Source organism: Dipodomys spectabilis, unplaced genomic scaffold (genome assembly GCF_019054845.1).
Source record: "Dipodomys spectabilis isolate Male_0828 unplaced genomic scaffold, ASM1905484v1 ptg000002l, whole genome shotgun sequence".
In the NCBI taxonomy this organism is placed as follows: Eukaryota; Metazoa; Chordata; class Mammalia; order Rodentia; family Heteromyidae; genus Dipodomys; species Dipodomys spectabilis.
In genome coordinates, this window is record NW_024870679.1 from 21454443 (window position 1) to 21688942 (window position 234500).

General features: G+C 37.2%; 3 protein-coding genes across 12 annotated transcripts; all 3 read right to left on the reverse strand.

The window, feature by feature from the left end:
• Positions 1 to 12693: 12693 nt before the first annotated feature.
• On the reverse strand, positions 12694 to 67042 carry Samd13 (sterile alpha motif domain containing 13). Of its 6 annotated transcripts, XM_042680314.1 has the most exons (5): positions 63842 to 63924; positions 62338 to 62422; positions 57649 to 57705; positions 44519 to 44630; positions 12694 to 13850 (listed from the first exon to the last, which is right to left on the reverse strand). In XM_042680314.1, the coding sequence occupies exons 4-5, from the start codon at positions 44624 to 44626 to the stop codon at positions 13707 to 13709; spliced, it is 252 nt and encodes an 83-aa protein (XP_042536248.1). In that variant the 5' UTR covers positions 44627 to 44630; positions 57649 to 57705; positions 62338 to 62422; positions 63842 to 63924; the 3' UTR covers positions 12694 to 13706. The 6 variants fall into 6 exon arrangements, with proteins under 6 accessions (XP_042536248.1, XP_042536237.1, XP_042536242.1 ...); XM_042680303.1 differs by lacking the exons at positions 57649 to 57705; positions 63842 to 63924 and adding an exon at positions 66991 to 67032; XM_042680308.1 differs by lacking the exons at positions 57649 to 57705; positions 63842 to 63924 and adding an exon at positions 66016 to 66023.
• LOC122107794 (dnaJ homolog subfamily B member 3-like) lies at positions 34126 to 34797 on the reverse strand. The gene has a single exon (XM_042679618.1). It carries the CDS (start codon positions 34774 to 34776, stop codon positions 34126 to 34128), a length of 651 nt encoding a protein of 216 aa, XP_042535552.1. The 5' UTR covers positions 34777 to 34797.
• Positions 67043 to 116215: 49173 nt separating the features above from the next.
• On the reverse strand, positions 116216 to 224534 carry Prkacb (protein kinase cAMP-activated catalytic subunit beta). 5 transcript variants are annotated; one of them, XM_042675436.1, is made up of 11 exons: positions 170739 to 170744; positions 165144 to 165147; positions 151706 to 151767; positions 149702 to 149830; positions 146030 to 146128; positions 142549 to 142631; positions 140607 to 140733; positions 138836 to 138931; positions 135631 to 135753; positions 123226 to 123390; positions 116216 to 118642 (listed from the first exon to the last, which is right to left on the reverse strand). In XM_042675436.1, coding segments are annotated over exons 2-11 (1011 nt in total). In that variant the 5' UTR covers positions 165145 to 165147; positions 170739 to 170744; the 3' UTR covers positions 116216 to 118516. The 5 variants fall into 5 exon arrangements, with proteins under 5 accessions (XP_042531370.1, XP_042531341.1, XP_042531333.1 ...); XM_042675407.1 differs by lacking the exons at positions 165144 to 165147; positions 170739 to 170744 and adding an exon at positions 224268 to 224534; XM_042675399.1 differs by lacking the exons at positions 165144 to 165147; positions 170739 to 170744 and adding an exon at positions 175779 to 176056.
• Between the last annotated feature and the right edge of the window lie 9966 nt (positions 224535 to 234500).

Sequence of the window (234500 nt, forward strand, 5' to 3'; positions counted from 1 at the left end):
GAGTCTCACAGACTTTCCTGCTCAGGCTAGCTTTGAACCACAATCCTCAGTTCTCAGTCTCCTGAGTAGCTAGGATTACAGGCATGAGCCACCATTCTGTATTTTGTAAACTGATTTTTTTCTTCCCTCTTAAGCTATTTACTTGTCATTGAGAATTTATTTGTGTGTGTGTGTGTGTGTGTGTGTGTGTGTGCGCGCGCGTGCGCACGTGCCAGTACTGGGACTTGAGCCCAGGACCTTGATTCTGTCCCTTAGCTTTTTCACTTAAAGTTACCAGTGGAGCCAGAGCTCCACTTCTGGATTATTATTGTTGTTGTTGTTATTATTATTTTGTTGATTGTGGGGCTTGAACTCAGGGCTTGGGTGCTGTCCCTGAGTCTCTTTGTGCTCAAAACTAGTGCTGTACCACTTGAAAGGCAGCACAGGTTTTGAGTGGTTAATTGGAGGTAAGAGTCTCACAGGGACTTTTCTGCCCACGGTGGCTTCAAATTTCAATCCTCGGAGCTCAGCCTCCTGAGCAGTTAGAATTACAGACATGAGCTACCAGTGCTTGAATGAGTTCTTGCTATTTTTTGATAGTTAATAAGAGATAAGAGTCTGTTAGGTTTGTCTGTCTGGGCTTGCTTTGAGCTACAATCCTGGGGTCTTGGCCTCCTGAGGAGTTAGGCATGAGCCATTGGCACCTGGCTTCACCTGCAAGTTTTACCTGCAGAAAATTTAACTTTTTTAGAATTCTTTTTAAAGAAAAATTTTATATGCTGTCCAGAACGAATTTCCTGCCCCTCAGATGGTGCTGGGTGGAGTTTGCCTTTGTGGAAGCCTTTGTTCAGCCTCGTTAACCTCTGCTTCCTCACCTGCACGTGGGAGAATGCCAAACTCAATTCCAAGAACATGCATTTCAAGCTTCCTAGCTTAACACATTCCTGCTCCCAAAGCCTAAACACAAACTCTGTATGTTTTAGTCTTTGTTCTCTTTTCTCTTAGATCTCAGTGCCTCTCATTTGTCCAAACTTACACTCAGAATTTCTTAAAGGGTTTTGAAGCCTTAAGGTTTTGTTGAGAATAGATGGCTATGAACCCTCTTCCCAGAAAAATATGTATTCATGCCTCTCCAGGTCCCTCAGCCTCTACTGAAGAAAATGTTTACCCCATATCCTTAAAATCTAAAGGAGTCCAGTGGAAATTTGTCACACGGAATATGCAGCAAAACTTAGAATTTAAGTATACTACTCACCTGTGAAGACAAAGAGAAATGAATATTTTTAGAACACAAGAGAAGAATCTTGGGTGTAGTCATTTCTTGAGGCTGCCATAACAAATTATTATAAACTTGGTAGCATAAAACAACAGAAATATATGTTCTAGAGGCCACAAGTCCAACTCAAGGTCATGGTTGGCAGGGTTATGCTTTCTACTAAGACTCTATAGGGGAGATTTTGTTCCAGTGTCCTTTATGGCTCATGGCTCCAACATCCTTATCTCTTGGTCATATTTCTTCTCTTCCCATCTGACTCACAAGATCACTTACCATTGGATTCAGGCTCCATCTGGACATTCAAAATCTTTTTAATCTCAGGATAGTTAATGATATCTGAAAAGGAAATAGCCTTTTTTTTTCTTACAAAGTCACATTTGCAGGTTCTGGCAAAAGACATGACATTTGTGTTGGTTCTTGAGACCCAGAGCACTCAGTCCCTCATATGCTGGAAGTGTTGGCCTTCAGGTGGATTATAGCTGAGTCCCTGTGCAGAAATTGTCTTTAACCGAAGGAAGCTGTCTCTCCCAAGCTAATAACTGCTCCCCAGAGCAACTCATATTTAGCATCTAATCAATGTGAGAGATGCAAAGTTCTGACCTCCTTGCCTTCATTGAACAACTCTGTAGGGCCAATCCAGTCAAAGGACTTCTAATTGGCTGAGGGCCCTATCACAACTGTTCAAGTACTCCCTCAGCCCAAATCTCATTCTCTCACTCCCCACAGTGCTTCACAGAATGCTTCTTGGTGACTTTGTTGTGTGAAAAATCTTAGGATCTCACTGTATTTTTCTTGGGAAACTGACCTGTGATACTAGGAATCGTTCTAGGGAGATTCTAAAGTGGGGTCTTGGAACCTGATCATCTCTGGCAAGCTTACAATGAACCCCTGGAATGCGATAGAAAATAATTGTTCACATTTTCTCCATAGGTGAATTGGATTGGGATATTTGAGAAATCTAAAAGAACTAGCTATTATTAGGACCATGCCATTTGGATGCGTAGTGCTGGGAACCACTAATGTATTAAAAAAAAAAAAAAAAAAAGGACAATGAAAAGCCAAGGGTGATTAATTACCACTATAAAGCAAAGCATAAAAGCAAGACGGTCTCTTTGGAAGCCTATAAAGAGACATTACATCTACATGGCTGCAAAGGTTTAGAATGGGGACCAGACTTTTATTATCAGAAGAACAGAGCACCAAGGAAAATTAAATTCTCAACCCTGACAAGCGTTTCACACGAAGGTCAGAGTCCTAAGGGATGCACTTGAAGTCACGTATCCTCAGCTTTTCCTGAGTTCCCTGGGCTGCAGATCTGGTTTATTCTTCTTTGGTAAGATCTAACACACCCCTTACTTATAGCTTTCTGCCTACAGTGAAACAAATGTTTGTGATCTATCTCAACTTCCTAGTCATGAAACACGTAAATAGGTTAAACTTACATGGTAGACCAGCCAGAAACATATTGGGCTTGTTAAAGGAGAGAAGGAGCCTTAAGCCAAAAGGCCCAGCGATTATATATTTTATCTGAAAGACTATGCAACAGTATGAATAGTAGCCATGAGTATTTCAATTTAAAGAGGAAAGAAAGTAGCTTTTATTCACATGGGATGGGCAGTTACATACATTTGGGGTCTAGCTCCAGAAATGCATCAGCTCTCGCGGCCTTTGTATAGGACCTGCATCATTTGGACATCCCACCACATTGGTCTGCTACATTCATAATAACATGTGAATTGCACTGGATGACAAAGAAGTGACAAGTGTACCCACAAAGGATTCACCCCATTAGTGAAACTTGTAGGAAACCAATGGTCTAAGAAAGGGATTGACAAAATCTTCTCTGTTTTTGTAAATCAGCTGTTATTGATAGATATTCTAGTCCATCTGTTTATGTACTGTCTGTGGTTACTGTCAGCAGAGTTAAGTAGTTGCAACAAAGACTATTCGGTTCACAAAGTGTAAAATATTTACTTGCCTGTTCTTTATTTTTCTGACCCCTGATCTAGAACATTACAGATATCTCCTTCAATATAAAGAACACAATATTGTCCCTCAAATGCAATACCTGGTAGTATTATTCAGGTTGCAGAAGAATCATATTCTATACTTTGGAATATTACTATTTATTGGCTGACAAGGAAGGCTTTCAGTTTTATGTCTGACCAAGAGCTGTAAAAGTCTCTACAGTAGATGCAGAGTGAGTACACTCTTCTTGCTTGAGACAATCAGTTGACTCGGTGTAATTAGAAATGTCTCTGAATGGAGAATATGTTGTATAAGGCTTATGACAAGACTCAACAGGACAAGACATACTAGGCATCTAGTTCTAATTTTCCTGATTGTTGCTTTCTGTAGCTGAGAAGTATTTGCCATGTTGAGAAAGAGCTTCTGGTGTATTACAAGGACTCAGTAAAGACACATGTTTGGCCATGAGATATCAACAGACTCCATAGCCTGAATTGCTCATTGGGATCTGGGTTCTATCAAATCCACTAAGTGTTAGGATCTGGTGGACCCAACAGCAATCTATTGTAAGATGGAAACAAGAGACAAGGGATAGGTACAAGGAGGGGCTAGGTGACTCATGACTTAAATCCCCATGCTATCTAGCACTTCTCATACTTACAGCTATAAGGGGAGGGTGGGTGTTAGGATGGCAGTAAAGGAGAAATGGTTTCAATGACTAAAACTTTAGAAAATACACCAAAGCCTCTGTCACTGGCAATCTCAATGCTGGCACTTTGAACTCTGGAATAAAATAGCTATGGTAATAGGAGTAGAGGCCAGAAGTAAGGGTTCTGGCTTTTCACTACCAGTAACTATTGCTAGAAAGTACTCAAGCTTCCAGACAATATTGGGTAAGATCTTTATATGGCAATGATCTTCAAGAGGACTAGCCAGTTACTCGACAGTATGCTGAAAATATTGACCCACTACATATATTTTTGTCGGTCATGGGGCTGTCCCTGAGCTCAAGGCCAGCCTAGTTTTAACACTCACTTTGAGCCACAGTGCCACTTCCTCTTCCCACCTCACCTCCTGTGTTTTCAGTCCAGGGGATTGAACTTAGGGCATCATGTTTTCTAAACAAGTTCTGTCACTTGAATCACCTGTCCTCCCAGCTCTACATCCCTTTTTCTCTGAAAGGGACAATGATTCATCTTGACTAAAAGAGTACAACTTCTGGATATGAGTTTGCCATTCTTGCCCACAGTAAACAGCATTCCATATAACTCAAGACAAGGCAGACCTGCTTTAAAGCACAGTGAGGGAACATATATATCATCCATCTGTCCTATCCTTTACTGAACGATCTCAAAGCTGCTAACTCATTGGAGTGCTGGGATGATGAAGTGCCAATCACGGGAGCAATGTTCTCTCTAAATACTTGGCACAAGTAGACAGACACAGGAGTCTGGTAACTAAAGGGTGGAAACAGGAATGGTCCCATTCTCAGTGACCTGGGAATTGTATGCCTCTCAATTCCCTTCAACTCTAAGGTCCTGTCCCTAGGAGACACGTCCACCAGGGACATGGTAGGAGTAGTTTAAACTTAGAGCTGTAGGCTTATATAATCTTCAAACTTGAGAAGTCTCAAGAAAAACAGCTGCTCCTAGTACAGTGCAATGAGAACCATAATCAGAGCGAAATCTTAGAACATTCATGAAGGGGAAATGATGTTGTAGATAACTGAATAGCTCAAATCACTCAACCAATAGCTCAAATTATTGCATTCTTAGGAAATCATAGAAATTGCTGGCTGAAATAAATTTCTACTTGTAGTAGGTGGGCATCAGTGGAAGCAGGAGACATGAAGAAATTTGCACAAGTCATTCAGAATCCAGGTCTTCTGCTCTCTCCCATACCAAAATTTCTTCCTCATCCACTGTGGATTCATAACTCCAAAGTTGTCTTTTTAACTACGTGTTGAGTAAGCTTGTGTTAATTTCCTCTGCATTTTGCACCCACACCATATCAAATACTGATGAAAAACCTACACACATTCTAGAGGCCAGAGGAAGTCACCTTAGCATTAAAATTCATTATGGAAATTCACCCAAATAGGTAATTAAGCAGACTGGTGTCAACCTAATTGGATCAAATTAATGAATGTAGCCGCAGATTTCTTTTTACTTTATTTTCTACTATTATTTGCTGTTATTGACCCACACCCTTCTTCATTAAAACAGGAAAGTGTCACGAGTTTCCCTTTCATTAGTCTCCCACAACTATTTTGAATGCCATTGAATACTCATTTTTGAATAGGGACAGGGTGCATACAGAATTAATCAATGCCATTTCTCTAGGTCTTTGGAGACCAATACAAGCATAAGCATTTTTCACAGCATGTCGCCTTTACTCAGTATGGTGATTTTTTTTAAAGGAGCTTAAATAATGCACGTTTTCCTATTTGCTTAAATGCCTTATGAAGTTAAAATATCTAGACCTGGGGCTGGGAAGTTGGTTCAGTGGTAGAGTGCTTGTCTTGCATACATGGGGCCCTGGGTTCAATTCCTCAGCACCACATAAGCAGAAAACGCTGGAAGTGGTGCTGTGGCTCAAGTGGTAGGGCACTAGCCTTGAGCTGAGGAGCTGATGGACAGTGCCCAGGCCCAGAGTTCAGGCCCCAAAACCAACATAAAAACAAAAAACAAAACAAAACAAAACACAAAAAGCCAGACCTATCCAATAGCCCAGGACTTAGGAAAGTAATAGTTTTATTTTAAGCAGTATCAAAAAAGCAGTATCTGGGCCTCACTTACAATTTGTTAGTTCTGTGAGTATACTAGGCTTGAGGTAGGGTGAGATCATAGTTTCTTACTGTTTAGTATTTTAAAGCAACATTTGGTGTACTCTCCTCCAATTCCTCATCAACCTCATCAAACTTGCATTTCCCACAGTACCCATCCTCCTGTTCTTGTTTAGCTGGTTACCTGACTGCCTACAGATAGGCTACAGTTCTTAACCATGCTTGCACATAGGTATTTCCCAGTGACTAAGTCCTGTTAGTGGAGGTACTGTACTACTATTTCTCATAACCTCTTCTTCTTGGCTGCAATAAAATTGTGATGTCTGAAGCCCAAGCAGTCATCTTGGGCCACCTAGGAAGCCACGTGTTAAGGTTAATGGATCAACTTCTGAGATAAAGACTGGGACCTAGCCATTATGTAGCAATGGTACCAGTGGGAGATTGCCTACTTCCATCCTCTTTCTTCAATAAGGAAACTATATCTGTGCGAATCACTGTTACTTTCCTTGTCAACTGAAATCAGTCTTAAAAGAGACAACTGAGCTACAGTTTCCTAACTCAGATTTGCTGTATTTAAAAAACATATTTTGGTTTTCAAAGATAAGTTTTTAAAAAATAGATTGTGAAATACATCATTGTTTTAATTAGTTTTTCCATAGCTGTGACCAAAATACCCAAGAAAACACCTTTAAAAAGGTAAGCTTTATTTTGGCTCAGAGTTTCAGAGTGTTAATCTGTGATTGGCTGGCTCCATTACCTTTGGCTTAAAGTGAAGCTGAGTAATGGTGTCTGGAACATGTGGAGGAGGATGCTCTTCCACTCATGGCAGACAGGAAGCATAGAGAGAAAGGACTGGGGCCCAGGTATCACCTTCAAAAGCATTCTTTCAATCACCTACTTCCTCTGTCTAGACCCTACCTCTTTAAGATTTTCAGGACCTCCTCAAATAGTACCACTATCTGTGGACCAAGCATTCAGCACAGGATATTTCATATTCAAACCATAACAACCAATAATTTCTATACTGGTTATAGATCTAAAATGATATTTTGAATAGATATGCATCTTACTAGTCATCTTACTAAAAGGATTTCTCCCAGTCTTCTTTCCAATTTTTTTTAATGCAACTGCTAGAAAACTTGAAATTATGTATGTGGCTTTCCATCCTACTTTTTATTTTTTTTTAACAGTATTAGGCTAGCACTGCCTGGCTTAGAGAATCAAAGCAGGACCTGAAGGATAGCAGAGCCATACAATTTACCCAGGTCCTATGTCAAGTAAATGAATTCAAGGTCACATCTACCTAGCATAATCCAAGTATGCGTGGTCTGAGTATCTCACCTAGAAACATTGGATTCAGATGTGCCGGACCACATACCACTCTAAATATCATCACTAATTCTTAACAGAAACTCAAGGCTATAGGGAGTTTCTCTGGCTTTTCTTCAAAGATCTTATAATCTGGTAAGTTTTATAGTCTTTTCAAGTCAATTATTCCCCAGAATATATGGAAAAAAACTATGAAACACAATGAATGGCTCTGCCAACTTTGATCAGAAAACAGAAGTTTAACAGGACACTTTGCAACATCAATATCTAAAAAAAAAATGTCAGCACGTGAGGATCTGGGGAAAAACTTGCCTTATTGGCTTTGCTTTTCTGAAAGTTTAAGGTATCTAACCCCTGTGACCAAGGTGGTTTATGATAAGAGAAACCATCTTTCTGCACATTTGTGGTTGCTTATAGTTCTGGCTACCTAGGCAAAACTTCTTGCAAAGTTAATGAGTTCAGTATTGTTTACACCTTTACTCACTGACCTTACCCCCACATCTGATATCATAAAGGTGGTTTTATTCTATGGAAGAGGGGAATATTTCTCTTTGGAGATGAGCTAGTCCCACAGCTTTCCTGATTATTCCTTAAGTAAAAGGCTAGACAGAGATTCTCTGACTTACCAGGTTGGGGGTAGCCAAAGACTTTTCTAGCTCTAATTGAAGGACCCTCTATCTTCGGGCACAGTGTCAAACTACACACAGCTTTCCAAGTGATTCTAAGATGCGCAAAAGGCACAATTACTTAATGAACTTGGATGCAATCATTTTAATCTTTCTATATCATACTGCTGCAATTGGCTAGAAATGGTAGCCAGACTACTTAATTGCCTATGGAGTTACAACATGAGCCTAACAAGCTGTTCATTAATGCACCCCATGTGTTCCCTTCACCTTTCTATGGGCTGTGTTCCTGGTTTAGCAGCAGAATTAAACAAGTTTTCTCATAAGGGACATATCTGTCCTATAGCACTCAGCGCTTTGAACATTTAACTTCATCCTCCAAATCATTACAGAAAACACTTAATGGCTCCAGGCCTGGACCTGACCCCTGCAGATTCCATTTGCAAGGATCATCAAAGGCAGATGAATCACCATCAGTAAGATTTTGTACTTGGCTTTCAAGTGTGGGAGTGGTTGGGCAACTGTAGGTCACCACATTTTTGCAAATTAAATTCTCTCAAGGATATATTTACTAATATGATCAACAGATAATGCATCACTGACAGCATATGCTAATCTTAGACAGACAAAAATCTATACCCATGTAGAATAAGTATGGGGGACAAAAACGAAGACACTGCCAGCAAATGGTCTTCCTCTTTCCATACTAGTGTCCAATAAACGTTGAAAATGTGGCTTAAATCTGCTGCATATTTCAATGCAATATTCCAACTTGTTTCTCTTCAACTAGTCTATTTGCAGTCTCCAGTTCCTGAATTACCATGCTCCACAGAGGCTCTCTGTGAGATTTTTTGCTTTGGATATCCAGATTCTATGAGGTGGGATGTCTAAAACTCAAATGCTTTAAAGTTCTGACAATTGTTGTGAAGGTGTGAAGGGCTGGATGGAAGATATTAGCAAACTGGTACTTTTAACCTTACTGGAAATGCGCCAGTGTGGTTTAAATAACACACATATTGGCCAAAGAGAAAATATTGGTTTAGATTCCAGTGAAAAGTACCCGTTTGTAATTTGTTCTTTAAGTCAACTCATGAAATTCCATTTGTAGCTCTGGCTCCAAAGTTTGAGTGTGGTAAGGGAAGTGATGAAATGGAGGTACTTTCTCAAATATTTTCTGATATTTTGTTTGTCTTTTAGGCTGAATATAGTTAAGTCTAACATTAATCAGTCCTTACATGAACCTTTACCATAAAATATATTGACATCAATCTGGGCCTACTCTTTCCCACTCATACCTGTGAAATGCTTCCTTACACCGCATGTGTATTTGCTACCTGCTGCAGCCCAAGATCACATTAACAGAAATCCAATGTGATAGGAAAAAGAATCAGACATCTCCAGTCTCAAATGCCATCTGGAGACAAAGGCTCTATCTACCTGCCAAATGCCAAGCCTCTCTGTGGCATGGTTTGGAAGTACCTTCAGTCATTGCCAGGGTGCTTAGACTTGCCAGCTCTGCCTTTCATTCTATGTGTAAGAAAGGCTTTTTTATTTTTGTTAAAGAAAGGCTTTAACTTGCCAATTTTGCCTGAAAGCTGTGGTCAGTTGATAAGGAATAATTTTTATGCTTTTCTGTGTATTTTTAGTTTCCCATATTTTTTCCATCCTGAAAAAAAATAGATATCTAGCTCAGAAAGTTACTTGAGTTAGTATATCCAAAGTTCAACCTGGAGAAAAACACAGGTTAAAAACTGTGATGTCATTTGCTGGGAGTTTCCAGGGACTTATGGTAATGGTAATTACAAGTTGTCCCTAAATACCTTTTTCCCTTTTTTATGGTGTTAAAAGGGAACACTGAGACCAGTTAAATTTAAATTTAACTAGTTAAAAGTTTACTCAAGCAAGAAAAAGGTTCTAGAACTCAGCAAACATTGCAGATCAAAGATGGTTTTGAATAGCCTCTTACAATGTGGTGAGCTTTTTTTATGAGCAGAAAGACAGGAAACAACATACAGAGAACACCCAATTGTTCCAGTGTGCGTTTGCCTTATTTGGGCATCACTTGGCAACCTTCATTTTGGGATTAGCTGATGGGTCAGCTGCTGAGATTGGCTGCAGCTCTGTTGCTTAGTGACAAAGGTAGAAGCTTTGGTTAGGTTACAGCTTGCTATATACAGTGACCCCCAGGGAATCAGAATTTATCACTCATAGATTGAGGTTGATTTAGGCCAAATTTGTTTCAGTTTAACCACAGAATAAGACTTGGAGTTCTAGGTAGGTTCGTGATTTCCAAGTAAGAGGAGAAATATTCCAAGCTTCTTTGGAAGCTTCTATATGACAATGAGATTGAATTCTGGACTGCAAAACATTGGCAGAAAGGTAGTATGCACAATCACTTGAAAGTTTCCTTAAATTAAGATCTGTTCCTTTACCCTTTTCTTCTCCTTGTTGGTTAGAACTCACATGACAATCACAATTGCTGAAGCAGCCATTTGGGGTTATGAAATGTCATTGGGAATAGATGTTATGAAGGAAGGAGTGAAGGACTTAGGAGGAGCCTGCGTCTCTGATATCATGGAGGGCCATGCCGTTTCTTGTCCTCCTGTCTGAACATTTATATGACAGAGTAGTAGGTATGTCTTGTTTATATTACCTAATGGGGATGAAAGACACACAGTTTCTATTACCTCTAGCCAAACCTGTCCCCATCCAAGATAAAAAGACATCTGGTGGAAGGACAGAAGCAGGGGCGGAGCATTTCTGTATTTGACTTAGAGGTCAAACATTGGCATCATTTTATGGTGGCAAAACTCCTTTCAAAGAAGTTGAATGAATTCTTCATTTTACCTTTGGTCTCAGCCACTTCTCATGTCACAATGTCCTCCTTTTTGTATTGTGGGCACTGCCAGGAAGACTGGGGGAACTGGTGTTAAGAACAGCTTGTTTTGCCAATTATACTGCAAAACAAAGAATGACTTTAGTTCCATACACCTAAATTCTGATTGAAGCAATATGGAATGAATTTTTGAGCCTTGCTTGTTATTTGTGCCATTTCCAGTGTCCTCTCACTCTCATCTTTAGATGTCTGTTCTATACAGAAAGGATCTCTTCAGTTAATGAATTCAACACTCTTTAAAACAAGGACTTGAAGAGGACAAGGGAAACTCAGGGAGTATATTATGTATCTGCAATGTTGTTTATATTTTGCCTTCCTGTCTTTTATATTTTTGCAGTGCTGCAATTTAAACCCAGGGCTTGTACATGTTGCTAGGCAGTGTTCCACCACTACACACAATATCTAGCTCCTAATTTTGTTGTTGTTGTTGCCCATGAGATTTGAACTGGGGACCTGGGCACTATCCCTGAGCTTTTGGCTCAGGCTAGCTCTCTACCACTTTGAGCCACTTCCAATTTTCTGGTGGTTAATTGGAGATAAGAGTCTCATAGACTTTCCTGCCTGGGCTGGCTTTGAACTGGGATCCTCAGATCTCAGCCTCCTGAGTAGCTAGTATTACAGGGGTGAGCCACCAGTGCCTAGTTTCCTGGGTTCTTTTTTGTTTGTTTGTGACAGGGTCTCACTATGTTGTCCAGGCTGGCTTTGAACTCAGGATCCTCCTGTCTCCACTTCCCAAGTGTAGGGATTACAGTGGTGTATCACTGTGCCCAACCTTTGCAAAGTTTTATATGTGGGAATATAAGCTTTTCTCTGGAGGGAAGGCCCATTGCTTTCATCTGAATTTAAAATAATTATAAATTATGATCTTGATAGGTTAAAAATATCTTCCGCTAAAAATACCTAAAGTTGGTTTCTAGGTGGGATTAAAAAGAATGAGTTCTACTTAGGTGAATCAATTTATAAAAAGGCCACTTCATATATAAATCTATACAATTTCCACAATGTGTATGATATTGTGTGTGTGTGTGTATGTGTGTGGTAGGTATTGTGGCTTGAACTCAGGGCCTCAAGCACTTACTTTGCATTTTTGCTTAAAGAGGGCAATCTATCAGTTGAACCATAAGTCTACTTCCAGTACTCTGTTGGTTAACGGGAGCTAACAGTCTCACAGATTTGTTTGCCTGTGCTGGCTTCAAACTGTGTTCTTTAAGATCTCAGCCTTCTGAGTAGCTAGGATTACAGGATTACAGGCATAAGTTACCAGTGCCAGACAAAGTTTCTTTTTTTTTTGGTTGGTCATGGGGTTTGAACTCTGGGCCTGGACACTGTCCCTCAGCTCTTCAACTCAAGGCAAGTGCTCTACCACTTGAGCCACAGCACCACTTCCGGTTTTCTGAGTGGTTTATTGGAGATAAGTCTCATGGAGTTTCTTGCCTCGGCTGGCTTTGAACCTCAATCTCAGATCTCTGTCTCCTGAGTAGCTAGGATTACAGGCATGAGCTAGCAATGCCCGGCCAAAGTTTCTTTCTACTGGGTGTGAATTCCCTTTTTCCACTAACAGCTGGTGTTCTACTACTTGAGCTGTATCTCAACTTCTAATAGGTGGGTTTTGCTGGTTAATTGTAGATAAGAATCGCTTGGCTTTGTCTGCCTAGGCTAGCTTCCAACCTAACTCTTCAGATCTCAGCCTCCTGATGGATGTGCATTATAGACCAGTGCCCTATGCCCATAGGTTTTTGTTAAAGGCTGAATTTTCTCTGTGCTTTCAGGGAGGCCTTAACCTTTAACTCTTGAAAGAGCAGCCAAACAGAAGAAATCAAAGATATACTGAGAATAAACTGAAGCAATGCTTTATTGCAACCACAAAGCACCAATTCAACAAGGTGTTGACTCACAGAGATTGAACAAATGTCTCTTTGAACAGAGATGTAGCAAGCCCACTTTTTCAAGTTCTTAAAAACAAGCATTCAAACCAGGAATCAAACGAAGTATAGGACAATTAAAAAAATATTACAGCATCATGAAGAAATATATATAAAAATATTCTGTGCTAGTAACAAGACTTATTGAACTATGACTCTTAATATCTTCTGAAACAATTATAAATATAAACCATAAAGTAAAAAAATGCTTTCTTCAGAAACAAAGAACCAGTGTGAGCAAATCTATGCAGAAAATATTACCCCTGTGACAGTAAGCTGAAACCAGAATGGATTTTCCTAGCACACAATGAAGTTTCCCTTTCCAGAGCTATAGTTCTGCTCTGGGAGGGGCCACAATGCATGTTTATTTTCCACATTGCAGCATATCCCAGTGAAACCTTAATAAGGTCAAGTGGAGAACCCTCTATAAACAAGGGCGTCAGCAATTCCATCAAGGAACACAAGCTCCAGGGAGCAGAGGACTTCTAGGGAGACAACAATCCCTTTCTCTTTTCTCTCCCTCCCCAAGTTGGCTTGGTTTTACTCTAAGTTTCTAATCCAGAGATACTCATTCCACTAAATTCTCTTTTTTAAAAGGAGTTTTTGGAAAGCAATCTATAAAGAAATAAAGGAAATTCTTATGATTTCAAAGCCCTTGTGGGGAGGGGCATCAGTAGCATCAAAGATGATTCTATGAGACAAATTCCACAAGGAAAACTATCTTGTGTGTTTTGTCTTTGTTCCTCCTGGCTGAATTCAGGTCAGCCGATGGATTGCCTGGTCTATCCAATAGGATAACATTTTGTTTGATTGAAATTCTTTACATATACACATGTATGTATTCTGTTTACAAAGTTTCATCACATGAAACTAAATTATGTCATTGATGTATTTTTTTGAGGCCTGAAACCCCAATTTGACTGTACTATGAAGAGTTGTTCTTTAAATGCTTTGTCTGCAGAGGTTTTACATGATACTCGTAGATTTTCAGAGCAGGTCCCAATTTTAACTGAAGTCCTGTTAACACATCATTCCTCGTCATCAATAGCAGGGATTTTCCATCAATTTCCTGGAATGGAAAGAGAGGGTAAAGCCAGCATGTAAGTCCAAAAGCTCAAGGATAATGAAGAAAACACAAGTTCAAAGGGAAAAATAATCATACAAGTTAGAGCCTAGCTAAAAAATGTTGCTTTATTAGCAGTTGCAGAATGGAGTGTTTTCTTTTTCTTTCAATAGTGGGAATTGAACTCAGGGACTAGCTAGGCAGAGGCTCTACAACGCGAGTCACTCGGCCATTCCTTTCAAAGCTGGTTATTTCTGACGTAGGGTCTCTATGCCGTGGCTTGTCTGAGCGGCAATCCTGGTCTGGGTGTTTCCCCACATAGCTGGCAATGATAGACACTCAGTCCTACACCCAGGTGGTATACACTGACAACTTTTTATCCAGGCTGGCCTCTAGCCATGATTCCCCCATCTCTACCTCCTAAGTAGCTATGATTACAGACTTAGTCAGGGCACCTGGCTTGGAATCTTCCATTTTTATCTTCCATCTTTTCACTTGTATTTTAGGCTAAACACAATCCATAGCTGATCTTGTTTTCAAGATCATATCACAAACACATGTAAAAAAAAAAAAAAACCAACCTCATGGACAAGTTTACTGAACGTAACCTTAAGGATCAAAGGCGCTGCTTTCAAGAGCATATGAAATTTAACGTAGAACTTTCTATGTATTTAATTTCTAGAACAATTCTAGAAATCAGGATTGAAAGATAATTATATTGCAGGCAAACTAACAGTCAAGCAAGAAGTTAACCTGCCCGAGATCAGGACTTTAGGAAAGAGTGGCTGGAGTGAACTCACCTTTCTTCAGCTAAAGCTAATGTCCTTTTTCTTTCTTTGTTTTTACAGTACTAGAGTTTCAATTCAAGAGCCGGCACTTTCTAGGCAAGTGCTCTACCACTTAATCCATGTCCTCGGGTCCTTTGTATTTTATTTTTCAGATTGTCTCGTTTTTTTTGCCTGGGGCCAGGCTCAGACTGTGAGTCTCCTATATAGTAGGAATATAGGTAGGAGCCTTGGGAATAGCTGGGATTACAGATATTAACACACCACCATACCCTGGCTTGGTGTCCTTTTCATAATCTCTGCTTCTCTTCACATAAGAATTAGCTACATGTTGTGTAGATGGTCTTCTGGGTCTAGAGTGTTACATTTCTAGAAGTTTTCTCAATGGTAACAACGGGTATTAGTTAAATGACTCACTCTGTGGGACACTCTTACCTAAGATTAGAATCAGCATCTTCAGGTTGAGGTCTTTATCACTCTCCCTCTCCCAATGAACCCACAAAAATCAAATAGTTGATAAGGCCCTATGAGCCTCAAAGCTCTTTCCAGTCCAGCTCAGATTCCTTTCCGCATATCTGCAGCATGGCTAGATTTACTTACAGAGCTTAGGGTGAACTGAAAAGATGGTCTCACAAAAGAAATGCCTCAAGTACATAAAGCAATTTGAAAGTTCTGCAAAGAAAACACTGAGCTGGGCACTGGTGGCTCATGCCTGTAATCCTAGCTACTCAGGAGGCTGAGATCTGAGGATCAAGACTGTGAGACTACTATCTCCAATAAACCACCAGAAAACTGGAAGTGGCGCTGTAGCTCAAGTGGTAGAGCGCTCGCCTTGAGCTAAAGGACAGTGCCCAGGCCCAGAGTTCAAGCCCCATGACCAACAAAAAAAAAAAAAAAGAAAACACTGAAAATACTGAGTGACATTCTATTCTATTCTATTCTTAAGAGTACTGGCGTTTGAATGCTGGATTTTTCAGCTTCCTGCTTAACTTGATCCATGCATTCAGCACAACACTTTGTTAGTTATTTTGGAAGTGGAGTCTCATTGGCTTTTCAATCCATCTGGCCACAATCCATGATCCTTTAGATTTTACCCTCCTGAATAACTAGGTTTACTGGGCACAAGCACCCAGCCTATTTTTGTTATTTATTTTATAGTTTAAGAACCTGAGCTGGTTCTTAGGAGACTTGGGTTAAGAGATGGGAAACAGTGCTTGACATTTTTGTTCATTATGTTACCCACCTAGCTGGACTGATAGACAAAGGAGGAAGGGGGTATATGACTCCCTTTTAAGTCCCCAGGGAGGTCATTCCTCTACCTCTCCCATGTACTACGCTAGGCTATGAGGAAAATGTGTACTGAATACCTGAGAGTGTGAGAGAAATAGCACCAGGTTAGGGGGCTCAAGAAAGCCCACTTCACGACCTCAGGTAAACCCTTTCCTCCTCTCTCCTCACTTGGTAAGGTGAGAACATGGGTTATCTGAAATGATTCCATGAAAACCCACTCTCATCCACACTCCCTGAACCTCTTATAACATGATCCCTTCCACTTCTCTCCACACGACCGTGGTCCTAGTCTAAAAGGCAGTAGAAAAAGAGTAGAACGAGGGTTACTTTTAACTGGTCTATTGACCTTCTGAGGTATGAAAACATATTTGGTCAGCTACTAGAAGACAAAGTGTTTCACATGAATTTGTGGAGAGACAACTATTCAAAACTAGAGTACATAAAAGGCAATTGGATTTTAGGGCAAGAGAAGAAAATTATGGAAAGACACAGGAATTTGCCCATTCGTGAAGCCTATAAATCAGAGACTGAAAGGAGTTTATGGCAGGGGGAGACCATGAGAACAAAGCTGAGGACATGGAGAAGGCACGGAATCTGATGCTGGACCTGCACACCGAGCCGCTGCTGGCTAACACATTAGCCCTCTGCATGTCTAAAACAGATGTCAGGAGGAGAGGACACCATTCTCATTGCTCTATGAGAAAACATTCTTGACTTTTACTCACCGAAAGCCAACTTAAGAAAACTGCAATTTTGCTGGCAAAATATCCTTCAACTCAGCATTTCTGTCAAAAGCCAACTATGTCTGCAAAAATGCTGACATGTGAATGTTAAGTAAGACAAAGTAGAAAATCATGTTTTATGTTCCGATTTGATTTTCCCTTTTGTCCAGTAAGACACACTTAAGTTCACCTCAAGAGTGGATAGAAGAAGGTCTTCATTATGGAAATATTGAGATGAATATGCTTACTTCTGTGAGATAGTGATTTTCTCCTTAAACCATAACCATAACTGCTCAGGAGAAGGAAGGATGGGGCACAGCACAGTGGAAATGTTAAGCTTCAGGTCAGACAAACAGCAGTCTGAATCTTATCTCCTGTGTGACACTGGTAAGGGACTTGAGTTCCCGGAACCTCAGTTTACTTAATTGTACACCATAAACGAGCTCCCAAAGGTCCCTGTAGATTAGAAATGATTGATGGAAAGCATCAAGCACAGAGCCTGACACTCAGAAGGCTCCCAGTGACTACTAAGTGAAAATTGATGGGCTTTGAAAGCAATAGGGTGTCTTCTGAATCTAAATCCACCTTCTGTTTTGTTTCTGCTAGTATAGACCCTTTGCCTGAGGGACTTGGACATATTCCTGATCATAATTCAAAAATTTATCCAGATTAAGATGTTCAAAAACTACAGAAAACAATTGCCTTTCAAATTGCACACCTAGGAAACTTCTTTGGTAAAGAAAGCTAGTAATTTGATAATATAACTTCTACAAAACATTATAATTGCAAATGAAATCCAAATTTTGTTTATCAGTATGGTATATACTTGAATGAGCTTGGACTGAAACAGGAAGATAGAAGCTCTAGGTCTGAATTTACCAGTAACTTTCCATTAGAAACTACTCATCCAGATCCCAGTCTGCTTGCTAATATAAATCTAAGGGGTAAAGTGTGACCAACTCCAGCTCAGCCAAACAAACCAACATCCTAAGATTTAGCAAATATATCAGGATTGAAGCCAAAGCCAAAGATAATTTCTGTGCTAACAGAGGAACCATTTGTTAGCTTTATGTAAAAGTAACCTTCAAGTTCCCATTGAGCCATAAAATTACAACTGTGTGAAAGACTAAGTTCTGGCAAGTACTCAAGCATTGAATTAAGGTTTAGAGATGATTGGTCTAAATTTCCAATGAGTACAAGACCCTAGAGATATAAAAATAAATGAGTAAGATCTTTAGATGTTAGAGTTCAGTGGATAAGAACATGCTTTAGAGTATGACACTATTTTACTGCTTATTAAGTGGGGCCTGTGGCATGTTACTTAATCTTGTTAAGCCTCATTTCCTTATCTAGATGGTGGGAGAAAGCAGCTACCGGATTTCATTGCTGAAAGGGTTTTAGAGATAACACGTATTCCAAGTAGAATTCCAGGCATCACTTAAAAACTCAACAAATGCTGTTTTCAAAGCCATGTAAAAATGTAACACATTTATTTTTCACTCTTCCTCTCTGTCAGCATTAATCTATGCCTAAATAAGCTATTTGAACTGAACCTCGTTGTGATTTGGGCCACAGGAAGCACAAGGGAAGAAAGATGAGACATGAAGAGAAGGAGCAAAAAGAGACTTAAGGAGAGAAAAGAATAACCATTAAGGAAGAGACCACTGAGCAACAGCAAGATAGAGCAGAAAATGTGATGAAATTATTTATGATCTCTATGTTGCTTTGTATGTCCCTCTCCCGTGGTATGACCCCTGCTTTCACTGTATTTGATGTTGGTATAATTTGTGGAGGGGAAGGGAAAAAAATCGTTTAACTAGGGATACAGGTGGACCCATTGCAACAATGAGATGTACAAGTCATTATGTCGGAAAACGAACTTTACAACTTTGGTGGGAGGGGGAGGATCAGGTGGGGGGATGTAGGGGGAGTATGGGAAGGGATGGGAAGGGGAAACAATGATGAGGCAACAATGCTTGATAAGAAATGTACTCGTGGAGGGGGGGACCAAGATGGTGACGGGGCAGTAGGGAAACGCCACAGCTCTCTCCAACCAAAAAGAGAGTTCGAGTTCCAACGTTTAATCTCCCCAAGAGACCGACAACAACAAAAAGACGAACACTCAGAGAAAAACCAGAGGTGGAAAATAACAAAAAAAGAAAGAGAGGAAAAGAAGAAATTCAGAACAGAGAAGAGCGAAGACCCCTTCCCCAACCTTTACTGGCCGCGCGGCAGCGCGCCAAGCCGCCGGCCAGCCAGCCCGGCGGGGGCTGCCGGAGCCACAGAGACACAGGGGGCTGCTTGCAGATCACCAGGTACCGGATTGCAGAACAGCGGATCGCCAGGAACAGAGAAACCTACCAGCCGGGAGTCTCCACGAGGATCCCACCCCCACCCCTCACTCTCCACCGGAGCGGAGAGGCTCCATCCCGCCAAAGCCGCCCGGCACCAGCAGCGCCACAAAGGGACCTGTCGGCAGACCACCCGCCCAATCGCGATCGCAACGACCCAGCGGGGGCCGCCCAACCCAGCCCGCAACCACCCCAACTGAACTCGGATTGCAACAACAACTGACGACCTACAGGGTGAGTACCCCACAGGGGACAGTGAATCCATCAAGGGAGACCAGAGCTGGACGGAATCCCCAGACCCTGACCTAGACTCCCTACCCCAACACCCGGACCACAGGACCCACTAAAACTGGGAACTGTTCGAGAGCTCCACCAGCCGGTGGAGCCCACTCTGCTGGCCAGGCCAGAGCAAGAGCACCCCTGGAAGGGAGCTTAAATGCCCAAGCCAGGAACAGCGCCCCTGGGTCAAGACTACCAACAGTAGAAGAAATTTGAACTGTGTCCTCCAGGCTGCATAACCTAGGTGGTATACACATTAACACAGGCCTAACGAGCGCGCTCCAGGCTGGGGCCGGAACCAGGCCCGGGGACTGGCGCCTGAACAAAGCAAAAAGGGTCAGAAGTGGGGCTGTGGCTCAAATGGTAGGGTGCCAGCCTTGAGCTGAAGAGCTGAGGGACCGCACCCAAACCTAGAGTTCAAGCCCACAACCAGCCCAAAACAAACAAACAAAAACACATCAGGAGCCCATAGCAGACTCCAGTATTTGGGAGAGTGCATCCAGAGCATCTGATCTTCCCAAGAGCACCCGCAGGAGCAAACACAAGCAGTCTAGGCTGCTCAACCCTTCCAAAGGCGGGAATTGCCAGCAATCTACAGCAGAGAGCTGAGAATCCTAAGTAAGTCAGAATAGCAGCTGGAAATAGGCTCCCAACAGAATCCAGATCAGGCACAGACTCTCTCTACCAATACAGAATCAGCAACCAAGCAAAGACAGACACACCAAAACAAGATTGAAGAGCAGTCTCCTGAACCCCCATGCGAAAATCACAGAGAAAAATCACAAGGTTTACCACTACCCAGGACAGCAAGCTCACCTCAAAAGCCAGCAGCCACGCAGGGGAGAGCCCCAGTGGGAGCAAAGCAGGAATGGAAGACAAAAGCTACATCCAAGGGTTGCTGGAGGCAATGACTCAAGAAATAAAGCGAGAAATGGATCAGAAATTGAAAGAGCACAAGGATGAACTATCAAAAGATATACAGGATATCAAACAAAAGTTGGATGCAAAAATAGAAGCTGCACAAACCTCAGTAAGAAGTGAGATAAACGCCAAATTGGAGGTAATGCATACTGATCTCACCTCATTGAGAGGTGAGATCAGTACTCTGAGAACCAACATTGAATCCATAAAGGGATCCATTTCCACCATGCAAACCACAATAGAAGCCACGGTCAACAGAGTGAATGAAATGGAAGGTAGAGTGTCAGATACAGAAGACAGAATACACCAACTGGACCAAAAAGTGACAGATATGGAAAAATCACTCAAATTAAACCAAAGGGAAATTCAAGAGCAAGCAGATAATGCTAAAAAATTTAACCTTCGCATAATCGGAGTGGACGAAGGTGAGGAATTCCAGAGCAAGGGAATGCAACACCTATTTAACAAGATAGTCAATGAAAATTTTCCCCACCTCAAAAATGACCATCTTAACAACATCACAAAAGCTTATCGAACACCCAACAAGCAAGATCCCAGGAGAAACACTTTTAGACACATTATAGTAAAAATGATGGATCTGAATAATAAGGAAACAATCCTGCATGCAGCAAAAATGAAGAAGGAGCTATACTACAACGGGAAAAAAATTAGAATCACTGCAGATCTCTCCACACAAACAATGAATGCAAGAAAAGCCTGGGAAAGCACCATACGAGCCCTGAGAGCCAATAACTGCCAACCCAGACTGATACACCCGGCAAAGCTAGCATTCACATTCGATGGAGAACTGAAAACTTTTAATAGCAAAGAAAAACTAAATGAATACATAAACATTAAGCCAGCATTACAAAGAATTCTAAGAGGGGGACACAACCTGAAGAAAGCAACCAGGAACTGGGACCTGCCCCAAACAGGCATTACTCAAAGTCTAACTGAGCAAGCACAGGAGGAAAGGAAAGAAGAAAAACTTAGGAAAACGGAATGGCAGGGACAACAATGCATCTCTCTATACTTTCTCTTAATATAAATGGGCTGAATTCGCCAATTAAAAGAAAACGAACTGAGGACTGGATCAGAAAACAAGACCCATCCATCTGTTGCCTTCAGGAGACCCACCTCTCAGCCAAACATACAAACAAACTCAGAGTGAAGGGTGGAAAAGGATCTACCAATCAAATTCCCCCAATAAGAAAGCAGGTGTAGCTATCCTGATATCTGACAAAATAAACTTTTCATTAAAATCAGTACAGAAAGACAAGGACGGACACTACATATTAATAAAGGGAACAATCCAAGAGGAGGATATAACCATCATCAACTTATATGCCCCAAATATCGGTGCACCCAGGTATGTTAAACAAATGCTCTCAAACTTACAGAATAAAATAGATCCCAATACAATAATACTAGGAGACTTTAACACGCCACTCTCACCAAAGGACAGGTCTACCAACCAGAGGATTGGCAAAGAAGCTACCGAATTAAGTGAGGCCATACTTCAAGCGGAATTAACTGACATCTACCGAGTATTTCACCCTAAAACAACACAGTACACATTCTTCTCAGCAGCTCATGGAACTTTCTCCAAAATAGACCATATCATAGTTCATGCAAGGAACTTAAGCAAATACAAAGGGATCGACATAATCCCCTGTATCCTATCTGACCACAGTGGAATCAAGCTAGCTCTCAATAACAAAGCATACCGCAGAAATTTCTCTAATACATGGAAATTGAACAGCACAAGGCCTTAACAAGGCCTGGGTAACAGAAGAGATCAGAGAAGAAATAAAGCATTTCCTAGAACTCAATGAAAATGAAAACACCTCACAAAGAAACTTGTGGGACACAGCAAAAGCAGTCCTGAGGGGCAAATTTATTGCCCTCAGTGCCCACATCAAGAGAATGGAGACAGACCAAGTAAATAATCTCATGTTGCAACTAAAACAGCTAGAAAAACAAGAAAAAATGGGATCTAAAGCTACTAGACGAAGCCAGATAACCAAATTGAGAGCAGAGATTAACCAATTAGAAAATCAGAAAACCATAACCAAAATAAACCAAACAAAAAGCTGGTTCTTTGAAAAAATAAACAAAATTGATGGCCCGTTGGCAAGATTAATTAAAAAAAGAAGAGAGGAAACCCATATTAATAGGATTAGGGATGCCACGGGAAACATCACAACACGTACCCAAGATATCCAAACAATTCTAACAGACTACTTTCAAAAGCTATACTCTCTAAAGGAAGAAAATCTGGCGGAAATGGATGCATTTTTAGAGAAATACAAGTTACCCAAACTGAGCAAAGAAGAAGTTAACCAATTAAATAAGCCAATATCCTATAATGAGATACAGGAAACTATCAAAAGTCTTCCAACAAAAAAAAGCCCAGGGAGGAGTTCCGGGAAGATGGCGGAGGAGAAGCTGGAATCTGAACAAGCTCTTGCATAGAAAACAGTTTCAGAGTTCCAGTGAACAGTCCCAAGCCAGAGAATCACACCAAGTGTGCCATCACAGGACAGAGAGTTAGTCAAGAGAGGGGAAGCCAAGCAGACACATCTGAGCAGCTGCCGCTGCGGCGGCAGGGTCGCAGTGGCGACCACCGCCGTGGAGGCATACCTGAGATGCAGTCTGGGACGAAGGAGCCAGACGCAGCGGACGAGCGGATTCTACTCAACACCAGCAAGAACCGACAAGGAGCGGACAACTTCATCCTGCACTTTGCAGACCAGAGACGACCCGGGATCCAAGACTCCACGTGAGTAGAAGCCCCACTTCCTCACTCCTTCTCTGGGAGAAGAGGAGGGAAGGCCACCCCTCCCCCCCCAGCACCGGTGATCTCCATCTTGGATATCGACAAAGCTCGGAGGAGCGGCTAGCTCCAGCTCAGGCCTTGGAATAAAACGAGTCATTTAGCAGGTCACAAGAACTTAACGGCGAAGTGACCTCACAGACTCAGTTCCATCCAGGGAAAAGTCACCCAGCTCAGGCGCCAGCCATTGGAGTGGCTCTCCTCACCGGGTAACCAGAGCCAGAGGCTGCCCCGCCCTCTAGCAGCCACCACAATCAATTGAAAAACAGAAACCCTGAGAATGGCTCCAGGCTGGGTGCTGTGAGTTTTTTTTTTCACAAAATAGACCCAGGGAAAAGCTACTGTTCCTTGAAAGGCCTCAACTCTACCCAGAACCTAGCCTCATCACTGCATCCCCCTCTTTTGTGATTCTCAAAGCAGATCACCCTCCCAGTAAACTAACCTGGGAGGGGGATCTCAAAATCTTGGGTAAAGCAGAGCATTTTTCTGCCTGTTCCAACAAACTGACTTAAGAAACCAATCAAGCCACAGGACCTCAAGCTGACCAGAGACTCCAACCAGACTCTGATTACAGACAAAAGGGAGATACAGGACTCTTCCCACCCCTCCCAAAAAAAAAAAAAAAAAAATCAAAGAACTTTTTTTTTCTTCTTCTTCTTTTTTTTTCTTTTTATTGTTTTGTTTTTTTTCATTTTTTTGTTACCTTATATATATATATAAAATTTTTTTTTGCTTTTCTAAAACTTTTATTAATCTTTAATTTTTGCCTCTTCTGAAAAAATAATTGTTTTCCATTAACTTTTTTTTTTTTTTCTCCTCTTATAATTTTTATTTTAGGAATACGTGAATGTGTGTTTTCTTTTCTTGTCTTTTTTCTCTTTTTCTTTCATTCTTAATTATCTTTTTGTTTTTTTTTCTAGCTCTACTGAACTTCTGATCTTTTCTTCTCACTTTCCTATCCTTTCCATCTTTTCCTCTTTGTTCATCTTTATGTGACTTAACTCTTGTCCTGCACATCCTCAGATAAACCCGTAGTTAACCAGTAGACCCTATCCCCCATTGTGTACACACTTAATCCACAAACTTATTACTCAATTCAAAACCTCTGAGACTTAAATTCATTAATAGCAGTACTACCTCTTTATACCTATATAATATTTTAAGCATTTTTTTAAAGTTTTTCTCATCTCCTCTATGTCCCTCCCTTTCTCTCAACATATTCATATTCCTCTATAAATAGATGGTCTTTTAATCTTTAAAATAACATTAATTTTTACGTTTCTATCTTATTTTCTGGTCTCTTTTCATTCCCCTTTCCCTTTCTTCTTTTTCTCTCTCTCTCTACTTACATCCTACCCAACCTATTTCCTGCATTGTGATTAGGACATAGTTAACTCTCCCTGTGCCTCCCCACACCAATCTACTCCTATTTTTTACCCACATCTCTCCCTAACCCTAATAATTTCTGGTTTTCCAAATTCTTCTCTGCGGTTCGAAGTCCTTTAACATAAAGTTGTTTGATGTCGAATAGATGTATCTGTTGAACTAGATTGTATCTGTAGACTATTGACTGTACAAATGCAAACTTTGGTTGATGGTTGCCTTAAGATAGTGTTCTAGCACAAAACTGGTGCTATCTTCATCTCAAATGGGCAGAGTAAGCCGGAAAAACACAAGAAAAATGGCAAATTCGGGTATCTCAATTCCCAATCCTGATAATCAGGGGTTAGAACAGATAATGAATAATCCAGAGGAGAGTTCCCAAACAGCTCTACAAACACTGCTGGCAAACATGATAAATGAAAAGTTTGACAACGTACAAAGGACTCTGTATGAGCGTGATAGGGAGAGAGAGGAGGCATCCCAGAAGTTTATACAGGAATATCATAAGCGTGAGGAAGCTACTCAAAAACTGATACAGGATTTGCGTGAACAACTTGAGAATACTCAAAGAGAAAGAGAGGAATGGCGTGAGCAGGCTGAGAACACTCAAAGAGATCTGCAGGAATCCCACAAACGGGAGGAAGCTAATCAAAGAGTAATACAGGAATTGAGAGACCAGGTAGAGAACACACAAAGATCACTAAAGGCATTCATGGAATCCATTAACAAAGAGCTGAAGGAAGTCAGGGAGACCACAAAGGGAATGCTGAATGGAACCCAACAGAAGGAATGGGAGCCCAAAGAAACCATAACCAATCAACTAAGTGATTTGAGGACAAACACTGAACACCAAATTAAGGAAGTAAAGAAATTCATACAAGACCTAAAACAGAGCTTCAACAAAGAACTTGAAGCCATCAAAGCTGACCAACTAGAAGGAAAAGAGATAAAAAACAAAGTAGAGAGTCTTGACAGCAGGTTAGACCATGCAGAAGATCGAATCTCAGGGATTGAAGACAGCTTAGATATTATAGAGAAAGAACATACAACCATCCAAGACAAGTCCAAGAAATATGATAGATCTATCCAACACCTGGAAGACACCATCAGAAGGCCTAATCTAAGGATAATGGGTGTAGAGGAGCACCTAGAAACAGAAGTTAATGGTCTAGGAAATCTGTTTAACAGGATCCTAGCAGAGAACTTCCCAAACATGCAAAAAGATACGCCTGTCCAGATACAAGAAGCCTTTAGAACCCCAAATAGACCAGACCAGAATAGGACATCCCACCGTCACATTATAATCCACACAGGATCAACTCAGAACAAGGAAAAGATCCTTAAAGCTGTCAGAGAGAAAAGGGTAATCACTTATAAAGGGAAACCAATTAGAATCACCTCAGATTTCTCAGCAGAGACAATCAAAGCAAGAAGAGCCTGGAATGATGTATGCCATGCCCTAAAAACAAACAACTATCAACCAAGAATACTGTACCCAGCTAAACTCTCCTTCATAACTGAAGGCCAAATAAAAACCTTCCATAGCAAAGAAAAATTGAAACAATACATCTCCACCAAACCAGCCCTACAAAAGATTCTTAAAGATGTCCTACACATAGAAAACCAACAAGACCGCAATAAAGGCCAAGAAACTGCACCCAAACTGAGAATCCAAGAACCATAGGAAGAACCCAGTTTTCGCAGCCCCCAAGAAGGTAGATAACATGGCAGGAACTCCCAAATACCTCTCAGTCCTATCTCTTAATGTTAACGGACTGAACTCTCCAATTAAGCGACATAGACTGTCTAGTTGGATTAAAAAACAAGACCCTTCTATCTGCTGCCTGCAGGAGTCACATCTTGCCCGTAAAAACAAACACATTTTCAATGTTAAAGGCTGGAACAAAATCTACCAAGCAAACGGCCCCCATAAACAGGCGGGAGTTGCAATCCTAATATCAGATAAAATAGACTTCAAATTAAAATTCGTGAAAAGAGATAAAGAAGGTCGCTACATACTAATTAAAGGATCTCTCCTTCAGGAGGATATTACAATTCTAAATATCTATTCGCCAAACAATGGAGCACCCAAATTTATCAAAGAAACACTACTTTCCCTCAAATCCCATATAGATCCAAAGACATTAATTGTTGGGGATTTTAACACACCACTCTCCCCACTAGATAGATCAACTCGGCAAAAACTCAACAGAGAAACCGCAGATCTAAACAGCTGCATAGATCAACTAGACTTAACAGACATTTACCGAACATTTCACCCAGCAGCATCAGAATACACGTTTTTCTCAGCAGCACATGGAACGTTTTCTAAAATAGACCACATTTTAGGCCACAAAGCAAACTTGTCTAAATTCAGAAACATTGAAGTTATACCTTGCATTCTCTCTGACCACAAGGGAATAAAGTTAGAACTCAACACCAAAAGCCACCAAAGAAAGTCCGGTATCACATGGAGGATGAACAACACACTGCTGAATCATGAGTGGGTCATGGAAGAGATTAGAAAGGAAATTCAAATGTTCATGCTATTCAACAAAAATGAACACACAAAATACCAGCTCCTCTGGGACACAGCAAAGGCAGTACTCAGAGGCAAGTTTATAGCTCTGAGCTCCTACGTCAACAAATTGGAGAGATCTGAAACTAACAATTTAATGACACATCTAAACCTCCTTGAAAAAAAGCAGCAACATAAACCCCAATCCAGTAGACGGAAAGAAATAATCAAAATTAAATCAGAATTAAATGAATTAGAATCCAAAAAAACTATAGAAAGAATCAACAAAACAAAGAGTTGGTTCTTCGAAAAACTTAACAAAATTGACAGACCCTTAGCAAATCTTATCAGAAAAAGAAGAGAACACACCCAAATTAATAAACTCAGAGATGAGAATGGAAACATCACCATGGAAACAACCAAGATTCAGAACATTATAAGGGAATACTTCTCAAAACTTTATGCTAATAAGTTCGAGAACTTGACAGAAATGGACCTCTTCCTAGCAAATATTGACATGCCAAAACTAAACCAAGATGAGGCAAACTATCTTAACAGGCCCATATCAAGCATTGAAATAGAAACAGCAATAAGAGACCTCCCAGCTAAGAAAAGTCCAGGACCAGATGGTTTCACAGCGGAATTTTACAAGGCCTTCAAAGCAGAGCTCACACCAATTCTCCTCCAACTCTTCAATGAAATTGAAAGAGAAAGCTCACTACCGAACACATTCTATGAAGCCATCATAACCCTCATCCCAAAACCAGGCAGGGACTCATCAAAGAAAGAGAACTATAGACCCATTTCTTTGATGAACATTGATGCAAAACTTCTCAACAAAATTTTGGCCAACCGACTTCAACAATTCATCCAAAAAATCATACACCACGATCAAACAGGATTCATTTCAGGGATGCAAAGCTGGTTCAATATACACAAATCAATTAATATTATTCATCACATCAACAGGAGCAAGAATAAGAACCACATGGTTATCTCAATAGACGCAGAAAAAGCATTCGACAAGATCCAACACCCCTTTATGATGAAGGTTTTGGAAAAATTAGGAATCCATGGAACATTCCTCAATACGATAAAGGCTGTATATGACAAACCTACAGCCAGCATTATACTCAATGGTGAAAAACTAAAGCCATTTCCTCTTAACTCAGGAACAAGACAAGGATGCCCACTCTCTCCACTCCTCTTCAATCTAGTATTAGAATGCCTAGCTACAGCAATAAGACAAGATGCAGACATAAAGGGGATCCAAATAGGGAAAGAAGAAATAAAACTCTCCCTCTTTGCAGATGACATGATCTTGTATTTAAAGAATCCCATAGACTCCACTCCCAAATTACTCAAGCTGATTCAAAACTTTGGCAAAGTAGCAGGTTATAAAATTAACCCCCAAAAATCAATGGATTTTCTGTATGCCAACAATGAGAAAAGTGTGGCTGAAATTAGGAAAGCAACTCCATTTGTAATAGCCCCACAAAAAATAAAATACCTCGGAATTAACTTAACTAAAGAAGTGAAGGACCTCTATGATGAAAACTTTAAAATCTTGAAAAAGGAAATCAACACAGAACTTAAAAAATGGCAAAACCTCCCATGCTCCTGGATTGGAAAGATTAACATCGTGAAAATGGCAATACTTCCCAAGGCTATCTACAAATTCAACACAATACCTATCAAAATTCCACCCTCATTCTTCAAGGAAATAGAAGAGGCAATCCAAAAATTCATATGGAACAATAAAAGACCCCGAATAGCAAAAACGCTCCTCAACGGAAAGAACACTGCTGGAGGAATATCAATACCAAATTTCAAACTCTACTATAAAGCCATAGTAATCAAAACAGCTTGGTATTGGCATAAGAACAGACCTCAGGACCAATGGAATAGAATTGAAAACCCAGAAATGAACCTACAGACCTATAGCCATCTAATCTTCGATAAGGGAGCTAAAACAATAGAATGGAAGACAGACAGCCTCTTCAGTAAATGGTGCTGGCAAAACTGGTTAACTACATGTAGAAAACTCAAGCTAGATCCTTATATATCACCCTGCACCAGAATCAACTCCAAATGGATCAAAGACCTTGAAGTCAAAGCAGACACTCTGAAAACATTACAGGATGGAATAGGAGAAACCCTGGGTCTCCTTGGCTCAGGCCGAAATTTTCTGAATAGAGACCCGGAAACACAACAAATCAAAGAAAGGCTGGACAAATGGGATTGTATAAGGTTGCAGAGCTTCTGCAGGGCAAATGACATAGCTAGCAAGATCAATAGAAAGCCCACGGACTGGGAGAAGATCTTTACTAGCCATACAACGGACAAGGGTCTCATATCTAAAATATACTTGGAACTCAAAAAATTAAACCACCCAACAACAAATCCTCAAAGAAACAACTGCCCAATAAGTAAGTGGGCGAAAGACTTAAAGAGAAGCTTCTCTGAAGAAGAAAGAAGGATGGCCAATAGACACATGAAGAAATGTTCAACATCCCTAGCCATAAAAGAAATGCAAATCAAAACAACATTGAGATATCACCTCACTCCAGTTAGAACAGCAAAAATCAAGAACTCTAACAACAACAGATGCTGGAGGGGATGTGGACAGAAAGGAACCTTACTTCATTGTTGGTGGGAATGTAAACTTGTTCAACCACTTTGGAAAGCAGTATGGAGGTTCCTCAAAAGACTCCACATAGAGCTCCCCAATGACCCAGCAATCCCACTTTTGGGCATTTACCCAAATGATCACAAACAAGGCCACACTAAAGCTACCAGCACAACTATGTTTATTGCAGCATTATTTACCATAGCTAAGACATGGAACCAACCCAGATGCCCCTCAGTAGATGAATGGATCAAGAAGATGTGGTATATATACACAATGGAATTCTATGCCTCCATCAGAAAGAATGACATTTCCCCATTTGTTAGGAAATGGAAAGGCTTGGAAAAAATTATATTAAGTGAAGTAAGCCAGGCCCAAAGAAACATAGGTCCCATGGTTTCCCTTATTTGCAATATCTAGTATAGGTATGAGTCAAGCGGAAAAAATCAGATAATGTGATGTTAGGAAAACGAAACCTCAAATATGTATTTTAATGTTTTTGTTTCTTTCATGCATGTGTTTCTAACGCATTTATTAGATTATCTCTTTGTTGCTTTGTATGTCCCTCCCCCACAGTGTAACCCCCGCTTTCACTATATTTGATGTCAGTATAACATGTGGAGGAGATGGGGACAAACAAGTCATTTAAGGATTCAGGTGGACCTATTGCAACAATGAGAAGTACAAAATGTCATGTCAAAACCAGCTTTACAATGGCGGTGGGGGGTGGGGGGTGGGGGGGTATGATTGGGTGGGAGGGAGGGGGGAGGCTGGGAAGGGAGGTGAAGGGTAAACAAAGGAGGAGGCTGCAATGCTTGGTAAGAAATGTATGCATTATCCTGCCCATGTAATTGTAACCCCTCTGTACAGTATGTTCTCAAATAAAATAAAATTAAATTAAAAAAAAAAAAAAGCCCAGGACCAGATGGATTCACAGCAGAATTCTATAAGACCTTTAAAGAAGAATTAATACCCATACTCCTCAAGCTCTTCAGAGAAACAGAGAAGGAGGGAGCTATCCCAAACTCATTCTACGAAGCCAATATCACACTCATCCCCAAACCAGGCAAAGACCCAACCAAAAAGGAGAATTACAGGCCAATTTCCTTGATGAACACAGATGCAAAGATCCTTAACAAGATTCTAGCTAACAGAATCCAGAAACACATAAAAAAAAATAATATACTATGATCAGGTAGGCTTCATCCCAGAGACACAGGGATGGTTTAACATACGTAAGTCAATAAATGTAATCCAGCATATCAACAGAGCCAAGGTCAAGAATCACATGATTATCGCCACAGATGCAGAAAAGGCCTTTGATAAAATTCAACATTCATTCATGCTAAAAGCTCTGGAGAAAATAGGAATAGAAGGAACATTTCTAAAAACAATAAAAGCCATTTATGACAGACCAATAGCCAATATTATACTTAATGGGGAAAAGCTACAACCAATCCTCCTAAAAACAGGAACAAGGCAAGGATGCCCACTGTCTCCACTCCTCTTCAACATAGTCCTAGAACCCTTAGCCAGGGCAATAAGGCAAGAAAAAGACATTAAAGGGATCCGCATAGGGAAAGAAGAAGTGAAACTATCCCTTTTTGCAGATGACATGATACTATACCTCCACGATCCCAAAAACTCCATCCCCAAACTTTTAGAAATCATAAGTCACTTCGGCAAAATAGCAGGATATAAAATAAACCCACAAAAATCAGTTGCCTTCCTATACACTGATAATGCACAGGAAGAGAGGGAAATAAAGGGAGCAACCCCATTCACAATAACCTCCCAAAAAATAAAATATTTAGGAATTAACCTAACCAAAGATGTAAAAGAACTATTTAATGAGAACTATAAAAAGTTAAAGAAAGAAATTGCAGAAGACACTAGGAAATGGAAAGACCTCCCATGCTCCTGGATAGGCCGACTTAATATAGTAAAGATGGTGATACTTCCAAAACTAATATACAAATTCAATGCAATTCCTATTAAAATCCCAATGACGTACATCACTGAAATACAGAAAACAGTCCAAAAATTTATATGGAACAACAAAAGACCTAGAATAGCCAAAACAATTCTAGGGGATAAAGACAATATGGGAGGGCTATCCATGCCGAACTTCAAACTCTACTACAGAGCTATAATCACAAAGACAGCATGGTACTGGCACAAAAACAGACCCGAAGACCAATGGAACAGAATAGAAGATCCAGATATAAATCCACAGGCCTACAGCCAGCTGATATTCGACAAAGGAGCCAAAGACATACAATGGAAGAAACACAGCCTCTTCAACCGCTGGTGCTGGGAAAACTGGGCAGCCACATGCAGAAAACTAAAAGTGGACCCCAGCCTATCACCATGCACCAACATCAACTCAAAATGGATTAAAGACCTTAACATTAAACCTGAATCTCTGAAACTACTGCAGGACAGAGTAGGAGAGACACTTGAACTAATAGGCACAGGAAGGAACTTCCTGAACAGAGTCCCAGGGTCACAACACGTTGGAGAGAGACTCGACAAATGGGACTACCTTAAAATAAAAAGCTTCTGCACAGCTAAATCTATCGCAACTAAGCTAGAAAGACAACCAACTAATTGGGAAAAAATATTTACCAGCAATATATCAGACAAGGGGTTAACATCCTGTATATACAGGGAACTCAAGAAACTAATCCCTCCCAAACCTAACAAACCAATTACTAAATGGGCAAGGGAACTAAAGAGGGACTTCTCAAATGAAGAAATAAAAATGGCAAAGAAACACATGAGGAAATGTTCATCATCCCTGGTGGTGAAGGAAATGCAAATAAAGACAACCCTGAGATACCACCTTACCCCAGTCAGAATGTCCCACATCCACAAATCAGCCAACGACAAATGCTGGAGGGGATGTGGAGAAAGAGGAACCCTATTACACTGCTGGTGGGAATGTACACTTATACAACCACTTTGGAAAGCAGTCTGGAGGGTCCTTAGAAAGCTAAAGATTGACCTCCCTTACGACCCAGTCATACCACTTCTAGGCATCTACCCTGAACAACAGGAACCAATATACAAGGACACGTGCACCTCCATGTTTATTGCAGCACTGTTCGCAATAGCTAGGATATGGAAACAACCTAGATGCCCCACCACAGATGAATGGATCCAAAAATTGTGGTATCTATACACAATGGAATCCCATTAGAAATGACAAAATAATGGCATTTGCAGGGAAATGGATGGAGCTAGAAGGAATCATGTTGAGCGAGGTAAGCCAAGAACGAAGAGACAAACGGTACATGGTCTCCCTGATAAGTGGATGCTAAATCCAAAAGGTTAGGTGATACAACAAAACTAACAGGACTTAAGAAACAAAGAACTCCCGCTCATCTGGTTGAACCACTACTAAATATCCCCATGCTGCTGATAACAAATATGGTATATAACATGTGAACACTGTTATATATTACAGACTGTGGTAGACAATTTGCTCCAGGGAAGTTAGAATGAACTTGTGACTTTGAAATTATGTAATCATTTAATCACAATCAAAAAAAAAAAGAACCTCGGGGAAGGGAGGGAGGGAGGGGATGGTAGGGGGAAAACAATGGAGGGGGTAACAATGTTCAAGAGGAAGTGTACTCATTACCTCACTCATGTAACTGTAACCCTCTGTATAGTAGCTTTACAATAAAAAAAAAAAAAAAAAGAAATGTACTCGTTATCTTGCCCATGTAATTGTAACTCCTCTGTATGGTATTCTCACAATTAAAAAAAAATAGATGAAGTCTGTAAGATTTGTGATGGAACACTGGCTCCAAAGGCCCTAGCAGTGCTTAACTATTCTAAGACTTAACTATTCTTAACTATTCTAAGACTGTGTAGGAAACAGAAAGCCATCTGAAGACTTGGAAGAGGCATTGTTTGAACACTTGGCCTATTACTGCCCCCGCACCCCTGCCCACCCAGTGAAAGTGTGAGGTTTAGATTAAGATGACCTCTGTCTAGCCCACTTTAACACTCTCACAATTGAATTCTATGATCAGCACCAGGACAGAAAAGCCTCAGCTGGATGCTGGTGGCTCATGGCTATAAGCCTAGCTACTCAGGAGTCTGAGAATCAAGGATAAAGGTTCAAACCCTAGCCGGGCGCTGGTGGCTCACGCCTGTAATCCTAGCTACTCAGGAGGCTGAGATCTGAGGATCGCGGTTCAAAGCCAGCCCGGGCAGGAGAGACCGTGAGACTCCTATCTCCAATAAACCACCAGAAAACTGGAAGTGGCGCTGTAGCTCAAGTGGTAGAGCGCTCGCCTTGAGCTGAAGAGCTGAGGGACAGCGCCCAGGCCCAGAGTTCAAGCCCCATGACCAACAACAACAAAAAAAAAGGTTCAAACCCAACTTGGGGAGAAGAGGCTCCATCTCCAAAATAACAAGGAAAAAATTGGGCCAGAGGCTTGGGTGGTAAAGCCAAATAAGTGCATAACCCTGAGTTCAAACTCTGATGGGGGTGGGGGGTTGGCGGGGACATGACAAGTCTCATACCCTTGCTAAAGAACATAGAAGCAACTCCTTACCACCATGATGGAGGAATATGACGAAATATTCTGTCTTTTCCCACTGTAGCTTTTCCTCTCACATTTTCTAGAACTTGCTTTGTAACAACTCTTTTGCCATTTACTAGCTGGCAACAAGTGGTAGTCTGTGGAAAGTTTCTCATTCCTCTGCTTACAAATGGCACACATGTCTCCGTGGTAAGGGGACTTGCTCTGGAACTTGAGGATACAAAGGTGGAAAACCCTGTATCTAATATGGAGATCACATCAAAGAAGGGGGAGTGGAATGTCCTGGGCCAACTCATGTGGCCAGTGGGAAAGCAGTCTCTTGTGAAGAGGTCTTCATCTTCCAAGTCATACCGGTAGAACCTGTGTGGATGCTCAAAGCACACTTCCTCCTCCCAGTGGCTTTTGCCTCTGCCACCACCTCTGCTTTCCCTCCTGGTGTAGTAGCTCTCTCGGGACCTGTCATAGTCCTCCCGTCTGCTGGCATCTGACAAGACCTGATAGGCTTCTACTACTTGTTTGAATTTCTCCTCTGCTGCCTGTTTGTTCTCTGGGTTCTTGTCTGGGTGTACTTGTAGAGCCAATAGGTGATAAGCTTTCTTGATTTCGGAAAAGGAAGCATTTTGAGGCACCCCTAGCACCTTGTAGTAATTCACCATCATTCTTCACACGACCTTTCCTCACCAAGACACAGGATATATTGCCTTTGAAAAGGAAGATGGTGAACGATTCAATTTACACCTCTGAATCTTATCACATGGCTCTTGGGGTGGTCTCTTCTAGGGGAGAAATTCCTCTTCACTGCATGAGTCCTTCACATACCCTGCCCAGACCCCCTTCCCTCTAACCCCACTGTGGGCAGAGTGACTATGACCTCAACATTCCAAACCTGTGACTCTTTGCTGATGCTGTGTCTGCTTTGCTTTCCTATTGGGAAATATGGAGAGAATATCCATATTGAAGAAGCTTTATTAAATAAACAAACTCTCATATAATAAGCAAAAACCTGCATGGCTTGTTAGCAGGGAGAAACCATTTGTGTGGCTTAAGTCTTTATCTGACTTTTTAGAACAACAATCACAAGCCAGACTGTGAGTCTTGTTTTTACATCAGACCTGGCATCCATTTAGACTGTGGTCAGAGCCCATGTTCTCCGTGACTTTGTGGGTATGGCACTGTGTTATGGTGGGTGATGAAGGGCTATATTATCCTTTTAAAATCTTATACACATTTCTGGTAGAGAAAAGAAGATAAACTCATTTCATCCAATGAGGAAATGGAGTCGCAGAGACTAATCTAGATAGATTTTTTTTTTAAGGATAGATGTAAGAAATGGGATCAGATGTGAGACTTTCCATGTATTGTCAGATAAGGCTTCTTCAGTTGATTGCTGATGTTAGCTTTTTTGAAATTTATCTCTATCCCTAAAGATTAAAGTAAGCAGCTGCAGCAACAAATGCCATTTATTTGTTTATTATTTATTTATTTTCTGGTCCTGGGCCCTGAACTCAGAACCTATGGGCTATCCCTGAACCTCTTTTGCTCAAGACTATTGCTCTATCACTTGAGCCACAGCTTTACTTCCTGCATTTTTAAATTCTTTTTTATTAATAAGTTTTTTTATTGTGAAAATACTGTACAGAGGTGTTACAATTACATGAGCAAGGTAATGAGTACATTTTTTTATAATATTTGAACTAAGTATTGAACTAAATATTTGGATTTTTCTTTTTTTTTTTTGGGTCCGGTCATGGGGCCTGAACTCTGGGCCTGGGCACTGTCCCTCAGCTCTTCAGCTCAAGGCTAGTGCCCTACCACTTGAGCCACAGCGCCACTTCTGGCTTTTTTCTTTTTGCTTATGTGGTGCTGAGGAATCGAACCCAGGGCCTCATGCATGCAAGGCAAGCGCTCTACCACTGAGCCACCTTCCCAGCCCTGGACTTTTCTTGAACAAATTGAACCATTATGTATATATGCCTGGCAATACATTTTATTTTTTTTTTTGTTATGGTGAAATGCATATAGCATGAATTACACCATCTTAACAATTTCTAGCTATACAGTAGCTTTAAGTATGTTAACCATGTTATATAATCACCACCATCATTTTCAAATACCATCAGAAGTTTATACTCATTAATTAATAATTCTTCCCTTTCCCCAGCTCCTGGCAACCTCTAATCTACCCTATTATTTCTGAATTTGCCTACTTTAAATATTTCCTATAAGTGGCATTGTATAATATGTGTTTGGCTCATTTCAAAGTTCATCCCCACTGTAGTATATATCAGAACTTCATTTCCTTCTACAGATGAATAACATTCCACTTTATGCATACACCAGCTTTGTTTATCTATTTACTTGTTCATGCATACATGGGTTGTTTCCAACTTTGATTATTCTGAATAATGTTGCAACGTGCGTTTTCACAAGTACGTGTATCGGTACCCCCTTTTTTCAATGATTTGGGGGTAGAATAGCTGACTCATATAGTAATTCTATGTTTTTGAAGAACTACCACACTGATTTCCACCATGTCAGCACAATGTAAAAAGCTTCCAATTATCTAAATTTTTGCTCCTTCATACTCTTTTGATCTCATCCCTCCCCATAGCCTCTGGGAATTTGCTTAACTAGCCTCAATTTCCTGTATTTTCAACCTATCTAATTCTTTTGGCCACTCTCCTGCATGCAAACAAATCTAGAAGTTTCATCCCTTAGATGGTATAACCCCTGTTTTCACTGTATACGATTCCAGTGCCCTGCATCTTGTATATACATTTTTCTAACTTGGGGAGGGGAAGGGAAATAACAAAATGCTTAAATAAGGATACAGGTTGACCCACTGTAACAATGAGATGTACAAGACACTATGTTGAAAACAAACCTTAAAACTTGGGGGGAGGGGAGAGTAGGGGAGGTGGGGAGGGAAGGGATGGTAGGGGAAAAACAAAGGAGGAGGTAAACAATACTCAATAGAAATGTGCTCATTACCTTACTCATGTAACTGTGACCCCTCTGTACAGTATCTTTACAATAAAATATATACAAAAATATATTATGAAACGTAAAAAAGGGGGCTTCACACTTAAATGACCCTGTGGTGTTTGCCTCTCCAGCACCTGTCTGCATTCCACTTCTTCACTGGAAGGGCAAGTTCCTTCCCCTCCCAACAGGCCTCTACTCCTCCCATCAACTCCATTGAAATTCCTCTGGCAAACTCACCATCACTCCGAGGCCTCACTGGATGTGACCTTTTTGAGTTATTTTGAACTTGTCAATTATTTCCTTCTGTCCCCTTCAGAGATTTCTATAAAACCTTTCATTACTGATAATTCCCTCTACTTCCTAGAGGGCTCTTTCATAGCTGAATATGCACGTTACATTTCCTTTCCTAACAATGAGAATCTTGATATTCCTGAGCCTTGGCTCCTTTCTCTTCCCTTTTTAGATGTCTCTCTCATTTATTCATTTACTCTTGTACTCCTGCCTATGGCTGGCCTCACTCTTCCTTTAGTTATTTGTCAGACAGATTCTCTTAGATGACTTCTATATAGACCCTTAGATTTAATCAAGTAAATTGCTACCACATACCTGTCTTTGTTTTATAGCTGTCCTAATTTCAAATAAGTGATTTAGGCAACAGTGGGGCACTTTTGTTTACTAATAATCTGCCCTATTTCATTAAAAAGAAATGAGGGGGCTGTGAAGGTGGCTCAGTGGTAGAGTGCTTGCCTTGCATTCCTGAGGCCCTGGGTTCGATTCCTCAGCACCACATAAGCAAAAAGAAAAAAGCCGGAAGTGGCGCTGTGGCTCAACTGGTAGAGCGCTAGCCTTGAGCTGAAGAGCTGAGGGACAGAGCCCAGGCCCAGAGTTCAGGCCCCACAACCAGACCCCCAAAAAATAAATAAAAAAAATTAAAAAAAGAAATAAAAACTTTTTTTCCTTAGTAGTTTTCTTTCCAATTTCTTTGGCTACTTTCTCCCTGTTAGCATTACCCATTTCCTATTTATTGTATTATTTTTCTAAAATTTTGTAGATTGATATAAAAAATGCTGGCATATTGGCTAGCTGATATGTCATATCCTCTATTCAATATTCAGCACTATAAAATATTTTAAATATTTCAGTAGCCTTCAATTGTTAAGAAAAATCAGACACCAAAGCACCAAGAATATTTTTAGTATAATTAGTAAAGTTAGAGTATTTAAAATTATTTCTAATATGTGAGGTTATAATTGGTCCAATTCAGAGCTGAATTTATGGTTTACTGTCAAATTTCACTGTAATATTTATATTCATAATTTTGTAATTTATTTTTCAAAGGCATGTTCTTTTTTTTTTTTTTTTGTCGGTCGTGGGGCTTGAACTCTGGGCCTGGGCGCTATCCCTCAGCTCTTCAGCTCAAGGCGAGCGCTCTACCACTTGAGCTACAGCACCACTTCCAGTTTTCTGGTGGTTTATTGGAGATAGGAGTCTCACGGTCTCTCCTGCCCGGGCTGGCTTTGAACCGCGATCCTCAGATCTTAGCCTCCGGAGTAGCTAGGATTACAGGCGTGAGCCACCAGCGCCCGGCTTAAAAGGCATGCTCTTAAGAGTGATAAAAACCTGAGTTTATTCCTTGTTCAAATTAGAACTGTGCATCTAGAATCACTGCAGTTGAATTCGATGGGGACATGCCCTCAGACACTGTGCTCATGGGGCTGATTCGCCACTCCATTTCAAGGTAGCTAGTGCTACCTGGAAATCTGTAACAATAAGAAATTTTGTTTACCTTTATTAAGCCAGTGAGTTCAGAAGTGTATCCAAAGTTAGCCTCAGGGTGCAAGCTGAAAATATACTCCAATCTTTGTGTTTCAAATAATGTCTTAACCAGTTGGGTATTTAGAGTAAAAATCTGTTCTTATTGTGGCTTGGTGTAAGTAAGGATGTAAGAAGAGTAAAATTAATCTGTTACCTTGAGTTCCGTATTATTTTGTGATGATACCCTGAGGGGAAAAGATCTAAGATATATTATTCCTAAAATAAAATCACTGATGTCAGTCACTCATAAATATGAGAAATCTTAACCATCTGACGGTAACTGAATAGCAGCTCTCTATATACCATCTTCTCTAGATATAGTCTAAGCTTGTGAGTCAGAAAGACAGATAAAGTGACTGCATCCAATGAAGACTGTCTTGTGACTTGCAATTAAGAGTCCAAGTTAAGTGGCACAGTTACTGTACTAGAATGCTGCACAATTTCTCAAGTGACAGCTAAAAGATGGCTTTACACCAGAAAAGGCTGCTTGGTTAGCTTTCAGACTCTGACAAAGTAAACATCCTAATTGTTCTTTCTGAGGAAGATGGAGGTACCTGGAAGCTACATTAGCCAAAATGGTCTTTCTTAAAAGCTCTTAGGAAAGAATTCCTGAGATGCCTTAGAGTCTTCAAAATCAGGGGCTTCATAGCTATGTTCAATAGCCAGCTGTTTATAATTATGTTTTCAAAACATCTTACTAACAAGAAAGGGGTAATAATGCTCAACAAGAAATATACTCATTGCCTTACTCATGTAACTGTAACCCCTCTGTACAGCATCTTTACACTAAAAGAAAAATTTAAAAAATGTTTACTGTCTCAAGTGGCTTTTGTGCCTTATACTAGGTCTGGGAAATACGCTTCATGAGGACCAGTTTTATGGTTTTCTTTTTTTAATCAGCTGTGATGCCTGAACTCTGGGCCTGGGCACTGTCCCTCAGCTCTTCAGCTCAAGGCTAGCGCTCTATCACTTGAGCCACAGCACTACTTCTGGCCTTTTCTGTTTATGTGGTGCTGACGAATCGAACCTAGGGCCTCATGCATGCAAGGCACTCTACCACTGAGCCACCTTTCCAGCCCAAGGACCAGTTTTTTTTTTTTTTACTCAGATCAGGAGCTTAAGCAATATCACTTGGTAGAAATCTGAGCTGTAGAAGGAAAAAAGTCCCCAGGATCATCCAGTGACTACAAAGAAAATAGAAGAAAATAAACCACCAGTCATTGCTTCTACTCATGCCCTTTAGTATAGCCTAAACATTCTGTCTGTTAGGAATCACTTGGGGGAACAGCTGCTGCAGCGCAGTGGCAGTGGGGAAGAGAGCTAGTAGTGCTGGAATCCTGGCCTTGTTAACAGATGCTTACAGGATATGGGGTTGAGGGGGAGCAAGCACAGAGCAATCCCAAAAGAACTACAGAAAGTACATTCTGTTTTCTGTTCTTTGCCCTGCTCCTGTCAAAGGGCTGCGGATAGCCTTCCCTGAGGTTTTTAAGATGTGATGTTTACTGTTTCTCAACTGCTGTGGTCTACAAGGGTCATGAGTTTAGACTGGAGACGGCCCATAGTCTTCATAGCTGGATATATTTGTGAGTGCTGACTGCTTTAGGGTCACTGCCACAAAGACTCTGGAGGTAAGACACTGATGGAGGATACAGGTTAGTGTAGTAGAGAATATGATCTTCAGTCCTTAAGAAAATCACAATAATTGCTTGCCCTACCAGCTGAAGCCTAGCCAGTGGTTCCCTCCTTGCCCCCAGTTCCTTTAATGGAAAGAGGGAAAGCAATAACATTTCAAAAGAAAGGATTGATTGCAGAGAATTCAAGGGAGACTCTTCACATACCCAAACACCCTTTGATGAGGAAGAAGGAACTTGAGCTTCTAGGCCTGCTTGCACAAGTTTAGTCTTCTGGGAATTCATTTGTCAAGCTCCCTTCTTGGCAGACCTAACATAGTAGCTTAAAAGATTTCTGAATGAAATGTTCTCTCTTGCATCCCAATGTCCTCAGTACCAAAATGAGGTCATCCTTGGGAGAAAGGGCTTATTGCTGGGCCAAGCTCAGAGCTGGGCAGTCTCATTTCTAAGGTCATGTGTAGATCTATAAAGCCCAGAATGTACACTGTCACTCAGTTTGGTTGTCTGCCTCAGAGCAAATGCACAAGTCCAAAAGGCTTTAGGGTATCTGGGAACCTGGCCAAGAGACCTTTTAGCTAAGCTAATTAAATAATATTCTACAATATTATTTAAATTTAATTTTCAAAGAGAGCTACTCAGTTGCAATGGCACAAATGGACATTATATCATTAAAAACCAAAGTTAAAATATGTTCCAGATGATCAGCCTCCACTTTCCAACTGGAGCTGTTTTTTTTTCTACCAGGATTTTGTTATTAAAAATCTTTAGACATGAAGAAAAATTATCAGAGTTTTATCATGAACACCCATAGTATTACCACCTATATTCTACAATTAATCTTTTCTACACTTTATCTACATGGTTATCTTGCTATTTAACTGTCAGTCTATACTGTTTGATGCATTTCAGTATACTTCCCCCTAAATACTTCAATTTTCATGGCATACTTTAATATTTTTATAGTTTTCTCCCTTTGAGGTAAATTTTATATTTATATTCATAAAATGAATATTAATAGGTTGATTATTAATCATTTGAATATATCAGTGTACATACATATAACTAATTCTTACAAAGACACAAAAATGTCATCATTACTGGAAAGTTCCTTCGTGTCCTTTCTCAGTTATTCTCCACCCACTATCCAGAGACAACTACTGATTTTTTTCTACTATTCATTTGTTCTAAAACTTCATCTAAATAGAATCATTCAAGCTAGGAAGATAATGTTACAATAATGGAGAATTTGAAGCCAGCCTGGATTACATAGTGAGACCATGTTTCTAAATACATACATACATACATACATACATACATACATACATGTATACTTACCATAAATAACTGAGAACATTAACTTAAACTTGCACTTCTAGCTACTAAGGAGGCAGAGATTAGAGGGATGACAGTTCAAGGCTGAAATCCCATTTCAGGCCATTAAAAAAAAAAAAAAAAAAAGCTTGGCATAGTGATACCTAACTGTCATCTCAGTTAGTGCAAAGTAAAAATAACAGGATCATGGTCCAGACTAGCCCTGGCATAAAAGCAAATGCTAGGAACATGGCTCAAGAGGTAAAGTGCTTTCCTAGCAAGCATAAGGCTCTGAGTTCAAATCCCAGTGTCATCAAAATATAAATAAATGGACCTATTCAGAATGAACTGTTATATAATGGTTCTTTCACTTAGTATGTCATTGACTCATCCAAACTATTATATAGTAGTTGATTCTTTTTTATTTTTGACTAGTTTTCCAAAATAGTAATATAACACATTTTGTACATTTGTCCCATTGATGTACACTGAGGCTTCCAATTTTCACAAGTACGATTTTTAAAAGCCATTAAGAACAGTTTTGAGCTGGACATGGGTGATTGATACCTGTAATCCTACTCAAGAGGCTGAGATCTGAAAATTGTGGTTCAAAGGCAGCCTGGGCAGGAACGTTCTTATGACCCTTATCTCCCAATTAACTACCAAAAAGCCAGAAGTGGAGCTGTGGCTCAAGTGGTAGAATGCTAGCAAATAAAGCTCGGGGATAATGCCCAGGCCCTAATTTCCAGCCCCAGGACCAGCACCAAAATTTTTAAAAAGAACAATTTTGTACAATTTTTGTATAGACATATGTTTTCCATTCCCTTGGGTAAACACCCAGGAGTGAAATTGCTGGATCATGGGCTAGATGTATCAGTGTTGATTTCACACTCCCACCAGCAAAGTAGGAAAGTTCTGGTTGCTACATATCACTGGGAACATTTGGCACTATCAGTCTTTCTAATTTTAGTTCTCCTGGTGGCTGTAAAGTGATTTAAGCTTTTATTCTGGCAAATCTTCCAAATAGCAAAGAAGAAAAAAAAACATAAATCTAGGGATCAAATTTAAAGAGTGAAGATATTGGAGTGTGTTGATATTAGAAAAGTTACTTTGTCCAAACTCAGGCCACAAAACCAATAGCTTGGCTGATACATATTGACTAGAATAAGCAATGGTTGAAGGGCTGTGGAACAAACACCCAGAAACATTCTTCAGTTTATAATTTTCTTAATTATATTATTACAATTCAAGGAAGCCTCCACTGATAAACAACTGGGGAAGGGGGGGGCAAAGTTGTCCAGGGTGGACTACAATTTCTTTCTCCCGTTTGCCTCCTCATGGTTAAACTACCATAAAGAACCATCCCTGCAGAGCTGGCTTAGTGGCATTCACAGAATCATGAATCACCCAATTGTTTCTTTCTCCCTCTTCCCAATACCAACCTTAGGCCTAAGAGAAAGGAACTGCATATCTTGTCATTTAAACTTCACAGCAACATCAATAGGTATCGATAATGTCATGTTATAGTTGGGAAACCAAGACTTGAAGGGTTACGGTCACTTGTTTGACATACAGAGAAACCAGAATTTGACTCTACTGCTGCTCTACTGTCCCCTGTTAAGATGTGGAAAACAAATTGCAGGAGTCTAAATCTTTCAGTGGTCACTGAGGCTAGTAGTAGAAGGTTCTACGCCTCTCATTCTCAGTCAGATTTGTCTTTCTCTGTTGTTTCTTTTTCTGATTTCTGTTTTCTAGCGTGTTTGTTCTAAAGGTAGAGTTAATTCCCTTCACCCCTGCATGTTGAGTCCTTGGGAAGATGAAGGTAGAACTGAGTTCTAATCCTCCCATCTGCAGCTGTGCTTTGCCTTAGGCCCAGTTTTCTTTCTTGCTTGTTGTTTATAAATATTTGAAGTTAAACTGTATTTGTATTACAAATATATTACAAAAATAGTTGAATCAGGATGTATAAACTTACTGAGTATGGAACAATTTTAACCATTTTTAAATTGTATGTTTATTATCTTTAAGTGGTTGTACAAAGGGGCTAGCATTCAACAAATAAGTTTATGGGGCAGAATTCAAAAGGTGTAATTCCTTAGAAAAACTATTACAGGCCTGAGAATGTGGCTTAGTGGTAGAGTTCTTGCTGAGCGTTCATGAAGCCCTGGGTTCTATTCTTTAATACCACATAAACAGAAAAAGCCAGAAGGGGTGCTGTGGCTCAAGCGGTAGAGTGTTAGCCTTGAGCAAAAGAAGCTCATAGACAGTGCCCAGGCCAGGAGTTCAAGCCCCAGGACTGGTAAACAAACAAACAAACAAAAAACTATTACAATACAAGCACTTGAAAGGCATGGGAAGAAGGCCAAGGGGGAGGGGGAGAGATGAAAGAAGAGGAAGGAGGGGAGAATGTTGTCATAGTATTCAATGCATATCCTATGAAACTAGGAAAATTGAGGGAGATGAATGAAAAGAGTGATTTCCATCCAGCTACATTTTCTTTTTGAGAGAAGGATCCGTGAGCCTGGCTTACTCCTCTGCAATATCTCAGAGCCTCATTGCCCTACCCCGGCTCTTTGGTCCTCTTTCTCCCTATTCCTTTCTATCCACCATGGAAAGAATGATGGCCATGATCATCATTTGTTTCTGTGGTCTGAGTTACCTGTTCCTGAAAAGCCCTAGCTTGCTCCTCAAATCCTGCTGTTCGGAAGTAGTTCACCACATCCATCACAGCCCAGTCTGCAGGATCAGGTGGTCTCCCATTTGCCATGGAACTGCAAAACAAAAATCCAAACAGTTGTCATGGCATTGGCTGGACACAGGTGTTGCTGGCTGCGCTACTATGTCTCCCAGGGCCAGCCTGGGCTAAGCTCACTGGGTCTGGCCTGCTCTCCTTCAGAGTCACCATTCTCAGTGTACTTCTAAAAGAGCTAAAAAAAATCATTCGTTTCCAGATTTATTTATTTTTATTGTATCACATTTTAAAAATTATACTTAAGTTGCTTTACAAAGGAACTGACACTTAGCAAAGCAGTTTATGAATACATCTGGATTGGTGTCACCCCTTTCAACATTCCCACCCATCCCTCGTGTCCTGCCTCTTCCTATACTTTTCTTAATTTTGTAGTATAAACGTTGGATTCTTGACTGCATTCCTGCCTCCTTCTCTTCTTCATTGGTCCACCCCTCTTCCCTGGGCCCCCACTTCCTACTCACCCCTTGCAAGTACCTATTTCTGGATTGTTTTGTTGGGCTTTGACTTTGCCTTTCTAAGGAATTTGAGTTCTCCCTTGAATCTATCTCCAAGTTTCTTATAATCATTACTCTCTCCGGCCTAGTCATTGCTTTCATAATAAACTATGTGGCCTACAATATAAATTATTTTACCAAGTACTATTTGTTAAAAGCAGAGACATTGAGAGTAACTGAAAGCTTGATATTCATGCTATAGCTTGCGTGAGTATTCATTTCATTCGAACCCACCTCCCTATTCTCAATTCTTGCCACCTTCCCCACTGTCAACCTCACATATCCAGAGCTAAATCCTTACCTCAATAGGTCATTCCTCTTGACAGATCTGCGCTTTTTCACCTTGTTTCACCCCCTTAGGATGCCTACCTCTCTTCCTGATGAAATTCTATTATGCCTACCAGTTCCAAGGCCATTTTTCACCTATGGCATTTTCCACAAAGGAAATGTTTCAGTGATAACCTTTTAAGAGTTCTAATGTTTATTCAAGAGTTCATTCAAATCCCCATTGTAGCACCAACCAAACTATGTTAAACTTTTATTCCTGGTGTCAAGAGGTATGCTACAATAATGGTTCCAGCTACAGCCAAATAGAAACAATGTGGAATCTGAGTCTTGAGTGAGCTAGAGGTACACATCTGGGGGACAGAGACATCAAGATAGCATTTAAAATCTTGAGAGGATAGGGAGAAAAATGGGCCTAGAATTAAGCTTGGACCTAGAATTTAACTTAGTGAAAATTGAAGAAATTCATGTTATTTTTAATTGAAAAAAAATCCCAGGCCTTCTTGAAGGTCTTCAAGTATCTCAAAGTCCAGGGTCTTGCTGTTTTACACCTAGCACAATAGTTTTCTTATAGCAGGAAGCTAAATACTTGATTAAGAGGTAACAATGCTTGATAAGAAATGTACTCATTACCTTGCCCATGTAATTGTAACTCCTCTGTACAGTATTTTCCCAATTAAAAACAAAAACAAAAACTGTATCCATTGGGACTTTGCTCACTGCTACAAGCAAACCAATTACAAAACCTAAAAAATTGTTAAAGTATTGCACTTCGAGACAAACATTCTCCAAGCCCACTTTCAACAGAAAAGAGGAGAGAAAATGATGCTTTGAAGAGGATCCCTAGTGTGAGCTTGTGGTTATTTATTTTTAATAAAATAATGAAAAATTCCAGCACTTTAAAAATAAACAAATAGGGCTAGGAATGTGGCTCAGTGGTAGAGTGCTTTCCTTGCATGCATGAGGACCCCGGTTCGATTCCTCAGCACCACATAAGCAGAAAAAGCCGGAAGTGGCACTATGTCTCAAGTGGTAGAGCGCTAGCCGTGAGCTGAAGAGCTGAGGGACAGTGCCCAGGCCCAGAGTTCAGGCCCCAAGGCCGGAATAAAAAAAAAAAACACTAAACAAATAATGTTGGACAATGATAGACTAAAAAGTGGGGGTATTCCTGCAACATATGCTCCTGATTAAATAGTAGGAAATGTGTATGTGTGCATGTGTACATGTACATGTATACATGGATATTTAGTCCTTAAAAATGCACTTAAGGGAACACTTAAGTCTTTTGGCTCTAACACTTTTAAGTATGAAATGAGCAACCACATGTGCCATTCATCAGCAGCAGCTTTTTTTTTTTTTTTTTTTAACAAAACTAGAAGTAGGTTTGTTTTTTCTTAATCAAGTATTTAGCTTCCTGCTATAAGAAAATTATTGTGCTAGGTGTGACACAGCAAGACCCTGGACTATGAGATACTTCAAATACAACAAAAGCAGGGGTTATACTGTAGGGGAGGAACACACAAAGCAACAAAGAGATCATCTTATAAATGTGTTAGAAACAATTGCAAGAAAGAAAACCATTTGAATACTTATCCAATGGATACAGTTTTAATGCCTGGAATGTATCTGAATTCACTTTCCTTCTGGTTGATGGTTGTTGTCAATTAGCTACCTCTCCTCTTAAAAAAAACAGTGAATCAATTATAATAATGAAGCACACTACATTGTGATATTAAGATGGGGCTTTTCCAATTCTTATTCTGTTGAGATTATTACATCATCACTTTCATAACTCTGGGCTTTTATTTTATACCAGCAGAGAATAAAGACTATGCAATCTGTTGGCAAGGTATCATGAAGAATAGCAAAGTAAATCTGGGTGCTCTCACATATGAAGAGTGGAAAAGTCATCCCAAATAAATTAGATGCTATTCATTATACATTTAATGACTGATCTAATTTTAAGCTTGATAGACTCCTCCCTCCCCAACCAATCAAACTGGTAGCACAACTGAGAGGTGACTGGTTCATGAGGACTTTGACTTCATCAATGGATTAATCCATTGACAAATAGATCATTTAATGGCATCACTGGGGGTGGTAGAAATGAGGAGGTAAGTCCTAATTGGAGGTAATAAGCCACTGGAGGTTTGTCCTAGAAAGAAACATGGTCCTGGCTCTTTCTTGGCTTTGCTTCCAAGCCAGCATGAGTTGATTTGCTCACCTCTGCTGCATGCTCCTGCCACCATGATATACTGCCTCACACCAGGCCCACAGTAATAGAGCCAGCACACTATGGACCAAGAATTTTGAAAACCTGAGGCAAAATAAACACTAATTTAAATTGTTTTTCTTAGGTATTGTCAGTGCTAAAAGGCTGACTAGAACAAGAAAACTCAACAAGTAAATCCACATGTGATTTCACAACTTCATTATTTACATTGATTTCTACTTCAAAGTTAAGAGAAAAAGATATGCTTAGATTCTGATTAATATTTTATGGTAATATAGTTGTCATACTGCTACTCTTTTTATAAAGCTAATTCTGAATGTTACTTTTCTGTTATTTCTTGTTACTTTTATACTCAGAAATGCACTCTGTTTTTGTACTTTCTTAATATTTATAACATACATTAAAATTAAATTATTCTCCTTGTCCATGTTTTAAAACAGCTTTTGGCTAAAAGTAATTTAATTCATATTCTAATAAACCAGTATTGAGCTCTTTGCCTATGATATACTTAAGAATGAAGCATCTAAATAAGCTTTATCTTCCGTCACTTTCTCTTACCCTTCATGCTAATAAGTAGGGATCTGGCTAAAAGGCAGACCCAAGAAGGATGATTTAAGCGTTTTTGACAAGACTTGTATTTTTTCATTTTAAAATATGCAGGTAAGAGCTCATTCCATTTAGCTTCAGTATACTCAAGCAATAAAAGCATTAGAAACACAAATAATTCATCAAGCCTTCTGCATATTTCAAATTCTTTAGCTGAGCATTTAGAACACTTGATTTGAACATAACTTACTGAAGATATGCCTGTACTGAAACTCAACGGGGAAACTTCCTAGACTTTTCTGTGACCCCAGCTTTGCTTATATCACTAAAACCTTTTCTGTTCAACTTCTGGAACTAGAGTTCTACTAATTTTTTTAAAAGGTGTTACCTAGGTGTTCCCTTTTAAGTATCTCCAATTTGTGTGTGTGTGTTTATGTGTGTGTATGTGTGTGCTATTTTCTTACTCATAGGGACACTCTACCATTTAAGGTACACCTCCAGCCTAGTACTTCTGCAGGTTAATTAGAGATATAGACTCATTTTAATTTTGTAGCTGATTCTGAACCTTGATGCTCAGATCTCAGCTTCATCAGTGGCTAGGATTACAACCATAAGCTACCAGAAGCTGGCTATCAATTAATTTTTTATATCAATCATTAGTAAATTTCAAGAACTCTACTAGGAACCAGATTCTTGATAAGCATTGGAAACTCTTGGCCTAATAAAGAATATCAAATTTGCTCTGAGATAAAGAGAGTCATATATGTTCTCTGCTTTACTTCAAAAATCAATTAGGGGGCTGGGAAGGTGGCTCAGTGGTAGAGCGCTTGCCTTGCATGCTCAAGGCCCTGGGTTCGATTCCTCAGCACCACATAAGAAAAAAGAAAAAAGCCGGAAGTGGCGCTGTGGCTCAAGTGGTAGAGCGCTAGCCTTGAGCTGAAGAGCTGAGGGACAGCGCCCAGACCCAGAGTTCAGGCCCCATGACCGGACCCCCCCAAAAAAAATCAATTAGGGAAAAGGGTTCATAAGTAGATGGAGGAGGGATAGAAAGTCAATACAGCCATGTGCAGATAGGAAGTTTAGGGTGTGTAGATGAGAAGCTTTGGAGACTTGAATAAACAGCAAGAGTAAATGAAGGATCCAGAGATAATTGTGGAATATTGCTTCATCATTTCTTTCCTTTGCCGTAGCTATCTTCCCTCAGGCTGACAGAGTTAATTGAGGTCACACGTAGTTCACTCTGTTCTCAGATATTTCTCCCCAATATCCCATCCTGTCTTTCTGAAAATAAAGGATCATACAAGCAGCATTTTTTATATGTTTCTGACTTCTAATAGAATTAAAATTCTCTGAACTAGTTTAAATAAGGATACTACTTTCATGGGGACACGATTAAGCTGTTTTTTATTCAGCATCTGTATATAACATCAAAATAAATATTTCACTTAAGCAAATATGGAACACTTTCCAGGACAGCTCATATGTGAGGTTATAAAAAAAAAGTCTTAGCAAATTTAAGAAACTGAGATCATACCAAGTAACTGTTTTTACCACAATAGAAAGAAGAAACTAATAGTAGAAAATAGTTAGCAATCGATAGTAGAAAGAATGCTGCAGAATTGACAGATATATAGGAATTAAATAGTACATTGTGAATACTTAAAGGACCAGAGAAGAAATGAAAAGACAAGTTAAAAAATATCTAGAGATAATACAAATGGAAACACCAAAACTTTGGGGATACAGCAAAAAGATTTTAGTTTATAATCATGAAGTATAGACATACTTCAAAAGAAGAAAATATCTCAAAACAATATAACCTTATACATCAAGGAACCAGACAAAGAATACAAACAACCCAAAGTTAATAAATGGGAGGAAAAATAAGATAGTACAACAGACATAAATAAAATATATAATAGAGAAGACGATATAAAATAGTAAATAAAACTAAGAGCTGGATTTCAAGATATAATGGACAAACCTTTGACTATACTAACAAAATAAGAAGACTCAAATTAATAAAACTGGAAATGAAAAAGATATTGCGATTGATACTACAAATAAAAGTATCATAAGAAATTAGTATAAACAACTATAGGCCAACAAATTTGATAATGTAGAAGAAATAGACAAGTTACTAGAATCATAGAGCCTAAACCAAGATTGATTCATGAATATAAAATATGAATAGATCTATAACTAGCAAGAAAATGAGTCAGTTATTACTCCCAACCCCCAATAAACCAGGTGCTAGTGGCTCACACCTATAATCCTAGTTTCTCAAAAAGGCTGAGGTCTAGAGGATTGTGGTTCAAAGCCAGGAGAGACAGAAAAGCCCATAAGACTCCATCTCCAAAATAACCAGCAAAAAGCTGGTCTAGAGGCATGGCTCAAGTGCTAGAGTCCTAGCTGACAGAAAGTGAGGTCTTGACAAAACACAGCAAAGTCCAACAAGGAAAAACCCAGGGCAAGACGGTTTCACTGGAGAATTTTACCAATTTTTTTATATTTTATTGTAAAGATGCTGTACCGAGGGATTACCATTGCATGAGTAAGGCAATGAGTACATTTCTTGTGGAGCACTATTACCCCTTTCTTTGTTGTTCTCCCACTATCCCTTCCCTCTCCTGCCTCGTTTACCAATATTTTAAGGAAGCTAATCCTTCTCAAACTCTTCCACCATTTATCATATTGGATAAAAGCCTCTTACTGCTTTCAAAGAACATGCAAACAAGAATGATGATTATTTATATGATGCTGGGGGAGAAACAGGTTTAGGAATAAGAAAACAAAAGCTGAAGACAGTGATTACCATAGTCACTTCTATCAATTTCTCTTTCCTCTTTCCCTGAGGGTTCAGAGCAGGCATTTAGGCAAACAACCAAATTCTCTGGGAGGTAATTTATTCAACCTTGGATATGATGCCTTTCTTTAGAGATGGAGTCTCTAAAGAAAGTTGTGAGTCTGTAGTGGAAGCACAAACTGCTTTAACCAAGTAACAGAAACTATTACATTGCTATGTGTGAATTGATGACTACACAATGAAGGTAGAGTTTTTAAAAGCAATAGCAATAATACTTTCAAAACATATCCTAATGTTTTATTTTTGCCATTTACCTCCTGGCCTTGTAATTGATGTGGGAAAAATTCATAGTTTCTTTTACTTAATTCCTAGCTTACCAGGTACAGTTAGCTGTGAATAATGGCTATTTCAAAAGTTAGTGGTATAGAGTTTCCTTTTGGCCACATCCATGCCAGCATTTGTTATTGTTAGTTTTCTTGATAAATGGGATGAAGTAGATTCTCAGTATTGTTTTGATTTGCATTACCATTATGGCCATGTTGAACATTCTTTCCTACATCGATTGGCCATTGTCTTCTTCTGAGAAGTCTCTCTTTATCTCATTAGTCCATTTGCTAAGTGGGTTGTTTTTTCTCTGAGGGTGTATTTTTTGCAGGTTAAATTTTTTGAGCCCTAAGTATATTTTGAATATTATACTCTTGTCTGATGTATAACTGGTAAAAATCTTTTCCCATTCTGTGGTCTTTCTATTTAGCTTGCTAGTCATCTCCTTTAAAGTCTTTTAAGCTTGATGTAATCCCATTTATCTAATCTTTCTTTGATTTGTTGTGATTCTGGATCTTAGAAAGTTTTGACCTGTGCATGGGAGCCTTGGTGTTTCCCCTAATCCTTCTAATAATATTTTCCTGGTCTCTAGTCTTATATTGAGGTCTTTAATCCATTTTGAATTGACACTAGTATCAGGGGACATAAAAGGATCTAGTTTTAGTTTTCTGCATTTGGATAGTCAATTTGCCAGCACCATTTGTTGAAGAGGATGTCTTTCCTACAGCCTATGTTTTTGTCTCCCTTATCAATATTTGATGGCTATAGGTCTGTGGGATCATTTCTGAATCTTCTATTCTAATCTATTGGTCATCAGGTCTATTCTTGTTCAACCATTCTGGAAAGTAGTATAGAGGATCCTCATAGAACTACTCTATGCCCCAGAAATTCCACTCCCTGAGTATTAAGCCAACAGAGCACAAACAAGGCCACACTAAAGCTACCAGCACAATCATATTCACTGCAGCATTATTTACCATAGCCACGATATGAAATTAGCCCAGATGCTCCTCAATGGATGAAGGGATCAAGAAAATGTGGTACAGATACTTATCTGTCAAAAAGAGTGATACTGTACCATTCATAAGGAAATGGAAAGATTTGGAAAAACTTTTATTAAGTGAAGTAAGTCAGACCCAGAGGGGCACAGGTTGCATGGTTTTCCTCATTTGTGGTAGTTAGAATGTGACTATGCATCAAGACAACATGTTGGAAATGAACTTTGCAACTTTGGGGTGAGGGGCACTGGATGGAGAGAAAGTAGGAGAAAAATGAGGGAGAGGGTAACAATGTTCAACAAGAAATGTACTTACTACCTTACCAACTGTAGCCCCTCTGTACATCATCTTGACAATAAAATTAAATTTAAGAAAAAAACATACCAGGTGCTAAGTAAGTGATTACAAATGAATTAACCATAGTATAATAGGCTCCATAGAGAGCTCAAATAATGCAATGCTTTAAAAAGACTAAGCCAAAGCCTAACAAAATATGTACCAAGAAATGGGTACTTGCAAGAGAGGAGGAGGGGCCAGGGGAGAGAGATAGAAGAATGAAGGGAGAAGAATGTAGGCAAGAATTTATTGTATATACCACAGAATTAAAAAAATATATGGGAACAGGTGGTTCGACTGGGGGTCAATGTTGAAGATGTTGAAATGATGACACAGATGAAGATGCACTGTATACATAAACTGCTTTGTTAAATGGCATGGAAGTTAATGCTTGTAACTTCAGTTACTTGAGAAACAAGGATCACTGTTTGATGCCAGCCTTGGCGACATTTAATCAGACCCTAACTCAGAAACAAGACTGTATACCACATCTATTCAGTAAGCAGAGACAGAAATATTACAGTTCAATACTAGCCTAGGCAAAAGTTAGTGAGCTCTTATCTCAAAATAAATTAGGGCGCCTTTCATTGTAAGTTTTTACTGAACAAACAGAATCATATGATTCTGCTTTTATGGATTTCATATAAAGAAAATCTAGGCAGGTATTCTAGCACTTGAGCTTCACCTCCAGCCTGATATAAAGACTTTAGATTAATCTAAGAACATGAATTGCTCTTAACACTAACAATTAACCATGTTAGACCAATTTAGATTTTTTTTACTAAATTCTAAAACAAATGCTGGTTATAATATGTATAATTATCTGTCAAAATCACAAATATTCAATGTCATTTTTCTCCATTTGCTTCATCTTAGTCCCTTTTTGAAGACCAGTTCTGTGTGAGCACATATGTGCATGGATATGGATAAAATAAAAACTATCTAGAAGGGTATATTCTAGACTATTAAGATAGCTTCCATTTATTTACTTAGCAATTTTTTTTCTGTAGTACTGTAATTATTCAATTTTTTTCACTAACACAATAAAGATCCATGAACCCACCAGGCAAAATAAACAGTAGAATCCTGACAAGTGCATGTGTCTGAGGCTCAGCCCTGCACCCATGTGCTCTTCCACATGGGAAACTCATTCTCACTCTCATTTCCTTTTAACTTTCCTCCTGGTACATTGTGAAGAGTTGCCCTTGAGTATGCACTTGCTCTTTCCAATATGGCAATCCATATGCGGCTACTGAGCATTTGACATTTGACATTTTAAGGTGATTTGGTTCTCTTATCAATTTAAAAACCTGAAGTAGTGCAAATGTGTCTCTATTAAATATAATCCCACTATTTTCTTATGACTATATTGTACTGTTCAGTCCTATGGCATTGTTGAGCTGAAGTTCACACATCAGATTCGTATGTCTTCCCTACTATTATAGATACACACATTGCCCATATCGTTTATATCCATGTACTCACTCAGTTCAAATGACCTATTCTTGTGCATCTAGATAATGTTCAGGTTGAGTGTGTTTAGACAGTATGAATTATGAAGATTCATTTCTACATCTTTCTGGAATTAAACTGGTATATGTGTTATGGTTTTAATACTGCATACATATCTTCAGTTAAAATAAACCTAGACAGGCAAGCCAAGTGCAATGATTTACTCCTATATTCCAAGCCACTCTGGATGTAGTTTCATTTACTTAGGAGGTAGAGAATGGGATGATCATAGTTTGAGGTCAAGCAAGACAAAACACATACACACATATACATACATACATGTACACACACACATATATATACATACATGTACACACATATGAAGCCCCATCTTGACCAATAAGCTGGGTGTGGTGGTTCATGCCTAATGTCAGTCTTAAGCAAACAACAGGAGCTATTATTTTAAAAATAACTGAAACACACACACACACACACACACACACACACACACACACACACTCACGGTTATAGGCGTGGCTGAAGTAATAGAGTGCCTATCTAGCAAGTTTGAGGCCCTGAATTCAAACCTCAGTACTGCCAGGAAGTAAATTTAATAAGCAGACAAATTGAAAGAACATAAAAAGAGGCAGAATTGAGAGGTAAAGAAATTAGTATAGGAGGGCTGGGAAGGTGGCTCGGTGGTAGAGCACTTGCCTTGCATGCATGAGGCCCTGGGTTTGATTCCTCAGCACCATATAAGCAGAAAAAAAAGCCAGAAGTGGCGCTGTAGCTCAAGTGGTAGAGTGCTAGCCTTGAGCTGAAGAGCTGAGGGACAGGGCCCAGGCTCAGAGTTCAGGCCCCACGAACGGACCACAAAAAAAAAAAAAATTAGTATAGGAAGCATAAAGAAAAATGGGAAGTGGAAGAAGCTATAAACTGCTGTTTTATGTTTGCAAAACAGTGGCATTAAAAGTAAAAATTAAACACCCAAGAAAACATTTTAAAAGAGACTCTGAGTTGGTCACTTTGTACAGGCATATATGATTTGTATTCTTACATACAAAAGGAAATAATTTTTCAATGGACATATGATTATTTCAGGTACAGAAATTTTGTAAAACTATGAGAAAAAGGTACTTCATAAAAAATAAGACTTTGCAACTGATTTATCAGATCACTGCCTGAAGAACAGAAGGTTCTAACAGAACCTAAGATAAGCTGATTAAAACTTGAAAAATCACATATACTTTTCTTTAGCTTTAGATGAAAGTGCAACATAAAAGATGCTGCCCAATTAATAATTCAGGTATGCTTTACTCAAAAGCCTTCCAACCTTATGAAGAAATGGAAATTTTTAACCTGAGAAGCTGAATTCATGTTTTAGATACTTTTAAATCAATCTCTTTTATCAAAGAACTTCAGCTAGATATGAAAAAAAAATCGATCTCAGCCAATGGTGTTTTAACCATGTTAAGTAAAAATAAAAGCAAAACAAAAAAAAAAACACTAAGAGGCCAAAGTTTCCCTTATTATTTTATTGTACCATCTATTTTCTTAAGTAGATTCTTGAAAAGTGTCATAGATACCATTGTTTAAATCATTCAGCATGTATTTATAAAGCTGGTTATTAGAAATTTTAAAAGAAATAGAAGAGGTTGAATTTAATTATCCTTTTTTGCCAGGGCTTACTGGTTCAGTCATGAGAGATTTTTGTAAATATGTACAGTACTGCGAGGTGCTGGTGGCTTATGCCTGTAATCTCAGGAGACTGAGATCTATAGATTGCAGTTTGAGGCCAGCCCTGGCAGGAAAATCTGTGGCATTTTTGTCTCCAGTTTACTACCCAAAACAGCCGGAAGTGGAGCTGTGGCTCAAGCATTTTAATGCTAATCTGCAGCACAAAAAGCTTAGGCACAGTGCCCAGGATCATCTGAGTTCAAGCCCCAGACCAGCACACACAAAAAAGTAGATATAAATATATTTACAGTGCTGTTACAACTCAAGATTTTATTAAATAAGAGTAACAGCTGCCAAATATTCAAGAATTAGGGACAAACATGGCAAGAGTAATTTATGTTCATGTATTGATATAACATTGCATATGAATGAACTAAATTTGAAGTTCTAAGAGAAAGAAAAGCAGATTTGTGACCTAACTACATAGCTACAAGAATTTTATATTGAAAAAGCAACTTTCCAGCATGTAATACAATAAATAATTTTGGAAATTTTTCCAACATGAATAAACTAAAAAGAGTTTGAATAAATTACAGACTCTGATAAACTCACAGCTGCTTATCAATTTATTATCAGTGTAAAGAATGTTGAATTGGTATGTGTATTAGTAAATTTATTGAACATATATAGTTTTGAAGCCAATATGCTTTTACTCCAAAGTCAAATCAAAATAACCATTTATGCTAATGGTGTGAAAATACTTTTTGGTACTTTAGTTACTAGAAAACTTTAAGTATACTTATAACTAGATGAGTATTTGATGGCTTTTCAATTGCAAATCTTATGAAATCTAAATGCAGATTTATTGTTTCTAATGAAAGGTTCATGTTCAATGAGATAGAAGTATACAAAAGGACTTTAGAAAGTTTAGTACAAAACTGTAAAGTGTTTCATAGTGTTATGGTGATCACATGTCAAAATAGAATTTTTGATTGAGTTAATAAAATGTTTGTGAAATTTAATTCTAATTTATTGCAATAGTATATAATAGCATACAATTCAATTAACATAATCACATTAATATATTTATTATATTAATATATTAATTATATACATGATTTATATTTTTCATTTAACCTATAAAACAATATAAAATTAATTTTAATTAATTATATTACACAAGTTAAACTATATATGTGGCTTAGGTTTTATTTCTGTTAGACATCATTGCTACACATCTAATAGTATTGCTGAGTTACAATATTTCATCATTTGACATTAGAAAATAACACAAAACTTTTTTCCAAAGATACCTTGCCAATTTACATTCCCATTATATCCTGTAATGTAGCTAGCTACTCAGGAGGCTGAGATCTGAGGACTGTGGTTCAAAGATAGCCTGAGCAGCAAAGTCCAGGAGACCATTATCTCTGTATTATGTCTAATGATTGGCATTTTCATATTTTAAAATATATTCTGAGTGGGACTGTCATTAGGATCGTAATTTTCATTTTCTTGGTTACTAACAATAATGAACATTTCCTCATGTATCAATTGGTTATACATATACTTTCTTCTTTTGAATATTTTCTTACATTTTGGCCATTTTTCTATCATGTTTCTGATAATGTTTTTCATATTCATTTGTAGTCATCATTGTTCAAGACCCTAACCATAAAGCGAACATAAAATCTGCTTAATCTTGTCTGTCAAATGAGTTCATTCTACGCCTTGACTGTCATGCCAACACCATGTTGACTCCTAAGGAATTAATAAGAGATCTTACAAGGATTCACTCTAGAAATCTAAAGATTTTTGGGGTCAAGCTTGGAGACTTGAGCAGAAATAGACAGATGAAAGAAAGGTAAAATTCTATATTATGTTACCTTAAATTTTCCAAGATAATATTCACACATTTAGGTCAAGTTTTCCAAATCAGAGGCCTGAAATTAGAAATTGTGATCATTCTTTTTCCTCTTCTTGCAGCAATGACACAAGAGCTTAAGCTCTAGCCTACGAATAAGTACATCTCAAGACTGTCTAAAACCAGACCCATGCTTATGTATGGGATGAAGTGAAGCATAGTTGTAACAGAAATTGTACTGAGGGGGAAAAAAGGTATCTTAGGGTTAAAAAAGCTGGGGAATTTGTCATTTTCCTATGTGATTTTCAAATAGCTGAGCTCTAGTTAACTACCTTTGTTAAAGGATCTAAAATATGTGGCAATGATTAAATAGTGCTTGGAAAGAAAATGACTACAATATATGGTATATATATATATATATGGTATATAGTAGGTACTCTGATGTTTTCTGAACTGGGAAATAAAGACTATCACTAGTGTTCATTACAAAATTTACAACAGTTTTCTTTTGATCCTCACAACTCTTCATTTCTATTTTATAATTGAGAAGACACCTAGATAAATAACATGATTATTCACTATTCTTCAGCTAAGAAACAAAAGCAAGATTAAACCTACCTCTTCTGAACTCAAAGTTGAAAACCATTACAATGTCATGATTCCTTACCCCTGGTGTAGTATTGTTTCCTTTTTTTTTTTTTTTGGGGGGGGGGGTCCGGTCATGGGGCCTGAACTCTGGGCCTGGGAGCTGTCCCTCAGCTCTTCAGCTCAAGGCTAGCGCTCTACCACTTGAGCCACAGCGCCACCTCCGGCTTTTTTCTTTTTTCTTATGTGGTACTGAGGAATCGAATCCAGGGCCTCAGGCATGCAAGGCAAGTGCTCTACCACTGAGCCACCTTCCCAGCCCCAGGAGTATTGTTTCCTTAGTAATGAAAAATGCATTTTCTTTTTGAATTAATTAGTTGTTTATTTGTGCTGGTTCCGTGGCTTGAATACAAGGCCTGAGTGCTGTCCTTGAACTTTTTTTCTCAAGGCCGGTGCTCTATCGCTTGAGTCCCAGCTCTACTTCTGGCTTTTTGGTGCTTAATTGGAGGTAAGAGTTTCACAGACTTTCCTGCCCAAGCTGGCTTTGAACCATGATCCTTAAATCTCAGTCTTCTGAGTAGCTAGGATTACAGGTGTGAGCTTCCAGTGACTGGCTAATTAAATGCCTTTATTCTTATAGGGTTTTCTAAAACAATTTCAGACTAATACAAAAGTCAAATATAGTGCAAAACTCCAATGTCCTTTACCCAGAGTCCCCCAAATTGTTGCTATTTTGTCACATTTACTTTATTATTCCTTTCCCTTTATTATTCTCTCTGAAATACAAAACAAGCAGAAAAAAAATCTCAATTGAAATATTTTTAAATACATACTTTTTTTTAAAGACATTTAAGCAAAAGTTCCTAGGAGCCACCCTGTTGTCCATTCTTAATGTAGAGGTCAGTGGTTCTCAACTGGAGATGATTTTGTCCCTCAAGAACACTTAACAAGGCTAGAGACATTTTTGGTAGTCACTGTTGGAGAGGAACACCACTGACATTTAGTCAGTAGAGGCCAAGGATTTTGCTAAACAACTTGCAATGCACAGGACAGCTCCATAAACAGCACGGCCTTTTACATTTTATGTGTTTAGAGATCTGGCAAGTGTTGTGAATCCAAGACCTGATTCAAACACAAAAGCACTAGCCATTGCAATATTATGTTTACTTATCATCTCCAAGTCTGTGATATCTTGGCTGGAGGAATTTGCATATCCTCACCATCTCCATCTCCCCTGTCTAACACCTTAGTCACTACTTGTAACCATATAAAGGAAACTTCTATTTTCAGTAAAGGTGGAGTGATGGGGCCATAACCCTTTAAAGACAACTGGAAAAGGCAAACTATTTTTTTCCTTTTAAATGGCACTGAAAATATTCATCACAGGCAGGAAAGGATATTGATCCCTAAGAGATGAGAAATAAAGGAAAGGATTTCAAGTGTGCACAGGGCAGTCCTAGAGAGGAAAAGATACATAAAGGAACTCTGAAGATCTGCACATCTTCACCAGCATTTACCTATGAGGAATGTAGCTAGGGAAAGAACCATCAAAAAGATTACGGTGCCCAGTTATTGGAGATCATCCAAGGAGGAAAGAGTATCTCTTCAGCATTTAAGCCAGAAAGGAAAATCTCATAATTCACAACCACTGTTTTTTACTTTTGTACTTTGTACTTTGTTTTAAAGTACAAAGGAGGGGGCTGGGAAGTTGGCTCAGTGGTAGAGCGCTTGCCTTGCATGCCTGAGGCCCTGGGTTAGATTCTTCAGCACCACATAAGCAAAAAGAAAAGTGGCGCTGTGGCTCAAGTGGTAGAGCACTAGCCTTGAGCTGAAGAGCTGAGGGACAGCGCACAGGCCCAGAGTTCAGGCCCCACGACTGGACCCAAAAATAAAAAAAATAAAAAATAAAAATAAATAAAAAAAGTACAAAGGAGGGTCTTGCCTCAGTAAATGTAGCTCCAGTGTGGATTAACAAAAAAAGATTTGAAGATAAAACTGTTTCCAAGTAATTTAATGGTACTCCAGGACAAAAATCAGGCATATTTCTAGGCATTTAAACAAACATCTAGTACCTAGCAAGGTAAAGTTTATTCTGTCTAGAATTCAATAAAAAAAAATTGTCAGATATGTAAGCTGGGCCCCGGTGGCTCCTACCTGTAATCCTAGTTACTCAGGAGGCTGAGATCTGAGGCTTGTGGTCAAAGCCAACCCAGGCAGGAAAAGTTCATGAAATTCTTCTCTCCAATATACAACAATTTAAAAAGCCGAAAGTGGAACTGTGACTCAAGGGGAAGAGCAGGTGTTGTACTACTTAAGCCATGTCACTAGGCCCTTTTGATCTGGCTATTTTGAGATAACATCTTGCTTTTTTTGTCCAGGCTAGCCTGGACCATGATTCTTTTATTTATGCTTGTCACCAGAGCTAGATGATAGTCATATGCCACCATGCTGGACTTTTTTCTGTTGAAATGGAGTCTTACAAACTTTTTTGCCACAACTGACCTGGAACTGTGATCCTGTTTTCAGCCTTCCTTGTAACTAGGATAACAGGCACATGTCATTATACTGATGATATACTAATGTGATAATGTCTCAGATTTTCCCCCACATTGGCTAGGAACCATGATTCTCCATAGATTGGCACCTCTCAGGTAGGCATCACTCTCCAGTTCCTGGCAAAACTTACTATTACTTACTATTATCTCTTAAGTATATGTAATTTGCTACGTGTACATTATATTTCAACTAAGTTAATTTTTAAATTAAGTTCAATGAAAAGTTCAGTTCATTAGTTACACTAACCACATTTCAAATATGTTAACAGCCACATGGAGCTAGTGATTACTATTCTGTACAGCACGAGTATGAAGTATTTCCATCATGGCTGCAAGGACTACAAGTAGTACTTGCTCACCTTGTGAGGAAGCATCATTTTCTGTCACTTGTTTTACATCTACCTAGCCTGAAGTTTCAGAATGGGAATAAGCATGGACATATGAAATTGATATTAAAAATTACTGAGCCTTTTAAAAACTGTACTCCATTAATTTTCAATGTAACTTTTCTGTGAAGCAAAATACACTATTTATAAACATCACAGCTTCTAGAGATTTTATTTATTTCCCTTCAAACTGCAAGTTGACAACAATTTTAAACTAAAGAAGTGAAATAGGTAACATCCTTGGAACTTACTTTTTCCTTGTCATCAAAATGGGTACGACACCAATAGAACCCAATAGAACGCCTAAATAAGCATTTGCATTTTTTCCATATACTCACAGGTACTTTGCCAGTTAGTCTTTTGTTATGTTTTAGAATATTATGCTACGTTATTCGACTGAACTGCCCTTATGCAACAAATATAATCAGAAGTTTGTCATACACTCAAGAAACAGTTATTTAAAAAAAACAGGGCAGAGAAGTTAGTAAAACTTAGTATTCTGATGTAACCTTGTCCTCTCCCATCCCCCACCCCCAACAATAGCTCCCAATTCTGAAAGACTGTATTTTCTGAGCTTTCCCTGGCTAGTAGCATATGAACTTGGAAGGCAGAGTCTATGTAAGCTCAGTTTTTGTCTCAATTCAGAAAATTCAGAGTTGGAATCCATAACCCTCTTTTGTTTTTGTTTTTTTTGTTTTTTTTTTTTTTTTTTTTTTTTTTTTTTTTTTGTCGGTCATGGGGCTTGAACTCTGGGCCTGGGCGCTGTCCCTCAGCTCTTCAGCTCAAGGCGAGCACTCTACCACTTGAGCTACAGCGCCACTTCCGGTTTTGTGGTGGTTTTTATTGGAGATAGGAGTCTCACGGTCTCTCCTGCCCGGGCTGGCTTTGAACCGCGATCCTCAGATCTCAGCCTCCTGAGTAGCTAGGATTACAGGCGTGAGCCACCAGCGCCCGGCTCATAACCCTCTTTGATCCCCTGCCTGCTATGCTAACCTCTGAGGCACATTTTGATGTCTGAGTGAGCACTGTCTTAGAAACAGAATACAGAAGAAGCCAATTGGAGTAAGAGGGAATAAGGGAGCTGGTGGAGATAAGCCAAGACAGCCCAGACCTGTGTATTGTGGCAGGTAAGGAAGGAAGATGAAAACAGAAACCAAGTCCCTTTTGTTCCATAGCTTCACTTACTTTTTTACACCGACAGAGCCATTTTCCTTGTTTTCCATGTCAACAGATAGCATGGGAAGGCTGCAGGGTTCCTTTACTTCAGCAACTAATCAATAAGGGAGAAAAGCTTGTGTTTAATTCTTAGAAAGTGAGAGGAAAATATATATTCTGAATCGGAAGCATAATGATCCCTTTCAACAGCTTCACACCAGTCCATGAATGTTTGCTTAAATCTCCAGTTTCTCCAGCAATTGGGAGAGATGTGATTAAACCAAAGGAGCTGGAGGAAGGACTGGGGTGCTTTCATCCTCCTGGCACTTCTGACTTCCACAATAAGCATTTGCAAATGAAACAAAATCTGTCTTCAAAAACAAGTGCTGTGTGACCTGGCTGCCTCAGGGTGCCAAGCTCTTACTTAAGACATTGCAACTAGTAAATGAGTCAAAGTAGAAAAACAATTCCCTTTCTCTCCCATCTTGAGCTGTGATTTTCTTTTCTTTCACTGATTGTGTGTGTGTGTGTGTGTGTGTGTGTGTGTCCACTCCTGCTTTGAGCTTTCATTACAATGCAGAAGAGCATTTAAGCTTTTGTTGCAAGTGCTTCTCTACCTCACAAATTCTCAACGAAAGCCTCAAAAACCGATCAGGAGATAGTCAGACTGTGGTAAAGTAGGAAGCTCACAAAAATACCAGGTAGCCTTCAGCACAGAAATGTGGTACTGTGTGTGTGTGTGTGTGTGTGTGTGTGTGTGTGTGTGTGTGTGTGTGTATTGTGTTACACAGCTCTTTGGATTTATGTAAAATCATCAAAACGTTGAAGGAGGTATAGTAGCACCTATCACTCTTTTTGTTTGTAGGATAAGAACTGTGAAAAAATAAAAATCCTCCACAATTAACATATAATTAACAAGATACAACAGCTACAAAAAAAAATGCCTCCCGAAGGAAAAAAAAAAAGGGAAGGGGAAAAAAGAAAGGGAAAAACTAGTCCCAAAACATGCCTGCTCTTATTCAGCAGAAGCCATAAATTAAATACATTTCCTCTGGAATCACTTTCTAGTTCGGCACTCCTTCTCCGGGGAGGATTACTCTGACATGGCAAGTGCATCGTTTAGTATAGTCACAGATTTTTATCACTGTTAGAGAAGTAATTAACAAATAATACTCTAAGTGTGGGATAATCTCACTTCTGAAACACACACACACACACACACACATACACACACACAAACTTCCAGTCACTAAGCCACTTAGATCATTTCTAAAGAAACCCACCACTTAATATACATAGAGATATTAGCATACATTCACAGCCCGTTCGTTCCAGAGTAGACAGGAAGATAGTGCTAAAAGAATGACTGCACTTCAGTTGGAAACAGTTTACATATTCACCATTTTCTAAGCATCTCAGAAACCAAACCAAAACAAAACACTCACAATGATACTCTGCAACATCACACTACATTGTCTTATTATTATTACTATTATATTTCTTTTTTCTGTGGAAAAGTAAAAAGAAAACCTACCTATAAGCAACTAAAATATATCATTTTTAAACGTTTATCAAGAACAGCCAAAGAAACCCCAATGTTTTCTTTCACAAAGTAGGCTGGCAAAGGAATTCAATAGGAGGTACAATTTGACACAGTGAAATAAAACCAGGCTGGCTCTCAGCCAACATGACGTTAGGAATTACACACAAGCTGCACCAACTGCCTTCTGGTTCATGGCTGACTTTTTAAAGCTACAGTGTGCCTGTTCACTTGGGCTAACTACCCCCAGCACAATTAGCGGAAGTGAATGAACCCCAAGTCCAAACATGGCAGTATTCTCCCTGCACTTGTGTAGTGCAAAGGAAAACAAGCTGTCTTAATAATTTATTTCCTTCCTCCCCTTCATCGTTGCTGGCATCAGTTGCTCTGAGCATGAATGTCACATTTCAAACTATTTCTTTTTCTCCACTGTTGGAAGGATGAGAACTCAGGGTTGCTTCTGGGTTATACTGAGTGAACACTTAGAAGCTATACAGCTATATTACTTTTCCCTGACAGAGCCATGGACAAAGTTCCCAGAGCTGGCTTTTAAGCAATCTCTTTGTAAGAATAAGAAAAACAGTGCCCAGCAATGAATTTCTCTACTTCATTTTGCAGAAAATAGCATCTTTAAAAGAGGATGCAAAACAGAAAACCAAATCTCCTAAAAACAGCCAAACTTTTTATTTCATCCTACCCAATGAAGCTAACAAAATGCTAAGCTGAAACAAACAAAACTTTATTCTATAAAAGAACAATTTTGTGATGTTTAATTTTGTTTATCCCATTTGGGTAAAAAGCATAATCCAATGAATACGACCAATATTTATAACCTGCAGAACACTTGGTACTGGATGAGTCACATTTACATAAGAAGGTACTTGCAAATCTCAAAACTCAGTGTTTCCCAATACTATCCTAAGCCCCAGTTTGGAAAATTATAAAGTGAAATGCAGTCTAAGTGATACCTTTTATTTAAATTACCGTGGTTAACATTACAGTTCCCTGGCTTTGCTGGGAACCATTTCTAGAGAATATTCACTTCTCATAAATGTTTGGCAAATACCCAGAAAACATATGCTTGTCTAATTTAAATAAACACCAGTCATATTTGGATGCTTTTAAGTCAAGAGATTCATAACAGCTTTCAAACTAGGAAGCAGAATACAAGTTCCTAGAAAAAGTTCTGTGACAATGTATAAACTAGGAAGAATGGAGGACAAAAATAATTACACTCCCCCCCCTTTTCCTTAATAATCTTTGAGGAGACTAAGTGACCAGTAACTCTGATCTCAGTTTGGGAAGTCAGTTCCAACGTTCAAATTCCCAAGTCAATTCCCTTTACTTATTCCAAGAATGATAGAAATCTTCAACTTCCAAAAAGGCCATCCCTGAGAAACATCTCAAATGTTTTCTTAACCCCTGTGCCATGGAAATCATAATTTAAGCACCAACTCTGAATGTTCAGATATCATTGGGAATCCTTTTGTGAGCATGAGTCTGGCATGTGGATACATCACCACTGTTAATCAAAACTGATGAGACTTTTTGCTGGGCACAGGTGGCTCATGCCTATATGATCCTACCTACTGAGGAGGCTGAGATCTGAGGATCATGGTTAAATCCAGCATGGGCAGGAAAAACAGTGAGACTATCTCCAATAGACCCACAAAATGCCAGAAGTGGAACTGTGGCTCCAGTGGTGGAGCTCAAGCCTTAAAGGAAGAGGCTAGGGGAGAATACCCAGGCCGATTCAGGACACACACACACACACACACACAGAGGGCTGCGTGTGCAACTTTTATAGAGATAAAGAGATCTTTCACCAACACATCTACAATGTTTTGGGACTTGGTGTGAAGTTTCTGAACTGTTCTCCAACGAAATCCAAATGGAAGGGAACTGGGCTGTGAGTCTTCCAGACAAGGAAGCAGGAAGGTGCTCTGGCAGCACTGTTCTGAACAAAAGCATGTGGATTCTGTGAAGTTTCTCCATAGAATCTTCCTAGACTATAGAAAAGGATATCCTCTCCTGTCTTCCCTGCTGCGATCAAAAGTTTGCCTCTTAAACAAGAACGGGGGTTTCAGCAAGTATTCCAGGAAATCAGTCCCATTTCTTCAAAGGTGAACCCCACGAAGGCATTATAAATGACAAGAGGTTTCACTTACCAGCTAGTTTCTGACTGTAGTAATGAACTGACACTCTGACTCTACATACGTAGCACATACCAGCCCTCACCCACTCCCTCCCTCCCTCTACCCCTTTGGGGTGATGGTAGGTATATGCAGAGTACACTATGCGGCGAGTGCTGTGTGGTAACTGGATGTGGTGAGCTATCCAATGTTACAGGATTGTGGTTCTGATCCAGCATGCGGATCGAGGAGGACTTGCCTTCAGAATTCTGGAGAAAACCATTTTCTTTTTTGAGGGGGGTGGGGGTAGCCTTGGAAGCGCACGGGGGGGGGGGGGGGGGGAGGAGACGGGTCCGAAGAGAGAAAGAGAGAAATGGTGCCTTGATTGGCTGCTTTTATTGACGACCACAGATGGGGTCCAAAGGGGCCGCCGGCCGGCGCCTCAGTCCCCGGTGGTGGGCCCCGGGCGCCCCGGCTCCCAGTCACTCGCGGGCGGGTCAAGCGCAGGAGGGGCGCGTGGACGGCGCGGGCGGGCCGCGCCCCTCCCCGGGGAAGGGGCAGGGTGCCGCGAGGCCGCGCCGAGGCCGCCGCTCCCCCGGTCTCCGGGACCCGAGCGTCCCCCTAGAGGCGTGGCGCCGGCCAGGAAGGGGGAAAGTTCTAGCTAGGACTTTCGCCGGGACACAGTGCGGTCGCTCTTGGGCTCCGGGGCTCCCGGGGAAGTTGGGAGGAGGGCGCGGAGGGGCCCCCGTCGGCCGGTCCCGCGCGCTCTGCCCCTCGGCCCGCGCGGGGCGCGCTCCACGCGGGGCTGGGCGCGCTCCGCCCCGAGCGACCGTCCACACTCGGGGCACCACGAGCCGCCGGACACCGCGGACAGGACCGGGGACAGGCGGCGCGAGGGGTCATTTCGTGTCCTCCCTTCTGCAGGAGTTCTTCACTTCCTTTCATCCCGGAAAGGAGGACCGGGCGGGCGCGTTTGCAGACCCTCGCCGCTCGCCCGCGCCCCTCACTTACCTCCCGCATGGCCGCGCCGGGAGGTTTGCCCCGCGCAGCGCGGGGAGGGGCGCCCGCCACGCGCTGAGCCCCCAGACAACGACGGGCGCGCGCGGCATGCCGGGAGTTGTAGTCCTCCGCGGTTGCGGGGCGGGGGTGTGGGGTGGGGTGTGGTGTCTGGTAAGGGAAAGGCGGAGGGGTGGAAAGGGATCGGGAACTCCAGAAGCAAAGACCAGAAGGGAGGGGATTGGCTCTGGGACCTTGGCAACCTGAGGGAGGACGTTCGCAGAAACTTCAAATTGGCAGGGAGCTGGACGGTGAAGAGGACCCTATCCCCCTAAAAAGGTGTTTCAAGTGCTGGCTGTCAGGTTCAGACCCTTGCTTCCTGTCTTGCTGGCTCCCGATCACTCTCACTCGGCTGTAGTGTTAAGCTGGACTTTGGTCAGTAATGATGAAAGATTCCCGGACTGGCTTCGTATAATTTAGGGCTGTTCTTCCTTCACTCTGAACTCACCTGTAGCATTCTGTCTTGCAACACCTGTTCTGTTGCTTACTGAGTAACTGTGGAAGCCCTTGGCCTGCCACGGGAAGAGGAACAGTTACATCTTGTATTTGTAGACCGCTCTACCTACGGCACGTGTGGCAAAGCACTTTCATTCCATTAGAACCATAAAGCCACCAGGGGATTTCAGCAGAAAGAAAGCTAAAGATGCACCCGTGGAGGTTGGAGCCACTGCCTTCTCCAGCCCTGTCCTTAGCAAGGAGGTAGCCAGGAGAAGGAGGGCTGGGATCAGGTTTGATGGACACAGCAAAACAAGGGATTTTCTTGAAATAACAGATGAATAACTCTACAGTACATAAAGAAAATAAATGAATCAACTGTGAATTGGAAGAGTACAAGGGAAAGCAAAATGCAGTGGTATAGAGATGGAGATTCGATAGATTTTGAGAAGACTAGAGATAATATGAAAAAGCTATGTCAAGAAGAAAGCAAAACAGATTTTAGTGACCTGGGATCTTGGTATTGTCACTTCTGAGTTAGTTCTGTGACCTGAGGTAGGTTATTTAATCTTCCTAAATCTCTTTGCCTCTTTAAAATATAATAATTGTGTAATAATAGTTGTGATGTGGCAGGGCAGATTAAAATAGATGGGAAGTGCTTAGAATAGTGTCTGGCACATGATAAGCTCTCAAATCATTTTAGCTACTATTATTATCTACAGAAAGATCTCGGTGAAGGCAGAAAGCAAATACTGTAAGGTTGAGTGACAGGGGAACCAAGGAAGGAGGAAGTGGTGAGGAGGAACTTGTCAACACAGTCAACCACAGTGGTGAGGTAGCCAGGGACAACAGAAAAGAGGACTCTAGATGTAGAAATGCTCCTGCAAGCTGTTTTGGAAATTTACCAGAGTGATTTTGCTTTTCCTAGTGATTGGGAAGGGACGCTAATGTTGGGCAAAAATGCCAGACTCCTTCCCTTGCCTGGGATAATCCTGCATAGTATACATACTGTTTTTTTCTATTCATGTCAGTGGAAACCTATTTCTAATTATCTGAGACTGGAATCTATTTTGCATTTAAATATAAAGCGTTTTCCAAACAGCTTGAAATATATTAAATTCTCTTTGAATGCAGAAAGTGAATGACAATACCATAGAATTTGAATCATCAGTACAGCTCATTTGTTGGCTGTCTTTACATGGTGTGTCAACAGTTGGACCTACATGGCTGAGTATTCCACTAGTATTTATTATTCCTGCTTAATAGTTACATACATACACCAGCTGATCAAACTCTTTACCTTGTCCTCTCTCCAGTCTCTAGTAACCCAATGCCCTTGAAATTTCAGAGTGAGGAAACAGCAAAGTTGCCAGTGTGGATGGATTAGAGAGACTAGAGTTTGAGTGGGAGGTCTGTGAGTAACCTTGGATTGGGGGCAGGTAATGTAGAATTTGTAGGTAAATTGCAAAGACTTTGGCTTTCACTCTTAATGAAATGGGGAGCTGTTGAAGAGTTTTGAACAGACAAATGGATAGTAAAGTATTTTTTTCTTATTCTAATGATTTATAGTAGTTATACAGGGGAGGATTTCTTTTTGTAAAAGTTACACAGGTACATAAATTATTAGTAGTATTTTTCTTTATAATCTCTTGGATTCAATAAATAAAACAAATGAGTTATATCATCAATACTTTAATTGTGTTATGTATATTTCCTACGTCTCTTTCTTTCTTTCTTTTTTTAATTTGGAGGTATTAGGAATTTAAACTCAGAACTTCATTCTTGTTAGGCTAGAACAATACCATTGAATCATGCCCCCAGCTCTCTTCTTGACTTTGTAAGGGTCACAAGAAAGTTATCAAAGTCTTCTAACATTTTTCCTCATTTTTGCTTGATAATATTTTATTTTATTTAGGAACAACTTTTATTTTTTAATCTTTAAAATTATCTTTTTATATTTTAAAATTTAAATTATCTTCAAATAGCAAAAGACGTTTCAATTGAACATGTCAATTTATGAGTACAAGGTACCTTGATCAGTGTCATATTATTTTGTTCATGAATATTCATAATAGTTATAACATTATTGTGAATTGTATCTTTTGCCATTATAAAATGGCTTTCAGTAGGACATTGTAGACATCTGTAATCTTAGGACTAATTCCAGTGTGGTTTAACTGTGTGGGATCTGTTTTATCACATGAAGAATCTGAACATTGCCGAAATGATTTAGTCTAGAAAATCTGCAAAATAAATGATGCCTATGCTATAAGGATTGGAATTGATAACACAGGCACCAGTTACTCACACCTGTAATCTCAGCTATTTGCCAAGTTGAGGTTGAGGTTGAGAGGATTATAGTTTCGGGCCAGCCCAAGTAATGAAGTTTGTGCTTGTGGTGGTGTCCACCTGTCATCTCAGGTAAAGTGGGATGGCTAAATTGGCAGCCCACAGTCCAGGCACATCCAGATAAGAATTGAGACCCTATCTCAACAATAACCATTACAGAAAGAGACTGGAGGCATGACTTAGAGAAAATGCCTAATAAGTGTGAGGCCTTGAGGTCACACCTCGGTACTACCAAGAAAAAGAAAAGAAAGAAAGAAAAAGGAATGATGCATAATTGTTAGCCATAAATCAGCGAGAAATGCAGGTGGTTGATAAGCCAGAATTTACATATTGAAAGGATAACAAACAATTCTCTGTCAAAACTATTTCCAGTCATAGAGACCTTACCAGTGTAGTAGTATAGGAAGATAGTAGAGTATGTGAATACAAAATTTCCAAAAATTGTCTTCCTTCCTTCTTTATTTCTTCCCATCTGAGATTTTTTATTCCCAGGCAGATGGTATTAAGAAGCAAAAGTTTGTATAGCTTCATCCCCAATGCAAAGGTCAAACTTTTGGAGATTCTCCAAAACACAGCAGCAATCTAATGATATGAAAGAAGGAGATTTCCAAGAGTTAGTGTTTGCAGTAGAAGTTTGCCTGTCCATAAGTGGAGTCATCTCAGTGACAGGAGAAAGACACACTAACCAGAAGATACACAGTGACACTGGTTTACTTGGTGTTCTTGGTGTTCTACAGCACCAGAATCAGACATCTTGGGGTACAGAAGAATTCAGGGATAAGCAGCAGAACTAGTAAAAATACAATACAATGTAGAGAGGACTTCTAAAGTAAGTAAATAAAAGTATCTTTTTTTTTTTTTGTCGGTCGCGGGGCTTGAACTCTGGGCTTGGGCGCTGTCCCTGTGCTCTTCAGCTCAAGGCGAGCGCTCTACCAGTTGAGCCACAGCGCCACTTCCTAAAAGTATCTTTTAAATGCAAGAATAGGTCTAGAACTAAAATGTATATGATCAATATATTAAAATAAATTGTAATGGAAATTTTAAAATTGAGGTAGGAAAAGACTATAATATATCCATCAACTACATTAAGGGAAATAAACCAGACATAAAAAGACAATACTGTACGACACCACCCACAAGCAGAATCAACACAATGTCATAGAAGTTGAGAGAGTGGAATAGTGGTTGCCAGAGTCTGGGTCATGTGTAAAAGGATGGGTACCAACTGCTCAGTGAGTAAGAGCTAAAGTTGGACAGAAGCAAAAAGTTCTGGCCTGCCCTCTTGGTAGGGTGACCAGAAATAACAGTAATACTTGGTATACATCAAACGGCTCCAAGAAATGATTTAAATTTGTTTAACACCATAGAGAAGTGATACTTTTTTGAGGAACTAGAAATGATTAACTGATTTAAGCAACACCATGTGTACTTCTGTTTACAGGTATTGAATCCTTGCATTACCCTGCTAATACATATAATTTTTGTGTTTATGTATTAGTGAAAAGCAAATTAAACAATAATAAAACAAAAGGCAGACAAAACAAGTGGAATTGACCTGTAATTCCAGTTGTACGGATGGTTGAGCTTTGGGAGGATTCTAGTTCAAGTCCAGCCCAGGCAAAATGAAAGATTCCCATCTCCACTCATAGGCATGGTGGTATGTTTCTTTTACTTAGGCTATACAGGGAGAGTACCTAGGAGGATTGCAATCCAGATCTGCCTAGGCAAAAATGCAAGACCTTAGCTATAAAAATAACTGAAGCAAAGAGGATTGGGGACATGTCTTGTGTGTGTGTGTGTGTGTGTGTGTGTGTGTGTGTGTGTGAATCATGGGGTTTGAACTCAGGGCCTATGTGCTGTCCGTGAACTCTTCACTTTGAGCCACAGCTCCATATCTGGGTTTTTTAGTGGTTAATTGGAGATAAGAGTCTCACAGAATTTCCTGCCTGAGCTGGCTTTGATCTCAGCCTTCTGAGTAGCTAGGATTACAGGCATGAGGTACCTGCACCTGGCTGGGGAAATGTCTTAAGTGGTAGAGTGTCTGCCTAACAAGTGTAAGCCCCCAAGTTCAAACCCTATTACTGTTATGTACATAGAAAAAAAAGTCTATCATAGTTGAAAAAGGGTCTCTAGAAAGAATCCTAGCCTTATACCTTGAGTTTAGACCAACAAAACCGACTCTGGCTTGTGACTTCTTCTCCCCCTCCACCTCTTCCCCATCTCCTTCCACTCCTCCCTCCCTCCTTCCCTCCCCCCTCCTCCTCTTCCCCTCCCCTCCTCCTCCTCCTCCTCCTCCTCCTCCTCCTCCTCCTCCTCCTCCTTCTGATCTATATGTAAAGGAGAAAATTAAATTCGAATTACTGAGTCACTAATCAACTAAATTTGTTACAACAGCACTAAGATAATAGAGTATGCTAGAGAAACTCTTTCATAAAGCCAACAGGAGACAGATACAGGACTACCTATAAACACACTGAAAATTGTCCAAATTTTCAGTTAGGAACGGACATGAAACCATGAGTATGGTGGAGTAGCAATGCAATGGAATAGCATATACAGAGACATAAGAAAGGCATGGGTGCATTGTGTTGACATGGGGTGAAAAAACAAGTAGAAAACACATATTAGACTATCATTTATATGAAGCTGTTCAATTTATAGCCCCTCCTACCACACACAAATCTTAAAATACCCCTCACGACTTCATATTATTTTGTATTTTTCTACATATTAAGATTTCCTAATTTTTCATGATCTAGACTCTGACCATCTGGGTCAGGGCTTAGTGTTAAATTCATCCAGATCCCTAAACCCATTCTTTACTTCCAGCCATGCAGATCTTCAAAGGCCATGCATATTGGCTTTTCACCCTCTCCCTCATGATGAGTACTTTCACTTTCTCTTACCTAGAATTGCTCTGCTTATCTTCTTTAAAATTCTAGAATTTTATTTTAACCTTTCCCCTATATTGATTTATAACCTTCTCTTCTATAACACCCCATGCTTTTTTTGGTGTGTGTGTGTGTGTGTGGGTGTTGTGGGGCTTGAGCTCTGGGCCTGGGCACTGTTCCTGAGCTTTTCAGCTCAAGGAGATGGCTCTACTGCTTGAGCCACCGCGCTGCTTCTGGTTTTCTGATAGTTAATTGGAGATAAGAGTCTCATGGACTTTCCTGCCTGGGCTGACTTTGAACCATGATCCTCAGCTCTCTGCCTCCTCAGTAGCTACAATTATAGTCAGGAGCCACTGGTGCCTGGCCCCCTTGCTTTCTTATATCATGACACTAGTTGTACTAGTTGTGCTACAGTGTTCTCCAGTGACTTTTCTTCTAGCACTCTTTAATAACAGCAGTAAGTATTCAATGATTCTTGTAATGCATATCTGTTATTTCTAATTCCTCACACAACTTTAAAAAACATCTGTCTTTAGAAATATTTTAAAGTTGGGCGGAGGGAGTAAGATGAGTCCATGGTAGCATTATCATAAAGGCAACATCACACTTATATCTGATTCTGTAATCTCTATTGGCTCAGTTTGCCCAGCATCTGGTACAGTACCAGACATTTACCTAGTTATGTGTGTATGAATCAGTTGATAATCTGACTTAAAATGAATCGAAGCTTAGAAGGAAAAGAAAGCCACATTTAGAAATCATCTCAGGTAGACTTAAACTTGAGTTCCTAAATAGTTAAGCAGGTTTCGAGGAGATTAGTATGGCAAGTGCACTTCCTGAGGCAGGGAAAGACAGACGCTAGAGGCTACAGATCAATAGGGAGGCCGGAAAGAAAGTCCTAACTCAGTGGCAGAGTGCCTGTTGGTGTAAGTTTTCTTTGCAGAAGAATTCTGTTGTCATGCAATATTTATCTTAGTTCTTCAGATGGGAAGATAGTGATTTGTTATCTCTGTGTGCAGCTGTGACCACTGAGATTGATGTGGGGTTTGGCCTGCACACTGTGTCTAAAATAGAACCTCAGACTGCCTCTGATTTAGTCCATTTTCACCTCATGTGCTGTCTGGTACATTAGTTCTAAAAGGTCTCTAATTACTGGTTTGTAAATTTTTGAAATTTGCATTATTACCAACACATTGAAATTTCCTGTTGTTGATTTCTGGAAGTCGGTGTCATATTTATCATATATAGAGATATATAGATCTCTCTCCTCTCCCCCTTCCTCTTCCTCCTTCCCTCCCTCCCTCCCTCCCTCCTTTCCTCCAACCCTCCCTCTCCCACACTTCTCTCTACCTATCCCCACCCCCACCCCCTTCCCTGGAGTCTATTCTATCTCAACTGCTGAGTGAAGTTTGCTTCTGGGTTAATTTTTAACTAGCCATGGCTCTAAGCCCTTCTTTGCTACCTCTCCAGAAGCTCTTTTCCTTTAATAACTTTCTTTTTAGTGACTGGTTATTGGAGTATCTCTATACCCTATATACCCAGAAGTGATAATGCTGAGCCCATGTAAGCTCTGAGCACATGTAAAGCCTCCTTTGCATTTTAGGTAGTTAATTTCCACACATCCATTCTACAGAGAAACCCTGTATACAATTCTGTTCCTATCATCTAGCCACTCTCATGCTGTGAGGTTTACACACTGATGACTGCTATCTGGATTTTTTTCCGTTTCCCACACTCATCAAATGGTTACATTCTGGGCATTTAGTTCTCTGTTATGAGTTGGATATAAATTCAAACACACACACACACACACACACACACACACACACACACACACGTCCCACCTCATCCCCCCCAAATAAAGCTCATGTGCTGAAGGCTTGATCTCCTCAGTTGCCATTATTTTGAGAGGTTCTGGAAATTTTAGGAACCTCCAATAGCTAAAGGAAGTAGGGTTGGGTCCTTGAGGATGTCTTGGGCCTAGCCCTTTCCCAGGACTCTCTACTTCCTGTTCACTTTGAGGTAAATAACTTCTTCCACATGCTCCTCCCACCATGATATTCTGCCCTATGGTGGGCCTTGAGTCAGCAGAACCAATGAACTGAAACTGAAAAGAATCCTTCCGCCCTTAAAGTTGCCCATGCTAGGCATTTTATCACAGTGAAGAAAATTTCGCAATGATGTCATCTCTCGATGTTGTACAGAACTAAATCTGTCTATTTCTCACTGACTTATTCTCACAGTCAATATAATGTTAGTTGGAAAATAATAAAGCCTCGACTGTTTTCTGTCTCTAAATCTCATTACTCCCTGACAAGAAATCCCAGAGGGTGGGAAAGGAAGGTGTCTGGTACATGTAATGACTAATATTCTTTCCTTCTTTTTATATTTAATATTATGTTTATGAAAATACCACATGTTCAGCCTCAGTAAATGGCTCAGAATTGGTAGAATTTTCTAGTCCAATCTCCAGCTGGTGGTGTGGTTGGTATTATTTCAGTTATTGTTTAGATATGTACTAAAAATAAGATGAAATAAACTAAAATGTTATCATCGGATGATATTAAAGGTATTATTCTTCTCAGTTACAAGTAGCTTAGCTGATCTTTTTTCATTTTAATGGATATTCTGACTCTCCCCCACCCCTCTCTCTCTCTTTCTCTTTCTTGCTTGCAATGTGTGTCTGTGCCCATGCCAGGGCTTAAATTCAAGGTCTCCCCCTCTTGCTTGGCTTTTTTATTCATGACCGACACTCTACCATTTGAGTCGTGCTTCAGCCTAGAATCTTGCTAATTAGTTGGAGATAGAATCCAGCAAATTTTTCTTCCTGGGCTGACTTCAAACCTCTATCCTCCAGGTCTCAACTTCCCAAACAGGTAAGGTTATAGGCCTGAGACACCCCGCCCCCCGCCCCGACATTTTTTATGTCAGTATATTTATTAGTCGATCAGCTTTTAATATTTACAGAATACTTTTTTTTAGCTAGAACACTGTGGCTACAACTTACCACAACCTGTTTGTTCCAAACCACTTCAAGAAAAAAAAAAAAAAGGGAGCAGGGGGAACTTACTGGTCCTAACAGTGGAAAGAGAAGAGGTGTGGCTGGCCTTGGGAAGGAATGGATCCAGGGACACATGGTATCAAGGATTCCCTGTCTTTCCATTTCTCAGCACCAACATTTTAGCCTCTCTTTTGCCCTAGAGCAAAGCAAACTTATCTCATGTAATGGAGATATGAAGAATCATTCTTTCAGATACGTTCTTTTATATCATACCAGATTTACCAACCTACTAAACTGATTGCTTCATCTTTCTATATACTGCAATTCTGTCGTGTTAGGAGATATTTTTTAGTCTCACTCTCCTCAGCTTTTTCCAGTGGCCATCCAGAATCATTCAGGTGAGGAAATTGGAATCCAGCAGGGTTGCCCATTAGTTCACTGCATGTCTCTAGAGGTGCTATAGGCAGTGCTGCTGTGGAAAGTATGCTCTCACCCTAAGGCTGCCTCGAGAGCAGGATTTGGGGCTGGTGGCTTAGCTCAGTGGTAAAACACCTGCTCAGCCAGAGTAAGATGAGAGAGAGAGAGAGAAAGACAGATGGATAGACAGGCAGACAGTGACACAGAGAAGAGAGGCAAAGTAAAGTATCTGGACTCAATCTCCTCTCATCTATGCCTGGCTTTAAAGATCTCAGGACAGTAAGTAGATAGACACCCAAAACCTAGACATAAGACATATACCAAATAGCTAGACATAAGACTTTTAAGTTATAAAATATCAAAGATAAAAAGAAAAAATATCTCACAAGAAGATAAAGGAATTAAACGCTGCCTGTGTAGAAGCAAAGATAAGCACGAACATTTTATTCCTTACAAAAGCCAAAAAGTGGGAAGAGTGGAATGAAATATTTGAAAATTTAATAGAAAAAAACTAACTAAAGTTATGTATCCTCATACTACTAATGAGATGGTAAAGTGCTTTGTGAAAGTGGACTTCAGGTAAGTGTAAATATATATGCAAATTGTAGGATAACCATTCAAAATAAGTTTGTTTTTAAAAAGGTTACTCAACAGATATTCTAAGAAAATAGAATAATATAAAATTCTCTGTTGAAACCACAAAAGGCAAAAAAGGGAATATATATATATATATATATATATATATTATATGTCAGTTGTGGGGCTTGAACTCTGGGCCTGTGCACTGTCTCCCGGCTCTTCAGCTCAAGGCTAGTGCCCTACCACTTGAGCCACAGCACCACTTCTGGCTTTTTGCTGCTTATGTGGTATTGAGGAATCGAACCCAGGGCCTCACGCATGTGAGACAAGCACTCTACCACTTAGCCAACTTCCCAGCCCAGGGAGCATATTTTAGCAGAATTAATAGGATAAATAGGATCCTAGATTAAGACAACCAGGATCAGTTGTCCGTGAAAAAGGAGCCTCATATAAACCATCCTCTGAAGTTTTACCCTGGCCCATTGGGACAGTGCACAAAGCATCGAAAAAAGAGTAGAAGACAATAAATACAATAAATAAAAGCAGTAGAAAAAAACTAGAAAGCAGTAATAATGTTCTTACCATTTCAACTAGATCTGTAATTATTTTAAACTTCAATAACCTAAATGTACCAATTAAAAGATAGAGATTGTCAGGGTAGATAAAAATAGAACTTAACTATATTTTCTACAAGAAAATCACTTTGAATATTAAGACATATAAGTGGTCAGGAAGTAAAAATTAATTGGACAGAGAAAGATATACCATGCTAACACTAACCCAAAGAAAGTAGAAGGAGCTATAATAATTGTATATTAATTAGGAGAAGACTTTGGAAGAAAAAATATCAAGGATAAAAATATTCTATAACAAGACAATGACTCAATATCTATGCAACAGCAACAGAATATCAGAGTACATTAAGCAAAAACATTACTGCAAAGAGAAACAGACAAACATAGCATTACATAGTTGGAGACTTCAATTCTTTTTTCTTTTTTATTTTTTTATTTATTTTTTATTGTGAAAATACTGTACAGAGGGGTTACAATTACATGGGCAAGATAATGAGTACATTTCTTATCAAGCATTGCAGCCTCCTCCTTTGTTTCCCCTTCCCATCCCAGACTTCAATTCTTCTATGTCATAAATGGATAAAACCAGAAGACAAATATCAGTAAGGACGGGCTGGGAAGGTGGCTCAGTGGCAGAGCGCTTGCCTTGCATGCTCGAGGCCCTGGGTTCGATTCCTCAGTACCACATAAGCAAAAAGAAAAAAGTCAGAAGTGGCGCTGTGGCTCAAGTGGTAGAGCGCTAGCCTTGAGCTGAAGAGCTGAGGGACAGCGCCCAGGCCCAGAGTTCAGGCCCCACGACTGGACCCAAAAAAAAAAAAAAAATCAGTAAGGACATAGTTCAACGTAGCACCATCCCATATCAACTGAATAAATAGATATTCATAGATTACTTAATGCAACAACAAAATTCACACTTCTTAAGCTCATATGAAACTCACCAAGACCCCTGGCCCTCAAACATGCCTAAACACATTTAAGAATGGAAATTCTATTCTCTGTTCTTAAACTACAATGAAATGAAACTAGAGCTCAGTAATTTAAAAAAAAGGCAGCTGGAAAAGAATCTATGAAGTTATCTCAAGAGAAACTTAAGCATGCTGTATTTTGAACCAAGTGAGTATAAAAACATTTTATCAGAATTTGTGGTATGCACTTAAACAGTATTTAAAGGGAAATCCATAGTATTAAGTTTTTAATATAAACAAGAAAGATTTGAAATCAGTCATCTAAGCCTTCATGTTGAAAAGAAGAAAAAAATAACTACATCCAAAGTAAGTTGAACAAAAGAAATAATAAAAATTAGAGTAAAAATCCACAAAGTTGAAAGTAGAAATCAACAGAGAAACTCAATCAACCCAAAAACTGCTTTGTTTTGTTTTTGTAGATCAATAAAACCCGTAAGTCCCTGACCAAGTTTAGATAACCTTAGAAAAAAAATTAGACAGGGAACAAACTACTGATCTCAGAAATGAAAGGAGAGACATAACTACAAATCCTATCATTATTAAAACTAATAAATGGATTAATCTATGCCCACAAATGGGATTACTCATATGAAACCTAACTATTAATTGAAAGACACAAGCTGTCAATACTCACACAGGAAAACAAATCTGAATAAACTTGTATCTATTCAAGAAGTTGAATAAAAAGCAGGGTGCTGGTGGTTCATACCTGTCATCCTAGCTACTCAGGAAACTGAAATCTGAGGATTGTGGTTCAAAGCCAGCCTGGGCAGGAAACATCCAAGAGACTCTTATCTCCAATTAATTATCAAAAACTAGAGATGGACCTGTGGCTCAAGTGGAACAGTGCTTGCCTTGAGCAAAAGAACTCAGGGAAACACCTAGGTCCCTTAGTTTAAGCCCCAGTACTGGTACTCACACACACACACACATACACACAAAGTTAATGATCTCCCAAAATAGAGCGCACCAGGGCAAAGATAAGTTTACTATGCATGGTATCAAATAGTTATAGAAGGAAATATAGTAATTATCTAAACATTTCTTTTAGAAGTTAGAAGCAGAGTATATTTCCTAATGTATTCTATGAAAACAGTATTCCAGTAACTTCAAGATTTACTTTAAATCTACAGCCATCACCACAATGTAGTTTGGGCTTTGAAATAAATAGGCCAATAAGTCAAATAGAATAGAACCCTAGAAACAGATCCACATGAATATGGTCAGCTGATGCTTGACAAATGATCAAAAGTATTACATTGAGGTGAAGATAATCTTTTCAACAAATGGTCCTGGAAAAACTGGACATCCATATGAAAAATTAACTAAAAAAAGACATAAATATAAAATATAAGATTACAAAACTCTTGGAAGATAATATAGAAGAGAATGGAGATGACTGTACATATGGAAATGGCTTTTAAGATTCAATAACAAAGGCATAATTTGTGAAATAACTGATTAACTGGATTTCATTAAAATAAAAAAATTTCTGTTGTGTAAAAGATAATTTCAGGAGATGAGAAAATAAGACACAGACTGAAATAAAGCATTTGCAAAAGACATCTGATAATGGACAACTATCCAAAATATACAAACAGCCAATTAAAATTCAACAAAAAGAAACCAAACAACCCAATTAAACTGTGGTGCAAAGACTGTAACAGATACTTCACTTAATAAGATACACAGATACATATATGAAGAGAGTCTTCACGTAATAGGTCATCAGGGAAATGCAAACTAAAACAGCTATGAGATACCTCAGTGCACCTACTAGGATGGCCAAACAACAGTACACTAAATGGTGCCACCAAATAGTTACAATGATGTAGAGAAACAGAAATTCTGGTTGAGGATGCAAACTAGTACTGTCACTTGGCTTTTTTTTTTTTTTTTTCCAGGGCTGAGGACCAAAGCCAGGGCGCCGGGTGGGCGCCCTTCCGCTGGGCTAAACCCTCAGCCCCAGTACTGTCACTTTGGAAGCAAATCTGCTCATCAGACACTCCTGCAATCACTCTTCCTTTTGTATTTATCCAAAGGAAGTGAATATTTATGCCAACACAAAAATGTATATGGAAACAACCAAGATGTCCATCAGTAGGTAAATGGATAAACTAGCACAGCCAGACAATATCATTCAGTGTTAAAAAGAAATGAGTTACCTAAACAAAATTAAAGACAAAGAAGAAATTTATATTCTTATTGTTAAGTAAAAGAAGGCAGTCTAACAGGGCTTCATACTGAATGGTTCCTCCTGTGTTCAGCCGACTCTTCTGGAAATGGCACAAGTATGGAAAACATAAAAAGATCAGTGGATGCCAAAGGAGAGATAAATAGACGGAGTGCAGATTTTTAGGGCAATGGAACTCTCCTGTATAATACTCTAATAGTGTATCCTTATTATTGGGAAATTGTCTAGATCAGAGTGAACCCTCCCAGAACTGGTTGATAATGCTCTGAGGAAGTGTAAGCTTTAGGATCCCTCATTTGTGTAGCTCTCTTCCAGGGATCTATGTACTTAATTTGTATTCATAATTCAAATTTCTTTTCCTTGGAGAGGAATCCCCCAATTCAATAAAACCTGGAAGACCCCCTACTTAGGGTCAATGGGTGGAGAGGCTTGGACGCACCTACCTGTTATGTGCACCTGGTTAGGGCCAGTCATTTATGCAGCAGGAAAAGCAGCCAACACCTACCCAGCTGCTGCTCTGTAAAAACACAAAGGATTAAGCCAGAAGATTTATAGGTTTGCCCTTCCCTATCTGGCTGATCATAAAATAAGGTATGTTTTATTAAATAGCCCTTACTTTTGTTTAAGGGCACTTTTTTAGATTTATAGTAAACTTGAGCAGAAAATAGATTCCCCTATGAATTTCCTGCTCCCATATATGTGTTTTCAACGTCCTCCTCCCAGATTATTTCCTTCATACCGATCTACCTCTGTATGCTTTTCTCAAAAGAATTCTGTTACTTAACTTGTCCACACCTTCAACAAATATTAGATAAAATTAACTGTAGAAATATACCCTCCCCCCACCACAGGAATAGATGATTTGGGGTGAAAACTGTACAAACTTTCAGAATGAATGTGTCATTTACGCCCCTGCACGCTGAGAGCAATTGTGAATTTTTCCTGTGTTCCCTCCTGTATCCATTTCCTAAAATTCAGGAACCTCTTTCTCAAGGAACTGGAAGCTGTTCATTCCAAATCTAATCTGAGCTGAAGAGCAGAACCTCAGTCTTTTTCCACTGGAGGATAGAATTCTGTCTTATATAATTTCCAGATAGCAGACCCATTGCACTTAATCATATTGTTACTGACCAATGTGGTCATTTTTCACTTCCCTGACTCCACAGATCACAGACACAGCCTCTCCCAGTTCTCTCAGTCTCCCTTTTAAATGCCCATCACTTCTGCAAGTCTATCATCAATTACTAAATTAAATCTGTTTTCAGTATTTTAGTCACTATCTGGCTTTGTTTATCTTCAGTGTGACCTAGAAGAGTCTGAAATTGCACTCTTCACTATAGCCCAATGGCACAAGATCTTCTACAGAGTTTATCTATCTTCTGTATCCCCTGAGATCATAAAAAGAGCAGCAATGTTCTAACTTCCTTGTGACCATTCTTTCTGATCACATCTATCATTTCTTCCTTACTTGCTCCTCTTCAGCTACACTGACCTCATAATTCTTTCCCAAGCAGTCCTAGCATACTTTTTCTTTAGGATATACTTTTACCATTCTTCCTCTAATAAGTGGTGTTGTTTCCATTTGTTTTAAAATAGAGGCCAGCAACTTTGGTTCAGAATTGCTAAGCCCTGTGACCAAGTGATTAATACTTGAGAAATCATCTACAACATCTGCTCCACTGGCTTCGTTCATGATATCTCTCTTTCCTCACAAGCCATCTAAGCATTCAAGAGACACTGTTGATCCCACCTTCAAACCCTGCTCCATGGGCCACCTTTTCTCCCATCTCCACAGATTCTGTGAGCGTGAGGACAACCTCCACCTCCTGCCTGCATTACTGCTACAACCTTCCATGTATTCTCCCTGCTTCTCCTCCTCACTCTGGGGTGTATCTCAACACAGAAATCAAATGGTTCTTTTCATGGACCATGTCATTCCTCTGCTCTAAACCTTCTATTGGATCTGCATTTCCTCCAACATAAAAGCCAAAGGCCTTATGAAGTTCTAGAAAACTGTACAGTTATGCTACCCAAAGGAATATCCACTGAACCCCTGTGGCAATGAAGCACAGTTTATATAAAGTTATTTAACTTTCCCACTGGAGTCCACAGGGCAGGGAGTTTTGTTTAAGGCTGTGTTCCTGACATCTAAAACTTCACCCAGAAAGTAGAAGGTACTTGATAAATATTTGTGGATGCCATACTGAATTAATAGTGAATTAATGCTGAGTTAATCTTTTTTTTTTTGTCATAGGATTTGAACTCTGAGCCTGAGGGCTGCCCCTCAGCTCTTCAGCTCAAGGCTAGCGCTCTACCTCTTGAGCCACAGTGCCACAGTGGTTTATTGGAGATAAGAGTCTCACGGTCTTTCCTGCTCGGGTTGGCTTTGAGTCGAAATGCTCAGATCTCAGCCTCCTAAATAGCTAGGATTACAGGCGTGAGCCACCGGTGCCCAGCTACTGAGTTAATCCTACCCAGTATGACCAGATGTGATCTGCAGATGGCATCAACTAGATCCCCAGCAATTTATCTATATTTGTATTTCTTTGTTGGACTCTTCCCACACTTACATTTAGGCTTTGCACACAAGGAAAGAAAGATCTAATAGAAATAATCCGTTCAATCACACCTAGGGTTGTGCTTTATAATTTCAAAGATGCCCTTTATGATTATTACTCCTACACTGTAGTTCTGGATCTAATAAAACTAATGACATTTCAGTAGGATACAAACACCTTGAAGGAAGACATTATAATTCAATATATAGTAAAATGCAGCCATGCACTATATAAAGTTGTTTACATTAATGATGACCACATATACATGGTAGTTCAAAAAGATTATTTGTCTAGTGACAATGTAGCCATTTATTTTGTGTCAGTCCTTGGGCTTGAACTCAGGGCATAGGTTCTGCCTCTGAACTTTTTTGGCTTAAAGGTAAGCACTCTATTATTTTGAGCCATAGCTCCAATTCTGGTTTATTTATTTTTCTGTTTTTTTTTTTTTTTTTAGCTTAATTGGAAATAAGAGTCTCACAGACTTTCCTAGCTTTGAACCAGTATTCTCAGATATTGGTCTCCTGTTAGAATTACAGTGTAAACCCTGGCACCCAGCAATCTTAGTCTTTTTGAACTCTCTCTGATGTATCAGAACATACATATCTCTGTTTTTAAATGATACATGACTGAAGGATTGAAAGTATTTCATTTATTTGATTAACTGAGAGTGTTTTGATTGCACACTGATATATGACAGCTATTGCTTTAGATACTGGGGGTAAAAAACGTGACATCATTCTCACATCTAGGGTGTATATATGTGAAAGGCACACAAAAGATGAAAGATACATTAGTTTCCTGTGTTGTAACAAATTTGTACAAGTTTGATCATTCAAAGACATACATTTATTCTCCCACAGTTCTAGAATCTGGAAACCCAAAATGTCCCTTTTGATAGTTCTAGAAGTATATAATTTTTTCATTGTTTAAAAACAAAGAAACAAACGTAGAGGGCACCTCTGTTGCTGGCTTGTGGCCACTTCTCCATCTCACTCTCTGCTTCTGTCATCTCATTTGAATTACTTATTTATGTATAGCCATGACCTGACAGAAACTTAAAAGTTTCAGGTTTCAGAGCATTTAGTCCACGGTGGCTTGGCTCCATGAGCTTGGGCAGAACATCAAGGCAATGGGAGCACATGGAGGGAGCTGCTCTTTGCTTCTTGGTGGACAAGAAGCAGAAAGCATGTAAGAAGAGAAGCCTAGGATAAGCTAGAGTACCTAAGGACACACTCCCACTGACCTACTTTCTCCAGCTAGCTTCTATCTCCCAAAGTTTCCCAAACCTCCCAAAACAGCACTACGAGCTAGAGACCAAGTCCACAACTCATGAGTCTTTTGGGCAAGACACCTGATATCAAGACACAACAACCTAGCCTTCTCTCACTGTGACTCCTCCTAAGGATTGTCCTAGTAAAGTTGGACCCACCCAGATAATCCAATGCAATCTCCCTAGCTGAAGCTCCTTTTAAAAATTGCATTACAAAATCCTTTTTGCCATATTTGGTAGCATTCACAGGTTTGAGGATTGGTGTGTGAATGGTTGACAGGACCTTCATGCAGACTAGCCCAGAGGACAAAGTGCGAGAGCAGTGGAGGTAAGTCCCAGGTGCTCTGTGAATGATATCACCATTGGTCAGTGTGTGGGAAATGGAAGGATTTTACAATTAAGTTATAAAATTTATAAAACTGAGTTATACAATTGAGCTTTACTCAGCATTTATAGGTTCTATCTGAGGCTCATATGGTACCAAGTTCTGAAAGGGATGCACCATGTTTAAAGAACATGCAAAAAAGGGAGGTATCAACCTATTGTAGCATCATAACTTACCCTCTAATTTAGCAATTAAAAATACGAATGTCTAATTTCTCACACAATTTCTGAACCATGAATCCCTCATAGTCTCTTGTGAAGTTATAGTCAAGTTGTTGGCTAGACCAGTCATCTTCAGCGAGTGTGGAGAAGTGCTGGAGTTTCCTCCTCATACTCTATAGAGAGGCTCTCCTCACCCACATGGCATGAAAGATGATGTCCCTGAGGGTGAGCAACCCAAAAGAGAGCCCTCTAGAGAAGCTACAATCATTTCAAACCTAGATTTCAGAAGTTGCATAGTCTATTGGTCACATCAACCACACCAAGCAGATAGAACCACATGAAGAGGTGAATACCAGGAGGGAGGGTCACCGAGGGCCATCTTAGAGACAATTATCACAATATTCATGAGGTTACAAGCAGTTTCTTAGGACTGGCATGCAGGAAAGCTATGGAAGTGTGGAAAGGATAAAGTTGGCATGTAAAGGAAAGCTAGAGAACATGCAGTTTGCAGACTTGGCTGAGGAGTTGAGACATAATCCCTTTATGGATGGGGAGGGTTGTACAGGTTTAGTCATAGAAGCAAGATGACAATATTGTTTTTCAGAGTGTGGGTGGAGCAGACAGCCCAGAGCCTCAGGAGACAGAATGACTGAGAGACACTGGATAGTGCAGGAGGCAGAGGCAAGTCTTGGTATAAAGCAATCATGGTCAAAATATGGTCAAAACAACAGGTTTAGGACAGAGTAGGTGAAATGGTTGGGTAATCAAAAGATAGGTGAGGCTTTGATTATCAAGAGGGAGAGGTAGCATTAAATGAATAGAGAAAGAAGGGCATAGCTACTTATAGCAATAAGATATCTCAGTTTGGTACTGTGCTTACAGAACTTTCAGGCATAGAAATAACTAACGAGCAGAGTTACATTAACTTAGTTTCAGAGGTGGAGCATGTCCAAACTGGAGGCCCTGGAAATCATTTGGTACACAATAGGACAGATGTGTTTGCTTCTTGTATGTGGTTCTCTGGCTGCCCATCACCATCTGCCTATACTGTTTTTCTTTTTCCTTTCCTTTTCTATTTTTGTGCCAGTTCTAGGTCTTGATTTCATGCCCCGGAGCACTCACTTAGCTTTTTCATTCAAGCTTGGCAATCTACCATTTGAGCCATATCTCTAGTTCTGAATTTTTGCTCATTAATTGGAGATAAACAAACCCAAACCTTATGGGTCTGTCTACTCGTTTGCTTTGGACCAGGATCCTCATATTTCAGCCACCTAACTGGGAGGCTTACACATGGTTTGAGATGTATGTGAGCCATCCGTGCTTGACTTGTACTGATAATTTTGTATGGTCTGCAAATGATGTTATCAATAATTAAATGGAACTTTTCCTTGACAGAAAATGTTTATTCACTCCTGTTAGGGCTTGTAAGTATTTGTCATAAGGGAATGTGTATCTGGCAGAGGAGAATCATTCTTACTTTCTGCTGGTATTATGTCCTAGCCTAAGGAGAGTAGTATTCTCCACATACCATCTCCAAATAACTGTAATCTTTGTAATTATTTGCCTCCTCTAGTATGTACTCTTCTTCACACCTTGCATGCATTTATTTTAGCTCATTATTACACTAATCCAGTTAGGTATGTAGTATTATACATGCCTTGCATTGGTTAGGAAACTGAAAAAAGCACAAATGTAGCTTTATAGCCATTATATATAATAGGCATACTCAAATACATATATATGATTTATTATGTATCATGTATGTCCATATATGAGTAACAGGTTTTGCTAGCTTCAAGCTTCAAGAGCATTGCTCATATTTACCCAAATGACCACAAACCAGGCCACACTAAAGCCACCAGCACAACCATGTTCATTTTAGCATTGTTTACCATTTCTAAGATTTGGAATCAACCTAGATGCCCTTCAGTGGATGAATGGATCAAAAAAATGTGGTATCTGTACACAATGGAATTCTATGTTACCATCAGAAAGAAGGACATTACCCTCCTCATAAGGAAATGGAAAGACTAGGAAAAAATTATATTAAGTGAAACAAACCAGGCCCAAAGAAAAATAGGTTGCATGGTTTCCTTCATTTGTAATAAATAGAATGTGCCTATAAATCTATAAGTAAATCCAATGAATAGTAAAAGACAAAAAAATTACATTTGGGTGTGATAAATTAAACAGAACTCTAAACATTCACACAGTGAGACCAAAGGAGGATATTGAACAAGGGTTCAATAGCTATGTGCATAAGATCATATAAAATGATGCTTGTTGAAATGAACCTGAAGAAGTGGAATAGAGATTTATTACTTTACTTTTCATGGTTCTTTTTTTTCCTTCTGTTTTTTCCCCTTTTGTCATTGTATTTGATTTCTGTACCTTTTGTCTTATATGTAAGTTTATCTGATTTGGGAAAGGGATGGGGAAGCACAGAAATGGTGGGACAAAGGGTGAACTAATCCAGCAGTACAGTAGGCACTATGTTGGAAATGAACTTGGAGGGATGAGGGAGCGAAAAACATGGGAAAATGAGGGAGGCAGTGACATTGTTCAAAAAGAAATGTACTCAATACCTGACTTATATTACTGTAACCACTCTGTATATGACCTTTACAATAAAGATAAAAATTAAAATAAAAAAGAACATTGCTCAAGGTTATATGGTAAATAAATGAACACACCTCTCAAGTTTAGATCTTCTTACTTTAAACCCCATATTGGGGTTGGGAAGTTGGCTCAGAGGTAGAGTGCTTGCCTCACATGTATGAGGCTCTGGGTTCGATTCCTCAACACCACATAAGCAGAAAAAAGCCAGAAGTGGTGCTGTGGCTCAAGTGGTAGAGTGCTAGGCTTGGGCTGAAGAGCTAAGGGACAGTACCCAGGCCCAGAGTTCAGGCCCACAACCATAAAAACTAAAACTAAAACAAACAAACAAAAAAAACAAACCAAAAAACCCTCCATACTGTGCAATGTGTTTTATAGCATTGCTGCCGCTTTAGCAGGGTTGGAGAGGTGTGATGGTTTCTAAGTTGACAGTGAGAAATGACAAATGAATGAAACAGATACAAGGTTACTAGCCCTCATTTTCAGTGTAATGAAGAAAGAGTCAAGCCTCCTCTTCCTGCTAAACACGTAGAGATGCCCACATACTGGCCATATTTGTAACCTCCTTTCTAGAATTCTCTTCCTGCTTTTGCTGTTTCTGAAAAAAAAAGAAAAGGTGAGGAACTGCTTTTATTTTTTAAAAATATGATCAAACTACTCATTTTCCTGTTAGAAGAAAGCATCCACATTAGCCAGATGGGTTTTTAGGTTTAGGATTGTCCAAAGTGTCTTTACTATTTTTCAATAGAAAGGAGAAGGAAGAATGGGTAAAGTATGTTTGATTTATGAGCCTATTTCCTCACAATAGCATACATAGTAGTCTGGAAAGAGCTTCCAGTCATTTCTTTATGTGAAACTTAATTTTTTCAACAAGTTCTTATACATAGGTTAAGAGATTAGGAGAATAATAATCATGCTTACTTAGCAGGGGCTCCTAGCTTATTCATTGCCCCAGATAATGGTCAACATCTAGACTCCAACATTCTGTAGGTCAGAGTGTGAGTGCACAGGGTCTGACAGAGGGAAGAGAAATGTCACTCCCTATGCAGTTGTCTGGAATTTCCCGAGGAAGCAAAAGATGAAGCTAAATGTAGACTTTCACCTCGAAATGCCATAAAGGCAGTAAAAGCAGAACATAGAGGGTTATGATAGATTGGTCTGCATTGCTCTCACTTCACATTTTATGTGAGTTCCTAAGCAACAGAGCTAGTTGAAACTAGAGAAGTAGGGAAGTGAGTGATGAGTCCATTGAGGTCAGTCCTTGCATGCACCAGACACCTATGAACACAAGAGAACTGCTTGTTCCATCCTTGTCCCTAGTGTTCACTCAGCTCCCTTTTCCTGGCCTCACCCCCCCTCACTAGTTTTCTTTACCCCTGCCTCACTGTCCTCAGAACCTGATGCCATCCCTACAGCATCTATTCAATCAGTGTCTGAGTTCTCACCTTCCTTCATGTATGAGCATGCATCATGCTTGTGTTGCTGTTTTCTATTTCTGTAACTGAATGCCCTGGGCTGGATAATTTATGAAGAACAAAAGTTTCTACAGCTCATGGTTCTGAAGTCTGGGAAGGCCAAGGTGGAGGAGCTGCATTAGGTGAGGGACTTCTTATTGATGTGGACTCTCTAGACAGTCCTAGATCTCACATGGGAAGAGGGGTGCATTTGGCACAGATAACTCAATTTTATAACAGCTACCTTCCAATAAACTATTAATCCACAAATATAATTTATTCATGAATGGATTTATTCTAATACCTCACAAAAGTCCCATCTCCAAATTTCATGAATAGATGGCTTTGAGGTTTAAGTTTCTAACACATGAACTCCAAGAATAAACTCCAAACCATAGTAACACCTTGACTGACCTATCTTGACTTAATCAGAGACCATTCTGCTTTAGTAGAGAAATAGCTTGCACTCTAAGTCCCTTTGACTTTGTTATGTAGTATTTGAGGAAGTATTTGAGGAAGCCCTAAGTGTGGGTTAACTAACCATTAAATTTTAGGGATACAATTTTCCCTGCTGTGGATAGCCCTTGGATTTTTAACAGAATTTATACTTCCCACTTTAGATTGCCAACATTAACACTTAATTAAAATGAATTTAAAACTCATAACAGTTTTTTTCACAGCTAGTTTCAACACATAATGCTTTTTCTTTTGTTTTTAAATTCCTTGAAATATATACCAAATGAAGGCAAAATATAAAACTTCTCATCTGAGTTTATATTGAGTAAAGTTCTTAGGTGCTACCAATATACTTTTTTGTACTAACATTGTAAAAACACACAAATTCATACAAGTGGAAAAAGGATAATAAAAACCATGGAAAATCTATCTAACTGAAAACTAATCCTTATCCCAGAAAGCCTACAATCTTAAAGCTAAGAAATAAAGATTAAGATGCTATGCTAGCCTATTATTACCACAAAGTCTATGACAAAGTCAACCATAGAAAATCAGCTCAGGGCTGGAATGAAGCAAGTTTGTGGACAAATTCAAGGTTTAGTTTCAAATTGCCATGGCCCTACCTGCCATAATCAAGGGAATTTTTCTGGCTCTAAATGGTCAGACTTTAATGGTTGTTAGGATTAGGACATGAAAAAAATGGTTTAGCACGATTGATAAGGAAAACATGCCATTTCCGGAACTAGCTCAACCTGACATTGCCAGAACCAGCTTGCAAGTCATTTTCAAGAATCTGTAACCGGGGCTGCGAAGATGGCTCAGTGGTAGAGCTCTTGCCTTGCATGCCTGAGGCCCTGGGTTCGATTCCTCAGTACCATATAAGCAAAAAAAGAAAAAAGCCGGAAGTGGTGCTGTGGCTCAAGTGGTAGAGTGCTAGCCTTGAGCTGAAGAGCTAAGGAACAGCGCCCAGGCCCAGAGTTCAGGCCCCACGACCGGACCAAAAAAAAAAAAAAAAAAAAAAGAATCTGTAACCATTGGGATAAACAAAAATTCAAAACACCTTCTACCTAAAACTCAAACCCCAAACTCATGTATAAAAGGCGCTCAGCCTTTGGAGCAGGAATGCCTCTGAGCCTGCTGGTATAATAAACTTGAGTTCTCCAATTCTCTGAGTATCTCTTGCTTCTTCCAGGAGTATTTTCCACAACAAAAACATGGTAAAAATTTTCTATGTGAGTAATCTGTTCAAGTTTATAAAATTATCTTTATTGTAGTATTAACTTGGCCTCCTTTAAATATCATATGATAATATTAATGAAATAAAAAATTCTGGGAGCCCATAAGAGAACTGAAATTGAATAATTGAATGGGGGCAGGGATGGGTAAAGTATTTGAGATTCTCCTCCTTCTCAGGAACACCACTAGCCCTGGAGCAGAAGCTCCCCACCCCCACACTTGGCCGGAATATTCTGGCTGGTGGCACAAATATGGAGGCCTGAGTGGAAGTAGTTAGAGTGAGCTCTGGCCCTTCACTCTGCTACCTCGAGACTGACTCTTAACTTCTCCTTCCAATTTACCAGCTTGTTAGCTAATTCCATTTAGCAACTCTGTTCTAACTGGTAGGCTGAGTTTTTTTTCTTCTTTCTTTCATACTCCCTCTGCCCTGCCCCACTCCATCTCTCTCTTTTTTTTTAATATTGTGCTTGCTTCAAACACTAGTCTTAGTAGCTGACTCGTCCTGCTCAGCCCAAGTTCCTCCAACTCAATGCCTCTTGGAGCATATCTGCCTCTTTGAGGTTTATCCCAGTATTTCAGGGAGGCCTCAGCCAGCTTGCATGTTTCTTGCTTTGGTTAGAGGAAATTCTCAACTACAGGTTACTTAGGCCCCAGGTGAAATATAGCACATATAGTACAATAAGTAGAATTCTAATTGGCCAGGCCCAGGCAAAACATGCTCCTATGAAGGAGCATGTTCTTTGCACAAAAAATGTGAGAGGGTCTTACCTGAGGTGAGACCTGTGTACCACATGAAAACATAGATGTGCAACATATGTCCAGATGATTAAATTTCACTTGACCTATCACCAGTCTTGTAAACCTTGGTGCGAAACTCATGTTCCAAATAACATCAAAGCCCCAAACTTTATCTATCTATCTATCTATCTATCTATCTATCTATCTATCTATCTATCTATCTATCTATCTATCTGTCTGTCTGTCTGTCTGTCTGTCTGTCTGTCTGTCTGTCTGTCTGTCTGTCTGTCTGTCTATCTCTATATTTCTATATCTATATTGCTATATGTAGATATCGATATATCCCTCTCTATTACCTAAGTACTTGTAGTTTTCCTGGGATTCCCTGTTGTGGATAACATACTAGTGTGTGAGGATGAGGTTTATATAAGCTTTTTTTTATGTTAGTCTGTTTTCTGTTGCCATACCTGAGGCTAGGCACTTTTGATTAAGAGTCACAGTTTGGGAGACTCAAAGTCCAAGATCCTGTGTCCTTATCTGCTCAGCTTCTAGTAACAACTTCCTGGTGGATGGCATCAGACTGATGGGAATAAAAGGTTCCAAAGAGATCACAAGATGACAGAAAGCCTGGAGAGCCCAATATGGCTTTTTTTTTTTTTTTTTTTTTAATATATAACAATGTCCTTCCTGAGCCCAGTGAGAATTATACTATTCCTTCTGAGGGCACACCATTTAATCACCTTCTACTAGGTACCACTTCTTTAAGGTTTATTTTTAAAAATAATTTTACAGTTATTATTAAGGTACTGTACAGAGGAGCAGCCATTTCATAAGTCAAGTAATAAATACATTTCTTTCTTTTTGGGCGGGGGAATATATTACCCCTTCCTTTACTTTCCCCTTGTTCTTTAAGGTTTTAACACTTTCACACTGCCACCCTTGGGACCCAGCTTCAAGCACATGACACTTGGGGTAGAGAGTTGTGGTGCACGTTCACACCAGACCAGATCTGGAATAGCCCTGTCCACCTGCCTCCTCTGTGGTCATGGATGAGTTGACTGAAGGAATGTAAGCCCAGTGTCACTCTGTTCTATATTCTTGTTTTCTTGAAGAAAACATGGAAATGTAATTATTTTTCGCTTTTTATTAGCTTACACACAGGGGTAATTATTTATTAGTCTGATAAAATATACACATGTGTCCCATTTCCCAGGGTTTAACATTTATATTGGGTGGCTTGTAAGAGATTTGTTTAATATGATCACTTGGAAAAGAGAATGTAAGCACAGAAATGCACTTTTTCTACAGTATGTGATGAAATTTTAGGGTCAAAGCACATTAAGAAAAGAATAATGCAAATAAATACTGAGAGCTCTAAATGAGAATATCATGAATCCTTGATAAATCTCTTTCTTTTTTATTCTATTTAGTTTCTGAGGCTTTGTTGCATTTTGTCCCTTACTTCTTTGTATCCTCAAAGCAAAAATCTTCTTTTCCCCTTAAAAGCTATAACAGAAACTTTACCAAAGTTACCATTAGCATGCATTGGTACACTTGATATTCTGCAACCATCACCAATACCCACCTCCAGAAATTTGTCATACTCCTTACACATTGAACTTCTCTCCTCCACAGGCCTGAAGCAACTACCAATCTAGTTTACTTTCTATTTCCTTGAAAGTCAGCTTTACTATGCAGCCCAGGATGGCCTGAAACTCAATGTATAGTCCAGGCTGGCACTTTAATCTTGTGGTTAATTTTTTTGATCAACTGCCATACTATTTTTCCACTGTAGCTTTATGATTTTACATTCCCATCTGATGCACAGTCCAGTTTCTCCATGTACTCACCGTTTGTTATTTTCTGGGATTTTTCTTTTTCTTCCTTCCTTCCTTCCTTCCTTCCTTCCTTCCTTCCTTCCTTCCTTCCTTCCTTCCTTCCTTCCTTCCTTCCTTCCTTCCTTCCTTCCTTCTTTCCTTTCTCCCTCTCACCTACCTTGTCTTCACTCTTAGTAGTTATTATAATGAAGATAAAGTGAGCAGGATAATGAGTACATTTCTTCTCAAGCATTGTTGCCTCCTCCTTTGTTTTTCCCCTACCATCCCTTCCTTTCCACCTCATCAACTATACTCCCCCCTCACCTAAATTGTAAAGTTCGTTTTTCAACATAGTGTCTTGTACATCTCATTTTGTTTTTTCCCTTCCCATCTCCAAATTATACCAACATCAAATACAGTGAAAACAGGGGATATACCGTGGGGAAGGGACATACAGAGCAACAAAAAAAAAATCACATGGTACCTTATAAATACATTAGAAACAATAGCAAGAAAGAAAAAAACCCACTGTGTCCCTATCTTGAGGTTCATGTGCTATTGCTAATGATTAGAGATGTATTGCATCACCATTCATATTGGCTATATTGAAGATGTCTATGCAAGTCCTTTGCCTATGTTTGAATTGTATTCTTTGTTGTTGAGTTAGTTCAGAAATCTGGTTCTTTAAAATATCAGTCTTTCCTGAGTGTTAAATATTGATTACTAATTACACATTTAAAAAAGTATGATGTCAGCCCAAGGCTGCCAGTTCCCTATCTGTGTCTCAGGCAGACACAAAGAGGCATGATCCCAAGTGTAATGAGAAAGACAAAATTATGGGTATTTGCACTGTAGCCTTCATGATTTAACACATATACTCCTTTCCCAAGTCCCATTTTCTCTCTATTATGAAAACATATATATATATATATATATATCTTTATACACACACATATATATGTGTATACACACACATACATACACATAAAACCTATGTTACTCCAGCAACCAAAGCAAATGATACACTGGCTTTATTTAAGTGAAGGCCTGACCTGCTGGCAGGTTAAGAGGAAATTTCTCATCAGCTGAATGGGAGATGTTAAACTCTTTTCCACACTGCCAACTTTTCATCAAGGAATATTTCTTGATAAGACATCTGTGACTCACTCCAGGAGAAAATAGCACAGGGCTATGTAAGTATATTAGCTAGATAATTCAAGGAGACAGTAACTGGCCACACACTGATCTTCCACCTACGCTGGGAAATGGGCTTTAAGTGAGCTCAGTGGAAGCAGAAGGTCCTAAAGCTGATTTCTGCCCCCCTCGTAGTGTATTGCTGTATGAACTTACTGCTCTGATCTCAGTTTCTTCACCTCTGAAGGAAGCTTCATAACATATCCCTGGAGGAGTTTACAGCAAGGTTAAATCAGTTTTTAAAAATAAAGAAAGAAGAACTAGCCTTTAAATGATGTTGTGCAACTATTATCACCGCCACCCACCTCCAGAACTATGCGGCACTGCTTAACCATCCCATTGTTCAGGTCTCCCTAGTCCTGGGGAATATTCCAGGGAGTGGGTGACACTTGTAATAGAATTTATTCTGAATCCCCAATGTCATCATGAACTCTGAGTCCTTGGATCTTGTCCTTTGTAGACCAATGAAATAGTTCTCTGTTGTTCTTCTTGTCCTTATGTCCACTTTCTCCATTTGGTAGCTTGAATGCATCCTAGCTTTTCCATCACCCCTGGCAAAGGCACTGCTGCAGTAGACCAAGGTGGTCTTAGCTTTTGTGACCATTGGCAAGTCCAGGACTTGTTCCAAAGCTCCCTTCTGCATACACTAAGGATTGAATGTGGACATCGCCATGCAAGTGAGCACTGAGCTCCAGGTCAAAGTCTTTGAAATTTAAGTGCAAGTTCTTTAAAGGAGGAAAACATTCTCACAAACCTTGAAGTATGTTTGAGGGCCTCTAGGAAGCTCTGGAACTTGGTTTAGGGAATAATATTTATCCTATAACAGCAACCTACAATGTTCCATCAGGGGAAACAGGAGGTCATGTGACACACAAAGCCATGAACTTTTTGCACTCCAGCCCCTCTTCTTGCTTCCGTCACAGTGGGCAAATACATCAGCATCTTAAACTTCAATGTCTCTCTCTGTAAAACTAGAAAATAATGACCATGTATCAATGTGATGAAAGGGCCAAATTATAGAATGAATTTAATATGTTCGCTATTCAATATAAGTGTAGTAAGTCAGTCCTTTGACAGTGAGCAGATAGAAAAAAATTGCAAGGGAAGGAGTTATGAAATAATTGCCAGGTATCAGCCATAGTTGTAGTCTGCTCATTCTCCATCTGTAAAGTTTCAGGAACTATGGGGTCCAGGCAACTGGTCTTCTCTTGCCATCCAGTGAGTTCCCTATCTATGGTGGTGGCTTTCTGAGAGTAGAAGGGTTAGTTGCCTAAATCCTGTATGACAGAGGCCTACTCTGTATTCCTCCTTACTGTCCTTGAAAACCTTGGGGGCCCTTGCAATACAAAAAACCTCTGAGGATCTGCTGATGGACTAATTGATCCCAAATGATTAGAGAGATTAGACTCCTCACAGTGCCCTTTTTGACACAAATGATTACAACTATTCAGGGCTGAGCCTATTGAGAAAATTGTACAACTGTGTAGATTGGGACCGTGACAAATTCATGGCTTTCAAAGCTGGCTAACCCTTAATACTTCTTTTGTCAATGAACAGCTTCTCTTCTTTCCCTCAACAGTCCTTGAAAACCTGCGCTCTTTCCTACAGGACTCCTCACTTTCTTCGTTTCCCATCCTCTCTGCACATGCCTGGGCCTCTAGCATTCTGGGAAATCCGTCTGACAGATAGGACTGCCATCATACCTGTGTCTTCAAAGTCGCCCACTCTGGCACTACCCTATCTCCCCTTGGACCCCTGCAGACTGCCGAGGTAAGAGACACGTCTTTCTATTCCAGGGGAACTCTTCTGCCATTCTCTTGTTGCCTCCCTGGTGTTCCTTCTACTTAAGAAATCTATTTAGATTTTTCTTCTATTCTATGTTGTTGAGTTGGCACTGACCATCCACCACTCCTTCTCCAAAGGTGGACACATGACCCAATTAAGCCAATCAGAGTACACCATTTCCCCTACCACCGTTTTGGAGTCAGGATAACTGAATCATATATCTGAAATTTGGACCAATCAGAGTCAACCAAGAGACTCTTGCTTGAGCCGATGAAAGGTTGGTAATGTATTGTCTTGAGATTGTGGGCCTTGGCAGCCAAATGACAACAGAAGTAGTAGTGAGTACCATCTTTGCCACCACATGTGTGCACCCTGCCACACTGAGAATAAAGCCAAAGGAAGTTGAAAACAAGAGGAATGGAGAGGGAAAAGAAAAAGTGGGAGGAAAAGGGAGAGAGGGAGAGAGAGAGAATCCTCACATTTTGTTGAGTCTTTGGAGGCATCTGTACCTCCTGAGAGAGGTTGGTCAATTCTCTTAAGCTTTTGGGCATTCTGCTATTCATAAGAGACCTGAGAATGTTGTCTCTGGACTGTGAATGTCCCTAGGAAAGGATGGGGTCTCAGGTGTGCATTGCCAGAGCTTAAGACAGTGCTGTCCATGGCACACTGCGGGTGCTCGGTAAGTGTTAGTCAATAGTAGTTAATGTTTATTGACTAGCCACATCTGTGTCTAGAGTGGAAATCTTCATCTCATCTCATCTGTCTTTGTTTCTTTATCATGGTTCCTATCTTTTTGGTCTCTCACTTTCTCAGATAATATATTTGTTCAAGTCCCTTTGTCCCTAAAATAGAAATCAGAGAATGACAGGAAAGCAAAATCTTCCTTCATTATGGCATTTGTTTCTAGCACCCTGACCTACTTTCCCATCTTGTCAGAGCATAGTCTTCATCCACACTAACCTGGCTTCTGTCCCAACTCTTTCAGTGTTGTCACAGTTTCTGTCTTCATTGGCATGAAAGCTCATGCCACTCACTCTCTGTCAGCTGCTCTTCAATATTCCCCACGCCACTGAGCCCCCTTCTAGGAAGCAGCGTGTTTTCAGACTTCCCTAGACTCTTTCCTCAGAACTCAATTCATGCCTCTTGAATCTACCTAAGCATTCAGCTTAGAATTCTAGCCACCTCCTAACAAGACTTGGAATTCCTTGTTCCCATTGGACCCTCAGCAGCACAGCACTCTCTCTCTCTCTGGCTTCAATCATTTGTCTCCAGGCATCCATCTTCCACTTTGTTCAGAGCCCAGACTTATGATAACTGGAAGACGGCTGCTGTGGCTCAGAACTTCCCTAAGACAGGCACTCAGCCCAGGAAGCAGCAGGGGCCGGGGTATGAGGTTCACTCAACTGGATGCTGCTCTCTACAACACCCAAGATTTGGAAAGAAATGCATTTTGTTTTCCTGAGCTAGTGCTCTATTACAAACAGAAATTTCAGAGTGAGACTGTGAAAGGAGGTGCTTTGTCCCCTGACCCAGGAAGCTCTCGCAGATTAATTGACTAGTTCTGGTGAGCTGACAAGCAGTAGGGAATTCCAAGCATCTATGTTGACAATTAGAGCCCCCCCATGAAACAAATGGTAGTAAATAACCTGAACTATTTAATTTACAGAAGCTTATGAGAGAAATGATCTCTGCTTGTTTTGCTAGTTTCAATGAAGTCTTCCAGCGATTGGATTCATTTCACTGATCTACTCAGCAAATATTTAGCAAGCACCTAGGGCCTGCAAGGAGTTAGTTATTTGCATAGAGACAAAAAGCTTATAGATAAATAACTTTAATATAATGTATCATTAAATTCCAAGTGTTTTTTTTCCTATTAAACAAACGGCATGGAGTCAAGGAAGAGTGTACATTTAACGAAACACCAGGCTGTTTCCATTGCTGATGGCTGAAGCTGGCTGCATAGCAGAGTTTATAGCAGCCTCTTAGGGTGAATCAATCTTGGAGTGAACTGGTTTTTCTGACCATGTTCTTGGGTCCTGGTTCTTCAGCTGCATTCCTTTCTGTTTCTTGTTTTTCGTTTTTAACATATTTTACTCGACTACTTCTCCCTGCCATGCACTAGTTCCTTTCCCTTCCTTTTCTTTGAGACAAGAACTTTATCTATTCCAGGTTGGTCTCACACTCATGATCTTCTTGCCTAAATATCCCAAGTGTTGGTCTTACAGGTGTGTCCTACCACACTGGTTCATTTGTTCATTTTCTATGGGTTCTGTAACAAATTATCTAACCCTAGTGGCTTGCAATAACCTAAATGTATGATCTTACATTGTTGTAGGTGAGAAGGGGCTCACTGGGTAAAATCTAGTTATTACTAGGGCTCTGTTCCTTTCTAGAGGCTCTGGAGAAAAGCGTTTTCTTTGTCTTTTCTGGACACTGAGCACACGATGCCATTCTGTCTTCATAACCAGTGATGGCTGCTTGGCTCTTTCTCACCTGGTATTGCTTGGACCCTGGGTCTGTAGTCACATCTCTGTCAGACACATTTCCTGCCTCCCACTTCAAAGCTAGCAACATTTAGCCTAGGCCCCTCTCACCTCCCTCCACTTTCAAAGATGTGTGACTGTACTGCGCTCAGCTGGAGAATCCAGGACACTCTATTTTAAAGGCAGCTTATCAGAAAACAGCATGCCATCTGCTACCTTAATTTCCCTTTGTCATTTGTTTGTTATCAGCTGTTCCAGGGATTTGAATGTAGACATCTTTGAGGTCTGTTCTGTTATAGCAGGCTCCTTCATTGTTCTCTAGCCCTCTGTCAATTTAGGCTGTGATAGGCTAATCAGGCAGTCTAATGGAGTGGCATTGGATAGGAAGACAGAAGCATTGAACTGAATGTCCCTTTGAAGGAACAATGGCTTATACAATTGTTCTTCAGGGATGTGAGCCCCAGTGTTTCAAGACCTGATTTTTTTCCCAGAAAAGCCAGGACTTTGGATTTTTTCCCCTCTTTCTTTCTTCCCCCCGCCTCCCCCCGTTATGCCCTTTACCTTTTAAAGGTTGTCAGTAAATCTGAATATTTCAAAGCATTATACAAACCACACCAGATACACTTGCTACTATATTGGGATGTCCACGTATACCTTCTCTTCTTTGTCTTCTGCCTGGAAATGATCTCATTATATTTAGATATTTAACTATTATCTGTACTATGAAAAGTTGACTTGCAAACCTATTTGTGCATTCAAACCTCTCTGATAGCTGAGAACATATCACGAACTGTATGCTAGACTGTGCATCATGTCTCAGCACACATCTGCTTCTCAATCTGAAAACCTGGTAGCCATTCATATTCTGTCCCAGTAGTTATTTTCCCTGCACTTTGTTCCCTCCTCTATACTTTGCTTTGGGCCTTATTTGACTCTTTCTCTCTTAGCATTCCTTCTGGTTTACTAAGCCTGTCTTAGTTCATGCTGCTATCACAAGATTCCATTGGAGGTCTGTGCTTCCATCAGAAAGAATGACATTGCCCCATTTGTTAGGAAATGGAAAGACTTGGAAAAAAATTATATTAAGTGAAGTAAGCCAGTCCCAAAGAAACATAGGTCCCATGGTTTCCCTTATTTGCAATAACTAGTATAAGTTTAGGACAAGCAGGAAAGGTCAAAAGCTCTGTATATATGACCAGATAAGATGATGTTAAGCGAAATGAACCCCAAGATAGGGACACAAGTGTTTTTTTTTCTTTCTTGCTATTGTTTCTAATGTATTTATAAGGTGCCATGTGATTTTTTTTGTTGCTTTGTGTGTTTCTCCCCCACAGTATAACACCTGTTTTCACTGTATTTGATTTTGGTACAATTTGGGGAGGGGAAGGGAAAAAACAATATGTTTAAATAGGGATACAGGTTGACCCATGAGATGTACAACAATGAGATGTACAGGACACTGTTGAACAAAGAACTTTACAATTTAGACAGGGGGCGGGGGGGAGTGTAGTTGTGGAAGTGGGAGGGAAGGGATGGTAGGGGAAACAAAGGAGGAGGCAACAATGCCCAATAAGAAATGTACTCATTACCTTGTTCATGTAACTGTAACCCCTCTGTTCAGTATTTTTCACAATAAAAAAGTTATAAAAAAAAAGAAATATGTGACACCACCACCCTCCCATACAATTAGTATATGCTAATAAAAATCTGTATTTAGTTCCCCCTCCCTCTCCCCCCCTACAAAAATACCTAAGATTCCATTGACTGGGTGGCTTACAAACATCTTTAATTTATTTCTCCTCATTTGAGATTAGGGTGTCTCATGTCAAGTTCTGGCAAAGTTCCTCTTCTGGGTTACATCCTTTCTAGCATGACTAGCTACCACATCCTCACATGGTAGAAAAGAAATCCAGTTAGCTTTCTGGCCCCTTCTTAAAGGGACCTAATCTCAGTAATAAAAACTCCCCACTGAGAATTTAATTACTTCCCCAATACTCCTACCCTCATCTAGGTATCAAGCACATTTGAGTATAGATTACAATATATCAACCTCAGGAAAACACAAACATAATAGTTTATAAGACAACCAAATCCCTAAATCATACCGTATATTTTTTTCTACTTAACATCATTCTAGAGTTTCCAGAAACTTACAGGATGAAGCACAAAGTCTTTAGTACATCCTTCCGTGTCTCTTATGCTATTACCCTGAATTTCCCTCTAACCTCATTTCTTACTATGTTTTCACTACTATCTGGTATCTATAGTATTCTAGAATAATAACCGTAATTAGTAGACACCCCTACACCTAATGGTATTTAATGCTTATTTTTTAATTTTTTATTATGAAAATACCGTACAGAGGGGTTACAACAATTACATGGGCAAGATAATGAGTGCATTTCTTATCAAGCATTGTTGCCTCCTCCTTTGTTTCCCCTTCCTATCCCGTTAATGCTTTTTTTTTTTTTTTTAAACTGGAGTACTTTTTCCTATTGATCAGCCTGGAGAAGTATTCATGCTTAAATCAATGCCCAGGTCCAACTTAGGATGTAAAATGTTCTCCAACTCCTTCCCCTGGGACCTCTCATAGCCATCTCTGAGCTTTGCTCATCCACCCATCTCCTTGGCTTCATTTGTTTATAGGCACATCTCCCATCTTTGTTTTATAGCATTTCTGTATCACAACCACTCTGTCTAGAGCCCCCTCATTTGTAGTAACATTTCTCAATGAACAAACGAGTGAATGAAGAAGTCAACAGTAGACAGATGGCATCTGTCCTATTTCTGATCAAAATTACCCCAAGGAGTTGTAATTGTTTGATGAGTTTCCACTCCTGTCTTCAAATAAGTTGCTATCTTCCGGCAGCTGCAGAAGCTTTTTGAATGATTTCAAATGTGGAATTCAAAATTGGCTGCCAAGAAATGCCACTTCATTTCCTTTCTAAAATAACATGATTTTCCCCATGACCCAGACCAAACAACAACCCTCAGCTAATGTTTCATAAAATGGAGATTGTGTGTTTTAGGAGCAAAGAAAGGTCAACAAAAATAGAATTTGGCTTTGCTTCTTTTCTTGCTGTTTTCCAGATGTTCTTGTCCAGATTTTCTCCCTCTCTCCTCCCCCTCATCTAGGTTGCACAGGGAAAAACCCACTCCAGCACGCCAGGTCAGGCTTTTAGTTCTATGGTGACATCACCTCTGGAAGTGCCAAGTACCCTGAGAACCTTGCAGCCTTTTGCAATATAATCATAGATCTGGACAAGGACCACAGTTTGCGAAACATTGCTTTCTCGCACTGAGAGTGAATTAGTCATCTTTCTAAAAATGGGGAAAAGGGGCACAAAGGGGCACTTGTCCTCACAGGGAGCTCAGTCAGCAGAAACCTGTAGAGCAACTAGAAATGTTGGGTTGAAAATCAGCCTCCAGAACAGTTCCAGGATCACTCCCCATCAGCCCAAACATAAGGTAGAGAACAGGTGCAAAAACTGTTTCAACCCTAACCAGATGTCAAGTTTTTTTTTTTTTTTTTTTTTGGTCGGTCCTAAGGCTTGAACTCTGGGCCTGGGCACTGTCCCTGAGCTCCTTTTGCTCAAGGCTAGCACTCTACCACTTGAGCCACAGCACCATTTCTGTGATTTTGGTTTTTTTTCCTGTTGATTAATTGGAGAGAAGAGTGTCTTAGGCTTTCCTGCCTGGTCTGGCTTCCAATGTGATCCTTAGATCTCAGCCTGGTAAGTAGCTAGGCTTAGAGACATGAGCCACTGGCACCTGGCTCCAGATGTCACCTTTTGGATGTTAGATGTTCTTTGTGTGCCTATGCGTATTACCTACCTAGACTCCTGTTGGGAAAGACAGAAACAGGATGGGTGGGGGGAGAATATTCTCTGAATGTCTTCATTGAGCCAGCACATGAATTTGATGCTTAAAAAAAATACTTGCTTGAAATTTGTTTATGCCACTTTAGAGTTTGAACTCGGGGCAGCACTCTATCACTGAGCCATACTTCTAGACTTTTCCTGCACTGTTATTTTTGAAATAGAGTCTCACATTCTGCCCAGATACACAAAGGACAAAAATCTTCCTACTTTTTGCTTTCTGTCATGGCTGGGACGACAGGCTATATGCTACTTTTCCGAACAACTTCCCATTTAGATGGAGTACAGGCTGTCCTGAAACTCTGGTCCTCCTATTCTCAGTCTCCCACAGAGCTAGGATGACAGGCACGCATCACTGCATCTAGCTAGTGGTTGAGATAGGGTTTTTCAAACTTTTTATCCTTCATTCATTTTTTTTTTAATGGGATTGACCTCAAATCACAGTCCTTCTGATCTCAGCCCCCAGCACTCAGCTTTATTTGCATTTTTAATTCCCATTTTATAAACAAGGACTGGGGCTAAGCAAGGCAAAGTCTCCTTTATCAATTCTAACTAGTACTTCATAGGATTATGGCTTACTTATTCGATCTATGCTGTTTCTAAGGCAGAAAATAGTTGTAAATTACAATTTGTGTACTTGTGTATCACAAACAGGACTGTAAGGTTAGCCTACCCATCTATGACCTTACTGGGACAGTATGGACAGGCCCTTAGCTCTACATTGGTGAGTGAGTCAACATGCCCTATGTGAAGGGACTGGTTAGGTCAACGTAGAGAGGCCTAGGACCAGCTCTGCCTGTCATGGCTACATTCTGTCTGTAAATAAGTCAGTGTGATTGTAGAGAAATTTCATTGAGTAAGCAAGCCAGCAATTCTGCATATGTCTGGCATTCACAACACACATGAAAATAAGATTTTTTTTTTCTTGACAATTATAAGGCTAAGACTCTAGGCACTGTCCCTGAGCTCTTTTGCTCAAGGCTAACACTCTAATACTTTAAACCACTACACTTCTGGTTTCTTGTAAATTGGAGATAAGAGTGTCTTGGACTTTCCTTCCTGGGTTGCTATCAAACTGTGATCCTCAGATCTCAGCCTCCTGAGAGGATTACAGGCTTGAGCCACCAGAGCCCAGCCTGAAGGTAAGATCTTGGGTAGGTGTTTGTGAGGCCATAATCATCACCCATTTCTTCCTCCCCTCCCCCCACCCTCAACACCACGAAGACAATGTTAGAATGCAAGCGATCAGGAGCCTGTTGTTAAAGGCATTGCTCAAATTAGCTCCAAAGTTAAATCAAAATAAATCAATGAAAATCTTTGGTATTTTCATTATTAAGAACTGAATACCAGCTGCTATCTTACAACAGATGATAGCACTTCCATGTGTTCAGTTTCTGTGGCTGAGAAATACTGCATGAGGCAGCCAAATGTCTACTGTCATGACAAAAGCTGTCATGAATGGGAAGGAGTGGGGACTAGAGGCGGGAGTAGACTAGGATGTTATGTAAAAGATTGATGAGTTACACCAGCACCTAGCATAGTGCCTAATAGGTGGAGGAACTTAACAAGGGAACTGAATTGAAAAATACAAGGCACACGTGGGCTTTCTGCCATAGACTGGCAGACCATGTCTAGTCACAAAGTCCCATCTTTATTTCCTTAATGAGTAAGGAACCCCTGAGGATGTGTTATCTTAGGTAGAGTCACGTGGAGGGGTATTTTCTGAGTGACAATTTTTAAAAATTCTATTTTTATTATTTTTGATAGTTTACAAAGGGGTTATCATTCAACAAATTGCTCTATGAATACAACGCATCTTATGTCACCCCTTCTATTATTTTCCCATCCTTGTCCACCCGTCCCCTCCCTTCAATTGTCCTAATGTCATAGGATGTCCATAGATTGTTATGATTGCATTCTCTCCCCCATTTCTTTCTTCATTCATCTACCCTCCTCCTTTTGACCTTCTTCCCTCATCTTCTAAGTGCTAGTTTCATGGTATTCATTTTGTTGGACTGTGTTAGTTTTTCTACGGAGTTACACTATTTGAATTCTCCTCTGCAAATATCATACTTTGACTAGTACACTTGTATATATGTACATATGACCCTGTATATTTTTACATATTTACTTATAAATTGGATCTAACATTCACCTATAGAGAAAATGTGTCCTTTGTCTATCTGGGCCTGACTTACTTCACTTAATGTAATTTTTTCTTTTTTTGCCGGTCGTAGACCTGAACTTGGGGCCTAGGCGCTGTCTCTCAGGTCTTCAGCTCAAGGCGAGCGCTCTACCACTTGAGCCACAGCGCCACTCTGGCTTTTTCTGTTTATGTAGTGCTGAGCAATTGAACCCAGGGCCTCATGCATGCAAGGCAAGCACTATACCACTGAGCCACCTTCCAGACCTTAATGTAATTTTTTCTAGGTCCATCTATTTTTTTTGCAATTGATGTAATATTGTTTTGTGAATGGATAAGTAAAATTCCATTGCTTGAGTTATCAAATTATTATGCTTAAAATATGTAGTATAAAATTATTTCCTCCCTTGACCAAGTAGTTGGGTTTTTTCCTGGGGGAGAGCTACATTTTCTCTGATCAGAGGTAAATACTGGAACTCAATTACATTTATTACTATTTGTTGATTTTTTTATATCATATGTCCCTTTTCCCCTGTTCATCCTAACTGTTGAAAGCTAGTGATGTTATCTGTAATTCTTTGCTAATAACTGTAAATTATATTTAGTTAAATCTGTCTTGGTCTATCAGCTTTCGCCGTTGTGAGCTCTGACTTGAGGACATTCTGCCCATCTGCTATTCCTTCTGCTTTCTAAATTATATCATTTGGATAATTATTGTTTATATCTTCTGTTTTATATTACATGCCCTTTGACTCCAATTTTTTTTTTTAATGTGAAAATACCATACAGAGGGGTTACAATTACATGGGCAAGGTAATGAGTACATTTCTTATCAAGCATTGTTGCCTCCTCCTTTGTTCCCCTTACCATCTCTTCCAACAGCGCCCCCCTCCTGCCCCCCGCCAAAGTTGTAAAGTTCGTTTTTCGACATAACATCTTGTACATCTCATTGTTGCAATGGGTCCACTTGTATCCTTATTTAAACAATTTGTTTTTTCCCTTCCCCTCCCCAAATTATACCAACATCAAATATAGTGAAAACAGGGGCTATACTGTGGGAGAGGGACATACAAAGCAACAAAGAAATATCTTATAAATATGGTCAAAACAATAGCAAGAAAGAAAAAACATTTGAGTCTTTATCTTTATTATTTTTTATTTTTTTTCTTATCTTTATTTTTTGAGGCTAGATTACTTCATGATTTTTCTCTGAGTGCTGACTTCTTATGATTTTCTATGTTGACTTGCTAACTCTTTCTGTTAGGAAGTTGATATACTTACTTGATTATAATTTATTTATTTATTTATTTTTCTTGGTTGTGGGTCTTGAACTCTGGGCCTGGGCACTGTGCCTCATCTCTTCAGCTCAAGGCTAGTGCTCTACCACTTGAGCCACAGCACCACTTCTGGTTTTCTGATGGTGTATTGGAGATAAAGAGTTTCAGGGACTTTCCTGCCCGGGCTGGCTTTGAACTGCGATCCTCAGATCTCAGCCTCCTGAGTATGATTACAGGCATGAGCCACCGGTGCACAGCTTTGATTATAGTCTTTTAAGATCGTTTTTTAGATTCCTTAGGAGAGGCATTGAGTTGTGGATCTGTCACCATTATGTTTTTGTTTTAGGACTGAAACTCCACATTGTATGCCACATATGTGTGAGTCCTAGGTTAGGAGATGATGTTTCCTAAACTGTCTTTTCTTTTCCCTAAATGTCTTACTAAATCGCAAGCTTCTTTCTTTCCCTTGGCTAAGGATAGTGGTTGGAGTTTATGCCTTTGCCATAGGTATTAAGTTTAAGGTGGAAGTATCTTGCTCTTCTAGTATGTGCATAAGCCACTGCTCCTAAGCTTGGTGTGCTACAGAACTTCTACAGGGCTTCCAGTTGGCTCATGATTCCCATGAGCTATTGGCTTAAAATTTCACTATTCTTTGAACATCCTTTTCATTATAGCACTGGGATGTAACTTTATCTTCTTAGAAATCTCAACGTTTGAGCCATTGTTCTATTCTGTTCAACATTTTTGTGTTTATTGAGCTAGGCATTGCTATGTTAGCTATAGAGAGGTGTTATTTTACAGACTTAATATGTATGTTTGGTTAAGATTTTTCTTAGAAATCTTATGATATGCTTATTTTCAATAAGATTTTGGAATATTTAAGACATAAAAGTATATAGAACTATACTGATCCACACTTTTTATCAGATGCTGTAATAAAGGAAATACTAAAAATAAAGAAGTTCCCTGAATCCCTCCTCCTGATTTTCAGATCCAGTCCTTTCTTCTTCTCTATCTTGGAGGTAACTCTTATCTCCAATTTGATGCTTACTATTTCCATGAACTCCTTCTCAGTATTAATAGTAGTATTAGCTACACGAGTGTTCACAATGGGCCAGCCACTTTTTAAAGAGCTTTAAAAGTGCTAAAGTTTAGTTTAGCGCAAGTGGTTCATACCTGTAATCCTAGCTATGCAGTAGGCTGAGATGCTAGTATTGTGGTTCAAAGCCAGCCCAGGCAGGAAAGTTCCTAAGATGCTTATCTCTTATTACCCAGCAAAAACCAGAAGTGGAGCTATGGCTCAGGTAGTAGAACACTAGCCTTGAGTGAAAAAAAACAAGCAAGAGCCTAAGGTCCTGAGTTCAAGGCCCAGTACTAGCATATACACACACACAAACACACACAGACACACTTAGACACACACACACAGTGCTAAAGCTTCATAAAATCTTCTGTCAGAGAAGTAAAATTATTGTTAACTTCCTTTTACAGATGAGGAAATGAGAGTCTAAAGGTCTTATGCAATCTTCCCTAAACAAACAGATGGTGTGTGTGTGTGTGTGTGTGTGTATAATCTAAACCCAATTAGTCTGTCTTCATAATGTATGTCCTTAGATATTATGTTAAATAGTATCTTATTTTATGCAATCTGAACCTATGTAAACTGTATCATATTTATTAATTTTTCTGCAGTTACTTTTTTCTCAGTAGGCATTATTTCTGAGGTTCATTCATATTGATGTGTATAGCTCTAACTCATTCATCTTCTCTTCTGCATAGAACTTAATCATGTGAATTTATCTGTACTTATCCATCTTCATTTTTTGGCATCTTAGTCCATTTTGATTTTACAAAATACCTGTGGTTGTATAACTTATAAAGTATAGATAATTATTTGTGTCATGACTCTGGTGGCTATAGGGTCCAAATAACATGGCAGCTGCATCTTGATAAGAATCCTTGGCTGCATCATAACATGACAGAAATGAAACTATTCACAGAAAGGCTTTTTAGATACACTCTTGCATTTTTGCCTAGGACTAACCTCATCTGGCGATTCTCCTATCCACACCTCCCTTCTGTGACTATAGTTGTGTACCATCACACCTAGCTCTGAAAAATGAGTTATTATTATTATTATTAGAAAATGCTGAAAATAGAGGGGTTAGTTACATGTTAGGCAATGTCAGTTTTGGACAATGTCACTCCTTCTCTCACTCTCTCTGTTTTTCCCTCCCATCCCCATCCAGAAGCTGTGAAGTTCATTTTCTACATAGTATCCAGTGAGTACCATGGCTGCATTTGTTAACCTTGGCCTCTCCATTTCTGTGCCTCCCCTTACATTCCTAAAGACATATAGACAAACAAGACAAAAGAAAACAAAAGCAGCAAAAAAGGTTTGTTTCCATTTCCTGGAGTCCATTTCAATAAATATTATTTTGCATGATAAGATGCATATAGGTATTGCTCCTTTGTGTTTCTCTCCTAAGAGTATCTTCCTTTGGTCTCACTGTGTGAATGCCTGGAGACTTGTATAATTTATTGTGTTCCAGTGTATTTTAGATGAATTTTTCTAGGGTATATTCATGAGTGAAACTGATGGTCAAAGGACATTTTACTAGGTTTTGTTCCCCCCAAACTTGTCTTCCAAAGAGGTTGACCAGTTTACATGTCCATTGACAGTGGATGAGAATTTCAACTTCTCCATATCTTTGTTCTGTGTCATTTGGCTGTTCAGTTTTTGCCCAACTGAACCTTAAGTCTTATTGGGCTTTTCCTCATTACACTTCTAGCAGTTGAGCATGCTTGTTTCATATTTCTATTGCTGCATAACGAATTACCCCACAATTTAGTCTCTTAAAACAAGTTGATTACTTTCAGAAATTTCATGGGTAAGAAAATTCAGACAGGCAAGAGGTGAATTTTTTTTTTTTATCTCTGCCCCAGAATGTCTGAGGCTTCACCTGGAAGTAAGTGTATAGGGTGGAATGGGCTGAGAGCCTCTTCATGTATCTGCTCGTTGGTGTTGCTTTTAGTGAAGACCTTAGATGAAGATGTAGATGCAAATGTCTACATGTGGCCTCCATGTGCGTGGCTGGGGCTTCCCCACACAAGACATTTCAAGTTAGCTGTTGGTGGCTCAAGCCTGGAAATGGCATCTCCATAAACTAGGCAGAATCTGTTTTTTTATTTACTTATTTACTTTTTGAGACGTCGAATCGGGAGTTTTTATTAGAAGGCCAGTGACTGCAGGTGGACCCTGGTCGCAAAGACCTGCAGCCCCATGAATACATTTAACACTGTCAGAAAACGAAGCAGAAAAGAGCAGAAAAATAATACCAACAAACCAGATCAGTTCCAATGGAGTGGATGCCATGTTGATTGGAGGACAGCCAGAAAGACAGGAGACGTGGTGGTGGCATGGATGTTCTGTGTTCTTTTATGTCACTTTTCCTTCAGTCTGTTGGTTAGAACGGAATCACTAAAATAAGCCAGTTTTCAAAAGGAGACACAGACCTTGCTTTTCAATGAGAGAAATGTCAGAGGATTAGAATGGCCTGTGTTCCACCGAGCTATTGATGCATTTTCCCTTCAGAAGCAATCAGTTAACAGCGTTATGGTATGTTTTGCGCAATATTTTACATGAATCACATAATTTTTGTCAAATTTCATGTTTGATGGCTAAAATGTCTCCATAATTTTGCTAAAAGAGGAAAGGAGTAATGAAATGACAAAAAATACTTAACCTCATAAATTTTAAGTTCTACATAGTGAAAGTGATTCTATTGAAAACATTGTGGATTTATATTAGGGGAAAAGTAAACCTCTTAGTTTGATTTCCACAAATATAGAATTTGAGAGATTGCACAATCATTTGCCCTTCTTGTTAATGAAGTTACTTATTAGGATAATGCCTTAATAAGTGGCATAATATCCATGATGTTTTACATCTATTACTCAGATTAAACCCTTCAAGTTTTTCCCGAACACAAGAAAGATTTTCCACACAGAATTATGGTGTTTTGTTTGTAAAATGCAAGAGATGTTAATTAATATCAATTCATATCAGTTCTTTTCCTGTTTGCCCAGACCATCTTTTTTTTTTGAGAATTAGCCCTTGCTCAACTAAACAACATTCTGTGAGGCTGTCAATCATGTCTGGAGCCACAGAAATAGGCTCCAGTCCAAGCTGGTCAATTATGAGTTCTGTTAGGGGCTTTGTATAATGCTAGGGAATTATTTCTTGTTTCTCCTAGGTCCATCAGCTTCCAGTGGCTGGTGGCTTTTTTTTTTTTTTTTTTACCCTACACAGTTGTCTATTGAGGTTAAGTCAATTCTGAGAAAAAAAGGGCTCAGAAGTAGAGAAATAGGCAGAATTCTAATGGTAGGTTCTGGATTTATTCAAGAGACTGTTTGGACAGAGGCCTCTCCTTAGGCTTCCTGATGATGAGAGTCTAGGGCTCCCCTTTTCTTTTTCTTTCTTCCTTTCTTTTCTTTTCCCCCCTTTTTGCTATAGCCACAACAGTGTGCTGTCTGTCATATGTTAGTGAGAGGGTCTTGACCACGATCAGTTCCAAAAGTACAAAAGCAAGATTCAAACTCTTCTTCATTATTGCAAAAACTTGCAAATGGCAAAAAAAAAAAAAAAAAAAAAGAAAAAAAAATGCACAAAACGCAAAGGATTCAGCAAAGCCTGAGGGGAAAATTGTGAAATAACCCCAGAACTGCAGAGTTCTCTGTGATCATACAGTGGGGTAGAAGAGGCAGAAAGCTGGGTTAATAACAAGATAGCATTCATTTTACAAAAATTGTGTCTTACTGTTTTACAAAAAGGTTTTTTTTTTGTTTTTGTTTTTTTTTTTTTACAAATACTATAAAGTCTAATTTATTAGAAATAGCTAAAATAAAAATATAACTAAATTGAATGTAAGAAGTAGAAGTGAAAATGAAAACTGATGAGAAAGTTTCTTCACAAAAGATTACAAAATCAACAGAAAAAAATCAAGCAGCTAGAGTCATTGTCTTAAACCACATGTACTAAATTTAGACTCTCTTAATTGACTTCCGGGCACAAGAAATTAGAAAATTTTCAGTCTAGTCATTTCCTTCTTTCCTCATCTTCTAATTTTGTTAGTTATATTATCTGGATACAGGGAAGACTGAAAACACATATAAGTGGTTTTATAATTACCACAGTTGCTTATTATTAGTACTTTATTTAGACTATGTTTACCATGGCCTTTATATTACTGCTTTGGTATTATAATTTTTTAAAAATTCATATACGTTGAATGTGAAGGACTCATAGGTTCTCTAGTCTTCTTACTGGTTAAGGAATCTGTCTTATGCCTTTTCATTCAGTGCAACTTGGCGGAGTATAATACTACTAGACCAAACTTGAGGTCTTTACAGCCAACTGTTTTATATTTTTACATTGAATATGATCGTGGAGACATAGAGCCATTCTAACTTCCTTCCTCCTCACAGACAATACTTCAATTGTCGAAACTGAAATTCTTCAATTGGATATGGCTTAATGTGAAGAGCCCCATATCTATTTATTTTTTCCCTGAAAAGCAAGAGTTCTCTTGCTCAGTTTTTTCTTTAATCATAGGAAAGTTTTTCTGTCTGACGTATTTGAACACTTTTTCTGTCCAATTCATTAGTTTCTTAATTGAGGAGCTTATCCATTACCATCTTTGAATTTCCTGTATCTTTTTGTCAGACCATCAACATACACTGAACTGTCTCACTGTGGTCTCTTTTGGGTTAGAAAGTCTGTAGCTCTTGCCTTTAATGCCTTTTTATCACCATTTCCATTCTGTGTCTGCTCTGAGAAGATGCTTATCTTGTTTTTAGTGCAACAAATATCTTCACAGATATTTTAAAGTATATTTTATCATTGCTATGTGACAGGGGAGAGAGAGGGAGGAGGAAAGGAAGACTTGTACGTTTTTTAAAAGATTCAGCCTGTCTGGAGTTCTCTTCTAGGTTTTAAACATTGTTTTGAATCTATTTCATTTCTTATTCTTAATGATCATGTAAACATATACTGAAGTTTTATCTTCTACTTTTCACTCATGTTTCCTAGAGACATTTGTTTTTCCTAGAATGGCTTTTCCTTTTCTCTGAAATGTAGTTTTTAAAGTTCCTTAGTAAGGATCTGTTTGCAGGAAATGTTATGTTATCTAGAATGGCTTTTATTTATTTATTTATTACCATTTATTATAGAATAGAGGTGGTAGTAATGAGAGTATCAGTGTCCAGTCAGGAAAACAGGAGCCACTCTTGTTATTTGAACAGAGATTTATTAATAGAAGAAATTGTTTTTCAAGATTATGGATGAGTAGAGAAACAATTATACTTCATATAACAAAGTATCAGTTACAATTCTTTTAAATGTTTTTTTATTTTTAATAAGTTTTCATTGTAAAAATACTGTACAGAGGGGTTACAGGTACCTGAGCTCAATTACATTATCATTATATATTTTATGAAACCAGCTAAAACAAAGCCAAATACTAAGATGGTGAAGTAATCCAAAGAAGAGCAACAGAAGAGCTCTCCATCAGCCCCAGGAAAAAAGGGAAGAGGCAGAGCTCATGGTCCAGAGGCACACAAGGAAGGGACTGAAGTCTTGGGCCCATTGTGAATCAATATCCCAAAACTGGAAAAAGCACCTGGAGCAGATGGCATCTCAGCAAAGCTTGGTAGATGGGCACTACAGCCAAGCAATGCTGAGAAGCAGTCTACCCTGGCTGGATTATCTCCCACAGGGCATCATGACTCAATGGGAAGCTTGAAGGGGATTCTGGGTACATGGGTGAGGGGAACATAGCCTGGTGGTCTGAGGTAGCTCCTCACTAACTTGAAATGTCTCAAGCAGGGACAGAAACATGTCTTTTTTTTTTTTTTTTTTTTTGGCTGTTCTACCACATATCAATTGTATTCTGAGAGTTTCATGCAGGAAAGGATAAAGGAGAAGGAGAAATGAGTCAGTCCAAAGGCAGGCATTCAGGCCTGATGTGGTCACTCTTTAAGTTCTGAAACAATGTACTTGTGAGACGAAAATCTGTTTAAACCTTTGTATTCTTTGGATTGTGAGACTACTTCTACTCCAGTCTTTCAAATTACAGGTTTTCCCCTAAAGTGACTTTAAGTGTGGGAGGCAAAACATCATCTGCCTCCCTCCTCTAAGATGTTCTTCAGATCCTGTGGATATGTTAAGTTAAAGGTAAAGAAGTAAGGTATCAGATGGAGCTACAGCTGCTCATCAACTGATCTTAATAAAGTCTTGATTATCCAGGTGGGCCTAATTTAATCACAAGGGTCTTTAAACACAGGAGAAATAATTGATAAAGCATGAGGACTTAGCCCAATGTTGTTGGCTTTGAAAATGGTGACATGGCGTTATAGGTGAAGAAGAGAAGTTGATCCCTTGAAGATGGAAAAGTCTCCTCTAGAGACTCCAGACAAGACTCATTTTAACCCAGTGAAACTCATTTTGAATGGTAGACCTGTGATGCTGTAAGATGATTTATTGTAGTTTAAGGCACTTAGGGCAGTAATAAAAAGTTAATACCTTAGCTGTTTACTGTGAGCATACTAACCCCTGAAAAATCAGAAGACAACTGTCAATGTTTTATTCCCATTCCCACTACCTTTTGGACAGTTCACTGCTAGCATCACATTAACCAACAGGTGCACAGACAACCATGCTGTGCTTGCTTTTTGGTTGTGTATTAGTTTGAAAGGACAGCTTGATGGAAGTTTTTCCAGTGGTTAGTAGTAATTTGAGTAACTCATGATTTCTCCAACTGTCACTGTCAGTAGCTACCACTTCCTGCTTCCATTGCATGAAAGAATGGAAACAAGATAGCAGATACATTTGAGATATTTTGACCACACTGATACACACACACACGCACACACACACACACGCGCACACACACACACACACACACACACACACACACACACACACACACACAGAGTCTGTTCAGTTTTGTCCAAAGGAAAAGCATGTTAAAGGAGATCAGTATAAGCCTTTCACTGTAGGAATGCATAGTCCTATGGGTGTTAGTTTACTAAAACCAAACACAGACAAAACATCCACAGGGCATAACAACAAATTAAACACAAAGCACAACAAACAATATGGCTTTAGAAGCAATCTCTCTCTCCTTTTTCTCTCACAGTTCTGAGGCTGGACAGTTCAGGATTAAGATCTTTGCATAGCTGGTTTCTTCTGACAGCTTTTTTCTTGGCTTACTGAGGGCCATCTTTCCCATGACGTCAGATGGTCTTCTTATATCCTAATAAAAACACTAATCATATTGGAATTTGACATCATCCACACTTTTAATTTACTTACCTCCCTAAAGCTTTTCCTCCAATTACCATTAAATTCAGAGGCACTGGGGAATACTATGTCAATATGATTTTTTTAAAAAAATTGCAACACTAGGGTTTGCAGTCAGGGCCCCTAGCTTGCTGGGCCTCTGACACTTGAGCCACACTCTCTGCACATTTGGTTTTGCTATTTTCAGCGACGTCCTATGTTTTGTCCAGCTGACCTGGACTGTGATTCTTCTAGATATGCCTCTTATGAATCTGAGATGACAGGCATGAACCACGAGGCCTAGCTTTTCCTTTTTCTTTTTCTGTTGTTGACATGAGGTTTCACTTTTATTCATTTATTTTTTTTGCCCAGGCTGGCCTTGAACTACACTCTTCCTAATCTTTGCCTCCCATATGGTTGGGATTACAAGCATGGCTCACATCTGGCCCGCAACATATGAATTTTACTCATAACAAAATCTACTTAGCTTCTAACAATGGGCACAATGGCCAATGAATAAGCAGAGGAAAAGAAAACCAGTAGAAAGGTTAAAATGTAAATAAGTATTTAACTTCACATCCAATATTTGTGCACAAGGGAAAACTCATTATTAAATGAATTTCAAATGATAATAAATATAGAGTAAAGGCATGCTCATATTTTTGTCATTGATTTTATAAGGCAATGAGAAATTGGAATTTATATTAAGGTTCGATAAGGCTAGAATAAAGCAAGTGCTGGCATACAAATAGTAAGCATCACCTTACAAAACTGCACCCATATTTATGTTTACAGTAATGATAAAAAAAAATGGTAAGCTATTACAGTCATTATGTAAAAATAATTACTTCTTGATGTAAAGGACTATAGAAATACACACCCATCAACCTGACCATAATGAGAAGAGGTAATGGGCAGTTCAGAGGTGCTCCTGAAGGAAAACAGCACAGATTAACAGTTGTTACAACAGAAGGGTGAGGGCTCGTGAGGAAGGCATCAATCTCATGAATACATGCACCTATGTGGTAGGAATACTTTAAACTAATATAAAAAATGAGGCTGGACAAATTCCTTTTAGAAGCCAATGAATGCACCTAGCAGTTTCGCAGTGAAGATATAGGTTGAGTAGACTGGGCAATAGTCCTGCTGTTACACTGCTTCTCCGACCAATGTACCAACCCAAGTATACACAATTTATAAACATTCATTGTTTAAATCTGGACATAAGAGCATCAAATAGAACTCAAGACTCCATTGTTTTATCCTTTGAAGATACTTTAATTTTGCAGTTATTAATTAAAAAACACAGTTGTTTTCAGCATTTCCTAGCTATAGTAGTGCATAGGAAACTCATTCTAAACAAAGTGATTAATGAAATAGCACACACCTTTATAATTTTACATTAACAGCTTACAGTTTACAAGGTGCTTTCACATACATCATTTGATTCTTACAACAAGCAGAAAAAAAGTAAATCAGTGGGAAAGAAAAATGATTTATTTTCAGGTTTAAAACAAGTATTTTCAGGCCAGTGGGCAGTCAGCACAAGAACATATCAAGAAGACGGTTATACCCATAAGCCACAGTATCATTTTTGGTAGGTTGACTGTTTGATATCAACTGTGTATTTAGAAACTGACTGAATAAGGAATCAAGACAGACAAGGGTTCTCATGGTAATCAAGGATTTGTAAGAACACTACCAGAGATAAGATTCCCCCGAATTTACTACCTTACTGAGTCTTTTAAGCAGGATAGTCCTTCTAAATAGGAGATAAAAACAGAATCTTTTCATAACATGTCGAAGTTAGAAAAGACCCTGGCAATATCTAATCCAACTCTTGAATTCTGCAGTCTTGACTGTCAGTCCAGGGCTTTTCCCCATACAATACCATCTCTTAAATATTTGCTGTGCCAAAACTAATTTATTCTGTTTCCTTTATTTAAATTTGAGGTTAAATACTGTTGTGTGTGTTTTTTTTGCCACTAATTTCTTATGCAAGTTTTTATCTTGTTCTTGGCTACACTGTGGCTGAAAATGAGAATTTGATATGCTTCTACAATCTAATTTAGTGTACTTGATTAGTCAGAAATAGATTCCTTTGACATAGATGACAGCTTGCTGATGTTCTTAAAATAGTAAAATGGAATGGCTGAATAGCCCTCAAAACCAAGGTATGCCTAAGGGTGATCTACCTGGGTAGTTTTGATAGTTGGGTATTAGTAATTTCATAGAAAAAAATAATTTTAGAATTCATAGAAACCTTTTCAATTCCCGAAAACTGAATTGTAATAATCAAATTGTCATCCCCATGATTTATTGAAATAATTTTATAGTAATATACAATAAAGCTACCATAGAATTTGTAGCATACATAGAGCATACAAGGATCAGCACATTCTTGGGTTGAAATGAAATACAAAAAATTAAGTTTCTTTTTACAAATGTTATTTTAAATTTATTAACATGATGACATGTCTTTGTTACATGAAACTTGCTATAGTGGAGTGTTTCAAATTTTTCTTGCACATTTTAAATATAGGAGGACCAACTGAAATCACTATTAGCCTTTATATGACATTACCATGCAGAAACATTTGACAACCAAAAGACATACAGACTGGAGGAAAGAATAGACAATGATTTCAAGGTGTTATAAAGGGTGGTACAGATGAACAGACAGTGTCAGCGACCTACCTGCACCAATAAGGAAGCAAATAGAATGATTATATACAGTAGGGTCGATTTGACCAGAAACAATTCATCTTGCTTGTATGTAAATTGATCAAAATATGAATGCAGCTTATTTAAAAGTATTTTGGTGTGTTGCTAAAAGATAGGTCACTGAGACACAGAGATAAAATCAGCTGGGAAAAATTAAAAGCCAAGAAAAAAATAGTAAAAAAAATTTAGTTAAGCATGGAGTCCCAACAAACACTGAACTAAATGTGCAAAAGTGCTTGAAATTTCCGCATGACAGCAACATTGTTAAATCAGTTGGCAAAAATGTATAAAAAAGTAAACTCAAATACTAAAATTGTATCTGCATGATCATACATTCTGTTTACCTAGAGAAAAGAGATTAGAAATTAGGACATACCTAAAAATATCACACCTCAAAATTAAAATACAAATGTGGCAGTTTTATAAACCTTCTCCCCTGTCCTCACTGCTGAGGCAGGGGGATAAAAGAAGAAGTTGCAACAGTGCTCCTGATTTAGGCTTATAAATATAATACACCAGAATAACAAGCAGATAGCAACTTCCTTAGTTTATAACTGTTACAAAACAACACAAACAAAATAAGCCTCACTTAAATAAGAGTACCTCTATATTGATTGCAAGAACAAGTCATTTGTTTGACTTAGCAAAGTATTTATCAAACCAATGTCTCTTGTAGTTTGCTTCTTTTCCTTTAAAAAATTTACAATGAGTACTATTTGAGAAACTTTAAAATCTATCACTCTTATCCATCATGTTCTATGAAAATACTGGCTAAAATCCCATGAGAAAGTTAAGGTTCAGAAACCTTCACTGTACCTCTCTCCTACCCACAAACATGCTGCTAGCAAGGGAGACAGGCTAGGTGGGGATCCACACCACTCATTGTTCCCAACCAGTGAGTCTTTGCTATATGGTCCTGCAATTACTCAAGGGGATGAGGAGTTAAGAAGCCAAACCTTTGGGTCTAGAGAATTCTACATTTCTGGGAATAGAAATTTTAACTTGGTCAGATAGAGAATTCCAAAGCAAGTTATTGTCTTAAGTTGAGTAAATTTCCTTGGTGATAAAACATTCTATCTTTGAAAATTATTTAAGAGTTTTGGCAAAACTGAGTCTGAGCCACTCAGTGAAAAATAATTATTAGGTTTATCTTCAAGCCATTGGATAACACAAGTATTCCCCCAAACTACTGAATGCATTTATCCTTCCTTTCAAATATCACAGAGCCGTAACACTGCTCATCTAAAACACAACAAAATAAAATGCAGCACTGTTCAGAGAAAGAAATGAGGAGAAAGAAATGATGGAGGAGTGGGGAGAAAGACAACTGAAAAAATAGGAAAGTGGTCTGCCTGTGTGGTGGCACAGGCAATGCTCACGGAGAGGTGCCTGGTTACCCAGGTGGATGCAGAGTGCACACGGATGATGGCATAAAGACCTCACTCAGTTGCTGGAATGAAGGAACTAGGTAACTGCTTCAACAAGGACGCTCGCAGCTCCACCTGATACCTCAACAGAGTGCAAAGGCTGACTGTGAGCTCTGATGGCGTCTTGTTCCTCTAAAATTCACAAAATTCTTTTGCACATTTTTCTGTAATAGAGACACGAATATCTTCTTCTTCATAGTCGTCAAAGTTGCTGGTATCTCCAGAGCCTCTGAACTTTGGTATGAATGGAGCTTCAACCTGTAATTGACACAGAGAGAAAGTCAAACTTGCTTCCAAATACTAAGAAAGAGAAATGCCTGCTGTGACTACATGGTGGCATCTTTAAGTGCCATTAAATCTGTAGATATGATACTACTAGAAGAAGAAATACATAGTAGATTTGCAAATAATCTAATATTTTCATTCAGGAACTGCAACAGGTCAACGAAATATTTTAGAAATTTCTAGGATAATTAATGTTTACAGATCTAGTTTATTCCATTCATCCATCTATCCATCATCTATCTTGTGCCTGTACTGGGGTTTGAACTCAGGGCCTGGGCGCTGTCCCTCAGCTCTTCAGCTCAAGGCTAACACTCTACCACTTGAGCCACAGTGCCACTTCAGGCTTTTTCTGCTAATGTGGCACTGATGAATTGAACCCAGGGCCTCATGCATGCAAGGCAAGCACTCTTCCACTGAGCCACCTTCCCAGACCCTGTCCTTTAGCTTTTTAATTCAAGACTGGCATTCTTCCATTTGAACCACAGCCTCATTTCTGCTTTTTTTGGTGGTTAACTGGAGATAAAGGTCTCACAGATTTTGCTGTCTGGGTTGGCTTTGAACTTCAACCCTCAGATCTCAGCTTCTTGAGTAGCTAGCATTAGAGGAATGTGTCACTGCCACCTGTCTTTATTCTTTATTAGTTATTAATTAATATTCTTTATTAATTATTATTATGCTGCTGTTGTTACTGTAGTACAAAGGTGTAACAATTCCCTGTCAGATTATGAGTACAATGCTTCTTGGTTAAATGGCTAGCCATTCCTTCATTCTCCCTTATTTCCCCCCTTCAGGCCCTCCCCTCAAGCTATGCCATAGTTCATTTTTTACATAAAGTTAATTGAATAAAATGCCTACATTCAAAACTATTCTTAAAATGGGTACAACTGAACTGCTACTGCTCATTTAGAATTTATATATATTTCCCAGGAGGTTCTGCTTATTCTAGGTAGTAAACTGTTAACCTACCAAGAAATAAAATAATTTTTAAAGTTGCAACTGTATGAGAGAGGGTAATTTAAAACTTTACTGAACGTCAGAAAACATTCAAGGAAATGCAGAAGCATAATATGCTCATTATGGTAAATTCTCAAGACTCAGGCTTTTTCCTAATGTTCAACTTAACTATAACCCTGATTAAAATTCCCCTAAGCAATATAAATCATTGGCAAGTCTAATATTCTAAAAAAGGAAAAATTACATGGGGTAAGGATAATTTTCTAGAAACTATAATGTACTATTATTTATATTTATAAATATTTAATATCTATTAATACTTATATTTATGAAATTGCCTGTGCAGAAAAAGGGCATAATGCAGGGAAAAGACAAAGAAAAGAACTAACTCATGTAATATTAAAGCACATTAAAAATTACATAAAATGCCATAATATAAAACAACCAACTAAAAGTACTCATAATAAAGTCTAGAAACAGATCAAAGTATATAACAATTTAGTATCAGTAAGAGACCAAATAAGAATTATTCACTAAGTTCTGAGGGATAATTGCTAATGATCACTAAAAAAAAATACAAGATAGTTTTTGAAAAAGCTCAAACAGATATATCTAGGGTAGAGTAAATTCTTTTAATATGGTTAGGTAAGTCACCTGAATGGAACATCATAGGAAGTAGAAATTGTGCTATATGGGCCTGAAACAGGAAGGAAAGGAGTGTGGAGGAGAGTAACAAGGTTTTCAGTGATTAATGTAGTGATGGAAAGCAGAGGATAATGAATGAAAAGATGTGTACCTAATGCCTAATCCAGTAAAGGTACTATCTGGATGGTAGAACAATAATGACTCAAAAGTTAATATACTTAATAAATTAGCTCAGTATATGAAACACAACCAGAAACAAAAATTGAGCCTGAACCAATTTATCTAATCTTTCTGAACAAAGTATTCTTCCTTTGGCACTCTCTATTTTGATCTAAACTTTAAGGATAAAACTGACCTTATAAAGCTTAAATGGTTTGAGATCACACTACAATGGTTTGTTGATCTGAGACTTAGAACACGTCTCCAAATTAATGTACTCTCTTTGCTGCCTTTTGACAGCCTTCTTCCTTCATAAATACTCAAAGCATCAACATTTAATAGATGATAAATAAAATGCAGGAAACAATGAGTTGGTCGGTGGTTTGCAGATTCATTTGAATAATAATGTTAGGAGGACTTTGAAAGGCAATATGATCTTGGTGTTGTTTGTCCCTAGGTCAACTGTTATATGGTAGTTGTCCATTTATGTCAAAATAAACCCATCTGAGCTGATTTCCTTATCAGTACAATGGAGAAAATGGTAACCCGTAGTTCATGGGACTGTGCAAATGTCTAGAATGAGATGTTACACTAAGGTCTTAAAATTTAGAAAAAATATAAACACATGGAATGCCTTCTTACGAACTTTAATGACTGTTTTAAATGATGATATAACTTCTATCCATAACAGACAAGATGAGTTAATATAATAATGGCTGTATCATGAACTTAATAATTTCTGGATCCTTCCTTCATGTTGTTTAGTCTTGTTATACTTTCTGTATCCTACATTTTAAAAACTCTTTTGTTTCTTTGCTTTTATAGGCTTTCCAAAATATAAATTAATTTTACTAATAAAAATTACATGGTTTTGGAAGTGGCGCAGTGGCTCAAGTGGTAGAGAGCTAGCCCTGAGCTGAAGAGCTGAGGGACAGCATTCAGGCCCAGAGTTCAAGCTCCATCACCAAAAATAAATAAATAAATAAATAAATAAATAATAAAAAAATTACATGTTTTCCTTGAAGGAAAATTCACCCTTATGGCTATACAGCATTATGAAGATATCACAAAATCTCTAAAACATGAGGAGTTTAGATTTTATTTAAAAAATAGAAAAATAATTTAAATACATTCAACATAAAAATACTTCATACAAGTTATTTTTACCTTGCCATTTATGAAGCAAAAGGTAAGATAAAGGTAATTCAGCACAACAAAATGTTTTCCTGTTTCTCAGTTTATTAACAGGTTGAGATAACTATACTTAGCATACTACTTACTACCGCTTTTGTAGTGCTGGCTTGGTCAATGAGAAAGAAGGCAGTCTCTCTTAAATACGCTACTGTTCAGTGTGGGGTTCTCCTTGTTTTATTATGATGGTGTAATAATGCTACTTGTTTTATATTTACATTCAAACTTTCAAGCTGCATGAATTTCTAACATGTAAGAATCCTTGTATCAAGAAAGCAGACAAAGAAAATCTAAAAATCTCAGGTGCAAAGTTACTTCATCTGTATTCCCTTTACAGGGAATTTAGACGACCATCTGATTGATTTCCCCATCTCTGAAACTAGCAGCTTCATGTGGGGAAGAAGGAAGCCAGCTTTCGTTCATTGTAGCATTCTCAGCACAATTCTGACTACCTAGCAAAGACAGGCATCTCCCAGATATTTGAAGAAATACAAGGTAAATAATTACTAAAAGATAAAATGTAATAGTTTCAGATAATTAGGTTTGACTTCTCACAAAGCATTATATATTCCATTTCTATTACTTATATTCAAATTGACTTACAAACGGATAAAGGAAAAGTTGTATCTGAACAAAGACAAATAAATGTTCAACTAACTTAGCGAACATGGTGGCTCTCGCCAAGATGATAGAAATATAAAATTGTTCCAATGAAACATTGTTCCCTGATGAAATAAATGACATTGATCAAGATGTATTGTACTCATAAACTGACCTGTTGAATTGAAAATCCCTTTTGTATAATTACCTAAAGATAATTTAAAAAACACTTCCTCTTCTTAGTGAAGTATCTTAAAATGATAGTGTCTAGAATATGAAGAAAGAATATGCCTCCAAGAAAATATTCCAGTAGACATGCTATTTAAGTTAATTCTGAAAGGATTAATGAGAACACAGCAGATACACAAACTGGAAAACTCATTCACTGAAAGCAAAAGAAAAAATTCTACTAGGCATGATGTGGGAAAAAGCAGTCTTTGGGATACACTAGATTAAAAAAAAAACCTGCCTTGTTAAATGGCAATTCCTTTGTAGAACTAAAGATAATAAAAACTATGTAGTCAAAGGCTCTAAGAAAAAACCAATTAGAACCCTGATAAATACCCACAGAGTGGTCAAAATAAAGGCTAAAAAATGTCTCCAGAAGTCAAATGAAAGTAATTAAAAGTTGTAGCTGGATTTAATTGGTGGGTGCCGATTCTGGGTCAGAGACTGTATTTGTTTATGTATTTTTTTGTAATGTGGCTTTACATCCATTTTAAAATGCAAACCCTTCTGATACTATGAGTGGTATGGGGCATGGTTAAGAAAAATTTAACAGGGGAATTTTTCAAATTAATGGTCAAGAACACAGGCCTTCTCTTTTACCTGAGAGAAAATTATTATTATTTTGTTGTTGTTGTGGGTTGTAAGGTACTTCAAATCTTGCAAAGGATTAGTTTAAGAGGTAAAATAATTTAAACCATGTGCTGTCTATCTTTAGTACATACAATTTCAATCTCAACTTTTAAAAAGCTTTTAAGTTAAAATAAAAAGGACAGACTCACCTTTCTCTGGTAAATAGCAATCCAATCTGTTGTGGCAAACCACTTGTGAGTTTTTATATCACTCACACCATTCTTTAGATTTCCAAATCGCTTGGTCAAATCTACCTGGAGCAGGTTCCTGAGAAGGTCCTTGAGATCCGAACTGAAGTGGGATGGGAATCGGACCTGTGCAAATACATCATTCATGAAGCACACACTCTAAGGCTCACTACATTTGTTCAAGTGAAAAGATCATTCATCAAGCCAAAATACTTAGTGCTGATCTTCTCTATATATTAAAGTGCCTACTGCAGTCTTAAAGAATGAGGATTATTTGAATGAATAAACTCAAACTGATCCCAGGGCCTTGTTTTAGTCATGAACTCCCCTTAAGAACAGACCCATCCCTAAAAACTAAATCTAAATGTACATGTAAAGAACTTTCCCAACAGGGCTAGATGTATCCATCTTCAAAGGAGATCCCCTGGTTCAGTAACACTATACAACTTGAACTATACATCTTGTAGGTAAGGATGGGAGGGAAAAACGGGGTAGAAAGCAAAGGGGTGATGTCCAAAAAGAAATATACTCGTTGCCTTGTGCTGGTGGTTCACACCTGTAATCCTAGCTACTCAGGAGGCTAAGATCTGAGGATCACAGTTCAAAGCCAGCCTGGACAGGAAAGTCTGTGAGATTCTTAGTCCAATAAACTACCAAAAATCGGAAAGTAGAGATGTGGCTCAAGTGGAAGAGTGGTAGCCTAGAGCAAAAAAAGCTCAGAAACAGTGCTCTGAGTTCAAGCCCAAAGAGTTATATGCATATAATATATAATATATAGTAAACATAATTATATAATATACATAATATACCATTATGGTATAATTGTACACATGTGTATATAATATACATAACATAATGTATGTGTATATGTACATGTATACATATAATTCTATATACATATAAACATACATAATTCTTATATATATGTAATTCTTATATGTTTCTTAAATATATAATATATAATTCTTTATTTCAAATTGCAAATAAAATGATGAACTCAAGTTAGGCTGAATGATGAATATGTATGTGTGGGTGGATATGTCTTTTTTATTTTCAGAACAGTGATTCTCAAATAGGAAGTGGTGGTAGTTTGTGATGGCTGAAATCTGAGTCACAAGAACCTTTTCAAGATATACACATCTTCACAGTGCTCCATCACACTCTCCTCTGAGAGGGGGCATATATTCTCACAATGGTCCATGTTAATGGTATTTCTCATACCTTATATTGGAAGGGAAATAATGAGTCATTGTGAGAATATTTTCATGGTTGTTTTAAAATGTAATATGAAATGTCATAAAGAGTCTCTAAAGAGCCATGTTGACTCACTAAACTGCAATAAGAAAAAACCAGGAAATATCTAAACAGAATTGTGTAAGACCTTTATTTATAGTATACTAACTTGGAGATACTAACAATTTATATGCTATTAAGAATTAATAACTTTTCCTTCAAAACTATATCTAGAAGAGTATTGTTTTTTATCATTATCAGTTATACCTATAATAGAATATGAACTCATAGAATATGAAGCACATATCATAAACCTTCATATAAGGAAGGAACCTGAACTCCAGTGAGACTACCAACTCTGAGGAATTGTAATAACTGAATCTTCCTGACTTCTATATTTATGAGCTTTCTGGGAGGCTGTGTTAGAATAATGTTCGAGTAGGTAGTTGTAAAGGACCAGATATAGGAAGGAAAAAGAGTTTCACTCCATTAAACCATTAATTTGAGAGCTAATGTTATTAGAAACCAGAATCACTTAACATGAAAAATGTGTTTGTTTAACACAAAAGTTGTGTATATGCAGGACAACAAACATTTCCTACAGTGCTTCTCTTGGTCTGTTTTCCCCAATTACATTTCCTGTTTAGGATTTTTTTTTCCTGATCTTCAATAGCCATGTTTCTGAATTTCCTAATGATCTATTGAGACTAAATCTGTTTCTCTAGGGAATTGTAAATCTATAGAATAAACTGGCAATAAAGGGTATATAACAAAATTCTGTGATGTTTAAAATCCACAGAAGCCCTAGTGAATCAGTACTAATGAGGAAGGACACAGAAGACAGAGTCTACTTCATGAAGGCCGAAACACATCTGATTTATGATCTCTGCAGCATGCTCATGGTCTTGTACATATGTTGGGCTTAACAAATAGTTAATGAATACATGAATACAAATTCAGTTTGAATCCTACTATGACCTAGGCAATGATGTGCTTGGGATATTCAAAAATAAAGGACATGAAGATCCCAGCTTTCTCAGTGTTTTCTTTCTACTGAGAAAGAGAAAATGGGGAATCAATGTAAGGTTTTGTTTTTGGTGCATGTTAAGCATGTGCTACGCCACTCAGCTAACACTCCAACTCCCAAAGTATAAAGCTTTAAAAGGAGTAACAGGAACTAATAACACTTTTTAAAGAATCATTCTAGAGACTCATGATTGTGGTAGCAGTGGAGTTTATAAACAGTGGCTGAATTCTATACATATCCTAAAAGTTGAGGCAAAACAGTTCTTTTGTGAATCAGATGTGGGTCAGGACGCCAGTATATTTTGACCTGACCAGTTAAAAGGATGGAATTGCTACCACTTCAGGTTGACTAAGGGTGAATGTAATAGTTTTTTTTTAAGTTTCCAAAATTTTATTTCCTTAACATTGAAAGTTCACATTCTCTTGAAAGAAGTTGTTAAGTTATAGCCACAAAATGGGCAGCATCTCAAAGCTTGCTTTCCTTTTTTTTTTTTTTTGCTATGTACAAAATTGCAAACATATTTATTTGGGCCATCCTTTACCTCTAGCACAAAGTAAGCCTATTTTGTGTGTGAGAAGTTTCCTATGTCCATGTATCTAATGACCCAGCTCTGTGTGAATTTTATACCTTCTTCCCAGTTTTCAATGTATAATGTTAAAATCCTACGGGCATATTTAAGAGTAAAAGAATTAGAAGCTTATTAATAGTGCAAAACCAGTATGTCTTAGTCTGACAATAGTTAAAAACTAAATTAAGGGCAAATAAGTATGTTAAGTTTTAGAAAGTCTGTATATTTAACATATGTATTAGACATCCTAGAAAAGATAGTAAGTAGAAAATTGAAGACTGAAGTTAGGTATGAATTGCAAAAAATCAATTTGAAAATTGTGAGCTGTCATTTAAAGATGAAGCTGGATGAGACTACTAATAGAAAAAGTAGATCAGCCAATGAGATTGACAAGGAAACGGCAGTAATGCAGGAAAAAAACCAGGACTGTGAACTGAAGCCAAGTAAAAGGATAATGAAGGAACCAGTGAACTATTTCTTGCTTTGTGACAAACTACCTTTTGTTTTGGGGATAATTGACAGTCTTGGTTTATCTACACATAAAATGAAGGAGTTAAATAAAATGAATTTGAATATCTTTGCACCTCAAAAATGATTATCAAGCTCTTTCTTTTATGGCTTTTCTCCCAACCCCTCCCTCATGAGTCTTTACCTCTCTTTTCTTTCTATTTCAGGAGACATGCCTATGTTGCTAAGCTGACCTCAAACAGCAGGTTCAAGAGATCTACCTACCTTAGCTTCTCAAGTAGCCAGGATTACAGTGGCTAGGCTTCTTTAGAAGAAAGAATTCCTGGCTTTCAGTCTCAACTTTAATTACATACATGATCTGCGATCTAAGAAAAGCCCTTATACCTTTCAGAGTCTCAGTTTACTCAACTCTAAAATGATGTTAGTATGTTCTGTCCAGCAGGTAGGAAAACAAATTAGGTTAATGGCTATGAAACTGGTTTGTATTATCATACCTATTGTCTTGCAGGTACTAATTCAAATTATTTTTATTTTTTTAACCTTCCCATGAGATTATCGTAATGATCCAAAACAGAATTTTTGAACTGAGGAAGATACTTGGATGACAGCAAGGCTGTAATCTATGTTTATATTTATTTCCAAAATACTCAGAGACAGTCTGCATTAGAAGTGTCACTTGGAATATATAGGAAGCTTCACTTTTCTAGTTGGATCATTTCCAACCTGTTAATTTACTGAATAAATTATTTTAATTTTTTCTTAAGGTCTTAAGTTTGATAGAGGAAAGGAAAAAATGGATAACTATAATGTTATTTTGTAAGGACTACATTGTGAATACAGCTGTTATCTTAAAATACTTTGTCAGATTGCATTATGTAATATGCAACTTACTCAGAAATAGGCAAACCAAACAGAATATTTCTTCTGCTTTTTGAATCAATTACAAGGTCTTATACGTTTCAGTTTTATGCCATTATTTATAAATTTAAAAGAAAGTTACATCCAAAAATATCAAACCAATTCATGCTGTTATGATATCCATGATTTAAACTCATTAACTGGTTTTATTGACTTTTTTTCTTTTAGAAATGCAGTAAGACCAAATCAAATATTTTTACACTAAGTTCAATTATAGAAATTATAAAGTCAATCTTTGTCGGATGGAAGACAAAACTCTTGCTGCTGTTCTATAATTACTGTGGGGAAAAAGATTGTGTAACTAGTATAATTATCTTTCATGCATTTAGGACAAATTATACCAGGCTTAAATAGTTAAGGGTTTACACAAGCAATAATCAATTAACTTATTTTTATTTATACTTTGTGCTGTTACTGGAACTTAAACACTGGGTCTTTTTTTTTGTTGTTGTTGTTGGTCTTGGGGGCTGAACTGTGGGCCTGGGTGCTGTCCCTCAGCTCTTCAGCTCAAGGCTAGTGCTCTACCACTTGAGCCATAGCCCCACTTCTGGCTTTTTTCTGCTTATGTGGTGCTGAGGAATCGAATCCAGGGCCTCATGCATGCAAGGCAAGCACTCTACCACTGAGCCACCTTCCCAGCCCCCTAAATAAGTTCTTAAAGATCTGTAATAATAGCAAATGATCTATATAGCAAATTAGTAAAAAAAAAATGCTGATATTGAGATTTGAACTCAGGGCTTGGTTGCTATGCCTGAGCTCTTTTGCTCAAAGCTAGAGCTCAATAACATGCTACAGCACCATTTCTGTGTTTTTTTTTTTTTTAAACAGTTAATTTTATTGTCAAGGTGATGTACAGAGGGGTTACAGTTACATAGGTAAGGTAGTGAGTATATTTCTTGTCAAGCATTGCTACCTCCTCCCTCATTTTTCTCCATTTCTGGCTTTTGTGGTCAGTTGGAGATATAAGTCTCTCAGACATCTTTTTTACCCAGGCTAGCTTCGAACTGTGATCCTCAGCCTCCAGAGAAGCTAGAATTACAGGCATTACTGGCACCCGGCACAACACTAGACACAGTGCCAAGCTCCACTCTGCCTTACCCAACCCAGGGCAACTTCAACCAGCCTATATTATATAAATAAAAATAAGGAGCTGGGACATTAAAATATTTACAAATATTGGTATCATAAATAGTATCTGTAATCTCTTACTCTGCAGAAACAGTAGTAGATATAACAAACCTAAATGGTTGCAGAGTGCTAGCATAACCCAGCTTCAGTTCCTCCCTTCACAAAATGAGTCATACTGCAATCATTTGCCCATCAGACCACCAAAATGGGCTAGCTCAAAGCAGATCTTAATAAAAATTTTAAATAGCCACAACCAGGTGCTTAAAAAAGGCTCTAGGCTTTTTTTAAAATTAATTTTATTTTGTTGTCAAGGTGCTGTACAGAGGGGTTACAATTATATAAGTAAGGTAATTTCTTGTCAAACATTTCTTGTCAAACATCATTACCCACACCTTGGTTTTTCTCCCACTTTCCCAAGCCCCACTACCCCTCCCCCCCAAAGTTGTAAAGTTCATTTCCAATACAGTGTCTTGTGAGTATCACTTCTGCATTGGATCACCCTTTGTCTTTAATTCACCATTTTGTTATTCCTCTTTCCTTCCCCAAATCAGATAAATGTTATATGAGATGAAAGGTACCAGAATCAAAAATAGTTACTACTGGGGATAAACCAAAGGGAAAAAGAAAAAAAGAAAGAACTCCATACAGTACATTAAAAACAACACCACCATCAACAACAATAACAATAAAAAATCTCTTGTTTCCATATCTTGGAGTTCATTTTAATTAGCTTCATTTTATATGGTCATATGAACACAGCTATTGAGACTCTAGGTTTTATGAAAGTAGTGGAATGGTGTGTGTGTAAGTGTGTGTTTGTGTGTGTGTGTGTGTGTGTGTGTACACACACTTTTTCATGAAAATGACTTCTCAAATTTCCTAAAAAATGCATTAACAATGGCATCTTATAAAAAGTATGTATAAAGTAGTATCTATAAATGTGTATGACTTTAGGAAACACAATGTACAGAAGAGTTAAAATATGAGGACTGAAGGCCTAGTTTCTTTGTTGCTTTGTACGTCCCTCCCCCATGATATAACCCCTGTTTTCACTGTATTTGATGTTGGTATAATTTGTGGAGGGTAAGGGAAAAAAAACAAATTGTTTAAATAGGTGGACCCATTGCAACAATGAGATGTACAAGTCGTTAGGTCGAAAAATGAACTTTACAACTTTGGCGGGAGAGAGGGGGATGGGAAGGGATGGGAGGGGGAAACAAAGGAGGAGGCAACAATGCTTGATAAGAAATGTACTCATTACCTTGCCCATGTAATTGTAACCCCTCTGTACAGTATTTTCACACACACACACACACACACACACACACACACACACACACACACACACACACACACACACACACAAAGACACTGTGAAGAAGAAGAAAAAAATACTAAACTTGATCTTAGGCAAAAGGCCAAGAAGCGACAAGAAATGTACTCACTACCTTACATATGTAACTGGAACCCCTCTGTACATCACTTTGACAGTGAAATTTTGAAAAGGACCATATAAAATGATACTTATCAAAATAAACTCGAAGAAATGGGAAAAAAAGAACTGCTTACAAGTTTGTACATATCTGGAAAATGGAATGGTATTAGTTCCTTACACTGCATGAAACTTCCCTTAAAGAGAGCATGATTCACTGAGCCCTGGGTTGTTAGGGCAAACAGTGTGCTCACTCTGGGAGTTTGGAATTTTAGTGTGTTGGGTAGAGGGTGCATAAAAATACTGGATCCTGAATGTCTAATGACTTTCACTGGTGTGCAACATTTCACAAGTGTTTTATAATTGGTTGCTAGAAGAATTAAGTACACCCATTGGGGAGGGCTACTGAAAGTTTGCACTTTGACTACTCTACTTGCTTTTTCCCTGTGCTGATTTTGGTTTGTATCCTTTGGCTGTAATAAATCTTAGCTGTGACTACCAGTTGTATGCTAGTCCTGTAAGTCCTGCCAGTGAAGCTCCAGTCTTGAAGATGGACTTGGGACTCTTCACACAGAAGGGAATGGCTAAACTATTACCCTTCATGTAAATGCTGATGTCCCTGAAGAAAAAAATCAGCCAACTCTTGATCTTTCAATATACACTTAACATTGATGTCCCTATACTTTTTGCAGTGTCTTCTTGTAAAATTTTAGTGTTCACTGAAAGTAAAGTAATAATTACATTATATATGGTGAAACTAAGAATTTTTTGAATTGTGTACAGCAAAGACTCTGAAACTATGGTATCCACATTACCTGATTACTTTATTGCAAGTATCATTTTTGAACATAATATTAACTTTTATATTCCCAGCTAGATAAGAGTTGCTGTGGAAACCATAACTGCTTCTTGTCATAGAATATATGGTATCAAAAGCATGAAATTTAAAGACTATGTACAGAAATTCAGAATATGCACTGCTTAGGAGGAGAAAAGTTAGTGTAGGATTATAAATTTTTCCTGTCAACTATGCATTTTTAAACCTAAGCCTTAATATTGCATGAATAATTTGACATTTAAATACCACCTCCTCTGTTTTTCTAAAGGCAAAATATGTGGAGGAGAGAATCTAACAAGCTGATTGATCATCTTTCTGTGCATTTAAAAATAAAGCTCAAGTTAAAATATTGTAATAATCACAATACCTAGCAATATAATGTTAAAATGTATATATTTTAGTGAGTCAATGAATGACTTAATAATGTTTAACTCTGATAAGTAATAGATACCATTATTTTTATTTATTTATTTATTTTTTGGGTACGGTCGTGGGGCCTGAACTCTGGGCCTGGGCACTATCCCTCAGCTCTTCAGCTCAAGGCTAGGGCTCTACCACTTGAGCCACAGTGCCACTTCTGGCTTTTTCCTTTTTGCTTATGTGGTGCTGAGGAATCGAACCCAGGGCCTCTGGCATGCAAGGCAAGCGCTTTACCACTGAGCCACCTTCCCAGCCCCAGATACCATATTACTATTTTTTTTTTTTGGTTGGTCGCGGGGCTTGAGCTCTGGGCCTGGGCGCTGTCCCTCAGCTCTTCAGCTCAAGGCGAGCGCTCTACCACTTGAGCTACAGCGCCACTTCCGGTTTTCTGGTGGTTTATTGGAGATAGGAGTCTCACGGTCTCTCCTGCCCGGGCTGGCTTTGAACCGCGATCCTCAGATCTCAGCCTCCTGAGTACCTAGGATTACAGGCATGAGCCACCAGCGCCCGGCTCATTATTATTTTTTTTTTTTTCTTTTTGCTTATGTGGTGCTGGGGAATCGAACCCAGGGCCTCAGGCATGCAAGGCAAGCACTCTACCACTGAGCCACCTTCCCAGCCCAAGGCTCATTATTTTTTATATAATGGTTTCAGAATGAAAAATATAATTGACATAAAGTACTACTGTTTTTAAAAATTAGAAAAAATAATTCTAATTGAAGCATATATTCATAGAGAATATGTAATTAGAACCATTAAGATTTCAAACATGTGATCCAGAAATGTTAAATCAAAATCAGATTTGTTTTTTTTGGGTCCAGTGGGGCCTGAACTCTGGGCCTGGGCGCTGTCCCTCAGCTCTTCAGCTCAAGGCTAGCGCTCTACCACTTGAGCCACAGCACCACTTCCAGCTTTTTTTTTTTTTTTTTTGCTTATGTGGTGCTGAGGAATTGAACTCAGGGCCTCATGCATGCAAGGTAAGTGCTCTACCACTGAGCCACCTTCCCAGCCCCCCAAATCAGATTTTAATGGCTTGAATAGTTAAAGAAAATTAAAAACTAGTTAGTTTTCAATTTGGCTTTTGATTACTAACTTGGGAGATACTAGTTTTGTGATGTGGATAGGGAAACATTTCAGGTTGGATCTGAGTGCAAAAGTAGGCAGTTTTATTGGGAGTGTGAATATGATCAATATGTCACATCACACAGATATGGAAGTGTTCTTATGGAACAAAGGATGGAGAGATGAAAATTGCTGTACTCAACACAGAGAAAAAAAATCTGGCACTGTTAGGAACAAGAGTATTCCAAATAACCTGTCTTATTTCTAAACAAACCAAGAGAAAAATAATCATTCCATAATATGATAGAATATTATTATTATTTTCCCAAGATCAAGTTTAAACTGTTATGACTTTAGGCTATATATAAATTACTGGATTCAAAATATTAAAATTTGATATTAAATGAAAACATTCAAAAACATAAATTTTCTTCACTTAGAATCATTGTCAAAATGAAGCTATTCATAATATTGATGAAGCCATTCATTTAAACTAAAGCATTTTTCTAACTAAATGTACATTTAGTTATGATAGCATCTTTGTTAGAAAACTTGATTTTTAGTTTTCTCATATTTCTTTATATGACTTTCCGCTTTTAGTCTCACTTGAAATGTAAACATTCATTTCTAAAATTCTTAAAAAATAAATCACTGCCTTGTTTAACTTTTCCCAATGTCTTATTTTGTTCATATTACAAGTTCTTTTACTATAACTTTCATATTCTGTTAAGTGAAAAAGATGAGAAATTTAAAATCCAGAGATCTACAAATGTAACAGGGATACTTAATTATTTAAAAGAAATAATGCATTGTCTTTCTGTGTTGCATTTTTCAGTGTACACCTTTCAATACCTATGGCAGTTTATTTTATCTGTAAGAGGTATTTACTTTGAACTTGTGACATAATTGAGGTGTAAGGTCTTTAAGTAGTGACCTAATTTGTGAATTCTGACCTAACATCAGACTGTACAGAACATGAAGCACAATACAAGAAAAAGTCCGTGATCCTTATAGACTACATAACAAGCTATGGAACTTTGTTGAGCTATTGCTACTAAGTCAGTGATTAGACAACATTCTATAAGTAACAGTCTTTTCCTCTTTCTTAGCTATACAACTTCCATGATTTAACTTGGCATGCTGGCAGAATGATGTCTTTATATAATCCACACAGTGTAACTGGTGAATATTTAACACTATACATTTTAAATTCATGGATACTGAGATCAACTGTACATTAAGTGAAGAACTTGAATTTGGCTGAGATAAAAAGTAGAGATTTGAGGGTGGTGGTGGGGGGGGTGTGGGAGATGGGAAGGGATGGGAAGGGGAAACAAAGGAGGAGGCAACAATGCTTGATAAGAAATGCACTCATTCCCTCCCCCACAGTATATCCCCTGCTTTCACGTCGGTATAATTTGTGGAGGGGAAGGGGAAAACAAATCGTTTAAATAGGGATACAGGTGGACCCATTGCAACAATGAGATGTACAAGTCGTTATGTTGAAAATGAACTTTACAACTTTGGTGGGGGGGAGGGAGCGGAGAGGGGGGGTGGGGAGGACTGGGTGGGGGGAGGAGGATGGGAAGGGATGAGAAGGGTAAACAAAGGAGGAGGCTACAATGCTTGATAAGAAATGTACTCAGTATCTTGCCCATGTAATTGTAACTCCTCTGTACAGTATTTTCACAATAAAAAAAATAATACGCCAAAAAAAAAAGAAATATACTCATTACCTTGCCCATCTAGGCCCCTCTGTAAGGTATTTTCACACCAAAAAAATATATATATTAAAAAAAGTAGAGATGTGACTAGACTTATTTGTGACTCAAAAGGTCATAAAACACAGAAAGTCTGTATCACATCTCATGCTAGTGTGATATCTAAACTGATGTTCTACTTCACAGTCATATTCTAAATGAGACTATGTGGTCTAAAAAAAAAAAGAGGATGAGACTCACAGATAGCGAGACCTGCTAAAGTCGTTATAGGAAGAGGGGGCGAGAGTGATGGAGGGGCCAGTCTAATCAAGAGTCAGTGTAAGTAAGTACGGAATCCCTTGGACAGCTAGGATACGCTAACAAAAATGTTTGGAGAATAAAAAAGTGACAAGGTTAAAAGGTATAGCATATGCAAGAAAAGAAAAATGTCCTTTCCTATATACTTTTACATCAGTGCTTCAGCCTCCTCTGAGAGTGTATCAAAGGCTACATGGTAGGAAGAATCAGGCTCATTTCTTGAAATCAACCGTGGTACTTTCCAAAAATATCTTAAGTGCACATAAAGTCAACGGTGACTGACTACAAACAAAATCAGAAATTATAAATGCAAAAGAAAGGAAGTTCATGCAGAAACTTAAACAAAACACTGTGACATAGAATAATGTTTCAAATTACTTATTACATGGCATAAGGCATCTCAGCAAAAGCTGTTGATTAATGAGAGTTAGGGGTAGAGATGGGAAAACAATAATGTTATTTTGACTAAAATACATGTATTTCTGAAGTACATATATTAATATACACTTGAAAAAAAACTTGAATAACAGGTAAGTAAAACAGGCTCTGTTTGAGGTAGGCAGATTCAACAGGAGTACGGAGGACAAATAGAGAAGGTAAATGAAGATGAACATGATTGAAATATTTTGTCTATATAAAAATAGAGCAATGAAGTCTGTTCTAATTGTTTTAGAAGGGAGAATGACACAGGGGTTTATTTGATAGCATACAATATACATGGGTGGAAATGTCACAATGAAATCCTTCTTGGTCCAACTACTGACTGAAAGTCAATAGCCATTATAATCGAAATCAGCCCAAACAATTCTACAGAATCAGTTCTATGAATTCCTATGGTAAAAAGACTTATCTATTTCATGTTTACTTCTATTTTGTGGTATATGACATAATTAAAACCAGAAGTCTCTACTGAAAGAGAAATGGCACAAAAATAGCCTTTAAAACTTTTCAAGTACATGTCTACAAAACTGCTAATCTTTATTTACTTAATAGAATATTGAGAATTGTGAAATGACACCTTGCTTTGTAAAGAATATGAGTACTAAATACAAAAGTAACCTATACTTTGCTAGCTTTTTGGTACACCTGCTCTTTTTTTTTTAAACACTGAATATATCTATTTTTCCCCTAATGTAGGATTAACAGTCAGATAATATTATGTGGTTTCAATCCAAAAGCCCTAAAATTCATATGCAGAAATAAGGAACAGGAAAAGATACACAAGTTGAGTAAGTAGTAAATAGCATTACTTACCTTCCCAGAAACAATCTTTTCGTAAATCTGAATTGGTTGGTCTGCAAAGAATGGGGGGTAGCCAGCTGCCATTTCATAAATTAGCACTCCTAATGCCCACCAGTCCACTGCTTTATTGTAGCCCTGAGACAAACCAATCATAGAGTCAATCAGTACTTAAATTACTAGAGGAAAAAAACGCTATTGGTAATTTCAAAATGATCTGGAAACTGCTAACAAGCTATAAAGAACAGGATTTTAAAAAGGAGAAAAACAGATCAGGTCAGATTTAGATACATGAAAGGGAGAATTCTATCTTTCTTTCTTTCTTTTTTTTTTTTGGGTCCGGTCATGGGGCCTGAACTCTGGGCCTGGGCACTGTCCCTCAGCTCTTCAGCTCAAGGCTAGTGCTCTACCACTTGAGACACAGCGCCACTTCTGGCTTTTTTCTTTTTGCTTATGTGGTGCTGAGAAATCGAACCCAGGGCCTCATGCATGCAATGCAAGCGCTCTACCACTGAGTCACCTTCCCAGCCCACTAAAGGGAGAATTCTAGATATTGAAATTGGGTACTGGAAAGAATTACTAATTCCTCTTCCTAAAATCATGAAGAATATTATTGACAATAAAATTTCTTCTACTTTATTGTGATAATTGTTGCTCAACAACAGAAAGGGACATAAACCATTTTGTCTTTTAAGGCTTATTATAGGCCCATCATCTTAAGATCAGGTTTCCAAGAGCAAATCTAGAAAGGTTTAATGTTTTGAAACAAAATAGTAGTACTGGAATAGTAAATAACAAAATTGACTTTAAAATATTATACACTCTTGGAATTAGGACTGTGAATATAGCACGGATAATCACATGTATATCACAGCATCTTGAGAAATATAAAGTATACTTTTGCTCTATACTGTTCTATTCAACTCTAAAATATATTCAGGAAAGAAAATGAACTCAGGGTTTTGAGAGGTGTATAACAAATGGAAAGGAATAGCATGTACAAAGTGAATAATGAAAAGAATATACTTGATGTTAACATCAAGCTTACTAGATTTCACACACCGAAGTATTTATAAGCTCATAAATAATAACATTTATATATTTCAACAAAGTTTGCTACCAACTATGATCTGTATCAATTAGCCCCCAAAATTATGGGAAAAGTAGAACTAGCAATTATCTGATCATGGAAAGAAAGAAGCTTAGTTCTTCCCAGATCTTCTATTCTGTCTTTGAACAGGCTCTCGGATCAGTATCACTACTCACATTCTACCTTTTTGTCAGAATATTAGCTTTACAAATAACTTAGTTTTCCAAGATATTAACAAAAATACAATAACATAATGTAGAAATTTCCTTTTTATCTTTTTTCTTAATTTTGTATTTTATCAAAGGAAGAAATACTATCATAGAAAGAACTTTACTAATAGAATTAGTCATTGATTCTGCTTAACTCTTTCATTTCTGTTATAAATTCTATGCTAATGTTTATAGTAAATATGTCAGATAAAAGTAAATATCATAGGTATAGAGAACTTAAAGACTCAATAAGCCATAAATAATATGCAAAGAATATAGACAATTTATACATTTAATGGCTACTAAGCATTAAAAATATATAATAATAATAATAATAATATGAATATAAGAACAATGACATCATTTATTTCCCATTAAGCTAGTAAATATTTTTTCTTTTTTTTTTAAGCCTGAGATTGGGACTCAAACTCAGTACCTGAAGCTTTACTCATTGCCTAGAGCTCTACCCACTGAATCAAGCGTCCAACCCCTAGTAAATATTTTTAAAATGATAATGATCTGTGCTGGAAAGGAGGTAGTAAAATAGATACTATCTTACACTACTGGTAAGAATTAAAATGGTACTATCTTTTTGGAGAGCAGCTTGGCAATATACAAGAAGAGCCTTAAAAATGTTCATGCTCTTAACCTAGTAATTGCACTTGGGGAATCTATTCTAAGGAAATAATGTAAAATACAGAAAAAAAATTAAGCACAGAGATGTTTTATTGCAGTGATTTCTAACATAAAAAGAAAAATAAAACTAAGTCAAATCCCCAATCATAAAAACAACCACCAAAAAACCCCAAAAGATAATCTAAAATAATCAATAACAGATGAATAACTGTTATATGGCATGTTTGTATACAAGGATTAGCACCACAAAACTAAAAAGGATGCATTACTGATATTATGTATACAAAAAAAGAGCCAGACACAAAACTATAGATGCACTAAGATTTCAACTAGGATTAACAGGCATAGAAAAAAATATGCCCAAATGTTACTTTGGGTGGTGAAATTTTTCCTGCATCTTCAAAATTTATACAATGAACATCTACTTTCACAATATATAAAGTATTGTGTTTTGGTGCTTATTTTTTTGTGAGTACATTATTTGTTAAATGCATTTAAAGAAATGTGTTAACAGAAATGATAGATTATAAAGCACTAAAAAGACTATATATGATTTAAATTACGAGAAATATTAAGAGGAAAGCTAATAGGAATATTTTATTTTTTTATAGTCTCACACTTTTGTAGCCAAATTTGAATTTGTTTATGACCTATCAGGCATTTCTTATATCTTCTTATTTCCTTGTTCCTTTATGCTCAATTTCTGCTAACTTCCTCTTTCTAGCTTGAGTTTCTTTAGCCTTCTATATTAAGGGCTGGCAAGGAAAGGAAAGGAGAAAAACATTCTTTTAAATATAGTTATAGTTTCTCCTACATTTTGTCATTCAGAAATAGAATTTCTTTCAATAACACTGAATCTATTCATTATATTTAACATAGAATTAAAATAATTTTCATATATTCCTTTTATTTAAGTGATAAATTTGAAAAAGGAAGAACTGATAATTGATCCATAGCATGTCTAGATCTTCCTCTTAAAGAGATAGGCAGAATAAGCCTTCTCCACCTCGAGTTACTGGGAATAATAATGAACACTATGATTTTGGTTTCAGGGCATGGAACTAGAGTTAAATTTATTCACTTAAATTCTCTAAGATCCAGAGTTAAAACTGACAGAAGATAGGGGACTAATAGTAGAATATAGATAATTATTTAGAAATAATGAACAAATATGCTTAAAACTACAATTTAGATCAAATAAAAATACATACTATTTAGAAAAATAAACTTTTCTTAACCAAAGTCTCATATTGTTATTTCCCATATATGAATATTAGGAATATACCTTGCTGAGGATTATTTCTGGAGCCAAATATTCTGGAGTGCCACATAATGTCCAAGTTCTACCTTTAACTCTTTTGGCAAACCCGAAGTCTGTAACCTATAAAAGAAAAAAAATTGAAAAAAATTATTACTTTACAATAAATATGACTGCTGTACCTCAATGGAAAATTAACAATTCAGGATCAAGTGAAAGCCATGAAAAAGTGGGAAAAATTAAGTCAGTATAACTGAGACTACTTCGTGAAGACAACTATTTAACAAACAAAGGATAAAACAATCCAAGCTGCAAATTCCCTCTCTATCTCAAAAGAGACAAAGAAAAAAAATAGAAGAAAAATTAAGCTTCAGTCATTATCATAAGATCCTAGGCCCAACGAACAAAAAAAAGGAAAATAATAGCTTGATAAAAATCCAACAACACTGAATTCCTAAAGTCTGACCTGCCTTCTGCCATTAACTCCTATTAATGAAAACAATAATAGGAGAAGCATGATAAACAGGTGACAAGGCATATTCTTACTCTAGTAATAGTCCTATATTGGTCTTATATTGGTAGTCACAAGTCCTTTGGCAATTGTACAGCAGTGATAAAGAACACTGGCCCTTAGCCGGGCGCTGGTGGCTCACGCCTGTAATCTTACCTACTCAGGAGGCTAAGATCAGAGGATAGTGGTTCAAAGCCAGCCCGGGCAGGAAATTCCATGAGACTCTATCTCCAATAAACCACCAAAAAACCAGAAGTGGCTCTGTGGTTCAAGTGGTAGAGTGCTCGCCTTCCCCCCCACCCCCAAAAAAAGAACATAGGCTCTGGAACCAGATTGCCTGGGTTCAAATTCTGATTCTACCATATACTGTTTGGATGACATTGCTATGTATTACTTTTATTATCCTTAAAATGACAATAGAGTATTACCACTTTAAAGGATTATCAGCAAAGAGATAATACAGGTTCAACATCCCTGTTCAAAATCCTTGGGACCAGAAGTGATTGATATTTTGGATTTCTCTAGACCTTGGAATATTTTTACATACACAATGAAATATTTGTACTGGTTTCCAAGTCTAAACACAAAATAAATTTATGTTTTATATAAACTGTATAGTGACAACTTGAGGGTAATTTCATAAAATATTTTTAGCATACCTGCATTTTAACTGTACTCATTACATAAAGTCACATGCTCATGGGATTTTTCTATTTATGTCAGATGTTTCATATTTACATATTTTGAAGTTTTGATATTCAAATTAGGCAATGCTCAATCTGTACACATAGAACACTTGGAATATGTCTGGTACTAATGAGTACTCAGAAATATAGCTAAGGGCTGGGAAGGCGCTCAGTGGTAGAGTGCTTGCCTTGCATGCATGAGGGCCTGGGTTCAATTCCTCAGTACCACCTAAGCAGAAAAAACCAGCACTGTAGCTCAAGTTGTAGAGCACTAACCTTGACCTAAAGAGTTGAGGGAGAGTGCCCAGGCCCATAGTTCAGGCCCCATGACTGACAAAAACAAAAAGGGAAAGAAAAGAAAAGAAATATAGCTAATATTCCTTATGTAGGAGTCTAGGCTCAGTTTACAACTACACAGTATAACACATATAATCAGGTTCTACCCTTGATGTGATTGTTGAAGCAGAACTTTAAGCTCAGTTTTAGATATTACAAAGAACTGTTTCCTTTACAGAAGGAATTTAGTATGGATAGCTGGAGTTAAATGCATTGCTTAGTATTTTTATCATGTACACTGTAATATCATGTGATCAAGTCATACCTGGATATAACCTTGATGGTCAATTAAGAGATTTTCAGGCTTCAGATCTCTGTAGATGAGGTCTAATGAATGGAGGTACTCAAATGTTAGCACTATCTGAGCTGCATAGAACCGTGCATGGGGTTCACTGGAAAGAAACAAAGTATTTATTTATTTTTGTAAAATGAGTAACAATTACTAAGTAGACTATAAACAAAAGTTAATATGGGGTGGAGGTATTTTGGGAAATAAAAGCATTTTTGCTTTCAAATGTTATGCACAGAATTTTTTTAGTTTTCAAATGTTTAGTAAATTTCTAAATTGTCCTCAAAGAATACTTTAATACATTCTGAGGATATATTTTCTTCTATATATCTGTAAATGTTAGATTTCATTCTTTATGTTGAAGAAAAACCTATCCTTAAAATCATCTTGCTGTGAATCACTAGTGCTCATATTAGATAGCAATATCCACACAGGTAATCTGATCTTGAAAATGATTTTTTTAATGTGTTAACTAGAATATCTACCAGACATCCTGCTACAGTTAGTAGGCTCCATCTACTTTACTGATAAATTTCAAGAGCATTTGCTTAAGGATTTACATTATATAGACACCTTTTAATTGCATGAATCTGAAGATTAATAGTATCCATTTTTCATGTCACAATTTGCATCATTTCAAAAGTGTGAACCCACTAATTTGAATTATAGTTAATTTTCTAGAATATTCATTAAGTTCTGCTAATACTTGTAAGATTGTAATGATTTCAGATTTCTTTCTTTAACCTGAACTATTAATAGAATTTCTCTCAGGATGTCATTAATTTGATCTATAGCAAAAGAAACAGAAATTTCAAAAAAATTTATATATATATACATATATATATATATATATGTATATATACACATATATATGCTGTTCTTTTTGATTGCCACTGTATTTTCCAGGTCTTAGAGTGATTCATATCAGGATCTCATAAATATTTATGAACGATGATTATGAAAAGAAAAATACTTTTCAACCTCCTCATCTCAACAATGAAACAACTTATATCCTTTGTCAAGGTACAAGGAGGAAAACTGCAAATAGAGACTGGAAAACATGCCACTTTAAACTTGGAAGCATGGATATAAGAAGCTCCTTTCTATTTTCTATGGGTATCAGTAAATCAGATTACTCATCATCAGATACTAATTAGCTACCCATTGATGTTTGATTGAAGAAATACAGCATATAGATTTTAATCTAATTGTTGAAAGAGTAAAATGCTCTAAAATCAATTTGGCATTGGGTAGTCCTACTTAACATTGAAGAGAATGCAGGAAGATAATTTAGAACAGTGTGGTTTGAAGTTCAGATGTCTTCTAAGTAGATACTGGACATGATTCTACTGATTCTGATTAAATCCAAGCTAAACGACTATTCAATTTCTTATTGCCTCAAAGTTTCTAAGGTGGTATAAGTAGTATTTAGAGTACATATATCAAATGTATCAAATGTGTAAAAGTTTAGAAAAGACAGTGTAAAGAAGGAATTGTTTCAGTCCACTTGTTTCTTTATAGGGCAAAGTCAATATGATACCATTATTATTTCAAAAAATGTATTTTTCATCCTGCTCTTACAAATCTGTTATAAAGAATATATACTGTACATACTATTATTTCTTCAATGCTTTAATTAATTTAATTAATGCTTTAATTTTTGAATTTTCTAGAAACTTTAAAAATAATATCACAACTACCAGTTGTGAAGAATTTTTAAGTTGGTTTTATAGTACTTTCATTTGAATTTTAAAACACATACATTCTGTAGCCTCTTATAAATGTTTTTACCTAATACTTCTTGTAGCCAAAATCGTCGTTAATTAACTACTTTTATCATTGGAATTCAATTATAATTTGAGTTTAAAACCAATACTAAAGCCAATGAAGACTTAAGGAAGGGAAAATAATTGGTTACCTGAACCTTCCAATTCTTCTTAGATGTGAAAACATTTCACCTCCAGGAACATATTCCATAACCATGTATAAATTAGAATTATCCTATGGAACAAAAGAAAATAAGTCAAAATTATTAAATCTAGGCAAAGTATTTCAAACTCGTATCATGTGAGAAAATGACACTTATCTCAACCTCCTTCTTACATGATATTCTTATCACAAATTACTTTAGGGCTTGTGCTGTTCTTGTTTTTCCAAGAACACTTAATTCCTGAATAATGAAAACGTACAATGCTAAAGAATACACAAATTGTAAAGCCAAAAAAATAGCAGAAAAAAGCTTATGAGAATAATTATATATTCTGTCCAAAAGGATAGAGATTTTCATTTTTATTTTTGCCTGTCCTTGGGCTTTAACTCAGGATCCTGGCATTGTCTCTGAGCTATTTTGCTCAAGACTAGCACTCTACCACTTAAGCCACAGCTCCACTTCAGCCTTTTTTAGTAATTAATTAGAGATAAGAATCTCATGGACCTTCCTGCCCAGGCTAGCTTTGAACTACAATCCTCATATCTCAGCCTCATGAATAGCTAGGATTTATAGGTGTGAGCCATCGGTACTTGCCTGAGAACAATGGTTTTAATATCTTAAATACATAGACATTTATTTGATTTAAAGAACAAAGGGATAGAACAAAGTCAAACGTTTCTTATGATTCAATAGTGCAGAGGTGACAAGTATCATTTCAAAGAATTGAAAAGCCTCCAATTTAAAAAATAAATCTGTCCTAAACTATTAACACACTTAAAAGTGGAACAAAGGGGGCTGGGAAGGTGGCTCAGTAGTAGAATGCTTGTCTTGCATGCATGAGGCCCTGGGTTTGATTGCTCAGCACCACAAAAGCAGAAAAAGCCAAAAGTGGTGCTGTGGCTCAAGTGGCAGAGAGCTAGCTTTGAGTCGAACAGCGGAGGGAGTGCCCAGGCCCAGAGTTCAGGCCCCATGACCACCACCACTACCACCACCACTACCACCACCACCAACAAAAAGTGGATCAAAGACTGTTCTGTATGTACATTGGAAGAGCAGAATATAAGTTATGAAATAAAATGATCAGAATATTATAGAAAGGTTTAAGTGAAGTAGAAGATATGTTTAGTATATTCATTTGCATAAATATAAGACTTGCTAAATAAGGTATTACTATGTTTCTGTATCACTAAAATATTTGATTTTGTATTATTTTCTCATCAAAAATTATACATCCCCTTGAACAACTGCTCCAAGGAGAAATAAAACTTTCCAATGTTAAGGACAATAGGATTTAAATACTTAAAACCTAAAGATATTTCTTTGCTGCTTGAGTTTCATCTCATGTAAAATTCTTTTAAAATTATTTGTGTTCAATGTATCTTGATCAGAATCACCCCTTCTATCATTCTGCAACCCCATAACCCAACCCCATTTATCCCCTCAGGTTTTCTAGTATGATAACTTAGTATTATGACTATATTCTCCCACCATTCTTTCTGTTCATCCGCCTCCTCCCTTAACCTCTAACATGTCTAAACAATACTAATTTTCTGATATTCATTTATTATACTGTGTATTAATTATTCAAAGGTGTTACATTATGAAATATACCCTTGTGAATATCAGTCAATTTGATAATGTATGCATCTATATAGTCTTATATGTTATCACCTTTGTATTTTAGAGCTAACTATAATATAAGAGAAAACATGCATCCTTTGTCTCTCTAAACCTGACTTACTTCACTCAGCATAATTTGTTCCAAATCCACAGATTTCCTGCAAATAACACACTCTACTAATTAATATTAAATATTAATATTATATAGATGTATATATTATGTATAGATGTATACATGTACATGTGTATGTATGTATTTCACACTTTCTTGATCCATTCACCTCTTACATGACATCTATTTCCATAATGTGGCTATGAATATTGCAGCAATGAAACAGATATACAAGTGTCTTTATTGTATCTCAACTTGCAATCTTTTGGATAAATACCCAAGAGTGGTATAGCTCTATTATAGTGTAGTTATATTTGTAGTTTTTGACAAATCTCTATACTGTCTTCAATAGTGACTGTACTAATTTACATTCCAACCAATAGTGTAATAGTGTCGTATTTCCCCCCACATTTGCACCAGCATTTGTTGTTATTTATATTCTTGATGATGGCTACTCTGACTAGAGTGAATTAAGATAAAATATCATGTTGTTTTCATTTACTGGCCATTTTCACTTCTGAGGAGTGTCTGTTTAGTATTTTTGCCTATTCATTAATTGGGTTATTGATTCTTTCAGAGTTTAATTTTTTGAGTCCTCTGTATATTGTGGTTTTGGACACTTTTTTTCTGAGAACTATACAGTTGGCATAGATCTTTTTTCATTCTATAGACTATCTTTTTAGCTTAGTAACTATATCCTTCACTATGCAGCAGCTTTTCAAGTTAATGCAATTTGCCAAACCTCTCTCCTTTTTGCTAAGAACCTAGATTTCTATTCATGAAGTTCTTGCCTGTGCCAAAAAATTCTGTTGCTTCTCTTGGTCCTTCCTGTAACATTTTCAGGGTTTCAGGTCATATATTGAGGTTTTTTTTTTTTATCTATTCTGAAGTGATATTAGTACAAGGCAATAGGTCATATATTGAGGATTTTGATCTATATTGAAGTGATATTAATACAAGGCGATAGGATAATGATCTAGTTTCAGTATTCTGCATATGGATGTCCAGTTTTCCCAACACTCTTTATTAGAATGGTTGTCTTTTTTTTTTTTTTTAACAGCATGGCTATTTTCATGATATTAATTCTGCAATCCTTGAAGATGGGAGGTCTTTCCACCTATTGGGGTGTTTTTCAATTTCTTTCTTTAAAGTCTTATTGCTTTGATATAGAGGTCTTTTACCTCCTTGATTAGGTTTATTCCTAATGCATTTCTTTATTTGGAGTTGTTTTCTTGATTTCCTTCTCTATCTGCTCATTGTTGATATACAGAATGGCTAATGATTTTTGTGGGCTACTTTTATATCCTGCTCCTTTGCTGAAGATACATATCAGTTTTGTGATATGGGGGTGAAGTCTTTAACGTCCTTTAGCTAAAAGATAACATAACCTATAAATAGAGAAATTTAACTTCTTCCTTCCTTATTTGAAGCCCTTTTATAATTTGTTCTTGCCTTATTGCTCTGGGTAGGAATTCCACTACTATATGGAACAGGAACAAAGAGCATAAACACTCTCATGTTAGAGGAAATGGCTTTAGTATTTCACTATATATATAGTATGATGCTGTCTGTGGGTTTGTCATATACAGCCTTTATTATGTTAAAGTATATTCCTTCTATTCCCAGCTTCTCCAGAACTTTTATCATAAAATACTGTATAATTTTGTCAAAGTGGAATTATTTAACAAGTTCACATTTCTGGAAAAAAAATGTTACCTAGATATTACTAAAATTTACCTTAAAAGAGTACTCCAGTCGGACAAGAAAAGGAAAATTCACTGCCTGTAATATTCTTTTTTCATTCAAAGTATGCTCTATTTGCTTCAGTTTAACAACCTGTCACCAAGAGATAAGATATGTTTTAGTATATTTGAAGAGAATTCAAAACTTATAATCATTATAAAAGTATTTCTATATAATAGTAAACTTGAATAAGTAAAATTTTAGGCTTGAGGAAAAAATATAATTATTACCAAGTAAGCTTATAAGATTCAAATGAGCAAAGCCTAATAGTGAAGAACATCAACTATGAATTGAGGTAAAAAGTAAGGACTAAGTAGAGATAAGAAATAGATATATTAGAATTACTTTAAAAGTTACTTTAAAAGCTGAAGTTATAAGGAAGTCAACCAATTGAGCATGAATAAGAAATATAATTAAAAATACCAGCCAGTTACTGTTATTCTGAAAAAAATTAGAGGCAAACAATACTGAATTGATTGACAGTGAGAAAATCTATGTGCTAGCCTAGCCTTCTATTCAGCTCCTTCTAAATGAGGAGTTTTCTTTCAACACTTGGAGCCTCACTTTCTGAAGTCCAGAACATCAAGTAGTTTAGTTGCTACTATTCACATTTTAACTAGTTTCAGAACCAGTTAGTATAGAATTATTGTAATAAATTATATAACATTGGTTGGAGAATTCTTGTTTGTATTTAATTTTCACATTATGATGGACCAAGTTTTTAATTAGGCATAAACAATGTGTCATCTTGTGAAATAAGTAATGAATCCATGAATACATGCGTAAGTGGGGCTTTCTCCATTATAGCCCTATACCAACTATGTATGTGTGGGATATAATATAATTAAAGCTAGAAAGAATCGTATGTAAGTAAATAAATACATAAACAAGTAAATAAAAGTTTTTCTGATGGGTAAGGGAAATGAAAACATTGTTGGCAGCAAAGTAGGCAAATTAGTAAAGGTGAAAAGTCTGGGACTATGGAAACTATGTTGTTGTAAACGCCAGTTGAAATCAATTGAGTATCAAACTAGTAGTGGTAAAAAGGATCTTTAAAATGCCACTTTTGTGGCTTGAACTCGGCCTGGGCACTGGTTATGAGCTTTTGTGCTCAAGACTAGCACTCGACCACTTGAGCCACAGCTCTACTTCTGGCTTTTGGTGGTTAATTGGAGAGAAGAGTTTCACAGACTTTCCTGCTCAGGCTGGCTTCAAAACATGAACCAAAGTGGCTTTGTGGCTCAAGTGGTAGAGTGCTTGCCTTGAGTGCCCAAGCCCAGAGTTCAAGCCCCAGGATGGCCAAAAACAAAACAAAGCAAAAAAACATGAACCTCAAATCTCGGCTTCCTGGGGAGCTAGGATTATAAATAGCAACACATTTTTAAAGCAAAAATTAATAAGGAAGAAAAGCATAGAAATCAGATAAACCTAGATCAAATTCTACAACTCTTAGCTCTTTGGCAATAGAAAACTACTGAAATAGCAAGATTACTAGTTTTAAAGGAGGAATAAAGCCATACAAAGTTGTGAATACACACTGGAACAACATAAAAGACTAAGCAATACTTGACTATAGCACAGAGTAAGACATGTGACGGTCTTAATTCTTTCCTTTACCTTCCCCAAGATGGGACAGGCAAGCCAGTTTAATTGGAAGATTTCTTATATCTTCTCTACATAGTTTAAAGCATAAGATGACATACTTTATATCCAACATTCTACAAAGAAAATCATTTATTATAAACTCTTTTAAAAAGATAATATATCAGGAGGAAGCTAGACAAAGCATCCAATAAATGGTTTAATAAGCTTTCAAAAAAATCTGCTTAAATTAGAAGTGGAGATCTTAAGAAGGAATTGAGGATGGGGCATAAAAATGCATAGGGGAGGTATACAGAATAAGAAGTTTAGAGATCATCCAGAGCCTAGAGATTAGCAATCCTTAGAGAATAGAGGGGGGGGTGGGAACAAAATAAAACAGGAAAAGAGGTAAAAAAAGGAAAAACTCAAAGAGATAGGAAAATGAGGTTCCAAATGCTGGGCACAGATGTTGTCAAGGGAGTGGTCATCACAGTCATTGGCTCTTGAAAGGTCAAATCAGATGAGCCACGGGTCTACTGAACATGGTGGTTAGGTCACCGAATGGTAACATCAGGCAGAGCCATTTCAGCAGAGCACTTAGAGGTGGGTAAACTGTTGTGGGTTGAAGAATAATAGGAAGTGTGTTGTTGACAGGGTAACTACACTATTTTTCTCAAGAAGCATGGTTGGAAAGATATATAAATGAGGGAGGCAGACAAAGATGTGCAAATAAACATGTGTATTTACTATTTAATTTTGGAGACAGCCATTTCCTTTTTCTATTAGATATTAGTTTGCTTTTAATTAGAATAAAGACTGGACTGAAATCTCAGACTAATCTAATACTATAGATACTGGTTATATATAATTATATGAAAACATATTAGAGTCTGAAGACAGCATAAAATACAAACTATTCTAATAAGTTTATACTAATTACATGTTAAACAGTGGGTTAGTAAATAAAACACTATTATAATGGTTCTAAATATCTGTTTTTACTTTTGAAAATGTGAGCATTAGAAAATTTAAAATATTAAGCATGGCTCACATTTTCGACTGGATAGCATCAGTAGCCATATCTTAACTCTGGTTACCAGTGAGCAGTACTTCCTTCACACTTTCCTACCTATATCTCAGTAAGTCAAAAAGTCACATCTTAACTCATAACAAAACATCACACAACACATCTTAACACATAATAAGTCTAAGATAACACAAGATTTACTACAATTCTATTTCCTTCTCTTAATTGTTAAGATGATTACTTGGAAAATAAGACCTTAAGATTTAGAGCCTAAAATGCTTAGCTTTTTAAATTTAATTTTATTGTCAAGGTGAGGTACAGAGGGGTTCACAGTTAACATACATAGTGAGTACATTTCTTGTCAAACATTGTTACCCTCCCTCATTTTTCTCCCACTTTCCTTCCCCCGCCCTCCCCAGTTGTAAAGTTCATTTCCAATATGTTGTCTTGTGAGTATTACTTTTGCATTGGTTCATCCCTTGTCCTTTGTCCCACCATTTTGTTGTTCCCCTTCCCTTCCCTAATTCAGATAAATGTATATACAGAATGCTTAGTTTTCCTAATTCTTTCAGTATACCAGTATGTGAAAAATAACTTGAATTGTGTTTATAGTATGTAGTTTTACAAGTTTTCCCTGTTTTGTCTGAAATTTTAAATTTACAAAACCCAATTACATTAAATAAGCCATAAAATAAAATTGTTAAATTTTGCATCAAATTAAGAATTGGTTTCTACATTTTTCCACAGTGCAATGAAAATGTTTGTTTTATACATGTTGAATGCAATAATTTGTTAGTAAATATATATATACGTATATATATTTACTATATACTTATCTATTTACTCTATATAGTTAACATATATATGGACCATTTATAAATAACTATTGAAATAACAAATCTCCATATAATAAAACAATATAGTCACAATAAATAAGAATAGGAAATAAATGCAACAATCAGATTATTTAAAGGTATCAGTGGCAGGCCATCCTAATTCATCTATTTAAGTCTACTTGGCAAAGGCTACCCTACATGTAAGCAATGAAAAGCACTAACCTTTTGCTTATCTAAGATCTTCATAGCGTAATACTGTTCAGTGGCTTTATGTTTCACCAACATGACTCTTCCAAATGAACCTGTTCCAAGGGTTTTTTTCCTTTCAAAATCCTCAAGCCCAGCATTATTCTACAAATGCATGGAAACATAAATTAAATTTAAAATTAGAATTTTCTCTAAGAAGGCTGTAATCATTTAGTAATGTATAGCAATCATGGAAAATTTAACTTATAACTATCCATTCAGAAGAAAATATAAAAAGATAATCTAGATTCCAGGTTATTTATTTATTTATTTATTTTTTTGCCAGTCATGGGCCTGAACTCGGGGCCTGGGCGCTGTCCCTCAGCTCTTCAGCTCAAGGCTAGCACTCTACCACTTGAGCCACAGCACCACTTCTGGCTTTTTTCTGCTTATGTGGTGCTGAGGAATCGAACTCAGGGCCTCATGCATGCAAGGCAAGCACTCTACCACTGAGCCACCTTCCCAGCCCCTAGATTCCAGGTTATTAAGTCTATCTTTCCCCTTGAATACGAAAGGATCTAATAACAGAAAAGAGAAACATTACAAAACAGCATGAAAGTCAACTGAAATATAAGGCAATTTACAATATAAAATTCTAGTGCTTGACTAATAATAAATTCTACTTTTTAATAATTTATGAATTGACCAGTAATATATTGATGAAAGGAGTCATCCAAAGCTTACTGTCTTTGTGCACTTGTAAATAATTATAAAAAATGGCAAGATGAGAGATGAGAGCTCTTTTCATTGGAGTTACCTCTAAAAAAAACACTTTTACTTCAGTTGTGTGTTTATACTAGCCTATAGATCAGATAATAATAACATGAGAGAAAGCCTAGTGGCTTTCTCTCTGGTGCCATAATAACCCAGTATTACCTAAAACCATAACAATAAGAAAAGTGTTCCTCATCTCACAAAGAACCAAAAGCTAGAGTCTCAGAACAATAATCAAACTCTTCTTTTCTCCTTGAATAGATGTTTTGTTACATGCAAGCAAACAGCTTTGTTTGGCTTTGACTACAGCATAGAAGCAAAGAATTAGAAGCAGCAATCTATTGAATTTGTTGCTGCCACAACAAAATGAAAATTACTGGGAACAAATTATGTGCTAAATAGCAACAAGTAGTAATTGCTGACCCATTTGTTTAATAAGTTTCATTACAAAGATACTCATGAAGATCTCAGCAAAAATATTTCCAAGGCTTAGTCTGTGGTGTTTAGCTTTAAAAAGATGTATTGCAATACAATTCTTAAATATGTGAAAAATCTGCACAGCTACTGAAGTTTACTATCATTGAATTTAATTTCCAGTACAAATAAAATCTTGCTTTTAAAGACATCAGTTTCTCGTTTAATCTCTAGAAAAGGAAATCAACCCTTCTAACTTATACCATTTGCTTCATCATGTCAATCTACATTTATTGATATTGTTTGCCAATGAAAAAAGGCCCTTAAAATTGTGATTGAATTCATTTTATGGATCAATATCTGACTTTTAGTTTTACCTACATAAATGAATTGAAATGTTTAATACTATCCAACTAAACAACAGAAATAATCTCATTGATATACAATAGATACCTCTTTATGTTAATCATTTTCATTTGTGCAATAAAAGCATATCATCTTCCTCATTCTCTTAATATTTCATGTCACACATGTCTAACATTTTACACTTACAATATCTTAGTGCATATAATCAAAGATGCAATTAAAATTAATATATTAGAAAGTATCCAGAGGGTATAGCAACTTGGAATTACTATAAAAATTTATATTTAGGTAGTATATAAGAAGTCAGTTCCTTCTCCAATTTAGGTATATATACAATTATTAATTAAAAATGATACAATTGCCATTTTAATATACTAATGCCATTTGAAAATAAAATTTTCTGTAGTAGCAAACTACTTTGGAAAGAATTAAGACTGTACTTAACACGGAAATTTTAAACTGCAGAAAAAAGTAAATATTCCTTACCGGAGGAGGATTCTCCCACTTTTTCAGAAAGTCTTCTTTTGCTTTGGCTAGAAATTCTTTCACTGAAAATAGACATAAAAGAAATATTGTCTTATAATTAATATTACTTATACAAATATTTATATTACACACAAATCTTCTTTAAAAAGACAGACATATCAACCACTGTCATAAGAAGTATATTCCTTACTGTGATAGATTAATTAGCTATTTAGAGTCTCTAAACACAAAGCACTTTCTTATATTGCTAAAAATGTCTAATGTTCTATATTGGGATCATTTTTGTGAATTTGAAATCTAAGAACAGTACTGCTCCTGAAAACAACTTATAATGTAATGTAACAGAAAACAAATGTAACAGAAAGTAAATATAACAGAAATTCATCCAGTATAAAATAGTGATTTTAAATATATAAGCCAGCAGCAATATTAACAGAGGCTTTAAACACAGGAACACAAGATATTTGGACAACATGAACGTTTTCATTTGTGGAGTTTTAAAAATAATTGGTTTTGATAAAAGGCTGGTTTCAGGTAGACAATATGTTATTAGATTTGTGTTTCCTCTAACAAGCAGAAAGAAAGAACAAGAAATGGCAGACTAAGAGAACACAAAGGATATCCTCAAAGGCTTAAAAACAAAATGGAACAAAACATCAGCCAAAAATATAAACAACTTTAAAATCTTATCCTAAGTTTGGAATAAAAACTAAATATTGAATGCTTTCATAATTAAAAACCATATGTTTACATACTAGTAATAGCCATACTAATTAAACCTGTGGCTTTAAGTTTTAAATTTGCTAATTAAATGATGAACTATTAAAAAGCATTCCTGCTTTTCACTGTCTTCCCACATATTTACTAGCAATGGTTTGTTTCAAAACAACTTCAGGTGTTTTAAAAATAAGTAATAGGAAAAAAATTCCAAAAGATAAAATAACAACAACAACAAGTAGTTTTACTCTAATGTTAGGAATCAGAATAATATCTGATTACATAATAATCAATTACTTTAATATTTTTTGGTTAAGAAAATTAAGGGGCTGGGAAGGTGTCTTGCCTTGCATGCCTGAGGCCCTGGGTTCGATTCCTCAGCACCACATAAAGCAAAAAACAAAAAGCTGGAAGTGGCGCTGTGGCTCAAGTGGTAGAGCGCTAGCCTTGAGCTGAAGAGCTGAGGGACAGCGCCCAGGCCCAGCGTTCAGGCCCCACGACCGGACCCAAAAAAAAAAAAAAAAAAAAAAGAAAATTAAGAATACTTTTCTATCTGAATCTAGAAAGAAGAAATGATGTGTACATTCACAAACAGACATACGGACTGAAAAAAAAACACAATTTAAATACTGTTAAAATGGCAATCAGCTGGAAAATACAAAGTTAGAATGACACATAGGCAATTATTTAAGAAGTAGTGAGTGATAATGATGAAAAGACAGAATTAGTAGTGAAAGTGTAGGCTCTTTAAAATCCCAAATTATGTGGCAGTTTGAAGCAAGGCATTTTAGGACACAAATGGTTATTTTTCTCTTTATCCTTAATGTAATACCTTTGGGAAAACAGTAGAATTAATAAAAAAGGCTATTGGCATTCTAAGTGTGTTGCTCCTTCAAAATGATGTTGATATCAATAGCAGACATTCGTTCTCAGGTAATACTAGAGAATGAATTTCTGAAGACGCTGTGATTACTTTTCCTAAGTACCAATTTAGAAAATTTGAGAAAATTAGAATCTTTACATAAGCACCAGAACAATGAATCAAATAGTTATAACTAATTATCTAAATGAGATCTAATTCCTTCCAGAATTTAGAAAATTCTTATATTTTCTTGGAGTTTAGGGTAATCCAAGTCATCTTACTTACAAAGTTCACATACAATTGAAGAGTGGCTTTATGAATTTTATTAATTTATTCTGACGTAGAATAGACATATCTGAACATAGCCTTGACATTAAAATGACAACTATAAAATAAAAAATTATGGCAAAATATAACTATGATTGTTAAAGGCAATACAATTTGTGGTTCTTAAAATATATCATTAATTTCTTTTGAAACATTTAGCTATTTTGGATATGTGGAACTTTCACATCAAGTTGCAGTACAAACTGAGATGCCTGTATAATTACAGATATAATTCTGTGAAGAAAGAGAATTCAAGATTTAAAAATTCTGCAATATCCCTTTTTAGTTTCTCCTGTTATTTTATGCTAAATGGATCTAGGGCAAAGAAAAAGAAGCTGATCAAAGAATACAGGGCAGTATTTGCCAAAGTTGGTAAGTTGAAAAAATAGTAACCTCCTGTTGACGAGCTATCAAAAAATGTGGTATTTTATTCACTAATCTTAAGTTCACCAAACTCTTTGCAATATTCTCTGTACTCATCCATGTTTTGAAGTTTACTGCAGAAAGTAAACAACAGATTTTACAAAGGTCTTATAGGAAATTTATCAAACGTGTATTAATTAAATTATTAAATTTGTGCATTGTTTCTACATACAGAGGCATTTTCCTTTAGAAGAATGATGACCATTAAAATTATGTCATTAAATAATTTATGAAGAAAATGTTCTTAAAACATGTTTTTGTCATATAAAAATATATACAAATATTAAATCTCCAGAATAAATGTGCACTACAAACATAATAAACTATTTGTAAAGATATAAACCAACAAAATGCACATCTATATATATAACAACATATAATTATCAAAAATAGTTTACAATATGCTTGATTATGAATAATCTTAAAAATAGACACTCCAGAACCACATATACTTGCTCTGAATCTTGTATTTTTAAATCATTAATGAATTTAACTTCTAAATGTTTTCTCTGGCTACTATTAAGTTGCTGTTCACTGATACAACATATTAGCAAGTAGTTAATAAGACAGCAAATGGAAGAGAGCAAGATTCAAATATTAAACCCCAATCAATCCAAATAATAAGCACATACTTTTAGGTTCTCAATTTTTGAGTTCTCTTGTATTCTGATATACAAACCATACAATATTTAACCATTTAACTAATTGTGATAGCCTGAAAAGGCCAGTTTGGGGAGCTTTAGGGAATTAGAATGTCGTCTCTAATATTTCTTAACAGTGTTGTTGTAACAGGTACCTATCTACAAATAGCTAATAATACTATCTCTTTAGGAAAAAAACCACTTTGCAAATATGTTTTGTTCCATATTGGTTAATGATAGGGAAAACTAGAAACTACAAACATGAGGTTATATCAAGAACTAAATCTTTATCTCAGTTACCAACATCCATTGAAAATTAATTTATTTTCCAAATTAATTTTCTCTTCAGTTTTCATCATTTAAAAAGACGGTCACATTGCAGTTGAAAAGAAATAAGCATACCAAAGGAATCTATATGTGCACCCAGGTTTGTTTTCAGGAACATTCACCCATATTCATGATATGAAGAAAGAAGAAAGAAGAGAAAATTTATCTATTTCCACAAGTAATAAAATCAAACTTACTCCTCTCTGCCCACCTCCTTCAGTATTTTTGTATGTTACTTAAACATAAAAATGGATTATAAAGTTCATTTTAAACATTAGAAAATTTGACTATAAAACTCAAGCAATATATCAACGTATCCCACATAATCATTATAACTGTACAATGAGTAAGACTTTCACTAACATTTAGTAACTTTATTAGGTGTTTTGGGGGTACTGTGTTAGATAAACTAGATTACTGCTTATCATGACAAGAGTATGTTGTAAGTTATACTGTTATTATCCAACTCTTAAGAAGTTATCATTCAAACTTTGTATGAAAAATTTATAAATCCATTCCTGTAGAAATGACAACTTATAATGAGATAAATTTTACATCACTTTTACAGTAAAAGCACAACCATAACTTTCATTCAATGTATGTCAGACAAATATGAAGAAAACAACAGAAAATAGAACTAAAAAGAACAAATACTTCAAAGGACAAATGCACAATTAAAATATTACATGTGTACTTTATATACACATATGAAAACAGAACAATGAAACCTGCTGAAATTGGTTTAAGAAGGTAGAAAGAAAGACAGAGAAATGGGGGAGGTAACTTTGATTAGGATTTTTGTATGTATGTATGGAAATGTCACAAAGAAATGCCCCCTGTACAACTAGGATATGCTAACAAAGAAATCTCAAAGAAATATTACTGGTTTCATTCAAGATTTATAAAATCTATAAAATACTTCTTAATCTGGTTAATTCAACTTAAGTGATATGTATTAATTTGCCTTCTGATGCTAAGTATAATTTCTTCTACTTCATGGTAGTGTAATTATGTTTTAAAAATATATTACATATAAAAACTGCAGTATTGAGCCAGGGACCAGTGGCTCACACCTGTAATCCTAGCTACTCAAGAGACTGAGATCTGAGGATCATGGTTCAAAGGCAGCCCGGTCAGGAAAGTCTGTGAGGCTCTTGTCTCCAATTAACCACCAGAAAACGAGAAGGAGCGCTGTGGCTCAAGTGGTAGAGCACTTGCCTTGAGCTGAAGAGCTCAAAGACAGCACCCAGCCCCAGGGTTCAAACCTCACAACCGACAAAACAAACAAAAATACCCCTGCAGTATCTATATAGTAAATATAAACCATAAATATATAAAGTAATACATTTTCCTTCGTCAAGAAAAATATTTTTAGTTTATTATACTAGTAAACTATGACTTTATGCTCTATAAAAACTTGCAAACAACCAAATAAAATTTTTTAAAGGTAACATTTGTTTTATTAAAAACTGGTTGCCTACCAGATATTTCTGAAGAGGAAGACACTCATGTACAAAAAATAAAAATTGAGTAAATTGTATTGTTAAAAATAATATATTAGCATAAGGTCATTTATGCACATTTTCCTTATATAGGAAACTCAATTATCTATCAACATGCATTCAAATAAGACACTTTAAAATTAAATAATAAAATAAAACTACTATAAGTGACAAAACCAATACCATTCTTTTCTTTAAAACAAACACTTCACTCATTGCAATAGAGCTAGTAAGAAGTAAATTTTGAAACATATATCCTGTAACTATTGTAAAATCATCTGCAAATTTTGGCTCGTCAGTCAAACTTTACAGTAGGATAGACATTGCATTACAACATATCACTCACTGTTTTCAAAGACATTCACTTTCCAGGCATCTTACTTCCTGATATCAGTTTAACAATGCGTTCAACAAATACTGAGCCCCCTTCAAGCATTTGGGACACTGATGTAAACCACAAAAAATAAATTCTGTTAAGATCAAATCTGAATGAGGAGACACTAATGAAGGAACAAGACCATAATAAGGTGTTAGGAGAGTTTACAAGAGGAAAAGTCATGAGTAGTAAGTTAAATCATAAAAGATGACAGTATTTTGTGCTGAATCTTTAAGGATGGAGTTCTTCTAAGAGAAAAAAGTTGGAAAGGTAGATACTCTAGATTAAAATTATCTCCTATGAAAGATCATGGAGGAAGAACATAGTTGAAGAAGAAAATGGTAACGTTTACTTGTAACAGAACCTAGAACTTATGAGTACACAACAGTACTAGGAGGTGACGTGCATAGGCAAGCAGGAGCCCACTTAGTGAGCTACAAGTTTGCCATGCTTCTCAAGGGAGGGAAGGAAGGTGAGTAAACTTAGTTCATGGTTGCTGGACAGTATTCCTTCTGGGATACAGAAAGTAAGATCACTTGCTAAGAGAGAGGGAGTGGTAAGGAGGGAATGGTGAGAGTTTGGAGGCCTGAGTACTACACATGATGGAGCTACTGTAAGCAATAAAGGGAAGAGCTATCCCTGCAACTCCACATGGTGTATTCATTCACAACGTATCGTGTGTGTGAACTTTCTTTCTCAACCTGCTCCCTTCCTTGGGATGCTGTGGATTTTTGAAGTCATGCAACCCATATTTGAATAAAGGCATTTCCAATAGGAATTTTATACTGAAATATTAAGCTACATTAAAAAGACTGCCATAAAACTACTAGTCCTGGCAGATTGTGAAATGCTTTTTGAAATGCAGCTTTGTTCTTTAATTGTTCACTGAGACTTCTTGTAGGAATAATATTATCTACCAAAATTATATAGCAACTGTCTATAGACAGTTCTGAATTCAAATACTCTTGTTGCTTGACATAGTAGAGGCATAACTGCATCATAAAATATACATTACCAACTTAATAACAAATGATCCAATGAAACAGTTGTATCAATTTATCTTCCTACCACATCTTTGATATTCCATATCAAAGCAAATATCCATTTTGTTACTGATTATGAAATTATATCTTATTGATAGGTTGGATATATAATTCTCTGTAAAATTTCATAATTTTGCCCTTGAAGTACTTATTACTTTTATTAGAAATATTCTTAGGTTCCTTAGAGCTTTGGCTGTGAAACTTTTTATATTTATTTTTTTTTGTCGGTTGTGGGGCTTGAACTCTGGGCCTGGGCGCTGTCCCTCAGCTCTTCAGCTCAAGGCGAGCGCTCTACCACTTGAGCTACAGCGCTACTTCCGGTTTTCTGGTGGTTTATTGGAGATAGGAGTCTCACGGTCTCTCCTGCCCGGGCTGGCTTTGAACCGCGATCCTCAGATCTCAGCCTCCTGAGTAGCTAGGATTACAGGCGTGAGCCACCAGCGCCCGGCCAGGCTGTGAAACTTTTTAAAAATTGTATTCTATGCTTGCTGTCGATACACAGAACCTAGTTGATGTATATGCATATAGCAAGATTCTCCTCAATTTTTAGACAATCACAAATCATCTATAAATAATGACAATTATGACAATAATACCTTTTTATTTTCTTATTATGCTGGTTTTGCCCAACAGTGTAATGGAAAATTTCATTTTCCTATACTTTTCTTTTAAAACGATACTAGATGCAATAAACAAATTCCAGATTATTTTCTTTCTCCCATCTCTGGAAGATTCCATACAAGTTAGAAATGTTTGGTTCTTTCAATGTTTCAATGTCCTAGGAAACTGGACAGTCCTAATTTTGTTTTTAGTCAAACTCTAATTGATTCAAATCATTGAACAGGTTTAGTTGTAATCAGTTCTTTAAAAGTGCTTTGTAAGAACTCATACTTCTTATGCATCTTTATTTTTTGTTCCACTCATCATTGTTGGTGTTTCCATTAATATTTTTTCTTGTCTCAATTAACCAAGCTACACATTTCCAACTTGTTTACTTGACCACTCATATCACAAACATCTTTTCTGAACTGAATCATTTTAATTTACCTTTAAATCCAGTTTGGCTACATGCTCTAAATTTTGATATGTTGTTGAATTTTCTTTTTTTTAATTTATTTTTATTTTTTATTATTTATTTATTTTTTACTATTTTTTTTATTGTGAGAATACAGTACAGAGGAGTTAAAATTACATGGGCAAGATAATGAGTACATTTCTTATCAAGCATTGCTGCCTCCTCTTTGTTTCCCCTTCCCATACTCCCCCCGCCCCAATTCTCCCCCACCCCTCACCAAAGTTGTAAAGTTCGTTTTTCAACATAACGACTTGTACATCTCATTGTTGCAATGGGTCCACCTGTATCCCTAGTTAAACGCTTTGTTTTTTCCCTTCCCCTCCACAAATTATATCAACATCAAATATAGTGAAAGCAGGGGTTATATCATGGGGGAGGGACATACAAAGCAACATATAACTCATCTTGTAAATATGTTAGAAACAATTGCATGAAAGGACAAAAAAACAACATTTGAATACTTATCTTGGGGTTCATTCTCCTAATATCAACTTATCTGACCTTTTCTGGTTGACTCAGACATATACTAGTTATTGCAAATAAGGGAAACCATGAGACCTATGTTTCTTTGGGCCTGGCTTACTTCACTTAATATAATTTTTTCCAAGTCTTTCCATTTCCTAACAAATGGGGCAATGCCATTCTTTCTGATGGAGGCATAGAATTCCATTGTGTATATATACCACATTTTCTTGATCCATTCATCTACTGAGGGGCATCTGGGTTGGTTCCAAATCAATAGAAAGCCCACGGATTGGGAAAAGATCTCCACTAGCCATACAACAGACAAGGGTGTCATATCTAAATTATACCTGGAATTTAAGAAATTAAATCCCCCCAAAACAAATCTTCAAAGAAACAACTGTCCAATAAATAAGTGGGCTAAAGACTTAAAGAGAAACTTCTCTGAAGGGGAAAGAAGGATGGCCAATAGATACATGAAGAAATGCTCAACCTCTCTAGCCATAAAAGAAATGCAAATCAAAACAACACTGAGATACCACCTTACCCCAGTTAGAAAGGCTATAATCAAGAACTCTAATAACAACAGATGCTGGAGGGGATGTGGACAGAAGGGAACCTTACTAGATTGTTGGTAGGAGTATAAACTTGTTTCAATCACTTTGGAAAGCATTATGGAGATTCCTCAAAAGACTCTACATAGAGCTCCCCTATGACCCAGCAATCCCACTTTTAGGCATTTACCCAAATGATCACAAACAAGATCATACTAAAGCTACCAGCACAGCTATGTTTATTGAAGCATTATTTACTGTAGTTGAATTTTCAACTTATGAGTTAATTCTTGATCCATAGCTATTTGAATTTTAAAAAATTTTTAGTGATTGCATTTCAGTTGGATAATTTTGATTTTGTTTTGGTGGTACTGGAGTTTAACCTCAAAATCTTGCTATTGCTAGTCAAGGCTTCTACTACCTGAGTTAAGGCTCTAACATTTTTCAATTTAGTTGCTTTTTTGGATAAGATCTAGCATTTTTGCCCAGAGCTGGCCTTTTACTATGATCCTATTTCCTGTGCCTTGTATGTAGCTGGGATTAGACATGCACCACCACCACATTTAGACTGTTGAGATGGAATTTTTTTTTTTTAACCTAGGCTGGCTGTGAACCATCATGCTTTCAATCTCTACTTCCAAAGTAGCTGATAGTATGATTGCCCCACGACAATGTATTGGGTTGTTTAATTAGCCTTGTATTATAGATTGAACTTAACTGTTTTGTAGTAAGAGACTGTAACTGTATATACATTCTTTGGAATTTGTTGAGTAGCTGCAGGTTTGGCTTGAAGTGAACAGCTTTTGCCCTGTGATAAGCTGCAGTATCTACTGTAGTATGTTTCTCAAAAACCACTTTTGGAGTGGTTTAGAAAAATAAATCATAATAACTAAAAGAAGACTAGTTATCACAAACATATTTAGTCTAATAAATAATTTCTTCCAAATAACTATTTCATACAATATTTTAACAAAGCCTCCAAGCCAAAATGCATTTTATTTCAATAAATCATAGTTGAGAGCCCAAAAATATCAACAAAATTTCAACCACATCTTATTACCAAGACTAGCATATTAAAAAATATAACCCATGGATGACAAAACTATCCAAAGGAAAGTTAAACTTATTATTTTAGGATTATATATTAAAATAAAATTCCCTTAATATTGTGGTTCTTCTACTTACTAATTTATAATAATTAAGAACAGTGGCTAATGAATATAATAAATCAAACCATAAAATATTAAAAACAGATTATTGCTTCTGAATAATAGTAATGACATTAATTATTTATAGTTCTTAGTGGTTTTTAAAACCAGTTTACTCTAATAAAGCTTAATTTCAGAGCATCAACACAAACTGTAATTCACTCTAGTCTTGGCTTTTATAACCATCTCTTGAAAAAATGTTTTTCTTCTTATAGTTAAATATTTTAAAAAATATATAGCTGAAGAGTCTCAGAGAGCATACTTACCACTCATGATGAAAACCAACCTTTCCAAAACATATTGCTCAAAACAACAATCCAGCAGCAAAGGGAGTTATGCTAATCTCTAGAGGTAGAAGAAGCGAAGCAATGGTGTAAACACATACACTGGAACATGCAGCACACGGAAAATGAAAAGAGCTTTCTTTTGTTTTAAAAAGCAAAGCCCCTACACGAGAAGCATAACTGCCCAGCATGAGATATCAGTAGTAAACATTAAATTCATGCTAGAGATGCATATAACGACTTAATTTCTTTCAAGCTAGTTATCCTAGCCTCCTTCATATACCTCCAGAACAACTCAAAATGGCAGGGAGAAAATTTCGAGCCAGGATGTATAAGATGTTCTCAATTATATCAGCATGAGTTGTTACCACGGCAACATTAGACCAGAATTATCGGTTCACTTGTAACAGCGTAGCTTTTCTAAAGCTTTAATCAACCAAAACAAATAAAATACCTTTTTATTTAGAGCCACACGATTTAAAAATAACCATATTCTTTAAATTTAAGCACCAATCTATCCTTTTTACCTCTTTCAAAGATATAAAAATAATGCTGTTTTCTCATATACTCACACAATCCCATGTTGAATCTGGCAAGGAACAAACAGCAGAATGATTGCACCTAAACGTCTTTCAATTACACCAGCTCTTACTGCTAGCTGTGGACCTCACTGATATTAAAATGCTGTGTGCTGTTGCTAGTGACTATTGGCGATGAATCTTATTGCCCAGATCGCTGATAGCTTTCATTTTTCATGAGCCAAAAAGCTCCATATACTGCAGCACAAATGTTAACCATTTAAACATTCTGTATGATGGAAGAACAAAACATAATACTATACAATAGAGAGTACATATATAAAGGAAAATCACAGAAGAACTTATTTATAAACTTCCATTGAATTCAGCATTACAAGCAGTATCAAATGCCATCCATGTGGTATGAAAAGAACACAATACACAACAGTTACTGGCAATTATTACTGAGGTGTGAAATTCCCAGATTAAACAAGATAATGATGACAGATCGTATAGTAAAGGTGGGCAGACTGGAGACTGTTCCAATCCCAGAGACTCAGAATTTGAACCTTGATGATCTATACATAGGACCTAGAGGACCGTGCTTTCACAGGTAGAACTCAGCAAGTCAATTTTCTACTTTAAAAGTTGCCAGGTATGGCAGGACTTCTGGTGACAGAGTAGAAAATCAGAAATTCTTCCTAAGAAACAACTAGGAAGCTGGACAAAATTGTCAGAAACAATGACTCATTGTTCTGGGAACCAGCAATCATAAACAACAAATTGAGAAGCATTTCATGAAAAACTGCTGAGCTTTGCATGGGAACACAGGGAGTTGTGATGTTCTTGCACGGGGTTACTCCCCTTCCTTCACAGCACAGTCAGTACAGTTCCCTACCCAATGAAGTTGGTCATGAAAACTAGCAGCTTCACTGTCAGCTGACCCCATTTGGACTGAAAACTCAAACTCCACATTACTAATATTTTCATTAAAAAAAAAAAACAAAGTGCAAGATATTATTAGTGAAGGAAGTGCCAGTTCTATCAAACTAAGCTTGTGACCCTAGTGGGGAGGGCAGCAGACTGGTGATCTAGCAAGAGATTTAATAGGAAAACTGGAAGTGAGACAGAGAAGGACTGGATAAACTCTCCATACTCTGTCTATGTAGGAGGCTAGGTCCCTCATGGAGGCTGCAGAGGGCTCAGTGGAAAGGTAAAGAAGATGTTTAGTACAGACCTGAAAACTATCTGCACAGTGTGCTCCTCAATCTGCACATGTATTTTTGAATACAACTAAGCCATGGAGACAAAAAGCAATCGCTAAGAAAGCAGATTTAAATAATAAAACCTAGAAGAAAGGAAGAAATTAGAACTGAGATATCAGTAGTCACATATCATGGAGGATCTAGATTCTATGCATTACAACCAAGAAAGCTACTTAAAATAAGATAGATAAAACCAATCCTCACAGAAGAAAGAAAAGTTGAATTCAGAGCTGCTAAAAATACATTATGGAGTTTGTTTCTGAGAAAAATCTGTGTCTATAGAAAGTGACCATTAGAAAATGTCCCTGATGGGTTTAGATATAGGATTTAGCAGAGAAGGACTTCAAAACTGGTATGATAAACATGATAAGAGAAGCCAAAGAATACTGTGTATATAAAGAATTAAAGAAAAAAACTATCATAATGACAGTTCAAATGGGAAAAACTGTCATCATAGAAAGAGAACCTGCTAAAAAATCAAAATCAAAAAGTGCAGACTTGAAAAATCAATAAGGAAAAAAATTTCAACTCACCATGGGTCCAACAGTAGATTTGAGAAAACAAAAGGCCAAAACAACGTACTTAAACATAAATTAGTTTAAAATATCCAATATGAAGAAAAAAAGACTGAAAAATAAACAGAGCCTTAGAAACTTGTAGAATACAAGGGTATCAAGACACATATAACGAGGATTAGGAGAAAAGAGATGAAGGGCAAAGGAAAATATTTAAAGAATTCTCATTTTAGGGGCTGGAAATGTGGCTCAGTGTTAAGCGCTTGCCTTGCATGCATGAGGTCCTGGGTTCTATTCCCCAGCACCACATAAGCAAAAAGAAAAAAAGCCAGAAGTGGTGCTGTGGCTCAAGTGGTAGAGCGCTAGCCTTGAGCTGAAGAGCTGAGGGACAGCACCCAGGCCCAGAGTTCAGGCCTCACAACTGGACTCCCCCCCCCAAAAAAAATTCTCATTTTTTTTTTTATTGTGAACATACTGTACAGAGGGGTTACAATTACATGGGCAAGATAAGAATTCTCATTTTATAGGAAAACAATAGTTTATGAAACACATGAAGAGATGTACACCTAGAGACCTCATATTCAAGTTGTTGAAAGATAAAGACAAGGAGAAAATCTTAAAAGCAGTGAGAGAACTGACCAAACATATACAAGGGAAAATATGATTAATAATTATTTCTCTCAAGAAATAACAGATTCCAGAAGACAGTGAAATTATATACTCACAGTATTAAATAAAACTCACGAACAATATCACCAAGGCAAAGTATCTTCCAAAAGCAAAGATGAAACAGGACATCCCCCCAGAGAAATTATAATTGAAGATATCAGTTGTAAGCAGAAATATAAGGTGTATGTGTATTTACATATATAATTTTTATATGTGTGTATACATGGAATACAATGATACCAAGGGTCAATCCCAGGGCCTTGCACATGTTAGGTATGGGCCTATAACACAGATGTAATACATGTAAAAATAATAACAAATTCAGAGAAAAATTGAGAAATAACTGGCTCAATGTAGTTTTAAAGTCATTAGTACCCTGAAGTAAACTGAGACTGAGAAAATACTTGTAAAAACACATAAATTAACCACTAAGAAAAATGTTCAATATGCGCATAACTCAGGCTTGTAATCCTAACTACTTAGGAGGTTGAGATTGGGAGGATTGCAAGTTGAGACCAATTAGGGGGAAAAGTTCATAAAACTGCTTTCTTAACCAATAGCTGGGCGTTTTGGTGGAAAGCTATCATCTAGCTGCATGGGAGGCTGAGAACAGGAGGATCACACAGTTTGCAAGATTCTATCTCAATACAAGAACCTGGGCAGGTGGCACTTGACTGTCATCCCAGCTACGATGGACGTCCTCAAGTTGGAAACTATTTGTATAGTTTCCAAAACTTTTTCAGCTGTCATCACATCAGCACTTCCAGACTTACCACTCACTAGTATGACATGTAATGAATAAGTCTTCAATTACTGACACCACCCAGTAAATCCAATCTCCCCCTACAAATATTACCATTTTATTTTTTTTGCATTGGCCACGGTGCTAAAAGGGATACACTTCTGTGCTTGATTTCAATCCAAGTCATTATAAGTTTCTCCATAAGTGATGTATGTCTTTCTGGAATCAGTTAGTTTCACTGTCTTCAATGAAGCAGATTCCTTTAATAGCTTCTGTCCCTTTGTTCTGATTCTTCAAGATCACGGCTATGCTGGAATGGGTCATGTCCTACTAAAAACAATAGTCATCACTGATTTCCCACCTAGGTCATCCTTAGTCACTTTTATTTTTATCTCTAAATCAGTCACTTGAAATGATTTCTCACTGGCAACATTACCAAGTAGACTTTGTATGATTAGGGCCTCAAGGAACAAAACCATGTGATATAAAATCAAGCACAAAAGAAAAAGATGCAATGTAAACAAGTGACATCTAAGGTTGCTGCTGGCATAATCTAGCACACTATTTTATAGAAAATTTTATATACATATACATTTTACACATATATATAAATATTTACATACAGAAGGAACATATTCCAAAGCTATGATACACAGTATAGTATAGCAAATACATAAAGCAAGAACCATAGTTGTTACTTATCATCTAGTATTATGTATGTAATTATATGTACTATACTTTTATATAGATGGAATAATGGGTTTGTTTATATGAATGTCACTATAAAAATGAATAAGCATTGAGCTATGAATTATGAAGGTTTTATTAAATGACATAAATGACAGGAATTTAGCTCTATTAAATCTAATCAAATAGTGTGATAAATGTGGTCCATTACTCATTGAAGCATCATGATTGCAGGTGGCAATTTAAATAGTCCTCTTTTAATAACTCATGAGAAAAAATAGATAAAAAATTAGGAAGAATAAACAACTTGAAAAACATCACCAAGAAACCTAGGTATTCATAAATACAGCTTCTGACACCAAACAACAGAGAACATGTTGGAAATTATCTGTACAACTTTGGGGGGGAGTAGGAGTAACAAATTTGACAAGAAATGTACTTATTATCTTACTTATGTAACTGTAACCCCTCTAAATAACACCTTGACAACAAAAAATGCTAACATTAAAAAGAAAATATATGTGGAAATGATCTATATTAAACTACAAAAAGTATTACTCTAAGTAACAGAAAGCCAGAAACAACAAACTGATCGCAAGCTGTATAATTCCAGTTACATAAAGTGTCTGGAAAAGGAAAGTTATGCAGACAGAAAGTATATCAATGTTTAGTGAGACTGAGGTAAGAGTAGGTATTGGTTGCATTTGGGTACAAAGAAATGTTTTGGAGTGATGGAAACATTTTTAAATGGAACTGTAGTAATAGTTGTTAAACTAGATATTTAACTAATTATCACCGAATTTTATACATCTACTGAGTGAATATTATGTCATGTAAAATACCTCAATTTTTTGAGCCAAGTTCTTATCTACCAAGGTAGAGACAACATGCTTGATGCAGATCTTCTTTGCTGAGGAAAGAATCACTTCAGTGGGTAACTTAATTATGTAAATGTAAAGCTAGTAAGCACCATTACCTTAGGGAAATGTTCTAATAAAATCTTTTGGGGCTTAGTAATGACTGTTCCTTCTCAAAACTGGTAAACAGAGCTAAGTAAGAGGAAGAAGATAAATAGATTTGTCCAGAAACTAAAACAAGAATTCTGAAAGGGAAGAATCAAAATCTAGATCCATACTTGCTGAGGTTCAGAATTACTAGAACTTCTTTTGTGAATTTTAGTCAGGAATCTGTGAAGAGGTCTATTAAAGGGGAAAGGGGAATCTGGTTTGAGGAATTAGGCTTAAAAAGATGCATTGATTATAAGCTAAATCCACATTTACAGTCAACGTAAGAAGCCTAGAGACCATCAGACAGTACAATGCTGTTTACAGAAGACAGTTTTTGTACTGTCATATTTTTGTCATGTGGGAATTTGGGCTGAAACCAGTTTTTCTAACGTTTTGAGAAGCTGGAAGTCCAGATTTTATCTGAGATAATTAGAGCAGACTTTAATTAGATTTTTACCCAGCTAGTTAGAACAAATGGTTATGTCAGACTTGAATATTTAAAAGATGAGACCTTACTTATAATAAATGTGTCATATTTATTAAATAATAACTGGCTAGCTAAGCTTTCTAAAAGCAGACGTTGTTTAGGATTTGCAAGTGATATTTAGCCTCTCAGACAACATGACTTTCTTTTAGACTCAATTTATTAACTCCTACATTGCATCTTATTTTCAAAATTCTTTCACAGTTTCTGTCATGAAAGGATGCTGAATTTTGTCAAATGCCTGTTTCTATCCACTGAGAAGATCACAGGATTTCTATCCTTAGTTCTGCTAATGCAGCATATACTACTTGATTTCCATGTTAAGCTATCCTTGGATCACAGAGATAAATCAGACTTGATCATGGTATATATCTTTTCATGAAAAGGGCTTTTCATTGACAAATATTCTTTGCACAGAGAAATTCACTGTGACATTTTTGTATATGTACAATGTACCCCAAACTCATCCAGTTCACCACTCTTTCAACCACTCTCCTGCTTCTTAAAACAATTTAAAAAAGTTCCATTATTCTATTTTCATAAATTTATTCAAAGCACCTCAACTACATCCATCCCTATTCACTCTCTCCACTGGCCTTCCTCTCCTCCCACTAGTACCAAAAGAGCCTGTTTCGATTTCCTGCCATTCTTTTTATTTTAAAGTATGTATTAATTGAACTAAGTAACATGTGCATAATTCAGTCAGGTTAACCCCTTCTATTGGCTTGTTCCTTCCTTGCCCCGCCACCTCCAAATGCTCCACAGATTCAGTAAGATACTGTATGCTATCTTTATACATAGACTCAATACATTTTAATTTTATCCCCCATCCTTCTTTCCTTCTCCTCCTTCCTCTCTTCATTACCTCACAGACTCCACAGATATAATTGTATATGTCTATTTTTCAGGTCTAGGTTCACAGATATGCAAAAAATATGTGTTGTTTGGCTTTGTAAGATGGGCTTTTCTTGCTCTACAGGATAATCTCCAGCAATTCCATCTATGTTCTTGCAAATAACCTAAGTCCATTTTTTCCTTATGGTTGAGTAATATTCCATGGTGTATATGTAGCATATCTTCTTCATCCATTCATTGATTGTTTGGTATCTCAGCTGATTCCATAGTTTGGTTATTAGGAACAGATTGACAGTAAACATGGGTGTGCAGGTATCTCTCTTGTATATTGACTTACATCCCTTCAAATGTGTCAAATGTGTGCCAAAAAGAAGTATGGTGGGCCTATTCTTAATTTGGAAGAACCTTTATGTTGATTTCCAGAGTGGGTGTACTTGTTTATTTTCCCCCAACCATGTATGAAAGTTCTTTCCCCTTTCCTCCAGTTGGCATTCCTGCCATCATTTATTTGTTTGTTTTATTTGACACTAGTAATGGTGTCAATCATGAGACGGAATCTTAAGTGTTTTGATTTGTATTTCCCTTATGGCAAGGATAATAAACATTTCTTCATGTATCTATTAGCTATTTGTATCTTCTGAGATTTTTTTCTGTTTGTTTTATTTACTGTTCTTTTGCTATTTAATTTTGAGCAATTAGTATATTTTAGATATTGAGTTTTGATGCATTAAACAACTTGTGATTTTCTCCCATTTGGTGTGTTGTCTCTTATTCTGAGAATTGTTTCTTTAGCCATGCAAAAACTTTCTAATTTGATGTCACTTCTTGCTTTTATTTTCTGGGCAACTAGTCATATTCAGAAAATAATTACTTATTTCTCCATCTTCCAGTGCTTTCCCATGTTTTCTTAAAACAGTTTCAAAGTTTCAATTCTCTTATTAATATTTTTGATGATCTTTTTTTTTTTGGTCGGCCGTGGGGCTTGAACTCTGGGCCTGGGGGCTGTCCCTCAGCTCTTCAGCTCAAGGTGAGCGCTCTACCACTTGAGCTACAGCGCCACTTCCGGTTTTCTGTTGGTTTATTGGAGATAGGAGTCTCACGGTCTCTCCTGCCCGGGCTGGCTTTGAACTGGGATCCTCAGATCTCAGCCTCCTGAGTAGCTAGGATTGCAGGCGTGAGCCACCAGCGCCCGGCTTGATGATCTTTTTAATATGCCCTTGAATTCAGTTTGCTAGTGTTTGTGGAGGATTTTTAGATCTAAGTTTATTGGAGATATTGACCTATTACTTCCTTTGCTGTGGTGTCTTTATCGAGCTTGATATTAGGGTACTGATGGAAGTTACAAGTATTCACTCCTATTTAGGTTTTCTTGAAAGAGTTTAAGAAAGACTGGCATTAGCATTAATTTTTCCTTAAATATCTTGAATTTACCAGTGAAGCCCTGAAATACTGAAGACTTTTTTCTTCCAGGAGTTTGAGTATTGATTTCATAAGCTTGGTACTATGTCTATTCTATTGTCAATTTCTTCATGATTCAGTCTCTTGATATGTATAAATTTCTTCCAGGTTATCAAATTTGTTGCTATGTAATACTTTATTCATTTTTTATTTTTCACAGACAAAGAAAAGTATATCCTAAAAATTGTTTGGAACCACAAAATACCCCAAATAGCCCAAGCAACCTTAAACACGTAGAACCATCACACTAACAGATTTTAAAATGTTACAAACCTGTGTTAATCAAAACATGGTATTGGAATAAAATAACATATACTAATGGAATACAATAGAGTGTAGATATAAATTCAAGGACTTACGGTCAATAAATTGCATGGGGAAACTGGATATTTGCATGCAAAATAATTAAATTAGGCCATATCTCACATCATTAAAAAATGAACTCAAATTAGATTAAAGCTTTAAATATATGAGCTAAAACTGTGAATCTAGTAGAAAGAAAACATCTGGGCAAAGAATTTTTAGGTATGTATAACAAAAGTACTCACTATACCTAATTATCATCTAAGTTTCAATCAAAATCACAATACCACATCAACACAGTCCTATCTTTTCTGACAGTCTGGTTAGTATCAAAAAAGCATAAGCCATAAACTATTGGAGAAGATGTGGATAAAGGGAGCTCTATTTATCCTAGGCTGGCTTTGAACTTATCACACAGCCTAGGTTGTCCACGAAGTCACAGCTGGTTCCTGAGAGCTGGCATTAGCCATGTGACACCATGTCAGAGTAAAGGCTACTTGGAATAGTGATAAGAGCTTAAATTAATATGGCTGTTATAGAAAATAGTAGGGAGGCTCCTCAAATTTTTCATAGGATGCAGCACTTGTATATGTACTCTTGGTTAAATATTGAAAGAAAATTCAGCCAGTATGTGGAAGAGATTCATGAAATTTCAGGTTTGTTGCAGCATTATTAATAAAGGTCAATATAAGTAATTAACCTAAGTGTATACTGAATGGATTCTTTAACTTTGTCCCATAAAATATGAAAACAATCTTGAATATGTATAAAGACTTAGCCACAAGGATGTTTACCAGCATTTGTGTGTGTGTGTGTGTGTGTGTGTGTGTATGTGTGTGTGTGTGTGTGTGTCGGTTGTGGGTCTAGTTGATTTTTCCCCCAGTATTTTTAATATAATAGTATAAAGTGAAAAACACAAAAAAAATTAACAGTGGTAATCTCTTGAGAGGATTTTATGCAATTTTCAATTCTTTTCTTTATTTTTCTATTGGGTTTCCAAATTTCCTTATTGAAGAAATACATGCACACTCAGTCTAAAATGTTATTATAGAGTAAGTGCTTCTGAAACTCAGCGTCCATATGAATCAGCTGAGAAATCTTGTTGAAATGAATACCCTGACTCAGAGGTCTAGATGACATTTGATATTCTTTGATGACATTTGATATTCTGTTTTTAACAAGCTCTCAGATAATGCTAATGATTGCTGAACTCAGTGTACAAACACACACACACACACACACACACACACACTCCTTTTCTACCAACCCTATCCTCTGGCTACTGCTGCAAAGTGAAAACAGGTAAAGGTTTTCCATTACACTTAATGTTGTATTTGATATTGCTACATAGCCCAGAGAAAAATTTTTTAGTTTCAAATCATTTAATATGACAATCACTTTAGCTTCACTATAAAGCTTGTTGGTTACTCCAAATCTTATTTAAAAAACAAACAAAACACATGGGTAACATCTGCAATATAGTGTTCACCAGGGTCAGGTCAGTATTTGCTATTTTAGGCTAAAACTCATAGGCCTTTATCACAATTTCACAATAGGAAAAATTAGAGGAAGCCAGTGTCAGTCTGTAATGTGTTAAATGACAATACAATTCAAGATTACTGAAAATTATGCTAGCAATATTAAAATAAACTGACAAGTTCTATACCTTCATAAAGTTCAAAAATCATAGGTGACACGTGTAACACAAAGATAGTAAAATAATTTTAATGCTATAAAACAAGTCTTATTAAAAGTAAAAGGTAAGCCAAGTACCAATGGCTCAGGCCTATAATCCTTGATACTTGAGAGGCCAAGAAATGGAGGATAAAGGTTCATAGGCAGAACAGTTTTTGAGATGCCTTCTCAGCTGACATCTGTGCCAGGCAGCCTATACTACGTGGGAGGCTGAGACTGGGAGAACTGCAGTTGCAGGCCAGTCTTTACAGAAGAGTCCCCAAGACTCAATCTCAGTGCAAGAAGTTCGGTATGACAGCAAAACTTGTCATCCCAGCAATGACTGGAAGGCTAAAATAGGTAGATGGCAGTCCTGGTACATAGTGCTCTAAATGAAAAATAACAAGCATGAAAGAAGGCTGGAGGCCTGTCTTAGTACAAGTGTGCCAGCCTAGTAAGAGTGAAGTCCTGAGTTCAAATCCCAATACTGTAAAAATAAGGGGAAAAAAAGGTAAATAGATGATGGCAGCATTAATATCTAGGAGACGATGTCGGAATTGAAATCTAGGAGGAGTCTTAACTATGAGCAAATCTGGCCATTGGTAGCAGTAGTAAAAGGAAATTCAGACAAAGTATCTTAACAAGTATTGTTGTAAAGAGAGTCTATTCTCTAATTATTCCTTGCCATATTCATAGTAAGCTCAAAAGCTTTGTTTCTAATAAAGCACTCTGCACAAACAGAAAATGTATGACAGCTGCATGCATTTCCCAGTAGTAAAACAAACAAGTTATCCTATTCTCTATTATGCTAGGTAAAATTCTTTAGGCTCTTTAAAATAAGGTTGCATCGCATTATTTTCCACTTCTAAAAAAAATTACACTTTAGTGGCTAGGGACATAGCTCACACGTAGAATGCTTGCCCAATACCCCTGTTTGATCCCTAGCACCCCTAAAAAATAAAATACCCTGTCTCCTGACTATTAGATTCTGATCCAATACTTATTTATTTATTTTGTTAGTTATATTGTTATTGGCAATGTAGGAGCTTGAATGTTTGAGCCACAATCCTTTTTTGCTTTAGCTAATTTTTAGACAGGGTCTTGTAGATTTGCCCAAGGCTAGCCTCAGTCTGTAATCCTCTTACCTACAGCTTCCTGAATAGGATATATGCACAGGCAAATATCATCACATCTACTTATTTTGAGCAGGGCTGGTTTTAATTCCTTAGTACTGGATTACAGGCACAAGCCATTGTAGCTGGCTGTTCCTCCAACTCTTGTTTGTGAGCTTGCAAACTATATCTTATTTTCCTCCCAGAACCTTATGTATGAACTGTGATATAGTAAATACTCAAAAGAAGGGTAACCAATAAGGCAAAAATTGCTTGCTATCAATAATAAAGCTGGGCGCTGGTGGCTTATGCCTGTAATCCTTGCTATTCAGAGGCTAAGAACTAAGGATTGTAGTTCAAAGCCAGGCAGGGCAGGAAAGCCTGTGTGACTCATCTCCAAATAACCACCAGAAAAACCAGAAATGGAACTGTGGCTCAAAGTGATAGAGTATTAGCCTTGAGCAAAACTGCTCAGTGACAGTGCCCAGGCTGTGAGTTCAAGCCCCAAAAATGAAACACTAAAAATAATTGCACATGAACGAAGTAGAGGAAAGTAATGTGAAAAGTCTATAATTTGAGAGCTAGAATGATACAAAGTAGATAAGCAAAAGAAGTAAACTATCTGAAAGATTTACTTCAAAAAGTGAAACTGGCAAAATAGCTATTATAATCACTTTTTGCTTTCTAAGAGCTATTTATTTGTTCAATAGAGTATTTAAATCTAAAACTCATCTACCAGAAAAACAGCTTGTCCATTCGTGGGCAGGACTACAAGGTAAATTATTTGATGCGATTAATTTATTTCTTTCTCAAAATTTAACTTTTATATACTTATGCTATCAAATAGCAATTGTGTTTTAATTTAATAGTGACAGATGAAACAGCGGGGAATCACTGTGTGGCCTTTATTGTGTATGTTTCCTCTACTTCATACCATTAGAAAAAAGCTGATTATGGTTTAAGTTTCATATCTAGCTAAACTGATTATTCATCTTTACTCAATAGCTTAAGATTCTAATTTTTACAAAAATCACATGTGGTTTCTGCACTTAGTTGCCTCTTAAAATAGCACTTTGGAATGATTATATTCACAGAATTTTATCACCAGGTGATATTTGCATTCCTTTTTCTTGTTAAACAAGTCAGACAAGAAATTGCTTTAAGTAACTTTGAACAATATGTTTTGTTTGAAAGCTTCATACAGTCAAAACTCCTTCCCTGACTCACTGCTAAATATATAAAAACTTGTACTTTTGACCCAGAAATAAGGCCTGGAATTCCTAAAGGGCAGGATTCCCAGGTCTCACTCTCCTTCTGTTTGGACATGCTCCACCACAGTGAACAAAGTACATGTTCAACATGATCTTCCTTACATGAAACTGGTCATGGCTATTAAGAGTATTTTTAATATGAAGAGACTGGACTGATGAGTAATGAACTGCAGTTGATCTTTAACTATTTCGTATTCCATGACTATTATTCACAAGTATAAGGACTCTATGTTTTTACTTCACAGAAAAGAAAAATGTTAGCAGCAATTTATCAGTCTGCTTTTCGAAAAGGAATCATGGCTCATGATACTACTACCATTGTTTGACTTTAAAATATGTTTCAGAAGACACTCAGGTCCCATATATTAAAGAAAAAATCAGTCTAGTTCAAACTTAACTTTTAATTATTAAAGTCCTTTGGAATTTGTTCAAGTTAACTAAAACTTACTAAACTCTCACTATGTATTAAACATAGAGAAAACAGAAATTAATTAATTCCTCATGGAATTTAAACAATCTTTGAAATGTATTAGAAATGATTTCTGAAATAATTTTGGAGACTATTATTTAACAGAAGAGGGGAAGCAGAGTAAATAAAAAGCTTTTGTTACACTATAAATTTCCATAAAGTACATTACTTGAATATTCCACAGTTCATTAACTTAATAACATATTTGTTATGTGTCAACTTACTATGCAATAATGATTAATTATAAATAATTTTTTGAGTTTTTTCACATATATAGGCCTTTATTATGGGCTCATTAAAGTAGCTTGGAAAGACTTAAAATTCCAATATAATAAAACAATAATTCAAATAAACTCCTCCAGAATTGGTGCTACTTAAGATATGAGTAAGTCCTTGTAAATATTTTTAGTGAGTTTTCCTTCATAACTCTACTGCTATCTGATGATACAACAGGGCAAGAGTGCCAAAGGTAACTCTACTGTTCTTTTCATGAAAGTCACAAAATAACTTGGGGAGGGTCCAAGGTGAGACTGAAGTTATTTTTTATATGTGAAACTTCTCTTTTAAAATTATGTTACCAAAAAAGGTTTCATATCACTGTTTTAGCAAGCAGTAATTCTCAAACATTTTAATATGCCTAAAATAAACAATGCAAACATTAACAACTTTTTCCCCTTATAGACACACTCATAAAATATCACAAAATGCAATTATGAAATATTTATATACTATGTTATAAAAGCATGAGTTTAGTAGAATAATCTGCTTTCAGTTTAAAAAATCTTGCTCGTAACAACTGAAATAACTTTCACATATGCATTTAAAAATCAATGCTAGCAAACATAATAGGAATTTAAATGTAAACTCCAAAGTCTTCTTGTCTTTTTAACATTAATAAACAGAAGAAATTGTAAAAAATAAACTTATCAATATTTTCCTTTTTAAATTTTTATGAAACAGCAAAAAATAAAAAAACTGACATACACTAGAAATGATGTAAGAATATCACAAAAAATGTTCTCATTGACAGTCAACTTAAGTAGTCATACATGAAACAAAATAATGAAATACATGGTTCAGCTCAACTGATATTCAAGTTTTTGTGAAATTCTTTCAACTTCATCTTGCAAAATATACTTGGACTAATCACAAAGAAACAAAACAGAGTTCTTTATGCTTGATTCTAAAACCTCAATTAAGATTATGGCTGCTAGCTTAATATATCATTAAAAAATGAACTTACTTGATCTGTCCCATAAGGTAGTATGTTCAGAGAAATGCAGACTGTCATTTTCCAGAGCTGTTTTCTGATCATGGGTAGTACCTTTAGAGTGTCTATGAAATAATCGGCTAGCAAAGCCTTCCAGCTTCTGAAGAGCAGTAGAGGTACCTGTATACTGGTTACAGGGTAGTTCTCTGTAAGCTGCCATTCATGGGCATTTACACTTTCCTTAAAGTAACTGAAAATATTCCAGAAGGAGCTTAACAACTTCTTACAGAGAAGCTAAGAGCTCTGCATGTGCCAAACTTCCTGTTTGCAGGGCATTCAAAACCACTACTGCTGTTCTGTTTCCTGTTAATATAAAACTGCATATTACCAAACTTGTCTTAGCAAAACTTTTTTCATCTCAACTAGAAAGGGGAATTTTTAAAACTTGCACTATCTTCCTAAAGGGCTATATGTTTGATTGATTTTTATATTAACACAAAGACTCATAAAGACATTAATTATACAGATGCATATGTTTAAAGTTGTTTAGAAGGGAAACTAGTTAAACATGTATTACAACACTATGTAAAAAACTGAAGGTAACACACCCTCTAGACAAAACAGGTTAAAAAGACAAGTGTTTTATTTTTTCCAGGAAATGACTAGGATATGGATTTATATCAAACTTCATAAACAGTTCACTCTCTCTCAAAAATCGGTATGGAATGTATATAAGAAAACTGTTACAAAGCAAATTGATAACATATGTTAAAACTAAGAAAAACCTGAACTGATCATTTCAAAAGGAAACTGAATTTGGTTAATAGTTGAGGTAAGTGGAATGTAACAGAGATGACAGAAACTCAGCATGTCAGTACTGCTTTATCACACTCATCTACTGACAGCTGACTGTCAAGGTATATTTAAAACATTCCAAAATGTGAAGAGGTACAAAACATCAGATTGAAAATTACATAAGTCATAATATAATAATAAATTATAAATATGCAAGATGCCAGCCAAATCAAGACATTCAATTAGAGAAAAAGAATTCCTACAAACTGACTGAGATATGTTAATTTTACTGTTTACTTGATCCACTGATTTGCTGATCTCACCTAGGAAAATATCCCTCAACTAAAATTAAATAAGGTTTGCTATGACCAATTTGCAGGAAAGAATGTTATCTGTAGCATTTAACAAACATGAGTATTTGCCTTTTGTTACCCATTAATGGTTAAGAAATTTATCTTTTCTCTTTGAGGGATGTAAGAAAAATAGAGGAGAGAGTAAGGGAGTGTAGCAGAGTGGAAGGAAGGAGAAGGGAGGGGAGGGGAAAGGAAATGAATATAGCCCAAAGGAAAAGATCTTTTAAAAAAATCTTAAAATATATATATATATATATACATATATATATATATATATGTATCAGTCTACATTTCTGGCCTATTTTTTGACAAATTGTTTTAACTGTTTGCTAACACAGTTAAAATAGTTTAAAAAGTATTAAACTATGAAAAACAGTTTGAAATAGAAACAGTAATGACACATAAAACAAATGGGTGTAATGATACAATAAAATTAAGACAGACACAGACAAAGTCCACTGTGAAAACCCTGACTAGGGAACTTTGCAATTTATCTACTCATTTGTGAATATTGTATATAACAATACATTACATTCCTCTAAACAAACAGGCAACAATATAAGACTAAATTTGTTAAACTTATAGTTTTCTGAATAAATGTTAGGTGTATAATAATTACTATCTGACAGTGTTTCACACAAATATAGTATCTGTAGAGTTTCATAAAAACCCAGAGCATGGACTGACTCAATATGGTAAGAAGTGTTTAAAATTCGTGAATTTCTTTGTCTTGTTTACCAGACAAATATTTTATGCATCCTTAGGGTTTACTATAAATGTCACCTTTGTTGTTGTTGTTGTTACTAGGTTTTGAACTCTGGGTTTCACACTTCACATTTGTTTACTGGTACTCTACCACTTGGTCCACATCATGAGACCTTTCTTTTTACTTAAAGTTCTGCTTGCCAAAGACAAAAACCAACCCTAAAGCAACAGCTTAGGCTGCTGGCTTTGAACCTTGATCATTCAGTTCTCAACCTTCAGAGTAGCTAAAATTAGTTTGAGCAAACCAGCACCTGCTCAAATGTTAACTCTTCAGTGTAGCCTCCATATAGCTCCTATGAAAAACTTCTTTTTCTTCTTATCATTGATCTTGCGATTTCATGTTAAAATCTGCTGTCTGAATCTGTATGTCCAGGAATTGGGAGTTATTTAAATTCACAAATGATATATATTATTACATACTCAGTAAATATATGAATAAAGTAATCATTTAAAGGTATAAGTAGAATGAAAATACCGGGAAATATTTTAATATCATTTATGATAGGACCATATTGCAAATAATCTAACAATTATAAAATTGCCTATGTAGAAAAAAATAATAAAAGCAACACCATTGGATTTTTCTATATTAATCTGCTAAATTTTATTCATCCTTTGAGTTGTTTTCACTCAGTGCAATTAACCTCATTTTTCCTGCATCTAGCCACCTCTATGATTTGCTTTTCCCAAAGTATTATACTCAAGGTAGCTAGTGACACAAACTAATCCTACCATTGATATGTGTGTGTACAAAGTGCATGTTTATGCTAGTCCTGAGGTTTGAATTCAAGGCCTGGGCACTGTTCCTAAGCCTCACTGGAGCTCCACTTCCGCTTTTTGAAGATAAAGTGCCACAGACTTTCCTGCACAGGATGTCTTTGAACTATAACCCTCAGATCTCAGACTCCTGAATAGCTAGGATTATATGCATGAGCCACTAGGCATGGCCAGATTGATTTTTAACAGATGTATAGCCAGAATTATTTATATTCAAAAAATGAAATCCTAGATTTCAAACAAGAACACTAATACTGATTTATTTAGAACTATGCATAATACTAAAACAAAGTAAATATAGAATAAAAATTCACTAGCTAAGTAGCTTGAAAGTACATTTGGCATCACTTTTTGTTGAAGTAAAACAGTTTTCACATTACAAAGTCCTTGTAGAAAGTAGAATGCTTAGTTCTTAAAGCAATGTTTCTATATATGGTACTTTGACCAGGAAACTGTTGCTATGGAAATTCTCAGGCAATTTGATTTTTATTAAAAAAGAACTCTACTGGCATCTACTGCTAGAAAGAAACAACTGCAGCTTAAGTAAAAGTAAACTGCTTGAAGGAATTATAGCAACTTCCAGACTGAAACTTGCTTTATTTGCCATGATACCACAAAATATTGGTTTATTTCTTATATTTAAGAATAAATGGTAATAGTATATTTTCCCAGCACTCTACAATGTATTAAATAATTTCTAATATATAGTCATAGCACAATTATTGCAAGGTTTATGAAATCCTTACAAATGAATAAGTAGCAGCACTATGAACCCTACTTTAAGTTAGAGAAGAAACTTATAAACACTTTGTAACTTGCCCAGAGTCACCTAAGTCTTCTAAATCTCCATCAAGGCTCCAGCTATGTCTAAGTATGATTTTCTCCACAAGGAGCAAATATTTTCTCAAGCGTAGTATTTTTCAAACAGAGTTGCCAGGCCTATGTACAGGTCTGAGAACATCTATACTTCTATGGTCACCTTCAGACTTCTATCACCCGTTTCTAGATTTAAACCACATGAGTACTAAAGTCCTTTGAATTGTTAGTTTGAAGGTCAGCTAAAAGAAAAAAAACATATAATCTATTTATATGTAAACAAAGCATATTTTCCATATGGAAGACAAATAGCATAACCATGAACTGGCACCGAAGTGAAAGTTTCAGGACAATTTAGCTTTGCCTTTTCTAGAATGTTTGATAAGTGCTTTATTCATTGTACAACATTTTAAAGACTAGCTCCTTTAATTTGCCATAGCCTACTAAATTGAGATTCATCCATGATGTAAGCGTCATTGTTTTATTTTGGTTTCTTGGTGAAAAAGTATTCATATGGATTAATCACAATTTTATAGATCTATTCACACACATACATACACACACATACACGCACGCACTTTTGCATTTGTCAAAAATCAGTTGATCACAGAGATGAGAGGATCATGGTTTGATGACAGTCTAGGTTAAAAAGCTAGCAAGATCTATTCTTAACAAAACAAAACAAAACCTGGGTAAAGTAATACATGCCTGCAATTTCCTGCTGGGAGGCAGACTGGCCCTGGCCAAAAAGCAGGAGACACTATTTGAAAAATAAACTAAAGTAAAATTGCCTGGATACCTGGCTCAGTGGTAGAATGCTTATCTAGTGGTAGAGTGCTTACCTTGAAAATGGCCCTTAGTTCAAATGCCAGTACTAAAAAAATAAAATGACCAAAGAAGTGTGGGTCTATTTTTGGACTCTATTCCACTGATATATCTGTGTATCAGTTCTTTCTGGTTAACTTTAAATCTAATAGATAAACTTTGCAACTTTCTACCACCTCCATTCTACTAAATTTCTTTCCCTTTACACATATATACACACAATTAATATGGTAGAAAGTGAATTCAGGGCCAAATCAGTTCTAACACAATTCTGCTTTCATTCTACTTAGGTCTTAGATTTCTTTAATCAATATTCTATAATTTTTAACAAGAACTTGCACATTCATATCCAAGTATTTTTAAATAGCTATTTTGTTTATTTATGTATTTGGCAGTATAGGAGTTTGTAGCAAGGCAATAAGCTTGTTAGTCAAGCACTTTATAAATTCATTTTATCACTTTGAGCTATGCCCCCAACCATTGTTGTAATTATTTTTTCAGGTAGGTTCTCCTGGTTTTTTCTTGGGCTAGACTTGAACCATAATCCTCCTAAACTTCCTATGCCAACCACGCTTGGCATGTTGGTTGACATGGAGGTCTCATTAATATTTTATCCAGACTGTCCATAATCACAATCCTCCCATCTGCACCTCCTGCATAGTTGCAATGAAAACTATGTATGTGTGCTAAGAGGGATAGCAGAGTAATTACAGAGAATAAGCCTAGCTCTCTCTGACCAACAGATAGAGTAGATAAAATAGATAAGAGAGAAAGAAGTGGGGAGAGAGAGGGAGGAAGTAATTATATAAAACAAATCCAAGAAACAAGAAAGGAGCTTGTAACAACTTCAGGATCAATTAGAAGACCTAATTTGTACCTGATAGTTATTGAGAAAGCATAGGCAACTAAAGGGATACAAAACATATTTAACAGAATTCTAGCAGAGAATTTCCCAAACATTCAAAAAGAAAGGCTCATTCAGATATAAGAAGCAGAACACCTAACAGACCAGACCAGAAAAGAACCTCCCACCACCACTTCATGATCCAAATGGGATTGGTAGAAAACAAGGAAAGGATACTTATATTGTCAGAAAAGAAGATTACAGGTAAAGGAAAAGTGGTCAGAATAAAGAAATTTCTCAGCTGAACCCCTAAAAGCAAGGAGTGCGTGGCACATTGTATACTAAGCATTGAAAGTAAACTACAAATCAAGAATACTATATCTAGCCAAGCTTTCCTTCATAACTGAAGGACAAACAAGCTATTCCATGATAAATAAAAATAACAATTTATCTCCATCAAACCAGCTCTAGACTCAAAGACATCTTACATGCAGAAAATTAACAATAACATAAAATAGGCAGAGAAAATGGATCCAGAGGAACATATAGATACAGCAAAAAAAGAAGACACAACCTGTAAGAAGGAGGATAACATTACAGGAGTTATCAACATATTTCTCAGTTCTAACACTCAATATCAATGGGATTAATTCTCCAAACAAAAGCCACAGAATGGATAGTTGGATCAAAAGGCAAAACCCATCCACCTGCTGCCTATAGGAGATACATCTCTCTGACAAAAACCATTATCTCTTCAAGGCCAAAGTATAGGATAAAGTCTTTCAAGCAAATGGCCCTCATAAACAGGGTGGAATCGCAATATTAATATCAGACAAAAGATTTCAACTTAAAATTAGTAAGAAGGGAAGTATATTACATATTAATAATGAGAACTCTCCATTAGGAGGACATCACAATCCTACACATTTCTGTACTGAATGCTGGCATTCCAACTTCATCAACAAATACTAAATTACCTAAAATCATACATAGATCCACAAAGAACAGCAGCTAAAACTAGCACAGAAAATACTGAAACACATAGAAACTGACTAATAAATTACAGAATAATCAATGGGTATCGAAGAGATAAGAAAGGAAACTGAAATTGAATTCTGGAATTCAATATAAATGAAGACCTGAAATACCAGCTCCTTCGGGACACAGCAAAGGGAATACTCAGTGTAAGTTTACTCAGCTGTAAACTTACAGCTATGAGTGTTCAGATCCACAAATTAGAGAAATCTCAAATCAATACTCTAATAATGCACCTCAAACTCCTAGAAAAACAGGAACAAGCAGATGAAAGAAATAATAAAAATTAGATCAGAAATAAAATGAATTAGAGATTTTTAAAAAACATAGAGTATCAACAAACCCAAAAGTTGATTCTTTGAAAAAATTTATGAAATTGACAGGCCCCTAGCAAACTTCACTAAGAGAAATCACCCAAATAAATAAAATCAGAGATGAAAAAGGGGACATTATAACAGATTCAAGAAAAGTTTAGAATATTATAAGGAATACTTTACAAGCCTCTATGCCAATATACTGGAGAACCTGGCAGAAATGTATGCATTCCTAGAGAACACAGATATACCTAAACTGAGACAGGGAAGATAAAAAAAAACCCATGGATCCATCACAAGTAATGAAATTGAAATGGCAATAACACCTCACATCCAAGAAAAGCCTGGACCTGCTGACTTCACAGTTAAATTTTATAAGACCTTTAAAGGAGAACTAATACCAATATTTTTCAAACTCTTCAATGAAATAGAAAGGGAAGGATCATTACCAAACTCATTATATGGAGGAAATATTATGCTAATCACAATACTAGAGACCCATCAAGAAAAGAGAACTATAAACTTACCTCTGATGAACACAGATGCAAAACTTCTCAATAAAATAATGGCCAACCAAATCCTAGGGATGCAAAGCTGGCTTAACATTCATAAATCAATCAATGCAATCCAACAAATCAACAGAAGGACAGAAGGAAAAAAAAACCACATCAATAGATGCAGAAAAGGCTTTGAGAAAATCCAATATGTCTTCATGATAAAAGCTCTGGAGAAGCTAGGAATACATGGAATATTACTCAATATAATAAAGGCTGTGTATGACAAACTGACACCCAACATTATACTTAATGGTAAATAACTAAAACGATTTTCTCTCAAGGAATGAGACAAGGATGTCTACCATCTCCGCTCTTGGACAGTATTGGAATTCCTAGCAAGCGCAATAAGGCAAGAGAAAAACATGAAGATGGGCCAAATAAGGAAGGAAGAAGTAAAATATCCCTTTGTGCAGATGACACAAGCCTGTACTTAGAGGACCCTACAGACTCCTTCCCAAGATACCACAGCTGATTCAAAACTTTGATAAAGTTGCAGGGTATAAAATCAACCCACAAAAATCAGTAGCTTTTCTGTATGTCTACAACAAGAAGATCAAGACTAATATCAGAAAAGCAACTCATTTGTAATAGCCTCAAAAATTAAAAAAAAAAAAAATTAAGAATTTACCAAAGGTGTGAAGGACATCTATAATGAAAACTTTAAAAATTTGAAGGAGGATTTGAGAGGAAGATGGCAGAGGAGAAGCTGGAGGCTAAACAAGCTCTCGCACAGAAAGCTGTTTTAGTGCTCCAGTGAACAGTCTTAGGCTAGAGAATCACACCAAGTGTGCTCTCACAGTACAGAGAGTTTGGCCAGAGAGGGAAAATCTAGGCAAGGAGACAGATCTGAGCACCTGCTGGTAGCCGCAGCTGCGGTAGTGGCCTTGGCTGCCATACCAAGAGACAGTCCTGGACAAAGGTGCCAGACACGATGTTATGAGCAGATTCTACTCACCACCAGCAAGAACTGACAAGGAGAAATATTCATCCTGCAGATTGCAGACCAGGAACCAAGAGTCTGGCATGAGTAGAACCCTGACATCCTCACTCCTCACAGAGCAGCGGTGGAAAGGCCATCCCTCCCCCACCTCCCCCAACGGAGATCTCCATCTTTGATACTAAGGCCTGGACAATCAGCTAGCTCCAAGTCAGGCCTTGGAAGAAAACAAAAAGAGTCATTTAGCAGGTCACAGGAACTTGACTTGACCTGCCAGGCTCAGCTCCACCCAGGGGAAAGTCACCTGGCCTAGACAGAGACAGCTCCACCCCCGGAGGAGTGACTTTCTTCACTGGGTAAACAAAGCCAGAGGCTGCCCATCCTCACTGCAGCCTACACAAATTGAAACTCAGTAAACATAAACCCTGAGAATGGCTTGAGGCTGGGCTCTGTAAGTGTCTCTGTAGCCCTCAGGGAAAAGCTATTGATTGCTGATAGGCCTCAACCCTACCCAGAAGCTAGCCTCAGCACATCAACTCCAAGCTAGAGGAAACAGCCATCTCCCTCTTTTGTGACACTCAAAGCAGATCTCTCTGTCCATTAACTAACCTGGGAGGATGATCACAAAATACTGTGTATCACAGAGCATTTTTCCGCCTGCTCAAACAAACTGACTTAAGAAACCAATCAAGTCACAGGAAAACCAAACACCACAAGCAGAGCAGAGACTCCACCAAGACACTGGTTATGGACACAGGGGAGAAACAAGATCTTCCCCTCCAGCCCGCCCCCCCCCCCCAAAAAAAAAAAAAATCAAAGAACTCTTTTTTTCTACCTTTAAAAATTTTTTTATTTAAAAAATTGTTTTCTATTATTTTTTCTCTCATACTTTTTATTTTAGGTGTATATGTGTGTGTGCTTTTAAATAAAAATATCAAAACAGCAAATTATGCTGTTCTGCTCATGCCCAGATATATACCCATAGTCAATTATTAGACCTTATCCCCCATTGTGTACATATTTAATACAGAAATTTACTACTCAATTCACAACCTCTTAGGCTTAACTTCTTTAATAGTAGTATTATCTCTTTATACCTATATAATTTTCAAGTATTCCAATTTTAAGAATTTTTATTTTTTATTTTTTATCTCTCCCCTCCTCTCATCCTATTCTTTTCTTCTCTCAATATCATTTTTTATACTTACACAGCTTTTAAGTGCTTCATTTTTTAAATTAAAATTTTTGTTTTTCCATTTTTTAAAAAAATCTCTCTCCTATCATTCTGTCCAATCCATTTCCTCTCTGAGATTAGGACTTGGTTAAATTCACTCTCCTTTTACCTCTCCACATTCCTCTAATCCAATTTTCCCCCAGAATTCTTCCTAAATCTAATCATTTCTAGTTTGCTGAATCACTCTTTGATGTTCTTAGCCCATTAACCCATAGTCGTTTCATGTCGAGTAGATTGTATCTGTTGAACTAGATTGTATTTGCAGCCATTTTGACTGTGCAACCACAGGATGCTTGCCTTAAAATAGTTGATGCTTACCTTAAAATAGTGTTCTAGCACAAAATTGGTGTTACTTTCATACCAAATGGGCAGAACAAGCCAGAAAAAGAAAAGAAAAATGGCAAGTCTGAATATCATACTCCCACTCATGATAATCAGGGGACAGAACAGTTAATGAATAATCCAGAGGAGAGTTCCCCAAACGCTCTACAAACACTACTGGTAAACATGGTGAATGAAAAGACTGAAAACCTGCAAAGGACTCAGTGTGATAGGGAGCAAGAGGAGGCAAAGCAAAGATTAATACAGGTATCTTGTGAACATGAGGAAGCTACTTAAAGATTAATACAGGAATTGCACGAGCAGGCTGAGAACAGTCAAAGAGAAATACAGGAATTGTGTGGGCAGGTTGAGAACAGTCAAAAAGAAATATAGGAATTGCGTGAGTGTGAGGAAGCTAATCAAAGAGTAAAACAGGAATTGAGAGAGCAGGATGAGAATGGACAAAGATCAATAGAGGCATTCATGGAATCCATAAACAGACAGCTGTAGGAAACCAGGGAGACCACAAAGGGAATGCTGACTGAGCCCATCAGAAGGAAAGGGAATCCAAGGAAACTATAACCAATCAACTAAGTGATTTGAGAATAAACACTGAACACCAAATTAAGGAAGAAGTTTATATAAGATCTAAAACAAAGCTCCAAGAAAGAATGTGAAGCCATCAAAGCCGACCAATTAGAAGGAAAGGAAATAAAAAAAAAGAGTAGAAAGTCTTGATAGTAGGTTAGAGCAGGCAGAAGTTTGAATCTCGGGGATTGAAGACAGCCTAGATATTATAGAGAAAGAACATACAACAATTCAAGACAACTTCAAGAAGTATGATAGATCTATTCAACATTTGGAAGACACCATCAGAAGGCCTAAACTGAGGATAATGGGTGTAGAGGAACACCTAGAGACAGAAGTTGACGGTCTAGGAAATTTATTTAATAGGATCCTAGCAGAGAACTTCTAAAACATGCAAAAAGATAGGGCTATTCAGATACAAGAAGCTTTTAGAACCCCAAATAGACCAGACCAGAATAGGACATCCCATCATCACATTATAATACACACAAGATGAAGTCAGACCAAGGAAAGGATCCTTAAAGCTTTCAAGGAGAAAAGATCAATCACCTATAAAGGGAAACCAATTAGAATAATCTGAGCTTTCTCAGAAGAGACAATTAAAGCAAGAAGACCCTGGAATATGTATGCCATGCCCTAAACACAAACAACTATCAACCAAGAATACTGTACCCAGCTAAACTCTCCTTCATAACTGAAGGCCAAATAAAAACCTTCCATAGCAAAGAAAAACTGAAACAATATATCTCCACCAAACCAACCCTACAAAAAATACTTAAAGATGTCCTACACATAGAAAACCAACAAGACCACAATAAAGGCCAAGAAAACACACCCAAACGGAGAATCCAAGAACCATAGGAAGAACCCGGTTGTCACAGCCCCCAAGAAGGTGGAAACATGGCAGGAACTAACAAACACCTCTCAGACTTAACTCTCAACAATAATCAACTTAAATCTCCAATTAAACAACATAGACTGTCTAGTTGGATTAAAAAGCAAGATCCTTTCATCTGCTGCCTTCAAGAGTCACACCTTGCCCATAAAAACAAACATATTTTGAAATTGAAAGGGTGAAATAAAATCTACCAAGCAAATGGCCCCCATTAAAGGGCGGGAGTTGCAATCCTAATATCAATGACTTCAGTAAAATGACTTCAAATTAAAATTAGTGAGAAGAGATAAAGAAGGTCGCTACACACTAATTAAGGAATCTCTCCTTCAGGAGGATATTACAGTTCTAAATATCTATTCACAATACAACTGAACACCCACATTTATCCAAGAAACACTGTTTTCCCTCAAATCTAACATAGATACAAAGACATTAATTGTTAAGGACTTTAATACATTACTATCCCTAGATAGATCAACTCAGCAAAAACTCAACAGAGAAACTGCAGATCTAAACAACTACATAGATCAACTAGATTTAACAGACATCTACCAAATATTTCACCCAGCAGCATCTGAATGCATGTTCTTCTCAGTAGCACACAGCACATTTTTCAAAGTAGATCACATTTTAGGTCACAAAGCAAACTTGTCCAAATTCAGAAACATTGAAGTTATACATTGCATTCTCTCAGACCACAAGGGAATAAAATTAGAACTCAATACCAAAAGCCACCAAAAAAAAGTCCTGTAACACATGGAGGCTGTTGAATCACCAGTGGGTCATGGAAGAAATTAGAAAAGAAATTCAAATGTTCATGATATTCAACAAAAATGAACACACAAATTACCAGTTCCTTTGGGACACAGCAAAGACAGTGCTCAAAGGCAAGTTTATAGCTTTGAGTTCCTACATCAACAAATTGGAAAGATCTGAAACCAACAACTTAATGAGACAATTTAATGCTCCTTGAAAAAGAGCAGCAAGATAAACTCCAATCCAGTAGATGGAAAGAAATAATTAAAATTAAATCAGAATTAAATGAATTAGAATTCCCCCCCCCCAATAGAAAGAATCAACAAAACAAAGAGTTGGCTCTTCAAAATATTGAACAAAATTGACAGACCCTTAGCAAATCTTATCAGAAAAAGAAGAGAACACACCCAAATAAAGACACTCAGAGATGAGAATGGAAACATCACCACAGAAACAACCACATCAAGCATTGAAATAGAAACAGCAATAAGAGACCTCCCATCTAAGAAAAGTCCAGGAAGGGATGGATTTATAGTGGAACTCTACAAGGTCTTCAAAGCAAAACTCACACCAATACTCCTCCTACTCTTCAATGAAACTGAAAGAGTAAGTTCACTACCGAACTCTTTCTATGACGCCATCATAACCCTCATCCCCAAACAAGGCAGGGACTCATCAAAGAAAGAGAACTATAGACCCATTTCTTTGATGAAAATTGATGCAAAATTTTGGCCATCGAGTTCAACAATTCATCCAAAAAATCATACATCACAATCAAACACCATTCCTTTCAGGGATACAAAGCTGGTTCAATATATGTAAATAAATTAATATAATTCACCACATCAACAAGAGCAAGGATAAGAATCACATGGTTATTTCAATAAGAAAAGCATGTGACAAGATCCAACACCTCTTTATGATGAAGGGTCTGGAAAAACTAGGAATCCATGGAACATTTCTCAATACAATAAAGGCTGTATATGACAAACCTACAGCCAGCATTATACTTAATGGTGAAAAGCTAAAGCCATTTCCTCTAAACTCAGGAACGAGACAAGAATGTCCACTCTCTCTACTTCTCTTCAATTTAGTATTAGAATGCCTAGCTATAGCAATAAGAGAAGATGCAAACATAAAGGGGATCCAAATAGGGAAAGATGAAGTAAAACTCTCCCTTTTTACAGATGACATGATCTTCTATTTAAAGAATCCCACGGACTCCACTCCCCCCAAATTACTCAAGCTGATCTGAAACTTTGGCAAAGTAGCAGGGTATAAAATTAACCCTCAAAAATCAATGGCTTTTCTGTATGCCAACAATGAGAAGAGCGTGCCTGGAATCAGGAAAGCAACTCCGTTTGTAATAGCCCAAAAAATAACATACCTAGGAATTAACTTAACCAAAGAAGTGAAGGACCTCTATGATGAAAACTTGAAACACCTGAAAAAGGAAATCAAAACAGAACTTAGAAAGTGGAAAAACCTTCCACACTCCTGGAAGAATCAACATCATGAAAATGACAATACTTCCCAAGGCTATCTACAAATTCAATGCAATATCTATCAATATTCCAACCTCATTTTTCAAGGAAATAGAAGAGGCAATCCGAAAATTCATATGGAACAATAAAAGACCCTGAATAGCAAAAATGATCCTTAACAGAAAGAACAGTGCTGGAGGAATATCAATACCAAATTTGAAACTCAACTACAAAGCCATAGTAATCAAAACAGCTTGGTACTGGCACAAGAAGAGATCTCAGGACCAATGGAATAGAATTGAAAGCCCAGAAATGAATCCACAGACCTATAGCCACCTAATCTTTGATAAGGGAACTAAAAAAATACAATGGAAGAAAGACAGCCTCTTCAGTAAATGGTGCTGGCAAAATTGGTTAATCACCTGTAGAAAACTAAAGCTAGATCCTTATACATCACTCTGCACCAGAATCAACTCCAAGTGGATCAAAGACCTTGGAGTCAAAGCAGACACCGTGAAAACATTCCAGGACAGAATAGGAGATCTCCTTGGCACAGGCCAAAATTTTCTTCATAGAGACACGGAAATACAACAAAGTAAATGGGATTGCATGAAGCTGCAGAGCTTCTGCATGGCAAAGGACATAGCTAGCAAGATCAATAGGAAGCCCACAGATTGGGAAAAGATCTTCAGTTGCTGTACAACGGACAAAGGTCTCATATCTAAAATATACCTGGAACTCAGAAACTTAAATCCCCCAACAACAAATCCTCAAAGAAACAACTGCCCAATAAATAAGTGGGCTAACGACTTAAACTTCTCTGGAGAGGAAATAAGAATGGTCAATAGACACATGAAGAAATGCTCAACCTCGGGGACAGGAAGGGGAAACAAAGGAGGCAGCAACAATGCTTGGTAAGAAATGTACTCATTACCTTGCTCATGTAATTGTAACCCCTCTGTATGATATTTTCACAATAATAATAAAAAAAGAAATGCAAATCAAAACAACATTGAGATATCACCTCACCCCAGTTATAAGCAAGAACTCTAATAACAACAGATCCTGAAGGGGATGTGGACAGAAGGGAACCCTACTGCATTGTTGTTGAGAGTGTAAACTTGTTCAACCACTTTGGAAAGTAGTATGGAGGTTCCTCAAAAGACTCCACATAGAGCTCTCCTATGACCCAGCAATCTTACTTTTGGGCATTTACCCGAATGATCACAAACAAACAAGACCATACTAAAGCTACCAGCACAACTATGTTTATTGCAGCATTATTTACCACAGCTAAGATATGGAACCAACCCAGATGCCCCTCAGTAGATGAATGAATCAAGAAAATGTGGTACATACACACAATGGAATTCTATGCCTCCATCAGAAAAAATGACATTGCCCCATTTGTTAGGAAATGGAAAGACTTGGAAAAAATTAAGTGAAGTAAGCCAGGCCCAAAGAAACATAGGTCCCATGGTTTCCCTTATTTCCAATAAGTAGTCTATGTCTGAGACAAGCAGAAAAGGTCAGATAAGATGATGTTAAGCGAAATAAACCCCAAGATAGGGACACAAGTGGTTTTTTTCTTCCTTGTTATTGTTTGTAACGTATTTATAAGGCACCATGTGATTTTTTTTGTTACTTTGTATGTCCTTCCCCCATGGTATAACTCCTGTTTTCACTGTATTTGATGTTGCTATAATTTGGGGAGAGAAAAGGAAAAAACAAAATGTTTATTTAGGGATACAGATTGACTCATTCCAACAATGAGATGTACAAGACGCTATATTGAAAATGGAACTTTACAATTTAGGCTGGGGTGGGGGGTGTGGAGAGTGGGTTGTAGTTGAGGAGGTAGGAGGGAAGGGATGGTAGAGGAAAAACAAAGGAGGAGGCCACAATGCTGGGTAAGAAATGTACTGATTACCTTGCTCATGTAACTGTAACCCCTCTGTACAGTATTTTCACAATAAAAAACTTATTTAAAATTTAAAAAATTGAAGGAATTTAAATAAGACTTAAGGAAATCAAAAGACCTGCCATGTTCCTACATAGGAAGAATTAACATCTTGAAAGTCGCAATACAGCCTCAAGCAATCTACAAATTCAATGTAATACTACCATTATTCAATGAGATAAAGTAATCCAAAAATTCATATGGAACAACCAAAGACTCCCAAATAGAACAGACAATCTGGGCTTGGGCACTGTCCCCAAGCTTTTGTACTCAAGGCTAACACTCTACTATTAGAGCCATACCTCCAATTACTTTTTGGTAGTATACTAGAGATAGAGTCTCATGTACTTTCCTGCCCAGGCTGGCTTCAAACCAAGACCCTCAGAGCTCAGCCTCCTAAGTAGCTAGGATTACAGCCATGAGGTACTGGTACCTGGCTTGTTTTTTCTTTTGTTAACGGGCCACTACTCTGACATTTTTTATATTTTTGTCCTCTTTGGTGTTAACTTTTTTAGTCATAGAATATGAAAGCTTAGTTACATTAAGGGTTTTCTTCTTACCTTATATATAAACCGAATTCTGTGTCTTTCTCTCTGAACATGATTTAGGTGCGTCTGACAAATGTTCATGCACTATTTTTATTTAGTTCAGATCTTTCCTAATTTTAAGATTTTATCTTTGCCCATGGATTTTTTAGATGTTGCTTACATTCCTCATATTTGTTATTGATTTCCGTATCAATTCTATTATGGCCAGAAAATACTTGGTATGATTTTTAATTTGTCTTGTTACAATTTTGCTTTCCTGGTAAATGTTCCAGTGTTTTAGCTACACATGTAAAATCTATTTTTTATTTCTAAATATAAATATAATTGCAACATTTAGTTGATGTTTAGTTTTTTTCCCTGGGTTTTTAATTTAATCTATTCTATAGATTACCAAGAAAATAAAAGTCTTCAATTTTGAGTATTTTTCTGTTGATTGTTCTTCAGATATTCCAAGTTTTGCTTCTTGTATTTTGAAGCTCCACTGTTAGGTACATACACAGTTAGAATTAATTCTATCTCTTATCATTGTCATGCTTCTTAATTCTTGCTGATTGCTTTTGTTCTGAACTCTGTATGATATTAATCAGCCTCTACAGCTTTCATTTAATGCTTGTGCATGTGCATTTTTCTACAATCTTGATGATGGCAATCTCAGTTCTTTGATGATTCTAAGAAAAATCACTGAGTCTGTTTAGTTTTTCTTCTTGTAAGAACAACATGGCAACTTCTAGTTTCTTTATATGACAATGCTGAGCTCTAAGTCTCTTCTCTACATGTCACTCCTGTTTAGAATGTCTTCCTTCTTTGGGGTCACTTGAATGTCTGTATATTGCATAGTTGATTTTTTTCCATTTATTTTATATTCTAAAGATTTGAGTTTTGCCCTACAAAACAACAACAACAACAAAAACCCTATAGATTTATCTCCCAAGTTACTTGAGCTGATCTGAAACTTTGCTAAAGTAGCACGGTATATAATTAACCCACACAAATCAGGAGCTTTTCTGTATACCAACAATGAGAAGGACAACACTGAAATCAGGAAAGCAATTCCATTTGTAATAGTCTCAAAAAAATACCTAGGAATTAACAAACACGTGAAGGACCTCTATTATGAAAACTTTAAAAACCTGCAAAGGAAATTAAAGTAGATTTAAGGAAATAGAAAAATCTCCCATGCTCCTAGATTAGAAATATTAATATGGTGAAAGTAGCAATAGCCACTTGTGGATACCCATTTGTGGATAGTAATCCACAAATTTAACACAATACCCATTAAAAAATCCTAATAAGATTCTTCAATGATACAGAAGAAGCCATTCAAAAATACATGTGGAGTAATAGAAGACCTTGAATAGCAAAAACAATCCTTAGCAGGAAGAACGGGGCTGGAGGAATATCAATTCCAAACTTCAAACTCAATTACAAAGCCATAGTAATAAACACAGCTTAGTACTGGCACAAGAATAGGCCCAAGGACCAATAGAACTGAATGAAGACCCAGAAATGAATACATACCTAATATTTGGGAAAGGCATAGAAATCAGACAAAGGGTAAACCAATTTAGCAGTGATACTCACTAGACAGTAATTTGGAAATGAACTATGCAATGTGTGGGGGTGGCAGGTCAGGAGGGAAAAAAAACTGGGAGAAAACAAGAGGTGACATTGTTCATAAAGTAATGTACTCAATACTGACATGTAATTGTAACCCTTCGTACAGTAAAATTTTTAAAAAGAAAAAAAAAGATTGGAGTTTTCTATTCCTGTCTCTCTTGCCATTATAATAAATTATATATAATGTACATATCAATCTATCTATATCATTTTTAAGTCTACTTACAGTTGAAATTTTATGACTCCAAGGAAATGTGTAAACCTGCTAAAACATCTGGTTCTCTTAAAACATTTCCCCTCCTGATATTCTAATTGTTACATGTAATAGTTAAATACATTGGAAACACGCCAGATAACATTATTTTTTATTTAAACCATAGTATATACTTTAGTGAACCAAGAAAAACCAGTCTGTTACATTTATCCAGATATTTATTATTTCTTTCCTTCAAGACGTACCAAATCTCTTGTGTCTTTTCTGCATGAAAACAACAAAATGGTGAGACAACCGACAAAGGACAAAGAAATGCAACAGCAATACTCAAGAGACAGTATGTTGGAAATAAGCTATACAGCTTGAGGGGGGAGCCAGAGGAGGGGGGGAAAAGTGGGAGAAAAATGAGGTAACAATGTTCGACAAGAAATGTACTCACTACCTTAAGTATGTAACTGTAACCCTTCTATACACCAACTTGACAATAAATTAAATTAAAAATGTTTCCTTCAGCATTTCCCTTTAAGTAAGACTGCTCACCAGTCTTGCTTTGACTTACATTCGAATTATCTTGGTTTCCAATAATTTGACTAGGATGTGATTAGATGTTTGTATGAGTGTATGTATGTGTGTTATATTTCCTGGGCTTCTTGAATATTATGTCTTTTGTGAAATTTGGAAATTTTTCTGCTGTTAGTGTTCATTTTCTGTATCAATTTCTTTACTTTCCTACTATGATTCCAGTGAAATATATTTTTTGCTTCATGAAAAAAATCATTTCTCCACTGTTTACAAGAAAAATCATTCTTCTCATCTTCTCATTTCGCAACTCCTTCCTGTGCCAACTCCACGTTTTTCGTAGTTTCTTTTAGACACCTATGCAGTCACTATTATTCCTGCTACCTTACCACAAAAGAGAAGTTTCAGTAGTGTCTCTTGCCTCAAGGAAGGAGCAGAAGGAAGAAAGAAAACAAATGGGATTTACTTTACTTTTTCTTTTCTGTAGGGACTTTTCTTCCAAAATCTCTCAGCAAAAACAGTACCTGTCTTGGAGTATTCTCTCCTGAAGTCACTGCAAAGTTCTAGAGTTCTGGCTGCTTAGGATGTATAGTAGATGGCTTGGGGAGCAAATTTTAACATCATAAAGTTACTATCATACCTCTTTTCAAGTTTTTATTTCCCTTTCCAATATGTCTGTTATTACTTAGTTTTCTAAGTTTCTATAGCTATTTCACGTATTCTGCTCACGGATTTTAGTTGTGATCAGATGAGGTATACAGACTTCTTCTTAATTAGAAGTCAATCTCATCTCTTCCGAGAATTTAGTAATCAATTTAGAAATAAACATTTTTAAAGGTGCAGTTTGACTTGAAGTGTGATCTCAGGGTAAAATTAACAAGTACTTCTCTTAATAAATCCAGTCAAGGGCAAGTACTTCTGTCACAGAACTGTATATAAAATTCAATATAATACTGGCTGTTTCATTTATGGGAAACTGATATGTTTGCCACCAAAGAGTTTTATGATCACTTTGCATATTTTTTTACCGCCAACTGTCCTTAAAGCCTAAATTACACATAATTGCACATGTCAAAATATAAAAGTCTAAAAATTTTATAATCTTGCTAAATATTATATCATTTTATAGAAAAAAACAAACTCAACTAACTTCTGTAACCTACTATAAGCAAGCACTTTCATCAACCTTAAATAGGCCTGTACTGAGTGACATTTCACCAATTTCTCTTAATACAGGAGTACTAACAACTACCATTTCCTGAGGCTACCATATCCTTTTTTCACTCTATGCTTTTTCACATGCCATCTTCCCAGAAACCATTCTTGGAACTGAATAAAACATTTCTGATAAGCAGAATGCTGCCCTCTGCCACTATTTCATCTATTCTCTGGAGTCTATGAATAGGCTGAAATGGACTTTGCAGATATAAAAAGGTTACTAATTAGTGACCTTAAAATGGACTCTTTGGAACTTAGGTGGCTCCTGTCTAATTGTATTTGTTTTTAGAAGTGGGAAACAATTATGGTCAGAAGCAGATGAAAAGACATGACAAGATATCCTCAGATTACAAGACTAAGAAGAATTCAAAGCATGTTTACTATAGGTTCTGAAATGTTAGAGTCCTTGAATAAGCACCAGAGAAAGGCCTCCAGCAGCTAAGGGAAGCCCTCAAATGAAAACCTCAGTCCTACAGCCAAAAGAAAATATGAGTTCTGCTTGGAAAACATGAATATACTTGGAAGAAGATTCATTTCTAGAAACTTCCAATTGGTGCCTGCAAGAATGGCAACCTATAAAATTGTAAGACAATCAAATAAATGTTGTTTTAAATCACTTAAGCTTATGGTAATCTCTTATGGGAACAATAGAAAAGAAACAAAAGACTTAAATGTAGTAATATAAGAGGGATAAAGAGTCCTAAAATACATGAAATACGAAAATATCCAAGTCTTACTCATAGTGAACACAGGGACTATCTTCTGCTAATCTTTCTAAAGCCCTTCATGTTAATGAGAACCTTTCCACTGATCTGTTAACTCACTAGGGAAATATATGGCCAGGTAGCCCATTTAGATCACCATGGAGAGGTGACACAGGAATGAAGAAATGATTTCTCCTCTCAATCCTTACTACCACAAATTGAACAGGGCATCACAGTCACTTCCCTTACCTACAGAAGAATGCACATAGTCAGTACAAGGGCAAGCTAGATTTGACGGCATTGTAGTTGGTGTGACTAGAATACAGAGGTGAAGATATCTATAGACTCAGGAAACAGCTTATAAATGCCTGTTCAGAAAGACATTGCACTCTCACTACAAATGGCAAGGAGGAAGCATGGTCTCCCCCACTCAAAAAGATTGGCTTAAAACATCACTCTTAGGGTCATGGATGATAAAAAATAATCCAGATATAAAAGGCTCTGTTGTAGTTCCAATATGGACTGTGAGAAAGTACAGATGAACCAGTAGTCAAAAATCAAGCATAAAAGCTGAATTTATGGAATTCACATCCTAGCACATGCTAGATAAGCATTCTGCCTCTGTAAAGCTCACATCTTTAAAACTAATAGTTTTCTCAAATAAAAAAAAGCTGGATACTGATAATCTGAGCTAGTCAGGAGGCTGAGATCTAAGGATCAGGGTTCAAAGTGAACCCAGGTTATTTCCAGCTAAACACACACACACACATACACACACACACACACACACACACACACACACACACACACACACACAAAACTGTAAGTAGAGTATGGCCAAGTAGTAGCATGCTAGCTTTAAGCAAAAAAAAGCTCATGGACAGTGCCCAGATTCTGAGTTCAAGCCCCAGCACTGGCTAGTGTGCATGAACTTCTACACCCATACATATCCCCCCCCCTCCAACATTTCCATTTACAGAAGATGATCTTTTTCTGGCAAATTCATATTTGTTCCAACTTATTTTCTATATTCCATATTCTAAAAATACAATACTCATATTGTTATATTGACCATATTACACAATAATTATGTTTATACTTTATACTTCTAATTCTCAGAGAGTATGTCACATTATTTTCTATTTCTAGAGTCTAATGCAATAGTGGTCATGTAGCATTCTATACACGTTTTTGATGCTTCTGAATTGAATGTTTTTACACACTAACTTCACATCATAGCTCTTTCCTGCAAATTTGAGGTATCTCAAGTCAACAATCAAACACAGACAGAAAAGGGTCTTTTATTAGCCCCACTGTACCATATCTACTTCTATACAACTTTAAGGAACAAAGTGTTTCATTATTGTAAATTTCTTTATTTCAGTTACTATTAGATGTACAACAAACAGAATATATAACCTGTAATATATACAGTATTTTGGAACCCACTTAAGCACATTAGCTTTGGATGCTGGTAATACTTATTATATCTGACATTGTGTCTGTTTGTTATATAAAGTAAGTAAACTTATTCCTAAAAATCCTTAAAATTCCTAAAAAAATTGGTATTTTACTTTATTTTCAAGAAGTACAAAGAGAATAAGCATGTTGCAGAAAGTTACAAAACTGCAATACTCAATCGTCTGCCTTTATTTTTAAAAGTTCTGAACCTTTGCCCAAACTTAAAAAAAAGCTTACTTCAAAAACATAGATTTACTCTGAAGTGTCACAAAAATGGGGATTTAAAGTAGATTTTTTAGATGAGGAACATGATGAAGGTCTGACATTGATCAAGATGCAAAAACTAATAAATTGATTTGTTGAATGGTAACTCCATTTTACAACTACTGAAAGGCAAAGATATAATTTAAAACGTTTAATTCAAAATACTAAGATTTTGTCAATATGCATATGAGTTCTCTTCCAATTTTAAGAGTTATTTAAGTGGTTATTGAACCAAACTTTAGTTTCTCTCTAAGAATTCTGCAGCAATTTCAGTAACTTTCAGTTTAATCACTTCCAAAGCACTTTATTACTGTGACCATGATAAGTAGCTAACAAACCTGACATAGTTTTAATGTCAAGTAACACATGAAGAAATTTTCCCATTATGGCAAAGTCAAAGGAAGTTACAACTATACTATAGTTTTATATATATATATATAGAGAGAGAGAGAGAGTACATATATATAACTAACTATAGTTATATATATAGTATATATACTATATACATAGAGTAATTACATATAGTGTGTGTGTGTGTGTGTGTGTATATATATATATATATATATATGTATACTAGAAGGGAAACAACCTCACATACCACCACAGGATAGCCTATTCCAACAAAAATTCTTAGCAAATTTTATAACTAAGAAGCAAATGTGAACCTGAGGCACTAGAACCAGATTATAACTTAACTGACCTCATTTGAAGTATCGCCGGACCCCCCCAAAAATGATCTGGTACCAATCATGGCATTTAAATGACAATTGGTTCATAGCAGTATAAGATATGAAGTTAGCCAGAAGGTGGCAGAATGGAGTCAGTCTTCACATACAAATCCAGAAACACTCATGAGAAACACATAAATACATTAATGTACTAAAAACACATATAAAAGAATATTATTTCAGGCACACACAGTTATTAAATTCTTCTATCAGAAGACTAAACTCCATTCGCTTTCTTATAAATTTGTATATATGAAAACATGAAAAAAACGAAGTCCTCCCAAATCCTCCGTATTAATACAACATTGTTCTTGAACTCATGAAGATTTAGTTGTAAATGTTGCTTTATATTATAAATTTAATTTGGTAAGATTAGCAATAGTTCCTATTAGATCTCCTATAACTGTCAAGAAAACTTATTTTTATACTGAATTTGTTTAATAGTTAATAGGGCTTAGGCAATATGATTTGATACAGCAGACTATATTTTCATCAAATTTCAATTTGTCTGTTTACAACAAATCTGTTTATCTTTATACTTCTGGTAGCTACCATGGAACCTAGAACACATAAATCCTAAGATTATTTGTTTAATTGAATAGAAGATATCAAGGAGAAAACAAAAGGATGAAAACAATTAAACAGACAACACATCAGTTTGTATCAAAATAGTTGTTTGTTTTTTTTTCCATCAGATTACCAGCCCCCTCAAACTATAAACAAATAATACGTGTGTCTTCCAGTAAGGACTAGGCTACTTGCTGAAACCAAGTGAAACTAAAACCAAATCTGCCAACAAGCCAAGTGACATTAGAGGCACAGGTGGAGTTCTGTGAGATCTGAAACACGATTTAGGAGAGGAGGTGTTGCAGCCTGCCTCACCCTAAAGGACTTCAAGGGAGCTTTCAGATTTAACATATACCTGTCCTCTACTGTCCACAGGAGCTTGGGGCTGTTCATAAGTGTGAGGCACTCAATGGAGGATAAAGCCACCTCTGCTCAGTGGCAGAGTGGAAAGCTGTTCCAAGGAAAGAGTCAACTTGGAACAACAGGGAAAACACATTTGTTCCATGGACTGCAGAGAAGACAGTATGGGCAGTCCAAGAAGAGGCAGATCCCTTGTAAAGGGAACTGAAATCTATGGTCCACAAGAGATTTACTGGAAACCTAAAGCAGCTTATATTTCAACCCCAGTTCCTGTATTGGGGGATCTGGGATCTTCTACCATCCTAGGGTCAGGATAATATAAGCACTTTGGATAAAACACTTTTCCCTCCAAATTCACTGCCTTCCATTTTGTCAGGTTCTAATGGAGTGGCTACAGGGATTTTGGAGATTTTTGTTACGGGGGAAACTCAGATGAGATTAAGTTATTTTACTGTGAGAATAAGGTGTGAACTTTTCAAGAAAATAATGTAAAATTACTGACTCCTGATTTGAATGTAGATAAGGAAGCCCTCACTTACATATTAAAAACCCCAAATAAAATTCTAGGTAAAAATATGATGGAAAATTCAGATTACTAAAGATAATCTACAAAATAAACTAAAAATATTCAAAATATTTTATGCAGAAAGCTGAATTTTAAAAAGCATACCAGAGCAAAACACTTAACTATATAAATGGGCCAAAAATCCAAATCAAGTGGTACTCTGGTTGTTGAACAATCTAACTAATGAAAACAATAGGAAGGGCTGGGAAGGTGGCCCAGTGGTAGAGTGCTTGCCTTGCACGCATGATACCCTGGGTTCGATTCCTCAGCACCACATAAGCAGAAGAAGTCGGAAGTGGCGCTGTGGCTCAAGTGGTAGAGCACTAGCCTTGAGCTGAAGAGTTGAGGGACAGTGCCCAGACCCAGAGTTCAGGACCCACAACCAACAAAAACAACAACAAAAAAAAACAAGACAATATGAATGTGTTAGCTAAAGATTTAAAAATCTAACATGACAAACATACATAAAATCTTATGATGGCCAGAACAATAAAGACAAATAACCAATAAATAATAGGTAACTCCAAAATTATTTAAGATTAGTTACTGCCAAGACTTGAAATCCCTGAATTTTTATTTTATTTAATTTGGGCTAGGGTGCTTGAACTCAGCCTGGACACTGTCCCTGAGCTTTTGTTCAAGGCTACCACTTTCAGCCACAGCTCCACCTCTGGGTTTTGGAGATAAGAGTCTCAGGAGGACTTTTCTGCCTGGGCTGGCTTCAAACTGAGATCCTTGGATCTTAGCCTCCTGAGTAGTTAGGATTATGGGCAAGAGCCCACAGGTGCCTGCTTAAAATCCATTTTTTTTTTTTTACCTCATATATATCAAAGAAACTTGTCAGGATCTAGCATATAATGCCATTTCTTCAAAAAAACACACACAAACATACACACAATTAGCAAGTAGAAAAAGGTCCGGCAATTACACTACTATATACTACAATTTTTATTTTCTTTATTAAGAAGACATGTTTTAGATTAATTTAGCAATAATTTTTCATATCACTCCTGTACACACAAAAGATGAAAAAAACAGGCTGAGTGCAGTGGCTCATCTATAATCCCAAATACTTGGAAGGTTGGAGTCAGTCCAAGGAAAAAGTTAGAACCTGATCACAACTAATAAGCTGAGTGTTGTGGTAAAATTCTGTAACCCAAGTTGTATAGGAGAGTCATGGTCCAGCTCTGCCTGGGCAAAACACATGAGATCTTAACTAAAGCAAAAAGGAGTAAGAGCATGGTTCAAATGGTAAAGAGCCTGCATCTCAAGCATGAATTTCTGAGTTCAATCCCAGTTCCTCCAGCAAAGAAATAAGAGAAAACATCGGTTAAGAAATTCCTAAAGCTCCTTAGCATCCATTTAATTTCTTTTCTGTGTCTTTAAAAAAAACTCAGTCATTATTGGGCTTTGCATACTTATTGTCCTTTATGACATCATAAATATTATTCAACATGTAAACATTTCTTAAAGAGTAGGATCACCTCCAATATTTTCTTCCAAGCTGCTAATATCCATTTTCATGGTTTTTAGTGTGCATGTAACAAGTTTCTGACTGATCTTAACTATATAAGATGCCATCAAATTTGAGAGGCACTTTAACATCAGAAATATATTGTGAAAAGGGTATGTGTATTAGAAATACTGAAAAGTAGTGGCAGATTTAATTATTTACATTAACTCTGTATCCATCATAACTCTGGACTCTGACACTTAGAAATCTCAGTACCACAGGGGGTTGCTTCTCTCAATGAGGCATAATAATGAGTCCCTTGAACTGGAAGTAGAAGGTGCCACCTGGATATTAATAGACTCCATGTTTCACTGAAATTATGGACAAAAATAAGATGCTACTCATTTTTCCTGGGTATCAGTAAGATTAGGCCTTTACATAGGTGCAAAAGTGACACCCACTCAGTGTAAACTATATCTGACTTTTGAATGGTCATCTTTTCCTAGATTACCAATATGCAGTAAAATAAAATATGCAGTAAAATGCTGGGCAGTGGCAGGCTGTAGCTCCCAATGAGCCATGTGGTAACAAGGTTAGGCATTCTGACTTAAAACATTTCAAATTACAATGAGATAATTTGCTCTGCTATATGTGTGTATATGTATATATGTATGTATATACATATATCTATCTATAGGTATACATATATGGTTTTTCTCTTTTATATAAGGTATGATTGTAGAATTTTATAAGTAATCCAAGTGATATTATGACTAAATGGTAAGTGAATATCCTCCAAAGATTGATACCGAGATTGCTGAGTCTCTCCTCTTGGTTAAAAGTGATTCAAGCTATACAGTAGATAGTAGCTGAACCTAAGTGGAGCACATTGAAATTATCTCATTGGAACAATAAATAGGATGGTGTAAACAGGTCATTGGTGACTAAAGGAGTAGACCAGGCTGGATAATACATATTGGTTCACTCACCTTTCTATTCCCCTGTAATAGCAGAAAAGGCTGGAAAACTACAAAGTACATTTACCAGACTCCCTGTTCTAAAGTTTTAGTTGTAAATAGAAGTTGTTGTCTTTTAAATTACCTTTAAGTCGTTGTACAAAAAAGTTGCCATTCAGAGCAGTTTATGAATACATTGGTCAATGTCATCCCCTTCAACATTCTCAACCCTCTCTACCAACCACCCCTTCTCTCATTAATTTTGTAGGCTATGCATTGACTTTATTTTTTAATGTTTCCCACCCCCCCTTTCTTTTGTTTACTACCCATCTCTCTCCCCTTGACCCTATCCTTTTTAAGTATCCATTTTATGTGTTTATATGTGTTTATTTTGTTGATTTTTGCTTTAGCTTTTCTAAGGAATTACATTGGTGTGGTTTCTGTTAATGTATTTGTTCATAATAGTTGCATAACTCCCAAAGTATTTGTTTATATATTTATAAATTAACTCTAGCTTCCACAACATGTAACCTTTGTCTCTCTTGTATTAAAGGCACTTCTATAATATTTGAATGTATGTTTCTGGTGAAAGGTTGGTCCTGAACAAAAGGTTCCCCAGAAGCAGTATTTCAATGACTTACAGTTCTAGCTTTTCAATGATGAAATATTCTATCAGTTACTGTAAGACTAAGAAAGAAGTGACAGAGGCAGACACAGAAAGAGAGCAAGAAAGAGACAAAACTAACGGCATCATTTGAGGTCCTAGATATTGCAGTGCTTAAGTCCATTTTCACTACTTGAACTTTCAGTTTACTTCATTTGTTTTAATGTTTGGGTGTGTATGTATGTTGCTGTTACTATCTTCATTCTTCTTTTCAGACAGGGTCTGGCCAGAGAGTCCACACTGGCTTTGTATTCAAGATCATCCTGATTCAGCTCCCCAGTGCCAGGATTATAAGCATGAACTATCATACTCAGACTCCTTTCTGTTTTATTCAGCTTGAATTGGGCCTCTGTCACTCAAAACTGAAAGAAATTCATTAAATTCACATTTCAGAAGCAATTTCTAGATTATCCTATGATTTACATATATCAACTACTTCCTGTGATATATGAACTTATTTTTATGAACTGAGAGGTAATGAGATTTATAAGAAAATTCAGTAACTAATAATTATTAAGAGTAAGAAACAAAGGAAAATGGCAAAATACCACAAATGGCAGTAAAATTTTCAAAGAATTATACTCTAGAAAGTTTGCTAGTAACATATTCTATGCCATTAAAATATAATGATCCCTGAGACGGCTTGCAAGCAGTCTTAGATTTTCCTACTGTGGTAACTAGCTCTATCCTCTAAAGGTCAATGACCTTGATGGCAGCTGCTGTTCTATTCTTGCTGCTGTCCTCAGTTCTGCTTTAGACTCAGAGGTGTCACTGCCATTTTTTCCTTTGTTTTCTCCCACTTTAGACCTCTACATTAGGTAAGCGGAGAATGGTGGAAGCTTTGTACTTGTTTCTTGAATTGTAGGTTTTCTTTCCTTAGCCAGCAATATCACTACTGATACTTCGGAATATTTGCTTCAACTCTATTTTTCTGCTTAAACTTTTAAAAATAATATATTTTTGAAAAATAGTAATTGTGAGTTATACTATTGCAAACAATACTAAAGGCACTCTTGACTACTGTCTCTTACCTGGATTCTTCCTCTGTTCCCAAGAAATAATCATTATATATATAGCTATATATAATGTATATATATACATTATATATACACACATACATACAATAATATTTTTCTGTGTAGTTATATATATATATACAGATATATATGTACATTACATATACATGTATATTCATTACATATACACATGCACACCCAGATGGTAGGTATCATGTTCTACATATCCTTTTATGAGTTTTTTTCTTTTGGGGGTCCGGTCACGGGGCCTGAACTCTGGGCCTGGGCGCTGTCCCTCAGCTCTTCAGCTCAAGGCTAGCGCTCTACCACTTGAGCCACGGTGCCACTTCTGGCTTTTTTCTTTTTTGCTTATGTGGTGCTGAGGAATCAAACCCAGGGCCTCAGGCATGCAAGGCAAGCGCTCTACCACTGAGTCACCTTCCCAGCCCCTTTTATGAGTTTTTTTAATGTAGTATATTTCATCCATTTCTCTGTTGATAGACTTCTAGCCTATTTCCAGTTTCTATTATTACAAGTAATTTGATAATGTACACATGTTCCTCTTTCTGTGTGTTAAATGTTTCCATTTCATTTCTTCTAATGTTATTACTTACCTCATGCTGTGATTTCTTTCTTTTCCTTCACACTAGTATTGGTCTACCTTTACGGGCTACAGTAATATCTAGAGAGTTCTGAGCAATTAATAATTTTTAAACAGTTTTATTGAGCTATGTTACATAGCATTACCCATTTTATGTGCATGTCAGTGATTGTTATATTTAAATAGTTGTATAGAGAGGCTGCAATTTAACATGAATTTTGACCAGTGTCACCCCTTCCATTATCTGTCCCTTCCCAGCCATCACCTCGTGTCCTAGTTCCATTTTTCATATATAAAGATTATGACTATAGTCACCCATAATTATTCTTTCTATTCATGTTTTCCTCCCTCTTAGATCTCACATCCTTCAGTCAAAACATATTTAGCTTCCTGATATTTATCCCACCCTGTGTACATCACACTTCAGTCAATTTGATCGTGTGTTTGCGCTGGATGTGTATATTTGTATATGGCCCTGTGCTTTCATATATGTTTATATTCTGGGTCTAACTTTCACATATGACAGAAAATATGTGTCCTTTGTCTTTGAGTCTGACTTACTTTTCTCAATATGCCTTTCTTTTTCAGGTCCACTGAAGAATGGACAAGGAACAGCAGGTTGATCAAAAGAAAACCACTAATTTTTAAAGTCAATTTACAGGGCTGTGCAAAGATGATTACTATTTAATTTCAGAATACTTTTTAAAAATATTTTTATTGTAAAAATACTGTACAGAGGGGTTACAGTTACATGAGTAAGGTAATGAGTACATTTCCTATCAAGCATTTTTACTTCTTCCTTTGTTTTTCCCCTTCTATCCATTCCCTCCCCACTCCCCACTCCCTTTCTCTCCCTCCCCCCTCCCCCTCCTCCCTCCAGCCCTGAAGTTGTAAAGTTTGTTTTCAACATAGTGTCTTGTACATCTCACTGTTACAATGGGTCAACCTGTATCCTTATTTCAGAATTTTGTTATTTCCCTTCCCCTCCCCAAATTAGAAAAATGTACATACAAAATTCAGGGCACCAGAATCAAATACAGGGAAAACGGGTTATACCATGGGGAAGAACATACAAAAGAAACAAACAAAAAAAAAATCACATAGTACATTATAAATACGTTAAAAGCAATAGCAAAAAAAAGAAAAAAAACTACTTGTGTCTCTATCTTGGGGTTCATTTCACTTAACGTCATCTTATATGGTCATATGTACATAGCTTTGGATCTTTTCAGAATACCTTTTATCTCCATCACCTCTGAAAGAGATCCCGTGCCTATCTGTAGTCGCTCCCTATTGCCATCTCCATTGGCAACCACCAATCTATTTCTCTTTGTACAGATTTGCCTTTCCTTTTCATCTAAGTAGATATACATGATATATGGCCTTTTATGTCTCATTTATTCCATTTAGCAAATCTTTTAGGCTAATTCAAATTATAGCCTATTTTAATACTATTTCTTTTTATTGTCAGATAGTATTCTATTAAATTGGTAAATAAAACTCTGTTTATCTAGTTGTGTTATAAAGTTTCTATGGATTGTAATGTACAAATTCTGTGTGGACATATGATTTTATTTTTCTTGGATATGTTCTTAGAAGTAACTGTTGGAGATGACAATGTGGCGTTTCACATTTTGAGAAGCTGAAGTTTCCAAAGATGCTATATTATTTCGTATTTCCGACAGTAATGTGTTTCTTTATATTATTACACAAACTATTTTTTACAAAAAAATAAAGACAAGAGATGCCTAACAGGGAAGTTCTTTGCTCCCAATCTGGTCCCATTTCTAATTCTAATTGATATAATCATATCTTCTCAGATGTGGTACCTCAATTTCCACTCAGCATGAGTGCTTGTCAGAATAGTGTGTGCTTTGATCATCTTTGTTAGTCTAGTAAATATAAAGGCACCCTGTTTTAAGTCACATTTCAATAATTATCAATACAGTAAACTGTCTCTTCACACATCAACTAAGCAAATTAATTTAACTTTCAGTGATTTATCTGCTCGCATTTTTACTATATTTTTCATTCCTTTCTTTATATTTTTGTCTTTTTCTTGGCTTATAAAATAGTTCTTATTAATTCTACTTCATGATAGACAATATTTCCTACTAATCTTCATTCTTAAGGAAATGTGAACATTGTCTTTCAGAGTTCTTCCATACAAAAATATTTCTCTCTAGTATCGATCAGTATTAGGTGTCTTGATTCATGTGTGTAAGTGTTTTAACTGCCCATCTATGAGTATTTTCCATTAGTTTCCTGGAAACTCTATAAAATACACTTAGAAGATTCTTAGCTGACCTTTGTGGGAGAATATGCAAATTAGGGCCTATCAGAATTAATAGCTGCAAACAGTAAAACAAAAACTAACACTTAAAAAGAAAATAAAGGTATTAGATGAGTGACATGACAGAATAGATGAAGAGTGAAAACCTTGTGAAGGTAGTTACCAAAGGGGGCAAAACAGACATGGTTGAAAAGCAATTTTCTTAGACTTCATATACTCTGAGTTAAAAATTCTCTAATACTCATGACAGTGTCACCAATGACTATCCATTGCTAAAACACTATATTCTCCATGTTGCTCTTGCCATTTAATCTTCTCACTTTGAAGCAAACTCACAAAACTTACTGAAAATATTAGTTTCTTGTTAAGATATTGCTTTTGATATAACAAGTAAACCCTGAGCCAAGTAGGATGGCTATTATACCAGCTACTTGGGAAAGTAGAGAAAGGAAGACTGAGGCCAATTGGGGTAAAAAGTTAGTGAGCTTCTGTCACAAAGAACAAACCAGACAGAGTGGTTCATGCCTACAATCCTAACTATATCACAGGCAGAGGTAGAAAGATTGCAGTCCTAGAATGGACCAGGCACAAATACAAAACTCTTCTCCGAAACAACTAAAAGCAAAAGGGCTGGCATGTGTGGCTCGTGTGGTACAGTGCTTGTCTAGCAAGCATAAGCTCCTCAGTTCAAACCTCAGTACTACCAAAAAAGAAGAAAAAAGAAAAAAGGAAAAAAAAACCTGAAGTTGAAATACAGAGTTGAAGTATACAATGCTCAGTGGTAGAGTGCTTGTCTACAATGCATAAGGCCCTGGGTTCAATTTCTAACACCTCAAAAATTGGAAATATCAAATATAAACTAAAAACAATGTTCAAAATCTACTAGAAAATCTAGAGATTAAAACTAAAATAATTGAAATTATATCAATAAATCTGATATATATATATATATGTAATTGGTATTACATTATAATGAAATGGAAATAAAGATATATTGGCTGAAAATTGTCTTGAATGAATGAAAGGTATCAAGGTGCAATTCTGAAAAGCTGCAAACACTAATCAGAGGGAATAAAAACCAAAAGCAAAGAGAAAATCTTAAAATCAATAAAAGGAGAAAAGGGAACCTCACCTGGGAAGAGGTAGGAGGAGGAGGAGATAAAAGAGGATGTTGATGACAATGAAGACCCATTATATATGAATAGATACGTTAATATGAAACTCCCTTGTACAACTAACTCATGCAAATAAGAATAACAATAATAAATAGAACCAAAATTAAGACTAACAACTGATTTCTCATTAGAATGGCAAATGAAACATCTTCAGTATGTTTAAAGAAAATAACTCTCAATATAGAATTTTATCCATAATACATATCCTTGAAAAGTGATGATAGCTGAATATAATGGCACATGCCTGAACACTTGGGAAACTGCAGCAGGAAGACAGTGATTTCAAGGCTAGACTAAGCTACAGAGGAAGATGTTGTTTTTTTTTCTCACAACAAACAAAAAGTGATAACAATGAATAAATAACTCCGTATTTTACAAAGTAGACATAATTCTTCAGTAGGTTCCCTTCATTAAAAAAATATATGAGATTTATTTAGGCTTACATGAGATAATTGAAGAAATAATCACAAAAATGCATGAAGGAATGACTGCAACAGAAAATAATTATGTGGGCAAATATAAATCAACAAATATTGATGGCAGGAACTTGGTGTACAAATCAGTGGCACATACAAAAGGCTTAACATACTTAACATACAAAAGGCTCTGGACTTAATTCTAGGCAAAGGACCATCATAATAATGCAAGATGTTGTCTTAAACACAGGCAAAGTTAAAAGACATGAAACATACGCGTGTGCACGCATCTCTCTCTTTCTAACACACACACACACACACACACACACACACACACACACACACACACACAATCTGAAAGGACTTGGCCAATGAAATTAGACCCATCCAGCAATCTGTAAAATTAAGAAAATAATTATATATATGCATCTAAAAATAATACATCAACACCAGATGTCAGTGTCTGAAACCTATAAAACTATTTGGGAGGTAGAGACAAGAGAATTATGGTTCAAAGCCAGAAAAGCATAAAACTACATGAAACCCCTAAGAGGTGGATGTGGTAGTACCTTGTATGTTATCTGAGCTGTGATAGTAAGTCTAATATAAGTGAATAAAGGCTTGAGTGCCCACTCAGGCAAGATGTGAGATCCTATCTCAAAAATAAATAGCACAGAAAAGTGGGTGGAGATAGCTCAGTGGTAAGAGAATCTGCCTTGTATGAATGAGGTCTGAGTTTAAACCAAGTACCAGCCTTCACACAAAACAAAACAAATTTGACAGACTGAAAGGAAAAAATACATAAATTCATAGTAAGAAACTTTAAACACTTACTACAACAATCAAAAAGGTGAAAAGAAAATAGGAAGAATAATAATACATAACACTGACCCTCAAGATAACCGAAGTCGCATGTGGGCATGTGTACATGCACACACACAAATCTTGATTCTGGATAGACCACAGTTCTAAATGTGAAAGGGAAAACAATGAAGATTCTAAATGTAACACAGGAAAAGTCCCTGAGGTAGTGAGAGAACTCTTAAAGTACAACACACACACACACACACACACACACACACATACACACACACACCACAAATAATATACTGCAGTTCATGAAAATTATTAAGCAATATCAACAGAAGACACAGTTTAAAGCCTAAAAAAACAATCTAAGGGCTGGGAAGGTGACTCAGTGGTAGAGTGCTTGCCTTGCATGCATGAAACCCTGGGTTCCATTCCTCAGCACCACATAAGCAGAAATGCCAAAGTGGTGCTGCGGCTCAAGTGGCAGAGTGCTAGCCTTGAGCTACTCAAGCAGTAGAACACCAACCTTGAGTGAAAAACTAAGAGACAGCACCCAGGCTCTGAATTCAAGTCCCAGTACCAACATACACACAAACACATGTGTGTGCATGCACATGCACACACAACACATACACACAGAAATACTGAAAAGTATGAAATGCTAATTCAATGACTTTTTTTGGTCGGTCCTGGGGCTTGAATTCTGGGCCTGGGCACTTTCCCTCAGCTGTTCAGCTCAAGGCTAGTGCCCTATCACTTGAGTCACAGTGCCCACTTCCGGCTTTTTCTATTTATATGGTATTTCTTTTCACCTTTCTGATTGTTATAATAAGTGTTTAAAGTTTCTTTCTACGAATTTATATATTTTTTTCCTTTCAGTCTATCTACAACAGAGCCACTTTTCCAGCCCCTCAACATCAATTTTTAAAAGAAAAAAAAGGACATTCAATAGTCAATACAGACATGAAAACATCATTAAGCATCAATGATACGCAAATTTAAATCAGGCCTCTCTTTTGCCAGAAAGAGTACAAGTAGAAATATGAAAAATGCCAAATTTGGGAAGATGTAGAGCAACAAAAACCCTGAAGCATTGCTGTTTGGAAACAGATTCAACAGCCCTGAAAATCTACTAGGTAGCATTCACCAAAGCCATATATGGTATAATCCGGAAATCCAGCAATCAATTTGATTTCAACCTGATAGCCTCTCCTCCCTTTCTCCCACCCTCTATCTCCTTCCCTCTCATTCTCTCCGTTTTCTTTCCTCTCTTACACACATACACAACTGCAGAAATACACACATGCATGTACATTTTGCTGTATTTAAATGACATATCTATGAAAATTAATGAACTACTGCTAGTGAAAAAACACAGTTGCAAGAAAATAACCCCTCCCAAATCTAACAAACCAATCATTAAATGGGCAAGGGAGCTAAAGAGTGACTTCTCAAAAGAGATAAAAATGGCAAAGAAAGGGGCTGGGAAGGTGGCTCAGTGGTAGAGTGCTTGCCTTGCATGCATGAGGCCCTGGGTTCGATTCCTCAGCACCACATAAGCAAAAAAGAAAAAAAGCCGGAAGTGGCGCTGTGGCTCAAGTGGTAGAGCGCTAGCCTTTAGCTGAAGAGCTGAGGGACAGCGCCCAGGCCCAGAGTTCAGGCCCCATGACTGGACCCCCCCCCCAAAAAAAATGGCAACGAAACACATGAGAAAATGCAAATAAAAACAACACTGAGATACCACTTACCTCAGTCATAATGGCCCACATCCTAAATTCAGCCAACAATAATTGCTGGAGGGGATGCAGAGAAAGAGGAACTCTACTGCATTGCTGGTAGGAATGTATACTAATACAACCACTTTGGAAAGCAGTCTGGATGTATCTCAGAAAGCTAAATATAGACCTCCCCTATGACCTAGCTATGCCGCTCATAGGCATCTACCCTGAACAACAGGAACCAGAATACAAGGACACATGTACCTCCACATTCATTGCAGCACTGTTCACAATAACCAAGATATGGAAACAATCCTGATGTCCCACTATGATGAGTGGATCCAAAAATTGTGGTACCTATATACAATGGAATATTATGCAGCCATTAGAAAGGACAAAATAATGGCATTTGAAGGGAAATGGATGGAACTAGAGCAAATCATTTTGAGCGAAGTAAGCCAAGAGCAAAGAGACAAACAACACATGGTCTCCCTGATATGTAGATCCTAAAGCCAAAGTGCAAGGAGATATGACAAAGTAAACAGGACTCGAGAAACAAAGGACTTCCACTCATTCTGTTGTATCATTGCTAAATGACTCCATGTTCTTGACTACATATATAGTATGTATAGATATAAATATATAAGTATATATATATAATATATATATACACAGATATATATGTGTATATATGCATGCATCTGAGGGACGCTAGGAGGAGGACACAGAATCAGAGGAAAATGAAAAAATATACAACAGAGGGGCCCATCAGCTGCACTGGACACTGATGAAAATGAACTAAGCAACTCAAGGGCAGCGATGGGAGGGAGGGAATGAGAGGGAAAGAGGGAACAGCTGACACTAAGCAAAAGGAAAGAAATGTACCTATCACCTGATGTAGAAGAAATAGTTGTATTGTGAAAGCTCAGAATTCACAAATTTTATAGACCATGATAATAAAGACAATTTGCCTTGTAAAGGTTAAAATGTGTTTATGACTTTGTATCATTATCTCACAATACTGCAAAATATAAAAATTTATGTAATCACCTAATCTCAAAATTTTAAAAAGAAAAAAACACAGTTGTCACAATAGTTGGAATGAACAAAACCAGGCATAATGGCATAGATAATAAGATATTCCATCTTTTAAAGTCTAGTAATGATTGAGAGAGAGGAAGATTTGGGGATATCATCAAAAATATTCTGTTGGTATGAGAATGTTACATACTTTAGCAAATATATTAATCCATAAGTTAGGATTTTAGTATTTCTTAAAACATATTCACTTAAGTAAAATATTTTACTCAAAAATATAACTAATTCTATTTCATAGAGTATTACTATAAAGTAAATAACAAAAGAAACACAGAAACATTTCCTCCTGTCTATTCTATCTCCACTGCAATCTCCATTGTTATTGTCACAGAAATTATTTGGAAGGAAATTTGCAGTTTTGGGTCACTGATACCTGTAAGAACAAGAACAATTAAAGATAAAAAGTAACTGACTGTTTTCCATGCTAAAATTGTATATGTAATAAAACAAGAAGGAAGACAAACCATAAAACCAAAAGATTGTTAGGTCAAAAAAGCTAAAGGTATTTTGAGGATAGGTTCTTATTTATTAAACTAAATTGTGCATATAACAATTTGACATTTTATGTTTATACTTGATGTAACTTGTTAAAGATTTCAATATTAAAAATAGACACAATTTTCAAACAAATTATATTCTGAAAGCTGAGCTGCATTAAGTTTAGCGTACCTTCTTTGTAGCTTAATTATAAGAAGGTACAGTAGAGCATGGAAATGAAAACAAACAAAAAATTATTTTTTCCTCTTTTCTGTGGCGTCAGGTTTTACCCAAACGCCACCCTTCCTGGTCAGTCAACTGAGTATACCACACATACTGCAAAATAATTAAACTTCAGTACATTAAAGACAAAAGGAGAAAGAGGAAGTATGATCAAATAGCAAACTGAAAATTAAGGGTGAAAAGGTGCATAGTTTTAAAATGAAATGTTGGATATACAGCTGGGTACTGTTTGCTCATACTTACAATCCTATCTGGGAGACTAAGATTGTTGGAATTGCAGTTCAAAGCCAGCCTGGGCAGAAAAAAAGTTTGAGGATTCATTTTCAAATAAATAGCTAGACAGTGGTGTTTATCTATTATCCTAGCTACAGGAAAGCTTAACATAGGTGGGTCAAACCCAAGTATGCATCTAGGCAGGAAAGCAAGACCCTATTTCAAAAATAGGTGGCAAAAATCAGGGGCTGAAAGTGTGGCTCAGAGGTAGGAAAATCTGTTTAGAAAAAGCAAGGCCCTAAAATCAAATTCAAAGAAGGAAGAAAGGAAAGAAGGGAGGGAAGAAAGGAGGAAGGATGGGAGGAAGGTAGGGAGGTAGGGAGATAAGAAGGGAGGGAGGGAGGAAGAAAGGGAGGGAGGGAGGAAGAAAGGGAGGGAGGGAGGGGGAAGAGGAGAGGGAGAGAGGGAGGGAAGGAATAGAAAGAGAAAGAGGTGAAAGGAGGGGAAGGACAGGACAGAGGAGAGAAAAAAGAGAAGACGAGGGAAGTGGAGAGAAGAGAAAAGAGGAGAGATGAGAGAGAACAACTCCTAAGAAAGAAAGAAGGAATCGGATCCAAAGCAATAGAGGAGGGATGGCTTTTCAGAGAAAGCTGTACAATGTGGCAGTTTTAAAAACTTGACCAAAAATCTACTTTACTTTCTAATGAATATGGATTCTAGTTAATTCACTTTTAATAAATATGCTGCAGAAAATGTAACTAACTGACTCTAGAAGGTCAGTCAGAAAAGGTAATAGGACTTCCCCTACATCTCTTACTTTCTTGGAACTCATCCAATCAAGTTGCCCAAGCCAGATGCAGAGGTATCTGTATTACAACTTACAGTATACAATTGGTATCAACAAGGAGACGTGTAAATGAGCAAACCTTCAGATGGTTCTAGGTTCCAGCTTTTGAGCTGAGTTAGTTACAGCAGAAGCCAAATAGATGAGAAATAAGCTTTTTGCTGAGCTCTGTCTAAATTGCACTTTTATAAAGAAAATAAATGTTGTAAGCTAGTAAATGTTGGAGTGGGTGTGGCAGCTCCTGTATTACAGCAAACAAAGAAGACAAAGTTAAAATACGGTAGGTGGTGTGAATTTTGATAGCTTTTATTTTCCTTGTGATTTGTGAGGCATCATCATCACTTAGAATGAGAAAGTAGAGAAGTTAGAGAGAAGAATGAAGAGCAGATGACTGAGCCAACCAGAGAAGTGTGGTCCAGTTGTCAAATCATGTTGACAGCCAATCTGAGATGACAATGAATTTATAGTCTACTTTGGTGAGGCTTTCTTTCTCCAGCATCGATTAACTCTTGACTGAAAGTACTGAGAACTGGATAGCTGACTTTTTCTGAGTTGAACTGAACTGATACATGATATAATATATGACAAAACAAATAAATGCAAAGGATTTGGGGAACGCCAACATCTCAACTAGTTGAGAAGGAAAGGAAGTTAGGAAGCAGTGGCTCACGCCTGTGATTCTAGCTACTGAGGAGGAAGAGAATTGAGGATACCTGCTCAAAACTAACCCTAGCAGACAAATGTTGTGAACATCTGGTTAACCAGTCTGGTTAACTGGTTATCTCCCAATTGACCAGCAAAAAGCTGAAAGTGGAGTTGTGGCTCAAGTAGTAGAGCTAAGCAAGAGCTTGAGGTGGGGGAGGGAGTCATGAATTTCAAGATAAGAAATTTTGATAAAGAATAATCATGGTGGAAATATTTTAAAAGTAAGCCCAAATGAGAAGACATTGTAATGTGAATGACACATACCCTGGTGATTCTTGAGCAGATAAATATAAAACTAAGGTCCTTAGTGAGACTACGTATCTGAAATGAAGTCCAGAGAAGGTAACTGGGGTAACATGGTCATGGTCAAAGAATTGAGAAGCAAAGCTCATAAATGGACCACCAATATAGAATTTGAAACTTGAATACAGAAAAACACTGAGAGCCAGGTAACAATTTTTTTGATGAATGAGAATGAGCAGAAGATTGGCAAACAACAGCAACAAGAATAGGGAAGAACACTGTCATTCAGTTGAATGATATAGGCTTCAAGTGATAGAATTTTTCAAAAGGTAAGCAGCAAAACAGGTTTTCCTAATCCAATGTCTTCCTCTTTTTTAATAGCAATCTCTTCCTCCCTATTAGTAAGTGCTGTAATTCTGATATATTAAGTCAAACAATTATGTTCTAAAAAGAGAAGGAAAGAAGTACCTTATCAGGTAAAACGGTTATTTTCTCTGCAAAGTTAATGCACTGCAGAAAAATTTCTTCCAACAAGGCAAGCAGGGTGTGATAAATACTTCTAAAATAGGGTTTAGCCAGGCACCAGTAGCTCAAACCTTTAACTATTCTGAAGGCTGAGATCTGAGGATTGCAGTTCAAAGCCATTCCAACCAGGAAAGTCCATCAGCCTCTTAATCTCCAATTAGTGCACGCGCACGTGCGAGCGTGCACATGTGTGCACATACACACACACACACAACCAGCTACACCTAGAGCTGTGGTTCAAGTGGTAGAGTACCAGCTTTGAGCAAGAAAGCTCAAGGGCAGTGCTCCTGAGTTCAAGCCCGAGGACCTGAACAAAATAAATAGGGTACAATTTTTATTCACTAAAGTATATATGATGCTAGCTTCCACCATGGCTTAAGCCAAAAACTGTGGTGCATTCTTGGGACTTTACACACCAAATCGGAGCAATACATCCACAAAATGTAGTGGATGAAACAACTGGAAAAAACAATGCAGAAAAGGAACTACAATTAGACATGTAAACATTTCCAGAATGGACTCAAAGTTTCTGCTTCAGGTTTATTCCTATATAAATGCCTACGTTACATTTTCACTCTAGTATGGCTCTGAGTCACATAATTCATATGTATCATAATATGCCTTATCATAAATATCTGTTAAGCATCTGTCTCTCAGTTTAAGAACAGAAATTAAACCTTATTTTAATTTGCAGCTGTGCTCTAGCACCGTGCTGGTTTAAGTAGGAAATCCTAAGTACTGATGAATGATCTCAAAACTACAGCCCAAGCCAGGCATAGTACAGAAAGCCTGTAACTCCAGTTACTCAGAAAGTAGAGATAGGAGATTTCAGTTCAAGTCAACCAAGACAAAAAGTGAGGCTCTATTTCAAAAACAACCCACATGCATGGCAATAGACATCTATAATCCTAACCACTTGGTAGGCAGAGGTAGAAGAATCCCAGTCCCAAACTGGCAAAAGTATGAGGCACTATCTGAAAAATAAACTACAGTAAAAAGTACTAGGGCATGGCTCAAGTGTAGAGTATTAACCTAGCAAGTGTGAGACTCTGAGTTCAATACCCAGTAACACATGTGTGTGTACATGTGCACATACCCACACACACCCACAGAGGAAGAGGAAAAAGAAGAGATACAGCCCACAATGAATTTTTTTTTTACAAATTTTAATCTTTTATCCTATTTTCTGACTCATACTCAACTAGTAAACTGAATTGGGATTAGAGAAGCTAAATTATCAACATAGCTGGCCTTTACAATAGAAGCTAAGTAATATCTGTATTAACATGTTATCTACAGTCTGTGGCTTACAACAGCCTCCAGATGGCTCTACAGAAATCTACTTATGAAGCATGCAGCACATAAAATGAATACTCCTTTCACAAAGTAGGCCCATAAACTGTTCAAATTTCAAGATCATTTCTTCAGCTTTTTTTGAGGATAAAGTGCAAGTGGAGGCATTGTTTGCAACAGACTTAAAGGCTTTAACAGTTGCCTTATAAGAAAACGAAAATTTCAGAAGTCACCAGAGAGTCAATACGTGGATTGCAGGCAATAGCAAACATAACATTCAACTATGGCCATAAAACCTGAATTTACACCTTGTTATAGCAAACCAAATAAAAGATGTGGCCTCTACACTGGGTTTTCTAAGGCAGACTAATTTCAATTAGGCTACTGCATCAATTCAGTTAAAAGAATTACAGATTTGATTTATAAAATCATCTGTAGAGAATTATTAAATCCACTTTATAAATGAAAAGTGAAAGCAAATTACCACAAAAAGCACCTTACATTCTACTTCTTGCAAGATTCTGATAACTATGTTTTTACCCAAACCTTTTATAACTCTACAAGCTACATGAAAATAGTAACTCATGGGCTGGGAAGGTGGCTCAGTGGTAGAGCGCTTGCCTTGCATGCATGAGGCCCTGGGTTCGATTCCTCAGCACCACATAAGCAAAAAAAAAAAAGAAAATAGTAACTCATTATATGTCATACCATACACTAAATATAACAACAAAAACTAAATTAGCCTTATCTCTATATCAAGGTAAACTATTACTTGTATAATAATAATAAACTTCCATATTAGCAAGAAAAAGATCAGATTTATAGGAAATTCTTAAATGAATTTTTCTTTTTTCTTTTTCTTTTCTTTTCTTTTTTTGTGGTCATGGGGCTTGAACTCTGGGCCTTCAGCTCTTCAGCTCTTCAGCTCAAGGCTAGCACTCTACCACTTGAGCCACAATGGCACCTCCGGTTTTTTCTGGGATTTATTGGAGATAAGAGTCTCACAGACTTTGCTGCCTGGGCTGGCTTTGAACTGCGATCCTCAGATCTCAGTCTCCTGAGTAGCTAAGATTACAGGCATGAGCCACTGACACTCAACAAAGAATGGCTTTTTAAAGAAAGAATAAGTGTTCAATATGATGTAGTACTGACTTGTGTGTAATTTACCTCCTATAAATGTCATATGTTCATATTTACGTTTTTCATTAAAACTTAAGATGTATTTGTATAAGGAAATTTGATCATATATATTAATATTTAGTAATTCTATACACTATTTTCTGTAAAACTGTGTATTCTATAGATACATACCTCATAAATTATACGTTTTTATTTCATCAATTAAATATAGTATCAAAATTAGTTATGGTTAACCCTTCTGGCTAATAGAATCTTAACAGCTATCCTGGCTTACCTAGTAAGCTATGGCTTACTTTTCTAAGCTGGCTTTCTTGTCTCTTAATTATCCTGCTGCCAGCAATGCAAAACAACAATCTACCTAGATGCTAAGTGGGAGGGGGGGGGGGGGGCCTGATCAGAAGAGGACTGATGACTCCTGAATAGAAGATTATCTTCTGCTGTAGGTAAAGATGCACACAAAGAATCATAAAATCATGGGGCTCATTTAAAATAAGGTAATATGTATTTAGCATCAAAATAGATCAACCATCTTTAATTTTTTTTTTTAACCCAAGGAAATCGATTCCCAAGTACCTCTGCACTGGATTATCCTTTAAAAGCAAGTCTGGCAAGCCAAACACTGAGGCTCACACTTATACTCTACTCAGGAGGCAGAAATCAAGATTATGTTAAGGCCAGCCCAAGCAAAAAAAATTGAGATACGCCTCCTCTCACCATTTCTCAACCAATAAAAAGCTGGTGTGGTGTGGTAGCACTTGCCTGTCATCCCAGCTAAACCAGAAAAGTAAAAAGGAGAACTGTGGTCCACATTGCCGAGGACATAATCTCAAGATTTAAAAATAACCAAAGCAAGTAGGACTTGCATGGTTCAAGCAGTACAGTGCTTGACAAGCAAGTAAAAGGCCCCCCAGTTCAAATCCTCATATCACCAGAAAAAAAGTTTGTAAAATAAAAGTTTCAAAGATATACATAAGATGAGATCACCGAATTCATTCCTAATCAACATACAATTTTAGAAAAAAGCCCAATGAAAGCTTAAGCACTGACATTCAGCATTAGAAACTGTAAAATTTTAATTTTAGCACAAGCCCAAAAGAAATTTAACTTTGTAGTCAATTTTTATAGATTAAAAACATGTCATTAAAATAGAATAATTTGTTCACTAAGCTTACACATATTCATTAGAAAGAAATGTTGAGGAATTATAAGAAAATGTAAATCCAGAATTCTCTTGGTCTATAAACACTGGTGAGATCCACAAATTACCAAAATACAGGAAGGCTGTCATTTTTATTACATGCAAAATCAGTTATGTTCTAAACCTAAGGTTATCTAAACTGTAAAATAACATGTGGAAGTTAAAAATTCAGTTCTTCAGTGGCATGGCCACATTCCAAGTCATCAAGAGCTGCATGTGGCTACCTATTCACAATATAGATGGAGAACAATTCCAGCATCACAGAAAGCTAGAATGGATAGCACTATGCTCAACTAGGGTAAAGAGCAAAGTTCTAAATACATTAAAAAATTGTAATACAAGTTCAATTAATACTTTGGAGGCTGGCCATTTAACAGAAAGGGATGCTATACATTTACAAAAGAGAAAAATAGTGACATTAATTTAACATGGTTAATTTGACATTTTACCATGTTGAATGTGAAGGCTTCCAAGGTAATTTAATCTCTGAACCTCATTTTACAATGAAACAATTCATCTAAAGAATGTGCATGGAAAAGTATCCTTTCTTAATAGATTATATTCAAGTAGTTATTATTGAAACGATGTCACCAAAATAATAATGAAGTGAATAAGGTCTATGCTATTCTGTATCTCCTTTACGCTGGATACACATGTTTACTGTGTTCAACACGTGTTGGGATTCCAGGCTCTGGGATCAGGTTGCCTAAATTCAAATGATGGCCCGGGATTTATTCTCTGAACAACCTTAAAAAATAATTTAAGTTCTTTGAGCTTCTAATCCCTCATCATAAAATGGAGTAATAAATGAACTGTTTCCTAGAGTTAAAAAGATTATGTAAATATATGCATGCAAAACACTTGAGAAAATCTGGCACATAAGAGTCCTCAAAAAAATGTTAGTTGTTCAGAAACTAACAAAGAATCAACAACTAACTGACAAATGGACAAATGAGCTAAATAGAGACTTCTCTGAAAAAAGAAGCAAAAATGGCCAAGAGACATATGAAAAATGCTCAGCATCTCTGGCCATAAAAGAAATGTCAAAACAAGACCGAGATTCCATCTCACCCCAGTTGGAATGGCTATCATCAAGAACACAAACAACTGATGCTGGCAGGATGTTGGGGGAAAGGAACTCTAATACACTGCTGGTAAATATGTAAAGTTGCTAAACCACTGTGGAAAGCAGTAGTTTAATAAAACTAAACATAGAACTACTGTATGGTCCAGCAATACTACTCCTGGGAATTTATCCAAAAGATTACAAGTAAAGCCACTTGCACAACCATGTTGTTAGCTGTACTATTCACCACAGCTAGGGTATGGAAATAGCCCAGATGCCCCTCAATGAATGGACAGATGGATCAAGCAAATGTAGTATATGTACCCAATGGAATCTTACTTATCCATTAGAAAAATATTATGTTAAGTGACATCAGGTCCCGAGAGACAAAGGATGGATGTTTTCTCTCATATAAGCAAATATACATAGGGGTTTAGGCAGTGTATAAAAATGTATTAACCAAAGTATGGTATTTGCAGGGGAGAATTCAAATAGTGTAATTCCTTAGAAAAACTAACTCATAGTTAGTGAGTTAGAAAAACTAATTCAGAGGAAAATGTTACCTGAAATGTGTGGGAGGAGGTAAAACAGGGGGTAGACAAATTGAGGAAAAGTGGGGGAGGGATGTAGTCTTAATATTCAAGAACTATCTTATGAAACTGAGAAAACTGAGGGCAGGGGTGGGGTTGGGAGGGATGGAAGAGAATGAGGAAAGGAGTGACATGGATTAAGATGCACTGTACTTATAAACTCATTGAATGACAACCCCTTTGTACAATTACTTAAAGACAAAAATATAATTTTAGAAAGTTGTTCAGAAATTTGCATTTTGTTTTTTGCTGAACCTGATGTACAGATGACTTTCTCTAGTCAATTTCTACTGGCCTTCACAGAGGAACTCCACAACATTCAATGACCACTCTATAACAACTAGGCTACAGGTTGATTTTACACTTGATTTTACACTTAAAGTCACGGGAGACTTTACATCCAAATCGCTGCAACACTTAGTCCTCTACAACTCTACCAGTGTGTAATACAAATCCGTATAAGAATCCTATAGCTATATTTCTTTTTCTTTTTTTGCTGTTTTATAGATAGATTGACTGTTATTGTAAAAATGATATAGAGGGACTATAGTTACCTACGTCAGATAATGAATACATTTTTTTCATTTAATACAGTACATTTCTTGTCAAGCTTGTTACCCCTCCCCCATTTTTCTCCTACTTTCCTTCCCCCCCATCTCAGTCACCCCTTCTCTCACACTCTCCTAGTTTTTCCCTCTCATCCCCAATTAATTAATTTTCAACATAGGGTCTAGTATCACTGCTACACTTGTTCACCTTTTGTTGCCCCTTTTCTGTGCCCCTCCTTTCCCTCTCAAAACAGATAAAATTACAAACAAGACACAAGGTAACCTGTAGCTATATTTCTAAAAGGAAACAAAAGAATATGCCAGGTTAAAAGAAGTGTCTTGCTTTGTGTTGGTGATTTCAGCGAATAAAAGGTAGGTACTTATTCAAAGTAAAGCACTTTTGAATGAGAAGAGCTTAAAATGTTCCAGAAAATTATATACTTACTTAATTTTGTTTAAGTTTAGACTCTATAGTAGTGGATATTTAAATAACTCTATTCAAATTTTGAAAAAAAAATTGTTTTCAGAATTTTGAAAAGAAACACATACAATAGGTATGTGTTTTGAAACTCATCAATTTAATTTCTTAGTTCAATACAGAAAAACAAAGTATCCAAATTAATGCTGCCTCAACAAACTGTGGAGATGAGAATGGAGTCTCCCTGGTTTTAAGGTCTTATCTGAGAAAATATTTATTCTATGATTAGAGGGGTAGATTTTAGCTGGGCACTAGTGGCTCATGCTTATAATCCTATGAGATTCCTTAGAATACGCTTAGAATCCTGTGAGATTATAATTCTATGCTTACAATCCTCTGAGATTCAGAGGCTCCTAAGTCAAAGTCAGGTAGGCAAAACAAAATCCAAAATAACCATCATAAAGCAGGGTTAGAAGCATGGCTCAAATGGTAGAGGGCAACAACCAAGAGTGAGCAAGGGCAAGGTGACAGACAGACAGACAGATAGACAGACAGATTTTTAACAGAGTACAACATAAGCATCAGATAGTCAAACTCCACTTACCTTTATTCTCAACTTCATTCTTCAAAGTATTTTTACTTACATGGTTCCCAGTTAACACCAAAATGTGAAAATATTTTGAAAGTACATGCATTAGTAATTAGTGATGCAAATGGAGCAAATGGAGGTCATCAGATCTATTACTTACTCTGTTATTATTAATAATATGATCTCAACTCTGGCTTATTCAGAGGTCATGCACTATGGTTTTGAAATGGAATGATTGCACAGGCTGATCTCTAAGATCACTTGTTATTTCTCAAAGTTTATTCCACTGTAGTTTTTAAAAAAACTTTATTCAACTGTAGTCTAAATAACTACATACAAATTTTTTTAAAAATTAAGAGCTAATTCTTTTTAAAATACACAAAATAGCTCGATATTATAGTAAGAGTCAATCTTTCATTAAGTTTTTAGACATAATACAATTTCTTTGTTCACTACAACAGAGCAGCAACATATACCTGATAACATTGCTCCAAATGAAACTATAGGCACCAATCAAGACATGATATTTCATATGATTTTCCTTGTGAAACTGTGACTGTTATCTTCTTTGTCACTTTACAACAGATTATTATAATGACTTTTCAGTTTCCATTGGTTAATTTATATAAAAAGCTAGCTAACAACCTTAAAACTTTGGAAAGAATTTTTGTAGAAATAGTTTAAATGTGTTTAGGCAGGCATTTAAAGTTTCCACTATGTTTACTATGAGTTGAAAACTAACAGTGTCTAGAGGAAAACTAGACAGAAATATATGAGTCAAAGCATAAAATACAATCACTATACAGGAACACTTTATGAAAACCACTGATATGATTCAATTACCAAACACACTGTAACACAATTAGTATTAAGTTTTTTAATAGAACTTAATCAGCGAAACTGACAATTGATAAGATATAAATATAAATATAATTGATAAGATATAAATAATTCTTCATACTTTCTGTAATACTTCTATTTTTGTATAATGTCTTACTACATTTAAAAAAAGATAATGAAAGTTCTACTTTTTAAATTCAACATTGCACACAGAACAGTATGTTCATTATAAAGTTTGTAGGATAGTTCATCATTCTTTCCTGGAACTCCTGAAATTTAACACCAAAACTTTATTTTTGAAACATAAATGATATGATCTTATCCTATTTACAAGGCATAAAATTAGAAAAAACCCTTTTAAGTCAATTGTACCTATTCACTCATAAAGGAAAAAAGCTCTTTCCATCAAGGTAAGTTATAAAGTTAAGTCTAAGTCTTCAGTTACAAACAGAATTCTAAATGGATAGTTTTGAACAAATGATCAAGTTTAAATGCTGGATTGTCTCTACTACTGGGGAAAACAAATAGTAAACATGGTTATTTACTCATGAATTATAAAAACCTTTACAAAAACAAACCACTTTTTCCCACAACCCATTTTGCTACGTGTGCAACATGTGTATGTTCCTATATAAGGAACGGTCCATTTTAAGGATTTTTTTTTTCTGTTTTGCTCTTTGGTTCAAAGTGTTCCAAGTCTTCGCTCTCAGCTCTCAGAATTCAACAGCTTCAGAAAGTACTTGGACTCCCAAAGATCTTGAAGTTCTACAGACCTTGTAGCAGATCCTTGGAAGTCTCGAGAAAAGGCAAGCCTGCCTCACTTTTCTCCCTCATGGATAAAGTTGCCATTTGAGTTTGTGTTCCCCACTCCTAATCTGAAGACACCAGCTGACCCTCAGGATTAACCTTCCCTGAGGAGCACCACCTTAGCAACCCCTCATCTAGTGCTAAGACGGACTGAGGCTCTAGAGATGGAGGGAAAAGAGCCAACTTTGTCCACGGCACTACCTGTAGCTTCCCAAAGACAGGATCGGGGTGCTGGTGGGGAACCAGCCCGGACCATATTTGGGGAAGTGTTCCAGATTGTGTGCGGTCCTCCTCGCTCCAGGGAGAAAGGGAATCTCCGGGACCGCCCGCGCCCTCTCCATCCGCCCGCTCAGGGCGCTCAGCCCCCATCCCGGTGCTGGGGGCGGGGGCGGAGCAGGAGGAGGAGGAGGAGGAGGAAGGCAGCCGTTCCCGGTGGCCGCAGCTAGGCCTGGACCGTGCCAGCGGCCTCGCGGGCTCCGACCCGGGGTGGTGCTCCGGCCCGCAGCGCCCCACGCGCCCACAGGGGGCCCAGCCCGAGCCGCGGCCCCAGCCTCGCACTCACCGCTCTCCACCTCGCTGCCTTTCTTGGCGGTGGCCGCGTTGCCCATGGCCGGGGCGATGGCTCCGAGGGGTCAGGGAGGGGAAGGGGAAGGGGGGCTGGGCCGTCCCCGCCGCACCACAGTCCGCGGCAACTCCCGCTTCGGCTCCAGTCAGGGCAGCGAGTGCGCCACCACGCAGGTGCCCCAAGTCCGGGAGGGAAGATCGGCGGGGCGTGGGGACAAGGGTCCGCCAAGTCCCCGGTAGCGGGCACTAGCGGCGGCGGCGGCGGCGGCGGCGGCGGCGGTAGTGGCGGCGGCGAGCGGACACTCCCCCTTCTCCCGGCCCGCCCTCCTTGCGCGCCCCCGGCAGCCGCACTCCGCGAGCTCGGCTTCAGCCCGCGGGCGGGCAGGCGGGCGCTCGCGCCGGAAGTGACGTCGCGCGAGACCCCCCCCCCCCCGCGGGAGGGTGCGCGCGCGCGCGCGCGCGCGCGCGCGATGGGCCGCTGCTTTGCGGGGCGGAGGCGGCGGGGCATTCCCCCCTTCTTGGGCTTCCCCGGCTGGTGCTGCGAGGCCCATCGTGGGTCTGGGAGGCAGGCACCATGGTAACCATTAGCTTAGAAAAACGCAGGATCCCCGCGTTCCCGCGTGCTGGAGTGAGCCGGCGGGGGGCCGTGCCAGGGCGCCTGCTTGCTTGCGTGTGTACCCTGTGCCCACAGCCTCGGCCCCGCGGACCGCAGGCCCAGCTTTGGGCCTCAGCTCCGGGCAATGCCTGGCCTGCAGGCCTGGGCTGAGCCTTGCAGAGCTGGGTGTTCTCAGCGGCCAGCGCGTTGTTCTGGTCCCTGAACTCCACTCCCGAGCCTTCTCCCACCGTGGCCCTGTCAGGTTTCCCAGGATGAGAGAAAGGAGACTGCTACTACTACTTTTGCACCATCACATGTAGCAGCTTTCTGTGTGGATTTCACAATAAGTACAGTCCCGTGTGATACGTGGCTCTTTATTAGTCTGTATTAGAGCATATGGATTTGCTGTGAGTTTTATTGGAAAATTTCGATAACCTCTCTGGTATCTTTTGTTCCATGTTCCCTTGAGCTTCTCTCTGAAATCACTTATCCCAAATTCAGAATAGACTGGTTAACTTCTGAAGGGACTGAGACTCATAAATTTATTTTGCATTCTTAGGGCATCAAGCACAGTAGATGCTTAATGGATACCCGTTGACTTACAAGTACTGAGGAATTTTTGCAGAATTTTAGAAATCTTATTACTAACAAAAATGCTGACAGTTTTCAGCAAATTCTGCTGCTTTTTATTGTACATGTTAAATTTCTGAATATATATATATATATATATAGTATTACAAATGCTACCAAAATAGTAACTCATTTGGTTCCATAAAAAAAATCTTATTCATTATGTAGTATTATCATCATCTTTTTCCTTGGGAGCAAACAGACACAGATGTTGAGGTTGCATAGCTACTGTGTGGTGGAAGCAGTATTTGAATTGAAGGAATTAAAAACCTGTCTTCTTAGCTCAGCTTGGTAGCTCAAAGCTGCAATCTTAGCTGCCCGGGACTGAGTCCTGAGGATTGTAGTTTGAACACAACCCAGGCAGGACAGTCTATGAGCCTCTTATCTCCACTTAACCAGCAAAAAGCCAGAAGTGGAGTTGCGCCTTAAGTGGTAGAGTGCTATCTTTGAGCAAAAACAGCTAATGACAGCATCAAAGCCTTGAGCTCAAGCCTCAAAGATAAAATGTCATCTCAAAATATGCCAAACTGGTAGGTGTCCTATTTCAAACTGAAATTACTTGAGGACTGTAACTTTAGAAGGAAGCATTTTTCCCATGTTTCATTATATACACCAAGCCATATTCTTTGGGAAAGATGTCCTTCACATGCTAAGGCTGGGGGGCAGGGCTGGGGGAGAAACAGCCTTGACCACAAAACACCAGTATTTGGGGCCACAATAAACCTGAATTAAGCAAACCCTTTGACATAACTCCATGTTTTCTGCTAGCTTCTATATGCCCCTACATACATCTATTAGTAGAATTAACTGCCCTAGTCCAAATATCCATTTGTCCAGTGTTTACTTCACAAATGCATTGTTATTTGTCTAAGACATATGAAAGTACTATGCTTTGGTCATTTCTTCAGTGTTTCCTTTTTTATGAAAATCCTTTGTATTTGTAGTTAATTTACTCTTGTATTAATTGTGTATCTACATCCAGTCAAAGAGCTTATATAAGAACTGAGATGGAATAGAAGACATTTCTATCCTCTTAAGGAATCTAGACATATGTGGTCCAAAGTGTGGCCTTTGCCCATAGTGTTAGATATTGTGGTATGTTACACTCCTCTGTGCAAAATCCTATTGATAGATGCACAATTACTTTACTTATTGATAATATTCAATATATTGTTTTCTGGGTTTCTATTAAACTAAACTAAAAAATATCAGAAACTCAAGTAGACTAGTTGATGTGAGGTTTTTATGATAGCAAGCAACAATTTTAAATCTCTTTTTTTTTTTGTGCTGGTACTGGGGTTTGAACTCAGAGCTCCTGCCTTCTCTTGTTTAGCTTTTTCCACTCAAGGCTTGGCCCTCTACCACTTGAGAGACATCTCTACTTCCTACAGTTTGCTAGTTAAAAAAGTCTCTTGATTTGTGTGCCTGGGCTGGCTAGACACATGGATTCTCAAATCTCAGACACCTGAATAGTGATTAGTTATCCTGAGTTAACAGTGCCATGCTCATATCCTTTGTGCATGTGACACATTTAGCTTTGTACATGTGATATTGTGTCCTACATACCAAAAAAGTTCAATAAGTAGCAAAAAGTCATACATATACCAAATTTTAATATATTCTACTCTAGAAAGTGTCCTTCTAGAATTTGAGAATGCTCAGACTGCCTTCAGACTTTCCTTCCTTTCTATTTCTTTTGCTATACTACAGGCTTGTTAGGCAGGTACTCTATCCTTTGAGTCATCTCTGCATCCCTTTGTACTTTAGTTAATTTTCAGATAGGAACTTAATTGTTTTCCCTGGAGCCAGCTTGGATTGCCATCTTCCTTTCTCTGCCACCCAAATAGACAGATATGAATTTGCGGGCTCTACCCTAAGCATAAATCTTTGCAAAGACCAAATTTAGTGAGTAAAGAGTGATTCTACACATAATTTTCACTTTCTTTAACATGATTTTCAATTCTAGGTATGGAATAAGAGGCCTGATATCTGCTTAGTAAACAATTTATAAAGGATTCAATTGGCCCTTCTTAAAAGTTAGTGCCAGAGTGAAATTATAACACTGCTTTTGTCAATACAAACTCCAAGTGTTAAGAGAAAACATGGTGGTGAGGGAAAGGGATTATAACCAACACCATTGTTTCCCTTCCTTAATACATAATACATGCAGAAAAACGGCTTATATTGATTTTGGATAGTCTGATTTTACTACCCTTTTTAAAAAACAAGAATTATAGCAAACTATCTGTTATTTCACTGTTGTGCTATGCATCTTTGACATGTATTAAGAGAACAAAGATAGCATCCAAATTTCAAGCCATTTGCTGCTTCATAAAATCATCAACTTGATACAGGACCTTTCATGAAATTCAAACTTTTATATTTGAATCCTGTGTTTGATCAAAGTGAAAAGAGAAGAATTTGGTCACTCAATGGATTAGAGTCATGTTCATGTTGTCACCAGACAAACCAGAAGTCTGCATAGTAAGCTTAGTAAAAAGGCTTGAGTCTCTCCATGACCCAGCAATCCCACTTCTGGGCATTTACCCAAATGACTTCAAACAAGGCCATACTAAAGCTACCAGTACAACTGTTTATCACAGCATTATTCACCATAGCTAAGATATAGAACCAACCCAGATGCCCCTCAGTAAATGAATGGATCAAGAAAATGTGGCACACACACACACACACACACACACACACACACACACACACACACACACACACACACACACACACACACACACACACTATGCTTCCATCAGAAAGAATGACACCACCCCATTTGTTAGGGAATGGAAAGACTTGGAAAAAGTCATATTAAGTGAAGTAAGCCAGGCCCAAAGAAACATAGGTCCCATGGCTTCCCTTATTTGCAATAATTAGTATATATTTAGGACATCTTATCAGATGAGCAGAAAAACTCAAAAGCTATGTACACATGACCATATAAGGTGATGCTAAGTGAAATGAACCCAAGATATGGACACAAGAGGTCTTTCTTTGTTATTGTTGTTTTTAATGTACTATGTGATTTTTTTTTGTTTCTTCTGTATGTTCTCCCCCCTAGGATATATCCCCTGTTGTCACTATACTTGATTTTGCTAATCTGCATCTTGTATATATGTTTGTCTAATTTGGGGAGGGGAAAGGTAATAACAAAATGCTGAAACAAGGAAACAGGATGACCCATTGCATGATACCCACAAGACAGTGTATTGGAAATGAACTTTACAACTTCAGAATCAGGGGGAGAGGAGTGAGGGAGGTGGGGGAGAGAAGGGATAGTAGGAGAAAACTATAAGGGAAGGGGTAACAATGCTCAACAAGAAATGGACTCATTGCCTAACTCATGTAACTGTAACCCCTCTGTACAGTAGCTTTACAATAAAATACAATAAATACAAAAAGCTTGGCTCTTTATAGACAGAAAAATCATGATTTTGTTCTTGTTTTGCCAATATTTGTGATTGCCACATAAATTACTTAATTCCCTTTGACTTTAATTTCCCAAAGTGTAAAGTTTTACAAATAAAATTGAATCTTTACTAAATTAGAAAAATTTTGTTAAATAAGAGTTAATAACTATAACTCTTATTCCTACACCTCAATGACATCCTATTTTCTTTCATTTATGTGTTAGCAGCTACCATTTAACAAGGTTGGTTACAATAAATTTAAAGAATTGCTACTGAATGCCAAACATGATGGGAGGGGCAAATAAAAATAAAACTGTTCCCTATACTCAAGAAGTTGTAAAGCAAGTTAAACAAGTATGTAAGCGATGTCATAAAATTTTGCTATAGTATAAAAATGCAATATGGTGTAAATAAGAAAGAAGAAAAGCAATTATTTTCTCTCTTGGGTGCTGTAATAACAGACATCAGAATGAAGAAGCTAGAACTCTTTCATTCAAGATGTGACTTGTGTCATTCTGAATTTGAGCTGATGGGGAGTTATAAGCACTAGTGATTATGAACAGCAAACAAATATAAATGTCCAATAAATTCAGGAGTTTGGCTCTCTTCAAATTAAGGTGAGTCAAATCCATGACTCTCAATGAAATAATAAGACAAAGACAGCTTAGAATAGACAGTTACAAATCAGAGACAGAGGAATCAGAAAAGGAGGCTGGTGTCCTAGGAGCCCATAGTGACCAAGTAAATTTAGAGAGCAATAGAAAAAAGAGCCATAGAAGAAAAAGAGTATATTACATAATTGAGCACATGCGAAAAATGGACACTAAGAAAAACAAGTTCACCGGAAAAATATGCAACTCTTTGTAGGGAGAGAAAAGGAAACTGAAAAACCAGTTTAGTGCATCAAAACTAGGAAGTTCCAAAGTGCTGAAGCAGCAGTAGCTGCTTGATACAACCTATGGAATGAAACAAAACAAACCCAACTGAACTCTTTCTATTGTATTCCTTTACCCATAACCTAATTTGTAAGGAAAAAATCCATTGGCCTACATTGAATTAAGTTTCTGTCCTGTACTCAGAATAAGACAACTGTTTAGCCATCCCATGGGACACTTGGGGGGGGGGGGATGGCAGGAATTTCCCATTATCTAAAGACTGTGGAACAATAAAAAAAATCCACTACAGAGTATTTATTTAATAAAGACAAGTATTTCTTCTCAGGGAGTTATCTTAAAGTACTTCTTTCCTCCTCCAAAGCCTGGGTGGACTTAATCATACATTCATAGACATTTTAGTTACAAAAAATACAAGAGATAGTTTGGTACTTGATGTGCTAGGAAGAATTATGCGCTTTCCAAAGGAATCCGTCCCAAATTTTAGATTCTGTGGATATCTTACCTTTTATGACAGACAAAATAGAAGATTTTTATTAGCTGATAATAAAATAGGAGATTATCCTGTTTTATCCCTCAGGGTTCAACATAATTACATGGTTCTTTAAAAGAGGCAAAAGAGGAAGTCAGAAGGTGTAACATAAGGATTGGCCCCGACTGTTGATTTTGAAGATGGAAGAGGTAAAAAAAAAATCATAGAATGTGATCAGCATCTAAAAACAGGAAAGTAAAGAGTCTGCCCTATTGTCTCCTGAAATATAAACAGTCCTGGTGTACCTCGATTTTATTCCAATGAGACTAGGGTCAGATTTCAGACCTACCAAACTGTAAGAAAATATTGTGCTGTTTAAAGTCACCAAGTTTATGGCAATACCTACCTCATTCCATTTTAAAAATAGAGTAAATAGGAAGTTAAATTAAATGAATTCATAAATTGCCCAAGGCACAATATCTCAAGATACTGTTCAGTAAACTTCACACAACATGTTAGAAACTTTTACCACTAAAATTCATGATTATTTGGAAAACAGGAAAGCTAAAAAATGAAAAGCACTTTCAACTTTCTTCTAAATTGTTTTGTTAAGTAAGTGCCTCTTTAAAGTCTAGTTAATGACAACAAAGTTAAATATAATTTCTCAATTTTTCTTGCCTGGAAGTTGAAGTGATTACTTAAGCAAAATTTTTGGAATATGCCAGCATCATTGTTGGAAATTTAGGTAACTTCATTTCTTTTTTACTTTTTATGTGACAATTATACCTTGATATTCATTTCCAAATAATTAGTATGTATCATATGTTATTATAAAAATGTTTGTCTTTGAATAAATAGAGGTGCTCAATAAAGGTGTGTTTTAAATCAATAATAAGCAAACACAAATAGAAAAAGCTGAATTGTTCTGTCTAAATAAGGAAAAGTTCAGAATTCCAGGAGGAAGTAAGGAAGAGGGACAGAAGAATTATCAAGGTATCTGAATGTCAAAAAGAATGTCAAAAGGGTGGTTGTAGCCAATAAAAATAGCAAATGGACTGTGGTTCCTGTCACATGGATGTTTCTGATGTTGCACTTACAGTAGCCCCTAAGTCTTCAGTTAAGTTTTACTATATGAAACAGCCTAATCTTTGTGTTACCCTGAAGAAAATTATAAAGATTGAAAGATGATTTTTTCTTTTGACTTAAAGTTCACAGAAATAATGACATAGTTGACACAGAAATAAGTATAAAAAAATACATAACCACATATTCTTAGGTAAGGATTTAGAGCTAGAGGGATTGAGAAAAACATAAGCCTATCAAAGGTATATATGAAAAATGAGAAAATTTTGATCCTGAGATCTGAAATTGAATCTGAATCTGAATCAACTAAGTACTTGGATGGATCAATTGACTTCTAGTCTGCAAAATCACAATTATTGACATCATCAGTTTTACTCATGATAGATATGAAAGACTTATAGAATGCCTGTTTGTACTAAACCTTTCAAATATATTACTTCTTACAATCCTATTAAGTAGGAACAATGGTATTACCATTTCAGAAGATTAAATTGAAGGACACAGAATTAAAATTACTTATTTGGTCTTACATGTAGAATATGAAGATTTTAAATATATATTATCTTATGTACTTTCTAGTTCTTTCCACCAAAATTTTTGCTTTCTAAACTGAGTGAAAAGCGTACTGAAATTTGGATTGCAATTTCACTATCTCTGTAGATCAGTTTAGGGGAAAATGCATGTCTGCAAACACTGCACCTGTTTATCCATGATCATGTCATCCTCTTAGGTCTTGATAAGATTTAATAACTTTTCCTATAATCATGTTCCTACTTTTTGTTGGCTTTTTCGTGATAATACAAGATTTTTGTTATTGTCATAGACATTTAGGAGTATTGCAAATAGTTAAGAATAGTCTTATTCTTTATGGACAAACTTTAAATGTTTGAAATAACACTTAAAGTCTCACGTTAGGGGCTGGTAGAGCGCTTGCCTTGCATGCTTGAGGCCCTGGGTTCGATTCCTCAGCACGACATAAGCAAAAAGAAAAAAGCCAGAAGTGGCGCTGTGACTCAAGTGGTAGAGCACTAGCCTTGAGCTGAAGAGCTAAGGGACAGAGCCCAGGCCCAGAGTCCAAGCCCCAGGACTGGACCAAAAACAAAACAAAACAAAAAGTCTCACATTAGTATTTCCATTACTCTACGAAAGACAGATGATCTTAGAGTAAAATTCTACCACACACTTGCTATATTAATATATATGTTGCTAGTAAATGTAATGCTTGTTGCTAGTAAATGTAATGCTCACAGGTTTATTTCTGAGCAAACACAATTTTTGCTTTAATTATTTATATTATTTACATTAATTACTTATGTTGTGCCCAAGTCGCAGGACCCCACCAAGAAGACCACCGAGAGTCAGACGTTCCAAAATGCAAAAGCAAGGTTTTATTTAGATGGGCTGCAGCTGAGGCCTCCTCCTACACTCCAACACAGGGGAGCCTGGGAGGAGAGCCCCTAGCTAAAGATTTGCAGGGCTTATAAAGGCACACAACCAGGTGTTTGGATTACCACCATGTGGTGCTCTGCTAGCTGAGATAAACAAGCAACAAATGGTCACTGCCTCAAGAATGGAATTACTTTAACCCTTCACTTACATTATCTATATAATGTAAATATAGGATCCCTATTTTTTTCTTGAGTTCATTTTTCACTCGTGGTGTTTTGGTATAAGAAGTACCCCTTTTCAAAGGCTTATGTGTTGAAGGCTTCCTGGTGAATTCAGTCCTAGTTGGTGGGTTCAATCCTTAAGAAATGAGGGCTCTGAGGCTGGGTGCTGGTGGCTCACGCCTGTAATCTTAACTACTCAGAAGACTGAGATCTGAGGATCGCTGTTCAAAGCCAGCCCGGGCAGGAAAGTCCATGAAACTCTTATTTCCAATAAACCACCAGAAAACCGGAAGTGCCCCTGTAGCTCAAGTGCTAGAGCACTAGCCTTGAGCTGAAGAGTTGAGGGACAGCACTGAGGCCCAGAGTTCAAGCCCCACGACCAACAAAAAAAAAAAAAAAAAAAAGAAATGAGGGCTCTGTTGTAATCAGTAGGTCAGTTCAATGATAGACTACTAATTTGGTGGCATTATTAAGAGGGGATGAATGCTTTCAAAGATGGGGTCTAGTTGGAGAGGGGGATTATATCTTGTCCTCAACTTCTATCGGTCATTCTTGCCCACATGAGGTTAACCTTGTTCTCCATTCGCTTCTTACTGTGATGCTTATATCTTGCCATAGGCCCAAAAGTTATGGAGCCAGTTGATCATGGACTAAATCTCTCAAATTGTGAGCTCAAATAAACCCATCATCCTTTTAAATTGTTTTCTTAGGTATTTGCACCAATAAAAAACTGACAACAGACAGCAAGGCTTTGGGTAGAAAACAGCATTTGGTGCTTTCGTTGCTATTCTTTTAGTCACCGAGAAGCGCAAGGAAAAGGTAGTGTGTAGCTCTCTTAAGCCACATGTCACGATCTTAACTCCATGTTTACCCACACATGATATCTATGACATAATGTTTCTCCTTATGCAAACATTATGGAAAAACTCTTTGCTTAAAAGTTCTACATTCCCTCTTGAATGTTGTAAGCTATTGTTTACCATCCCATCTTTGAATTCCTGTGCCTTGAATTTTCCATTTCTTTCTTTTGAGCTCCTCAATAAATTAAGATAGTCTTTTGAAACTTATTCAGTGTTTCTCTGTCTTTAAAGCATGTAACTGGTATATCTTACTCACCAGATTGATCAGTTATATTTACTAAATGTTTAGTATTGGGAATATTTTATTTTTGAGACCATTTTCTTTGCTCCCAAATTCTCTACTCACTGCCTAATATTTATTACTTGCAACCCAGGAATTTAAGGTCTATGAAAAGTTGTTTTATACAAATGTTAAATGGAAATTTTAAAGCACTCAGCACACTTTAAAGTCTGAAATCAGAGGGCTTTTGATTTGCCAGGTCTAAGCCTTGAGAGGAAAATTGCTTTGTTTTTATTTCTAAAACGTTTTGGCTAGGATCATTAAAGCAGAGATTGCAGGCCAAGAGCATACATACTATAAAAAGTAATTGTTGAGTTGGATTGAATGTAAAGTTAGCCCCTCAGAAGAAGCACAGAAAATATTTAATAATTAAAAAGCCGATGCAT

Coding starts and splice junctions, on each gene's coding strand:
- Prkacb (XM_042675399.1), bottom strand. CDS start 175,965: ATGGCAGCTTACAGAGAACTACCCTGTAACCAGTATACAGGTACCTCT. Junction 138,932..140,606: donor ACCATCAAGGTTATATCCAG/GTATGACTTGAT, acceptor TTTCTTTTATAG/GTTACAGACTTCGGGTTTGC. Junction 123,391..135,630: donor AAAAGATTGTTTCTGGGAAG/GTAAGTAATGCT, acceptor GTATTTGCACAG/GTCCGATTCCCATCCCACTT.
- Samd13 (XM_042680303.1), bottom strand. CDS start 62,390: ATGCTATCTGTTGACATGGAAAACAAGGAAAATGGCTCTGTCGGTGTA. Junction 44,631..62,337: donor GGCTCTGTCGGTGTAAAAAA/GTAAGTGAAGCT, acceptor TTTGTTTTGCAG/TTCCATGGCAAATGGGAGAC. Junction 13,851..44,518: donor CTAGGGCTTTTCAGGAACAG/GTAACTCAGACC, acceptor TTTCCATTCCAG/GAAATTGATGGAAAATCCCT.
- LOC122107794 (XM_042679618.1), bottom strand. CDS start 34,776: ATGATGGTGAATTACTACAAGGTGCTAGGGGTGCCTCAAAATGCTTCC.